General features: G+C 39.7%; 8 protein-coding genes across 16 annotated transcripts; 3 read left to right on the forward strand and 5 right to left on the reverse strand.

Annotated features, from left to right (window-relative positions):
- Nucleotides 1-13,305: 13,305 nt before the first annotated feature.
- Nucleotides 13,306-31,429, reverse strand: ca8 (carbonic anhydrase 8). 3 transcript variants are annotated; one of them, XM_011486633.3, is made up of 9 exons: nt 31,109-31,429; nt 26,739-26,924; nt 26,425-26,549; nt 22,273-22,368; nt 21,495-21,557; nt 21,363-21,411; nt 21,113-21,225; nt 16,499-16,686; nt 13,306-14,113 (listed from the first exon to the last, which is right to left on the reverse strand). In XM_011486633.3, exons 1-8 carry the CDS (start codon nt 31,179-31,181, stop codon nt 16,552-16,554), a joined length of 840 nt encoding a protein of 279 aa, XP_011484935.1. In that variant the 5' UTR covers nt 31,182-31,429; the 3' UTR covers nt 13,306-14,113; nt 16,499-16,551. The 3 variants fall into 3 exon arrangements, with proteins under 3 accessions (XP_011484935.1, XP_004079195.1, XP_020566628.1); XM_004079147.4 differs by having other exon boundaries at nt 26,739-26,930; nt 31,109-31,427; XM_020710969.2 differs by lacking the exon at nt 31,109-31,429 and adding an exon at nt 30,234-31,025 and having other exon boundaries at nt 26,739-26,930.
- A 4,156-nt stretch (nt 31,430-35,585) lies between these two features.
- rab2a (RAB2A, member RAS oncogene family) lies at nt 35,586-66,881 on the forward strand. Its single transcript, XM_004079148.4, has 8 exons — nt 35,586-35,804; nt 45,105-45,176; nt 46,248-46,315; nt 49,691-49,773; nt 51,434-51,526; nt 51,970-52,081; nt 59,413-59,481; nt 64,375-66,881. Exons 1-8 carry the CDS (start codon nt 35,759-35,761, stop codon nt 64,468-64,470), a joined length of 639 nt encoding a protein of 212 aa, XP_004079196.1. The 5' UTR covers nt 35,586-35,758; the 3' UTR covers nt 64,471-66,881.
- Nucleotides 66,882-72,051: 5,170 nt separating this feature from the next.
- chd7 (chromodomain helicase DNA binding protein 7) lies at nt 72,052-156,000 on the forward strand. 3 transcript variants are annotated; one of them, XM_023965274.1, is made up of 41 exons: nt 72,052-72,381; nt 97,759-99,317; nt 100,233-100,567; nt 107,059-107,522; nt 120,820-120,964; nt 122,094-122,225; nt 122,520-122,585; nt 123,505-123,560; nt 124,511-124,625; nt 125,585-125,668; nt 125,753-125,890; nt 127,171-127,292; nt 129,018-129,261; nt 129,917-130,093; nt 130,373-130,516; nt 130,604-130,702; nt 130,858-131,035; nt 131,111-131,327; nt 131,612-131,807; nt 132,024-132,191; nt 132,377-132,556; nt 132,643-132,753; nt 135,132-135,346; nt 138,025-138,224; nt 139,213-139,372; nt 141,363-141,452; nt 144,072-144,175; nt 146,397-146,526; nt 147,094-147,200; nt 147,323-147,740; nt 147,822-148,030; nt 148,858-149,835; nt 149,963-150,129; nt 150,505-150,756; nt 150,872-151,042; nt 151,784-152,020; nt 152,093-152,305; nt 152,387-152,527; nt 152,611-152,715; nt 152,785-152,965; nt 153,042-156,000. In XM_023965274.1, exons 2-41 carry the CDS (start codon nt 97,862-97,864, stop codon nt 154,058-154,060), a joined length of 9,924 nt encoding a protein of 3,307 aa, XP_023821042.1. In that variant the 5' UTR covers nt 72,052-72,381; nt 97,759-97,861; the 3' UTR covers nt 154,061-156,000. The 3 variants fall into 3 exon arrangements, with proteins under 3 accessions (XP_023821042.1, XP_023821044.1, XP_023821043.1); XM_023965276.1 differs by lacking the exon at nt 72,052-72,381 and adding an exon at nt 72,411-72,946; XM_023965275.1 differs by lacking the exon at nt 72,052-72,381 and adding an exon at nt 72,965-73,962.
- A 15,957-nt stretch (nt 156,001-171,957) lies between these two features.
- Nucleotides 171,958-188,724, reverse strand: ptbp2 (polypyrimidine tract binding protein 2). The gene is made up of 17 exons (NM_001287177.1): nt 188,676-188,724; nt 187,184-187,205; nt 186,966-187,017; nt 186,223-186,386; nt 186,063-186,134; nt 185,882-185,953; nt 185,644-185,802; nt 185,338-185,448; nt 184,797-184,965; nt 183,333-183,410; nt 181,514-181,626; nt 179,438-179,471; nt 176,082-176,174; nt 175,811-175,927; nt 173,392-173,491; nt 173,230-173,307; nt 171,958-173,151 (listed from the first exon to the last, which is right to left on the reverse strand). The coding sequence occupies exons 1-17, from the start codon at nt 188,681-188,683 to the stop codon at nt 173,022-173,024; spliced, it is 1,572 nt and encodes a 523-aa protein (NP_001274106.1). The 5' UTR covers nt 188,684-188,724; the 3' UTR covers nt 171,958-173,021.
- Nucleotides 188,725-189,612: 888 nt separating this feature from the next.
- On the reverse strand, nt 189,613-201,724 carry dpyd (dihydropyrimidine dehydrogenase). The gene is made up of 25 exons (XM_004079150.4): nt 201,521-201,724; nt 198,812-198,922; nt 198,654-198,736; nt 198,295-198,382; nt 197,634-197,795; nt 197,219-197,415; nt 197,048-197,129; nt 196,889-196,976; nt 196,697-196,804; nt 195,845-196,014; nt 195,559-195,769; nt 194,343-194,527; nt 193,907-194,122; nt 193,642-193,806; nt 193,189-193,257; nt 193,011-193,094; nt 192,809-192,929; nt 192,587-192,706; nt 191,488-191,630; nt 191,062-191,116; nt 190,858-190,979; nt 190,539-190,688; nt 190,394-190,456; nt 190,163-190,240; nt 189,613-190,080 (listed from the first exon to the last, which is right to left on the reverse strand). The coding sequence occupies exons 1-25, from the start codon at nt 201,548-201,550 to the stop codon at nt 189,916-189,918; spliced, it is 3,066 nt and encodes a 1,021-aa protein (XP_004079198.1). The 5' UTR covers nt 201,551-201,724; the 3' UTR covers nt 189,613-189,915.
- Nucleotides 201,725-204,171: 2,447 nt separating this feature from the next.
- odr4 (odr-4 GPCR localization factor homolog) lies at nt 204,172-210,304 on the reverse strand. 3 transcript variants are annotated; one of them, XM_020710971.2, is made up of 14 exons: nt 210,239-210,304; nt 209,719-209,822; nt 209,517-209,624; nt 209,151-209,243; nt 208,557-208,663; nt 208,445-208,481; nt 208,046-208,189; nt 207,864-207,959; nt 206,894-206,941; nt 206,702-206,821; nt 206,511-206,625; nt 204,993-205,196; nt 204,733-204,786; nt 204,172-204,281 (listed from the first exon to the last, which is right to left on the reverse strand). In XM_020710971.2, the coding sequence occupies exons 2-14, from the start codon at nt 209,815-209,817 to the stop codon at nt 204,211-204,213; spliced, it is 1,296 nt and encodes a 431-aa protein (XP_020566630.1). In that variant the 5' UTR covers nt 209,818-209,822; nt 210,239-210,304; the 3' UTR covers nt 204,172-204,210. The 3 variants fall into 3 exon arrangements, with proteins under 3 accessions (XP_020566630.1, XP_011484936.1, XP_004079199.1); XM_011486634.3 differs by having other exon boundaries at nt 210,187-210,262; XM_004079151.4 differs by having other exon boundaries at nt 210,132-210,259.
- Nucleotides 210,305-211,584: 1,280 nt separating this feature from the next.
- On the forward strand, nt 211,585-235,524 carry LOC101165590 (nucleoprotein TPR). Of its 2 annotated transcripts, none has more exons than XM_011486636.3 (55): nt 211,585-211,861; nt 212,340-212,444; nt 212,746-212,810; nt 213,402-213,492; nt 213,563-213,666; nt 213,741-213,905; nt 213,980-214,072; nt 214,474-214,554; nt 214,673-214,760; nt 214,868-215,005; nt 215,106-215,200; nt 215,335-215,532; nt 215,620-215,727; nt 215,922-216,145; nt 217,014-217,177; nt 217,251-217,369; nt 217,441-217,589; nt 218,150-218,312; nt 218,658-218,792; nt 219,371-219,511; nt 219,615-219,819; nt 219,913-220,109; nt 220,190-220,330; nt 220,473-220,589; nt 220,811-221,014; nt 221,112-221,305; nt 221,415-221,562; nt 221,757-221,894; nt 222,568-222,699; nt 223,462-223,592; nt 223,726-223,936; nt 224,023-224,172; nt 224,624-224,716; nt 224,988-225,092; nt 225,484-225,663; nt 225,759-225,797; nt 226,036-226,194; nt 226,277-226,388; nt 226,502-226,686; nt 227,774-227,844; nt 228,055-228,254; nt 228,336-228,530; nt 228,697-228,815; nt 228,975-229,043; nt 230,161-230,373; nt 230,459-230,633; nt 231,239-231,432; nt 231,559-231,630; nt 231,756-231,844; nt 232,535-232,647; nt 232,737-232,835; nt 232,947-233,088; nt 234,072-234,160; nt 234,961-235,056; nt 235,262-235,524. In XM_011486636.3, the coding sequence occupies exons 1-55, from the start codon at nt 211,711-211,713 to the stop codon at nt 235,300-235,302; spliced, it is 7,395 nt and encodes a 2,464-aa protein (XP_011484938.2). In that variant the 5' UTR covers nt 211,585-211,710; the 3' UTR covers nt 235,303-235,524. The 2 variants fall into 2 exon arrangements, with proteins under 2 accessions (XP_011484938.2, XP_011484939.2); XM_011486637.3 differs by having other exon boundaries at nt 228,405-228,530.
- LOC101165842 (proteoglycan 4-like) lies at nt 235,151-243,325 on the reverse strand. 2 transcript variants are annotated; one of them, XM_023964957.1, is made up of 14 exons: nt 243,194-243,325; nt 242,409-242,525; nt 241,540-241,653; nt 241,389-241,442; nt 241,046-241,108; nt 240,367-240,492; nt 239,981-240,202; nt 239,778-239,876; nt 239,621-239,707; nt 239,404-239,543; nt 238,179-238,338; nt 237,994-238,086; nt 237,349-237,477; nt 235,151-236,269 (listed from the first exon to the last, which is right to left on the reverse strand). In XM_023964957.1, exons 1-14 carry the CDS (start codon nt 243,267-243,269, stop codon nt 236,082-236,084), a joined length of 1,668 nt encoding a protein of 555 aa, XP_023820725.1. In that variant the 5' UTR covers nt 243,270-243,325; the 3' UTR covers nt 235,151-236,081. The 2 variants fall into 2 exon arrangements, with proteins under 2 accessions (XP_023820725.1, XP_023820724.1); XM_023964956.1 differs by having other exon boundaries at nt 241,540-241,659; nt 243,194-243,324.
- Nucleotides 243,326-244,235: the final 910 nt, after the last annotated feature.

The following is a 244,235-nucleotide window of genomic DNA, read 5'->3' on the forward strand; positions in this document are numbered from 1 at the left end:
TTTCATCAGAGTGGGTTTTAAAGGTGGCTTGGTTGTTCCAGCACATGGATGGTTCTAAAATGTTCCAGCTTTAAGCTAAACTCCAGCATTTTATTTGCATCCACCTAAAAACGACTGAGTTTTTTTACCAACTTGAAAAGTTGCCTCTATTAGCAAGTCACACAAAGCTGACTTTACCTGCAAACACAGCAAAACTATGAATGCCAACTGAGAGGGGAGAATAAATTAAGTGTCTCATTTAAGGAGCAAAATCAATATGCTGTTACAATGATGCAGCATTCTGTGTGTGTCCATGTGTGTGTGTGTGTTTAGAGCTAGCACTGGGGGAGAAGTCTGTTCATTTTTTTCACTTTTAAGCTAATTCTTCATTCAGGAGTCAGCTATTAGCTAAGAGTCTCCTTGTTTGACTCTAACTTAGTGCATCCACAAACCAGAGCCTGTAGAGCAGCAGGTGGGGATGAGTTGTTGAGTGTGGTAACCACGGTAACAGTAATTAAACCACACCTGGACAATAAGAGGCCATGCTTTCCACTCCTGTTCAAAATGTGGTTCTGATTCAGGATTAGATCAAAAATTATTTTAAGTATTATCAGGAACAGACGTCTCTGCGAAGAGGACAGAAAAAAATTATGGCTGCTATTGGCAGAAAACAGGAGGTTGGTGCAGGAGAGGAAAAAACATCAGTTTTTTGTCATGTAAATTAAAATTTGACATGTAAAATGTTAAATTCAGAGTCCAGGCCATGAGATTAAAAAAGAAAAAGTCAAATTAATAATGTGTGGCCACAGTTTATTATGTGTAACCACAAATTGTAATTTTATAAGCATTTTGTGCAGAAAATATCATTTTGTGGCAACAAATTATTGCTTTTTGGGCAAATCTAGAATTTTGTAGCCACAAATCAGAAGTTTGTGCACAACAATCAGTGTTTTCTTGTCAAAAATTAGCATTTGATCAGCATTTTCCATGCACATCTCAGTATTTTTTGGTCACAAATTTGCATTTTGTGGAAACAATTAAGTATTTAGTGGCCACAAATTAGCATTTTTCAGCATTTTTGGTTGCATAAATTAGTATTTTGTGGCCACAAATTGGTAGGAGGAACTGATAATACCAAAATAAAAATTTGTGTGCACAAAATGCTAATTTGTGCACCCATCATCTTAGTTTGTGCGTGAAAAATGCTACTAAAATACTTATTTGTGGTACAAAATATCTGGCCACATTAAGCTAATTTAAGCACACAAAAAACTAATTCCTGGCCACAAATTATTAATTTGGGGGAACAATTTAAAGTTGTTTTTTTTTTTATTGAATGTCTTGTGCAGGAGTCGGTAGTAAAAACTGAACATTACATAACATCAAGAAAAAGTGTCCAGATGATTAAAAAACATGAAACAAGGAAAGAATTACTGTCAGCTTTAAAGGCAAAAAACACATGGAAGAGAAATAACAGTAACAAACCAGAAATTATCCAGAAAAAACAACAGTTTTGTATTCATGCTGCATGGGGTACTGACTCTGTTTTATCTGAACTGAAAACAGAAACTAGGAATATAATATGTTTAATGGGAAAAAAAAGAACTTTGAAATACAAAACAGGAACTACAATGGGAGCAGTGACCTCACTTCAAGAAATAACCAGAACAATTCCACACCACACTGTCATTCTCATCAACTTTCAAACCTGTGGCGAAGCTACATGAACCAATTACACCATCACTGAAAAAAGAAGCGAGGCCAACGTCCAGAGTCATTTCAGTCCTTTTTTTTCATGATGTAAACTTGAATCATTCCAGGCTGCCATTTCCCACTTTGTGGAGACCCAAATGGACGAAGGAGAAAAGGTTTCTGTTTAGATTTTAGCACAGTGACTCTAGCTTTTAACTATGCATCTACACAGGATGTATGAAGCTCTGTCCATACTCATTAAAAGTGTTTGCATTCATGACAAACACACTCATGTTACTGCATATAGTAATGGATTCCACCTCAACACAACCTGATTCAATCATGGAGCAAAGATTTAGATGTAGAGAAAGAGAAGCAAACACAGTCAAAGGGAAGTTCCTGTTTATGTTAACGTTTTCTTTCTCTATTTTTGTCCAGAACCCATATATACACCTATATTTAAATTATATTTAAGTTAATATATTAATATACACTCACCAGCCATTTTATTAGGTATACCCTGCCTTAATGCTTGGTGGCATGGATTTAGAAAGGTACTGGAAACGTTCCAGTTTGGTCCACATTAACACGATAGCATCACACGGTTTCTGCAGATTTGTCGGCTGCACATCCATGATTCCAATCTCCTGTTCCACTACGGTTGGACAAGTGTGCCTGATAAGGTGGCTGGTAAGTGTATATACAACATTCAGAGAAGTGGTGGCTTAGTTATAGTTCTCTGCTGATGAAAAAAGAGGTTTTATCTTATTAACATCATGCAATATTACCAGTATTGGAGGACATCACCCATCACGTTTCAAATAATCCACGTACAAAATGCTCAAACATGTTGTTTCTAATTAAATTTATTAATCTTGAGACCAAATCTGCTAAAAACTGAAAAAAAAGAATGGTTGAGAACAGTTTTAAAAAAAATCCATTTTCCCTTGTCCCACAAATGAGGACACAAAAAAAATCATGTAAGTAAGACGTGCGTCAGGATTACTTAGATGGGAATCCCGGAATCGAAATTACAATTTACACAAATGTCTGTGCAAAGTTCCTAAAATACACACTTCTTACTTCCTAAAAAGCGTAAGTTCAGTCAATTCAAAGCGGTATTGAGCAGAAGTTCAGCTTTTTTTTTTTTTTTTCAGAAGTCCAAGGTCTTTTTAAGCTTTTTTTCGTCCACTTTACAATTTGCTCGATTCATTTATCTTTTTTAGCACAACACCAATTTCTTTTTTGAAAGATTATCAAAAAGATTGTTAATTATACATAATTCCTCGATGAACCAAAAACCATCCAAAAAGCTCAATGTCAAGTGGTATTTTATGTCATCTTTTGAGTAAATTGAGATCAAACTATTTCTATAACAGAAGACCAGACATTTGAAGACAAAAAAAATGTATAAATCCTCAAACAAAGCAGGAAGAGGTCAAAACAATGTGAAAAACGTCTATAAAAAACAGGTGAAACTCTGTTTAACTATAGAACCCAGGATTTATATATCACAACTTCTGTTATGTTTGTTTCAACCCGAAAATGTTAAAGCTAAAAATATCATGTTCAATATTGAATGAAAAAGAAACTAATGGGGGGTTTATTTCCTTCCTGTGTCATTGTAAACAGCCAATGTCACTGGCAAACTCACCTGTGAGTTCAGGGACTGTTGGGGGTTCATGTGAGCTGCTTTTCCACTCTCCTCTTGTTCTTGATCGCTTCCAAAGGAGTGTGTGTGGTTTTTTTTTTTGTTTGTTTGTTGAGCAGAACAATGAGCTATGAATCATTCAAGCATAAAAGGCACCCAGCTAAAAGGGTGAATCAGTGTTCTGTTCGGCTGCTGCAGAAACGCTCCTCACAGCCCATCAGTGCACTGATTGTTTCAGCTGACAGTGATGGCTGGTATTTCACTAAATCAACCATTTGATTGTTGTTGTGTTTTATTGTCCATTAAGGATGACTGGACTTGATGTTCTTTTATGCTTTTAAAAAAAATGTTCTTTTTTGTTGCTTCACAGAAAGGAAATCTGGAGTAAATTTGTGATGAGAGGTTTGTTTTCAGAGAAATCTTTTATTGGAGCAAAATAATTCTGAGAAAAGTATCTTCCTTTTAACAATTTTAGCAGGATAATTGCTTAAATTTTCTCTGAAATCTTAGTTTCCCGACAGGTTTAAAAAACTTTCATCGCTGGAAGCGTTTGTAAGCAACTTGTGGCTTTTATCTCACAAGCTACTGGATTGAGGACACAGCTTAGTCTACAGATTGTTAATACGCATTTGTTCATCGCTGTATGATCAGAGCACTTTAGGAGTTTTGGAGAGAAAGCAAAAGACACAGAAGAGGAGAGCGGGACTGTGCTGCTGACAGCTCGTCAGTTTGCATTGATAGCAATGCAGAGAGGAGCTCTGCTCCGTTATGACAGGATGTGCTGTGAACACACACACAAACACACACGCACACAAAAAGAAAATAACAAAGGCAAAGCTAGGCTTGGTGTGTCTCACACTGAAAGGGGATTTAAAAAAAAACACTCAAACTAAAAAAGCTGTTTTTAAACTCAATTTTTCTCAAATCTCACAGGAATTTTAATTTTTCCCGTTATTTGTAACTCTACTCAGCTAAGTGTCGAAATTAATTTGACCATCTTGTTTAATTAATGCAATCAAGTCTTTGTATAATAAGGCTTTTCAGTGTCTTTGCTCTGAAAATCATTTTTATTTATAAATCTGAGCGATGGCAGCTTGCTGGCATACAACAGCGATAATCCGGTTTGACTCTGGTTGTGGACTTTCAGTGCAAGGCGTCATCAGAGCGTCAAAACAAATGCTGAAATCCTTCTACAGGGAAACCTTCACTCTGAGGATGAGACGTTTGGTGTGGGATTGAACAAAGCAGAAATGTTGCAAAGACCCTCCAAATAAATATGAGCAGCAACAGCATCTGAAAATGTTCAACGTTTGAACAATACTTTGGTAATAAAACTGTTGATTATTCCTTTTTAGTCCCTTCATTGCAACACTCTCTACCCCTCTCCTTACCCCTAGATTTACCCCTCCAAGCGGAGAGATGTGGAAAATGTTTGTAAGTGTCCACCAGCTGCAACACAAGAGGTTAAAAATGGACTAACGTTTTTCTGGGTTATCAAAGAAAAAAACTCCCAAAAAAAAGCATGAATTGGGCTCAAATCACACAAAAAGTATCTTAAAATTGGAAGATACTACCGCTCGATGATATCATCAATAGTACCCGTCATCTACGTAGCTCCCAGTACTTGGAAAATAAATTACATCGTTTTTTTAACTTCAAGAAGTCATACAAGAACAAAAACTCAATACTGACATCTGAATGTAAACTTTTGTGCTTCAGAGTACACCCACGTAAAGAAATGCAATTCTGTCAATTCAAGCACAACGCGCATCACCCTACAGGCGGAGGGGTATCGTAAGGGGTAGCCTAAGTTGCTTAAAAAAACACTTTTGGACACCGCTACAGCTTCAAAAGGCCCCTACAAATGGAGCAATAGGGAGGATCCAGAGGGGCAAGGGCAGAAATTTGGCAGAAATTCCTAGAAAACAATACAGTTTTGGTTTTTAAATTTAGGCTAGAAACAGCACCATCATAATTAAATGACCACTGGAAACACTTTTAAACTTAAACATTAAAAAAATCATTGGAGAAACAAAATAACGTGAAAAAGAAAGACCTGAAAACCAGACACTGAAAAACACTGAGGACAATTAACTCAAATCCAAACAGCTGTGGATGATTGGCAGCCCAAACCAGGTGTGGCAAACAGAACAAGATCTAAATAAATCCAGAAAGATGACTGACAAAACTAAATCCAAGAGCACAATCCTCACAAAGAGTCACCACATTACAACACGCCAGGCATTACAACCCCTGTGCATTAAATATCAGATCAATATAGCATTTAAATTGTTGTCTTTTAAAATATTTTTACAAACAAGCTTTTTACCAAACTCTTTGAATTTTTAAATGTAGTTTTTATTTGCTTCTGCTTTTAACAGTTTCATTTAGTATTTATTGACTTATTTGCCTTTTTTAATACATTTACCCAATTGTAAATTAAAGTGTCTTCTTTCAGCTGTAATTTTGTGTTTTATAAATAAAGTGATTTATTAAAACTTGACAAAAACTTGGGATCCTCTAAATGTAACAAAGCTCACAAAGCATATATTTCTGTTTTTAATGTTTCACTTCTTTGTCACTGAAGAATTCATGCAAACTGTTCCGTTTTTTGACGATCTTCTCCTAAACCCACTGGTTTTCCTCCTATTTCATGCTCTCCAGCACCATTTGAGTGAGGTACACTAAATGTGTTAAGCTCAAACACGCTGAGCATGATGACGCACAGTTTTGCAAAGCTGTGACCTTAATAATGCGTTGCCCTTTGACATATTTAATAAGAGATTTCTCAGGCACTAAAATGAGGTCACACCATGCAAAAGACTGTGTTACTAATGCTTTGAAACAAATCTGATGCTTTCATATTTATTACATTAGAAATAACCTTGTGTCTTTTTGGATGAAAAGATACTTATGCCTTTAAAAAGTTTCAAAACTGCTTTATAAACATACATGCATTAAAATGAAGTGGAAGAGAAAAGAAGAGACATTTCTCCGTCTCTTTTTTATTGTAATGTTGCTTTTCATCATGCAGCTGCCTGCAAATACCTATTTTTTATGACTAAGGCTTGCAAAGTAATACATTTTAACATTTATAGAGCAATTTGTGTGTGTTATATTGCAGGGTGATTTATTATGACATTGTATACATCCACTCACACACAGACACACACACACACACACACAACGCCTGAATGGTCTAATGCAATGACACAGAAAGATTGATTCAGGCTCCAAAACAGGCCACATCATATTAAATACTCCTCTGTTCTCCTCTTCGTCTCATATCTTCGTTGCCAGTTTAGCTTTCTTTTTTTTATATATATATTACAGGACACAAGTGAAGGAATTGTTTTAACAAAGGATTAATTTGTCCTGCAGGAATTTTTGATGGTCGCGTCCCACCAAGACTTTAATGAGCGTTTGTTTGTTTGTGTTGTTTGCTCATTAGCATGTTGTGTTAGAAAGGCTTGAGCAGACAGACAGACAGACACACAGACAGAGAATGGGGGACATACTAAGAGAAAAGGGAAAAAAAGGAAACACAGAGGATGAGAGAGGGTCCAAACAGGGAGAAATGCAGCTCAGCACATCAATCATTAGGATGATTATTATGGCAGTTGTCATGGCAACGCTCTCCCATCCCCCTCTCCCTCCTCTCCCCTCCTCTCCCTCTATTTCCTTCTTTTTCACTCTCGAATCAATTCAAATGCACTTAAATGCCACTGCAGGGACATAAAGACTCTGTGGATGAATATGAGAAAAACACAAAAATGAAAGGAGGCCATTAAAAAAAAAAAAAAGGAACGGGACGAGATGTTTCAATAAGCTTTTTCCATGCTGTTTATTTATTGGGGCGTACATGATTATTTCATTCCTAATGCATTATCACAAAATGTGGCTACAGAAAATGCATGAAAGATACAAAATGGTGCTATGTTGGATTGTATTTGAGCAACTTTCACCCTTTGGCAGATGCTAATTTGTTGATTTCTGACTAGCATTTGGAAACAGAAGGCATCCACGGACTCTGTGTTGTTGATTTCTCCCAGCTTCAAACTGGTTTTTCATTACAAACCTGGCATCACTTTAATTGATGTGGACTGCAGGACAGATTCATTTTAGCTAAGGCTGACAATCGCAGCTGAGCTTAATCCTCTTTTCCACAACAACTCCATGAAAAACATGTCACCCCTAATGTCATGTTGTTTTTCAAACAACATTTAAAAGGGCTTTTTTGTTTGAAGATAAGTTTAAAAGTTAAAGTTGAAAACTTTGAATGTCATTATTTTAAACATGGAAGACAAGCAAGACCACCATTTGAATGATTTTATTTCGAAAATATTTTCTGTTGATGTTTGTAAGTGTCCTCGAGCTGCAACACAAGACTCCAACCAAGGTTAAAAATGGATTAACGTTTTGTTTTGCTGGGTTATTAAAGACAAAAACTCAGAAAAAAAGAAACATAAATTGGGTATAAATGACACAAAAAAATTGTATTGCTCAAAAACGTAACCCAAAAATAAATCCCAATATGGAAAACCCAAGAGCTGGCTTAGGGAAATGGTTATAAGAGTCAAATCCTGTTGATGGTCACTTTAACATCTGAACAGATGAGATCAGTTCAGCTTCATTTTCACTCTTTTCCTTTTGGATTTTTTTGGGAAAATTCCCCCTTTTTGTTGTTGCAGTGCATTTAACAAGTTTGTTAGTGTTTTCTTCTAAGAATTTAAACATTTTTCTCATAATTGGGAATCAGTTGTTGCCATTTTGTCACAAAATCATATGTTGTGATTCTGTCTCAAAATTATTTTGAGAATGTTAAAAAACTCGTAAAAATAAAATCGAGGCAAACTGATGAAGGTGAAAAAGCAAATCCGGTTCATTTAAGCCAAAGGCAAAGGCTGTTTCTAGGTCTTTTGGCATTATCTGTTCTGTTTAATATTTTTCTCTTGCTTTATAAGTGTGCCGGTTGTGATGAAGTCTTTTAGTTTGTCCAATGAAGATGTGATCAGCCTCAGACTAAAGTCTTCTCAGCAGGGGTGAATGTGAGTCAACGTGTGAACTAAAAACCAACTCTTCATCCTATTTCTTTGGTGTTTTACTCTAAAATCAAAACATGAAGCTTCCATTTGTGTTTTTGCCAGAGGTGTCTGTTTTTGATCTCTTTCACAAATGTCTTGCTTCTTTAAAAAAAAAAAATGCATCGCTCAAGTCCGATTTGGAGGATGTTTACATCAAACCATCATTTCTCCTGTGACTCACACCTTTTAACTTTTGTTGGTCATCAACTGTATAATATGTTGTCATCAAAGAATCACTTCAAAAATATGTTTTTGTATTTCATAGACTGAGAGAAAGCAAAAGAAGTCGACACTTCAAACAAGTTAACTTTGATTTAATGTAAAAGCGCTCTCAGTGGTTTTTTAATGATGATGGTGCCATTTTTAGCCAAAATGAAAAAAACATGTGTCTAGGTTTCCGAAAATTTCTGCAAATCAGAAATTTGCTTCCTGTGTGGTGTGATTGTTGGCGTGGAGTAAGCCAACCCCACTTCCCATCACCCATCTGTTTACACTCTGTCCCGTTAGCTTTCAGCCTCTCACAACCCCAACCTCACATTAGCGGTGTAACAAAAATGGTGAGCAATACAGGAGCTATCCAGCCGTCCAGTCTTGAGCCGGATGCCAGCTCAGACGAGGAAAATGAAGGGGTACATGGATCTTTTTGTCTGAAAGTAGATGGTATAAAATGGAGGGAGCTTGTGGCCCGCCGATTGTAGCTTCTATGTCACACCTACAAGCATTTTCCAACCAAATTTTTTTGTCTGCTACTGATTCACCACAACTTGAATAAAGAAATACTCAGAAATGTAATTTTAAGCTTAATTTTCTTTTTATGTGTCCTCCATTATCAGAAAAATGCCACAAGAATATGAAAAAAAAAATAACCCCAAAACAGGATTTTCATTGGTGGCCCAAAACCCTCACACATTTAGAAAGGACCTATCTGGGATTTGAACCAGGGACATTCTTAAATGGGGCTTCTATTCTATTCACCATAAGGTCAAAAAAACTCACAAAATTGAAAGAAAAACTTTTTTAGACTTAGAGCACCCGACCACCAAAAACCACAACATCTCATTGAAGCCTCTTTTGACTAAATGAAAGCTTTTAGTAATTTTTTTTTCAATTGTATTCTCATTTTTCAGGCCAATAGAATGCAAGGTTGTCATAAAAAAAGTAAATAATTGATAATTGTACATGGAGTCAAACGTGAAGTGCTATATATGGTTTAATTTATTAGCAGTAAACAACATTAGCCTTCTTAGAATTAACATTCCTGAACATTTCTGCTCTAGTCATTGCAAGAACCTGCAGTTTTGTTTGGCGGAGAGGAATTTCTGACTGATGGCAGCGGGCTGTTACATCTGGAAGTGAGACTGAAAACTGTAAAGTATCTTCAAAAATCCCTCAGAAAGAGCTGACAAAGACGGAATATCTTTGCAGGGAAGGATTGTGTCTACTCAGTCCACACGGGTCATTCAGACTTTTAAATACTGTAAAAATAAAACATTGCTGAGTTGAAATATGAAATGTAATATTCTAATCTTTATTGTAATCTTTCAGAAGTGTGATCTCATGACTGCATGCAGTCAGAGTTGAGCATGGAGGAGGAGTGCATTACCAAACAGTCAAATGCCGGGATAGGGTGACATTTAACTGAATTGTGGATGAAGGGAGGACTCTCTCCTTCTCTTACTGTCTCTATCCATCTATCTGTCTGTCTGTCTGTATTTTCTGGGTCTTTGCTCTGACACAATTACACTTCAGCTCCTATCAGCTCATTGGATGCTCCATTGCACCACAGGAATGGATGGACGCACACACAACTCTCTTCTCGTCAGAGCAACCACAGGGTCAAACTGATCAGATGATGATTCTTGTGCTCCATAATTTCTGTACGCCTAAAGTTATTTTTTACTCAGTTGATTCAGGAAAAACTGGGATACGTCTCTGGACTTGAGGAACAGAAAAATATTTCTATCTGATGTTGGCTCACACTGTCCCTCTGACTCGCCTGAATCGTGATTTTTTTTGAAAGGCAAAGGCCATTAAGGAGTTGGACATTCGATCAGCAATCCCCCATGACAATTTTTTTTAAGTAAAAAGGTTCCAGCTGGTGTATTAATTATGATTATGAAGTTTTAACAACCTAAAAGTCTTATTTCATGTCCATCTGAAGCCTCTTTCAAAATCTCCTCTACATGGGCGTGGCCGTAGGTGCTCATCTGAGTAGCCCCGCCCCCGCCACAAGGGGGGGAGGGGCACAAACGACACTGACTGACAGTCTCTATTCTCAAAAGTTTATCTTTAGCCATAAAGAAATAGTGAAAAGTTACATAATGTTGGTTCCAGCACTTTTTGAACAATGTGCTGACTGACAAAACGAATGTGTGCACCAGACCCTGCTGTTTAAAATTACACATAAAAAAGAACTGAAAAATGCGTATAATAATAAAGGCTACATTGCAGCAGCAAGCAGCACTGGATGTGGCTCACATCTCAGTTGATGCTAAGATTGTTGAATTCTCTCTCACAGCAAATAAAATGAAATGCCAGAAGGAAAGAAACTATTCGGACGTAATTTTCCAAATACGTGCAGCTAGTGCTGAACTTTATTTTAGGCCTCACAGACCCAGAGGAAGAGTCAGGACTACGGGATAGGGTTAGGCTGTGAATGCAATTCGCGCCGCAGAGATGGCCAGTTTCGATATTTGGTGCAGCCCAAAGTCTGAAAAAAATCGCCCAACAGTACCCATCCCGGCTCATCAGAAAAATGCCACCGGAACATAATAAAAACACCATTTTAATCGGAATGTGTCTATGATAGAGGTTTTTTTCCCCAGCTTGCATACATAGCTATAAAATAAAAAACTAAGACACTCAATTGAGTTCAAAATGAATTTTCAGAGCCATGAACTAGTTCTAGTTTTAAAATGGTCTAAGTGAGATGACAGGGAAAGTTTCATTTTCTTTAATATTTACGCAGGTCTCTTCATTTTTTAATAATTTGTATGTATACAAAAACTGTATACATGAAGATTTGATTGATTGATCTAATCAAAAAATATTTCAAGAATCATGGGATTATTTCACAGGAACTGATTACACTTTAAGGGCTGGAAAACATTTTGTCAGATGACACAATCTCTTTAAAACCTCAGATATCTGAGGTCAGCTCGCCCTGCTCTCCTCCCTTCTCACCAACGACAGGTTTGTAGCTCTTTCTCACCCTTTTAGCCCAAAAAATGACACAGCTAATCATAAGACTGTTTGGACAGCATTTTTCTTTTTTCAGGCAATTTGCCAGAATCCTCTGAACAGTTGATGGTAATCCAGATTAACCTACCATTCACATCTGTGTGCATTGTGACAGCAGAATATCTTAATCCAGATTCATGTCAACGTCCCACTAAAGGCTTCTTGAAAATGCTATAAAGTCCTGATCTTTTATTTCACTGATCATAAAAACTCCTGAAGTTTAATTTAAATTCTTGGATGCCTGACAACAAGCATGAAAAACTGTCCTCCTTTTTTTTCTTGAAATCTAGAGCCCCCTGCTGGTCATTACTGGAACTTACTCTCCATCATTCCTACTACATTTTTTATGTTATAATAATTTACTGCCATAAAAATAAATCACACGATTCAATATTCTGTAGTCATTCAAGGAAAATACAATAAAAAGTCAAAATACTATTATAAATGTTATAATAGATATATAATTGGCTATGTTCACTAGTTGGTTTTTTAATGCTTTTCTGTTTATTTTTTAATCTTTAGGAGTGTATCAAATTTGGGACATTAAAACCTGAAAACATCATTAAAAATGTTTTTTTTCATGGCATTGTTTTACACTATTTGTAACAGCAGGAGGCAGCATTGGTACACATTGTCCTGTGACTGTAAACTGATCATTTTGTTTGTTTTGTTTCTCATGTCTTTAAGATGAGAAGAAACTCTGTGTGTAAGTACACAACGAATAGCTAAAAGTGAGTACAAATAGAAACACAAAATTCTAATTTTAATATTTTCTCTGAGGTTTTCTGCTTCCTATGATGTGAATTCCAGACCCTTGCACTTCTGTCTATGCCCGACTTCTCTACTCCAGCTGTCTGCAGGTCAAAACAGAGGTGAGAACATATGGTACAAACAGAGGAGTGCAATAAAACTCAGTTTCTAATAGACCAAAAGGTGTAAACATTAGCCAGTGTCATCCTGACACCAAACAACCACACCCAGATAAAGCTACTGAGGCTTCGTTTCAAATATTTAAACAAATGAGCATGTTTGAGTTGCTCGAGCCGAGCCTGTATTCAGATTGGCTAATCTCAAGTCATGTTTGAGCAAAGGATAAGGCCGCGTTGGTCTATATTTCCTCTCGTCTGCCGTCATGAGGCCACACCAATAATGTGTGTGCTCAGTCTGCTGATTTCGACCGAAGGCCTGGAAGCAAACACGTACCTCTTCCTCTGTAATGACTTCCAGATCTGTGAGGTTGGAAGGTTCCTCGGTTCTCATGACTACATTTATATGTTCAGTTCAGTTGCCTGTTCACCCGACTGCTGAAACGTTAATTCTTACTGTCATTTACCGCCAAATGTTCTTATTATACTTTATTTTACAAAGTATAAAAAATGCTAAGAGATATATAATGCATTTTTTTTATTTAACATGCTTAACATTGCTGTTATATGGTGTTCTGCATAATGTTTTGGACGTCTAATGAATACTTCTGGAACAATTTGACTTGAATTAGAAGAAATAAGAGGATCAACAAAGTAAGTAATTCTTGCATAATTTTTTACATAAACATAAATATGTATGTTGATGAAGAGATCCAGTCATTTTAGTTTGCTTTTATTGAGCCTACATGTGCTCCTCTCGGCATCTCCCACCACACAAAGAGAAAAACACCAGTCTCAGTAAGTCACTGCTGTAGTTTATTGTAGCTTTACAGTAACAGTCATCAGTTCTCACAGTTTGTATCAGCTCATTTTGACACCCGTGGTCCCGTTGAAGACGATGAACAGACATACTGGTGAAGAGCATCACTTTAAACTCTCTTACATTGAATCAAAACAGCAAAAAGTCGGATTTTATACTAGATTACTGAAGATTCAATTGACGAATTATGACAGTGACGTTTGTACCTGATGACCATAGGTAATAGATTAGGATTTAAGTGATTAGAATCGCTTTCTCTGAAAAAACTAGACAGTCATACACTTTCAGCAGAGAAAAACAAATTTAATGACCCACCTTGAGCACTTTATAACATTTAACTCAATTTTTAAGTCCTAAAAATGACTTATTGTAGACTTTTATTATAAGTTTGTTGCCAAAGCAGCTTGTAAAAAGGAGTAAGATCATTACATTACAGATATTTCTCTAGAAACTTAAGTGAGTTCATTCAAAGACATTTTTTAGGCTGGGTCAGATATTTATCATTCTCCACACACATAAAGTGACTCAAACTACAGAACATCTACTCCCAGGCAGCACATCCAACGAAACAAAGCAAGAAAGTGATAAAAGAAAGAAAAACAAACCTACAGAACAGGAACCCTGTGCCTCTGCCAGCACACACTCAACACAAAGCATGCAGCAAAGTTTGGAGCTCAAAAGCTTCTTTGTCCACTTCATTCTGCAGCAGATATACAATCCCATCAACTTTGCCTTTCCTTGGTTTTCTGTTCTCTTCTTCACACCTCTGCTTCTCTCTCCCCTATAAAAAAAGTAAAATATGGATTTGATTAAAGGAAAAGAAAAACTGGAGCCTGACGGGCCATTCAGTGCTCCAATTACCTAGATGCACATCTGGTTTGATGAATTTTGAGGTGCTTTGCTTTTTGGTTTCCCCCCTTTAACTCTTTTCCTTAAAGTAACTTTTGTTTTTCTGCAGGATCACTGATAAAAAATATATAACACTGACCTAACTTTATAAAATTAACTTATATTTTTGCATTTATTTAACATAAATAAACAGTTTAGCATAACCTAGCACGTGGAATAATTTACATTATAGTAAAGTAAAGCCACCCTGATGAAAATCATGTTTCAAACCTATTTACTTGTGGCCTTTTTCTTATGATGGAGGACATATATTAAGAAAATTATAGTTAAATTCCATTTCTGAGTCTCTTATTTAAGTTATTGGTAAATCACGAGTTGACGAAAAAATGTAGCAGTGACATACAAGTTACTGCTCCGCTCCATTCTGTTGCATCCACTTGCAGACAAATTGATCCATATACATCTTTTTTGTCAATGCCTGAGGTTTTTTTTTCTTCTTTGGCTAAAAGCAGAATCATCATAATTAAAAGACCACTGGGAGCACTTTGAAAGTAGATCAAAAGATGATCAGAGGGGAACTTTAGGTTTAAAACAGTACAACCTTTTTTTTTGAGATGGCAATCTAGTGAGCATCAATGCACGCTAGTTTTTTTTTGCAGAGGCTTCTGGGAAATTTGTAGGTAGCTGGATTTTGGAATTATAGATTGGACAACACTACAAAATATAGTGCACTAAGTAGTGAAGGAATTCAGACTCAAATTACAGGATCTGACTCCAAGTTATTATTGGCTATAGTGTGTTTATACATCATATTAGGCTTCATTTGTGCATTTTGCTCTCTGATGTATGTTGCAGAAGAAACAAAACCCACAAAAAGGACAATTTAAATTGAACTTTAAATGTAAACGTTATGTTAATTTCCTGTTTCCTCCACTCCAGTTTTTGTCCAACTCATTTGCACGCTCTGTCTCAGGTGGGTTTGCGTGTTTGTTTTCACCCAACAATAGCCCTCTGTTGTGTCCCCCCCTTGTTGCCCCTCAATGCCTCCTCCTTTTCCTGCTCTGTGGCATTCCCCTCCACTCTCCCCCCTTTCAACACATCTATTTTTCTTCAGTCCCTCAGTTCTTCTCACATCTTTCCATATCCCTCTGCAGAAATCTACACATTCTTTTCCCACGTAAAACTTTTTCTGCATTAATAAGATATTGTGCAGCTATTTTTGCTCCTTTCAAAAAATCGTCAAACATTAAGGCAAAAAACTCGGAACCTTTTCTTCACACAGTGATTGTTTATGTTAATGGAAGCAGGTTTTCTCAGGTAATAAATGGAAATTATGTATTTGAAACTTCTTATTTTAAGAACACTTGATTTATGATTGTTTAAAAATGTCTTCTTTTTTTTTTAATTAAAATTCATCCTTTCAAGATTTAAATAAAATCATGTTGTTTTTGGTGTTTTTAAGATTGCATTTCTGTGCATTTTTAAATTCAAATCGTTGTGAATCAAGAGTAGATGAAAAAATGTCATTTGCAAAAGCTTGTATCTGTGACGTAGAAGCTACTACAACAAACTGCCAAGCTTTCTGCTCCGCTCCATTCTGATGCATCCACTTGCAGCCAAACAGATCCATATACAGCACGTCATTGTTTTCTTCGTCAAAACTTTAATGCTGGATAGCTGTAATACTGCTCGCCATTTTTGTTGCACTGGTAATGTTAGGTTGGGGTTGTGAGGGGCTGGAAGCTAGCAGGGGAGAGTAAACAGATAGATGATGGGGGTGGGGGCGGGCTTGCTCTGCACCAAGGGTGCCGCGCACAACTCGGAGACAAATTTCTAATGTCGATCTGCAGAAACTATGTTCTAGATATACACACATGTGTTTTGATTTTGGCTAAAAAAAAGCACAATAATAAATAACATCGAAAGATAATAGGAGTGGTACTTTTAACACAACACACATTTTTGTTCAAAACTTTAAAAAATATGACCTCGGTTTGGAGCATCTTTCTGCTTCTGAACCTTTTTTCTGTCCTGTATATAGGCTGTTCCCAGATTAGTACGTGAACTGGGTTAGTTCTTCCAGGGCTTCATCCATTATTCCATGGTTTCAAAGGAACAGAATGCCTTGGAGACAGTGCACCTACTTCTATTAAAAGTTAGAAGAAAAGTGCTGAATTACTTAATAAATATGATAAATTGAGAAGATTCTTGCTATCAATATTCATGCCTGCATTACAGAGCAATGTAGGAGTCGTGATCAGATGTTATAAAAACCGAAAAACTGTTTCTTGGACATCCATTCTGCTGTCAGTGCTACCTTTGACTTCTTTTCTCTGTGGGGTCACAGTTGTTTTTAAGAGGGCAGAGGAGTCACTGGAAGGCAGCGCGAACCGTACGGTCACTGAGGGGTTGGGTGGGACGGAAGTTGTCTCCCAGCATCCCGTCATTCCCTTCAAGAAGCTCTGCCCCCTTGACATGAGAGCGCAACCTCCGAAACTCCTCGATCTGCAAGGAAAGAGAATTGAAAGGGCTTCTCACCGCTCCACGTTAGCGTGGCACTTTAGAAGGCAACACACATGAAATCGATTGGAAAGCTGAAAATGAATCTGTTCCCGATGGACCTCCCTTGGCTAATTGAGCACCAAAAGCACTAAAACCTTCCACCAATTATGAAAACTGCTTTTAGTCTAAACAGGAAGTTCAGAGATATTGATCCATATAAAGTGTCTTAAAACCGTTAAGGAAAAGGTTTTGTCAAGACAACAGTTCTGCATTGATGTTAAAGTTTTAATTTTTAGTTGTTAAAAATAAAGGTCTTGATTTATTTAAGCTATTATGTCTGTTCTCTTGCATTCTTGCACACAAACCTTTCAGAACAAGCTATGTTAAGTTTGACTGGATTTCAGTTCCAGGTTGTGGTCAAAGTCTGTAAAGAAAGTACTTTTCATGAGCTGCAAATTAGATTAACAATATTTCAAAATGCCAGTTTAACCCCTTTATGCTGTATGTCTCTAATTTGGAACAAACTTACCATTAAATTCAGGACTCAATGTAATTTAGTATCACCTTGACTGAAAAAAAGAAATACATTTTCTATACAACTGGAAATTAGGCCCCCCCGGGAAAGGGTTTTGAAAATGGACCTCGCAATAACAACCATCCATTTGAACTCAATTAAATCACTTTTTTGTTTCTACGTTTATTTGTGTTATTGTGTTTTGATTTGGGTAAAGTATGCAATCCATCCATCCACCCATCCATCCATCCACCCATCCATCCATCCATCCATCCATCCATCCATCCATCCATCCATCCACCCATCCATCCATCCATCTTCAGAACCCGCTGAATCCCTTTCGGGGTCACAGGGTTGCAGGAATCTATCCTTGCTACTGTTTGGTAAAGGCAGGGTATAGTCTGAACGGGTGGCCAGTCTGTTGCTGGGCCACACAAGCACACACATTCACACCTAAGGACAAATTAGTCTTCAATTAACCTATGAAGCATGTTTTTGACTGTAGGAAGAAGCCAGAGTGCCCGGAGAAAACCCACACATGCACAGGGAGAACATGCAAACTCCACACAGAAAGCTCCCAGTTAGGATTTGAACCAGGGCCTCAAAGAGGTGAGTGTGCTATCGACTACACCACAGTGCAAAAAGAAAGAAAAAAAAACTACACCACAGTGCAAAAAGAAAAAAACCTACACCACAGTGCTACCCTCAAAACAGATCTAAAATGACTGTAATGATGGACTGATCATCACATGTGCGTTGTCCACTGTGATGGTACCTACCTATAATCAAATAAACCTACCGTTCCTCAATCCAAATGTTGTTTTTTTTTTTATTTTTGATTTGAAATGGTTTATTTCAAGCAATCAAATTAGAATATGCAAAAGCAATACAATCATCAGTTATACATTCATACAATGACGAATCAGACTTAGGATAATTAGACATATTAATAAATATTGCTTATATAATCCCACCCCGTTATACCGTAACCATTTTATTACATGATTTATCATTATCCGGTTCCTAGTTTTTATCAGACAGAATTAAGAATCATAAAGTATCAATAAAGCACATGACAAAGATGAATTACTTAAATTATTATGTAAAAAATAACTGAAAATAACTTTCAGAAGTCAACATGGCAAATGCAGATCAGTTAAATAAATGCAGATTATGTTACTCATAAATTTTAATATCAATATGATCAATTTATTTCATTTTGAATTGATTTTATGATGGGTATAAGTCGATTCACATAAAAACTTGCTTTAAACAGATCAATATGGTTGGATTGTAGGAATATAAATCAATCGATCAATTAAGACCATTGGTCATTACACCCCTACTCATTAGTATTAAACTCCCCCTTAACTCAGTTTGAATTGAATGAAGAGCCTGATAGCTGTAGGAGGAGCAGCCTGAGTGGAAACAGTCCCAATGTGCAGATGGATCAAGCGCAGGAAAAGAGTGGATGGAACCATTAAGCCTGCTTCTATGCGTAAGGAGATGGGGGATTTTTACTTGAAATTACCGTAAGCTTCCACAAAAGACAAGTTGAACATACATGTTAATCAAAAACTCCTATGATTTGTTAAAAAAAAATTAGCAAACAAGTTTAGTCTCTGCATCAAGCAGAATTTGGAAGCAAACTTTTAGTCATCTGAAGGTAGAGTCATTTCTGATTAAATATGTTTATATATTATGAAACATCAGAACAAGAGACAGAAAACAATTCAAAACCGGACTTCCTCATCACGCAAACCTGCTGCCTCTGCAGATGAAATCACACACCCACACACACTCGTACAGTAGAGTAGTTGTCTTCATCCATGCAGCAAGAACCTTTTATTTTTTTTTACTCTCCTGCTACCAAAAAGCAGCTGAAGCTTTTATACCATGGCAGCTGTTGAGGGACATTTCCCTGCACGTATGGTCTGTGCACACTTGGCCCTGCAGCAGTCGACAACAGCAAGAAGTTTGAAAACATCTTTCTTTTTCAATATTTCTGAGGTCATTCAAATTTGAAACTGTGACTTAGCTAGAAACGTGCAGGCAAACCAACAGGTGGCATGCTAATATCTATAATCAATATATTTTTTTATACCACCTGTTATTCAATGTTGCATCTCAAGATCTTTAGCAAGAACAAATAAAAGCAAGAATAAAAGAATAAGTGAGCGCAAAACCTAAAAAAGACAAAATAGTGTGAATAAGAAAGAAAAAAAACAAGAAGGTGCAGTCAGCCATGGGAACTTCTTTTCTTGTGAAGGTCTGTGTTAGGTTCAAGAGATATAATGTTTCAGAGCTCAGCACACAGCAGGAAGTCTGTTTTTGTGGTATGACCTGCTGATTTGGCCCATTTATCTAAGGCTGCAAAGAGGAGACAAAATCTCCTTCAGAGAACAACCTGAGCAGATGAACTGCAGATTTGTACACAGCATGGGGATTTTTGTGTTATGCATTTGGGGGGGAACTGTCCCGGCATGTGTAATGCAATACTCAAGCACTGAAACGCTGTCCATGTGCTGTTTCAGAGGGAACTGGGCTCCAGCAAAATCAGCACAGTGAATGACTTTTGTTTCATTGAAGTTAAGATGTAGAAATAAAAAAAATTGGGATTAAAATAAGTTAAAATCCTTTTGCTTCATACTCTTGACATAGAAAAATTTACTTAAGACTAAAAATAAAACTCAAATTGCTGAAGGTAATAAGAATAATTTTTGTTCAGTTTTAAGGATGTTATTTTAACATTCTATAAATTAGTTAGATTGGCTTTCATTGTCATTGTTTTGGAGACTAAAAATTAGATTTATGTTCTGAGAATAAGTGCTAGATTTAGATATTATAAGGATCTATTAAAATGGGTTTTAAAATGGGTCAACTTGTACTAAGAATTTATTCTCTTTTTGTTCTCATTTTGTTCTAAAATAAATCATTTCCACTTACAACAATAGTTTTTTGACACTGCAAGAAATATGGACTACAATTAGGTTTATAAAAACTCCAAAATTACAAACCGTGTGCTTATAACTAGCTGAATATATTTATTTATGGGCTGTAGAACATTCAGTTTGAAGTCATTTTATTTAACAGTTTCCTTTTTGAATGCTTTTGTGGAACTCCTTGTTTCTAAATTTTAAAATCTTATCATACAGTTTTTTGTTAAGTAAAAATGACAGATTCATTTAGTACTTTAGTGATTTTCTTCTTAAGTCTCTTTTCTTATTTTTAGGCTGCATCCTTTTTGAAGTGTTAGTATTGATTTCTTACCATCAAGATGGAAACACTTGTGTTGTGGTATTTCACAGAGGAACAAGACAGACAGAAAAGCAACAAAGGATGACTACAATCCTGATTTCAGTCAGAATTAGCATATTTCGCATCATTTTAAAACCTCTCACAAAGTCAGTTCGACAGCAGTCCAGCGGTCATATTTAGACCCAAGGGCAGGTGTCTGACAGCTTCTGTATGATCTACATGATCACTGAAACATCTGAACTTCTTCTCCTGCCATTCGGCCATACTGTAGCCTGAGGTGGTCCAGCTAGGAGTAAGTCTTTGTACTAACATTTCAGAGGGTCAGCAGGTGACAGGGCAGAAAAGATGAAAGTCAGTAATAAATATCAGAGGGCCGCCACCGTCCTTCCTGACCGCGACCTCCTGCAGGACAGCAGGAAGTCAGGCAAGGGCTGAATCAGAGTTCAAATCTAAGGAAACATGTCAGACTGAATTTGGTGGACCCGGAGGTAAGCTCACTAAAGGAGGACATTTTGATCTTACGTCTTACGACAACATGCACCTCAGTTGCTCCACTACAGAATTTCAGAATGTATCTGTCTATATTTAACATCAAGTGAACGGTTTGAACTGATACGAAGGTGGCTTTACGCCGTCAGATTATGCTTTTTGTTTTACCTGCATCTGTGAGATGGTGAGTGGGTAACGGTAGAGGATCCAGGTGACGTTTTCACTGCAAGGGGGCGTGGTCAAAGACCCGTCGTAGACCCAGTAGTCCCTCAGCAGAGGATCTGAAAGCAGATTTACCAAAAATAAAAACGGAAAACAGGTGATCAGGATGGCATGATCTTTCAATTTTGGTTCTTTATTGCTGAGCTCCTGTTTTGTTCCACATTCCCCTTTTTCCCTTTTTCATCCATTGACTCACCAGGTAGAAGGGTGTTGGGATTGAAGCATGGAATGATCTTGCTTTTTCCCTGGTAAAAACAAAAAAGTGTTGAGAAAAAACAAACTGTGATTGAGTAATCATGTGTTACAAATATAGTTGACTTTTTCTCACCTTGTACTGTAGGTCCTGTAGAACTTCAGTGATGGCCTTCAGACCCAGGTGTTCTTTACCAACCTGTAAAAAAAAACAAGACTTTTAGGTTCGAGTGTCAATCCTCTACACAGTATTAGCTGTTGTTTCAGCACACCGTCATTTATATCGGTGGTGGGGGGAAAAACAGGAAGTAGAAACAGGAGAAGTCATTAAAAAACAGAACGTCTGAACTGTAGACTGAGGTTTCTGAAGGTCAGAAATGTCTGAACTGTAGACTGAGGTTTCTGAATGTCAGAAATGTCTAGAGTCAAAGAGTTGAGGCTTTATTGTAACTGCGTAATGGCTTTTTTGAGGGTTTTCAACAGAGAACTGAAAACAGTGCAATACTGATAGCTTTAAGAAGAAGAAAAGGTGGATTTCCCCAAAAAGAAAATCAAATACACAGAATAGACAAAACAGAGAAAACTGAGGTCGATCTGATGGACACGTTTATGAAAACATAAATGCTGAAGTGTTAACACAAACTAATAAAATATAGAATTATTTACCTCTGATACATATGATATCAAAGTGATACCATTGGAAGCTATCAAGTAAAAAAAACAAACAACATTTTTTGTATTTATTGTTTTTGTTTTGTTTAATATTAATCTTAAATCTTATACACAAACTTGGTTTTTACCTAACTAGCTGATGCTGTGTTGTGAAAAATGGAATAAAATTGGTATAAAATCAGGAACATTTTCTTCTGTTGCCCTGAACACAGTCTGTGTGTTGACTCTCACTGGTTGTTTACCTGGACGAACAGAGCGATGATGAGGACCCCGTTCTTCCTCCCCAGTGCATCTTCTAATGAGTTAAACAGGGTGCTGTTCCAGTGAATCAGGTGGAGCTGGACACAACAAGAACGCAGAAGACAACCTGAGCTGGGGGCAGACTAATGCAGCAATGTCACTAAAACAAAAATAAATGAAAATACAAAGTAACCATTTGTTTCATATTTAGAACATACATTTTTCAGAACCCTCTCTTATGACCATGATCCAAACCTTTATTAAAAACCCATTGGATATAACTTGGTCCAGGTTTTCTGTCCTGTAGTTCATCATATTTCCACTAGGGGCTCTAGAAGGGCTTTTTCTAGCTCATTTCAAAACGGTTTTTCAAAAGGAAATCTCACTTTTGGCAGGAAAACTTCTGCTCATTTTAAAAATTTATGACTTAAATAAGTCATCTATTGTTGGTAATTTTTTTAAATGACTACATGCTGTATTAAAAATGCAAAATTTATTCAAAATTTATTCTTTCTGATCTAATTGATCTGATCTAATTTGAGACAGTCGGTAAATAATAGTTTTATACCTGAACAGTCATGTCAATATTTTTACATCTTTAACAAATACTTACTAAATTACTCAACGTGTCATACTTGCTACTATCTCAACCCTTATCAAAAATAATGGGCTTCAGCAAAATTCTATTTGTATTTCATCAAAGGGTTTGAAAAAATATTAAATTAAACATAGTAATTCATCTTCTGTCAATTTTGCGATGTGGTGGGCTTTACAGGTAGAAATCTGTCCATCTACTCTACGATCTACTGTCTTTTGTGGTGGACAAACAAGTGTTATAAAGAAAAGTGAAGTCCACTATCAAACGACAAAATAAAAAAGCCTCTTTTTAAGGTGACATATTACAATGTAATATTTTTACATTCACTGGTTTCAATTAATGTTACTTGTTAGGATGAGCACCTTTACCAAGTATCAAACCAAAATGAATTACACAAAATTGAAATTTATTTCAGAATTTAATAAAAATTCAACAATGTACATCTTTTTTCAGTGATCAATCTTGATTTCCTGGTGGTTTGCTGATGAAAGCCTCACAAGAAAGCCTTGCAGAGGTTTGCCATGTGTTTGCTGAAGCATCCTACTTTAATAGAATTATTTAAAATAAACTTAGTTGGAGACTTTTATCTACTTATTTGTGCATTTTAATCCCTTTTGTTTTTTATTTAGGAGATACAAAGAGAAAGCTGAAAGGAGAGGCTTTCATTTTCAGTAAATATGTGTTTTGGAATTCTTAAGGATTCAAACAAAAAAACTGGAAAATGGACAAATGGGTATCCTAAAGAGACACTCCAAATGGATTTTTCTTTTCTGTTGTAAAAACCTCAACCTAAAAATGAATGAAATATGTTTTTCTGATGAGATCAAACTCTTTAAACAGCTAAAACTGGTCAGACTGAAGCTCTCAACGAAGCAGACCTCCTCTGAACACAAATACAAGATAATGGCCTGATGATGGAAATATGCTGACGTATGGGAGGTAGGTGGATGTGAACTGTCTGACACTCAGACCAGACCATCCGGTTTAACACTTTCCCTAACAGGCATTTCCTCGTGATACACATTTACTTTATCTTGATTTGGGTTTTATTCCCATTCATTTTTATTTGGTTAACTATTAACTATAGCTTCATTACAGAGCAGGAGTGTCAATAATGACAAAAGAACATCTAATGTCAACATCTTTCCATCTACAATTACTGCTTGCAGTGTTTTCTGGACTGTTTGAGCACCTGGAGACGAACAGGGCATTTGTCTGTAAATTATTTTTCTGTCATCATCAGTTTTCTGAAAAGTTTTTAAACGTTTGACCAAATGCTTCAGGATTATTAAGAACAGTGAACACAACCTCAGCCCCTTTAACCCCTGCATCAAAAGAGGAGGGGAGGAGTGTCCTTCTGTTGGAGCAGATGTGGCATTTAGGCATTGACCTTTAGGTCAAAGTAAATGCCAGATGTTGTGTTCCTAAAGTGGACACATTGCATTCAAATATTACTTTTTAAAGTTCATTGTTTTGTTTGAAAAAATCTTTATAGTTTTTTTTTGTTCTGTTCCTGAGCCTGTCCCAGTTCACCTACAAAAGTATAAAAACATTGTGTAAAAAAATGTGCCATTAGATAAGAATGGGACTCAACAGAACCAAGTTGTATCATGTAAAAAATTATTTATTTAAAAGTCATTTTTAAACATTACTTCCTCAAAGATAACCTAATACCAGAGTTCCTCTTTGTCTTCTTGAATCACTTGAAGACATAGAGACCCTTTCCAGACTCTGTCAGACTGTTTTAGGACTCACTCTGATGAACATCGTGTTTTTGTGTTTTTAACATGCTCTTGTGGCATTTTTCTGATGATGAAGGACATTCATTCATTCAATCATCTTCTAAACCCGTTTTTTTTCCTTTCGGGGTCAGGATGCTGCCGGAGCCTATCCCTGCCACTCGTTGGCAAAGGCAGGGGACATCCTGTACGGGTCGCCAGTCTGACACAGGGCCACAATCACAGGACATATGAAGAAAATTAAGCCAAGATTTACATTTATGAGTAATTTTTTTAGTTCAAATCACTGTAAATCAGGAGATGACAAAAAAAAAATGCTGTTTAAAAAAGATTTTATTTGTGATGTAGAAAATACACCACAAGCTCTTTGCTCCACTCCATTCTGATGACTTATAGATCCATGCATGTCTTCGCTTTCCTCGTTTGAGCTGACATCTGGCTCAAAACTGCACAGCTGGAGAGCTCAAATATTAGTGTTGCACCGGTAGTGTGAGGGGCTCTAACCTAACCCAATGGGAGAATGTAAACAGAGAGCTCTCAGTTATGGGTGGGCAGAGCGTGCTCTGCACCAACAGTCCTACACACAACTTAGAGGTGAATTTATAATAAACTCCCAAACAACACAGTTTTTTTTTTTAACATTTTGGCTAAAAGCAGCATCCTCATTGGGAACGCTTTTACAATGAATCAAAAGATGATTGGAGTGGGTCTCTAAGACATCTAATACAGCCCTTTTGCAAACATGAGGATTAAATGAGACACCACAGTAAAACCCTTTTGTTGATGTATAACTTTCTTTTTCACATTATTTCTTTTTCTCTGACCTTATTTCCCTTTTTGTAAGTTGTGCTTCAATAAGTATAACCTGATTTAAGACATGGTACCTTAAAATTCTTAAAATTCTGTTAATGATAAGCAGACTTTAGTCACCAAACCCCCCCCCCCAGTCCCGTAAATTCCTCTGGGGGATTTCCCACAATGCACCAAGCAACTCTAACGAACTTCTCTTCTTACGTTCTCATACATTTTCCATCTAGTGTGTTCAGAGGTTTTTAATTTTGGCTTTTCATTGTGTTTGTTTAGAATGAGAACCTGGTTTAGGAGAACCTTTTTTTAAATTCAAATTAAATTGAAAAATAATGACTTTTTTGTTCATGAAACATACTTCTTAGTTTAAACCTAATAATTCAAATGAAATCGTTAAAAACTTAAGAGTTTTTACTGTTCTGGATTACCCTTAGCAAAAAAATAGTTTATGTTATAAAGTATACTTTGAGCATAAGAATGCAAGTGTACTGTATGCCACGTACTTGTAGTATAGGAAGAATACTAACCGAATACTTCTTCAGACTAAATTGGAACATTTGAAGTTTACAATATATGTATAGTATATAAAAGTTAAACTTCAAGTATACTGCCTTACTTTTAGTATAGTATTCTTATTATACACTTAATAGACTACTTTTTGCTCAGTTGTTCATAGTATAGATTTACAAACCACACTCATCTTTGGGTGAGTTAGAGGTCTTTTAATCCTATTTAGGAGGATAGATGCATGGAACTTACAGGCTTCTTTTAGTTGAAGCCTGTAACATTAACACCTGAACACTAAAAAAAACCTTTAGTGTTTTTATCAAAAGTGTTATTTTGTCAGAGAGAAAAACATTGAGTTCAAGAACTCAACAAGCCCCAGTGTTATCTAAAGGAAGGATCAGTGCTAGTGCCAGGAGGGCAAACGTGGGAACGCTGTGTTTTCTTTGGAGGCACAACCTTGCTGGTGTGTGTGTGTGTGTGTGTGTGTTTGTGTGTGTGTTTACCTCCATGGGGAAAGCCTTAAAGTTGACTGTGTGCTCTGACCCCCTCTGGTTTTCCTTGCCCCAGTGGAACCGAACCTCGTGAAGTTCATACTCATGGTCACTGGGTAGCGGGCCCCCTGTAACCACTAGAGGAAGAAAAAGGAAACTCAGGGGGATTGTGGGTAGCACACACAGTAAGGTTAGTAAAGTGTTTGAGCAACACGGAATTTGAGAAAAAAGGGGGTCATTTGAAAGGGAATGTTTGTTGGTACTTCAGCCAACACAAACCAATGGCAGAATAAAAACTGTGTGGCATTGGGGTTAAGAGGAGTCACCTGACTTGGACTTGAGGAGGATGCGGACGGTGTGTCCGTCATTTACGACTTCGCAGTCTCGACACACCACATAGTTTGGAGATAAGCCCACGTCCAGCAGGGAGGGGTCGTATTGGGCCTCCCTGGAGTTTAAATTTATAGGAGACTGGTATTCACCATTGGCTGCTGGGAAATGGAGTCCCCATTCTACACCTGCACATGAACAAAAAATAAACAAAGCGCACACACATTCGTAAATAGCGCACCACATTTTTGCATACTTTGTTTGCCCTTATGACATTACTACAAAATATTTTTGGATGGTTAAATTTAAATGATTATAATACATCAAAATAAAAAAAAATGTTACTGAATCCTGCAGCTCAGACACATGAAAAAAGCAGCTTTAGAGTTGATTTTATGAAGCTTAGAGCTCCTTATAGAGTGCAAAACTAAGTTAGTGAGTGTCAAGCTACGGACAAGTGTGACGCGCGTTCAAGACCGCACTAAATGCGGGTTCTTGAACGCACACTTAGCCAATGGTGTTTACACTGAATAAGCAGGGAGTGGCTCCTTCTACTTCTTTTTTTACCTACTGTTTACTAGCGTTTTTCCACCACGTACAGTTGGAAGAGGCTTGGCGCAAAATGTTGAAGGGGTAAAATTTCGTCAATCTTCCTCCAGCCCTTTTCCATTCATTACAATACATGAAAGACTTGGTGTCATATAATTCCGCTCGGGCACAAACAACATTGATAAAATTCTTCTACATTAACAATTTTCAAACAGTTGGCACTTCAGTTATTTAAAAAAGACACCATCCAGACTGACCCCCCTGGAAATGCTCACTGGTATTGAATTTTGCTACAGTTTTGCGGGTGAATTTGAAAACGAAAATGCAATTCCCTCTTTGCATTTTCACTTTAATTATGTCACAGAATGAGCGATGTTAAAGAAGAAAATGAAAAAGCATTATAAAGGACTGACATTTCATTCTAATTTTGAGTCCTTTGATGCAGTTACATTTTGAAAATTAAAAAGCATTTCTGTGAATCATTTTAATTGTCAAATTAGACATTTCTAAATGAATTTTGCTACACATTTACCAGAGAAATTTTTGAAAATGAAATGTCAAAAACCATTTTCTTTATCATTTTAATTAAGTGAGAGAATAAGTAGTGTTGAAGTAGAAAATGAAAAAGCATTTTGGTGGATTGCTTTTTCATTTTAATTTTGAGTCAAAAAATGCAGCTTCATTTTGCAAATGAAAAAGCATTTCTGGTTTTGACATTTTTATTTTTATTATGCCACACAATCACTTCCATAAAAATGCAGCTTCATTTTGAAAATGAACAAGCATTTCTGCTTTTGACTTGTATTTTTAATTATGCCACAGAATCGCTTCCAGATTGGCTTCTCATGGAAAAACATCCAAAGAGAGATCAAGTATGTCCTACTTTAAATTATTGAATTAGCTTGTTATCGGATTTCTGCACATTTCCAAACCAACACTAAGACTCACAGGTTTAAATCGTCTCACATTTTTAATTTTAGGGAATATTTGGTGCTGCATGCAGATGACATGAAATAGTAAGAGTCAGGGATTTTGTTTGATAGGATTCCTTGGTTAAATTAAAACAGCACAAAAGCACTATTGTTTTTTATGTGTGTGATGTTTTTGTACTCTAATGGTTTGTGTATATATTACTAAACCAAACATCTTTTTTGACTTCGTTTAGTTCAACTTTTTGTTGTCTCCTTTGTCCAGAATGACCCATGTGAGACTTTCTGTAGCATTTTAATGGGTTTGTGTCTTTAAAAAGAGGTTTAAAGTGGATCCGGAGTTCAAGTAAGTGAAGGTGAATTGATTCTCACGACAATTACAAAAAGAGCAGCCCCAAGACCTGGATTTTGCTTTCAAGTCGGTCAGTTTCTTTTCTGGGATGAAGAGTAACTGTGACGAAACAAAGAAATTTGCAGATAAAAATACCATGAAGAGTTGAGACTGGGCATAGAAAGTGAAATGGCTCAACATAAAAAACATTAGGCTTCCTTTTCTGTTTTTCGACAGCCACAACTGTAAAGTGAGACAGGAAACATACACTTTTAATGCAGCCTGTTGTTCTGAAGAGGAAATAAACAATTTTTGACTCTGGCAATGCCAGACATCTCTTCAAGATGTCAAAACCAATAACTTGCAGTTAGCACTGTAGCTAAGAGAGCTCTATCTAGACGGCTACTCTTTATATAGCAGTATGGGATGGGGAGGGGGGGGGGGGTCATCACATTCCCTCTCCACTCAGCAACTGATGCCTTGACAACAGTTTTGTAAAGGCAGAGCCGGTTTCACTGAGGCTAAAGCAGTGAAAAACCAGCACAAAGCCATGTGTGCATGCAAATCTACAAAGCTTTTTTTGGGTTGTTTTTAAGATTAAAGTTTAAAAGGTTTTAAAAATGTAAAAATGTCTGGTGTGGCAGTAAGTGAACAGCTATGTTTACTTTAGCAGTTGGTCATTTAGCAGATGGTTTAACGCAAAAAGCAATTTAATCCAAAAATCGGCGCCATATTTCCCTTGCAAGATGCGCCTCGAAGTGGATGGAGGTGTTAACATGTTTCACAAATTAATGAAGAATATACAAATAATGTAATCATTTAACCCATAGCATATTCTATCATTATAGTTACATAGTTGGAGATCTTTTGCTGGTGCAGGACCCACCAATTCATTTTAGAACACAGAGAGCAGGTTTCAGACCAGAATAAGGAGTTCAGGTAGGCATGGGTGCATGTGAATACGGCATCGACGCTCCACAGGCAAGTATCCAGAATAAATTTGAGTCTGATGTCATCTGTACAGAGATCAAAACATCATTGAACCCTTTTTTTTAATTATCAAACATTGGAGCTGAAGTGGCATTTTGTAAAGGCTTAAATCTTCAGGCTGAGACCAAAGCAGTGAACAAGCAAAGAGATGACAAGTCTCTGAGCAACCAGTTGGGTTGTGTAAACCAAAATGTGAAGTCTGATCTGTCTGACATGGTAGTGGGCATGCCCCCAAAATGGTAGATGTTCTCCATAAAGTGAAGTGGATTATCAATGAAGAACATTCCTGCTACATTTATAGGGAAGATGGAAAATCCCAAATTGACTGAGAAACTGTGTCGCATGGAGAGGGTTGACAAAAAAGACGACTGACAGAAAGAAGGAAAGAAGTTTTTTTTCTGTCAAATGAGCAAAGAGACAGAGATGATACTATAATGTGAATGCATACAACCCTTAACTGTTAAAGAATTTCTCAAACAGTTAAGATCTTTGAAAAAATAACACAACTCCAAAAGGTTTTTGTTAAAAACAAATATGTGCAAACTCTCCAGCATAATCTTCCCTCACAAAAGAAATAAAAAAATATTAAAATACATTTCCCATATTTAATAACAGGCTTCATTTAACTTAAAAAATATGATGTAAATAAAATCAGTTTGATGCACACTGTTCATCTGATGCAGTATACTCACAGGAGGAATCACAGAATTGTGTGGTAGAACAATCCTCGACAGCGACAAAAGGAGGACAAAGTGAAACAACACAATAAATAAAAAACTGCATTGCAGGTTTAGACTTGAAGTGAAACTTTTTGAAATTATAAAGCTGACAGTATATCGTAATAACTGAAGAGGTCTGAGGTTCCTTCCAAAAGAAACAAAAGTCCCAAGAAAGCAGAATGACTTTAGCTGATCTGAGGGTTGTTCTCTGTTGGTTAGATAGTACATCCAGTTGAGGAAACAGTTTTATATATGAAGATCTACTTACATGATAGGTCAGTGTCCTAATATTTTTCACCTTTGCAAAACCCATTGGTATTGACTTACATTTGATAATAATAGGTCATTGTTTCAGCAGATTCCTGTGTAGCCCTAAAAACATTTGGATAAAAACTTGAATGAGATATTTCACTCTTTTTGTGAGTTCACACAACTTATCGTGCGTCCAACTGGATCAGATGTGGGAATTTAAAAAATGGGAAGCAGAGTCATTACAGTCCGAGTTGGTTCTGTGACACAAAAATACAGTGAAACTTGAACAGCCTTGAAAGGGAGACTTTTGCACAGCCAAACCTAAAAAATCTCAGAGGATTTCTCTGAGTCCTCCGGTCGAGCATGCACAAAAAAAGCACCATCCAAATGTCTGCTTGAAGTTTTCCTCAGAAAGTCCAACATTTTTCAACTACTCAAGGTTAAAAGTCACTGTTACATGTGAAAAACTGGGGTTCTGTTAGAATGCACATCTTCTTTTCACCCATTTGTACTGAACACCCCATGATGCCACGTCAGACAGGTAAAAGTTTAAAACTAACATGTTTCCTTCTTCCATGAGGGGACTGTCTGCTTACCTTCCTCATAGCCCCAGTCAAGCTCATCTTTCCCTGGGACATAATCGGACTCCTCGTTCACACTGTCAGCCATGGTGTTTGGCAGCCTGTCTCCCCCAGTACAGTCCCAGTCACGCTGGGTTGTCCACTCACAAACTGATGTGTGTGCAGTCTGCCCTGGAGGATCCCGGCAGGGAGATACCTTTTTGTCGTTTGTCTTTATTCCTTCAGTCTTGACTTCTTTCTTGACCTCCTTTCCTCATCTGTTCTGTTGTCTTTCTGAGAGAAGCAAGTGATGTGTGTGGGAACGCACAGCCGCCCGCTCTCCTTCTCTCTACCCTCTGATGCCCCTCCCCGTGCTCTATCTCTCTTTGGCTCTCTTTCTTCCTCTCTTTCTTGTCAGGCGTTGGTCATTCTGCCTTCGTTGCAAAAATGAAAGTGATTCTTCAACACCTCCTCCCATGCAAAGTTGCAAACTTTATTCATAAATAAAAACATACAGTTACATGTCAGAAATTTTCACATTTTGTGTTGTCGTGGGAGTTGTAATTCATTGTCGTTTGACCATTGTTGCCCTTTTTATGTGTTGGAATGCTGGCAGGAAGGTCATGTTGGTGTTTCTGTTGGAAGCTGTAGACCCACCTCTGGCTGAAGGAAATTGCATGGAAAAAGGGATGGAGGGATGATAGAGAGAGAAACCTGATTGTTTTCCCACTTTAAAGAACCACTCCAAGGTATATTCTTTTTTTTTAACATGTTCTTTTAACACATTTTTCATGATATAAAAAATTTAATTTAAGTAACATTTTCGTTTTTCTTTCTTTTTTTTAGAAAATGTTATACAAAGAAAATTAGGATCAAAGCTGCATTTCTGAGTATTTTTTTTATTCAAATTGTTGTGAATCCGGAGCAAACAAAAAATGCAGTTAGAAAAAGCTTGTAGACGTGATGTAGAAGCTACAATTGGCCGGCTCCAAGCTCCCTGCTCCGCTCCATTCTGATGCCTCCACTTGTAGACGATTAAATCCATTTACGTCTTCGTTCTCCTTGAGCATCTGGGTCAGAACTGGATAGCTCCGTACTTTTGTTGCACCACTAATGTTAGCTTGGGATTGTGAGGGGCTGTAAGCTTGTAAAGTCCCACGCCGATCATATTCTGACCTACTTTAAAAGCCTTCCCAGTGGTCTTTTAATTATTATTACGGTATGCTGTTTTGGCTAAAATAATTTTTTCAAACAGTGTCGTTTTCTAGAACATCATTTCTGCAGAGAGGCAGTACCTCAATAGAAATTCACCTCTGTGGCAGGACTGTTGGGGCAGAGCAAGCCCACCCCCACTCCCCATCATCAATTTGTTTACACGATCTCCTGCTAGCTTACAGCCCCTCACAACCCCAACTTGACATTACTAGTTCAACAATAATAGCAAGCAATATTGGAGCTATCCAGCCGTACAGTTTTGAGCCAGATGCCAGCCGGACGAGGAAAACAAAGACATGCATCTGCATATGTCTACAAGCTGATGCATCAGAATGGAGCAGAGCGGAGAGCTTGTGGCCTGCTGGTTGTAGCTTCTGCGTCACACTTACAAGCTTTTTCAAATTGCTTTTTTTCTGTCTGTTCCTGATTCAAAATGGTTCATATAAAAAAAATACTGAATTTTGTGTTCAACTTTCCTAATATATATCATCAATTGTCAGAAAAATGTCCCAATAGCTTATTAACAACACAAATAACACGATTTTCATCTGAGTGAGTCTTTAATAACCTTATATTGAAAAAATGAACCCCAGACTTCTCCTTTCTTGAACTTCCATAAGATTCTATCTTATCCACCATGATTTGAGATCACCATGAAGTCAAAGCAACATTATCATTTGATAATGGTGGTAAAATCAGATTTTATTTTAAAGCAAAAAAAGTCAAAAATCAGACATCACTACTTACCTCATTTAGTCATGGCTCTTTTTTTGTCAATCTTACATCCTCCAGGCTGCTGATGTTAATTGCCCTACATTCTTTATCTGGAAATGGTCCTTGGAGTCATCTAAATGAAGACATGCACCCTTTTTTTTAACCTCCCAAAACAAAATGTGTGATTTCTTCACATGTTTGAACCAAATCTGAACCACAGTAACTTTTTAAAAGAAGAGCAGGCACCTTTATGTCTGGTTTCTTCAAGTATTTCACACGGATCGTACATTGCTTTGGACAAAACATCTTGTTTAGTTGACCATTCTCTTGAGGTCTCAAGTTGTTTTTTTTTTACTCTCTGCTGTATTGTTCTTGCTAAACGAGGCCACAATTTGCAACTTGAAACCTTCAGTTCACTGAGGAAATAAACCAGGTCAACTTCAGACTCAATACACCTCCAGATGGTCTTTAGATAAAATAGACCTTAAGGGCATATTATATTGGCTTTACTAAGACTTTTATGTTAAGCGTTTTAAATTGTAACTACTAATCGAGTAAATTAACAATAACTCTGACAATAGATTGATTAAGAGGCTTCAAAATCCCTCAATTTTTTGGAGGGGATATTTAGCATAAAGTTGCAGACAAGACTTAAGATGAGATTAAAAATGATCCATTTATAGTTCATAAACATGTAAATATGCATTAATTAGTATGGTGTGTAATACTCAAAACATGTTTTCAGGAAAGAAAAGAAAAACCTTACTGAAGTTTTCAGTTTTCTTGTAAAATGTGCATCAATTCAAAGGAAAGACAGAAGTGAAACTGTTGGTTTTTTTTTATCAATGTTCACATCAGAATTTACAGTCAGCAGACAACTTATTTTATCAATCTTTTGTTAAAACATATTTTTCGTGTAAAGATTTAATCAACAAAATGTTGTTTTTCTTAAAAATTTTGAAAAACTAAGTTGTTACTGCAGCTTCACATCAAAGTTAGGCACTTTTAAATACTCATTTTTATACTTGGATTTAATTTTAGTTTTCCATCAGATAAACACAAACAGCTCGATAAAGTGAGGTGCAAACCTGGTTGCTACAGTCCCAACTTGTGAAAGTGACTCTAGCCCTGAGAGAGATCTGTTTCTTCATGCTTGCTGCCATCAAGTGGTGTGAGTGTAACCACAGCTGCAGTTTCAGTGCCAAAGACATCCCTCTGGTTCCCTGCAAGTTAAAAAAACAACAACACCAACGTTCAGTTCAGGTTCCTACAGAGTTTTGTGCTCCTTGTTCTGTTAATTTTTTTTTCTTGAATCATACAATTCTCATTAGTTCGCATGATATTACAATGTATTTTTGTTATCAGGAAGACTATGTCGGGATGACATCACATAATTAATAAATAAATTAAATGATAAAAGGTTATTTATATAATATTAATCATTTTTAATCTAACTTTTTATTCTGAAGCATGGGGGTGTAAACATCATGATTTGCAGCTGCTTTTCTTCAAAGCAGGACGACTGATCCGTATTAAGGAAGTGATAAATGGGGCAATGTATGGTGAGATTTTGGGCAAAAGCCTCCTTTGAGGCCCTCTGTGAGAGGATTTCGCATGAAGCATGTCTGGATCTTCCAGTATGACAGTGATCCCGAACACATCGTCCAAGCAATGAAGGAGTGGCAACAAAAAAAAAGCATATCAAGGTTCTGGAGTAGTCTATCCAGCCTCTGGATCTCAATCCAAAATAGAGAATCTGTGGAGGGAATTTAAACAGCAACAGCCCCAAAACATCACAGCTCTTGAGAAGATCTGTAAGGAAGAACGGACCAAAATAGCCGCTACAGTGCAAGCCTGTTGAATATTTCCAGGAAATACTTTGTCATTGAGGGTTTACAAATACTGAGGGGACATTTCTTTTCGACCAAATACTTGTTTTATAGATTTTATCTTCACCCTGTATAGACCCAAGCACGTTTTTTTTCTCCTTATAATTGCGTGGAGTCATGTTTTTTTCCTTTTTTTTTTTACATAGATGTTTTAGTCTGTTATTTGTAAGTATCTTTTTCTTCTTTTTATTGTATTTTTTTCTTTTTTAGTTTTTCTGAGCCACACAGGCACTACGTTTTCTGTTTGGTCCTTGTTTTCCCTTTTCTCTAAATACACAGCCTACAATTGTGGATTAAACTAACTGACCAAAGCTGGGTGTTGCTCATTCTTTTGTGCTTTCAGGACTTTCACATTACTAAAGTAAATACTATTATGAGTAGTCATTGTTATACCCTAAATTGATAATATAAGTTAATTGCAGTTTGTTGTACATTGTTCATTTTACATCATGTTTTACCTCTGCAGGTTTTAATGAAAGTATTAATGCTATTCAGGACTCGTGTACAAATCTGTTGTAAAATTACTTATGAAGAACAGTAGCATTAATCTTTAATGTGAAAAAAAGGTTGAAGGAAACTTTCACAAAACTTATCACGGGCATTTTAATAATATATTAACAAAACGAGATATAAAAAAATCACAAACACGAACACACACGACAAAACTCCTGAGCATGCCTTGAACGCATCATTGTGTAGCGTGGCGAGGGCGGAGCGTATGACGTCGAGCTGAAGCTCGAGCTGTTTATTGTTCCTTCCTGAGCACCGACAGAGAAAAACAAGCTGTCAGCTACTCATTTGATACGGTTCACGGCCCGTTTTACTAAGGTGTAACGGTTAAGAAAGCTGACTGTACAAAGCAGGTGCTATGGCGTACGCGTACCTCTTCAAATACATCATCATCGGAGACACAGGTAAGTAGCATCAAGTGCCAGCTAGACTCAGCGGTAGGCTATCTTTCAGTTAGCGGCTATTTCCGCAGTGTTGGATAGTCCAATGACGTGGTAAAAGCAGAGACGCAAGGGGTGGGATGACAGCTCCGATTTTCTCCCCCGTTTAATACATCCGAACCAAAACCAAAAAGAGAAATAAGAAAAATAAAAACGGTCGTTCCGTAACTAGCTCCCCCCCTCACCCCGGTGCCGTAGTAGCTGTTGACACCGGCAGACGTTGGGCCTTTTGTCTGCTTGCGTCGAGGGTGGGGGTGTTAGCCGCTAACTAGCATGCTAACTGGCTACACCTCTAGAAAAGATTACAAACAGCTGTCACGACAGCAAGTTAGCCTGTTTTTTCGTGTCAGTATACATAAAAATAAGTCGTAGCATTCAATTATTTTTGTTTCTGAAACATTATCTTTACTAGTTTTGGAATAATTTAAACTTAATATTAGACAGGGCCATGATAGCGTGAAGCTAAAGCTCGTAATAATTTTTCAAATGGCGTAGACAGAGCTTGTTGACTCTTAGTTTGACCACATCTATTTTCGCGGTTCACATGTCCCCACTATACTCGATTTCTGCTTTCTATTGGTAAACGTATTTATGGTTTGGTTACACAAATGTCTTCGAGTGTTATCCGCTTATTTTTTTGACAGATTGTATTGATGATGATGGGCCTGTTCAAATACACGAGCAGCAGGTGCATATGAAGAAGAACTGCTGTGACAAGAAAATCTAGAATCTTTAGTTTGACATAAGCAGATTCTCAGGAATGTGATGGGGACGTCTGATCTTTAATGGCTCAATCGGATAGAAATACCACGTTGGCTGAATGAAAATTAGACAGCAATTGAAGGTAAACACACCGAAAAATAAAACTTTAAAATCATAAACTAGCTCCAAACATTGTAGAAAAGATCCTTTCTTCTCTCTTCTGGACTACATGGTTCTTGCAGAAGAGGTTCATGTTTTTATTTGTTAATTTAAGAGGTTCATGTTTAGCTCGTTATCATTTATTCCTAGTTATCAAAGCTGTTTACAGCTCTGGCTAATATACCAGCTCAATTCGGAGGGTATTTTCAGAAAAACAGACCACACAGCTCACATCAGCGGGGCTAAGAGTCATCAAAATCTTGAAATGATAACCACAATATGTGAGTGTAAATTCTCCAGAACTCTCAGTTCTAGATTTCATAATGAAGATCCAGCGTAGAAAACTTGAACTGCAACTTTGTATATCCATTTTGGTTTAAACAGGTAATTTAAGGTTAATGGTTACCTTCTGGTGAAGGATTTTTACTTTACTGGGTCTTTAAAATTGTATAATTATTGCTTGGAGGAACATAAAACTGCAGTTCCAACTGCAGATTGTAATAATGAATCAAATCATGTGGTTTTAATAAAAATAACAGTAATTGCGTCATCAACAAAGGGGTTACTAGCTTGAAAAAAATTCCTTTTGCTCAGGTCATCAGCAGTAATTGGGTAAAACATTCTCTGTCTGAATTCACTCACTTCTCCCTCTTAAAAGACTATCCAGTGTCATTGATTTCACTTTTCACTTCAGTTTGGACCCATGATCACTACTTTTTGTAGTTTTTTTGTTGTTTTTTTAACTTAAAATATGATCTCACCCGTTTGTCAAAGTAAAAACCTTAAAAAATGTACATTCTACAAAGACTATTTATGAATCTATTGTGTTCTGATCATAAAAACTTAATGATTTATTTAAAAACAATGCATTCATTCAAATGACAAATTGTTCAAATGCAATGTATTGTTACCTGTTTTCGCCTATCCAGTGACCATCATGCACACTAGTTTTTTTGCAGAGGTTTCTTGGAAATTTCCAAGCCACTGGATTTTGGAATCATAGATTCATAGTGAGTAGTGTGTGAATTCTGACACTTTTTACTTTATTATAGATGGTAAAGTGACGAAAATATTGACGTTAATATACAGTGAAAAAAAATCATCACAATTGAAAATTTGAAATGTATCAGCATTGACAGAAGGAACATCGTCTTGGTAGTTTGGGGTAAAGTATTTTGATTTTACACATTCCTTTTTTAATGATAATTATAAATTGTTATTGGTATCACTTCTTTCTGTGCTGACAGGTAAAGAGACTATTTTTGACATAAATATTAAAGCCATGCTTTTCACTGGGCCACTTGTAATCACCTTTAATGTATCTTGTAAATCACAAACTAATTTCTCTGTGCGGATGCTAATTTGGTTATATGTAATGTGCTGTCCTGCATGCAGACATCCTGAGAAAGAAATCGTTTTCTTTGTACTCCTCGGCTGTATAAACTACACACTGAAGCATATCTTATGGAAATTTATCTGTTTTATGTTCATTTTTGACATCATAAATGAACTTTAAATCATTGGTGTTACAGGTAAATATCAAGGGATAGTGTTTAGGCTCTTGTTAATTTTTCATATCAGAAGTTTGATAAAAATTGTATTTCATTTTTATCCCCACTGAGTCCGTTTTCATTTAATTCCTTAAGAACAGAATTAACCTCATCTTTCATAAGAAAACTATAATTCTGGATAGATATGTTTATGAAATGGGTGTATATTTTAGCTTATATCATAGCTATAGTCCGGATATAAACAGGACTGCTTTGCTTTTTTCCCTTTTTCATTTTGATATCATTTTTATTTTTAAATGTATGTATATTATATAATTACAATTTTGTTTAGTCAACCATTCAGAATAGTTTAATTTAAATTTGTTCATATTGGAAACTACATTATTAAATCACTTGATCTAGATTTGATTCATTTATTATTTCAAAACCATTTTTAGATTGCAAAATGTTTTCTTTTTTCAAAGATGCAAAGGTGGCATTTTAGGAAATTGATGAGTGGATTCTAATTATTCATAGCAAATTTCTTAAAGAAATATCAAAATGAATACGTTTTACAAGTTGTCTTTTTCTTTTTTACCCAACCCTTATTAATAACATGATTCATTCATGTCAAAGAAAAATAAATAAATGACTAAAGGTTCATGAGTCGGTTGTGGTTTTCTTCAATAATGTCTGTTAGTTTATATTCAATACTTGCTCAAAGCTCAACCCTGGCCTTAACCTGTTACTCAGTTTAGAGAAATAGCTGTTGGCATGCAGCTGGCTTTAGTGAAATGAGCTTTTAAAGGATGACTAACAGTTTCTAAGATCACACCCTCTTTTTTTACTATTTTTTTCCCTCGCTCTCCAGATTCAAATGAATGATGCCTGAAAGAGAATAGATAAAAGCAGCCTCCATCCAACATGGAGGGGAGACATTGCCCCCTTATATAAGACAGCAGCTGGACATGGAAAAGCATAATATTACATGGAGCTATTGATTAAGTTCTGTTGGCTTTTTGGCCTGAGGTTTAGCCTACAGACTGATTTGATTGACAAAACTGAATATGAGTTGAAATGGAAAGTTTCTGCTCTTCTTCAAAGCCCTAAACAATAAAGTAGGCTTTGTTCTATTGAACACTGCCTGCAGAACTCTAAACCTCCAAGTTTTGACCCCACTTTTTAATGGGCACTGAGAAATGGAGGCATTTGTTCTAATGCTCAGCTGGAGTTCACTTGGAGCGTCGTGTTTAAAGCAACCCATTTATTTAACAAGTTACAATATTCAGAGTTTGGATTAGGTTTGAGGGGGAAAAAGCTTCACGTTTTCTGTGTGGTTCCATAGTTGTCTTTGACAATGTTTATTTTAAAAGAAATGTTCTCCAGCTAATGAAGGAAAGAATGGCCCTGATGATGGTTTTTAGGAATGTTAACCAACAACCGTGTGTCTCCCACATTCCTGTGATTTACTTTGATTTCTGGAAAAGATTCTCAACATTTCTTCTGAAAGAATCTGAACGTGTTTTCTTCTTTAGCTTGGCTGCTCTCCTCAGGGCTCGCCACAGCAACTATGGCTTCACTTTTGTTCTTCCTGGCAAAAACCTTCTGCATTTGCTCAGAGCTCTGACCAGCGCCTGTAAATCCACTTGATCTTGTCCCTTTTTTGGTTGCATTAATGACCTTTTAAGGCTTTGAGGGCAGTTTTAAACAGACTTACAGTGATGTGTTTGTGCTTTGTCAGGTTTCACAGCTCTTTGGTGTGATGGGATGTGCGAGGACACCCGTGCAGCCTGCTTTCATGTTCAATCCTCTGCAAAGAACGTGGTGCAATCATTTGACCTTGCAAAATTTCTGCAAACCAGTCATGAGCAGTGCAACATCAGGTTTAGGCTGTAGTACGACACATGTGGGAAACCTCACCTGCTATTGATAAATATGTATGATTTAACTTTAAAGTCAATTATTCCTTAGTCCCAAAGATGGATTTTGAGAATATATTAACCTTGCTCACTTTTCAAATCCACTTTGTTTTGAGTTAATTTAAAGACCCACCCCGATTAAATATGTCTTGTTGTGTAGAAAATACGCCGGGCGTATAAGATCCCTGATCCGCTCCATTCGTATACATCCGACGACTACATCCATGTACGCTGCCATGAGCTGGCATTCGGCTCAAAACCGGACGGCTGGATAGCTCCAAAATCACTCCCCATATTTTCTTGCACTGTTAATATTAGTTTGGGGTTGTGAGGGGATGTAAGCTAGCGGTAGAGAGTGTAAACAGATGGGGGATGCGGTGTTGAGGGTGTTTTTAATTACTGCCGCGCTGCAGAAACTTTGTCCTAGAAAACAATCGTTTTTTTTTTTATTTGGGTGAAAAATAGCATCATCATATTAAAAAAGACCACTGGGAATGTTGTCAAAATAGATCAAGAGATTTATCTGAGTAGGGGCTACTTTATGAAAATATAAAATGTTAACATTTCTTTGTTTTACTACACAACTAGTTTTATGACAAAATATCTTTATCTCTCCTTAAATGATGGCATTTTTTTCTCTATGCAGATTTTGTCTTTACAAGAAATTGTTGTTTTGTTTCTTAAACTACTGCTAAAGCCCAAAAACCACATGGGTAAGAGGGCTGTCCTTCCCTTCATTATCTTAATCAAGTTCTTGTTTACATGTCAACAGCTAAATGCAGCTTTTAAAAACTGTAGAATGACATTAACTAGATGATGTGTCACTCTCCCAGGTGCACTGTCTCTTAATATTTTTGTCACATTGTGGTTCTCCATACTCTTATAACAAAATCCTAATTTGCAACATTTGCTTAACCTTTATCATGTAGGGAGACTCTCCACTTAGATTGGAGGGACTAAAGGGTGCAAAATGACTTACCAGTGATTTACACAATTACTGAGTCTGACTGTTTACTGAGAGCAATTTAGTTATTCCACTGGCGATTCAGCCGTCCCCTTCTTTGGCTTTGCAAAAAGCCCAGCAGGACTGTCAACATCCGAATTTCCGCTGCATGATGAGGCATGATGATGTGTTATTACCTCAGCCAGAAGCTGATGGAAAGAGCTTTCAGAGAAATATTACCCAGCTCTCCACTCATTATTGTTACCATTGGAGCCACTTTCACCATTTCAAAGCACAGCTAGCTTTGATTATACAGCAGTTCTCTGCACACAGTTAGTAGACTACATATCTGCTTTCATTCAATGAGAAGCCAGAGGTTTCACATTGTGTCAATATTCCAAGAGGATATCATTTTAAACAAAGCTATTCTGTCAAATTTGATGCAGTTTGATTAAAAAATTTCAATGTTAAAGTAAGGTTTTCATTGACAAGTGAACTCGGGTTCTCAGTTTGGTTCTGCCGAAGTTCAAGTGAGCGCTCAAATTTGCCAAAATATCTGAGAAATGTACCAGGCGGAACGTGCCTTCATGTAGAAGCAGCATGAGAAGTGTGACTGTCAAGAACCTATATTTGAGAAAAAGAACTTCCTTTTGGACTTCACTCTTTCAATTTTGTGTAAAGGTGTACATTTAAAATTAAATATTGCCTATCTTTGTGAGAGCTCTGATTCCTTTCAAATTCTTCTCTACTAACAGAAACCTGGGAACTTGAGGGTCCTTTATAGAATCGTGTTTTCTAGGATTCACGCTGCTGGACAAAAATCTCAGATGCTCCTCTGCTGGAGTTATTATCCCGGTTTGGGGGTCACATCCCCAAATCTTCCAGTTACCACAAGACCTCCTGTTGCCGTCACCTTGTACTTTTTTCCTCCTCTCCGTTAACGCTTGGTATTTCCTGTTATACTCATGTTCCATCTTTCTGACGAGGTCTTCATCATCTATTATACCTTGACTTTCTTCTTCTTGTCCATCACTACTGTGTCTGGTCTGTATTTGGAACTTCCCCAGTATCTTATCTTGATCTTTCTCAACTACCTTTAGAAGTTTTTTCCATCTTGACCTTTGGCATTCCCCGCTTATATTCAGCACATACGTTTTAAACTGTTACATATATATATATATATATTTATATATATATAGCACATGGCAAGGAAAATATGTCGTTTAACATTATTTAGCCAGTAATGGAGGCAGAAATGGGTTTTTGTATTCAGGGCTGGACCTAGTTTTATTGGATCTGATAAATGACAATGGCTCCACCTTTCCACATCCACCCTCCTCTATATCCTTCTGTCAGTTCTCATGATCATCAGAGAGTTCCTCCTTAACAACATCACTGCCTGACAGCAGTGATCCATGGAAACCACGAAGGAGGAACGGGACGTCTCTCTGTGTTTCTCTGCATCAGTCTCTTCTGCTGTTTTCTTTATGGATCAAACAAACATTTGCTAAATGATTATCATTTCATTTCAAAGCTTAAGTTCTTATTTTGGATCCTTTTTAAGTCAATAAAAAACATATGATATTCTAATGCATATGTGTCAAAGTGATGATGATAGAAATCTTTTCTCTTTTTTGCTTTACTATGTTGTCTTGAATGGAGGAAATGCATACATAAAGTATGATTATTCAAGCAAGAGAGGCCAGGCTGAAAAAACCTCTGCTGGTGTTTATTTCCCCCCGCTAAACTTGCAATTTCTCCTTTTTGTGGATGTCGTGGTTCTGCCTGGAGCCATGACCTCGGTTTGTGTCCCTGTGTGAAGCAGCTGGGATTAGATTTTGCCATAATTCTCATCTGGGAACAGGTTGAGGGCTCTGTCCAGGTTAGAAAGGTAGTCACTGCTCCAAGTGGGGGAGTTAAGGTTAAGTTAAGTGGTAGAAATAATCAATGAAATCATGTGAGGCAGTGCAGATTTTGTGGCTGGCTGTTGTGGTGAAGATGGCAGAGAGAGGCTCCTAATTTTCCTTTCTGTGTGTATGCTATCCTCACCTGTGTCCACGACCTTTCACATTTGGAAGTCCAGCAACCAACTCTTTCATATCCATCAGTGGATGTATGGATTTAGCATTTCAATAATAAACTTACTGCAGTTTTGGACAAAGTTCCCCTATTACAAAGCAAATTGTTAAAGAGAAAACTCCACTTCCTTGGAGAACTGAAGACATTAAGAACCTTAAAAGAATGACAAGGGGGGCCGAACGACATTGGCGCAAAACAATACATCACCAGATTTTTAGAAACACGTCAGTACTCTACAATAACTCCATTAAAAAAGCAAGGCAGGAGTATTTCTCCAAATTCATAGCAGAGAATCAGTCAAGGCCAAAACATCCTCTTTGCCACATTAGACAAAATAATCAATTCAATCTTTGGCCCACCCTCCACCTTTAGCACTAAAACCTGTGAGGAGTTTGCAAAGATAGATGACATTAGATCATCTATCTTTAAGGGGAGGGATCAACGCCCCGCCATTGATCTTTCCACTGCACGTCCTATCAGTAAGAGAACGCTATATAGTTTTGTCTTGATTGATGCTGCGGCGCTCCAACAAGTGATGTCCCAAATGAAAAGCGAAACTTGTTCTCTTGATCCCATCCCTACGTCCTTTTTTAAGTCAGTTTTCACAGTTACTAAATTGCTTTCTTCAGACTGGAGTCTTCTCTGCATCCTCAAAGACTGCTATGGTGAGACCAATTCTGAAGAAGAGTGGTTTAGATCCCTCCAATCTAAACAAATACCGGCTGGAATCCAACCTGTCCTTTTTAAGAAACATTTTAGAAAAGCTTTTTTTTCCTAAACTGGGTGATTTTTATTAATAAAAATAAGATTTTAGAAAAGTTTCAGTCTGGTTTTAGACCTCACCATTTAACAGAGATGGCATAATACTTAAATGGTCTCAGGTCCAATGCTGACATGAAGAAAGCATCTGTTTTTAGTCTTACTGGACCTGAGTCCAGCCTTTGACACAGTTGACCACTCGATCCTTTTAACCCTTGTGCTATCTTAGATGACCCCACCCTTACTTTGACGTGTTCTCCCTACCATGACAAAGGTGGATAAAGGTGGAAAGATTTCATGTAATCCATGGACACCAGTGAAGATCACAAATCATTGAAGAAAAAGGTTCAGCGCACTGTCTAGTGGGTCTAGATGACCCAACTCCCAATGTTAAAGTGCCTAGGATAGCACAAGAGTTAAACAGACTTCATGACATGGTCGGAATTACGGGGACAGCTTTTAATTGGTTTAAATCCTACTTCACAGAGAGATTTTATTGTTAATTTAAATGAATGAGTATGTTGAAATGCACCTTTTTTTTAAAATATATTTCTAACTTTCATTTGCTAACGATAATTTATGAGTTTTGCCTTAGTCCCATGCACCAGTACAGGGTGTCAACCTGTCTGGGTTGCAACAGTTTCTTCTTGTAGTAACAAAAAAGAAAAAAGAACACACGATTATCTGTCTTAATATGATGCTTTTGCTTCTTGTCTGGAATAAAGGATCACATTGTCACCTGTAGTTGTCAATTAAAGGATCAGCTTGAGTTTATTTTTGTTCCTGTGAGTTTGCCAAAATCCAGCTGTAAGAGATAAAGCATGAAGAAGTGTTGATGAAGAAGAGCACATTCAACAATGGCCTTTTTGCAGGGAAAAAAACCCAACAGGGACTTTAACACATAATGAAGGAGCCAGATGGTCAGTAAACACACCAACTGTAATGGGTTAACTGAAGCTGGAAGAGGAGTGTGTGTGTGAGCTCCCTGCTGGGCTCCTTTGAACTCGATGATGACTCCCATGTTCCTGTATAAAATATGCATGGGCTGAATTCATGAGACAATAATTCCTGTTGTATGGAACTCCCCGCGCTAATTGTCATGATTAATATTAAACTGTATGTTGTGTGTCCCTGAGCCTGTTACAGGATTTATTTGTTTGCTTTCAGTTTGTAAAGTTTTCTATAACAGCTTTTGTTGTTTGGTTTTTTTCAGGTGTTGGAAAGTCGTGTCTATTACTACAGTTCACAGACAAGAGATTTCAGCCGGTTCACGACCTCACCATCGGTAAGATCCTCCACCTCCTTTACAACAACAACAGTTTTGTCCTTTCAATGGATTAAAGTGAGTTAAAATAACACCCAAAATCTTAAAGTCCCACTCCCATCATATTTTGATTTATTTTAAAAGTGTTCTTAGTGGTTTTTTTGTTTTTTGTTTTTTTATTATGACATTTTTTGCACAAAACAAGAATTTTCTAGGACATAGTTTCTGCAGAGCCTCTATTTTGTAGGCAGTACCTTGGGGCAGAGCAACCCCGCCCCCCTTCCCCTCCCTGTTGCCGAGAGCTGTCTGTTTAAGTGGAGCAGGGAGCTGGTGACGCCCAGCGTATTTCATATATAAACTCAGAAATGCAATTTTGAGCTTTTTTTTAATTTATGCATCCTCTATCAGAAAAAAACACATGAACATGTTTGAAAACACAATTTTTCTCATGACGAGTCTTTAATGCAGGTGGAACCAAAAGACTGGAACTGTCAGGCATATATTCAAAAAAAGACTCTAAATCCCATCTCAGATTAGCAGAGATGTCCTGATGACCTTACAGATAACATCTCACACCTCATAATCTATCAACATTTACGCAGAGCTAGTTGCAATTCATCATTTCTCTATTGTAATTTTTCCTTTCATGGTTTAAAGTTATCCTCCTTCAAATCAAATACGCATAAAAACAGGAAAACTCTGGAAATCATGTACAAATCTAACACGGAGAAACATTTCACACTTAGATTTAACTAAGATTTTTTATCAGTGCAGTTACTTTGATCTGGGGTTCTACATGAACTTGATTTTAGTAGATAATGTTCATTTTTGAGGACTTTTGTTATAAAATCTGGTCTTCTGAAATCATCAGAATTAGATTTTGGTTCTTTTTAAACATAAAAACATGCTGAGATGGTTTAGGATACATCAGAGAGACCAAGAGTTTTTACAACTTTTGAGAGAAACGTCTGACAAAAATTTGCTAATTCAGTGTGCTGCAGTGACGGAAAGCCAAAGAATAAATGTCAAATTTCCCTTGAAATCAGTATGAATCTTTGAATCATGTGTCTTTTTTTCATTGTTTCTGTCCAGGTGTGGAGTTTGGAGCGAGGATGATCACTATAGATGGCAAACAGATCAAATTGCAGATCTGGGATACGGTAAATAAACCTTAAATGCTGGAATAAAAGAACGGCAGACGCTGGACTTCACTGAAAAACGAGTTTAGCCCATTTCATACAAGGCTATAAAAGTTGGGAAAATTTGTAACTGAAGAACCCAAAAAAAACTAACAACCAAACTGAACATGTTTAGTCCTGGTAATAAGGTGGAACTTTAAAGAGACTGCTCTTATTCAAAATAATATAATCTGACTCTTAAGCACTGGACACCTCCCTGGGGAGGGGTTCCGGGCATGTCCTACTGGGCGGAGACCCCAATTTAATTCAATTTTATTTGTATAGCCCAAAATCACAACAACAGTCGTCTCGATGGGCTTCGAAGTAAAACATGAACTCAAAAGGATCACGAATACAAAGAGTTCAATAGAAAAATACTAAAATGAACTAACTATAGCTATACTGGCATCCCTGCCCTTAGACCCCCCTTCGCGGTAAGGAAAAACTCCCAAAAAGAACGGATTCCGGAAAAAACGAAGAAACCTCAGGGGTGCCCACATGAAGGAGGGATCCTCCCCCAGGACGGACAGGCGATTTACCAGAACTCTTAAGAGAAGAATAACTTATCTAAATCTACAACTGCATATATAAAGTCCAGCAGACGAGCTTCATCCAGCCGTGGTTGGGGGGACAGTCAGGGGCGCAAGTCGAGCCTGAGACAGGAACCACAGCCATGTGTAGGAGCAGAGACGAGGTACTCGGTCAGGTACAGAGCAGAGACGAGCCAGAGATGAGCCAGAGGCAGGATCCACAACCAGGTGTAGGAGCAGGAGCGAAGGCGAGGTAAACGGTCAGGAACAGGAGCACGGATGAGCCAACTGGAGTCTGGAAGCACTCCCACTCCCCAGGAGGGGAGAGGAAAAGAGGGACAATACATGAATCGCACTGCACCAAACAGAGGCATGGAGAACTAAATGATGAATAATGATCAAGAATGGAGAAGAGAGGAAGGGTAGAATTAGAAGAGAAAAGAGGACAGAACCCCGGAGCACCATAGTTACCCCAGCTTCAACTTCTAGCAGCCTTTTAAAACAAATAGTTACTATTAAGTTTAATTTAAACAAATTAACATTAAGTTAAATAATCTCTGAATACTAACTAGTCTGACAATAAGCCTGTCCAAAGAGGACTGTTTTCAGTCTAACTTTGAATGTAGAAACTGAGTCGGCCTCTCTTACATGAGCTGGGAGCTTATTCCATAAGACAGGGGCTTGGTGGCTAAACGCTCTACCTCCAACTGTACTTTTACTAATTCTAGGAACCACAAGCAGTCCTGCATTTTGCGAGCGAAGTGTTCTGTTTGGGTGGTAAGGGACTATGAGGTCCTTAATATAGGATGGGGGCAGTTCATGTAAGGCCTTATAGGTTAACAGGAGGATCTTGAACTTGAACAGGGAAGACCCAGGACACGCTGGAGAGACGGCGTCTCCCAGCTGGCCTGGGAACACCTCGGGTCCCCAAAGAAGAGCTGGAAGAAGTGGCCGGGGAAAGGGAGGTCTGGGCAGCTTTGCTTAAACTGCTGCCCTGCAACCCGGTTCCGGATGAGCAGAAGATGGATGGATGGATGGATGGATGGATGGATGGATGGACTCTTGAGCAATAAAGATAGTTTTTGTCAGTAGATGCCATTGTTTGTAACAAACCCACTTTTTAAGTCAAAGATTAATTTAATCTTCTGTCTTTGGTATTTCTCCCTTCTTTATGGAGAGATTTTCGGTTTTTAAGCCTACTGCCTGACGTTTCCATGAGCTCAGCAGGAACGTTTTGCTCTAGAAGTGTTTGAGAAGTGCTTCCACACCCCAAGTTGTCTGCAGTAATACAGCTGTCCACCAGATGGAGCTGAAGCTCTACGGAAAATGGTGAACCCACTGCAAGCTGATACCACAAGCATATATTGTGTTCTTTTTCTAAGCTTAAAGCTTGAACAATGCAAGAATTACATTTAGATTGTTGGGCAAATGATAAGAAGCTTGATGGCACCCAAAAGCAGAAGATTCACCATTTTCACCCAAAAATAAGTGATTCTTTAAGGTTTAATCTCTGAAAGTTTGGGAGAAACACTGAGAAGAAAAGTTCTGCACCATCTCAGTGCTCAGGTTTCAAACGTCAGGTGTTTCGCTTCCTCGTGCGGCTGATTGAGTTCACCTGCACGTCCAGGTGCGGAGTAATTACTGTCAAAAATGAAAGCCAGCCACACTCCGTGGCTTTTGTCTCACTCAGGCGTTTGTACAGTCGCATACAATCACCAAACTGCTACCAACAGAGAAGCCATTCTGATCATTGTTTGGTCTGCGCTGCCCTGTGAATAACTGTGTGTTTGTGCACACAGGCCTGCAGGCCAGATGGCAGACAGACGCAGTGTTCCCTCTCTTTCACCCTTATTTATCATTTATTCATTAATAGCGTTGCTGGCTGGTTGTCTGAGTGATTTGCCGACTGTTCAGTAACCAGCTCGCTCGCCGTTCGTTTTTCCTGGTTGAATGTTCGGATGGCTCTGACCCGCGTGTGTCGCTGGGGTTGCAGCAGACTAGTTCCCTGACTCAGTAGCTAACTAGAGCGCTGCTGGTTAGACAAACGGGACGGCCGGCCCTCTGACTTGCTGAATGATTCATTGACTTGCTGAGTTTCTGTCCGACTGTCTGGTTTTTCAGATGAGGTCAGAGCAGCGCGGGGCTCGCAGCTGCCGGGATAAAGTGGCGTTTTGTTTTCTGCTCTGGCCTCAACGAACACAGGCAACATTGTTAATGTACACTGGATGGAGATGGAGGATGAATAGACACTGCTTTGAGGGGTGGGGGGTAAGAATGCAAGATGGTGAAAGAAGTGATGGAAAGAAGGGAGGCCCAGGGATGCATGGAGGAAAAAATAGGTGAGGGGTGGAGGGAAGACGCGGTAAAGGCGAGACAATGAAGGAAAATAATGGCAGGGGAGCGAAGGGACAAGGTGACTGAATGAGCCGAATTGAAGTGTGATATAAGTCTGACTCCAATACTGCAACACCACACCTAATGTGACCTTCTTTGTTGAGTGTAAATAGAAAAACTGGAAGGTTATGCATGCAAACAAGGAGAAAGGGTTTTTTTTTTTATTTGATGGGTAGACAGAGAATGGAGGAGAAAAATCTATCGTATCCGGTTACATGCTCTGCTCTGTGCTGTCCTCTACCAAGCTGGCTGAAAACTTGGAGCTGGACTGCTGTAGAGAATCAGGACTGATGCAGATCATAGATAAGGACTTGATTTGCTGAGACAGAGCTGTGCGTTCTGGATGATTACAAAACCAGAGAATCTGCGCCTCTCTTCACATATCTGCAGATTTACATTTGTGTTTTATCAATGAAGTGATCTGTCTCCACAGGCCGGCCAGGAATCGTTCCGCTCCATCACCCGGTCTTACTACAGAGGAGCAGCAGGAGCCCTGCTAGTCTATGACATCACAAGGTAAGCCGGTCAGACGCTGAGGCGTTTGGGAACGCTGCAGAAGCACGACCAGCTCGGTTTTTTTCTGACTACAGCTTCTGCACACGTGACAATACACAGCCACGTTTTCTTCAGACCTTATCCCCTCCTTCAGTTTTAATCGTAATCGTCTGGCTAAATAAATGTTTACAAAAGCATCAACGACAAACCTTAAGACCTGTAGACAGAAAAATCCAGTCCAGTTGTGAACACCATATGCTAAAAGCACGTTCAAGAACCCGCGTTCAGCGCTTTCTTGGGCGCACATCACATACCTGGTGTGTCCGTAAGCATTAGGCGAACCGTCTGTCATTATTCTCCTCTGTTTCCTTCTGTTTAACATTTGATTATCTCCTGTCTGTTTGGAAACACTCCCTTCTTCTTATGCAACTGCTTTTACAGTGTTTTGCATAAATAGGTTTCTCAACCCAGTCCGGTGTTTTAACATCATCGCATAAGGTTATAGAAGCACTTAAAACTCTTTAGGTATAAAACAAAAAGGTGGTTCAATGTTGAAAATAAAGCTTTTATTGTCACTATTTTCCTATATTAGGAACATCAACTGGTAGATGAAGCCTATGTGTTGCTTCAGTTGTGTTACAGTTCATTTCTCTCTGCTTTGCTGTAATTATAATCATGCCTGAACTTGCTCCTACTCTTCATCTCGCTCATGTTGGGTCTATGAGCATCATTTGAAAATATGCTTTACTGAGGCACTAGTCCACAGCTTTGCTTTGAGCGTGTTTCAGGGTTACACGAGTGATATTTCAAATCGGTTTTGAGTATTTGACATTATGGAGAATGAACTATTTCCTGTTGAACTACAGAACTTTTATGTACATTAAGTGACCCAGCTGCAGAATTTGAGCAGATATATTGAAATATTTTCTCCAGAAAGTCTCATTTCAAAGGAAATTAAACTGTTTTCTTATTATATTTTCCCAAGAAAAATGTAAGATTGTATTTATTACATGATTGTTTTAACATTTGCTTTTACTATTGGAGACACCCTCAAATCGGCCCTGTCCTTCAAAGCTAACCCTATTTATTCCTTCCTCTGAATTCCCACTCTTGGCTAAATGTTTTCATATCTTCTTCGTATGTCATAGATGATATTCGCCTTACTTTGAAAGTTTCAGAGCAAGCTCTGACGGGTTAAAAGCCCGACCATAACCTGCGATTTTGATCAACTTCCTATTATGCAAGCAGTTTGTGCACTTTGCTGCAAATCAATGCTTGTCTTTTCTTCTCCCGTGTCATGACGTCTCTGAGACCCCCCCCCCAAAAAAAAAGCAAATAAACATTCAAAGCCTCACTAAAACAGAACATTTCATATATTTGAAACTGTCAAAAAAAGGCAGCAGCTCTTCGCAAACCTTTTTTTTTTTAAGTTTTCACTTCATATCGACACAGGAAGTTGAGGTAATTTTTTTCTGCTGTACGTGTTGCGAACTACTAGAGGAAGTCAAACACACATACACACCAGTATTCAAGGAAACGTAGAATCTGTAACCTCTCGCACTAGTCTGTGGGTGGGGGTTTGTGACAGCAGTTGCTTTATCTGTTATGGTTTCACTTTTCTGGTGCAGTCAGACTGAAACCAAAAATCTGTGTGTGTGTTTTTTTTTTTTCATCGTTTCAGAAGGGACACCTTCAACCACTTGACAACCTGGTTAGAGGATGCTCGCCAACATTCCAACTCCAATATGGTCATCATGCTCATCGGCAACAAAAGGTGAAGTTGTTTTGTTTGTTTCCAGGGATGGGAACACACTGCCCCACATAAGTATGGAGCATCGACTCTATGAGGGAGCCATCACTGGTGGATAAAGACACAATCCACTGCTCAGAGCGGTCTGCTCACATGGCTGGGGCTAAAACGTTATCACAACTTTCTTTGTGAGCAGCCGTGCATGCACACAAACACACAAATGAACCCCCCGCCATCAGCAGACCATGCCGTGCGTTAGAAAATGGGTGACGTTATCTGCCTAAAGCAATAAAATAAATAAAAAAGACTGAGTTCTGTGCCTGACATCCATAATCTTGATGTAAAATTAATGTTGATGATGTACTTTTCTTCAAAAATGTTTTTGTTTTACCCTTAAGAACAGTGCAAGCCCACCGTTTAGTGTGCACATTACTTTATGCATCAATGTCTTTGTTTGTGTTTTTTAGTGACCTGGAATCGAGAAGAGAAGTGAAGAAGGAGGAAGGTGAAGCTTTCGCCAGAGAACATGGACTTATATTCATGGAGACCTCAGCCAAGACGGCCTCTAATGTAGAGGAGGTAATCCCACGCTCCGATATTCCACAGCCTTCCTTCACGGCTTGATTTAGTTTACCCTCCCCTCAAATCCTTAATCTTAAGCCAGATACGAATTTTGCACCTATTAACTGCTCTTTTGGAGTTAAAGGGTTCTTTCTCTGTTGATAAGTGTAGCTAAAGCTTGAAGAAAGCTGAAAATGAAGACAAATATGTATAGTAGGAAAAGAAAAAGAAACCATTCTTCCTACTCGTCCCTTTTGAACACCACCACGTAGCTTTAAGCTAGGGTCATGTTTGAATGCTCTTCAATAGTGTCTGAATGGAAAAACGTGATGTGGAATCAAGTTCTGTGCAAAACTTTTATGTTAAATCACATTAGGTTTTCGGTTCTTTATTTTTGGAAATTGAGAATCGTTTATGGATCATAATCAATGCATCCAATATTAGATTCCCCAACCCACCCCAAAACCTTTTCCTGCTTCTTAATTTTCTTCTCTTCCCAACAACTCACAGCATTTAAAATCACTAATTTCCTCTTTATTATAGCAGTTGCATTCAATATTTATGGGTTAACTGGTGAATACCAATGCAAACCGTCTTAATGAATTAAAAAATTAGATCCAGCTCATATTTTTGCTGGCTCAACCCACTGCACTTAATTTTCAGTCCTGCTGAGTTTGAAGTTTGCTTTGAGTGAATGGGCCGATGCGTCAGCCTTCCTGTTGAGCTGTAGCCCTTAACCTCGCTCACAACTGGCTCCGCCCCTTAGACAGACACGCCCCCGGTGTTTTCTGCGATAAACGCTTGCTGTGGGTCCGCTGGGACGCTTTTCTCACTTATCCAATCACATAAGTAATCCCATCCTGCACAGCACAGCATGCAAGCCAGGGTTGGAGCGTTGTGTGTGTGTGTCTGTGTGTGTGTTTGTGTGAGTCTGTGTTTACCTTTTCTACCCCCCACCCCTTCTTGGTCTACCTTCTTTTCTGGCCTATATCATGCAGAAGCTCACACCCACATGAATGTCAGGCAGAGCTCTCTCTGGGGTTATAGTGTCTGTGTGCGTGCATGTGTCTGTATGTGTGTGGGTGTGTGTGTGTGTGTGTGTGTGTGTGGTATGATTAATTTGTCTCATTAGTGTCCTCTGAATCCTCCTGATACCACTCCTCCCCTCCCTTCATCTCTCTTTGCTCCAGCCCTCCACATCCCTCGACGTCCATCATTTGCTTTTTACCTCCCCTTCACCTCCCCCATTCTCCTCTCCATCGTTTCACCCCTCCCCCGCTCCTCCACTTTGACTTCTGTCCCCCACTCATTTGTGCCTTCCTGCCCTCTCCGTTCATTTTTTTTCTCCCCCAGTTCTTTTCTTGCTCCTCTTCCCCCATCATCTCCCCTTCCTCTCCAACACTAGATCAACCAGTTAAGGTTCATACATATTCATAACCTCCACCCTGCCTCCCCTCAGCGACACCTAGTAGCCAATCAGAGCGCAGGGTTTGTCGTCAGGGTCTGTGGGTGGACACTGGGGCTGATGGGATGGCCCTTGGAGACGGATGGAGAGATTCTGTAAGCATGTTTTCATCGTCTCATCTCTCCATCCTCTCGTCTTCCATTTTTCATCAAGATGCTGTCTTCGGCTGCCTCCCTTCTTAATTCCGTACTTCTTTTTTTCATTTATCTTTTCCCCTCAGTTTTTTGGTTTTGTTTTTGTTGCTATTTTTATTTCTAAATTTGATGTTCTTACTATCTGTCTTCATTATTTTGCTGTCACTTTGTGTCGCTTTTCCACTGGGTTCATGTTGTTCTTATGAACCACTCAACATACCTACTAACTAGGACTGCACGATATGAGCAAAACTTGCGATATGCAATATTAGTGATCAATATTGCGATAACGATATAATTTGCTATATATAAACAAATAGCAAAACAACCAAAAACATCATTACCATTTCATTGCAACAGGTTAAAAATTATAATCCAAATGACCCTCATTGATGTAGGAGGAAAACATCTGACATGAAAGGGCTCATCTGATTGGTCAACAACATGAAAGGGTCCGTCCAATTGGTCAAATGCATAAATAAATTTATTTGATTCGTTAAATGCTTCAAGCTGCCATAGGATTGTTTTAGCACATTTAAGGTAACCATTTATTGCGATTTTTGCTGACTTTTGCGATATGGATATTGCACTGCTTGATATTGCGATAACGATAAATTTGCGGTATATTGTTCAGGCCTACTGCTAACACCTTCTCGTCTAAACTCTTTTATTGACTCACTTTTGGGACCGACATGTTTCTAAAGGGCCACAATGCTTCATCATCACAATAGGTTGCGTTGACGATAATTACTTTCCGAGAAAAAGTGTTTGAAAGGGAATAAAGACTGGCAAAGAATTAAAATAAGTTTTGTTTCCACTGTGCCCATGTGTCTGTTACACGCTTTCCTGATATGTGACTGTTGAAGTGTTCAACAATCGTGTTGTTCAACCCTTTAACACCGGACCTTAAGCTCTAGTCTTTACATTATTTCAATTGCCATAACTCAAAAGTTTACACAATGAACGTAAATCCAACGCATTTTGAAGCGTGAAAAAAGCAGCCTAGCGCTGATTTGCAACACTTTACAGTAGGGAAGTGTTTATGCAATCAGTGGAAATCAGCTGATTCTGTCTCAGAGGAAAGTGGCTCTAAGCTGTGAGGCAAGACTTTACGTTAGAAGTTGTATATATGGGTGTTAAACTCTTCTGCCACTTTTCTCTGCGTTAGCACCAGCTGATTTATGCTAAATGCGTAAACGATTGAAGAGTTACTGTCAAAGTGTGTGTGATATTTAGGTGTTGCAGGTAACATATCTGGTGTTACAGGGTTTAAGAATGTTCAGCTCTGCGATTTAGATTCTTTAAGTTTTGAGCCTCTTTGGGGAGTTTCCTTCTTTGGTGATAGCAAGTCGTTTCTAACATAACAGATTGATGCTAATGGGATTTGAAAATGTATCACTTTAATTAATGCTCCTAAAAGGTTATTTAAATGTAACTTAACCTCCATAACTCATTTTATTTTTTTTCTGCACGTTCAGACAACCGCATAGAAGATTTTTTAAGGAAATTCAATTGGACGAAGCTTGGGGGTTAAAAAGAAAGTGCTAAGAGTTTTTGCTGTGCTCCTTAATTTTCTGTCCTAAATCTAAAATCTTTTCCGTGACGTAAATGGAAAATGGTGTATACTTGTACTGCCTTCTTAGAAGACCTAAAGCGCTTTACAGTCTCATTGACCCACAAACACACACATTCACACACTCTGCTGCCGGACACTGGTGCTGGCAATGTGGGGTTCAGTGTCTTGTCCAAGGATAGGGTGGGAACTGAACCCAAAATCTTCCGATCAGAAGACCGCTCTACCTCTGCACCACGGCCGGCCCGTTGTTCCAATATGTAGAATACATTTTTCTTCAAATGAATATGTAACAATGGGATACTTTCTAAAAATGTTTACTGGCACAAACCCTGGACGATTGTTGTTGGCGGTACCTACACTTAAAGTACAACAAAGTTCTTTGTGCAAAGGAGCAAGATATGTAACGCTTATGCTCTAAAAACGTATGTAGCAACTGAATCACATCTGATGTGGTTAGATGAAAGCAGAAATAAACCCCCAAAATAATCTGGAGTTGGAGCCTTGTTGAAATGTGATGCAGGGCTCCAGACTGCGACCATTTGCTCGCATTTTGCGACCAAAATTTGAGACTGTGCGACTGAATTTTACATCCAGTCGCACATGCGCGACCAGTAAATTTGCCTCCCCCACCCTCCGTATTTTTTTATTCATTAAACGTGGAAGCGGCCCGTCAATGATCAATGAAATGAGCAATGAAATCATCAATGAGACGCGAGCCCACACGCACGCAGACAGACACACACACACTCGTGAGACTGGAGCACACGCGAGCGCACACTCGCATGTCATTGAGTGATGCCTGAGGCGGCCAATGCGTGTGAGAAGAATAGGGAAAGTCACTGCAAGTGGCTAAAATATGTGGAGGGGCGGGGCCTAGAGATAATCGAGTGCGCGTTAACGTCTGTGGGAAGGAAACGGAGACAAATCATCACAACCTGATATGTGCGTCTGAGCTATGAACAGCTAGCGAACTATTGATTCGTTCTTCCGACCTGCGGCTAGTATACCAGTGCCAGAGTGTACAGCAGGGGTCTCAAACTCGCGAAGCAAACCACGGCTCTCATGCACGGCTGTAACGACAGCACACCGCTCCCGCGGGAGATGGTCAGCTGAGGAGCATAAATGTCCCACACCTACATGCGTGACAGCTAACGGGGCTCGAACATAAACACGTGTGAGCGACAACACGATTTAGTCTTAGACGCACTTAAAACACGTGTGGAAAATGCAACGATAGACGTGTTTGAGATGAACCAGCGCCCGGGAGGGGGGGGGGGGGGGGGCATGAAGGCGAAGCTGCAACAGGAAGTTGGAGTTGTCCTTAACATTCAATTTAATAATTATGCCTCTCCCCCTAAGTATGATCTGAGATATTACATCTTTTATAATTATTTCAATGTTTTGTGATGTATGTAGCCTTTTTTTAAATCAGTTGGTATTTTAAATTATTTTAATTGATCAGTGAACTACAAAAACCCATCAGGACGCATGTCCCATAATGCATTGTTTTGTAGTCTGTAGGGCAGCTTTCAGTCAGTTCAGTACTAAATTTCCAGCTGTGTTTGGTCAGGTTGGGGTCTTGCTTCCGCCCCTTTCTGGTGATATTTTGGTTTTGAATGACAGGTGATGTTAGAGCAAAAACAAAAATATGTCTCACACCAGGTGATCTGTGCAGCGTTACGTCCATCTGGGTGATCTCAAATTATTGTGCATCTTGGCTGCACGTATTTGGTGTCGCCAACATGAATTTCCATCCCCTAATGTTTACATACATTTAAGTATTGTTCTTAACTGTGAAATGACCGAAAGGTTATTACGGTAATCACTTGTTACTAAAAACTTTTTTTATTCTAAATTTATGGTATTTTGTTTACTATTTTTTCTGTCATGACAGCGATGCTGCTGTCAGTTTACCTTCTTGTTGCATCTTCAAAAGTGCAGAATAAAATCTGACACTGAATTTGAAAAAGCAGATTGTAATTTTTGCATCTATAATTAAAGTATTTATTTACTTTATTTATTTTATTTAGTGTATTTATAATACAGTGGAAATTAGAAGATCTGGTTTGCATGTTGATTTACGGTATGCGCCCCTAAATTTTCAGGTTGTGCCCCTAAAATTTTCATTTAGGGGCCACAGTGCTCCTAGTGAAAAAAGTTAGTCTGGAGCCCTGTGATGGAGTCAGGGGTGCAGGTGTGTTGAAAGAAGGAAAGAGGACAGCAGCGAACATGATGGAGCACATCAGAGAGCACCCTTGGGCTCAGTCTATTTCTGACAAGGAGTCAGATTTGGAGTTCAGGATATATTTTCAGTCTCTGGACACTTTTTGTCTGGAGAAAGCCTCTTTTTTGTCCTTTTCCTTTTGTATTCTTTTACTAGTGGCTCTAAAATTAGCCTGTCCTCTTGCGTTGTTCCTGAATAGACTGAGAGCGTGCAGCTGAAGCAAGATGTCTACTATGTTCAAGCTGTTGATTTATGCTCACATCTTTTAAACACAAACCATAAGAAACTATCCATCGGGAAAAGCTGCATCAATATCGTAGTCATAGTAGAGTCCCTCGAGAAGCTTAAGTCCACTTTATTTCATCATCTTTGATCCTTTTGGTGATGGCAGTGTGTGTTTGGAGCGTGGACAGATAGTGTCATACTTATCGTGCTCACATCCTGTTTTTGATCCTCCCAGAACTACTTTCCTTAATAAGATTTGCAGACATATGACCTTTAGTTGCAAGGACCTAAAAAATATTGTGTTTCCTCTTAGACCTCCATGCAAGAATGTGTTTACACTACACTAGCAGATATAGAGTTTCTCTTCCTCCTAAACTTCAGAAAGGTGTGAGCGTTCAGCATCAGACTACTATCCCTGGATGTAGCTGCTAACATGCCTTACTTGTATTTTTCTCAACTGGCCCTTGGTCAGTCATTGTTGGCACCCTGTGCACTGCGGCACCATTGACAAGACAACTACAAACACATGGGTCCAATTTAACAAGCTGTGGAAAGTAAAATTACAGAAGAACTTTTTACCAAATTGTAATCTTAAACTACGTACAGATTGGGCCTGATTAGCTTGTGGTGTTCACACTGGGCAGGCAGGGAGGGGCTTTTTCAACTTTTTCTACTGTTAACTTGTGCATTTTTGCCACCTTCATTTGGAAGAGGCTTGGTGCAAAATGTCAAAGCTGTGGACAGAAACCGGAAAAAAAGTTGGGTTTATTGCTAGCATCATTGCAATGGCAGATATGGGTTACAATCATGTCAGGGGAGTGGCCTTAGTTTATCCTAATTTGAATTTCAAGCGCGGACATTGTCTGGTTCGTCACCGTGTCTGAATTGACCGAAAATCCAGCTTTGCACTGAGTTTGAGTTTCACCACGTTACTGCCAAATTCGGATCCCCGGTTAGTCAGAGGTGACCTAGTTTAGTCGGCAACAGGCGATCAATGGCCACGGCTTTTGTACATAGATCCAGAAAACCTGCGTACGTATAAGTGAACCTGAGAATTTTGAAAGTGGAAGCCCAAAACCCGCGTGAACGCACATTAAAACAGACTTTTCATTGGAAATGGCTGCTTGAATGCACGTTGCCAAAGGCGGTGTGTACATAGATTTACACATTCATCAAAATTTATAGTACAATATAGATTTTTTGGAGCCATTTTTTTTAAAGTAGGTCGCATTCTGAAAAAGTATCAGATCCCCTGGGTTATGGTGTTCAGACTACCCATACCAACCTACACTCATCCACACACACATACACACACATGTTTTGGGACACCTATTATTAGTTCTTGTTGTCTTCAGGGTGTGTTTTTCCTCTCACAACGTTTAACTGCTTCACTGTTTAGCAGCCAACTCAAATGACTGGATTTCTTACTGGCAGTTGACACACCTAAAGGAAATGTTAAACAATGTGAATCGTTCTTTCTGTCCTGACTGCGGTGACTAAAATCATCGCAGGTCCACACATTTTTGGCAGGTTTTCAGGACGTGTTAGTGAATCTTTGCAAGTTTAGACAGAGTGTTCACATGAAGCACAACTGAAATGAACTGAAATCTTGTTTCCAAACAGACCGCATACATTTTTTACCGATGATGTGAGTCTAATTTGTGAAGCCGTTTTTTTCTGAGTGAAGTGAATCAAATGTCTTCTGCACCTTCCTGTCTGTTTCAGGCTTTCATCAACACAGCAAAGGAGATCTATGAGAAGATCCAGGAGGGAGTGTTTGATATCAACAATGAGGTGAGACACACTCGACTCTCCTATATGCCCTTGCTAAACTTTTCCTCCTCCTTCGCCTTCCCTTTCTTCCCCTACAGTGTGACAGTGTGCTTGGTTTGCCGCACTCCCTCTTGTCGGAAAAAGAGTGGATGAGAATTTAGAAGAAAAAAAACCTCTCCTCCTCCTTTGAGTCCAGCCAAGCAAAACTTGCGATCCTCCCAATCATCCGCTCTATTTTCCAGTCACTCCGCTCACTCCTGAACTCTTTCTCTCTTTCTGCTTTCTGTCTCACTCTCTCTTGGTGTCTTGCCAGCCCATAAATTCCTCACATCCCACAAGGTCTCAGTCATTCAGCAAAAAAAAACAAAACAAAACAAACACTCACTCAGCCTGTGAGCTGTCTATCCAGCATGTCGCTGAGTTTGTGACTCTGTCAGCCAAATTTCTATCTTAGGAAAGCAGCTATCCAGCAGGAAGGTCAAGGGGTCCGGGCCATGGCATAAGCGGAAAAACCAACATGCTTTCAGAGAGTGGAAAAATTGGAAGAGCAGTGTCATTTTATGTTAATTGTCGATTTAAGGGTTGATTTATTGCCTCAGTGTTCCTCACCGGAAACTTGACAGTAAGTTCACAAACTAAAGTTACAGGAGAACAGCAAGAGGATTTTCTTTAAAAAAAACTGTCAAATTAGAAAAATGTAATGTCAGTATGAATGCATGAACTAAAATATATTTATGATATATAGGGGTGCGATTATATAAGCTTGCTTCTTCCCACTCATTCCCACCTCAGTTAATTATCTTTGACTACAATGCTTGAAATAAATCAATAAATGACTGTAAATGACTAAAATGACTGTAAAGAAAAGCAGTAATTTACCGTCTTCAAGCCCCTTTTGGTGTTTGTAAATGTATATAGGAACTAGACTGAGTGGGTGTGACATGTTTACTTCCAGCTCCAACTAAAAGATGTCCATCAGTCGCCATATTTGCTGCCATGCTGGAGCTAGACGTCGTCAGGAAGTAACGATTGGTCCATGTCTGTCTGAGTCATCATTTCTATAGCAACCACTCTGGCCAATCAGTAGTGAGCTTGTTGGAATTAGCATTGGCCCAACGCCACAGACAACCACTTTGTCCGCTTCGAGAAGTGGACACATTCAGACGTGCTAAGTTTGGATTATTTAAAAAAAAAAAAAAAGCCTATCGAAGATGCAGATGACCTGATTGTAGACGCACAAACCTTAAGTTATTATTTTTTGCACAGAGACGCATAACCAACTCCCAATTCCATTCATTACTGTTTAAAATATTGATTTTATGATGGTGTTCATGCACCACGTTACCTTTAAAGATCAACGTAAATCCTTAAAGGATATTTGCTGTTTAGTGTTTTTCTTTTCTTTAAATCTCTCCTGCTGTTTTTTTTAACACGGGAATATCATGCAATAAAAAAAAAACCGCCAGCTTTATGGACTATTTGGGTTAAGGTGTTAAAAATGTAATTAGATTATGAAAAAGTACATTTTTCTTAAAGCCAGGATTCTTTTGTACAAAGGAAGACAAAAATAGTCCCCTTCTGCATATAGCAGCCATTGTCACTGACTCATTTCTGGTCCAAACCGAAGATGCAAAAGCAGATTTGATAGAAAACTCACAGGAATGCAGCCCTCAATGTCCAATCCATGAGATCTGACCCCACCTGAACTCCAGAACATAATGGTCTGGAGTAAAAAAGACATTCATCAATTTTTAATCTTGGCTAGCTTGAATGGGCTTTTAGGCTCAGGTGTTGGTGAAGGGAGCGACAAATATTTGGGAGAATCCGTTTTTATATCATGCACTCCGTATGTCTTTAGTACTTGATCACAGATTTATGAAGTACAGAATGAGAGCTTTATATTGTCGGAACTCAGCATTGAAAAAAAAATTGAATGAAAATCTGCCGGCTGTTTAATTGATACCCCATTTTTTCAATTTTATGTATTTACTTCATTTGTTTGATGTCTTAAATTTTAGTTTTATATATCTACTTCATCTGAAAGATTGTTTCACCAAGTATGATGAACAAAAACTGTACGAATAACTTTGATGATTACTCCCAAAAAGTAGCCTCGCTTGATCGCAAAACTCTTGCGTCAGACGTTTAATGTCTGTAAAGTTTAAAAGCTAAAATGTGTTTTTTCCTATCAGTGTGATCAACTGATATTAAAGACGTCATTGTCTGTGAATCTGGGACACAAACAGGAGCAAACGTGCGTGAAAACATCTGTGTTTGCAGCTAAAGCAGTGGATCAACAGAGGCATGTGTGAATGTGTCCACATCTGTTTTGGGCCTTCCAGCCGGCGAGTGCAGGCGCGGGGCAGACGGAACTGGCGAGAGGCAGCCGAGGCGTGTTTTCGCTATTAGCAACAGAAAGACGAAGGGAAAGGCGAGCGCGGGGAGCCGGCCAAGCCACATCAGCTGACTGGCTCAGGGAAAGAAAGGGAAGCCCCAGCAGAAATGTTGGCAGCTACTATGAGAAAGCAGACATCCTCTCACACATGGCCTTAGCTCAATAAATGTGATTTAAAGGCATACAGTGTTTCCCAGAGGCACTAATGCTACTGAGTGTAGGAGGGGGAGTTACCCTGAGAGGGAGAGATAAATATATACAGAAAGATAACGGGGGGGAAAAGGCGAGCGCTCTGCAGCCACAGAGGGAGGGAGAAGGAGATGATGAAACGCAGGGAGCTCTACAGCAAAGAGATGAAAGCACCTCCCTACCACCCACGTGCCCGCCTCTCTCTCATTTCTCCTCTTTTATATGTGGTTCCTCTTTTTTCCTGGCGTCCTTGAGTGTTGCTGGTGTTTCCTTTGGCTTTGTGCAGCGCAGCAGCACCTGTTGCTTCCTCTATGATGTGATCTAATGGAAAGCCTCGCCGGCCTCACCATAATGCTAATCTCAACATGAATGCCGTTCTTTTATCATTTGTTCTTAGATTGTGGTTGTGGGTTGACCATTTTTATCTCTCTATTTAATCATATTGAAGCATTTAAGTCCTTGTAAAAATGTTTGTGCTTTATTGTTTATAGTAACTTATAGAAATGTGGTTGATTTAGGAAACTAATGGGCAAAAAAACTTCCAAAAATGACAGTAAACTTTACTCTGTACTCATGAACAACCTACATTTATCATAAACTATAAGAGAACTGGAAAAAGTGACCCCTCCCCTCCACGGCGTTCCAAACAGGAAGTAGCCAAAATCCTATCGGTTTCTGTTGAGAAATAAACAGTTAATACTCAGTCATTCTATTTGTCAGAATAACCATTTTGCTCTGTTAGCTATTTTAACATATTAGCGCTAATCCTAATTTTTTTTAATGATTTTTTTTTCTGCAGTTAAAATTGTTCAAGTTATAAACTGGCCAATCAGAGGCCTCAATAAAAGGATGTGGTCTCATGTTGAACATTCAAAGTATTTGACAGATTCTCCCGAGCCTGCTTTTACGTATGAGGGCTGAGGACTTTGGTGAGACTGGTTGCCATAAAAATCTTGAATCATACTGACTTGGACCAATCACTGCTTACGGATTTCGTCCTGCACCAACATTGGAGGCGTCCATATTGTGAAAAAATGGCGACTGACTGGAATTTATTTCATTATAGCCAGAAGTAAACAGTGTTCTATGTGTGATGTCACTCTCACTGGGTTGAAATGTAGACCGCATGCGTTTGATGTCACAGCACCTGCATGAACACCCTCTCCGCCATTATGGGAGTAGAATTATGGGAGTCAAACAGAGGGACCTTTTGTCGTGTCAACTCGACTCTCCATCTTTGGTCAGTTCCCTCCATGTTTTCGACAAGACAAAAAAAAGGGATGCAAAGCCTGGGATGCTGCTTCTGCACATTAGCATGTTTGTGTTTGTGTGTTTTCTGTTATTCAATCACAGTTTAAACAAAAAGTACCTGTCCACAAAAGTAATGGATTGGCACCAGTACCGGATAAAACCCAAACAATACCCATCCCCTAAATATGTACCACTTTAAGACGAAATAAATGTGTAGCCATACACCTGTTGGCTGAATCAAAACAGCGTGTGCTTGACTCCCCAAAATGGCGGACAGTTGCGTACGCATGACATCACTGCAGTCAATGATATTTACTGTTTTACCTATTTTTAATGTATCATTCCCGTGTCCATGAGTTCAATCTGAGATGGTTACGTGCTTTTTAAAGCAAAGAAAAGGTTTCCTGTTTAACACATACGCATATCAGCGCAAAGCTGCTTTTCTGCGCTCGGATCACGTTAGTTGCGTCAACGGTTGAGTTGTGGTCGTCAAACGAAGAGCTCAGGCTCCGGTGTTGGAGGGTTCAGGTTAACTAACCTCTGTTTCACCTCTCAGGGATTTTATAGGAAGTAAAAGCGGAACCTCTACCAACCACCTAATGTTATTGAGCAGTTCCGCAAAAAAGAAAGAAGGCGTCAAATCTGCATCTCTGGACTAAACTTCCACACTACTGCAGCTGTTTGTAGCTACTTGGATCACTCTGCTGAGTGTTGGATTAGTCCGCCTTGTTTCCAAAGCTACACAGATCTTTTAGTTGTTATAATGTGATTTATTTCCTCTTTTTTTTCTCTCAGATTTGCACTGAAGATGTGGTTCTGTTTGGCTTTAACAGAGCTCAACTGAAACAATTTACCCTTAAATTTTATTATAGATGGAACGACTTCCAAATGGAATTATAGTCGGGTCATAAAGGCAGAGTTGATTTGATATAACAGCTCGGGGGAAATGACACAAATTGTGTGAAATTGTAAAACGGGGTGTGTCCACGGCAGCCCGAGTAACCGTTCAGGATATGTTTTATGTTTGGGATGGCTTTCCTCACTTATGAGTGTTGTTGTTTTTTTGTGTGTTCATGCAGGCTAATGGTATTAAGATCGGACCCCAGCATCCCACCACCAACTCCACACTGTCCAGTAGCCAGGGAGGCCACCAGGCTGGAGGAGGCTGCTGCTGAAGCCCTGAGACATGCGTCCCCCTCACCCTGCCTCCCTTTAATTGTAACCCCTCCTCCTCCTCCTCTTCCCTGCCCTCTCCCCCCTCCCTCCTTTTTGCATTTCTACAGAACTGTCTCAGCCCACTAACAGTTTGTTCACCTGTCTCTCTACCACTTTATTCTTTCATCGTCCATCCTTGTGTCCCGATTCTCGAGGATCCCACTGGGGTTTGGCAGAAAACCGCCCCCCCAACACCAAACCTTCCTTCTGCAGTCCTAAAAAAAACGTACTCACTAAAATCAGAAATCACCCTTTTTTTCTTTCATCATATTTTTACATTTTTATTTTAAGAAACAATCTTGGTTTACTTCAGAGATTTTTGAGGTGTTTCAGCGCCTCCAAAAACGACGAGGCCCTCTTTGGTGTTTGAGCTGACTTTGTCTAGACAGAGAAAGGACTGGCAGAAGAAGGTAACCGCTCTTAATGGCTGACTGTATGGAAGGAAACCCGGCACAGTGTTGTGTCTATATGCACATCTGTACGTGTTATTTTCTATTTTTTTTGTTTTGTTTTGATGGCGGGACGTGTTCCCACATGCGGAGTCAGTCTCCATGCTGTGCCTGTGTGTGTATAGAGACTCCAGGGTGTCAGTTTGTCAGGTCTGGGAGGCGTTCAAGTCACTTTGTATTATTTATCCATAAAGAAAAGTGCAAATCACTTCATTTTTGTTCCTCCTTCCCCAGCATTTTCTATTTATTAACATCATGTTACTTTGTTCGGCTCCAGTGTCTCGGAACATTTGTAGTTACTTAACACTAAAACTGGTTGTGACTTAAAAAAATGTGTTTTAAAACCACCTGGGTAGAGAATAAAAGACCAAACTGTTGAGTGTGAAAAGAGATCCTTTTGAAAGAGTGAGGACGGCTGAGAGGGATGTTTGCCACCAAGAAGGAGAAAATTCAAAGGAACCTGGTTTTTTCCTTTTTTTTTTTAATTAAATATAAACTATCAGGCACGTTTCTGTGTATATATGGCTCTTTAGGTTTCTGTGGCTGTTTGGGTGTTAAAGATGAAGCGCGGCATGTTATTGTGGTCCTGTTTTCGTCTTTACCGGCTACTGCTCTGAGCCTTTAAACAGCTTTTTAGCATTTTTAACCAAGTCTCATTGAAACCCGCGGCTGCCCTGCAACGTTGGGGTCGGTGGTGCCCTTTTTTTTAAATGACAAGTATGAATGATAACAGGCTGTTAACAGGACAGAGCAGAGGCATTGAAAGTCCCTGGTGGGGGAAAATGTCAGAGCTTCTCCCTTTTAAACAAGATTTCCACCAGGAATTAGCTGGCAGACATGTATGTAACATTTGGAGCTTGATGGACAACCTTCCGCGGTGTTTGTTTGTTTGTTTTCTTTTGCTTTGAGATCTCAGATGTAATAGAGGCCGATTTATTTTATTTTTTATTATGAGCATATTGGCTGCTTTGGTTACTCGTCAGGCGCCGCCCCCGTCCCCATCCTTATCTCCTGCTCTTGCACTGTGCGGTAACGACGGCTCTTTACTCATTTTTCATGCCAAATGATTGTGTTTACCTGTGTTTTGATAGAGTAACGTGGTGAAACAGCTAAACTCGTATAGCCTGACCTGAAAATCAGCTGTCTGCCTTAACTCTAATCGTCTGAGATCTGGGCCGCTGTAAAGAAGAAGGAAAAAACAAAAACACAATGATCCTTTATCTCCAGAAAGGCGTTTTATCGCTAACTAGTATTCCACATGCGTAGACGCACACTTAAGGAGATGATGTCCTAGAAAGCGGCCTAGTGTGAACGTTCTTATAAATTGGGGCATTTGAAAGTAGCCTAAACCCATGTTTTGTTTTGTTTTCCACCCCACCCCCCCTCCGTGCACGCGTACCCACCCATCCTGCACACAGCATGCAGGCCTGGGTGATGCATTCAGAGACCCCCGTGTATTTAGCCGAGCTGTGTGTTCTCTCCAGCCTAACTGTATAAATCGTTTCTGGTTTCACAGCAGTGCGAGTGAATCTGTTTTTCCCTTGGCAGTGTGCTCCTCTTAATTGAGTTTATTTTCTAAATTTATAGATATATATTCAGCTGGTTATTAATCTTATTCTGATGATGGTTATTCTTTGTAAAGCAACATGTAGTGTATGTGCGTGCGTGCGTGTGTGTGGACCCCCGAGGGGTCGGTAACGGGGGGGGAGGATCAAGCCAAACCTGAAGCATCCTATGTACCTATCTATCTATGGATTGATCTATCTTATATTCGTGGTCCTCCTCTTGTCGCTCCTCCCTCCTCCCGCCTCTCCTCCCGCCCCCTCAACATTATTTGCTGTGTTTGTTCTTTGGAAAAAATAAAACTTTAAAAAAAAAAAAAAGGAAAAAAGAAAATGCTATCACAATAAACTATAATAAAACATTCTAAACTCTAAACATCTCATTTTGATGGTTATGTAGAGATGGCTAAAATACAGTGTTTAAAAAAAGTTCTAAAGTTGCACTTTCTGTCTTTTTATTTTTATTTTTTATTGAAGAAAATGATTTGAAACGGTCCGTGTGCTGCTTAAAGTCCCACTCCGATCGTCTATAGTCATTTAAAAAATGTTCCAAGTGGTCTTTTCATTAGGATTTCAGCCAAATCTTTTTTTTAAAAGCTGTCGTTTTCTTGGACCTAGTTTCTGCAGAGCGGCAGGAGTTCATTCGAAAATTTGCCTCCAAGATGCGGGCGGGGCTGTTGGCGTGGAGTAAGCTGGCCCCCATTTCCCATCATCCCTTTTACTCTCTCTGTCCCACTACCTTACAGCCCCTCACACCCCCTACCTAACTTTGGCAGTGCAACAAAATTTGGCGAGCAATATTGGAGCCATCCGTCTGTTTTGATCCAGAGTCCAGCTCAGCCAAGGAAAACAAGTGGATGATCAGAATGGAGCGGTGAAAAGTCCTCCATCATCATAAGCGTGTTTAAATAAACATTTTCATCGGAGTGGGTCTTTAATCGTATGCGATGAAGCTATTAAATGTAGAAGAGAAGGGCGGCGCGCTCCCGGATGTGTACGGTTTGACCTTCAGCCGTCATGGAGATTGTATTCCCTGAAGAGGCCCGGTTGAACCAGGAGTCTGCTTAATGAATGAAACATTTTATCACTTGCAATCAGGGGAAGCTGATCGGCGCTCGTCCACCAAAGCCTTGCATATCTTTCAGCTAAGTTATCCAATAATAAAAGAAACTGGAGGCTTTTTCACCCAGAAAGCAGAGTGAAGAATATGCAGGTGAATCACACACACCCTAGAAGTTAGGCCCACGCACAACCAAGCAGCTCCATCTGGGACCTGATCTCCTCATCAACCAGACTTGACCCAGTGAGTACTTGAAGGAGTCAGATGCTTCTGCAATGAAGAGAAATGAAGGCCAATGCAGTTTTTTAAATTATTTTTTTTATCAGCAAAGTACTTCCCCCGTGACCAAAACTACCATTGAAACATTTTAACTTACAGTTTCATTTAGTGCTTTCATTTTAATCTTTAACTACAATGATTTTATAGCTTTTTGTTTCCCTTTTTTTTTTTTTTGGTTCCTTTTTTTACATCGGTGGAATATCTAATCTATAAACTGATGCTAAATAAATTCCCTTCAGATCTTTTAATTGCAATGTGGTTTATTCGGGTTCCATATTATATAGAAGAGCTTTTTCAGCTGCCATGGTAAAGGCATCCCTCTTCCTTTCTCTGATGTTCTGACAGTGATGTCCTCAGTTCCACCTGTGCCCTCAACACTGGACTCTACAATTCTGACCTTCCTGATGGCTAACAAATAGGTTTGAAAGGGTTGCTGGGCATTAAAGTTCCAATAAAAAGCAGTTGAAGCACAAATTTAATTACAGATAGCTTCTTCGGGATCTAAATTTGACAAAGAATTGCAAAAAAAAAATGGATATTTTTATCAGACCAGAGGCAAAAAGCCTGGGATTTACTAAAACTTATCATCACAGCTAAAGGTTATGGCCACATGCTGCTGCTTAGAACATGCTGGCAAGATGCTCAGCTTTTTAGTTTTTCACAGCACTAATCCTTTAAAAAAATCATCTTTTCAAGGATTTTAGGTTATGGCTAACTTTCTTCTCTATGTGAGTTTATTAAGTCAAAAGTTTGTCTCCAGGATTTAAAAACAAATTTTACAAGAAAGCTTTGTGATGAGCTCAGCTAAACTTCAGCAGAAAGTGGGACGTCAGCATTATTTTTATTTGCCATCGTTCAAGATTCATTAAAAGTTAATATGTTTACACTTCATAAGTTCAATTTTAGGGTATAACAGATTGTATTTAAAGCTGAATTTTCCGTTTTCATAAAGCAGCAACGAACATTTAATACAAACTAAAGTTAATGAAAAATCACTGATTTTTCTTTTTTTTATTAAAAAAAATTAAAGTTTCATTAATTTACCAAAATTCACAGACATATTTTGCATTTCTGGTGGTTTTCAAGGCTTTTTTTGTCTTTGTTTTTCTTTTTTGGTGTTTTTTAATTCATTTATTTTTTTAGATGTTTGTTTTTTAAATGCCTCCAGGCTTCAAGCACATTAACACAATGAGTATATTTAGAAATCTTTACTTTAAAAAAAGAAAAATACATCAAACCAGTCCTTTGGTATTTGTTGCAGTTTGTTATACTGTAATTATAAGAAACTGTCACTTTGCATTTCAGAAAAAATCAAACCAAAGGAGCATCCTACCCTTTCACAAACAAAAAGAAAAACACAATGTGTTTATCTCATGTTAAATTCATATTTGTAAAGTATTACAATTGATTTAACTTAATTTTTTCTGTTTATCACTATAAAGTTACTATAGAAAGGCTGCACTGAAATCAAATGGAAACTGATCAAATTAATTATGGATTTTATAAAAATAATCCAACTTCAAATACACTCTGGGAGGTTCTGCAACAATAAAAACACCCACCTTCATCCCACAAATACATTCAACTGCAAAGTTGTAGCTGCTTCAGTTTTGCACATCATCATCCTCAGGTTTATTCACGCCAACAAAATATAAAATGCCTCTTGGATAAAACTTTGTTGTGTTTACACGGAAACTGTGCTCCTCTGCTCAAAGCCTTCTGGGGAGCAGCTGGCACAATGGGTGCACTTTTTTTTTTTTTTAGTTTTGATTTAGACTACAGTTAAAAACAAACATTGCAGCATGGCGTCTAACTTTCAAAATATGCGTTCGTGTTAGGAAGTTGTTGTGAAATGTGTGGTGCTTTGCAGAAAGGAGGAAGTCAGCAAGCAGACAAAAAGATCTGAGAGTTAGGACAGAGAGCACAGCTCCATGAGGGAGACAAAATGTGTGTGTGTGTGCGCGTGCGCACATGCATTTCTCTCCCGAGGCCAGATTGTTTTGATAAGCAAATTACAGATTGTGTCAGGGACATCCGCGTTATTGCAGGTTACTCACGTTCCTGCAGCGTGCATCATTACTTCATTGGTTCAGGGCAGAGAAAAGAAACAGAAAATTCAAAACCATATATTCTGGGGCTGCTTTACCATGTCGCTATGGACACTGTAAAGTTCTCACACATCTACTATTCTGCTTAGTTTGAAATAAAACTTAGAGTGAAAACAAATCCACTTTATTCTCACCCTGTGTTTAAACATGTCAACAATACTCTTTGACTTCAACGATAAGAAGCATATGAACTGCATAAGAATCCAGGATTCAAAAACTTATGTTGGTGCAGAACATGGGATAGAAAATACAAAGTTTGTGTCCAATCTATCGTGGTTAATCAACGTTTGCAAGAACTGAACCTGCACCTGAGTCTAAGCAAATGCAAACACATCTGTAATTTTTACTGTTCTAAGAGAAGACCATCACAACCCCAAAATGTCGTTTTTTTAACATGTGGCTGACAAACACACGTGAAAGTTTGATTGAAGGTTATGTACTTTGATATGACTGGTTATCACCGTAACTAATCATCTGGTCTGAAGCATATAGCTGCATTTCTTGAAGCGAAGCCAGCAGGATTGATTGTAGAGGTTTGGCACTGCACATGTACAAGTATTTTATTCAATCAGATTACACAGTTGATAGGAAATATTCTATTTTATCAATGCTTTCCTTCTGTGAAAATGTACAGAACACAAGTCCTAAAACTCTACATTCAATGCTCAATTTCTTCAAATATGTGCCTTTATGTTTGCTACTTAGAAATATGCACACTCTAGATGTGTTTGTGGGAAATGGGAATATTTATACAAACGTGATGTGTTCTTTTAAACCCTCGACCTCTGAATTGATTTGCATTGACAGGGGTCAAGGGATTCAAAATTATATTTCTTCAAGATCAACCGTTTATAGTAGCTTTTAACAAAAATGTTAAATATAAACCAAAATGGCCTGTCCTTACTATACCGTCGCTCAAAAGCGCTTTAGAGTCACAGTCCCATTCCCCCATGCACACACACATTCGCACACTGTTGGTGCACCCTGGCGCCAACCTAAAACCACCAATGTGGGGTTAAGTGCCTTGCCCAAGGACATTTCGCCACGTGGGCAGGCAAAGCAGGAATCAGACCTGTGATCAACCGAACAGATGTTGACCGCTCTACCTCTGGTGTTAGCATTTGTCCCAAATTGAGATTGTGAGTTTAAAGATGTAACACTGTTTTTGTGTGTTTACCTTTATTTGCCAATTAGGTCTAAATTAGGTCTGTAGCAGAAGAGGGAAAAAAAAGCTATAATAATAGTGCCGCCACCGTGTTTAACAGAAAGATTTGAATCTAAAAGTCCATATAAACAAAAAAAACCTTTTATTTTTAGTTCAGAATGTTTGATGCTAGCTATCGGTTTGTTTTTTACACAATCAGTTCTGGTTAATTTATAAATATTGTTCAAATAGACAGAAAAAGCATAAAAGGTCTCATTAGCATCTGTAACAGAATTTATTATAGAAAACTGCTGCACTTCCTCCTAAAGTCAACATTTCCATTCATAAACAATGCAAATTTGAATAAATACTGGGAATTAAACCCTCTATTTGAACCATCTTCCTGCACATTTATGTAGCAAATGTGAAGAAAAAAAAACTATTTCCAGTTAAATTTGAATGTACTTTTCCTGTAAACAGAACATTTTTTCTGTTCCAATGGCTGTAAAAACACGAATCCAGAAATAAAAGTTTTACTAATAAAAAAATCATGAACCTAATTAATTCTGTTAAAATTGAGTAAGTATGTCCAATGATTGAGATATAAGCTTTCCGGTGTAAAAATTGCCATTACAAGTTTGCAGGACCTCCAAAAGGATAAATAAGAATACTTTTTTTAAATAAGGCAAAAACTAAAAATAGTCCGTACAAGTTTGTTGCCCCCCCCCCCCTCCCATATTTTTTTAATTTAAATACAAACAATTGAATTTTAATAAACATTTCAAAACAGGAGTCCACAGTCAAATCAAACTAACGCCTTTGTTTTTAATTTTCATATCCAAATGAGAGTCCAGAGAAAGCGTCACGCGGGCACGGCCGAGGTCAGTGACCGCGCACGCCGCTGTTTATCTGTACGAGAGGTCCTCGGGAGCGCGCCCCCCCTGGCCGAGGAAGGTGAGCGAGTGTCTGGAGGGGAGGACTCGGGAGCGCGACCAGCCGAGGGATCGATCGGATTAAACTCGATTTGAGTGAAATTAACACAAAGGAGAGAAGAGCAACACACACTAGTCGGCGAGGTCGCGGATGCAAGACACGCCGGAGAAATATTGAATGAAAATAACAGCAAACACGAACTTTTTCCCCCTGTTTATTTATATTTCAAACTGAAAAGGATCGCGGTGGATGGGGTTTTTTTCCGAGCAAGCGGAGATTCTACCCTGGTGACGAGGAGTTGATTTGATAAAATCCCGAACCGATCGAGCTTGTTGGGTAAGCAACCTAAAGCCAATTTTTTTCCTATTTTTTGGGGGGGTACAAATAACAATCTGGTTGGAATGGTTCTACAGTCTTCGTCGGTTATAAATAAAAACCTCCTATATTTTATCAATGAATAGTCAGTAAGTTTGTCATACTTTTTTGCTCGACAATCGGACTCTAAACCGCCGTGCGGGCTATGTGCTTTTTCCAGTCCGGAGGGCATTGGCTGAAGGGAGAACTCCATTCATCTCGGGATAAATCGTGCTAAAGATTTATCGTTTGATACTAAAGTCATTGAAGCTGCCATGCCGACATGCTAACAATAGCAAGTTTAGCTTTGCCAGCCGCTGCATCGCTCAGAGACGCACAACAGTCCTGGTAGATAGTTGAAAAGTGGAAAGGGAGAAAAAAATCCACGAAACGCCACGGTGAGCTCTCCGCCTGTGTAGCGTCCCTCCGTAACTACTTAGGCGGTTTTGTGGATTTGAAAACGGACTTAATTCAGTTTAAAAGTGTTAGCCCAGTTAGCTAATTGTGTTGAAGCTTCCAGGAGACACGAGGTGGCTCGAGCGTAGAGGTGAGTCACCGAGCGGAGCTCCGAGGGAGATTCCCAGCGGACAACACTTGGCTCATTTGCCCCTCATTTTTGATGGATTTATACCAAATGTTCGCAACTAAAGTTGAAAAAACAACGAAATGAGCGCGCGCAGTTGTGTTTTTTGTGAATTTTAATGGAGTCTGAGTGAAGTGTTTGTAGTAGTCGCTAGTTTTATTGGACGGAAGGGACAGGAGTGGAGGAGGGGGGAGGCTAGACGGTCATCCCATAAAACAGTGTTTTTCACGCTTTCTCAGTCAAGGTTTGCGTGAATTCACGTTTCTATTAAAGACAAATATAGATTTTTGCGACTTTGTCCTCCGTTTGGTTCGGGGTAAAGTGCTTTTCGGAAATAAAAACCGAGATGAGAGAACCGTTCCCCGGTCCGGAACGACGTGCGAAATACCGCTGATAGGCTAATTAGCCGTGCTAGCCGCTGGAGGTCGGCCCAGCGCGAGGACACAGAAGTTCAGCTAGCCTGCTAGCCAGCTCCCATCCTTATTGTGTCCGGCCAAACCACTTCAGAAACCCATCCTCTCTCATCCAGAGCTGCCTACTAACCTGCTGTCGGTGGATCGCTCGGTCGCTTGTTGTTTTGGCAATGGGATCAACTTTATGACTTTTTTTTGAGGAGTTAAAATATATATCTTTGTTAAAGTCGCCGTAAATGTTCTTTGTGCATCTTTTTTGGTGTTTGAAACCGATCGTTTTCGGTATTCTCAAGTGAAGTAGTCGGCTACACTTGTTACTCTGTGTGGACGGGAGGAAATAAGTAACAACACCTGCCGGGCGTCGCCGCGATTGGGACATTTTCTTTTTATTTGGTAGCAGAAACTTGCACGGTCTCATCGACATGGACTGTTGAGTGAGCGTCTCTCTGCCATCTTTCTCCATAATGCGTCCTGGAAGCAGTTAACTTGCATAATGATCAGCCGGCTGCGCGCACGCATCTCCCAAGTCTCACTCAAGAGGGGCAAAACTTCCCGAAACATTGACTGGTTAGTATTCGTTTTCGCATCGCCGCCGTATTGAGGGTGACACGTAAGGTGTTTGTTGTTTCCCTGGCTCCTGTTTGCCAAAGAGCCAGGAGTTGCTACCCCCACCGCCGTGTGTCTGAGCCAAGATGGCAGCTAGTCATGTTTAGCGGGCCACAGAGGGAGAGATAAGAGGCCCCGACCACACACACACACACACACACACACACACACAGCACACAACAGATGTTCTGCACTGGTCTCTCGTTCCGTCTTTTCTTGTGGTTAAAAATGAGGCAACCTTCCCTCTTTCAGCCATCGCCTTGCTCTGGAAGCTGTTTTGGAATCAGCAGTAACTTTTTACATTTTATTTTTTAGTTTTAAGGTTATACATAATAATCTAACACAAGCATTCTGCAGAAACAGCTACTGGTAGACTTTTTGGTTGCTAGAATTGCACCGTTCAATCAACTTGTTGATGCTTATTTGGTTGATCAAATCCAGTGTACCGTATTTTTCGAACTATAAGTTGCAGCAGCCAAAAAATGCACAATAAAGAAGGGAAAAAACAGATTTCATTTTGAAAGGAATAATGGAATAGTATGACAGTAATATTCATGCTTTATACTGGGCATGTGGCGCCCAGGGTGTAAGCAGTGAGGGGCTTCTTCTTCTTCTTCTATTTCTCCTGTTTACCAGTGCGTGTCTACCACCTACAGTTGTAAGAAGCTAATTGCGAAATATCGAAGCAGTGCAAACCTCGCAAACATTGGTCCAGGCTTTCTCTATTCCGATATATGAAAGACTTGGTAACTTATAATTTCAGCTGACACAAACTGCAGTTATTAATTTCTCCTCCATGATCAATTTTCAAAAGTTTTGGGACTTGAGTCCCAAACTTTTGAGACGCCATCCATGTGTGACTACCAAATCCAAGTCCCTGGTTGGTGAAAGTCTAACTTAAGTTTCAACGTGCATTCAATGGTCGCTTGTTTTGTACGTAGAGACTGAAAACGGCGTGAACGTAAGAGTTTTGTACACAGAAACCCAAAATGCGCATAGGCTTTTCATTGGAAGTGGTTGCTTGTAATTGCTGTTGCTGAGGGCGGTGTGCTTAAAGGCCCGTACACACCGGGACGAATTTCGCGCACGATATTCGCCGACGTTTAACGCCTCGTGACTAAACAAAGGGCACCAATGAGAGTGTGCACACCGACGGGAGAAACGGCACGCGTCAAAGCGTCACTTTTTAAAAAACACCTCGGGTTCGTTTTTTTTGGTTTGACGCGCCGCGTCGAAATCTATTCGACCAATGAGAATGGCGCTTTTGCACACGTGTCTGGAGCTTCTGAAGTTACAGTAAAACACAACTTGGGGGCGCTCAAACACAAAACTGCCTTTCTGAGCACATATACCAGCGAAGAAGATAGACGCCAAGTAGCGTCTACACTGCCGCGAAGAAACAATGACGGACATTCTAAAATATCCCCGAACCAAGCACCAGTTGGAGCTACTGATGCTTGAAATATTCATGTTTTCTTTGTATTATTCTGACAAGCCCGTGAATACTTGCTCTCTTCTTCTGAGTGAAAAGCAGCTTTAAGTACTGGAGTATTTCTGTTTTACATTAAGCGCCATCTAATGTCAGGGAATGAAATTGCATGTTCGCACGGCTCATCGTCAGACTGGGTGTGAACACAAAAAACGTGGCGAAAAACGCTGTCGAATAACGCCTGGCGAATATTCGTCCCGGTGTGTACGGGCCTTTAGACTGAACGGCGCTTCTTCTGTGTTGCTGTCAGTGGCGAATACTGACAAACCTACAAGCGCCCTCTAGCGGTTGTTGCCATTTATTTTTTTTCGAAAATCACAAGTTTCACCTTGAGTATGGGTCAAACCTTTGGCCAAAGTACAAAAAATATCTTACTTATACCACGATGGATCCTTTGATTATGGAGAAGTTGGAATGATGAACTCTGACACAGGAACCTAAGAAAGCAGGTGGAAAACTGTCAAGTTTGACTAAAGACTTCTTAAATTTACTCACAACGTGAATGTAATAAATACTGGGTTGTATTGTTTTCTCCAAATTTAAGCATAATGATAATTTTTTTTGTTTACCTCTGAATATGTGTGCCATTCAAAGAAAACCATAACCATGTTGTGACTAAAAGAAAGTGGGAAAAAAATGATAAAATATTGAGATGAACAGTAAACGCTTAGGATTTCATGCTTTTAGTATTTAATACATACAATAAATATGCCCAAATATCTTTTATAAGAAAATAACTTGGTCGTTATGAAGGAACCCACTCTGATGGACTTTTAGAGTGACGCATGTTACTTTCAGACATGTAGAAAGATGTTTTCATGTATCAACTGGGTTTGTGTGGTGAAAAAGTAAATGCCTGTAGGATTGCAGTTACTGACTTTAGTTCACCATTTTGGATAGTAACATTCTGCTCAGCTTCAGCATCCTAGGTTATTTTACCTATTTTCTCTGTTTTGGTTAAAATGGCTTGATATTAAATAATCTTTACTTTTATCTTTCATAAATAGTTTTTCTTAAGATTTAGCTGTGCTTGCTATAGCACACTTCATCTTAACTTCATATTAACCCTTTATGCACACGTTACACGTTTGGATGAGTTAAAATTGCAGGGGGGAAAAACTTAACCGATGTATCAAATATATTTTCCTTGTCTGCCAAAATCCCTGAAAACTTTGAAGTGACCAGATATTCTGGTCTGGTCGATTTTGACATTGGTCACTTTGAGAAGTATCAGTCCACTTTTCTGGTTATTTTGTTGTTAATTATTGCATTGCATTTTTTTTTCGTTTATCATGTTTGTATGTCAGAGGATTTTAGGAGCAGTTGAGTTTAGATCTTTTTGATTCCAAGTAACTGATTTGTCCCCCATTTGTGTTTTTTTCCCGCCGTTAAGAATATGGTGTGAATTTGAAAACTGAAAGTCATTATAATTTAAATATGCTTTAATATATGACTTAAAATCATAACAAAAATATAATTTCTGGATGTTTTTTTCAGTTTTCTTAATTATATTTCCATTTTCCCCAGTCAAATGAATGCATCATGAATGTGTATATATTTCTTCAAAAACATGTTAGCTTGACCAAAACACAAACTTGTTTTCTGGTGTTGAGTCGTGTCAGAAAAAATTGCTATGACTGTAGATTAGGCCTGCACAATATACCGCAAATTTATCGTTATCGCGACATTAAGCTGTACAATATGCATACCGCAAAAGACGGCGAAAATCGCAATAAATGGTTACCTTAAATGTGCTAAAACAATCTCGTGGCAGCTTGAAATATTGAACAAATGAAATAAATCCCTTTTATGCATTTAACCAATCGGAAGGACCCGTTTACGTTGTTGATCAATCAGATGAGCCCTTTTATGTTTGATGTTTGCCTCCTATGTCGACAAGGGTCATTTGGAGTATAATTTTTAAACTGTTGCAGTGAAATGGAAATTATGTTTTTGGTTGTTTTGCTATTTGTTTATATACCACGAATCATATCGTTATCGCAATATTAATCACCAATATCGCATATCGCGAGTTTTCCTCATATCGTGCAGCCCTACTGTAGACTAATAAATATCTGCTGTTAGGTCAAATGCTAAAAGGGTTTCTTGTAGATGATGGCACAAAACTAATAAAGCAATAGTCTAAATGTCTTTGCCTCACATTTCTGCAGAACTTATGTTGGGTAGAGAGCAGTGCTGGGATGTGTCCTAAACTTTATCACTTTAAATTAAATTTTCACCCCCAACAACAACTTTCATGTTTCTTGAATCACCCAACAAAAGCTTCGTCCATAGAAATATTGTTATGAGCGTAAAAGTAGGTAAAGACCCCCGCATATAAATGTTAAATGAAGACTATTCTCTTCTTTGAGGCATTCATAGGAGCCTTAGATGACCTTTGCAATTAGATCAGGAACTATAGGAGCACAACAAAAAACAGTAACGTCTGATCGAACTCGCAGTTCTTACTGTTTTTTAGTTTGGAGTCGACTGTATACTTTCCACTTTATCGGCTTTTTACTCCTCAGACTTTAGGAAAACATCCCCCCCACTCTCACAGTTAGGAAAAATGTGTTTTGGGGGTAGATGGAACATATTTTGAGGGTTGAAGGCTCTCCCCATTGTCTGGGCCAGATTGCAGCACATGGCGTGGGGCAGTAGACTGTGTTGGTGCTCAGAAGTTGTTTGGTGTTGGGGCGAGAGTAATGATGTTTGTTAGGGTGGCCATTTTGTCTCCTATCATCATGTGTCGTGAATGGCAGCCGTGTTAGCAGAGATGAGGAGTGGTGCTGTTGTTTGCCTCCATCTCTTTAATGTTTGCCATCTATTGCTCCAACCCACCCACCCACTCTCTGTCCAAGCGTGAGCCTCCCTCCTCTTCTTTTTTGCTCTTCATTGTCACCCTTTTCATCTTTTTTTTCTCTCTCTCCATCTTTGCCTGCCCGTCGTTCCCTCCTGTTCCCTCCTTCTTCTCCTCCCTCCCCCTCCTCCAGTCCTATCATTTCTAGCCAAAAGGTTAGCGGGGGTCTTTAGCACTGTGGTGACATTCAAAACTGAGTGTCATCGATGTCTGTCTCACTCTCTCATCCCTCCCTCCCTTTCACCTGTCTTGCTCTCTGCCCCCCACCCCCCTCCTCCTGCAGCGAAGGCCTTCTGGACCAAGTACTGTGCCTAGAAGAGAGGCTGGCGTAAATACAGCTCTCAAGTATTTCTGTGTGGGTTGTATGTGTTTGTCTCTGTGGAGGAGATGTTCTGTCAAGAACCCCCGACGACCAATATGTGCCATTTAATCTGTCTTTGACCTCAGCCAATGAAGACGTGTGTCGTAGTCAGTTTCTCCTCTTCACCGCTCTTCTGTCCACTCAAGGACACTTGGAGTTTTTTTTCTATTATTTTCAGATGGAGCCCAGTGCTAAAAAAGGGACCTCAAAATGAAAACAGATTCAGTTTTAATTGGTTCTTCTGTCAATGTGTTGACACAGTTGTGTCATCGATTCACAACATGGACATGTCTTCTTAGCATCCTAGTCTAATCATCAAATTGTTCCTGTGACTGATGGAAAGTTAAAAGCAGTCTGCTCATGGAGTCAACATCTAGCCACTGAAGCAAAAGAGAAATATGGAGTTAAAGGAAAACAAGTTGAACAGTCGTGTCCCAGCGTGTTCCTACCTCCACAGTTTCTCAGTAAGTTGTTCTAAGATTTTTTTATTTCTCAGATACTGTAAACATGCTGAACAAGGACAATTGTAGCTATTGACTGTATATGAGAACTGGACTGAGTGTGACATCACTCATAAAAAATGGCTTACCTCTGAAACGAAGTCAATTCAGTCACCATTTTTTCATAATGCGGACGTGTTCGAGGCATTTATGTCAGAAAGCAGTGATTGGTTCAAGTTGGTCTGAGTCATCATTTCTATGGAAACTGGTTTCACCAATCAAGTGTGAGCTTGTTGGAAGTTCACACCCCTGTCACTGAAAGCAGGCTCGTGAGAATCTGTCAAACGTTTCTATTGATCAAGGTGTGGGTCAGCGTTCACCACATAGTTTTATTGAGGCATCTGATTGGTCAGTTAATAACTGGAAAAAACTTGCAATAAATAAAAAAATATCATGAAAAAAAATAGGATAGGATAGGAATAGCTGGTTATTACTGAATACAAGTCTTTTGACTTTTTGGGACCAGCGAGTACTTCCTACCTGGAACACGAAGAGGGAGGGAGGGTTCACTCAGTCCAGTTCTCAGTCAGTGGTCTAAATCTACCATAGAAGCACATTATCCCAGAAACCACAGTCAGAGAAAAAAAGAATGTTCCAGAACAAAAACTACCATCGTCTGTAGAGGACAACATTTAGAGTATGGAGTGAAACTAATCACTCCTAGGGGGAAAATGGCACCAGGTGAGCCTGCTCCTCTGGTCTAAAATGTCTCAGCAGTAGCAGTGATCAATAAACCTGGAGTCTGGGTTTGTCATCTCACCTGCTGTCTGAATCTGGGTTTGGTACGATCTTTCCTTCTACAGGAATTTATTTGCAATTATTTTAATAGGTTGGAAATTCCATTGAAAAAAAATGTTTTCAAACTGATGAAAATGATTCATTTTATGTAAAAATCAATCAAAAATCCAACCTTTGATGTTCACGTTGGTTTCTGAACCTGAAAAGATTCCCAGTTAAAAGGCGCCCCGTAGATTTCAAATGTCTTCAGTATTCAAACGCATGACAAAAGTGTTGGGGGGGGGTTTTCCCTAAACCCGGCGACTGTACCGAAGTGTTGAGTCATTTGCATCGCTGAGCAACAATTTCCCCTCACCTGCAACTTTTTGATCTCTCCTCGTTTAGGTTTGTATCTGCTAAGTGGCTTTCATATCATAATTGAAGAACAAAAACTGGAATATCCCTGTAAAAAAATAAAAAGTTTTAATAAGGTGGAACACATTTGTCTGCTTTGGCTGGTGAGCCCTGAAGGTGGAATGTCAATGATTTAGAGCAGTAAGTGAAGTTGAGATGATTTTCCTGCAGCCAGTTCCACTTTTGGGATAAAAGTTGGTGAAAGTTATTTAATTTGGGACTGTAATTATCAAGCTGGCTAAATGAAGTTTGCTTACATTCAGAAAGTTCTAAAACCTTGATTTACTCAGCAGAACATTAAAGCCGTTTTTAAAATGTATGGTGTAATCAGTCAAAAAGAGATTTTTTTATATATATACTTGTTGTGATATGATCTAGAAATTTATAGCAGGCTGCCTAGTTTAATATAATTTTTTTAGAACATATAAGGAAAATGTGAAACTGAATCTTGTTTTTTTTTTTTTAACATTCTACTTAAATTTGACCCGACATAATTTAAAGGAAAAAAAAAGTTGTTCTATACAATAAGTGTTTCTTCATGTGAGCAGACATAAATGAACCAGATTGTTGAAATGAGTCTTAGATCTCTTATGTTGTGGTATTTATTTCCTGAAGTTAGTAACTGTAGAGTTTGCTGTACCTTTGTCATTTATGTTGTAAAAGCCTTTTGTGGTCTATCGTGGTACGTGTTTCTTTAGAGAAACACTGATCAAACTTCAATCATTGGAAGATGATTTTGATAAAATTGTTAAGAGGTGTTGTGGTCTGAAGAGTTAGAGCTGGTTTACTGCTGAACAAACTAATCCTTACCCAAGCAAACTTTTATTTGGTCACAAATTCATGGATTTACATTGTTTTGCAAGCTTACCTTTTTTTTTTTTTAAAGTGAGTTGCTTGATTGACTCATAGGTCTCCCATAAGTCAATAAACACCTTCCTTTACATTTACCAAAGGAATACCTGGAGAATCCTAAATACTCTCCAAATCTTTACAATGTTCATCTCAACCTAGTTATGGAAAGGTTCAGTTATTTTTATGTAAACCACTTTGGCCCAGATTTTGAATCCCAATATGCAGATGTGTTGGTTGAAAGAAACCAGGGAAGCTAAGACATGTTTACTTAAAATACTTTTTTAAGAAACAGAAGATATTTTCTTGTTTTCTTTCTTTAGCAGGACAGAGCAGTGGTAAGATTTCCTGTAGTTCTTGGTCGTTTTTGCTTTAATGTGTTTGACGAATTGCAGAATGCACAGACAGGGGCTTCAAAAGTAGCTCTGACCTGACAAAATTCATTGCCTCTAAGTTTAGCATCTGTCCCCTTCTTTTTGATGACCGGCAAAAGTTTCATTCAGCACCAAATTAGTCATGGATATTAGCTCTCCTTTTGATAAATATCTTTTTCTCAATGCTTCTCCTTTACTGTCCGCGTACACCCTGGATTTTTGCTTAATTTTGTTTTTAGAAAAGTCATTTAGGTTCAGCAGTAATCATTTTCTGCTACGTGGTGACCGATCATTAAAATGTTCTCCTGAGAGATGAACAGGGTCCATTTAGGGACTTTAGCCTCAAAATCCTATTTGTCCTTGAATGCTACAAAGTAATTGAAGATTTGGTTTGATGTGCTTTCGTAAAAAAGTAAATTAAATCAGAAAGATGATTATCTTTTTTGCAACAAAAGAGATTTTAATCAGGAATCGGAGGATTTTAGGCCAATTTCTTGCTACTTTTTAAGTGAGTGACCCCTACCTAAAAGAGACTTGCTGAGTTAAGACATTTTGATGCTAAATTATTAGACGCTTTAATAAAAAGCAGAGATGGCCCTCGTATTCAAACATTCATGAACTTAACGCAGAAAATTTGAAGCTGCATAGATGTCAGGACTTCAGTCTTTGAGCTTTAATCAGCACCATGGAAATCGGTTCCAGCAAAATACTCATTTAAGGCTGGCTAGATTCATTGGGGTACACACCATGTGTAAATGCATGGGTTTATTTAAGCCCAGATGCTTTGGCGTTCACGAGGATTGGAATGCTCAGGGGGAGAACCTGATCAAATGCTGCACTGGATGCTGTGCAGAAGTGAAGTGGCACAGCTGCTGAGCACGAGTCTTGCGTGAACAGCATCTCTTGGCTGTCCTGTGGGCAGGGAGGCTCTGAACACGCCAACCTGAAAGTGATAAGGCAACAGTATGTGAAGACTTGTGAAGACTGCATATGGGGAGTCGTTGGTCTGAGTAAATAACAAACCATCAGTGGAACTTACAAAGACGAGAATGTGCGGCAGTTTTTATGGAAAAAATGTGTTAACATAAGTTTAAGATGACAAAATGCATCAGCGATCATAATAATGCTGCATTCACACCAAACCAATTCATGTCAAATTCCCACCCGCGCCCTCTCTTCTGACTCGTGTCAGATTCGCTGCTCGACGCTTGTTCAAAAATGTGTTCATAAAGCTTGACACTCCTAACGTGTGTGGGAGGAGCTACTGTTAAATGTTTTTAGCCTCATCGCGACATAGAGCCGTGTCTGTTTCTCATTTACAATACATAGAAGACACGGCTGATGTATAGAGATCAGGTTTATTTATTCTCTACAAAGCACCGGTAAACACGTCGCCACGTTTGGGTTCATGAGATCATTCAGACTCTCCCAGTACGGTGAGCTTCACCATCTGCTGCACGAGCTGCATCTGAATGACGGCCGGTTTCAGCTCTACCTCCGTCTTTCTGTGACCCAGTTTGTAGACTTGCTATCCCTCAATAGTCCGAAGAGGGGAAAAAATAAAGCTAAGAATAAAGTAGAGTAACCTTTTGCTAGTGACTCAATGCAAATAAAGAAAAATGTCATAAATGATCCTGCTGATCATGTCATCAACACGCCACATGCCGAAGCAGAGTCTCTGATAGGTTGTCGCGATGCAAATATTTCGCCAAAGTTCAGATATTTGAACTCTGGACGTGCCACAGGACCTCTTTATCGCGTCTTTACATCGTCTTAACATCGTCTTAACATCGAAACTGGATGCCCTTATATGCAAATCGCGTTCAGTGTGAACACTGTTTTAGAATAAAGGACATAAAGGAAATGTTAGACCTTTCTGCTTGGACCTCAATTTTACATTCCGAGTTTGGGGTTTTAATAAAGCTATTTAAAGCATTGTTTTTGAACTACAGATAATTGTCTTGATGTGCTGCTGCCTAATTGAGCTGAACTGCTGGCTTTTGATTGGTTGATTGGATATTTGTTTCCACAAGCAGTGAAACTTGACTGCAATGAAGCACAAACTAAAACCAGGACTGTTTTGAACTCAATTTTATGAAGATATCATATTGCTGTAATAACAGATTTAGCTCTTCAGGGGATTGATAATTTTACACCTTAGCTTAAAGTAGAGATGATTATATTTTCAGGTCATGGTAGCACAAGTTTTTTGGTTTCATTAAAAATGTACTTTCAAAAGTATCTTTTAACAATATGTGTTTTAAAACGCTTCTTTTGGGTGCTATCATTGGTGTATCACTTAAATTCACCTGCTTAACAGCCAAAGCCTGAAGTTGGTGTCAGAGCCCACATAACAGGTTTTTAGGCTCAGTGATCACATGAACGCGCACACATGCCCGGTTTACTCTAGCAGGTTCCTTGTCCACCTCCTGTGGCCTACTTCTCTCATTTTCTCCCTCCCTCTGTTCCTCCATCCCTCCCTCCGTCTGTGTCCTCTGGGATCAGGCCGAGAGCCGGCCAGTGGTTTTTCCTACCACATGGTAAAGGCAGGGAACAGATTGGATAAACACAGCCCTTTCCTGCTGACCCACCCCCGCTGACCACCCCCTCCCCCATACACGCACCACGCACACACGTACACACTCACTCTATCCATTAACAAAGCAGCCGTGCGTAAAATAACCAGAATTTTTCTAGCCTCACTGCTTCTTTCTTCTCTGTCTCTTGATCCTCCACCTCCTCCTCTTCTCTCTTCCTTCCTTCCGGGCTTAAAATCCCAGCCTCAAACACATGGCCCTGCATCCCCTCACTTGAGCGTAATTACACACACAGCTAGCCAGCTCCTGCATGCTGTCCTCCATTTGCGAACAAAGGTATAAATTATAGTTGCTTAGATCCTAGCGGTAATTTGAGGTGGGTGGGTGCACACGTGTCCTCCAGAGGAAGAAGGAGATCACTTATATTTCAGGTGTGTAGTTTGGCTCTGTTGCTCGTCGGCTTCGCTGTCATAGTATGTTTCTTTGGCTCAGATTTGCTGTACATCTCAGAGGAGCCATGGCGTTGTTGACATGGCAGAGCCGGTAGTAAAGCCTGCAGGCTACAGACAGTTTAGCTGCCAAAGTGTTGACAGCACTGGAAGAACTGCATTGAACCGCAATTGGCTAATCTCCCTGCCTTCTTCTTTTCTTCACCTCTGACATGCAAAAGTAAAAAGAAGAAAAAAAAAACTTTTTGGTAAAGTTTGGCATGACCAATAAAAACAAAACTAAAAAAGGACTTCACTTTTAAAGCTTTTTAAAAATGCCACTCGAAAAGACAAAGTTGAGGAACGAGGTGCATGAAAGGCACCAATCCAGCCAGTTTAATCCCAACTAAAGTTTACTGCTAGTTTAACAATTTTTGTGACAATGCAAACCATTGTAAGCAGTTGAAAAGCTTTTATTTACATCAGAAAGCAGTCGTTTTGGGTCATCTCTGTCTAGGTTTGTGATTGGCCCTAATTTTCCACTTTCTTTAAATGGTTCACTTTTAAAGAAAGCATTCTCTCTGCCACTTTGTCACACCCCTTAAATAAAATTCCCCATCCTCACTAGACATGTAACGTGTAATATTAACGAGCAAAGAGGCGGCTGAAGATGGCTTGGAGCTGGAAAATCTCTTAGTCTGCGCTTTTGGGATGTTTTTTTTTTCACACAGAGCAAATGAGTTAACTTCACAAATATGCATGAAACTGTTGGGACAGCCGGGGGAAATAAAACATTCATTTGATGGCAAAAGTTTTTATTGGCAAACGACGAGGACAGCTCACACCACACAGCAGCGACTCAACAGCAGATGTTATTGAGAAGATGAGCAAGGCAGCTGGAGGAAGATCCCCAATGTTTGGCTAAAGACATGGATCCTTAAAAAGCAGTGTTAAAATAAGTATTAAATATTTAGCTTATTAATTCAAATTATGTCACAAATCTGTCATCCTGCAATATTATCAATAAAACAAATAGCTTTGTTTGTATTTTACTCACATGTAGAATATAAAGGTAATTGTACTCGTTTTCAAGTCCAATGCCTCATCATCAAATTTGTAATTATACTTTTTTAGTGTTTTGGAATATAAACTTGAATAAAGGTATAAAGAACCAAAAAAAGTTATGATCAGAAGGTAGATCTAAATTTTGTTCCACTTGAGCGTTATCTGATGTCCTGGGTCAGATTGCAAAACTCTAGTAGAGCTGTAAAAGGAATCACAAAATGTAGACATAAAATTGTTGAACCAGACAATATAATTGCGCTCTTGATTATAGCATAATATAAATAAAGGTCCAACATAAGCACTTCATTGGCTTCACTCTAATGTTGCTGGCTGTCAGTGAGGCCATTTAGTTGCACTGACTTGGCAGTGATTGTTTTTTTTTTTGCGGCTTCGGCTTGGCTGAATGGGTAGTCTTGATAATTGTGGTTTGACAAATCTGCAGTCCAGTGTCTGTGTGAATTTCAGAGTCTGGCTGGTGATCGCCGGTTCATTTCTTAACTCTGCGTAAACCAGCGTGTTCTAAAGGCTTGATGATAATTAATGGTTTCAGGGGTGGATGAAAGTTGTAAAATCGGTTTTGTTCCCATGCTTATGGGCTTCCTGCAGCAGCAACAGAACCAGACTGGAAGTTCTCTCTGTGTTCTTGAATTTGGGAATCTCACCACGTTATGGTGAAAGTCATGATGCAGATTCCTGAGCTTTATTTTTGGACATTTTTCTTCAGTAATCAATGGAAGAAAGAAAGAGAACTCCTTTCATTATAATGTTCAGTATTTCTTTGTCGTCATTTAACACTTGTAACGTAGGATTTCGGCTAAAAATTAGTAATGGATCCAAAGTGAAAACACTATCTAACCTGTTGTGTCTATATGTGTGTGTGTTTTTTTTTTTTTAAATTCATCACTAATATCGGAGTGAGAGAAAAATCTTTGTCTGGGTAATGCAATTTAGAGTCACGCGCTTCCTTGCAAAAATCTGAATTTTTGACTTGACATTTATGGTTTTAGAGTTCGAGGTTATGACCTCTAAACATGAATGTGGTTTTATGAAGCCATGTATAAAAACACTGATAGCTTTTGACACGTCCATGTTCTGCAATCAGTTTAATTAGGTGGAAATGCCTCAAATGTTCACACCTTAGCCTATTGGGTTTATCACTTGAAACAGTGAATGGTGCTGGAACAATCAAGAGAAAAAGTCTGTTCGCTTCTTATGTTTGTGTTTGCAAAACAATCTACGGCTAATCCCGATAAACCTGTTGCCTTCTTTATTTTACCATTTTTACAGATGAGACATTTTCCAATTTTTTTTTATTTAGTCATCTGCATTTTCTTTATTTTTTAATTTACTTTTACTTCATGTACACATAATTCACTTCTCTTTGATCCACTGGAAACGCTGTCGTAACCCTTGTGCCATACTAGGCACTTTAACATTGGGTGTTGGGTCATCTAGACCCACTAGACGGTGCGCTGAACCTTTTTTCTTAAATGGTTTGTGAACCTCACTGGTGTCCATGGATTACATGAAATCTTTCCACCTTTATCCACCTTTGTCATGGTAGGGAGAACATGTCAATGTAAGGGTGGGGTCATCTAAGATAGCACAAGGGTTAATGTACACTGTGGCTTACCTTACTTGCACGTGAGCTGAGACTCATTCTCCAGCAGATCAGAGCTAACTTATGTCCACACCAGAATCTGGGTGAGCTTTCACACCTGACCAAAGGAATAGACTATTTTAGGGAATCATTTCTGCTTTAGACTAAAACAGCTTTCAGTTGTAGTCACATTGTTGCCACAATGTACTGTTTAGAAACTTAAGATAGTAATTTTGGCACTTATTTTTGTACTTATCAGTTTTTTTGTTGTCAAACCTTCCTTCATCATTGCTCAGAACACTATATGTTGTATAAATGCAGAGAAATGCTTTAAAGGTGCTGCTTATGTTTGTGTTCATCTGTATCTACAGAAAAACATACATGTGAATACATTTACCCGGTGAGTTTATCATGCTAGAACTGGAGTCAAATGACTTCTGCGTCTAAATTATAAAGTTGACCCAAGTTTACTTAAATGTTATATGCATGAGCCGCAGTTCTCACACTTTCATAGCTGCAGAGGAAGTGTTCAACTACAGACTAACATGTGATTGGTGCATAGCATTTGCAAAACAAACGCTTTCAGCATGCATCAAATGTTTAGTCTGTTTTCCTGTTGTGTTTTTCTTTTACATTTTTTTTTTTTTTTTTTTAAGACGACAATGGGTCACAAATATACAAAATCTTGGTGTGCAGAATGAGCTCCCCACCCCTTATGTTGTTAAATCAGAAACAACTCGTCCGGTGGTCGGGTTCTTTGGTGTCCTAGCATGTCCTGTCCTTGATAAGATACGTTTTCTAGATAAAGGTTTAGAGTCGCATCTTCTGTCACAATGTATGACCTTTTCTTATAATTCAAGTTAAATTGAAGAAGCAGGGTCTTAGTCAGAGCTTATTTTGGGGCTGCTGTTTCTGTGTTTAGACCTTCAGATCAGTATTTGAGTCTGCAGAAGAAGGCTTCTTGAGGTTTTGTAATAGTGGCTGTGGTTTAAATGATGGTATCAGTTTTATGAATGGACTGAAGCAGGGTGTTGTGTTTAAAATTGACAATGAAAGCCCATCTGTCAATAATGTTCTAAAGTAATGAGTATTGAATGCGTTTCTATTGCTGACGAATGCTGTCACTGAAGTTTGTGTCCGCTGTGACCTTCTAGAAACTGATTTTGTCTCCTACAAACAGTTATTATCTTAGCCTCCTGTCTTTGGAGGATGGCTTCCCACTTGCACGATGGCTACAGTAATAATTGATTATTAATGTATAGTTTCAACGCTAACCATCAGAACTTAATTCAGATGAAGGTTCAAATCAAATAAAAAATCAAAGCAAATGTTTAAATATTGTTGTCCTAATTTTTGTTTTTAACTGGAAAATGAAAGATTTTACAATTATGATATAGTTAGGTTCTTAAGAAAACTTTTGTACTGACTGAAATCAAAGTTTCTCTTTGGTGAGCCTTTTTTTAATGTTGAAAAAAAGATTAGTTTAAAATGAAGGTTGTAATTCAGTGGCTGCCATTGGAAATGACCTTCTGAGAATTCATTTTGTAATTGGTCATGAAAATAGATATTTAAATATAAAAATACCTGACAATTGAAAGATCTCCTTTTTCTGTTTAGTCATTTTGCTGCTTTCTGGTGCGTTGGGTAGTTTAAAATATACATATAAAAGCTTTTATTGCCTTTTTTTTGTTTCCCATGGCCCTTTTTTATCTCTTCATAATTCTGTAGTTATTGTTTTCTTTCATTGATTTATTTAAATATACTGTGTGAAGAAAAAAGTCTAATGGTTTTAACTGAATTCAGTAAATGTTTTTAAAACCCTGGACTTAAAACTACAAACTTGCACCAAATTGGTGATTAATATACTTTTTTAAAATTTGATTATTTTTTCAAAGTTACGATTTTTAAGATCATTTGTGTCACAGTTAACTGAATATGGGTTTTTCATCCAGAGCCCACGGCACAAGTCAAACAGAACAGCAGTTTTTTTCCCAAGGTGGTTTGTGTTACTTGTGACATCTTGTGATATCGAGGAGATCCACAACAGCTCATGTTTTGTGTTCCAACATTGTCATACAAAATTGAAGATTACTGACAGATGGAGACCATGCTCAGGCCAACTGCAGTTTTGCATCCAAAAAAAGGGAAACCCATGCAAGGGACTGTATTGATGTGAATCTGCTGCTGCAGGTACCAGTGATAAAGGAACACACAAGCAGCTCTGTCCAGCTTGAAGGTTTATCTGATTATAAAAAAAACAGTACATAGCAGTTTATTGTTTATCTAGAAAGTTATAAATGCCAAATTATTTTAGGTTTTCCCTTTTAACAGAGCAGGGTGGTGTTAACTTAATGCATGGCAGTAGAATAAATGGAAGCACCGGGGGGCTGCGGTTTGCAAATGTCAAGACTCGTTTTCTTTTTAATGCCAGGGTGTAAATCCAAATTTCTACAAACTACTTCAGTCCATATCAGGTCAGGATTTGAAGTTTACAAATGAGAAAGCAGACTTGGCGTGAATTCACACTTCCAGATTTGTTACCCACATCTCCTCAACCCTGGTCAGCAGCACAAGACCGATAACATATCTGTATGACACTGCCATCGCAATAAACGGTGTAAGGTGGTGCTTCAAAAAGGCAGTTTATGCTAGATGTTTTTCTCTAGTGGCTGTTTTAAAACTTTAATAGTCTTAATTTGTAAGCAAAAATTAATGGGATGTCCTTAAAAAATGTAAGATGATAGGTAAAGATGGATATCTCCAGTGCACTGATATGTCACAATCTCCTAACTAGCTTTGGAAGTGTTCATTTTATTTTTACAACCTAAAGCTGTGTTTGCAACGAACATGATTTGTATGGTGAATTTTCTCCTGAACACATGTCCAAAAATGTTCATAAACTGGATGCTCCCATCACATGTGGGAGGGGCTACTGTCCAAAGGTTTAAGCCTCATCACTACATGTAAGCATCAACTGCATCTCGTTTACAATGCATAGAAGACATGGATGATATCACGGCTCGTTGTCACGCCGGCCAAAACCCTCTGCTGCCAGACCGTCGCACCCCAACATTCAACATTTTGACTGTACATTGACTTAACATTGAAACTGGTTGCTCAAATCACATTCGATGGAAACGCAGCATAAAACTTAGCCCAAGACTTAGCTCTTTTACTGTTTTTCTTTAAATCCTTGCTCCAGGGGGGTATTCCAGAAGGCATGTTCAAACTACACTGACTTTAACCCCTAAACTCTGGCCGAAATCCGCCTGAACTTGCCTACTATGGGTATGTCGGTTCCGAAAGACCGGATATTAGTTAGCGTAATTGCGCTCCACTTGGTAACCCTGGGTTAATGCACATGCACGGCAAGTACATAAAGGCATTCTCAATGGATCGCCGAGTCACGAGTCACCAATTGAAACACGTGGAGAATGGAGAGCGCTATACTTCAGTGAGACGGGGTTGGAGATTTTTATGACGGCGTATGAAGATTATACGTCCGTCAAAAAAATAATTAGGCTGCATCATCAAAAGAAAGAGTTCCTGCTTGGAGAAAAAGAACGGACAAAGTAACACACGAGTTTCTGATCTTATTTCCGATTACATTGTGATGTGCGTGAATATATATATATATATATATATATATATATATATATATATATATATATATATATATATATATATATATATATATATATATATATATATATATATATATATATATACACACACACAACTTCTAAAACTTAAATGAATTGATTCAATTGGTAACAAGTAATTGAGTTAAATTTATTCAACCTAATTTCGTATGTCTATCCAAGTCAAAAATTGTTTATACAACTCAAATTTACATATTCATCTAACTATCATATTACTTCAATTGCATTAAATGTTTTTCCATATTAATCTATTGTACTTCTTGAACTTAATTCTTGTTTTTTCCTTATTTGGATCGCTTTCCTCACAAAAAGTGCACTATTTAACAAATGGTCCGCCTCGTGTTGCACCACCGCTGCAGTCCAGACTCAGCGATCTAAAGCGATCTCTATATATATATACCGGTATGCTGATCGTCCCGATGGGTTGAATAAAGCATCAGTTCAGAGAGAAAGTTCACCGCTTGTTTTTTCCAAATGATGAAGCAAAAGGTTGTTTTAAAGAAGCCGGCGCAGTGATACAAACATTTAAGCTAGGTGACCGGACCTTCTTTTTTTCTCCGTGCGGTTATCCTGTAGTATATTACTTTTTAATGCAGACCCAGCAGCCAATCAGAATCAAGTATTCACCCGGACCATGGTATAATGGGTTTTAAAACTCTTGACCAGAACAGTAACTGTAAAAAACAAAACATAAATGCCTACAATAGACTCTTTTGTAACATACGTAGTGCACATGTTTGCACACATAAACATTTTGTACTGACAAAAACAAATGAGCTCAAGTTGAAGAGCCAATGCCAGAGGAAGTGGTAAAGAGATTAAAACTCAAAAGAGTTACAAGCCCAACTTTTCAGTGGTGGAGGGAGGTATCACTACAGACTTGATGGATAACTGTAAGGAGAATGACATGAGCGAGGAGGGGAAGTGCAGCTGTCCAAGCTGTAGATTAATGTTACTTTGTGGGCCGCTATCAGAAGAAAGAGACTCAGTAGATTATCTTTGCCTGCCTCCTTTTAACTAGAGCTCTGGTGTGAAGAACTCTAGGCAGCTGTGCACACACAGCAACCTCTTAAAAGCAAACCAGGTTTCATTTATTTTATATTGAGTAATTTATGTCTAATGTGGGGTGTTTTTGACACATCTGACAGGAAATCTCTTGCCTTCATTGTAGCTTGCAGCAGAGGATGTGAAATTGCATTCTTAATACTCTCACCTGCCACACATGAGCACGTGATGAAACTTTTTCCTCTCCCGCAGTGATCGAAAAGCATGTGAAGAGTTTCATAGTTGTTGTGCATACTGTAATCTAGCAGTTGAACACACCGTTTCATACGCTGTTGTTTAGTCTTTTAATGCGGCTATTTGGAATGATAGTACCTTTCTGTGGTGCATTCTTTTAATTTAATGCATTGCATTTTGTTGTCAGTAACTTTTAAAATTCTGGCTAACCTCTAAATTACCATTTTAAAATGATCTTTACAAGAAATGTTGGTGTAGGAAATAGGAACTTTCATCTAAGTATATTCTTAAAATCTTAGGTTTTCTGAATCTCGAGTCTGATTGTCCTTTCTCACGGTCTCCTTGGTTGTTTCTCGAGCTGTTGCTATTGATTATTTAATCTGGTTATCATCCTTTTGATTTGTCGGTTCTTCACAATTTCCTGTTTTGTGGTTTAGCTTTTTTATTTATTCTATTAAACAAGCAACTGATTACTGGATTTACAAAACTTGGGTTGGTATTGATTTCACTTGGATTGCAGTTTTGTTTTTATCTCTTATTAGAATACATTAAATGAGGGCCATGAAATAATTAACAGGTCCATGCACAAAAAAGTTCATGCACATTGATTCTAATTTAAGTTTTGAGATTTGAGTTTTTGTCTTATTTTGTGAGAATTAAAAAAAGAGGATCAAGTATGACATAGCATCACAAATGTGAAATCAACACAAAGGTATTATTTATCTTTAGGTATCACAACAGTAATATGGTAATGTTTTTAAAGTGTTGTGAATAGAACTTCTTTCTTTATGCAGCTCCCCTCAGGGTTTTTCTTTGATTTAATTTCCCTCTGCTTGACATTATCAAAACAGTTTTTTTTATCAAATATTTCATTTATTGTTAATGCCCAAATGAAAAACTGTTCTTCTACTAATACAGTAAAACAAACACATTTCAACTGAACCAAAAAAAGCTCTTATTTGGCAGATTTTACAGTGTCCCCTTGCTACTTTGTTCACAAGCACTGCCTTAAATTCAAGCCAGCCACACTGTGCCAGGGCCTGACGGGAAGCAGTGTGGTGGTAAAATTCATTCAGATCCAGGAGTCTCATTACTGTTGATGATCATTACTAATGTAAAAGGTCTTTGGGTTGGTGGCTTGACTGAAACATTTACTTTTGGTGTGTGTTGTGGAAATGAACACAATTGTCATTCCGGACAGTTTGGTGTTTTTAAATATCAGACGGCATACTTTTTTAAATATTTGATTAATCAATAGAATCATTGAAATATTGAAATAAATCAAATGCTTGACTACAAAAAAACGTCTGCTACATGTTTAACCAGTTTATCACAACAGAAACCAGAGGGAAGTTTCAGAAACTTGACACTCATCCTAAGCAGTTAAAAAGCCTCCTAGCGTTAAGCAGTTCCAATCGGTGTTGCTTGTGTAGATTTTAAAATATCATTTATGTGGAATACCAAAAAATATATATTTTATTCTGTGAAATCCTAAGGTATTTTCCATTTGACTTTTTAAAAATGGAATTTATCAGCAAATGCATGATAACGCATTAGTTGTCTGGTTAATAATGCTGCATTTCATACACACACACACATATATATATATATATATATATATATATATATATATATATATATATATATATATATATATGTATGTGTATATGTGTGTGTGTACATACATACATACATATACACACACACACACACACAAAAAGCTGTTATGGACTTCATGAAAGCTGCCAGAATTACAAAATTGCTAAGCACTGTTTCTATTATTGGCATCACATATGCTTTCAAGATTGGGCTGAAAGGTTTGAGTATTTTTGGACTGAAAGGTATCATACTTATATGTTAATATAAGAGTTATTTTTAAATATTAACTTTTTAAATGTTTATTTCAATGAACATCATTTTCTATTCTTATGCTTTTTAAACTCTTTTTAAAGACTCGACGTCCATTTCCCACAAAATACACGAAAACATATAAAAGACTTGAGGATAAAAATAGGACACTCAAACAAGTATAAGAACAATTACATGAAAAGTATTTAAAAAAAAAAACAATGTCATAAAAGTCTAAAAATCAATGACATAAGATTCAAGATCAACTTTATTAATCCCCGAAGGAAATTTGGTTGTAGTAGCAGCACCACGGAAATAAGATAAGAGATTAAAAAAAAAACAATACACAAAATATACAGGAAAAAAAGAAAAAAATAAACGGGCAGAGAATATACAGTCGAGAACTCTAGAACTCTGAAACTCTAAAAGTATAAGAACAGTAAAATAATCAGATATCATGAACCTAATAAAAAGACTAGTATAATTAGGCCATTGTGATATGAAGTCATAATGTTAAGTTCTCATGGAATAAGCTTTCAGTATATAACGATTTTTCAAAGGGAGATGAAACTTTGTAGAACTGCAATTCTTTCTTTTCTCTTAGATAAAAGGTTTTTGTCTGCTTGCTGGTTCCCAGACTTCTGAATGTAGGTTCCCTGACAGATGGGCCTGACGAGTCCACCTATTCACTTAAAAAGCAACTGCATTTTGACACGGACATTCTGCTTGAATTGGGATCAGCCATGGGGGACATTGCAATTCATGTCATTTGCTGTCTGGACTAAAGACGAGTGTCATCTCGAGATGGAGAGGCAAACATTTCCTTCTCTGACTGCAGCTCGGAGATGCCACTGGTCTTCCTTTCAGCTTTTATGATGTCTGCCAGAGGTGTCAGACACTTGTTCTTGCAGGCCACTGTTCTGCTGGTATTCAGATATACCCAATAGATAATTATTGCTGATGTGTTATGCCAGTCAGAAGCTGCAAGAGGGATTTAGGTGGAAATCAAGCAGAGTATTGGCCTTCTAAACCTTGAGCCTGGTACATGAGCCTATTCTGAGAGTGCTCTGGAAATGTGGTAGGGGTTCATTGCAGCATCTGCTGCTGCTCTTCAAGAAGAGTAAAAAAGACTCTGATCTGCCTAAAAAATGTAATGGTTTATGTGTATTATTATGAGTGTTTTTACCAACTCAGTGGTGCATTTTATTTTTGATTTCATTTTGGTTTCATTAAAATCAGCTGTTTTTTTAGTTCAGGCGTTTATTGCATTTGCTTCTCCCAAACGGTTTTTCTAGCTACTGTAGACTCTTATTTCATTTCTTTTTTGTTTTAAAAATGTTAAAATGGAACAATTTCTTCACTTACTGGAAAGAAATTCCAAACTAATGAAATGATTATTTTAGCTAGGGCTGTTTGTGTTCTTTTGTATCATTGCAATTGACTTGGTTTCATTTAAAGGGTGGACCTCAAAGATGAGGACAATATTGGTTTGAAATTGGAAATTCATGGGGCTTTTCAGCATGTCGCTTGACACATCCGGTTGCCTGGTAAATTCCCGTCCTTGTAGAAATACTGACAGATCTGTGGTATGAATGCAGATCAGAAATGGGTTGACTTCAGTCTTTGGTTGGCAGGGCTTTTGGTTATTTATAAGAATCTGACACTGGCGTGTTGACAGAATGAATGGTGGATATAATAGCATATTAGCTGTATCATTTTTGTCCACAAGATGCTGTCGTTTTTGAAGTCTGTTGCTGGCAAACGCCAAACTATTCCTTTTAAAGGACTTCATTCAATTACTCACCTATTGCCCTTCACAGAGCCAGACGTTTACAGTACACTTTAACCAAGCTGTTGCCTTGTTGTCAGTGTCTCTTTTTCATTGTGTGGAGCATATTTAAGTTTAGTGCCCTATACATTATATTATATCTATGCCAAATATTCATTTGAAACTTTTTTCCTACTAAATTAAGTACTATTTGTAGTAGGAAATTGTGAATTTGTGGCCCTCAGTGCCTTTTGTGCTGTCTAATGAGCAAATATGCGGTTAGGTAAACCCATGGGGGGGTATACAGTTGAAGTGTGCTGGGGGAAACAAACGAGACGCCCGGGGGTAGGTGGGGGAGCACTCTGGCATGTACATTTTGGCTTGGGTGTAGTTTTTTTTCTGCGGCCCATAGAAGTAACACGCAAACGCCCCCCACCTCCTCCATGTCCCACTACGCGCATTCATTCATGCACACTTAAATCCACCTACCTCCATCCTCCTGTTCATGCAGAGTGCCGTGCTGCGTTGGCTGTACAGCCACTGGAATGACAGATTATTTGGATTTTTCTAACTTTTGTTGTTACTTTTTGAAAATCAAGTACTCCTTCGATGTGCATTTCTGTTTCCTATAAATTCCCTTGGAAAACAAAGATTCAGAGGGTAACACGCTTGAAAAGCAGCAGGTGGTTTGCTCCCTTGTCTCAAACATCTGCCTGGAATGACTAAGTAGTTAGTTACAGAGTCTGCAAGCCATTCAGCTGGCTGACTACTGACTGACTGGTGAAGACTCTTTGCCCTGTTGACTGGCTGATTTCTTGCAAATGGCAGCTGCTGCTGTTTGGAGTTGCATCTGCTTGGTCCTTTGTTCTAACACACACTCTGTGACTCTGAGTGTGTGCTGGAAAATAAAGAAGTTCTTTTGTTTGGTTATAAAATGGAGCTGGGGGCAGGGTTTGGGAGGGATAGAGGAAGGGGGGGTTTACTAATGTGAGATGTGTGTCTCTGAGTGTGAATGTAGACTTTTTTTGTTTGTTTTTTTGTTTTATTCCTTGAATGGCACATGTTGTTCTGTGATGGTTACAAGCAGGAGACTTATTCCAACTACCTAAAAAGTTACGAGAAATTATTCTTAATATTTACTCTGCTAAATCATCTTTTGTGTAAAATATTTCAGTTTTTAAATCCATTTTGCAGCACTGTGGGGTATAGATGATCATACTTTAAATAACTGTCATTACTAAATGAGTTATATATCGATGATATTGCAACTGTTCGACATTTGAATGTTCACCTGCGCAGTGACTGTTTAGTTTATACTTTTCATACCCCACTTTTTTATTTATTTTTTATAAATATATATATTTTAGTTGACCTCAGTCTTAGTTACGGATTTAAGAATTTTGTTACCAGTAATCAGATTCCTACTCATTTCTCTTCTTTTTACAATGTTTTTCTATTAAGAAGCTAATCCTTACTTTTTTCCCTTCTATTTTTTGTGCGTTTAAGTTTTAGGACTTGTGGTTTTGAATGTTCTCCCATAATATTTTACTTTCTACCTTTTTGTTTTCGGTCCGTTTTTAATTTTAGACATTGCTCCAAACAGCATACTGAACAACAACTATGATTGTTTTTGTGAATCATTGTTCTGAAATGGTTTCTGTGGTGTTTTAACCAATACCACTGTGAACTTTAAAATTATTTGCATGTCTAGGGTTGTACAGAAATTTCTTGAAGATATGTGAATCAGAAGGGAATTCCACAATTCTAACTTTCTGTTTGTTTTAAAGATCATTTTTAAAGCTTTATGATTTTATTATTTTTACGTATGCTCAGCGTCTTTAATAAATCAAAAGGTTCACAGTCTTTTGCTGTTAAATAAAGCCTTTTCTGCTTTTGAGGTTTTTCTTGATGGTCCCCATACGAAACTAACCATTTAAGCATAACTCATGTTCCTATTAAACTTCATTTCATTTGTGCAGAAGTCACGTGTTTTGTCTATGATCCCACTTTCTAATAGTCTCTTCCCTTTTCTGTCCCCTTCTCCAGCAACCACGATGACCATGGAGTAGAAAGCTTCAAATTACAGCTATCTGATTAGCTCTTCACTGCACAACACACCTCTCTCCATCTGTGGGCCCACCACCCAGCCATGGCGGACCCAGGGATGTTGAGCTTATTTGGGGACGATGCAGGGCTGTTCTCAGATGGATTAGACAGTTTAGGAGAATGCTTTCCTCAGCAACAAGCTCCTGGCCAAGCCAATCCTCTGGCCCAGCAGACTAATCCTTCTCTGAACCACGACCACCAGGGAAACAGGGGTTATCACCAGGGAATGATTCATGGCGCAGGGGCTGGCCCAGGGCAGCCCAAGTTGGGGCAAATGTACGAACACAGTCCCTACACCAGCTATGATCAGTCTGCTGCACCAGGAGGACGGATGATGACCCAGAATGGCCCAAGTCAAGGTCCGGCAAATGTCAACACGGGCATGAATGGTATGGCCTCCCACTACCATAATAACCCTGCTAACTCCAGCAACCCTCATCATGGGTATCAAGGTGATGCTGGAGGGGGAACTGGGGGTGGAGTTTGGGGCCAGCAACAGCAGAGCAGAACAGTATATCAGCAAGCATCGGCAGCACCAGGGGGCGGTCCAAACCAGATGGGAGGCTACCAGATGTCTCAAGGCAGTTATGGTGGAATGCAAGGTCCACCTACATCCAGTGCAGCTCGCATGAATCAACACTACCCCCAACAAAGCATGGCCCCTCCTCCTGCTCAGGATCCTTCTCACTACTTAGGACATGTTGCAATGGGAGGGGCCCAAATGAGACACCCCCAACCTCAGTCACAGTCCCCGGGCTATCCCAGTATGGGCCACACACCCCGATACCCACACTCCCCCTCCAGACAGTCTGCACACCCCCACCAGCAAGGGATGGCACCGTTTGCTGGTACTCAGTACTCTGGATACCAGACTCAATACGGTGCCATGGGTCCAGGAATAGGCCCGGGTGCGAATGCTAACGTTAGTCCCAACACCAGCCAGTCTATGGGACCAGGACAGCTTGGTCAGAGGTTCAACCAGGGAACGGGCTCAGCAACGGGGCAACAAGGACAGCGTTACCCCCAAGGAGCACCACACCAATCCCAAACTCATCAAACCCATCCTGTCCCATTGCAGCAACAAGGAGGGCAGCAGGGCCAGCCTATGCATCCCCTAAACCACCCCCACAATCTTAACCCACCCCAAAACCAACCGCAGCCCCACCTTGTTCCCCCAGCTCAGGGATCTTACCCCTCCCCATCATCTTTATCTCCTATGCGGGTTTTAGGAACCCCAACCCCCCCTCCTCAACAGGGCAGACCTCCAAGTGCAGGTCTACCAGGGCCTCCAGAGGTTACGGCATATACCACCCTGCAGTCTCCACCCACTGCTATGGCCCATGCACAAAGACCTCCCCAGACCCCCCTCTCTGCCCCACACCCACAGCACCAGCAGCCTCACAGTATGCCCCCCAATGCAGGGCAAATGTACCCTGGAATTGGACCGCAGTGTGGTCCTCAAATGGGACCAAATAGGCCTCAGCTTCAGCAGCAGCAGGGTAAGGAGCTGACATTTGTCTTTTTCCAGAGCTGCCTTAGCTTTCATTTCAGTCATTATTTAGGTTGTCTCTGAATTTATTTACTATTTAGTGCACTATGTAGTTTGGGTGTCTAAATCATCAATTCCAAAACCCAGTGCTCTGGAATTTTCCCAGAAGTCTGTGAAAAACTATTGTGTATCAATGCTCACTAGATTGGCGAATATGGACCATAAGGCATTGCATTTAAACAATTTGCCATTCAAAAATGTATTTAAATGTATTTTTTTATAAATGATCCATGTTTTTATCATCAGAACACAGTGGATTCATAAGTAATATTCGTAAAATGTTCATATTTATTAGGTTTTTACATTAGAAAATGGGTGACATCAGTTTTGCCGATTAAAATTCCAGGGCACTTGATAGTCCCGCACTATTTAGTCTTTTAGGGTTTAGGGAGGAGCGAGGAATTTCGGACATGGCCATAGACATCTACATCAATAAGCAAAAATTGGGAGAAAACTTTCCTTGACAAAAATTTTATAAAGCATCTTAAAGCCAAATATCTACTGCAACTTCTTTAGAGTAGAGTAGGTGGTGGAGAACATGACACCATATTGCTTCTGGTGTGAATTTGTTTTATCGCTTTTTTGTAAAGATGGAGAAAAAATAAGGAAGAGAGTAAGAGTATATTTAGTAACACGGTACACATATTTTGATTAACTACTTTATTTTCATTGCACTGATTTTAATGTGAAGGGCAGAGATTATTTAGCCCCAAAAAAAATGTAAGAAAATTCTTGTTTTTAAATATTGGGGCATATTTCTCCATCATTCCCTAATTTCCTTACAGGATTGTATTAAGATAGCTTAAAAATTATATAAAATTGGTTGGTAAACATTAAATCTCCTTGCATCTTTTTTTCTCTGTAGGGCCTCACGAAGCGCCGGTCACTCAAGGAGGGGACCAGTGTCTGCTCCAAGCCCAGCAGCAAGCCTCTCGGAGTGGGCAGCCTTTGCAATCTGCCCCCTTGGGTTTCCAGGGTCCACCTATGGGTCAACATGGAGGCTCTGCCCCAAACCAGGGCTTGGCCCCGTCTGCCCAGAACGCTCAAGCTCAGCACACGCATCTCCCTCCACACCCACACCACCTGCAGAGCACTCCTCCGCCCTCTAACCAGGCCCCTCACCCGTGGGCACCTCCGCCTTCCACTTCCCACCCGCTCTCCTCACCCCCTCTTACCCCACAGAAAGTGCCTCACATACAGGTGAGTCTCCATCAAACAAAGGCTTTGATGTGGTTGCAGTGCCGTGAGTGTAAGAGAGATCTGGACTGTGTGCATTTGTTCTATGTGTGGGTGTATTTCATGTTAATGTTTGTTTTTCATGTGGGTGGGGGAATGTGTGTTTGGAGTCTAAGGGAAGTGTGTGCACATGACATTTAAGAGCACAGCGGTGTATTGGGTGTTGCACATTGGGGGTTTATCTGTATGTGTGTGTGTGTCTGTCATGCTTGTTGTTTTTTGCCTTTTGTGTGTGCCGCTGCTGCTAGCCCTGTGTGGTTGTATTTCCGTGTGAGTGGGGAAATGGATTTTTGCAGCTGTTTGCTTCCTGTGCGCAGAATATCCTGAGACGTGTGTGCAACACACACATGCACAGAGGCGCCACCAGCATAATCTCCCCTTGCTCTTGCTCCTGTTCTCCCCCTCCTCTTCAGAGGAAACCTCCCTTCCTGTCTGTCCCTCCTCCCCGTCTCCTCTCTTTCCGCTTGTCTGTCTCTCCAACTGTTTGTCTTATCCATTTCAGGGATGTCATCACTAAGTTAATGTTGTGTACTCGGATATGCAGAGAGATAGACAGCTCGAAAAAGACGGAGACGGTAAAAGAGAGGAAAAAACTGGGAAGTGCATGAGAGTTTGGGGGATGGGTGAACACTAAGGGCAAAGAAGTTCTCCAAGTCCCACTCCGATCTTTTTTTTAAATCGATTGTAAAAGTGCTCCCAGTGGTCTTTCAATTATGATTACACCGTTTTTAGCCAAAATAAAAAAAAACTGTCATTTTTTTGGGACAGTTTTTGCAGAGCAGAGGTAGTTCTTTATAGATTTGCCACTAGAATTGTAGACAGGACTGTTGGTAATCCCACCCCTGCTTCCCGACATCCTCCTACTAGCTTACTGCCCCTCACAACCCCAGCCTAACGAGATAAAACAAAGACGACATGGATTTATTTTTCTGTAAGTGGATGCATCAAAATGGAGCGGAGCAGGAAGCTTGTGGTCTGCTGATTGTAGCTAATATGTCTACAAGCTTTTCTCAACAGCAGTTTTTTCTCTGCTCCTGATTCACAATTATTTTTGAATAAGGAATACACAATATAATAATACAAAATTTTAAGCTTAATTGTTTTATATATGTCATCTATTATGAAAAAAAGTCTACGAGAACATGTTAAAAAAACACAGAAAACCCCATTTTCATCGGAGTGGATCTTTAAACCATCAAAAATCTAAGGGAGTTCTGAATGACAACCGTTCATGTGTGTGTGAGCACGTGCACGAATGCTGTTGACTGTCACGTGCCTTTGCCTTCCATTAGTTTTCGTTGCTCAAAGCCTCCTTTCTCCACTGACCCATTCATACACAATAGTTGTCCTGTGACCACGCACACACCAATGTGGAGCGACCCCTTTTTTTTATGTTCGTACTGTTCGTACTGTTCCCCTTTCCTCTTCTGTTACCCCCCCTTCCCAACCTCCAAGACTGCGTGGTTGTGTTATGTGGTTGACATTTCAGCCGTCACACTTAATTTACCCAGCACTCCTGACCTAGATGCCAGGTTGACTGGTGAGCCCTGCTTCTCGCCTGGGTGCGCTGCATGTGCCGCACTGACTTTAGCTGCAGGCCCGGCAGCCCCTGTCATTATACACACACATACTCGCAAACAGGCTCTGATGGCGTGGTCCGGAGTGGGAGAGTGAATCTGCCTTGGGAAATAGGATAGCCCAGGTAGGTGTAGGAGCAGCGTGTGCCTGTCTGTGGTGCAGGAAAGGAGATCTTTTCGGATGCGCTTGTTAGAAAGAGCCACACACTGAGCTGGTCAGTCAGTCAAGATGACTGTGTGTCTGGTACTCTAAGCTCCATCTGTTCACTAAGCATGGTTATTATACATGCACGCACACACGTGCATGTGTGCCTTCGTCAGCAGCTCAAGGTCACAGCTCTGGCAGAGTGTTATCCTGTGACCTTTATTCTACATCTCTCACACACACACACACACACACACACACTCACTCACACTGTGTTGCGTGCAGCATTCTGGTTGACATATAACATTCTCGTCTTGCCCCTCCCCCTCGGTCAATCGTGCAGACGGCGAGCTGCTATACCATTTAGCTCTCTAATATTCTGTGGCTTTAAGGAAATGAGTCTCTGTGCTCAATTGTCTCTTGTGCCGTGTTTGAAAACTGGAAAATATGCATCACAGGTTTAGTGGTTGATGTTTTCTGCAATTCAGTCAAAACTGAGGTTAGTCCTGCCGCTGCAACTCGAAATATTCAGTACTCGCACCAAAAGCTGTTTCCATTTATTTCTTTTTTCCCCTCCGATCTATTTTATGTTCAAGTATTTCTCTGTAAAGATGAATATTTTTTACAAAGTGGAAACTTGGTAAAGTTTAGTACCTTGACTTAGGAAAGTTGCAGCTTAAATGTCCAGTTGTCTCAGTGACTCAAAACATTTTAAAAAGAGGCACAATGTACATAAGTTTTAGATATATGCTAATATTTTCTACACACAGCAGCTAGGACTAATGGTGTTTTCATAAAAATAGAGGATGGTTTTACACCTATTTGTTCTGTTGTAATGACTAGGACTAAGTATGACTATCAACATATTGAAAAGATTTGAAGTTCATAACTTAAAAAAATTGGTAAATGGATATATTTTTGGTATTAAAAAGCTGTTTTCGCATAACTGATATTAACTGAACAAAAATGAAACTTTTTGATATTAAAATTGTGTATTTTATATTTAAAAACAAACAAAAAAGCAATGGCTATGTCTTGAAATTATTATTAGAATTTAGTATTTATTGCATTTACTGATATTCTCAAATACATCATACTACCCTACTGTATTTGATTAAACCAGCTATAATTGTCATTTGTCTTTTACTTTAGCTTTGAAGTGTTTTTAGAAAGAACTGTTATGAGAATATCTTCAGATTTGAGCTGTCCAGCACTGTAAAAAAAAATCACAGCAAATGAGATTCTTTTTGCACAGTAAAAGTCATAAACAGTAAAAAGCTAAATTTCTAAACGTTTTAAAAAAAAGTTTTTTTTTTTTTAAATTCCATTTATTTTAATCTAAATTTAGCTGCTTTCTTTATAGTGCACACTATTTTTGTTTAAATCCGACGGGAAATTTTGAATTGTTTCGCTTGAAGTTCTATCTTCAAGGAAAACAAGGCTTTTAATGCTGTATTGACCAACACAAGTTTGAATGTTCTAAGTTGTCCCTGGCTGGCCAAGCAGGACCACATTTTGTAGCTTATTTACAAACTCTGTTATTTAGTTTGCATGAAAACAAGTTAATTATTCCTTGTCACTGATAAATGCAAATACAGAGCTAAATATATAAACACCTGGACAAAATCATTGTGTTGAAATATTTGTTTAATTTTCAGACCAAACTAATGTTCAAAACGGTGACTAGTAGCAAAACGAGCAACCTCTGTTGGAGTTAACGTGGCAATTTGGTCTGGTTACAGGACGAGTATGTTTTTTTCTTATGATGTTGTCACAGGTGCTGTTAGCCTGTAGTTAGCTTCAAGTGCAGTCACAGCAGAGATTAAATGCAGAGAAAGAAACTAGTCTTCACAGTCTGGTCACGTTTTGAGACAATCTTTGACCCCATGAGTATAAAGCAGAGAACTGAAATGAAGATCAGAAATCTGTTGGTAGATGACAGAATCTTTGTTTATTTTTCCTTTTAGGCTACTCTCTTTAGGATTTGCCACCCAGCTCTGTGTTTAGCCAGATTTGGGTCCGGCACATAAAACACGTTAAAGTAACTTACAGCACCTGGTAGTTTCAGGTGGCCTACCATCTGAGAAGTAGCAAGGCCCTAACTGTGCTTAGCTTCCAAGATCAGAGGTTTTCAGGATGATTGATCGCATCTATGCACTGGACTGTATTCTATACTATCCGTTCACGTTTGATCATTTAAACATATATTAATACTTGTCTCTCAGTTGTTTGTTGGAATTGATAAAACTATTCTATCCCTTAGGTTTATATCAGAGAGATGTAGGTTTGGTCGTGTTTGACGGACCATCATGCTGTAGATGAGTGCTGATGTTTGGCTGGGGGTTTAGATTGATCCATGGATGAATGGATGAACAGGCGAAAAGACGGTGATTAATGAGAAAATGATCTCAAGATTTCCTTCTCCCTTTTCCTTTGAGAGTTTTGATGCTTTAGCATCAGAAAGTCTTTCTTTATTTTACCTGGACCATTTATGAAAATATTCTTTTGGAAGTGTCCTTACCCTGATTCAAAAAAGGGCAATGAAATCTTACGGCTGAACAAAATTTGAACCTATTCAAGTGAACGTACAAGGTAGATTCACGGGCACCAAACCTGACGCAGCACTCCAGCGTTTGTGTGTGTGCGCGGTTGTGTACACACTGTGTGTCTCCATTGTCATTCGTGTGATTGATTATCCAAGAAGCTTGGCAGGAGGACAGATTTATCTCCTGCACCACATATCCCTCACCATCTCTCTTTCCGCGAGTGTCTGTCTCCATCGCCTTCCCTCCCATCCCCCATTTGTGCGTCTAAATGGCTCGGTTTACGTGTGTGTCAGCAGGTGTCTTGTGTGCCTGTGTGCAGAGGTTTGTGTGATGTGTGACCTTGCAGCACTTCGATGTTTGTGTGTCTTCATTAGCATTCTTCTGATGGAAGTGAACTTTAAGTGATGGCACCCCAACTCCTTCCTGCTCCACGTGAACAAACTATGATAAGTGCGTGTGTACAGGAGGCGACTGCTGCTGTAAACTTGCTAATGCTCACACACGCACACCTCATTGACACGCACACGCATTACACACGCACACCAACTCACTCTCAAAGGCATAGTGTCTCTTGCTGGCGTAAGAGACGCACACACTCCTCCTCGCAGTGCCTTTTTGAAGTATGGAGATAATTTATTCGTGTCATGATGCCTGATTTCCCATCTGCTACTGGGACCCTGAGCAGCTGGAGAGAAAGAAAGCAGGAGAGAAGGAGGGAGGGATGGAAGAGAGGGAAAGGGAGGAGAGGCAGCTGGAGAGGCTCCCAACAGCTGGTAACCAGCTTCTTGTCACAGGAAGCTTACTTGGGAGCAAAGATGAGGTGGAGGGAGAAGAGGGGAGAAGGATTTAGTCTGGAGAGTTAAAAAAAAAAGTAGATAAAATGAAGTGTCAGCCAGTTTGTTTACTAAGGTTAGTCTGCTGAAGAAGAGGAGGGGAATCAAACTCCAGGTTTGGGATGCAGAGGAGTTGGCCGTTACACTCGTGAATAAATCTATCTGCTTTCCTCTCTCAGTTCACTAATACATTTAAGTTTCTGTTTTGCAGAAAGGCACCTACCTTGACTGATGTGTCAGCTTGTTTTGCAGAACTGTGAAAAGCACCACTCATGTTAAATGGGATGCTTTTTCTTATAATCTTAATTGTTGAGGTGAATTTCTCAGTTGGTCAGCATGATTTTTGCTTTACTAGCTATTTAATTTCAGGCATATTGCCTAAATCTCTCGTTTCCTTTTTTTTAATCAGCTTTGACGCATCTATAATTACCATTTGTCCAGTGAAGTTCATCATTTATTGCTCTAGATGGACCAAGTGTTGCCCAGAAATGCAGACATGTGTTGGAACATGTTGAGCTAATTTGATGGTCTACCCCTTATTCTGTAACCCTTGTTACAGATGACATTAACCCTTGTGCTAACCTAGGCACTTTAACATTGGGAGTTGGGTCATCTAGACCCACTAGACTAAACCTTTTTTCTTCAATGATTTGTGATCTTCACTGGTGTCCATGGATTACATGAAATCTTTCCACCTTTATCCACCTTTGTCATGGTAGGGAGAACACGTCAATGTAAGGGTGGGGTCATCTAAGATAGCACAAGGGTTAAAGACCTACTCCAATTAATATCATATTTTTTGTGATTAACACGTTCTTCTTATTCACAAAAATTAAGCTAACTATTGAGTTTCGGGATATTTCTTTATTCAAATCCTTGTCAATCAAGAGCAGTTGAAAAAAAATGCTGTTGGAAAAAGCATGTACCGGTAGTAGTTATGTAGGTGATACGTGTGGCGTCTTTGTTTTCCTCGTCTGAGCTGGAATCTGGCTCAAAACCGTACGGCTGGATAGCTCCAATATTTCTCACCATTTTTGCTTCACCAGTAATGTTGGGTTAGGGTTGTGAGGGGCTGTAAGCTGTGAGAGAGTGTAAGCAAAGGGATTGTGGTAAACGAGGGACAGGCTTACGACATGCTAATAGTTCCACCCACAACTCTGAGGCAAATTATTAATGAACTACTCACGTCCTGCAGAAACTGTCTCAGAATTTGTTTTATTTACTACCACTACATTTTCACTGATGTCTTTTTTATCAAAACGTTTTTGTGATGTTCCACCATTTAATTTCTGTAAAAATATATTGTTTTTTTGTTGTTGTTATAAGTAATATCTTTTTTTTGTTTTATTCCTAGCATTCCCCCTCGGACCTATCAGGTGATGCCTCAATGATGGTTCCTGACAGGCCACCGGTTGGCACAGTAGCCTCGGGCCAGCCTATCTGCACAGAAAAGCCTAGTGATCAGGAGACCAAGCCAAAAAAGAAAAAGAAGAAGAAAGCAAAAGTAGCTGGAGAACAAGAGGGAAACATGAAGACGGTAAAAGAAGGAGAAGAAAATGTAAAGTCAGAATTTCCTGGAGCAGGAGGTGATGCCGGTGAACAGGCAACAGGCGCAGGAACTGTAGGAGGTTCACCACCAGTAGAGGAGAAGAAAAAGCGGAAAAAGAAACCAAAGGAGAAGGCTGAGGGGAAGGAACCCAAACAGCCCAAGACCCCGAAAACACCCAAAACACCTAAGACTCCCAAAGAACCCAAGGAGCCCAAGGAGAAAAAACCCAAGAGCACCACACCCAAGGCAAAGACTCCGAAGAAAACCAGGTAAGAACCACTTTTCTGTGTGCAAAGGATGGAGAGCAGTGTGCTGAAAAACTTTGAACATGCTGTGCTGAGTTACATCATTTGATTATGTGAGCCTACCTAGAGAATGGAGAAATGCAAACAAATGGGAAACGGCGTATACATGTGTAGCGCTTTCCTGCCTTCTTAAAAGGCCCAAAGCGCTTTGCAGTCACAGTCCCATTCACCCATACACATTCACACACTGAATGCTGCCTAACAGTGAGCAATGTGGGGTTCAGTGTCTTGCCCAAGGACACTTCGACACATGAAACATGAGTTTACCATGGATGTAAATTTTAATGGATGAAAGCTAAGGAATTAAATAAGCATGGATAGGACACCCTTTGGTCCACAAATGTTTGCCCCAAATTTGTACCCTCCTTGTCTGTTTTAGCCAGTTATTCCCACGTGTTGAAAAGATTTTCTACAAATGGATGTTTAAATATGTTTATCCAAAAATCTTGACTTAACTCCTCTAAGATTTAAAAGAAACACTTAAAAACTGTACTAGAAGTTTAAGAAAAGTTATTTGTTTAGAGTAAACACATTTGTTAATACTTATTAACCTTTTTCAGATTAAAATAGTTCAGTAAAAATGAGAAATGGTGTACCCATTGGATCTCATTAAATTTTAATGCTTAATTTAAAAATTGAATTAAAAATATGAAGCAGGGATCTTATCTGCTGCAAACTAAGCTGGTTGATTGAAGGAGGCACTTTCAAAAGTATAATGATCATACATAAATGATGGATTAGTCAACAAATCAAATAATGGTTAGTTTCAGCTCTAGTTATAGTAAATAAATCCTTGATTGTGTGTCACCAAGCGTAGGTTCATTCAAACTTGAACATTAAGCAGATCTGTCAGTCATTTGACCAACCAGACAGAACCAAAGGGGTCACAACCTCTGAGCCGGGAACTGCCACACACCAGTTATGACTGCTGATAATTATTGTGATCGCTGAAGCAGAGAACACCAAAAGAAAAAAAAGAAAGAAAACTGACTCAGTTCTTCACATTTCCTGGTCTGCTCTCACTCTGCAGGCTGAAGCGATGAGTCTAGAATTCTAAATCTGTGTTCTGTTTTATAGAATTCTTTGCACATGTGACTTTTTTTCATGACTGTCCAAATAATACTTTATTTGTTCATTCTCTTTTGTTTTATTTTAACCTGAGATAAAACCTTTAAAATAAAATAAAAAGGATATATACTGGAGTAGAGCGTTACAACCTGGATTGTTAATGGAGTTGAGATTTGTTGAACCTTCTTAGAAAAGGACTGAAGACTGAAACTTTAAATCTTCTAGATTGCAGAAGAAAACTCAACTTTAATGAAATTGTTCACAGCCTGTCATTTTTCAAGATAAAGAGCACTTTTTTTATTTTAAAAACGTCAGTAAAGTAGTGGAAACACGCTATATATTTTACAGTTGACTAACTTTTTCCCAGCCTGCCAGATTATTTTTTATGTGAATTATTCTATTCTTTAAAAGTTCAGTAAATATTATTCCTCTGCAGATATCATGTATCTATCTATCCAGGATCTATTAAAATCCCCACTCGAATCAGCTTTTGATCTATTGTAAAAGCGGTCTCAGTGGTCTTTTAAGTAGGATTGTCCTGTTTTTAAGTAAAAATGTAAAAAACCCAGGCTAACACCAGAGTTGTTTTCTAGGACTAAGTTTCTGCAGAGCGGCAGTAGTTCACTAGAAATTCGCCTCCGAGTTGTCTTCCCATCATCCATTGTTTACGTGCTCTCCAGCTAGCTCGCAGCATCAGAATCAGAATAGAGCGGAGCAGGGAGCTTGTGGCTTGGCTTAGTAACATGTATGTTGGACTTTCAAGCTTTTCCAACTGTATTTTTTTTTGTCTTCTCCTGATTCACATATATTTGAATTTTGAGCTTAGTTTTCTTAATATATTTCCCCCATCATGAGAAGAATCCCTGAAGAACATGTTAAACATCCAAAACACCATTGTCAGCCGATTGGATTTTTAATATCTCAATTGAACTAGTTCTTATCAGTTGTAAACAATCAGCTTCAGGTCACTGTGTTTACTCTGCTTTCTAGTCTTATCCGTGCTCCTTACACTTTTCCTCTCTGGTGTTGTCGCCTTTTCACCTTTCACCTATAGTTTTCAAACCTGCACTGTGTTGCCTCTTCTGACAATGCGTTTTCACTTTGTTCTCACAGTCCGTCAAACCAGAGGTGTTTTGAAGAACTGCAAAAGGGCTTTTGTGTATAAAAGGGATGTGTGTGGCGTTGTTGTGTAGGTGGAAACTTGATCAGGCGGAGGAATGTGTCAGCACGGCCCCTATCTCGCTCCAGTCCACTGTCCTTGAATCTCTCATCTTTCCTTTCGGCCCCTTTTATCCAGAGGAAGGAGGAGGGGCCGTGGCAGTGGGCGGGGGGGGGTCAGTGCTGGGGGAGGCCGGGCGTGCGTGTGCCAGCCACTTTAAAAGAATCTGGGGTTTGTGGAAAAATGGGGCTTGTGTTTAGTGTGTGCTTGCTCTTCTTGGGGGGGAGGGGTCATTCATTGGTAGTCTTTGTGGCAGAAAATGGCGTCTAATGATAATGAGGGCCACGCTGCTGACCACTCCAAAGCCACAACTGTGAGGGCAGGGGAAACGTGGGGGTGGGGAGTTCATTCTCAGATCAGTGTGTGTGTTGGTAAACTAAACTGGCTCTTATCTGTTGTCGGGCTTTCCTCCATCTTGAGTGGCAGCCTGGAGCTTCCAGGTTAATTTAGCATAATAATGGCTGCTGGCCATTCACTGCTATTCTAAAATGGTGGCCGTGCATTATCCTTGAACTGTTTACTAAAATCCTTTTTTATTTCTTCCTCTCCCTTTAAGCCCACCTCTTCCTGAAGTTATAAAGAGTGCATCCTTTTATCTGTTCCTGCAAACCCCTTCCTCCCTAGTCCTGTCTTCTGAATGCAAAACTCTGGAATACGTTTGATTAGTGGAGGAGTTTTGTATTAGAAAGAGAAGAAATTCTCACATTAGTCTTTTAGTTTTTCATCTTAGAAAAAGTAAAATTATCCTGCATAAAGTTTAGTTTTAAAAAACCACTGAGCAGTAGAAGGGGGGGGGCAGAGAAGTTATCTGGAAATCATCTCCTCACTATGCCACTTTCACAGATAAAACATTTAGAACGTTTGTGTATTTCTTCAGATTTCCCCTTTTCGACTGTTTGTTTTCCATTCATAATTTAGTCTGTTAGTGCATTTTACTCCATTTGTTTCTATTTTAATTGTTGGATACCAGGTCTGCATTTGTACTGTGGTGCCCCACATCAGTGTTCACTTGCAACTAGACTGGGTCACTCGTTTTTAGGCTGGCCAAAGTTTAACAGGATTTTTCACACCAACCCAAACAAAGACTATTTAGGAAACAAACTCATTCTTGCAAACAGCCATGTTGTCGATTCACCCTTACATGTTTTTTAGGGTGTAACCTGTATTCCGTTGCATGTTTAAGGTGACTCGATCCTTATTTCAATCAATAGAGGGAGAAATTACCACCCAAACCTTGTAGTCTTTTCTTGTAGCCCATACCATACAGCAACATGTTTTTTTCTTTGATCTTTGTATTTGCTCTTCTTTTATGAACAAATACACCACGACAGAGCTGACTAAAAGCTTTGCTTTATCAGTGTAACCAGGATGTTATGCTGCGCTGTTAAAACATTTTAGCAAAGGCTGCTTTGTGGGGGGTTTTTCTCTCTCAATTACTCACATGTTTGTGGTACTGTCAGAAGGTGCACCTTGTTATATTTTGTAGGTTTATTCAGAATCTCTAAGGGCAGCAACACTTTTCACACCAGCAAGTTTATTCTAAAGTGCTAAACACTTTAGCACAATTTGAAAATGCAAATTTCTCTAGACCATGTTACATTTTTTTACTTGATAGACCCAGCTATTTTCATCAAAATGCTCCAGTGAGTGTAAATTTGGGGATATTTCTGTACACAAATACAGTAGGGATTTTGAATCACCCTGGAAAGACCTTGTTTTTGTTTTAATCAGTTGCTGTTCAGAATTAAGTAAGGAAGTGCGTTTGTTTTGGCCAAGGTTAGAGGGTAGACAATGATTCCTCAAAAAGCTCCTCAATAGCAAACACAGTCTGTGTGCTCACACTTGATGAAAAGACAGGACTTGAACACTTCCTATGCCTTCTTTACCGCTGGTTTCAGCTCCTCTAAACGTTGTGTGTGGGCAGTCCACAGAGTATTAGGTGATTTTACTTGTCCAGTCTGCTCACTCCTCTCCTCTGACCTTGCCATCTCTCCCCATCCTACTTTTCCTTCGCCGTCTTATCACGCTCTCCCTCTTTCTTTCTTTACCTCCCTCAGAGGAAGTCCATCTATAAATAACGCTGCTCTCAGTTGCCACACCCTTTCCCGTGAGGGAGTGTGTGTAAGTGCACGTGTGTGGGGTGATTTGTTTGCCAGTACACACAAGAGAGACATGCATGTGGCCAGGCACCATGCTTTGTGCACGCTTGCAAACATGTGCATATACAGCACTTTCTGATCACACAGATCTGCCCGTGTGATGCCTTCTGGGCCCTTGTGTTTTTCATTTATTGAGCGTGGGAGGGGTTGTGAGGGTTGCTTATGAGGTTCAGTGTAATGACTCATCAGAGCAGCAGGTGTTCCTGACACCCCACCCCTCTTGGTTTTGTCGTTATCTTGTCTCTGTCACTCTCCATATTTCACTCCTGTTCTTCCCCTTTGTGCAGGATTGGCACCTCGTCTTTGAGGCTTGGTTTGAAGTAACTGGAGCCAGGGCAGTTTACTATGTTTACCACTAGGTGGCTTGTTTAACAAGCAAACTGGACCCATTTCCTTAGACATTGGTAGAGAAATGAAGAGATACCGTCGTTTTTGCCATTATATTTACTTTATTTTCCTCACTTTAAGGTGCACATAAAAGCCTTAATGTTTCTTAAAAAAACTACAGTGCACTTTCTTTTCTGGAGGACCTTATTTATGGATTAATTCTGGTTCTGCTTCCTAATATCAAAGCACTATTCTGTCAAAATGTCAGTCTCATTTTTATTGCGAGGTATAATGCTAGGTATTATGTAGTGGCGTCAGACTGTTTTTTAGGTACAAGGTTGGGAAGTAGCATAGTCATAGTAACGTTAGTTTTTGGGTTATCCCTTTTTTTTACGTCTTTTAATCAAGGCCGGGAGTTGCATGTATTGTGACTTTGCTAAGGCGGCTAACACTTCTAACTTGGCTAACGTGTAGCATGTTACAGACAAGTACCAGAGTTGGTGTGAACGCATTTAAAATCTGTCTGAATGATGGACGAACTTATTTCTAAATCTTTTGTCTCGCTTAATGTGCCTTATAGGTTGGTGTGCCTTATATAGAATAATTTTGAAATTAGACCGTCCATTAACAGTGCGCCTTATAATCTGGTGCACCCTTATAGTGTGGAAGATACGGGTACCCTGATGGCATCTGATTTTGAGTTAAGTTTTGTCATCTTATTTTATTGCACACAAATGGGGAGTGCATGGTTCTTTGAGTGACAATTGAGCTCTCAACTTTAGATTAGTCTTTGAGAGATTCTTCAAAGTCAGGGTTCTGAGATGTCACAGTCACGGTGGATATAACCTTCTTCTTCCACTTTCGGCTTCTCCCATCAGGGGTCGCCACAGCGAACAAGTCGCATGGTAAATTTGGCAATGTTTTACGCCGGATGCCCTTCCTGACGCAACCTTCTCTAACCGGGCTTGGAACCGGCAGAGGTAGAGAAGGGAACAGGGAGCAGCTTGGAGTCGAACCCGGGTTTCACGGACGGAAGGCGCCGCAAACCAGCACGAGCTAAACTGGCTCCCCCCTCCATCAATCCACAGTCACGGTGGATATAACCACGGAGCTGAAAACTGACTCTAAATCAGCCCAAGTGAAGTGAATGGATTCTGCTGTGCACTGGTAATCCACCTGTATGCTGACGATAGATAGAACTTTTATGAAGGCTGGCGTCCTGGCTCTTGAGTTTTCCATTAGTTTATTTCTTTTTAACACATTTGGTCATTTTTTATCTTGGAACAGTGGAGCAGATTTTGGTTTTGGCTAAAGTACACTGAGAAGTAACTTTATTTTCACTCAGGTTTTGTTTCAGCCAGATTTCTTTGTCTTGCCTCCTAATTTTAAAAGTATATTATGTTTTTTTCTGATGCACCTATGAATGATTTAGATTCAATGGAGTCCCCGATGAAATAGTTCAAATGCGTGCTCCATAATCCCTCCCCAAGTAATATTTAATTGAGCTTTTTCAGCAGGAGTTGTAATGCTGATGCATGGGGATTTTCTTCAAGTCCAGGCCATGTTTTCATTTAGTTTTAGATCTAATCAGAATATTATTACATCCATGTTTGTTTTACAGGAAGAGTATACCAATGATTTATTTAAAAATGGTCGAAAGTTGATGGTATACCATAGTGTGATACAAGTTTGTTTATCCCATAAAGCAGCTACATTCTTTGATGAAGCGAGATGGACTGAGCAGGAAGAGCTGCAAAGAGGTGATGATGCAGTTGAGAAGTGAGGCCATGAAGATGCTAGAGGAAGAGGGGGAAGAAAGAAGCCAAGTGGGAGAAATGTGTGTGTGTGTGTTCGTGCGTGTGTGTGTGGGGCCAGATGGCTTCAGCGTGTGGCGACCAGCCAGAGGAACAGGTGCAGGTCACATGACCAGCCGTTACCACGGAGATGGTGATTGCTCTTGGCGTGAGGATGAAAGGAGAGGGCCCCAGGGACATGGGGGGTGAGAGATGGAGGAGAGGGTAGTGAGCAGGAGGGAGGGAGGCACACAGTGCAGAAGAGAGAAATGCAGGCTTACAGTTTTGCAGAGGGCAATGCAAACGCACATTTTGACAAAAAACTATATTCAGTAAGAAGTTTAATAAAGGTTATAGTTACTTTAAATAGATTTGTAGTCCCATGCCGATCATATTTTGATCCATTTAAAAATAGTTCCCAGTGCTCTTTTAACTATGTTCATGCTGGTTTTAGCCAAAAATGAAAAAACCTTTAGGAACTATTTTCTGCCGAGCAGCAGTAGTTCATTAGAAATATGCCATAGAATATGTTGTGGGCGGGACCGTTGGCACTGAGCAAGCCCACTCCCACTTCACATCATCCCCCTGTTTACATGCTCCCCTGCTAGCTAACTGCTCCACACATCCCCAGCCTTAAATACTGGTGCAATATTGAGCTATATAGCCACACAATATTGAGCCAGATGCCAGTTCGGATGAAGACCTGCATGAAAAGAAGACCTGCATGGATCTAGTCATCTATAAGTGGATGCATCAGGATGGGACAGAGCAGAGAGCTTTTGGCTTGCCGTTGTAACGTCTACGTCACACCTACAAGCTTTTTCCAATGGCAGTTTTTCATCTGCCATTGGAAAAATTGCCATTGTTCTCCACTGTGAGAAAAATGCCACAAGATAATGTTAAAAACACCAAAAACAAGATTTCCATCAGAGTGGCTCTTTAAGAATGGCCCTTTAAAAAAACATCTGAAAACTCTGATGTTGACTTTGAAGATCTGGTTTGGTTATTCAGCGATAAGTCTCTTATGAAATGTTTTCTCTGTATTTAAAAAAGGAAACTTAAAACAAACATCAATTCAATTGAGGCTAAAAATGTATACTTTTTTTGTTATATCCTCATTTTCTCCATTTCTGTTCATTACACAAGTGACTTTAAGAAAGAGTTGATGGAACAAAAACTTTTACTGCTGTAGGTGTAAAGTCATAGTGTCATAGTTTGAGCTGGTTTCTTCATTTTTATTAGATTTATCGTAGCAAATTTATTTAATGGCTTTTCTGTGAGTTTTACTAAAAATAGACAATATTCTATAGACCTAAATACATGGAAATATGAATGATTGGAATTAATCAATAACAATAAATATCTCCATCTACGAAATCCCTTCACACCTTTATTTAGTTTTTTTTTCTCTCTTACTAGAACGGGACTTGACATTGACAAACCCCTTGAAAAAATCAGGCAGCGTCTCAATTGTGGTTAAGATGGCCTAAAAGAAGCTCCAACCAAGAAATGATTGGAACCTGGCACTTCTTTGACTATCCTGGATTAAACGGCATCTGCTGACTGTGCCCCATTTACCCATGTGATATTGTTAATCGTTTGCTCCCTTTGGTGAGCGTGCACACTTTGGAAAGTTGTTTGGCACTCACACTGAAGTGTAATGCACAACAGTAAACATGTGAGTGAATTCAGGTGTTCGCTATGAAGCGGATCAGGATTCTCTGGATTAACATTGGTGCAAATCAAATTTGCAAGTGTGAAAGCAATTTAACACTGACTTCCCTTTTAGATGTTGTTTTGGTCTAAAAAATTGGTGCTGAACTTCACAGTGCAGAAAACTTTAATTCAAGTTGTTTTTTCAAAAAAGTCTGTCAGAACTGAGGTGGGTTCTGGAGTGTATCAGTTGATCATCTTAATCTATTATGTACACAAGGAAAAATGGTTTAGGTAATTGTTTTGCTTTATAATTTGCCTAAATGCAATCATTCATAACATTATATAAATTGAGTTGGAAACAAGGAGAAACTGTAAAGTCTACCCTGTCTGTATAGAGCTTAAAGTTGAAAAAGAGTGTAAAAAAACAAGGTTACTTGAAAAGCAACTCAGTTGCATGTAAACACATCTAAGAGGCTGGACTGTAGCTAAGGAGGTAGAGCAGTTGATCCACCAATGGAAGTGGTTGGTAGTTAGATTGCAGCCTTGGACAATGCATGTGTCATTATCTCCTTTAGCAAAACACTTGTTTCCAGAAATGTCTGTGTTGGTGGGGGAAAAATAATTACTAAATGGACCAAAATAAAGACTCACTGTGTGTAATGCCCACATAATGCTGCTGAATATGAAGCACTTTCCAGTGTTGTTGACCTGAAAGTGCTTTATAAATGCAAGCGGTTTACATTAACTTCTAACAATGTCCACCTATTTAGGTCTGAATGTTTGCATTAGCCCGCTCACCAATTTTTAAGTCGGAGAGATTCCCCTATGAAATAAAATAGTGTATTTTATTGCTCTATATTCAGATGTAAAACTGAATTCCAAAGACTTCACAAATGGGACAAATTCGCCCCCACGCATGCCTGCCTGCCTGCGTGACACTCAACATAAAGGTTTAGATTGGAGGGTTTAGCCACCACCTAAATGGTTCACCATGGGAATATGTCAAATGTGGAGAAGACATTTTAGGCATGGGGCTTAATCTTTTGGAGAAACTCTTATACACTATTTGAAAGTTAAATATTTTGTATTAATAAGGACAACAATAAATATGCCCATTTTGGATACTTACATACTCCAAGTATTTTGATTTGCTGCGTAGTTATTCTAAACCAGGGGTCCCCAAATCCAGGCTTCGAGGGCCGGTGTCCTACATGTTTTCCAACTAACCTGCCATTGAAGCTCCTTATTGGCTTATCACACCTGATCAATGTAATCATCAGCAAATAAGGCAGCGGTTCTGGAAAACCAGCAGGACACCGGCCCTCGAGGCTTGGACTTGGGGACCCCTGTTCTAAACCTTTTAAGTGTAATTTAACGAGTCTTTGGTGGGTTTTAGTCTGGCATGCAACTTTATTGCTCTCACATGAGTCATAAATAAGCATAGAAAGCTGTTAGGATCACAGTGGTGCAATAATCAGGCCAAACAGATTATTTATATGGTAAATATGCTAAAATAATTTAGTGAAATGTTGAAAGCTCAATTTGAAAACTTTCAGCCTGTGGTCTTTTTTTTGTAAATTGGGCTTTTGCAAGCAGTTTTAATTTTTATTTTATCACTTGTTTTTTTCTGTTTTTAAGATTTTCTTGAAAAGAATGCAACTTTATTTTTATTCAATTTAATTTATTATAATCAAAAAACTTCTTGGACTTGTTGGACCCTCTGGATGTTTTGCCGTGAGTTATGCTGCATTCACACTGAACGTGATTTGCTGCTAGATGCTTGTGTAAATTGGGCTTATGAACCTGAAGCCCCCAAGACGTGGGGGAGGAGCTACTGCATCACTACTACATGGTACGACAGAGTTTTAGGGCCACCAAAAAAAAAAGTCAAATTACAAGATTTCAAGTCGTAAATTTATGAAAAAACTCGTAAATTATCGGAGAAAAAACTTGTAAATTTACGAGATTAAAGTGGAAGTGAGCATACAGTACAGCAGCAAGTGAACGCCACGCAGTGTGCAGCAGAGCAGACTTAGTTGAACAGGTGAGCTGAATGTTTATTGATAACGTTCCAAATGTCTGGAAGCTCATTTGTTTGATTTACGATTTATTAATGTTTTATGTATTGATGGGTGGTTTGCAGGATCTCTGCAGCCCCTTGGATAAAGAAATCAGTATCCCTGCCGGTAGCTGTCCACTTGAATCCTTTCTTCCTCCACCAAAGACAAGGTCTCTACGTTTATGTGACGCTTCCGTCTGAGGAGGAGCACTTTTTGGCATTTTCAACGTTCTAATGCTAATAACACGGACTATTTTCATTCCTCTTTATTGTTTTATGTTGAAACGGGGCGTTTCATCTGGAGGAGGGGGCGTATGGAACACTGTTTACTTCCGCATTGATGTTCGGATGACAGGGTCATGACGTAATGTGACAGATGAACTTCAGGGTGTGTGAATGAAAAGGAAAATAAAGACTGCAAACGTGTCTCTGCGCTCCTTATCATTTGAAACTCCGCTTTACTTACACCGAACCCCGGAAAGCCGCTAAACTGAAAATAATCTGATTTTGAGTCGCAAACAGGTTTAGAATCGCTTTGTTTTTAATACATATCCGAAAATAAAGCTTCATAAAAGGCTCCACATATTTCATCTTCAAACTAGGCTCCGATAAAAGAAAAACTTTGGTGTTTTTTCCTCGTTAATCTAGGACTTTTTTCTCTTAAATAATTTAACAGTTTTGAAAGTTAAAAGTCGTAATTAAAATATATATATATTTTTTGTAAACTGGCCCTAAAACTTCGTCGTAACATGGAAACATCGACTGTATATTTCATTTGCAATACATGGAAGACACAAATAATGTTGGAAGAACAGTTTTGTTTATTTTGGAAAGCGCTACAATAAACACATCTTTATGTCTGGGTACATGAGATCATTCAGATATTCTCCCAGTAAGGGGAGGTTCACCATCCAGAGCAGGAGCTGCGTCTGAATGATGGATGCCTTCAGCGGTACTTCCATCTCTCAATGACCCAGTTTGACGAATGTCCAGTATAAGTCAGAGGAGAGAAAAAATTAAAATAATACAATAATAAGAGGAACTTATTGTCTTGACATTCATAAAAAAGGAAAAGATCACAAAGATTAGTAAGAGAATGATCAGATTTTTGGTTTGAACTCCACCAGCTGATTACATCATCAGCACGTCACGGGCCAGAGGTAGGCTCCTGATTGGATTCTTGGCCAAAGTTGAGATTTTCGATGTCGCGTGGGCGGGGCTTCAGAACTTAAGCCACACCACATTGTCGCACTGCTCGACAAGCGATTGCCACTGCGGCTGACACTCAAATCAGGCCGCATGACTTCTGATTGCATCTGTATATAGACTTAACGTTAAAACTGGATACAACTACTCCACAAATCACGTGCGACTAGGGCTGGGCGATATTGGATTTTTCATATCACGATATTGTTTTTTTCATATTGTGCGATAACGATATTAAAAACGATATCAAATAACTATATTTTTCAAAGTAATCTTTATTGCACACAGTTTTAAAAGACCACAAATAAATTCAAATGTTTGAACTCTCAAGTTTAACAGAAAAATAGACAAAAAATTGACACACAATTATGTTATGTCATTTTCGACTGTGTTTATTGGTAGCATGTCTTTGGCCAGACAGTAGGCTACAGCATTTGTGATGTCGCAATGTCTCTTCGATTTTTTGTCGTATGGCGTTACATTGGAAAATGCCGAATGTAAAGACTGCTGCTGCAGCGCAGGTCTTACCGTTGTTTTTGAAGTCTGGCATTGAGCATGCTCGAGGGGGTGGTGCTGCTTTAAGTGAGAAAAGGTTGGTGGTATTTCCACATTTATTAGGAACGTATCTTTGGCACAATTTGCAGTAGACGTACTTTGAATTTTATCCGACTTTAGATAACCGAAAAACGTCCACACGGCGGAACTTTTCGGGCCGGTCCGTTCTACAATGCCTCTTGAACCTTTATCTGCGCCCGCTTGGCTCGAGTTTGTTAACTTCTCTTCAGACGGAACATTCATTTTCTGCAAGTGTTAGGATTTGCAACGCATGCAGATACTAGCTTGCATCCTAGCTTGTAAATAACGTTCACTCTAACTAGACGTGGCGCAGTTTATTCAGTGATTGGGCTAGCCCTGTGATACTTAATTCTGATTGGACAAGAGGGCGGGTCTTCCGGGGGTTTCTCCCGTGTTCATTTAAAACGAAAGTTTATCGCAATAGACTAATTTCGCTATCGAAAAAAGGTAATATCGCAATAACGATAATTATCGTTTTATCGCCCAGCCCTACGTGCGACGTGAACGATGCTTTACGTGGAGAGGGGTCGCTGAAACCAAACATACCTGGGCTTTGTATGAACCCCTGGGTCCATCCGAATGGGTTGTTCGTGTTCCAGTGGGGTATGGAAGATCACCACCAGGCCTTCATCATGCACATTTGTGCTCTGTGCAAATGACATTAGAAGTACAGACAAGAGGAGGGATGCTGAGTGTCCTCTCACCTCTGTGGTGTGAATGCACACACACTCGCAGATGGAGCCAGCTCCTCTTTTTTTTTTTTTTTTTTCTTTTTCCATGCCAGAGATTAGAGAGAGCCTGAGGGCCTCCGAGCGCCTCCCCCCCTCCTCCCTGTGGGGCCTCTCTCTCTGTCTGTCTGTCTGCCTGTCTCCCTCCCTCTCTACCCATATCTGTCTCACTGGACAACCCCCTCCCCCTCTCTGGGCTTCTATCTCTCCATCTTGCTCCCTGTGCCTCCATGCAGTCTTTCATCATATTAACCCCCTGTGTGCCAGAGCCTGAGGCACACTAATGATTTCTAAATGGGTAAATCAAACATGGCAATTGCCGTGGGACAGTTGGCACACACACTCACACAAACACATGAGGCTAGGTGGGGTGTTGCAGAAGTAACTTAATAAACATTAGCACTGTGATGTGTTATTTTGACTTTTTTTTTTAAATCATTGGATCTAACTTTTCTCTCTTCTTTCTCCAGCAGTAAAAAGGTGGAGTCAGAGGGTGGGGCTAGTGCTGCTAAGAAGGATTCAAAGAGAAAGAGAGAGTTATCCGTCAGTGAAGAAGTGGAGGTGAAGTCCCCACCTCCCTCCCCTGCTGACGAAGAGGAGGACGATGGTGTACAGGTACAAGATGAGCAGAGTCTACATGTTTGCTTTTCAGCTCCCTCCTGAATAGATGAAGTTACAGGTAAACACTGTGATGGTTTTCCAAAGTGCAGAGGAAAGGACCATAAAATCATTGCAGATTCCTTTGCGTCACAGTTTGCAGGAACAGAGGGCACTGAGCCAGTTAATGTTTGTGTTGTAAGCCGGCCTTGTTGATAGAGCAAGCAGATAGGACCTGAGCCAAGTTCACCTTCTTTACAGTCAGCAACTTTTCAGCTGCTGCTCCTGTTATCCTTTTCCCCAAATAACATGCTGTGTACACTTAAACATTCAGAACTCTTTGATTTCACTTTCTACAAACCCAGAAAACCTTCGCATCAAACTTTTAAGTCTCACTCCGATCATCTTGTGATCTATTTTAAGTGTTTCCCAGTGGTCTTTTGATTATGATTATACCACTTTTAGCCAAAATCATAAAACCTGTGTCCTTTTTTTAGCACATAGCTTCTGCAAAGCGGCAGGAGTTAATTAGAAATATACCTCTGAGTTGCGGGCGTGACCGTTGGCACAAAGCAACCCCCCCCTTCCCATCACCCATAACTGAGAGCTCTGTGTTTATCCTGGTCCTGCTAACTTACAGGCCTTCATACCCCCAACCTAACATACCGGTGCAGCAAAAATGGCGAGCTATCCAGCCGTACAGTTTTGAGCCTGATGCAACATCAGTCGAGGAAAACAAAGACGTACATGGATCTATTTGTCTAGAAGAGGATGGAGCAGAGCAGGGAGCTTGTGGCGACTGCAGCACCTATGTCACAGCTACAGGCTTTTTGAAACTGCATTTGTTTTTAATCTGCTCCTGATTCACATTGATTTGAATAAAGAAATACTCAGAAATGCATATATGTCCTCAATCACCCCAAAACAAATGCTACAAGAACATGAAAAAAAAACACAAAACATTTTTTCTTGGAATTGTTCTTTAAATCGTAAATGCCAGTTTGGTAAAAACGATTGTTTGATTTAATAGCTGGATTTTGTTTGATGTTGATCAACTAAAAATTATTTAAATACATTTGTTATTCAAGAAAATTGGGAGTTTGGTTTTGAAAAGAAAATCCGTCATTTGTCACTTTTCTCTTTTCAGAAGCGTCGTTCAAGCCGCCAGGTGAAGAGGAAGAGGTACACCGAAGACTTGGAGTTTAGGATCTCTGAGGATGACGACAGTGGAGATGACTCGACAACACCGAAATCTCCCTCATCCTCGTCACAGCAGCAGGTGAAGCTTGGGTTCCTGATAATTGGTTTACCTTGGATTATTGGAGTGTTGTTGGAGTTGAATCATTGTCAAGTTGGCTGTTGTTTTTGTGTATACAGAAAGAATCTCACATGTGGTAAAGTTCTATCTTTTTACATAAACATGGATTTGACGTTAGTGTTTATAAAGATTTTTTTTAGCAATGTTGACGGTATAATCTTGAAAAAACCTTTTGCTTACAAAATTCCCCACAGCTTTAGGGAATTACATCCTCCTTCAGCTGGGCTCAGACTTAGTACTTTTGCTCTCTTTCAGGATGCGGGTGAGGTTGAGGGTCCCGTTGTGGAGAAGATAATGGGCATGCGCAGCTCTAAAAAGCAGGTAAGGCGCCATGAAGCAGGGCACCAAGAGATGCACGCATGGGCACTCTGGCTGGAATCACGGTTTACGTCATCTGATTAGCCGCTCCACAGCTGGCCTAAGCAGATTATGCACACTGGGACGCGTGCACACACATGGCTAAAATGGCTCGGATTGACTTGCTAAGCAGATACAAGAGTTCTTGTATTTCCTGATGTGTGAGAGCTTGGTGCTCTTTGTGCATCAGGCTGACTTTGTGTGTGTCGGCCAAGACTTGTTATATTCGCCTTAACGAAAGAAAGCGCCGTCATTAGCCAACACATACATGGCACAAGTCTCCAGCCATTTCTCCTTTGCTTGCCAGCTGTCAGTGAGTTTACCCCCCAATTCCATGCACCCACACAAATACACACCCCTTTTCTCACAGCTCCATTCAGAGCTGACCCCAGGCTTGGCGCCTCGCCAAACCACAACGCTCTCTGCGCCAGACGCCAAGCTAGTGTTTCCTCAGGCAGTGTGTGTACGCGTGTGTGATTGATGATTCATGGCGTTACAGTAGTAGTGGTAGTTGGCGGATGCAGGTTGTGTGCTGCACTGCTTCCACTGTTTGTTTTTTTTTTGTCATTTCACGTGAAAAATCCCAGTGCAAACGGATTAAATTTGCACGGACGTGACGTTGCAGCTGTTAATGATTTTCCAGTATAACCGGCCAAATGTTTGTACACGAAAACATCAAATACTTTCCCGTTTGTTTTGGACTTTTATAAAGCTGTCAAACTAGAAAATCCAGCAGCTGCAGGAGCCCTTGGACACCACTGTGTGAACTGACTCGTAGGCTCCTTCTATGGCATCTCTTATAACAATGACATGGCCCGACTTTTCTTTTGAGGAAACAGCTGCTGCATTTGCTGTGATTATGAACATTATTTCCCCTTTTCAGCTGGAGTCAGGCGAGGAAGTGGAGATGGAGGAGTTCTACGTCAAGTTCAAGGGCTTGTGAGTACTATCTAGGCCCTTTTTTTTTAAACCTCTCCAGCTCTTTTGTCTGTCACAGCAGGGCTTCCTCTTTTTTTAGACCCATTTTCAGCACACATGCCCACCAGGGTGTCTATTGGTCTTTGAATGTGTAAACCTAAGTATATTGACCCTCAAGGCCTTTTTTTATTCAATAGGTGTCTCTTATTTGTGCTACAAATTCTTTCTCAGGACACATGTTGTGATACTTAAGTTGCATTCCATCACATCTTTAAATACTCTTGTGATTCACTGGTCATACATTCTTACATGTTCATTTACGTTCACTGTATATTTCAAAAGCGCAACATATGAAATAATTTTTTTTGCTACATGTCCAAAAAAAGGTCATAACATTTAAAGAATTCGATGTTTTTTGTCTTATTATTTTACTCTTTCAAAAATGTGACATCTGATTGATAGTTTTTCTACTTTTTTAAATTGCCCAAAACTTCAACAAAAGGACAAACGTATTGTTTGGCAGCAGCTGCGACTTTTAGTGCTGAAAATAGAAACAACCTTTTGTGAATAAAACTGCTTTAGCCAATATTTAAACCATTTATTACAATCTGCATTAGTTGTTTGACCAATAAAATGTAATGAGCAGTTCTTTTGATTTACAAATATCACTTTAAAATTCCCTGAAATCTGGAAATGTACAATTAAAAGATTCCATTTTAAAAATTTGTGTTGACCTGAGTTGAACTTTTCCAGTCACTAAACTATAGTGAGAAGTCAATACCTGTTTTTGCACTTGACAGATAAGTAAATATATAGCTTAGTATTACTTTGGTATCTATGCATTGGTCCATTTCTCTCAGTTTTTAGGTTTTTATACCTACAGTTTAGACTGGCTTCTTTCCTAATGATTATTGTTTGCCACAAGTGTTAACAGCACTGATGTTGTAATGTTTTTATTATTTTTTTTTTAGTTCATACCTTCACTGTCGCTGGGCAGAACTGGAGGAACTGGAGAGGGATAAGAGAATACACCAGAAGATAAAAAGGTTTAAAGCCAAACAACAACTAAACAACTTCATTACTGAGGTAAGTGCTTTAAAGTCCCACCCCAATATCTTATGAACTATTATAAAAGTTTTCCCATTAGTCTTTTAATTATGATTATTCCATTTTTAGCCAAAATCAAAAAACATGGAATCCTTTTCTTGGACATAGTTTCTGCAGAGCGGCAGGAGTTCGTGAGAAATTTACCTCAGAGTTGTGGGTGTGACTGTTGGCACAGAGAAAACCCCTCCCATTTCCCATCGTCCATATATTTACATGCTCTCCAGCTAGTTAACAGCCTTTTACAACCCAGTCCAACACATCTGGTGCAAAAAATAAAAATAAATGGCGAGCAATATTGGAGCTATCACACCGTACAGTTTTGAGCCAGATGCCAGCTTGGAGGAGGAAAACGTGCATGATCTATTTGTCCACAAGTAAATGCATCAGAATGGAGCAAAGCATGGAGGTTCTCGCATCCCATAGTTACTCGAACATCAGACTTACAAGCTTTTTCTAACGGCATTTTTTCATCTGCTCCTGATTCAGCCTCGATTTGAACGAAGAAATACTCAGAAATGTGATTTTGAGCTTTATTTTCTTTATAAATGTTCTCCCTAATGAGAAAAAGGCCACAAGAACATGTTAAAACATCAAAAACCTCATTTTTATCTGAGTGGTCTTTAAATAGAAAGTCAACATCACCTGCTCCTAACCTTCGACTGCAGGGGAGCCACCTCCAACAGGGATCACACCACTTTGTGGTCCTAGCAGTGTACTGAACAATCGCCTGCTGAGGTTCATAAATCGGCTCTATTCTTCAATGTAAAGTATTTTTCATAAATCTTTTAGGGATTTGGAGCCTATTTATACAGACTGCACTCTAAAAAGCTTTTATTCTCAAAACATCAAGTGACTTGGCCTAAACCCAATTGCTTTTTGTGTTTGTGTATCCTCAAACCACTCTTCTGAAATGTAAATGACTGTTACCTTCTCTCCAGATGGATGATGAGCCTTTCAACCCCGACTATGTCGAGGTGGACCGGGTCCTCGACATTTCAGAGAGCACAGATGAAAATGGAGAGGTGCTTTGATCTCTTTTATTGCTCTGAGCGTCTTCGGCTCTTCTCCGTCTTCACAAACTTTACAGGACCTGTACTTCTGTGCAGATGGTGACCTTGTATCTGGTGAAGTGGTGCAGTTTGCCTTATGAAGACTGTACCTGGGAGCTGAAGGCCGATATTGAACTCTCCAAGATAGAAGAGTATGAACGCGTTGCGTCACGCACACCCAACACTAACAGAGTGGTGAGTTCTGCACGTGTTCTAAGATATTGTTTCTTCTCCCATGCTACTGGTCCTGTGTTTGTGAGAGGTGTCCTGCTCCCTCCTCCCTCAGATATATACAGCTCCTTTAACTGCTCTCCACAGGGCCACGTTCTTGTGGTCTTGCACACTCGCACACAGTCTCACACGCCCTGTTCTTGTGGCCAGGCCAAACCACTAACAGTATGTTTAATGTTGAACAGAAGCAGCTAACTGCTGTGATCTTTCCCTCCATCACTCCCTTCCTCTCCCTCTGTCCATCTATTTAATGACTGCCTACTGTTTCTCCTTAAGGCCCATGTTAGAAATGCTCCATCATGAAGTGACAGCACTTGGAAACAGACGTATTTTAAGCTCTGCTTAGTGAGCAGCTGAGGGGGATGGTCATGTGGGCACCTTTTTGCAGTAACCTTTCGTTTCCCTTCAGAGGGGAAAGCCCTGATAACATGTTGTTTGAATACCCCTCAAATTAAGCAAATCTCCATGTTTAATTTCCTCAGATTGACTGCATCTTAAAATGCAAAGGGCTTTTTCCTCTGACATGCTGCTGACATAAACCACTGCGTCAAAAGAATTTCACCCTGTTTTTACATGACGACCTTGTACATCAGCACATCAGGGTGCAGTACAAGCTGTGCCATGTGGCAGAAATGATCCAGGATACATTTTTGCTACGACATGAGTTTAGTCTGTAATTTTCTCCTTTTTTTTTCTTCCCTGCCAAAACTAATGCACGGCTGTCCTGCTAGTTAATCTCCTGATATACATGTCATTAACTAGTTACCAATCGTATGCTAAGCAGAGTTTAAACCAAGAATTTTTCAAAGTACACTATTATTTCTATTGGCCATTTTTAGATTACATATTTGAAACGATTTTTGCAGAATTGGTTTATAACAACCTTAAATATTTGTGATTTTTGCCTTGGGTTAAAGTTTTCCTTCAAAGTTTAGGCATAGCTGTTTGAAACAACCTTGGTTGTGAATTGCCGCTTTATAAATCAATTAAATTAAGGTTTGTAATAAAAAGTTTTCACCTTGTTATGTAATGTAAGGCGTCGTCGAATACGGTTGAATTTTATTTTTAGTTGCTGTCCAGACTAAAACATCTCAGATTGATCTTCCTTACGCTGCATCTTTGAACTGCCACGAAGCCATATGCAAGTATCACCAAGACTATCATCTGTGCGCGGATGAATCATTTGGTGTTTACTAAGCCTTCCTTTGGTTTATTGATGACATACTATTTCTCCTCATGTTAAGGATCGGCCTCCTGCAGCAGACTGGAAAAAGCTGGAGAGCTCAAGAGAATACGGGAATGGCAACGCACTCAGGGAATACCAGCTGGAAGGCCTTAACTGGCTAACTTTCAACTGGTACAACTCGTAAGTCACCCTTTAGTGTATCCAGTTTTTAATGCTGGTACTGTGGACATTTTTTCGTAAAACAATTAAATCATACATGGCATGATCTTTCAGTAACAATGTGGCACGCTGCTGTCGAGGTTTTTACACCAGCAAAGTCTGAATGTAAGCAGTGCAGCTTAAGTCTTGATCCTTATTCAGTGGATAACACTAAAGACCTGGCCTGTGTACACACCATTGACTGTAAAAAGAACTGGACCGAGCGAGTGTGAGGTGCTTCCGGCTCCAACCACATGAAGTCCATTCAGTCGCTATTTGGATGGTGTTATGCTGAAACCATAAATGGTCAGTAAGCAGTGATTGGTCTGAATTGGTCTGAGTCAACACTTCTATGGCAACCACTCTCACCAACCAGGAGTGAGCTTGTGCTTCAGAAATGCAAGAGACAGAAGTCAGATGACACCTCAGGATATGGTACAACTGCTAGCATAGCTATGATTATGAGCAACAGGCAAGTGGAGGTTTTGAAAATAACAGGAAGTTTGAAAGTTATGTGATGCAAACATTGGTAGATTACCAAAATAAATCAGATTATTTCAATTCAATAGTTAATCTACATATATCTGACTTACTGCTGATTATCTAATTTTTGTGGGCATCTAAAGCCACCCAGAACGTCAGGCAAAAACACAAGCAACTGCCTATTTGAGGGGGATACCTATGTGGACTGTTGTTTCTGTTATTTCTAGGGATATAAGGGATACAGATGCATATCAAAAATGTGTCTAGCTATGAGAATAACGGCAGTATCTGTCGAAAACCACAGATACAAACAAGATTATGTCGGTAAAAAGGTATAAAATCAATCAGGGAGTAAATAAACGGTTTCTGGCAAACTTTCTCTACCTGCTGTGCTCCCTACCGTCTGGCTTCTCATGTACATGTGATGCAACCAGAACGATGTCCAATCACAAGCTTACTTCTACCAAGTCGGGTCAGTTACAATTGGCTGAAGGTGAACCACAGTGAGGGATGTGCATAGTGTCATCTAAGCATATGATTACCATTTTTTCCACTGTAAACAATACCTGAATAAATTAGTATCACACACTTTTTTTCTTTTTGCTGTAAGGAACAAATAGTGAAAAAGACCCAAAATGCCAGGTTTTAATTTTAAAAGCTGTTATGTCAGCGATGATCTAGATTGTATTAATTTATTGTATACAAAGCTGCTACAAAGTTAGCTGAATCTGTGGACCATGTAGTGAGATGTCTATCGAATCATGTGAAAGGGAAAGATGCACTCCCCTTGTTTTTGCCCTCTCTGTACTAAATTTACATAAAGAATCTTCGCTTTAGTTTTTGACACATTTAAAAAAATATTTTTAGTACTCAAGTTTCACACATTTATCGGAAAATCTCTGAGGATGACAGATGGGCCACGTTTTAGACACAAAAGTTTTTAGCTGTCAATATTTTCTTTGCATTAGATCATTGGAGTTGAGGTGGACCGCCTCACCCTTCTGGAAAATTAACATTAGTAACCCAAGAGAGTAAATCTCTTCACGCATGGAGGCCCGTTGGCTTGTGTCAATAAAAGTCATGGAATTTAACACCAGGGTCACTGTGTGTACACTCAGTGTGAAAGCATAAGAGCGTCTAACAGTTTAGGGGACATGAAATACTAAGAATATAAAAGCCCTCTGTTTCATCCTCTCATCTGTCCACATTGCTTGTCCTCCACAGACGTAACTGTATCCTGGCAGATGAAATGGGTCTGGGGAAGACCATCCAGTCCATCACATTCCTCTATGAAATGTACTTGATGGGCATCGAGGGGCCGTTCTTAGTCATCGCTCCTCTCTCCACCATTCCCAACTGGGAGAGGGAGTTCAGGACCTGGACTGAGCTCAATGTGGTGGTCTACCATGGCAGCCAGGCCAGTCGAAAAATAATCCAGGCCTACGAGATGTACTTCAGAGACGGACAGGTAAAACCTCTCTGTAACTCCTAATGCACATTCAAGAAAGGGAGTGATGGTAATCTTAGTATTACCTAAAAAGACAATTAATAGAAAAAAATTAAAATAATTGAATGTTTTTTGTTTCAGAATTTAAAGTAACTAAGCAGATGTATTGGAGTTTATGAGACCAACTAACATTTAGACAGCCAGTTCCCAAAAAATCCTCAGTTTAAATAATAAACGCACTTAAAATAAACGGAAAACATTTGCTTGTGAGAGTAAAAATAAACCGAGTTTTCCTCCTTCATTTCACTGTGTTCACATGAGGATTGATAGGAGCCTTGTGTACAGTGGGTGTAAGAAACAAGCTGCTCTTTTTGAGATGGTCAGCAGATCTGAACGCCTCCTCAGTCAGGGGAAATCTCTGGCCCGCCGAGCTTCTCCAGTCCTCCTTTGCTTCATAAGCTCTTTACAGTTCTCTCTCTGTAAGCCTTTATACTGAGGGCAATAATAATACATTATTATTTCAAACTTTTTCTCAAGGAGTCAATAAAGAAAAGACATTTATTGACATAATTGACATCCAAACTTAATTAGACACTTTGCAAAATCTGGCATCTAAAAATGTTTGATAGGAAATTTTCCTGTATCTGCTAATTTCTTTTTGTTTGTTCTCATGCAGGGTAAAATAATAAAGGGGGTGTATCGGTTCCACGCTGTGATAACAACCTTCGAGATGATCCTGGCAGACTGTCCAGAGCTTCGTAACATCCCTTGGCGCTGTGTTGTAATTGACGAGGCCCACCGGCTGAAAAACAGAAACTGTAAACTATTAGAGGGACTCAAAATGATGGACATGGTAAGTTTGAGTCTTCCTATTGTGGCGCATATGTTGGAGATGGAATAAAGGAGTTGAACATTGGTGCTTTCGTAGTCTCTCACCTCACAGGAAGAGGGGTTCAAACAAATATTCATCTCTGTTTGTTTGAACTTTTAGTTTTGGTCAGTGTTCCACATCTTGGCCCGGTTCTTTTATCCCGTCTCTGAATTCCTTTAGGAGTACGTGTCTTGTGGATACATCCTGCTTTCAATTTTAGAAACTCTAAAAATGTGTTTCCTGCCCCCTCCTCTCCTCCAGGAGCACAAAGTTCTGTTGACAGGAACTCCTCTCCAGAACACAGTGGAGGAACTCTTCAGCTTACTCAACTTCCTGGAACCTGAGCGGTTCCCGTCTGAACAAACCTTTATGACTGAATTTGGAGACTTGAAGACTGAAGAACAGGTGACCTGCAACACAGACACACACAGTTACACCTGCACATCTTCACACACGTGTCCATTCCAATAACTTTGCCGTCATTTGTTTTAGGTCCAAAAACTGCAAGGAATTCTCAAGCCCATGATGCTGAGAAGACTGAAAGAAGATGTGGAGAAGAACTTGGCCCCCAAGGAGGAGACAATCATTGAGGTGTCATTACTGAACACTATCTTCTGGATTTGTTTTGTTCTTATTGTTGTTTTGATTTCTATAGCAGCATAGTTCTTGTATTTCATAGCTTAAGCGGCAGTCTGGTGGTTTTCCAGGTGTAGAAACTGAACTTGATCCCTCTGTTTTAATGTCAGGTGGAGTTGACCAACATCCAGAAGAAATACTATCGGGCCATTCTGGAGAAGAACTTCTCCTTCCTCTCCAAAGGAGGTGCAGGAGGAGGTGGAGGAAGTGGAGCAGCCAGTGTGCCCAACCTTCTCAACACAATGATGGAATTAAGGAAGTGCTGCAACCACCCCTACCTCATCAATGGTAAACACCACCTCCTTCCAAAGTTGCAGTACAACAGGACAGTTTCTGATTTTTGCATTGGCTGTGTCCGTGCAGGAGCAGAGGAGAAGATCATTGAGGAGTTTAGGGAGTCCCATGGCGGCAGGACAGACGTGCCGGAAATGGCCCTTCAAGCTATGATCCAAGCCGCCGGCAAGTTGGTGCTCATTGACAAACTGTTGCCTAAGCTGAAAGCTGGTGGACACAGAGTGCTGGTGTTCAGTCAGATGGTTCGATGTCTGGACATCCTGGAGGACTATCTTATCCAAAGACGGTGAGAATAAAGACAAAATTGTGTTTCTGTGATTGAAAGGGTTTGTGTCTGACCCTTTTGGATATATTTATCCTCCGAATACTTAACATTGGTGAACAAAACCAATTTTAGCAGAAACATTTTCAAAGAATGACATAAAGCAACAACAAATGTATATACATTTGCTTTCTATAATGTCAGTAGTATAAAGTTTGACTTCAAAACAATAAACGTTTATATTTTTTATCTCACTTCTTCAAACCTTTCCACACCAGCCTGACTTTTGAATGTAACAATTCCTTCAGATACCCATATGAGCGCATCGATGGCAGAGTTCGGGGTAACATGCGGCAGGCAGCCATTGACAGGTTCTCCAGACCAGACTCGGACCGCTTTGTCTTCCTGCTGTGCACAAGAGCTGGAGGACTGGGCATCAACCTGACCGCAGCAGATACCTGCATCATCTTCGACTCTGACTGGAACCCTCAGAACGACCTTCAGGTATGAACTAAGTTCTGTCAACTTCTATGCAGCACCTCAAACCAAATTTTTAGAGTTATTGGTGTCTTTTTTTCGGATGGCAAACATCAAGTTCAGACCCTTTTTTGCACACAATGGCAGTCAACCAAAGTTAGCTCTGAGTTATTGTTGCATGTGATGTTCAGATGTGGCCACGCCAAGACAAGACTGTCAATCTCTGAATGTCTCCTCCATCAGGCCCAAGCCAGGTGTCATCGAATTGGCCAGTCCAAGTCTGTGAAGATCTACCGCCTGATCACCAGGAACAGCTATGAGAGGGAGATGTTTGACAAGGCCAGTCTGAAGCTTGGACTTGACAAGGCAGTTCTGCAGAGCATGAGCGGACGAGAGAACGCCAACAGTGGGGCAAGTCATGTCACTCACATTTCAACAACCACGTTTGACAGTTCAAAACTTCCTAGTGGTGATTTTTCTTAACTTATAAAAGACTCGCAATCACACCTTTAAGGACACGAACAGCAATAGTTGTTAGACTGAGATTTAATGAGTCGGGACAAAGAAGTTAAAAGAATGTTCTGGTCCCTGTTAAGGTCCAACAGCTGTCCAAGAAGGAGATAGAAGACCTGCTGAAAAAGGGAGCTTATGGAGCTCTAATGGATGAAGAAGATGAAGGCTCGAAATTCTGCGAGGAAGACATCGACCAAATCCTCCAAAGACGCACTCACACTATAACCATCGAGTCTGAAGGCAAAGGCTCTACCTTTGCCAAGGTGAAAGCAGAAAAACCTCCTGAACCGTTCCTTATTTATTCAGTGTTTTTCCAGTGTTTTAAATGCATCATTTTCTCTGTCGGCAGGCAAGTTTTGTTGCAGCAGGGAACCGAACAGACATTTCGTTGGAGGATCCAGACTTCTGGCAGAAGTGGGCCAAAAAGGCGGAGCTTGACATGGATGCCATCAATGGCCGGGTACTGAACACACTTTAAAACACGCTTTGAGAAATATTGAGTTTAATTTCTCAACAAGTTTTCCATCGAAACAACATCAAATTAAAGCTGTCAGTTGTTAGATTTATTTTATATTTACTACATTTTTTTTCATCGACTTTGGCTAGGACCAAACATTTATTTCCCCCTGTCCCACTGTCAGATGTGTCCACAGTTTTCGATAAGAGAAGCTGCAGGATGACTGTTCTTTTTTACAAGTCCATCCCTTTCAAAACTCCAGCCTCCATTATGGTTGCTTGATTTTTCATGCAGGGCCGTGTGAGGCCTTAGATATCACACATCTCCAAGAGCAGCTGCCATTCATGGTCTTAAAGCACTAAAACTTACTGACAAATAGGTCTGTTCGAAGTTTCACATTTTTTGTAAAGTCTAAACAGATTCTCCTGACCTCGTTCTACTGTCCATGTTTTGTTTTTTTACATTTTTCTTATTTCACGAGTCTGGTATTCTAATAAATCTGGGGGCTAGAAGAGAGGATGGCCTAACAAAGTCAGACTAGATGTCTATCCCTTGGTCCTTGAACTCATCCGTGGGTTTGCCAATCACATTGGCAGGATAGAAACTGAGCCCCTGTTAGCAATGTTTTCATTCAAAGAGTTTTTTAGCTTTGACATTTCCGGTCTAAAACAAACATAACAAAAGCTGTGACTATTTTAGCATTTCGTTCACGCTGGACTGTCGCTACCAAATATTAGCGCATGTACCTACAGTTAGAAGAGGCTTTAGGCAACAAAGATTACAAGCAAATTGGAGCCATCCAGGTGTACAGTTTTGAGCCAGATGCCAGCTCGGACAATGGAAACGGTGATGAACATGGATCTAGATGGTCTATAAGTGGATGCATCAGAGCGGGGAGCTTGTGGCTTACGATTGTAGGTCCTACGTGACACCTGCGAGTTTTTAAAGCATTATTTTTCATCTGCTCCTGATTTACAACAGGTGTATATATATATATATATATATATATATATATATATATATATATATATATATATATATATATATATATATATATATATATATATATATATATATATATTTGTGTGTGTGCGTTTGTGTGTCTTTTATCATGAGAAAAATGCCACAAGAACAATTTGTACCTGAGTTGGTCTTTCAAGACAAATGAATAGAGAAAATTGTAAAGTAGAAAAAAGCTAGAAAAAGCCCCTGGACTAATAAGGTTTTTTTAATGTTTTGGGGTTTACATTGTGTGTTGAAGCCCTCTGATATGTGGGTTAAAGCCAAAAGAGAACAAACAGGCTTGGTACTTAGATACTTGACGGCATTTGCAATGTTGATGCACAAACGCACAGTAGAGACTGTGTCCCCTTATGGAGGAGAGAAAAAAAAAGTCCTTGCAATGGTAATTGGTGAGTGCTATCACCACAAGCGGATGTTAGGAGGAAGAATGTGTGAGAGCGAGAGCAAGAAAGGACTGGAGGGAGGCATATGAGAGAGGAAGAGAGAGATTAATATTGACAGTTGGGAATCTGCTCTCTTCCTTAATTACCCATGTTTCCCTGCTCTCTTGTGTGTGTTTGAGCGAGAGAGAGTAAGCTGCTTAGCTCCACTTAACAGAGTGCAGATGCCTGGAGGGTACAGAGATATCACTTAGGCTGGTGCTGACACAGACGCACAACCTCCATCACGTCCTGAAGCACACGTACAGTTTCTGCTTACATGCATCTTTGCATTTTTTTGCTTGCTTTTCTACATATATATATTTGTAACTTTTCCACTCCTTTAGCTCCTTCTCCTGATATCGCTTTCCTGCAATCTCACAGCTCCTCTCATGGAGGGCCCTCCACTGGAACACTTAATCTTGCTCTATGAGCCTGAATGTGGACCGGTCCCCTGGGATTTCATATTGTCATGTTAAAATGGAAATTACTGCGGCTCTGTGATAATTGCGCAGCTAACTACGGCCCCGCTTGCGCATGCTAACGGGATTGGAGGAGAGTTGGGGTGGGGGGAATCAAATTAACTGAACAAAAATGTAATTCATTAGACAACTTAATTAATGCCGGTTTGTTTGTGCTACACAGCAAATTTCTCTGTCAGGAATGAAATGAGGGCAAAATATCCAATTAATCTGATTTAATCCACAAGATGCCATGTATTTGCGGAGTCACAGTCAGAATGTACAAGTTTATAAATGGGCCACTTCAGGGGAGCTCAACAGAAGGTGTTTGCATGTTTATGGTGAATTTTAGGCTGTCTGTAATTAAAAAACAGATTGTATGTTGGAAAAGGGCAGAAAAATGAGGAAGGAAATGTACTGAAAGAAAGGAGCGTCCATGCTTTGAAGATGTAGCTCATGCTTAATCATTTGTGTCCAGAACACGCTGGTCATTGACACGCCGAGAGTGAGGAAGCAGACGCGGCACTACAGCAGCGTCAAAGAAGACGAGATGCTGGAGTTCTCTGAGCTGGAGAGCGACGATGAAGAACCTTCATCCAGACCTACATCCAAACAACGACGACCTCAAGACAAAACCCAGGGTTACCCCCGATCCGAGTGCTTCAGGGTGGAGAAGAACCTGCTGGTCTATGGGTCAGTCACTGTTTCACCTTCTAAAAGTTTACAGTGTGAACTAAACTGTTGGGACTTTATGATGTTTACAAATATTGTTTTTAATCCAGATAAAGCCATAGATTACATTTAAGATTAAACTTGTGTAAAAGCCCCCTTTTTTAGTGTAGGTTTTTGGATTTTGTTCCAGTTTTATTTTAGTATTATTTTTACTTTTCTATTGCGATCTTAAGGCAGCAGTGGTTCTCCAGTCTCCCTGAAGATCTTTTATGGTTTTTATCTGAACATGACTTCATTTTTCCACTCATTTTTATTCTGGTCCTTATGTATCTGGCAGATTTAAGAGATGCTTCTCCAACATTTTGTTTTTTTTTCTAGATAAAGCTCCTTAAGCCATTTGAGTCATTCAAGCTCAGAAATGCACCTAAATCAAAGGATGAATCAGTGTTTTAACACAAACATCACCAAAAATAAAATCAAATATTGTTGCTTTTCCAATTCCTTTTTGTCAGTTGTAGCGATTGCATATTTTTTGTAGCTGAACTCAGTTTTACCTGTTTAGCTTGCAGGTAGGTAAATCAGATTTCTAGTTATTGCACTTGACCAATTTCCATCTTCACTGTAAGTAAAGTTAAAAAAGAAAGCAACCTTACACAGGTAAAAGGATTCATTTATTTTTTTAAATGTGTTTATCTTTTTGGAAGAAGATGAGAGACGGGAGCTGAGCGAATGCGCTAAGAACCTTTGTTTTTAATTTACTGTCCAGTTAAAAAGAGACTTTGTCCTTCAAGCTTCTACAGTTTTTCTAAAACAATCTAGAATGTATTTCTTTATTTTAGTCAAAATTAGACAAACATGTTCAGATTTGCAGGAAATTAACCAAGTTACCTGTTAGCTGAGTTATTTGTGCACCTCTACTTTATGCACTTTTTTATCGCAGGGGTTACATTCTAAAAACAATCTGTGATCGATAAAATCTGCAAAGTGGAATGACGATGTTTTAAGGCAATAAAACCCCTCACCACTCACTTAATACTCAGACATTCATATTTTCACAGCTTTCTATCTTGCTTAAACTGTCAAAGTTCAAACCTTCATAGAACAATAAGTCCAGTTTTATAGAAAAAAAACAAAGATCTGTTTCTGGTCAAAGATTTATGTAAATGTGGCGACATGGCGGAGATTGATTGACAAGGTAAACAGCCAATCCGAGCGCAGAACACAGTGCCTTAAAAAAATGCACTTAAAAAAATCAGCGAAACGGCAGAAGATGAGCCGCGATTTAGCGAGGGAACACCGTTTGTTCACTTTTACGGCGAGTAAAAGAAGGTGCTCTCTTCTGCTGTAAGACTACAGCAAACCAAATTAACAGAATCCTCCTGGTACATTTAGATTTCTTCTACTTAAATGTTATTCATCCTTTCATCTCGCTCATTTGAGGAAGATACAAGTGATATAAAAGTGTATCCGTAGGAATTGAGGAAGAACCCTGTTAATGCAGATGCAGCTGAATTCCTATAAAGCAGAAATGATAAAGTGTGGATGTTAAGGCGGACAATGGAAATCTATTATGAGATGCCCCTAAAGGATGCTCTTCTGTCGACATTCAAACTTAATGCTGTCAATTTTCCTTTCAGTTTAAAATTCTGCTCTCAGGTTTTCTCTTTAATAGTCAGTTATTTGTAGGTATGCCAAATATTTGGAATGCATTTGTGTCTGTGCACAGCAGCACTCTGTAGTATGAAATGGGTGAGCGCTGCTTACTGTGCACCAACTGACATGCTTGGAGATTACTGGACGGCCACTTCCATCTTCACGGCCGGCTCGCGTGACGTCTGCGTAAGAAAGAATGGTGGTGTTAGTGAGATATCAGCATTGTTGTTGTAACAGTCTAGCCTTGTGCCCCGGGGCTGTAGGACACAAAAATACACTGTCTGACTGAGCCTGTCATCTCTGCTCAGCACTCCGCTGTCTCTTCTCATCGTCAATCTCTCCCGCTTGCACTCGCCCACCACTTTAGCCTTTCTATAAAGGATTCAAGTGAAACCCACATGCTTCAGTGAATATTGGAAAGCAGCAGTTAAACATTTTTTTCCAATACGAGGATCCGAGGGATTTCGGCTTCTACGCCAGCCGAAGGGGTGTGGGAGACGCAGAGGGAGATGAGCTGTGATCCATGAAAACGCATACACTGGGCTGTGTTTGGGTGGCAGTAGTTAAGATGCCAGTACCAGTTAAGGCGGCATACTGGTAAAATGCAGCGCATAATGACATCCCAGCACTCATCAGCGTGTGTTTGATACAAGTCAGGGCTTTGAGACAAAATGATCTGGACTTGTGTAAATATTCATGAAGGATGAAGGTCGTGTCAGCCATGAAATGGTGGAGCTCAGCTCACAATTATAAACTGTCAGACTGATTTGGGAACCTTATTATTGTTTAGTTGATATTTACTCTGAGCCTTAAATCTTAACAGTCAGCAGTATTGTTAAAAAACTCTAAAAATAAAAAAGGTCTTCTTAGTTTTTTGTTTTAAACGCTTTAAAAGACAAATTATTTTTTAGCATCATGCAGCTTTAAGAGACGAGTGTTTTTTTTAAAAATCTGTTTGTTTCTTGATCCACTGTTGGGAAATTGCATTTAAAAAATCTCTTACCTGTTCTTTGCCACGTTGGACTAACGTGAACGTGTGTCTGCAGCTGGGGTAGATGGAGTGAAATCCTGGCCCACGGTCGCTTCAAACGCCCCCTAAAGGAGGCAGATGTGGAAACCATCTGCAGGGCTCTGCTGGCATATTGCCTGCTGCATTACAGAGGAGATGAGAACATCAAAAGCTTCATCTGGGACCTGATCACCCCGAGTGAAGATGGCACCACCAGGACACTTACCAATCACTCCGGTAACGCACACAGACGCCCTCAGCCCAACACCAAAACATACACATTGTTGGTACTTCCTGTTTTTTTTGACTGAAGCAGCAACTTCAGCACTCTGATGAAAAGAAACTTCACACTTATTCATTTTCATTAAAGACCCACTCTGATGAACAATGTCTTTTCTGACATGAAATATGTCTATATTCAAATTGTTGTGAATCAGGAGCAGACAAAAAACAGTTGGAAAAAGATCTCATTTGTTACTCTGTTACTCAGTGGCTAAGAGGAAGGGGGGGGGCGCGGTTGAACTATTGCCGCTCTGCAGAAACTATGTCCTAAAAAATGACAAGATTTTTTGATTAGGGTTCAAAACTGCATATAATTAAAAGAGAACTGGGGATGCTTTTATAATCAAAAGATGATGGGAGTGGGTGCTAAAGTGTATCAGCGTCAGAGGAAACGTGGATGACTGACAGCTGAAGACCCCATCTTCATTAGAGGAAATCCTTTTATCAGCTCCATTCCTGACCATCAGCTTTTACGAAATATTTATCTGCTAAAGGAAATGTTGAGGTACTGACAAAAAAAACGAATTATTTAATAAAAAAACGTATTCAACTATTTGAAAAAGTTTGACAAAACTACTTTTTAAAGCTTTTTACACAAGTACTTTATTCTGTTTGCTTTACCTCTGAAGTTTTTTATTGAAATTAAAAGGCTGAAACACAGGATGTAAATAGTAAAATGACAAAATAACATTGTGATATATTTTATTATAAGATTTACAAGAAACTTCTTGGTTTAATGAAATGTATGGGATGAAAGTATTTTAAATATGAATACAAAAAAAACAGGTTCTTTGTCCAGCATAAAAAAATTCGGGGGGAAATGTAAATGATTTTGTAGTATATTTGATCTCTGGGTATTTTTCTATTTTTAACATATTTTCTTTTGAAGAACCCACCCTTCAGCTGAAAAATCTTTTCTCTTTCTGTCTTCTTCCGTGTTCAGGTCTCTCGACCCCCGTCCCTAGGGGCAGGAAGGGCAAGAAGGGGAAGCCCTCAGCTCCACCTCCTCAAACTCCGCGTGCTGATTGGTTGGCCACCTGCAACCCCGACCACTTACTTCAGGAGGACAGTTATAAGCGACATCTGAAGCATCACTGTAACAAGTATGTCAACTGAAACCTGACATTTGTGAGCAAGAACAAGAGAAAACCGATAATGACCCAGAAAATATTAAAGGTTTATGTGAATTGGCAAATTATAGTGATTGTTTCTAAGGCCACACACACACACACCAATCAGTCATTATCTGTGGTCAGCTTCCTGCCTTGTTGTTGCGGAGATGTGTTTTCTTGGCCCCCAGATTCACTTCCGAGATTTTTTTGTATTTTATTTTCTTAAGGGTTGTTCATGTGTGTGTGTGTGTGTGTGTGTGTGCGCGCGCGCGCCTGCCTGCCTGGATGTGTTCCAGGCCAGGTGCTATGCAGGCAGACCTGTTGGAAGTGGGTGAAAGACGCACTCAAACAGACACACACACACACACATACACACACTTGGGGGTGATTATGTGGTGCCATCTGCTAGGCTGGAGCACAGCGTTGTGTGGCTAATCAGGCCTGGCACATTGATGGATGAGCACATACAGCCTGCCAACAAACACACATCGCAACTTGTTATGCCATTGATGCACAAACACACACACACTCAGAAGGAGTTGCAAATGACTGTCTTCATCCCTCCCCCTTCTCTTCATCGCCTCTCCAAACTTTGTGCTCCCTCCCTTTTAGCACTTTGCCATCATTTCTGTCCATCCACTGTCCATTCATTTCCTCCCCTCAGCCTCCGCCTCTCCCCTTCTGTCTTCTGCCACAAATGCCATTACTGGCATTAAATGCTGGTGACAAATCTGGTGGCAAATGTTTACAGTGAAGCAGACCTCCCAGTGTCAGGAGATCAAATCTGACTCGCCTTCTCCTCAGAGTGATCCATGGAAACGTGGATTAATATAAGCGGGGGAGATGTTTGACACAATTTCTAATGCAGAAAATCCACAGTTTGTTCATTTAATGATGATCTGCTTTTATAATTAATGATAGAAAACATTTAAGTGCAAAGAAGACCACAATGGAGTTTTTGTCAAAAAGCAATTCATTACAAATCTTACATTTGGTTTCAACTATGCAGAACAACAGAACTCAATCAATAGGGGTGCAATGATTGATTTTAACGATTCATGTCATAATTTATGGTTGACGATATGATTTATAGTTTATTTTTGTTCCTTTTTAAACGATCTGATTCCTTCCTGATTCACTGACCTGAACTTGATTCTGGACATCTTTAGCCAAAACTTCAAACAGTGAGACTCACAGATAAATATCTGGGTTCTGAACAGAGCAGCTGAAGTTTTCCAGATTCCTCGTACTTCTTGCAAGATAATCGAGCGTAAATTAAATCTTCTTTCTCTTTCGGCTTTTCCCATCAGGGGTCGCCACAGCGAATCATCCTTTTCCACCTCACTCTATCATGGACATCTTCTACCCTAACATTAGCCAACTTCATGTCCTCTGTTAAGACATCCATGTACGAGCGTAAATTAAATATGTGTTCAAAAAACAAGTAAACGGTAAATCCATTCACATTTCAGTTTCATAAAGTTCAGCCCAGTGTTGTTTTCCTACATCAAAATAATCCAAAACATTCTACCACACTGAATGGTCACATGTTTTTGCAAAGACTGGACTGATGTCTTGATCATGTTTTGCTGCCATCATGTGTGATGGTCTTTTTTGAGTTATACTAAAATAAGCCGGCGTTCCTCGGTCCAAATGGTATTTTCCAAGATCAATTTATTTCATTTTGAAATTATATTATAATATAGGTCAATTCGATTAACAGCATGCCTCAGGCAGATTGATCTGGTTGGATCGTAGGAATAAAAATCGATTGATTCTTTATGTCAATTAATTTCCACACCCCTAAACGTAAATATTTTAAGGTCACAGATTTTATTGAAAACTGGAATAAATGGTATATTTAATAGTTTAAATGAAAGCTTGTTAGTTTTTGTCTTGTCTTTTGTTTTCTTAGCCCCAACAGTCTTATGTTTAAGTAAAGAAAAGCTTCACTGACATTTGTCTTTTTTTGTTGTTTTAGGGTTTTGTTGAGAGTACGAATGCTTTATTACCTGCGACAGGAAGTCATCGGGGATCAGGCTGAGCGCATCCTGGACGGAGCAGACTCCAGGTTTGTACAGCTCTTTCCATTTACTAGTCTTTTAAAAGCCTATTTTCCTATTTGTATCTCAGTTTCCTTTTCAATCCATAGGATCTAGATTTTAAACATCTTAGTCCTGACAGGTTATTTTATGGGAGTCACAGAAAGTCATTTTTGTGACTGTCCATCCTTTATTATTCAGCTTCCCACAACCTCTCACTAACTGGCAAGGGAAAAAAACAATCCTAGGCTGAGCCATTTTCCTTATATACAAAATATATTTGAACAGGGATTAAAGACATTTTTTTGTCTTTGATGCCTCAAATTGATATTTTCAAGGATGTGTGATGAATTATTACTAGGGTGTATTTGAGTCTGTTCTACTGGCCTCTTTGGCATGGCTCTTTCTATTCTGACTGACATCTATCCGGAGAAAACTAGCTATATCACATCTGACCTATTTAGATTCTCTAATCCCCTATTTCCTGGTATGATGCGGCGTCAGCGTTGAGGAGCCGCCGCCGCAAAGGTTACGCGAGCTGCTCACTTTAAATGCTCTTTGTCTCGTCGTTGGGTTCTTCTCACCATCTGTCCGTCCGTTTTTCTTTCTCTGCACTTTACTCTCATCTCCCATCCCCCTCTCACCCTCCACCCAGATGTGGATGAATTTATAATCTGGAGCACGTGCACTCAAAGTTGCTCTCTTCCACTTCCTCCTCTTTGTCCCTCCCCCCGTTCAACCGGGTACGGTGGCGGTCGCGCATGTGTGTTTGTGAGCGCGTGCCAGACCAGAGCATACGGGGTGCCATCGTGCCAACATATGCCAGAGGGATTTAGCATGCCAGTCTTGGCGCGCTCACGTTTGTCTGTGTGCATTGCCAAGGCCAGGCATGCTGCTGTTTGCAGAGATAAGGGATGTTTCCCTGGTTTCTTCTCTCTTCCCTTCGCCCCCCCCATCTTTCTGCCTCCATTGTGCATCACACCCTTTCTCTGAGTAACTCACTGGAAATGCCATTCTCTGCACATAATGGATGGCAATTTGTTTTTTAGAATTTTCTTGTTGCTACAACTGAAATTTAGCTGCAAGGGGGAGTTTTGGGGCATAAAAACGATATTTTGACTTTTGCGGCACCCGCATAGAAAACTGGATAGACTTGGCAAAAAATATTCTGCCTTTAAAATAGGTTAATAAACGGCAACGTTAGCTTTGTATTTTTTTTTCGAGGCTGGGTATCTCTGCAAAGCTACTTCCATGAATCTGATTCGCAAGTTTACAAATCAATTTGCAGTTCAACAAAATTGGAATAAATGTCCATATTTTTGCCAAACAAAAACAATTTTGTTTGTTTTGCATAACAGAATGATTTACACTGAAAACAATGAAAATTGTTTGAAAATCAAATTAAATTTTTCCTTTTTTTCACTTAAAAAGAAGGGTTTTTTTGTCCAAAATATAAAGAAATGGTGTGAAAAAATATAGATTAATGGATTTAATTAGTTATATTTGCTTTTGGTTTTATAAAGTTCGTCAGGAACGGAGCGAAAGGGTGGCAAGCTAAGCTTTGCCCCTCCTACTTGCCCCCAATTTTTAAGTCTAATTTAAGTGTGAATATTGACAAAGATCAATAAATCTTCAATACGAGCTTCTTTAAGCATAACAAAAAAATAAAAAAGCATTTAGTTAAACTCCTCATAGAAAATGTTCTAGCTCTGCCACCGGTTTTCCCTTGAAGGTTTTAAGCTTCATTTTCTTTATATGTCCTTCATCATGTTATAAACACCAAAAACGCAATGTTCATCAGATTGGGTCTTTCACTAGCTCTGCAATCTCCCCTTCTTCACACTATGCAGCTCTGTCCAGCCATCCATCCATTTTCTTAACCCTGAATCCCTTTCGGGGTCAGGGGGTTGCCGGAGCTTGGTCCGGCTACTGTTGGGCAAAGGCGGGGTACACCCTGTACAGGTCACAGGGCAGACAATCACTCCCACACCTACTCACATCTAGGGGCACTTTAGAGATGCCAAATAACCTGTGAAGCCTGTTTGTGGACGGTGGGAGGAAGCCGGAGTGCCTGGAGAAAACCCCCATATGAACGGGGGGGAACACAGAAGGGTCCAGAGAAGGCCCTGGGATTCAACCAGGGCCTTCTCGCTGTGAGGCACGAGCGTTAACCACAGCGTCACCGTGCAGCTCTGTCTTCATCCAATTTGTCTGGAAAAAGCATCATAAAAACATGATACGGGGCCTCGTCTGGCTGAATCTCATAATACTGTATCTCCAATAATCCCTCATCAGTGATCCAAGCTTATCCTCTGATTCCCTGTGGAAACTTAATTTAAACTTCTCCCTACTTACTCTGCGCTTCCCCGGACCAGCAGCTTCAACATCTCCGCTTCAACTCATCTAGATTAAGATCTCACCCTCTGCTTGCCTTAAGCTTTAAGTGAGCTGCTCCAATCGGCGGTAGGAATCTCAGAATCATGAGCAAAGATCTTTAAACAGCAAGCATTCAAACCAGAATATTTAGATCAGTCCACTTTACACTTGGTCATATAATTTACTTTACTGTTGTTCATGTTTTAACCTTAAAATTGTAACTTGATCTTTTTACTGGAGAAAGTGCTGAGCTGGTTGTTTCTGTTCCACAGCATGCTGGACGTCTGGATTCCTCAGCCGTTCCACGCCGAGGTCCCAGCAGACTGGTGGGACAGCGAAGCTGACAAGTCCCTGCTCGTCGGCGTCTTTAAACACGGTAATAGAAGAATTCGCATCATAACACATGTGTTCAGGCCAGCTGCTTGCATCACATCACTGTGATGCCGCGTGAGTGCAGGCACCGCCCACTTTTGCTTCTCCCGGTTGGTTGGCTTCGTCACGGCTGCGCTCAGTTGGCAGGCTTAGCATATCGATGGCTGTTTTCACTGCCGGCCGTGAGAGCGCACAGGTGATACAGGTGTTAATGTTATCAACAAGGTTCATCTGAGCTTTTGAATGGCAGTCTTTAGCGCTGCGTCACCTCAGTGCTGCCTGTTTGGAAATGTTACAGTTTGTCTTGGACTCAGACCCTCATTCATATTAATTTGGAATAATTGTCATAATTTTTCCATCATTGCCACCTTCTATGATTCAATTAGTACACACACACACACACTCGCACATAAGCACACACAGTGCAACACAATAGCGCTCACCCCTTAATCATAATCCTTATTCACCAGTGAGGCCCTTCAGGGGGACCAACACACACTCACACTGAGCTGTGAGCAGACACACACAGGCACACAAAACAATGGTGAACATACAGAAGAGTGATGGCCTATAAAGGCCCGATGATTAACGTTTGGCTGCGGGCGCAGAGCTCTGTGAAAGACAGAGCGACGGTTAGGAACAATGCCTTACATCTTTCCTAATTGAAATGTGGTGGAGAGGAGAGGCGGTGATGTTTTCCTGCGGCCCTCCTCAATCTTTCTCCTCTGCCCTCCACCCCTGCATATGCATTCACATTATCTTTTTTCCCCTTATGCTTTTAATTTATATTTTTTAATTCCTGCTCCGATCATTTTAAAAGCGTTCCCAGGGGTCATTGAATTATGATTGTCGTTTTAGCCAAAATTTGTAGTTCGTTGGAAATTAGGGGGATAGCCGCCCCGCCCTACCACGGCCGGTCACCTCTGATGGGAAGATTGCAGGTTTGATTCCCGCCTTGCTCGCCCATGTCTATGAAGACTCTCATTCATCCAGGTTGATTCCTTCATAGTGGTAGGTTTAGGGGCTGTCATCTGGACTTAGTTTTTAAAGTTGGAAGACGTTTCACCTCTTATCCAAGAGACTTTGTCAATTATTAAAATCCAGAATTGACAAAGTGTCCTTGGAAGGGACACTGAACCCCACATTGCCTCTGGTAGTTAAAGGTTGGCGCCATCGGAGCCGCCATTAGTGTGTGAATGTGTGCGTGAATGGTACTGTGACTTAAAGCGCAATAAATGTATACGCCATTTACCATTTGCCTCTGATTTGTGAGCGGTACTGTTGCCTTGAAGTAAGCCCGCCTCCTTCCTATCCTCCATCTGATTATGTGCTCTCCTGCTAGCTTACAGCCCTTCGCATCCCCAACCTAACATTACCGGTGAGCAATATTGCGGCTGTCCAGTTTTGAGCCGGATGCCAGCTTGTATGATGAAAATGAATATGTACATGAATCTGTTCGTCTGCAAGTGGATTCATCAGAATGGAGCAGAGGACGGGAAGCTTGTGGCTTCCAATTGTAGCTTCTATGTCACACCGACAGGCTTTTTCTAAAGTGCTTTGTTTCTGATTCACAAGTATTTGACTAAAAAATGAGCTTAATTGTCTTAATATATGACCATCTTCAGAAAATGCAACAAGGACATGTTAAAATCCCCCAAAACAGGATTTTCATCAAAGTGGGTGTTTAAAGTCTGGTCTCTGGCCCCCCCTCCTTCCCGACGTCTCTGTAGGATCTGCACGTTCTAATCTGTTCTGCTTGAACGCTCCTAACGGACAGACACGCACAGTTTCTTCCCCACAGCAGCTCACTTTCACAAACTCCACGCACACACGTTTGCCTGCTTTCGCCGTCTTTCTCTTCAGCACAAATAAGCACCTGCAGGCTGGCTTGGATCAGCACACATGCAGAACACAAGCACACACGGGCTCAGAGGCTGTCTTGTCAGCAGCTGGCTCCTGGGGTCTGCCCTTCTGCTGCTGTTTTTGTGTTCCTTCATCTAATATGGATGCTGTGTGCGTCTGACTTTGTGTTGGACTCTAAAGAGCTCGGCCTCCCATTTGAGTTTAAAAAGCACAACTTACTGTCCTCTCTCTTTTTAAGAGTTTGCTTTTAGCCAATGTTTACTAAAAAGTAACCAGTAAGTGTCTCTGAGGCGGACTGGATGGCTTTTTTGCTCTTTGTGCACGAGTTTAGCAATCAACAGTCCTTGTGTCTTTGTTTTCAGGTTATGAGAAGTACAACTCGATGCGCGCCGACCCCACCCTGTGTTTCTTGGAGCGAGTAGGCATGCCAGACGCCAAAGCGATCGCCGCTGAGCAAAGGGGATCTGACATGATGGCAGATGGTGTTGAGGGGTAAGAGAGACCGCCTCCTCACTCTCCAGTCCTCGTATTAGAAGGTTTCCATATCACACATGAGGTTTTATAACTCGCCTGCACAAGTAGCCGTGTAACCGTTCATTTTACTGATTCCATTCATGTCAAAGTTTTATTCGATTCATTGTAATTAGTTCACTTTGAGCAATCTGATTTACTGACGTGAAATCGATCCACAACATCTTTAGCCAAAACTTTTACCAGTGAGACTCGGATAATTCCAGACCGAACAATATTGGAGCATTATACCACACTGTATGGTCACATTTTTGCAAAATTCCAAGTGTCCACCCATCGGTGACGGCTTGATCATTTCTTGCTACAATCATGTGTGTGTTGTCCTCTGTGATGGTCGGTCCAACATCGATTATAATCGATTCATTTCATTTTGAAATAAATTTAGTTTTATTTAACATGATATAAATCGACTGATCGATTAAGTCGATCAGTCATTACACCTTATACTTGATGTTGATGTTCGTCAACGATGATTCGATTCTTAAAGTGGGCATAAGAACATATCTGCTCGTTCTTTGAATTCTCCAGTGAGGATGAGGATCCAGAGTACAAGCCGCTCCGAATGCCTTTCAAAGATGACATGGATGACTTTACCAACTCTCCACTGGATGACATGGTGGAGGGGGAGGCTGAAGGTGGGTGTGGAAGCAAACTCTTATCAAATGATGACACTTGTTCCACAGAGAAATCCAAATGAAGATGTTGGAGTTGGCTTTTCAATGTGCAGAGTCATCACTATCGTTTTCCATCACTACAGTTAAATCAGGAGAAAATGGTCAACCTTCTGTGGGCGGGGCTTCTGGCTCCAATGAGCGACTCTACTGGCCAGCGGCCTCCGCTCTGACAGCCCGCCTGCGCCGTCTGATCACGGCTTACCAGCGCTCCAACCGGAGAGAGCAGCTCCGCCAGGAGGCGCTCAGCCGGCCCGATGGTCGCCGTCGACGACGCAGGGAGTTCCTGCCTTCCATTGCCCTGGTTCCTGAAGCCGGTGGAGCCGCAACATCTTACATCCAAGATGGCGCGGGGGTGTTCATAACAGAAGGAGGGCCGTATTTGGCTAAGGGAGGTGCATACTTTGCCAAAGGTGCTCAGTTCCTGGCAGAAGCTTCCCCAGTGATGACCACCAGCTCCCTGATGACTGATGGAGCCATGTACTACAAAGAGAGACGACAAAGGTGGAGTAACATTCAACAAATGATCGTTTGGTGGGTTTAGTAAATGGACTAAAACAAACAAACCGTTTTTTTATTTTGCAGATGGACGCGGCGCGAGGAGGCAGATTTCTACCGCGTTATTTCCACCTTTGGGGTCGTCTTTGACACCCAGAGGCAGAAGTTCGACTGGACGCAGTTTAGGGCTTTCGCTCGACTCGACAAGAAAACGGACGAGAGCTTGGAGAAATATTACTACTCCTTCATCGCCATGTGCAAGCGCGTGTGCAGGATGCAGATCAAAAATGAAGCAGGTAAAATGGCTGCATCTCCTCCATAAGGCGAGGGGTCGTTGGGTGGCGATTCATGTTGAAATCGTGTCACAGATTGAACCTCGACCATACTTTCTAATATGGCTGCTTTTCACTGGATGCATGAAAATAACTATATATTTAATCACAATCAATTAGACATTTTATTTAGATCAGAAACAACAATACATAACTGATAAATCACAAGATTTCGAAAAAGGAGGAAATATTTGTCACAGACAATGTCACATAAAGGTTTTCTGTCAACTTCCTGGTCTTTTTCAGCTGTAAACAATCTAAACGGACACGTGTTTTTCCAATAGACGCACTCTGGTACGGGTTCTCCACCATGATAGCAGATACTCAGGACGTCATATAATTGCTGTACAGATTTTCATAATAATCTTAATTTCATTTTTATTGTATTTTTTTTATTCAAATTTTTGACTACATTTAAAACAAAATTGTCATTTTAGAACTTATCTCAATAAACTGAACTCCAGTCTCTTTTTTTAATCTAATACAAACAACGTATGGCTTTACTTTGACTATGAGAACCTTTACTTTGAAGATTTATTCACTTCCTGTGACAGTAGCGCATTTGGTTTGTTTAGTATATGTACCTAAAATCCAGCTCCATTCTCCAGTTTTAGTGATATTACATTCCTTGAAGAGCATCTTTATATAATACTATTTATAAAGATCACAAATCAGCAATCTCAGATGTCAATAATATTCTCGTTTTTTTCTGGAACAGATGGCGAGAGCCCTACTCCAGGAAGTCGCTTTGATGATCTGAGAAATAACTTTGCTGTTTCCTCAATTTTCAGAACTTCCAGACCCCACCCTGATCATCGACCCCATCACAGAGGAGCGGGCCTCCCGCACCCTGTACCGCATCGAGCTGCTGCGCCGCATCAGAGAGCAGGTTCTGCCTCACCCGCTGCTCGCAGAGCGCCTCAAGCTCTGCCAGCCCTCCCAAGACCTCCCAGAGTGGTGGGAGTGTGGCCGCCACGACCGGGACCTTCTAGTGGGAGCCTCTAAGCACGGTGTGAGCCGCACTGATTATCACATCTTAAATGACCCTTCGCTGGCTTTCCTGGAGGCCCACCAGCGCTATACCAGTCAGCGAGGGGCTGGTGCTAGCGTCGGAGCTCAGGGAGAACTTGCCAAAGCTGGCACGGAAGCAGCTTCTGCTCCTCTTCTGACCCCCGCAGAACTGGCGAGCGCTGCAGCTGCTGCTGAAGCTGCCGCTAAAGAGGGGGAGATGGAGGGGAAAGACGTGAACATGGATGAAGAGAGGGCAGAGATGGAAATGAATATCAAAACTGAAGGAGAAGACGTCGACAGCATTTCATGCATCAAGACAGAAACCTGCTGTGATCTGGAGGGAAATCGGGGAGAAGTCCATGAAATGAAAGACGAGACACTCGGTTCACCAATGAAGGAGGTCAAGACCGAAGAGACCCAGCTGAAGGTGGAAAACCAGGAGGCGGAAGCGCATAGAGAGGAACGCAGTGAAGAAGAGGAAGCCTTCAAATCAGAAAAAGATTTAACGGTCGAAACCCTGATGCCTGAAGACGGAAAACAGAAGGACACCAGCTCTGAGGTCCTAGAAGATGCAGCCACCGCTGGTAAAGTAGAGCTGGTCCACAAAACGACTGACGAGGAAGAAGAAGACAGGGATAACCCGGAGAACCCCAAAACACCAAAGTCAGCTGACACAGAAAGAAGCCCAGAGGAGGAGGAGGAGGAAGAGGAGAGGCTGGATGATGACGACAAATCCGAGAAGTCCTCGCAAGCTGAAGGTATCTCAACAGAATAAGTGACTTTGTTCTGCTTGATTTCCACACAGAAGGGGGTTTTCTTCTGGAGAGAAAGGCATGAGCTCGTATGCTCTGTAGGCTTTAATGCATCTTCTTTCTCTCCGTACAGTGAGCGCCGTGTCAGAGCAGAAGAACTTTGATGAGGAGAGCATCGCGTCTCTGAGCATGTCTGCTCGGGATGAGACCAGAGATGGGTTTTGCCCCGACGACCTGGCAGAAACCTCTGCACTGCAGGCTCTGCAGGACCGTGCCTATGCTTTCTCCTTTTGGCCTAAAGTGAGTGAAAACTTCCATAGCTACACAAGAGTCCAAAATTCGCATTTACACTTGTTTATATAGATTTTTCCTGTAAGCGCACATTGCCAAAGGCTTTGTGAACATAGCTTGAGTGGACACTAAGTTTGGGCCTGTCGGTGAATTTCAATAAATGTAGCTGAGAAATATTATCAGCTGTTTAAACTTTACATCCACAGATTGAATTATCAGTTTTACTTTAGTAGTTGTTTTTAAGCACCTTTGAGGAATTATAATAGATTTAAGAATGTTTTTGTAGAATTTATACTTTTAGGAACTACATGGAGTTGAGGTAAACTTATATTGAGAAGTGCTGGCCCAATAATCCGCCACCTCTCTCCACTGCTGACCTCTCAGGATCGAGTGATGATCAACAGGATGGACAACATCTGCGAGGCGGTCCTGAAGGGGAAGTGGCCTGTCAACAGACGCCACGTCTTTGACTTCCCCAGCAACCTCATTCCAGGTCACGGCTCCACGGCAACCACAGCAGCTGTATCCATGGTGACGGAGAGTCCGTTGCAGAGGCGGAGCCTGGTGGAGCTGACGATGGCTGGCATCCATACGCCGTACAGCGGCAGTGAAGACAGGGCGTCACCGCAGATTCATGTGAGCGATTGTGCCATCCTCATAGTTTTTACCTGAACGCTCGCCAATCGGCCTGCGTTGAACCCTTTGGCTGTCTTTACCCCTCCCAGAAGTAACTTTTGACCTGACGTTGCAGGAGGACGCTCTAAGCCTGACGGTGCCTCGTCAGAGGAGGAGGAGGAGGAGAAAGATTGAGATTGAAGCGGAGAGGGCAGCCAAAAGGAGAAACCTGATGGAGATGGTGGCTCAGCTCAGGGAGAGCCACGCTGCCGCCGAGTCCCAGAACCAAGCGATAGACCTCACCAAGGTGCTCACTTAAAACTCCCACTCCAGTCATCTTTTAACCTTTTGGAAAAGCATTCCCAGTGGTATTTTTATCATAATCATTCAGTTTTTAGCCAAAATGTAAAAAACAAACAAAAAACAGTCTGACAGTTTCTGCAGAGAGGCAGTATTTAACAAATTCGCCCTTTGAGTTGTGGGCGGGACTGTTTAGGGGCCCTCCCACCGGCTTACAGCCTCTCACACACCCAACCTGGCATTATCGGTGCAACAAAAAGGGTCACCAACATTGGAGCTTTCCAGCCAAACAGTTGTGAGCCCGATGCCAGCTCAGATGAGCTGCTGTTGAAGCTTCCACGTCAAACCTTCAAGCTTTTTCATCTGCTGACTTATATTATAATTATGAATGAGAGAGAGCAGTCCTTTGGGTGTGTTTTACCTGTCCTGAGGCTGCATCAACACCACCTGCATGATGGGAAAGAAAAGCTCAGGAACCTCAACTTCCACACTGTAGGAGAACTTCTGAGGTCTTTTGATGTCTGTGATTACCATAGCAGGTGCAAACAGGAATCTGTCGGTTTAAACAAATTTGTTTTATGCACGGCGTAAAAAGTGTGCAGTTCCACAGAGAACAGCAGTGAAGACGCCTCTAAGGCGTCTTCACTGCTGTTCTCTGTGGAACCGTACACTTTTTATGCGCCGCAGAAGCGTCTGCATGAAAGAGGCTTTGCATGTTTGATTTACTGAAAGGTTCCCTTCACTTCAGGGGGTGCACCATCACCACAAGGCCTCTCCGTCGTTTTCTGGCTTCCCCAATACTCTGACGAACCCCTCCCTGAAGGCTCAGATGGAGCTGCTGCAGCAGCAAGTGCCGTCCTCTGGACACCGAGCCAATGGTTCGCTGGAGGCCGACCTGCCCATGATAAGGAGGAGGCGAGGCCGCAGGAAAAATGTGGAGGGCCTGGAGCTGCTGTTCATGGGGAACAAGAGGACCGGAGGGGGGGTGTGTAGCTGAGTTATCCTGACAGCAGGTGTCATCTCCAGCTCTCGCGCTAACATTGTCCTATGTGTGCAGGAGGATGTGGATGAAAAGAAGGTTGCGGCTTTGGATTCGGTTCAGGAAGTCGCCCACCCCCACAGGGGCCACAGTGTCCCCGAGCAGAGCCCCAGCGCCCGATCGCTGGCGTCAGGCAGCATGGAGGAAGAGGAGACGGCGATCTCCAACAAAGACCTCGGAGAGTGGCTGCGGCAGCACCCCTCCTACATGGACATGCCAGGATTCACACCAGTAAATGCTCCTCATTTCCATCAGCCGGTGTCGGCTACAGTTTGACTTGACGGTTCCTTTTGCTTCTTTGCTTTCCTACAGAAGAGTGAGGAGATGCTGCTGTCTCAGTTCTCTAAGCCGAAGCAGAAACGCCACCGCTGTCGAAACCCAAACAAAATCGACATCAACACCCTGACGGGGGATGAGAGGGTCCCGGTGGTGAACAGACGAAATGGACGCAAGGTGAAAACGAGTTTGAGAAGTGATTAAGGTTTATTTTTAAGTGAATTAGTCTCCTAAACCACCTTTTATCTTCCTTTTTGTAGATGGGCGGAGCTATGGCTCCACCAATGAAGGAGCTTCCAAGGTGGTTGCTGGAAAACCCTGAGTTTTCCATTGCGCCCGATTGGACAGAGATAGTCAAGCAATCGGTTTGTATCCATTAGGGCCGATGGACTCCGAGTGGTTTGAACTCCTTCTAACAGAAATCCTCTTTTCAGGGTTTCCTCCCTGAAGCCATGTTTGACCGACTTCTGACCGGCCCGGTCGTCAGGGAGGAGGGTGTGCGCCGACGGGGCAGACGACCCAAATCTGAGATTGCAAAAGCGGCCGCCGCTGCCCAGGCAGCCGCTGCGGCTCAGGCTGCGCAGGCGTCACTGGCGTCTGCTGCTTCATCAGCAGGTGACCTGAAGCGTCTCACACACCTGCAGGAACAGAATGTGTGTTTGCTCCGTGCTAAGTCTGCCTTTGTCTGCAGGAGGAATCAACCCTCTGCTCCTCAACAGCCTGTTTGGAGGGATGGACTTGTCGTCTCTCCAGAGCCTCCAGTCTCTCCAGTTGGCTGCTGGGCTGATGGCCTTCCCTCCTCCCACCGACCCCAAGCAGAGTGCTGCCAACGCCGCCGCTGCCTCCATGCTGCCCCTCATGCTGCCAGGTATGGGAGGCCTGCCCAACATGGCTGCCCTCCCGAACATGTTCAGCCTCGGTGGGCTCTTCGCCGGAAACCTGGCGACGGCCTCCGCTGCCCCCTCGGCAACAAACTCCACCGTCACCACGGCGGTGGCGAGCAACGGAACAATGGAGGCAGAGGGAGCTGACGGTGAGGAGACCGCAAAGAGGAAGAGAGGGGAGAAAGATGAAGATGATGGTGATGAGGTGTTAGAGGATGAGCAAGAGGCCAGGGGAAATGAGGAGGGGCTGAAGACGAAGAAGAGGAAGATGGAGGGCGAGAGTGGTTCAGAGGGGATGCAGAAATCAGCCGGCGACGGAGCGGTGAAGCTGCCGGCCGCAGACTCATCGACAGATGTTTCCATCAACGGCGATGCCGCCGCCCTGCTGGCTGCTGCCGGCATGTCTGCCAACTCACTGGCATTCAACCCTTTCCTCATCTCCACCATGGCTCCTGGTCTCCTCTACCCCTCCATGTTCCTGCCCCCGGGCCTCGGAGGACTCAGCCTGCCTGGCTTCCCCGCCGCCTCCACCCTGGCTGAGCTGCAGAGCGCCATGGCTGGAGCGCTGGGCGGCAGCGCCTCGACCCCGACCGCCTCAAGGGATGAAGAGGAGGAGGAGGAGGAGGACAAGAAGGGGGAAGCGAAAGCTGCAGCCGAGGAAGAGGAGGAGGAGGCAGAGGAGGAGGACGAGGACGCACAGGGAGGGGGACAGAGGGACTTGGCTGAGGGGGAGACGAGCGGTGAAGCCGAACGGCCCACTCTTGAAGAAAAAGGAGAGGAGGAGGAGGAGGAGAACGAGGAAGAGGCAGCAGAGTCTCCACAGTAGGGCAGGAGTGACTGAACATGAAACTGACCGGCCTTGAACATTTCCTCCCCTCTGAACCCCCCCACCACGTTTACACGCCTCCACAAATATCCAAACTATTATGAATTCTGTTATTTTGTTGTTTTTTTATGATTTTTCCTTCTGTCTTTATTGTTTGGCCAGGTGTATTTACTCTGCGTCAGAGAGGACAGGTGTGTTTGTGTTAAGTTAAATCTCTCTGATTGATAGTGTAGTCAGGGAAAACCTCCGCCGCTCGCAGCTCTGCTTCTTAAAGATTCGTTCTTTCTTTTCCTCTCAGATAGGATTTCACAAGTTTCCAATAGTGCTTCTATTATTATTATATTATTATTGCTGCTTTCAGCTCCTGAGTCTTTTTATTTTTCTGCCTCCTCTTTTTTTTGTTGTTGTTAGCAGCGTCTCATTAAGCCAAGAAAAACGCCACGTCTCGTGCTTTTTCTGACATCAGTTCTCAAAAGATAAAACGGCATTACAGCGAAACCGGCTGTCTGTCTGACAAAGCTGCTGCAAAAGGAATTGTGGGTAATGGAGTTGACTGAGCTGTTTTTTTTTTTGTTTTTTTTTGTAGTTCTCACATATCAGACCAGGTAGACTCTGATGAGGAAAATAAATGATGAGATGAAGCTCAGTTTCTGTCTCGCACATCCGGACACGTACTTGATTTCTTGTTCAGGTGTCTACCACTACACACTAAGCCCCTTTATTTTGTGTACTTGTATCTTCGAGGACCCCCACCCACCTGCAAACAACTCTTCCTTTTTGAGTACGCGTGCTCCCGATGAGTCCGCCGAACCGATACTGTTAAACCCAGTCCCACACTGAAAACCAGTCGCACCTCCTTCCTACTGCCACATCCGAATCCTCCCCCCGCGAGACGGCCGGTTTTTCAGTGTAAGGGGTGGATAGGCGGGCCGGGTCTGCCGCCAATCAGGCCTTCTGATTGGTCCGCTTCATGCTACTGAAACCAGCTGTCCTCCGTTGGAGGACTTTGTGAATGAAATGGGAGCGCTGGTCCACACAGGGATGTGAAATTTCAGGTTTTTAAGATGTTTTTTTTTTTTGGTCCCTCCCCCTCCGTCGCTGCCACAAAAATGTTCACATCCCGGTAGTTCCAGACCAAGTGCTGCTCCAAGGTGACCTACTCTGATGAGACTGTTGCTCTAGTCACACACACTGACACCAGTTCTGGCCAAAAACAGGACTGAGACCCCCCCCCCCCCCCGCCCCTGCACAGAGTTGAAAATCGACATTAAAGTATAGAGTTCGACTCTGGCCGTTAGTTTGGGATACTTGAAAAGCACGAGTGGTGCTTGATTTGCTGCCCCCGCCCTCCCCGCTTCCCAAAGGCCAGTTCAAGTGTCTGAGAAAAAAAAAACCAAGGGGTTCAAATATTTGAAAGAACGTTCAAACAGGCGCTGCGGCCCGCTCTCGTTCACGCTCGCTATCACAGCCAGCATATGCAGGAGACGCGACGACGGCGGCCGTCCTCCTCTCAAACGCTGACACAGCAATAACCGAGGCAGCTTTTGAATGTTCTCTCCCGACACACACGAGATGATTAGCCACAAGTGTCATATGAAATGAAAAACTAAACGTAACAAACTGTAGTAACCATGACTATGAAGTACTGCAATCAGTCTCGTCTCACTCTGTTCCTGTTAATGCACTGGTGTTAAAGAGTAAAAAGTAATCAGGTACCTTTATTACTTAGCTACTTTTCTTGAAAAAAAAAGGACTTTTTGTTACTTTTAGCCAGCAAGCTGAAGAGCATTACCTCAAATTTCTTATCTAGCCTTGAAGTTTACAGACATACCATGTAAATGTGTTTTTTTTCCTTTGTTTTTTGGAGACATCATGTATGATGAATTGTAGCTATGATGCTTTTAATAAAAGTGAATCATGATATTCGCCTAGGAAACCAACCAAGTGCTTCCGTCTCATCATTCACTCTTCAGTTGTGGAGAGGATTGCATGCAGTTTCTGGTTTTGTTGTAGCTGAAGCTACAGTAGCACCAGCATGTGTTTGTTCGCGCGCAGTTCTGTGATAACCAGACTTAGAGAGATTGAAAGATTTTATGTACAGAAATGTCCCAGAAAATGGCACCGTATTTTTTTGAGCATTCATTGCATTTTTTTTTCCAGATGACCGTGGGGTGTGACTTGCACTTAGTTGCGATTTGTATGCCATTTCTACTTATTTTCTTTTAACAGACTGTTCCTGAATGTGTGTCACATGACCAGTGTGAATGTAGCAGTACACCACCCTGAACAAAATGGTTCAAAAGCGTCAGAGGAGGAAAAATTCAATGGATTTAGTGATTTGAAGTGATATAAACAGTTTAGTTGAATCGTTGGCATGTTCTTTAAGTTCCGTTTACCTGAATAATTATTCATATAATATACTAGATTCCTCCTGTTTCATGAAGCTAAATAAGCATCAGTTTTCTGGTAGTGAACCATTCATATATTCAATCTATGATCATCTATTACATTATTATGATGTTCTTGTTCCTGTATTGTTTGAAATATATTTCTCCCAAAAGTGTGACTTATAGTTTAAAAAAAAATCTGATTACAGCAGGGGCGGAGCTACAGGGGGGACAAGGGAGGTAGGAGTCTCCCCCCTCCCCTTAGCAAAAGGCTCACCCTCTCCTTCCCCCAATTTTTGAGTCAATACTGATATCATTATTGACAAAGTTTAAGAAATCATCGATACAAGCTTTTTTCTTTGCTACAGCTTTTCGTTTGTAAAAGCTCCTCTGCAAAACAAACAAGCCACCGTTTTAACATCTGTGGGAGAGTGTCCGCCCTGTGCCTGGAAGGTCGTGAGTTCAAATCCAGGCCAAATCTCTAAAAACGGGACCCGATGCCTCCCTGCTGGACACTCAGCATGAATGGGTTGGGGAGTTGAACCAGCACATGCTTCCTGGCTGTGTCTGCAGCTCACTGCTCCCCCAGGGGGATAGGTCAAATGCAGAGAACAGATTTCATACATAAATTTAAAATCCTTTCATCTGTAACGGCCTGCCACTCTGGTGATCTCATTTGCCACCCTTCCAAAGTCTCCTGCCCCCCCACCCCCACAATTATAAAATGTTCAAGCGCCACCTCTAGTAATACTGTATTTCAAATCTGAAAACAGGTTTGTAATCTAGTTACATTTTATGTGATGTGATTACAAATCCGAATTGAGTTAAATTTTGAATATTCAGTTTTTTTTAGATTAAGTAATTTAATTACAAATTTGGTTTTCTGATTACACCTTATGTAATCTCATCAAAGTTTGTGTAATTTTACTAGTTTATGTGATCTAAATGCAAAAAAAGGTTTAACATTTTCTTTACATTTAGACTTTAGTGTTCCATTTTTACTTTGTTTACTTTAATCTTTTGTTTTAACAATCTGGTTTCCTGGTTGGGGTAGTGGTGAAACCCACACTTCCTGTATTAACCTCTGAAGACCCGGGCTAACATTGGGGCTAACTCTCTACACAGGTGAGTCACGGGGCCACAGGTAAGCAGAATGAATGTGATGTTCACGCTTGTGGGCGGCGCCAGATCTTAAGAGGTTAAACAGGACATTTAACCAGAGCCGTGTCAGTTATAAAATTAACCGCTAGTTGACTGAGTGCACCGCTGAGTCGCAAACAGCCCATTTTTCACTTTTAAAATGTTTTCCTGTGTGTACATTTCTTTAAACGTGAATGTATATTTAAGGTAGAATTTGCGTTCGTGTACGGGTCTCTTGGTCGACCGGTGACCTTTAAACTCTTTTCTCCTTTAAACTCTTTTCTCATCCCAACTAGCTGATTTTGGCCTCAAAATAAAGATTCAGACGGTGACAAAATGTTCTGGAAGAATTGTGGAGATATAGCTGGCTTCAAAAATGATTTCATTCAACCAGGAAATTCCTCTGGGGTTACTCATGGACTTTAAAAAAAAAAAAAAGTTCAAGATACAGTTTAAAAAAACAACAACACATTTTTAACAGATTCCCTCTCTGTTACATATAGTGGATAAGCCTTAATGTTGGAAACATCCCAGCTGATATTCCATTGACCGTGAATGCTTTTAAAAAAAATATTAGTGAATTTAAAATTGAACCGATTCTTCATCTGAAGTCCCATGAGGCTCCAGTGCTGCAGCGTTTACAGTAACCCAGCTTGATGTATGCGTGCACGCACTCACTGGTCCAGCCAGCCGTCACAAATGGCTTCTCTCCCACTGAAGCTGCTGACGTCTCCCAAACTGACAGCCAGGACCTGCTGCTGTGGGTGTGCGTCAGCGAGTGGACCGAGTGTGCACAACCTGGTTGTTCTTTTCCTCCTCATGAAAATACTCAGCATTACTCTGAACTTCGGCGTTACAGTCACAGTTCTGTAAGCCGTAAGTTGTTGTTTCCTGTGTCTGGGTTTGTACTAGAGAGCGAGAAACCCTGAAACTATGAGCATCCTGCTGGAGAATTTGACTAATTAAGAGTTTTTTCTGGGTTTTCATTAAAATATCCGGACTCAAACTTGTGTGAAATTTCTAAAAATATATATTTTTTCTATTTCTTTCTAATTCTGTCTATGTAAGATGGAAAAACTATGGATTTTTTTAACTTTTGAGGAGGTCCAGGAATCCTAACCCAAATCTGGCAAAGAGGTCAAAGAATGTTGAATTAAAAAGACTTGGCAGGACGTGGCTGCCATTGTCCCGTTACAGCAGGACGGTTCAAGTCTCACTGTCCAAAAATGTCCTCTATGGGTTAATGTGATTCTTAGGAGGCAGCGTTAGTGAGGGATGGCCTGAAAGTGACCCTGCAATGGACTGACCAGCTGCCCACCATGTGCCTTGCCTTTGACTCTGGCAGCTGGGTTTGGCTCCAGCGACTCCTGTGACCAAAGCACAGAACAGAGTAGGTATTAAAAACAGATGGACACCCAAAGGCCTCTTCTGCAAAGGGTTCCTGACAGTGTTTCCCTTGTTGCTATTGTCATCCCGGTAAACAACTTGCTTGAACTTAACAAGAAGTAGTTTATTTAAGTGTACTACAAGTATACACAGTCTACGCTAAAATTAAGGCAGTATACTTTAAATGTACTTTTTATATACTATCTAGTAAACTAAAAATGTTCCAATTTAGTCAGTAGGAGTATTCAGTTAGTATACTTCCTATACTACACATACATGGTCTATAGTATACTTGCTATACTTTTACTCAAGTACACATAATAATATAAGCTTCCAATGTACTACTTTTTGCTAAGGGAATATTTATAAGAATACACTACATGTTGGCATTTTTTACTTCAAGTCAGTCCCACTAAATTGGAATTGTAGACGTGTTGCATTTTATTCACCTCAAAGATGGCTGGCTTGTGTTGTCATCTCATGTTATTCTGAATTTAATCTTTAAAAAGAATAATTGAATTAAGAAGATTTAAAAAACGGCATCAACCTAAAGCTTGAGAAGGAACCCATCTATCCTCTGAGCCCACTAAATCCCTCTTTTTTTGGGGGGGGGGGGGGGGGGGATCACACAGTTGCTGGAGCCTATCCCAACTACTGTTGGGCAAAACCAGAGTGCACCCTGGATGGTTTGCCAATCAATCACACCTTCACTCCTATGGGCAGTGTAGAATAAACACCAGTCCACCTATGAAGCCTTGGTAGAAACCGGAGAGCCTGGAGAAAACCGCTGCATGCACGAGGAGAACACGTAAAGAACTCAGTCGGGATTCAAACCAGCCTTTTTGCTGTGAGGTGAGAACGCTAACCACTACACCACTATGCAGGCTGACTCATAACAGATGTGATTCTACCCAATGATGGTAGAACACAAAATGTAGTAGAGAATTTACAGCACAAAGATTTTATATGTAAACTTTCTGTTTCAGTGTTAAACTTCTGCTTTTCAGCTTCCTTTGTGATTTAATCTCAGCATGTCATGGGGTCATAAAATTGACAGTTTACTTCATTAAAAACTGGAGGTTGTATCATGATATGGAGTTGCTCTTCTGCCACAGAAAATAAATAAGTATTTTTATGGAAAAAAAAGCTGTGACTTTGAATTATCCCTTTTCAAGCTATTTTACATTCAAATTGTTAAAAGCAAGTCTGTGAGATTTGTTATTAAAAAGAATCAGAATGTGGTCAAAATACCAGCTAAAAACATGCAAAGAAAAAGAGATCCCCTCCCCCAGATGTCTTAGAAATACATTTTATTTACATTCATAAATGTTATAAATCTCAAAGCTTTTATGTTTGTGCTTCTCTTGTCTCCTTTTCTTAGGAAGCTGCCTGTTTGGAGTCAATAAGGCGTCCTTTGAACAGTAAGATTGTTGAGTGAGGGTGTGTTCATTCTTGCAGACAGCAGTGTGTGTCAGTGTGAGACAGACGTCTGGCCTAATCTCTTTGCTGGAGGAAGTGGGACGTGAAATTCACCAGGCCCACAAACGCACCCACACACACACACACACACACACACACACACACACACACACACACTTCACCTCCAACCCAGCATGCAGTCCTGTCTTCCAGCCTCATTTCTCTTTCCAGGAATTTCCACCCAGTTCCTCTTTTTTTTTCTCTATATTTCTCCTTTGATGATGTGATCTAAAATCTTACAAACATATGAATTCAAGGTTTACTCTGTTCTTAAAATACTCTATCGAATCATATGACTGTACATTAACAGCCTTCTCTGATGTCTTCCTGCTGACTTCACAAACATAACAGCATTAGAGAATTTCTAAATTCATCAAAAAATAAACAAACTCTGCAGCTAACTGTAATGCAGATGTGGTGGTATTAAATAAAATGCCTCTTTGCATTAATCCTATGTGTAACGTTACTTTAAAACAAACCCAATAAAGGAGCTTTCATGATCATTTGGGGTTTTTATAAACAGCTCAAAGTGAAATCTGGCTTCACATGCAGAACTTTTGGGGTTAATGTTCAGAAACGTGCTCTGGAGGCTACTGATGGTGCACAGGTCTGAAGCAAGAATTTACAATTCAGTTGCTGTTGCTTCAAAGCAACTTTATCCAATCAGAGAAAGTTCTCGGCACACCCAGAAAGGAATTTGGTTTTTGGTGGATTATTTTAACCCCCTTAATGTCCATTCACGCTAATGTGAATCAAACCACTTCGGCTCCAAAATGTCATTAATTTAGCATCTATGTACTTGAAAACGAAAACATAACTGAATTTTTTTATTCATAGCTGGAATAAACACTCACTTACCACTTTGTTAGGCTAACCTGTCCTACTTCTCGTTAACGCAAATTTTTAATCAGCCAATCACATGGCAGCAACTCAATGCATGTAGGCATGTAGTCATGGTCAAGACGATCTGCTGCAGCATCAGAATGGAGAAGAAAGGTGATTGAGGTGACTTTGAATGTGGCATGGTTGTTGGTGTTAGACGGGCTGGTCTGAGTATTTCAGAAACAGGAACTCAAATAACCACTGATTACAACCGAGGTCTGCAAAAGAACATCTCTGAACGTACAACACGTCCAACCTTGAGGCATTTGGGCTACAGCAGCAGAAGACCACTCCTGTCAGCTAAACTGAGGCTACAATTCACACAGGCTCACCAAAGTTGGACAAAGTGGGATTGGAAAAACGTGTTCTGGTCTGATGAGTCTCCATTTCTGCTGTGACATTCGGATTGTTGGGTCAGAATTTGGTGTCAACAACATGAAAGCATGGATCCATCCTGCCTTGTATCAACAGTTCAGGCTGGTGGTGGTGGTGTAGTGGTGTGGGAAATATAATCTTGATAGACAAATCTGCAGCAACTGTGTGATGCTGTCATGTCAACATGGACCAAACTCTCTGAGGATTGTTTCCACTTTGTTGAACCTACACTACCAAGAGTTAGTTCTGAAGGCAGAAGGGGGTCCAACCCAGAACTAGCAAGGTGAAACTCATAAAGTGTCTGGTGATGGGAAATTCAGACATCAAGGGGCAAATATTTTTAAAAGGTGTAGCTCAAAGGGGTCACAACATCAATTACATTTTAACAGAAAATATTTGGTAAATTATATGTGCTTAATTTGCACTTTCAGCTAAAGGCACGTTTGTTACAAATTCACTGCAAAAACAGGCCTCTTAGAAATACATCAACAATTCTTAACCCATTGGCAGATTTTATTTAAATAAACAAAACAAAAACTAAACAATCCCAATGGGGTAAGAAAAATGGTTATAACAAGAATTCTAATTCGGCGAAAATAATTTTAGTCACTGAAAAACTTTCTTGATAAAATATTTTTTATTGCATTTCACAAAATACACACAGTGAAAATATTCTTTCTTGAAACAAGGATATTTTTACTTTCTTAAGATTCAGTTTTTGCAGTGTGAGTACATTTTTTTAAACGGGCGTATCTTGCTACCATTTAAAAAATATTGTTGAATGGAAAAATAGTTTGCTGACTTTAAGTTTGTTGTTTTTCCACAATGTCAACTTAGAAAAACTGTAACAAATAAAATTTTTTGATTCATTAGATCTGTATCGTCGAAATAGATGTTTGTGTGCTTAGTTAAAGGTTAGACTCTTGGTTAGTCTGTGTGTGTGTGAGCGTGCACGTGTGTGCTGTTCTCTTGTCCAGATCTCGGCTGGATGTGTCACTTCCTGCTCTCTGTGGTTGTCATGGTGAGGCCAGGGTTCTAGTGATAAAGAGCCATCTGCCGTCGGCATGACCACCCACAGGCCAGCCATGCGCCCAGCCACGGCAACTGTGATTGATAGGCCCTAGAGAGTGAAAGAGGGAGGGGGGGGGGGGGGGAGGAGGATGAGAAAAGAGGGTGGGGAAAACAAGGTGGAGAGAAGGAAGTCAGAAGAGATGTGACCGAGTAGGAGAGGAGAAGGGAGGAAGGAGAGGAAGAGACGTGTCCAGATGTCCCTCCGTTTGCTCCCGGGTTTTCAATTTCTCTCGTCTCCAAGGGAGACAAATGATGGAAACGCCACTGCGAGAGCCAGTGTATCAATTGCTGCTTAACACACGCACAAAAACATTTTTGTGACTTTTAAGGGCATTTTAAATGCAGTGTGAACCCACTGTCATCACTATTAAAAGCCTAAACCAAACCCAAACTTTATTTTGACCTCAAGATCAAGTTTTCACCCTCCAGCAGTGGTGTGAAATGAAAAAGTTCCCATGGTGCAGTTTTTCCAAACGATCTTCAATTAAAACTGCACATGTGCAACAAGCCTCACAGTAGGTGCATGCACTCTGAAATGTGCTCTCTTAAAATCGACCATGGAAGGAGAAACTTTGTTTTTCCTGAATGCTCTTTCAGTGTGTTCGCATTAGGAGGACTAGCGGATTTACAAATTTATTTTCTTCTATGTTAAAGACAGGTAAATCACAAAAAACTGGTCAAGTACAACAATTATATTGTAAAGGCAACAAAGCCAAAACACACATTATCTACAAAATCAAAGCAACATGTTTTATTTGCACACTTGGTGTTAATGCAGCTACATGTAAAATACAGTTTTTCTCAGTCCTTTTAGTACAATTCTCAGATCAGAATTTAAGTTTGCATATACATGTATGCATTTCTCAAAACAATTTGTACAAACAGCAAAACACTATGGATTTCTTGCAAAAGCCTGTAACTTGCTCAAAATCTTTAGTTCATCTCTCAAAACTAAGTCTTTATGTCATTGAACATGTCAGTGCCATCAGAATGTCAAGTCCTTGTGTCATTGTCTACGAACAAGACAGTCAAATGACTTAGTCATGTTGTCAATAGAACTGTGTACTTTAGAGGGAGGTTCTAATGTAAACTATGGCTAAAGTTTGGTTGACAATTATTTTAAAATGTAAGTTTCACCTTTTTTTTTTGATTGCAGGAGACTGGACAAGATTCACATTTACACTTTTATTGTTCATATTGTAATTTGTTGACAGACCATGTCATACCAACATAGAAAAAACCCACTGCAAACAGTAACACAAAGGGAAAAAAAGATAGGACAATATTCTGTACAACAGTACAGGCAGTGCAGTAGGAATTGGTGTGGTCTTCCTACACCTCTTGTCGTTCCTGTATGTTAGGCCACAAATTCTCATCCACATCACAGCGAATATCCTCTCTTGCAATGCAGCGAAATATGTTTGTCACATTGTGACAACTTGGTCGACCATTTTGCAGTTAATGACTGACACGATGAACTAATGACTAGGTGTTTTGAGGAGTAAGACTATTGCACAGTGAACTATATAATACATTTTGATCAACATGACATAAACGATTGATAATGTAGCAAAGAGCAGAGGATTGTACATAATCATTTGCATGGATGTACCAAAGCAATTGCAACTTGTTCAAAGATGTGAGAAACTGCTTATATGATGTGCACAGGTGACATCATGATGTGAAGATTGAACAAATAGTTTTGGGAATTTCATTCTGATCTGAGAATTGTACTAAAGCGACTGAGAAAAACTGTAATAGTGGACATTTCCTGTTTTTGTTGTAGTTCAAGCATGGATCCTGAGGAATGCAGCTGCAAGTGAACGTCATAAGTCTCCACCAAAACAAAATGTTATTTTAGCAACAAAAAGTCTTATTTTGTCTTTTTCCCTCCACTGAAAAACTAGTGTGATGCAAAAGTTCTTTAACCTCGGTTTCTGCTTTATATCCCGAATTCCCTCCCTGATTACTTTTAGAAGCTAACCCTACCTAACACTTACCATCGCTAAGTATTGCATATTCTTACCTAATTCGGACAAGGAGCTTAAAGATTAGATACATAAATCTAAAAATGGTCAAATGTCCTCATAAAACAGTAGATCCCTTTATGTTAATGAGTTTACCAGTTCTGGTCTTGATAAGTATTAAAAACAAGTACACACACACACACACACACACACAGCCCCCCCCCCCCCCCCCCCCCCAATATTCTAAGTCTTCAATTGCTCTCTTTGTTTTTCTTTCTCTTTTTAGTTAATGTCATCAGTGCTCCACTGGTTAGTCTAGGTGTGTTCACACTGGATAATCACATCAGGGTTCACTGCGATGGATCAGCAAACCATCCAAGGTGTACCCTGACTTTGTCCAACAGTGCCTGGGATAGGCTCCAGCAACCCTGTGACCCTAAAATCAATTGAGCAGGTTTGGAAAAAGATTGGATGGATGGGATGGATAAATGGATGGATGGATGGATGGATGGATAGATGGGTTCACTGGCAAGAAATCCAGTATCCTTGTTTTTAAATTGATTGCAGTTTGCTTTATTTCCTAAGTATCACTAAAGTGTTTACGAATTTTACCTTTTGGGTGTTTTTATTTTATTTTATCAAACACACTCTACAAGAACAGAGACTATTAATTATAATTATTTTTATGATCTAGTATAGTATTGTACTGCTCAAATAATATTCAGGGCAGAAAACAATTTATTAATGACAAATATCCAAAGGTTATTTGTTTAAAAAGACGAGGAATACAATTTTAGGGAAAAAAATAAATTTCTCAAACATAAAGCACATACAAATAAAAAAAAGATTTTGTGTTTCAATTTGTGGAGTGAAGTTGTGGAACAGAACCAGTAAATGCTTGAAACAATGTCCAAACATAAAATAATTTAAGTATAAATACAGAAATATGATCATTGATAAATATGTACAAATACAAAACAATACAGAACATCATTCATTTGTAAATCTGCATACTTAGAAAATATGTTTTGTTTTTCATTAGTGTGTTTTTGGAAATGAGAATTACATGTGCAGCTGTAACAGAATATACACTTGGGTAGGGCACTGGACTTTGATGGTGGGTGTACGGGGTTTAGTTGGTAAAGTAAGGACTTAAGGTAAAGGGGGTGAGAGTTTGTAAGATTTTTCTACTTCTCACTCCCTTTTGGACTTGTGTTGTTTATACAATTTTGTCTGGTCTTGTTTTATATATTTTTTTGTTTTATATCATTTTTGTCTTGTTTTTGTCTTATTTTGTTATTCTACACTTGTCCAAAATAAAAAAGGTTACTTACTTACTTACTTATTACATCAATGAATTGTTGAAAAGAAAATATTAGTGTTAAAACTTTTTCAGACTGATAGAAACACATTTCACTCAGAGAGCTGTGAATAACTGCAATGATACAGGTTGTTCTATCCGTCACATTTTTCTCCTGGATGCATGTTATCAATTAGAATTTAATTTGGGAACAGAGTGTAGGGCCTTTAACAAAATTTTGTAAAAACCTTAAAATAGAAACCTTGATACAGTCAGTTTTAGCTGTCAGTCAATCTGTGGATTTACATTGAGGACAGGAATGTCGTTCGGCCAATTCTTCCCGTTAGTAGACTAAGAACTAACATTTACCATGTAAACGGCTGATGCCAAAATGGGACTTGTTTGAAGATGATAAAACTCCAAAACTCTGTCAGATGTGCAGGCACGGTATCTGAGAAGTGGATGCTGCAAGCATCTAGCAGCAAGAATCTGTGACCTTAATTACAAGCAGGACCTGTGAAGTAATGAGAAACGGGGAAGAGATGTGGTATCGAGGTCACATGTCATGCCAATCTAGTCAGTGGTTTCTGAGATATCTGCGTTTGGAGGAGACCATCACCGAATCTCCTCTGCATGCCTCCTATAAGTGTTCAGACCGGCAGAAACAGGTTTGATTCCAATTTGCATCAACTGTGTGACTGGCTGGCAAATTTGTATGTAGATCTATTCTTGTGTGAAGTAGACAAAGCGGTAGTGATGTTTTTAAAGTGGAGTCTTGTTTCAAAATGCTTCCTCCTCCTCCTGCTTTGTGCTGTAATTTGATCCAGTTTGTACGGTTTTGGTCCTGATCCGCGCTCCAGCCGAACCGGTCCGCAGCAGAAACAGCTGAGAGCTTTATAGGAAGCATTAAGCTGCTGTCATCTCACAGATTTGTCTAACATGCTCATGACAGTTCCATCACATCCTCATAATTCATTTCAGATTAGACGCTGTTTCAGTGTCTTTTTGTTGCAACTCAATGTATATGTGTAACTGGCTCAATGCGTGTATCTGGAACAGATCAATATGATTAATTTCTAATTTATTTCTGAGACCGATCTCATTTCATCCCATTCAGTTCATCTTCTCATCTAAATCAATAGAGATATGAATCAGCCCGTGTGGTCTGCAGGGGAAAAATCCATTTCTATGGCAGGAGATAGGAGATCCTCGCCGGGCCAGCGCCGTGCGTGTGTGTGTGAGCGCGACGGGCCAGTGAAATACGACCCGGGGTGTCTGGGGTCCATCCATTTCCAGCCGCGGCTGCTGATGGCACCGTGTCCGCCTATCATCTCACTTAATGACTCTGAAGTCATCACTTACCTCATCCTGACATCAGGTATCGATTGGCTGACTGGGAGATGGATGATGGATAGATGAGTGGCCAGACAGACGGATGGACAGACAGATGGACGGATGGATCGCCTGCTGAAGAGAGAGCTAATCTCATTAATACCATATGTTAGTCATATATGACTCGACGGTGTTTCATATCATGTGAGAAAAAATGTATTTCATAAAAGATTCATTTGTATTTCATGATGCATTTTATTGGAAAAATTGTGTTTGCTTGGTAGAACCAGACTTTCTTTCTGTTCGTTTTCTCTATTTTTGCTATGACTTTGTCAAGGATCTAGGGACGAGGTGTTGGAATATGTTTTTGTTTTTTTGTGTGTGTTACTAACAAGGTAGGGTGTCAGCATAGTCACAATAATGTTTATTTTGGTTTTATCGGCTTGCTTTTTTACACGTTGAAAATGACACGTATTGTGAATTTGCTAACATGGCTAACGCCTTTAACATTAGTAATGTAGCATGTTACAAACAAGTTCTAGGTTTTTCTTGGGGTGTGGCCTTCAATTTTTTTTGCAATACGGACGCCGCCATGTTGGAGCCAGACCATGTCAGTAAGCAGTGATTGGTCAGAGTTGGACTTGGGAAAATCGGTCAATCGTTTTAAAGCTTTCAAACGTTCGATGTGGGGCCACCACATGCTTTTCTTGAGGCATCTGATTGGCCACTTTATAGCTTGCAATAAAGACAAAATATAATGAAAAACAAAAAGAATATAGGGGCATGTTAAGAAAAGCAAGAATGGGTATTCTGACAAATATAATAGAAGTCTATGGGACAATGGCTTCCTGGAGCCAGCGGGTACTTCCTGTTTGGAACGTGATGGGAAGGGGGTCCCTCGTTCAAGTTCTCATATACAGTCAATTTTTCTTGCTAAACCCGCAAAAAGCACCTACAGCAAACGTACCCACAAGCCTTTTGGGCAGTGTGTTGCTTTTCTTGACTAGTCGTCATTTACTTCCTGGTTCTCTCTCACTCTTCGGTCTGTCATCTGCATTCACACTGAGGTGAAACTGACCAAAGTTCTTCTGCAAGTGAACTCAAAGACCCTCGTTTTCAAGCCGACCAGGGCACTCAACAATGTGAAAATGAACCCCAGTGTGAATTCAATGGATCTTTGCATGTCCACCCTATGCCTTAGTATTTAGCTTTTTTGTTTTGTTTTTTCTCCTGCTTTTCACCGTGGCGTCTTTTTGTTCACCTCCGCCGGCGATGTCACTGTTTGATTGATGTTACCACATTGTTTTCCAAATCACAATCCACTTTTAAAAAAAAGAGGAGCTTTCCATCATGTTTTTCTCTCAGCTTGACACCCAAGCGTGGAGCTGTGTTCCTGCCGCCCTTTTCCCACATCGCTGACTTGTTTTGGTCCGAAACGGCCTGCTTCATGTGGCAAAATGACATTGTCACAAAAACGCCAATGTCACGTCAAGTGTGCGTTTCTGAGTGTGTGTGCTCCTGCTTTCCTTTTCGTCCCCACGGACTAATGACCTATACCCCCTTCATCCGCCTTCCTGCCCTCTGCCCCTCCCCACTGAGGCCTGTGAGTGAAGAAAATGAAGGTTGGGCGGGGGAGGGGAAAAGCAGACCAACCACAGATCAGTGGATCATCTGCATCACTGAGCACACAGGGGGGAGGAGCCGTGAGGTCACCAGAAAGGCTTCCTGCTATTGGTCAGCCGAGCTCTGTGTAGCATCATGTAGCAACAGTCTGAGCTCTTTCTCTGCCTTCTCCTGACTCATCCCAGGAAAATGTTGAATTGGAAAAGATTGAAAACTTTGTTATTTTGAACTATTTTTAGAATCAGATGTTTTTTTTGTCCATGTTTTGGCTTGTCTAATTAACCACTATGCTGGAATTCTTTTCAGTGTTTGCAAGGCAACCAAAAAAGCAGAAACAAGTCATCCTGTTGTAATGAAAGTGGAAGCATGTCATAAAAAATCCCAATGTCTCAGTTATTATGTAAATGTTTGGTCGTTAAACTTAAGTTCAAAGGACTACCGTCATTAGCATTGAGCTACCATGGATACGCAGTTTGGGTTCATTTGCATTTAGGAAAATACAGAGGAAGTACCCATGGTGCCGGAAGTCACCTTTTTTTCTTTTTTCAAAGTTTACATGTTTTGTACACAGATGAAAGCAAATGTAGTGCAACGGGAAAACCTTTTTGCCTTTGAACACAGAAGAGCTCTAATCATGGTGTGGAGTTGCTAAACTGCCGCTGCTAAATTTGAATATAACAGTTAAAGTAGAAACTCTATTGTTCAACACAATCATCAACAATGTTCAATCTCAAACCATTTGGGGAGTAAAGATTGGGGGGGGGAAAAAAGGAATAAACTTATAAAAAACCTTGACTCTTAAAAAATAAATTAAAAAATGCCCTCAAAAAAGTGGATACTTAAACAACAGAACAATGCAATGTTTTTAATTCTGTAAAATGTTTAAAATAATGTTTAGTTTGTGAGTTTTAGCTTAAAGCTCACAAAAGATGAGTTCTTTTCATCAGTTGCAGGAATTTGAATGTTAAAGACATCAAAACAAATGGACAAAACTGACAAATATAAAAAAAAAGTTGACTTTCAATTGTTTATGTGGCCCCCAATGCGAATGTTTCACATCAGTGTGCTGAAGCACAAACATCAACAGGTTAGTGCCGAGGAGCTCCAGCAGGCCTGCAGGGGTGTTGCTCCGTCAGCTGAATGCCACCTGCAGAGCTTAACACAAGCTGCACCTGGCTCCCGGCTCCATCCACCATCTGCAGCAGGCAGCAGTTGTCTGATGACCTCACCCCGGACACATCCTCTCTGCTGTAACTCTATCCACTTTTTATTCACCTCATAATGTCTGCGCCTGATGGCTCACATAATGGGGACTCAATTATGAAACGTTTGGTAGATGACTCCTGATGAAGAGTGAAGAAAGACACAAAGTGACACACATTTGAGGTTTTTGTCTGCTGCTCAGAGCCCGTATTTTTGTAATATTCCCACAACTACAAAAACGAGTTCTGCGTGACTTATAGTTTGTTTTTCTTTAACTTCACCTTCTTCCACCTCAGGTATCAGCAATTTCCAGTCTGACCGGGAGAAGCAGGTCTTGTGTAACACTGACCTCTGGTGGACAACATGGGAACCGCATTTTATTTTTGTTTTTACTCTTTGCCGTACAACTATAAAAAAAAATCAGCTTTTTATTTAGTTTCATTCATTTTTATTTTATTTCATTAAACATTCGTGTTTTTCTAAAATAGAACGATCGTAATTCAAGAATGGTTTAAAAGTGATCACAATTCTGGGAGATTCATTGCATTATGGGAAATAATTTTGGATTGGTAAATATTTTTGGATTGGTTTCCAGCTCTGTTTTAATACTACCAACGTTTTTGTTGCATTATTTTCAGTACAAGTAAAGCAAAAATACCTTGTTTGAATGGTAATAAAGATGGAATGCAACTTGCAAAATCAAACAAAAATTAAGTAGAAAGTTTTAGGCAGAAACAATTTTCTTAGAAAAAGAATACAACGGTGGCAACAAGACGGAAAGAACCAAACAAAAACAGAGTAACAGAAAAACATCAGAAATGTGTTCTGTGATCCACTTGCTTTGTGGTACATTTCACTTTATTTTATTTGTAACCATTGTGCTATCCTATGTACTTTAAGATTAGGAGTTGGGTCATCTAGACCCACAAGACCAAAAGACCTTTTTTCTTCAATGATTTGTGATCTTCACTGGTGTCCATGGATTGCATGAAATACTCTTCACCTTTATCATGGCAGAGATTACATGTCAATGTAAGGGTGGGGTCATAGGACGGCACGAGGTTTAAGGAAAAAAGGGTCTGGATTCCTACGGGTGATGGATTTTTTCCACTCAAACACCTGGGATTAACCCTTGTGCTATCCTATGACCCCACCCTTACATTGACGTGTTCTCCCTACCATGACAAAGGTGGAAAGATTTCATGTAATCCATGGACACCAGTGAAGATCACAAATCATTGAAGAAAAAAGGTTCAGAGCACTGTCTAGTGGGTCTAGATGACCCAACTCCCAATGGTAAAGTGCCTAGGATAGCACAAGGGATAAAGGACAGCTTTTACAAAGTAAGAGGGAAAAAAAACGACCCAAATCATATAGCTTTATTTACTGATCTGAACAGAAATTCTTTACTGCGCGTTACTTGATAAAGTCATGAGCTGAAAGTGTAATAAAAGACCAAAGTGATACAATTTTTCAAAGGTTAGCAGCTGTCTGGAGTTTAAAACTCTCAACAATCTTCATCTGTTCCTCAGTTTAGATAACATTTCTGCTGGCAGATGTTTAGACTAAAATCAAAGGTGAGTATTTCTGCTCTGAGATTTATTTAAGAAGGATGAATTAAAATGATCAGCCTCTGCCATAAAGAGGAAAAGGGAAAAAATACTAACTAGCTTCATTTATTTGTTAAAAGACAAATGCTAAAAAAAAAACCTAATACTGATGGAGGCTGCTGGAACAATAAAGACAGTTCCGTTTTCAGATCAGTCAGACCAAAGTTTATTTGCTGCAAAAACAATAATCATAAACACTAGAACAGACATGACGTAATTCTTCTCAGGCCTCATTTCACATATTAAAGGAAAAGAAAAGAGCACAAATTCAAAGGGCAGTAATGTGTGTTAAAGGACTGAAAAAGAAAGGATTTCTTCTTTAACAGAAAATTCAAAATCCAGAAACATTTAGTAAAAGAAAAAAGGAACATTTCTTTAAGACAAAAAAAAAATTAAAAAATTTTAAGTTATTTTTTTTCAATGATGCTAGATTTTTTTAAAGTTGTGAGAAAAGGTAAAAATAAAATTTAAATATGTGTTTGTTTTAAAGGAAAATAATGAATGACCCCCCCAAAAAACAAAACAACTTTTTTGCTTCAATATTAAAAACAGTTAGTCTTTTTTTTTTTAAAAAGCAGTATCTAAACGTAACCGAGTGTTCACAAGAGAAGAAAAAAAACACACTAGAGGTGCCCAAACATTTTCACTATTTACACGGCCAGCTGTTGATTTGATCACAATAACTACTTCTGAATGTTTGTAGAATGGACTAGGCACCAAACTCAACCACTGACCTTTTTTCTTCAAACGATTAAAGGAAAAACAGGAGCTTAATACAGACATTTGCTCAGGAACTTGGAGTCGTTTTCAAATCCTTCTGACGGGTGAATTAAGAAGCCAGAAGACCTTCAAACGCAGCAGAAGAACCCGAACAGAGCAGCTTCTCTTTGAGCAATGCACATTTTCAAAACAGCGATTTTGCAGCAACACAACATCCGCTCCCAGTCTCTTCTGAATGAAGAGCATCACTTAGGAAAACATTCGGCTCTGGAGTCCTGAAGCTGAGCAGCACTTCTGCATTTGTGCTTCAAATAGAGATGAGAGACGTTTTAGCTGGTGTTTCGTTTGCAGAGCCGCCTGTGGACAGCGGCCGCCTCTAAGAGAAACAAAGATAAGAAACGTGGTGGAATCTGCCCCGTGGTCGTGCCTAACCTGAAGACTATTCACAGAAAAGTGTAAATGGTTTGATGGAGTTTCGGGTCTGGATTAGATGGTGGACTTGGAGAAGGAAACTTTAAGATGATGATTTCCTCCCATGTCGTAGTTGTGAAGGTCCATCAGAGCCTGGATGGCTTCCTCTACTGAAGACATCTGGATCAAAGCCATTTTACGGTCCCTGATGAGGAGATATAATGAAGAAATAGAATCAAAGTGGAGACCCTCGTCATAAAAAAAGCATCTTGTAGTTTCTTACTGGAAGAACTTGAAGGCTTTGACCGCTCCTCCACTGTTAGAAAACAGAAGACGCAGATCTTCCTCTCCCACTCCCTCCCTGAACAAAAGACAAACTCATTATGGTCAAGACAAAGGATCATGGGATGTTACTGTTTAAGGTGGGCGGTCTAGTTAGTGCTACCTGATGTTGGAGAGGTGAAGCGTTGCAGACGGAGGGAAAATATTCTGGAAGTTTTTGGACCCAGGCTTCTTGAAGCGATGGAGTGGAGAGCCGGCAAAGTCTGTCGGAGAAAACGGGTAGAAATCTCAGTCCCTCATTCAAAAGACAATTAGAGAAAAAAAACAGTTTATTGGGAGTTTTGAATTGGCAATATTGCTACTATTCTTTTAAAAACCATCCTGTATTAGTTTTATCAATTGTATCACAAAAATATTGTGTTATTTTTTTAACTCAGATCTCATTCTAACCCCAGTTTTAGTAGTTCAATCCATCAGTTTCTACCTGTCCCCTGATCCCACCTTTAAATGTTAAGACCCGCCCACACTGCACTTTCATTGGCTCATTTTAGGCCCATGGTAAACAAAGCTAACCATGAAATCAGAGTATTAGCCGAGGGCAGTCTAGGTTTTGATGCCTTTGTGTAGAGGAAAGTTGAGGTTGTAGTTTCAAATACAATTATTACAGAATTATGTAAGTGGATCTGGCCTACCAAAATAAAAGCACCGAACGGATTTAAAGTAGCTAAATTCCTTCACAAATTCATTGTATATTGTGTTACACTGTCGATTTGAAAACAATTGGTATTTGTATAGCTTCAGCTTTTTAAAAAGGTTTGTGTACTTTTTATGAGCTTTGCTGAACCAAATGAGTCTTCAGCGTTCAGGTATGATGATGATGATGATGCTGCAGTCTTTCAGGACTCGTTTCTATCATGAACACCTCAATAATTTAGGTTATTCTTTTTCTGTGAACCAAACATTAACTATATATGAGAACTTCCATCCTTCACACCTCCTCTTTTTATCTTTGTCGGCTGGACTGGACTGAGGAAGTACCTGCTGGCTCCACCATTCTTGCTGTGGTACATTTTCTTAACATGCTCTTGCTAATCCTAATATATTTTTCTTGAGTATTAAATGTATAAACTAGCCAACCAGATGGCTCAATAAAAGCATGTGGTCTCATGTCAAACGTTCGAAACATTTGACAGATTCTCCTGAGCCTGCCTTTTCAGTGGTCAGGGTGTGGACTTCCAACAAGCTCACTCCTGATTGGAGTGAGTGGTTGCCATAGAAACTTTAACTTTGACCGACTCAAACCAATCTCTGCTCCCTGAAGAGGTCTGACTCCAACACGGTGACATCTGTATCGCGAAAAATGCAGACTAAGGCTGCATTTACACTGCAGGTCTTGATGCTCATATCCGATTTTCTTGACGACCCGCTTACATCATCTTTTAAAAGTGACTCGTATCCGATTTTTGCATTTACACTAAACAATGCTGAAACTATCAAACGTAGACGTTCTGAGGACTACGTAGCAGCATTTCCGCGGACCTCCTTCGGACTTTTGTGACTGCGGTTGTCATGGAGGCAACTCAGCGACGGAAGGAGGCGTTGCCTTAGGCGCTCCAGAGGGGAGGAGCAAAAGGAGGGCTGCTCGGCTCTCTCTGAGTTTTGAATGAGGAAGTTTTTGCAGACGTGCTGTACCAACAGTTTGATCCAAGTGTTGAACCTTTCCTGCGCGATGACTTCACTTTTTCAGACCGTGGTCAGAAACGCACGGCAGATTTTCTCCAGGGCCGAAGGCGGATTCTCCTTCGGGGTTCACTTTCCCGTTCTGAACCCTCAGCCTCCAGAGTGGGTTATGAAAGACTCCAAAACTTTTGGGGGAGACACCTTATTTTTAATTCACGGTTCTCCGACACTCCCCCGCTCCGCGCTCACACCCCCTTACACACACACACACACACACACACAGCACGCAAGGTCCCCATCATACACGCCCCCACTCTGCAACACAAGCAAAGAAATAAACGGCTTCTAGCTTGTTCCATAGCAACGGTGTCCAGCTTGATTATTTGCCGTTTGCGTCCCGACCGGGACCGGAGCGGGATTAACAGCGGTTTCCGACTACAGTCTGAAGCCTTAGGCTGAAAGGTAACACGCCGACAGCAAAATCAGCGCACAAAAGCACCTTAATAAGTCATGTGATCTCAGTTGGTGGTGTCCTCAGTTGACGTCACTGACGTACGACTCGCATTTACTGGAGAATATCCGATTTGTCATGGCACACGCAAATGCATGTACCTGATTCATATCCGATTTATTTCCACATAGGAATGAGGCCTGTATCCGATCTGAGAAAATCGGAATCCATGCGCTTTTGCCCTGCTTACACGTTCACCGGTCATATCTGATCTGTGCCACATGAGAGCAAAAAAATCGGAATTGGGTCACTAGAACCATGCAGTGTAAATGCGGCCAATATGACTTCATTTCGCTGCACCTGCAGTTAAACCATTTCCTATGAGTGACATCCCAATCGCTCAGTCCAGTTCTCATTTACAGTCAATGGAACCAACATGTAAGCATCTCACCTTTAGTTAACAGCTGGTCATCCAGTCCTTCTCGAGGCAAAGCGACTGTTTGATGCTTTGACAGCGTCACTCTCATGACTTTACCAAAAACCTTTTGACCGTTCAGGTGACTCATGGCTACACAAAGACAAACACAAACAAATATGAGCCTTTCTCCACTGTTGTCTAGAACTAAAGAATGTTCAGAAATGACCTCTCCGGTCAGATAACAGGCGTCGCCTTTAGGATTTTAATAATTGCCCATTATCATAAGGAGACGTGCAAAACTGACCGAGCTGAGCCTGGTTCCCGTCAGAAAGTTGGATCAGAGCGCTGTCCTTCTTGTTGTAGAGGATCTTCACCCTCTGCACGTCCCCATAGACCCCTGAAGGGAAGGAGAAAGACAGAGAGAGAGGCAGACCGAGAGGAGGAGAGGGAGAGAACAAGAGCGAGCAGGGTGGAGGAAAGGATGAGGAGGATAGAACAGTCAGAGCAGGAAAGTTGGAGCCGACGAAGATAAAAAGAGGAGGTGTGAAGGATGGAAGGAATAAAAGTTAGTGCCAGAAAGACAAATGAAAAGAAAAGATGGACTCTTGGCATTTGACTTCCACTAGGGTCTGAATCAAAAGCCCAGCAGAGATCGGTCGGGCGTTAGCACTGACACAAAGATCGGCCTGACTGAGCGGCTGCAGGATTCACTTTGATTAGGGGAATGAAATGTAAAAGCCTGTTCAGGAAACAAACCAAAAAATAAGACATTCACTTAACCAGATCCACTAACCTGACAGAACATGCTAAATATAGAAACATGTAATGAAGAAAAAGGAAAATAAACTCAGTTCTTTTAGCCTCTTCAAAGATTAGTGGTTATCCTGCAGTTTCTACTACGGGTCCAGCTTAGATGACTGGTTGGTTGGTTGGTAATCCCCACGGCAAGGTTGTGAACATGAATCAAAGGCGTGCTACCACAAAATAAGATCAAATCTATCAAACCAGTCCAAAAAGACAAGAAGAGGTGCTGCAGTGAGTCAACTGGGCTTCTATGGTCCACTTATTTATTAATGTGGTGAGAACAAAAACACTTAAATCATTCGGTCACACTTCTGAGGCTGCGAACTTCAAAGACAGGAAGCCCTGGTTTAGAAAGTGACAGCAATGATGAGTCTTTGACCACTGCTCACCCACATGTTTCAAATCTGGTTCTGTGGGTGGAAGGAGGCATGTGCAGAACGGCTGTTTGGTGGGATCTCCTCTGTGGGAGGACGACCAAAATAGTTCACAGCTGAAGGAACAGTGAGGACACCACCAGAATTAGAGTTGGGATTTCTGTTTGAACCTGTATGATAAGAAGTTGAAGGTCTGAAATCAGCAAATAGGATGCATTTTTAACTGAAACTGGAAAATGTGACATTGTAGTTAAAATTGGATTTCCTGTTCTGCTAAATTTGGAAAAAAATAAACCAGACAAATAGAATGTACATTTTTTTCTGCTACAATGTCTTTAAGCATCATGTTTCACATCCAATTGGCCTGAGCATTAGGGTTAAGCTAATACATGTTCACTTAAAAGGCCATTTATGCCAATAAACCTTACTATATCAATTATGTAAACCACATAAAGACCCACTCCAATGAAATTGTGTTTGTTGTGTTTTTAAGCCGTTCTGGTTGCATTTCTTTGATGATGGAGGACAAATATTTGGAATATTAAGCCCAACACTACATTTCTTTATTCGAATCTTTGGAATTCAGGAGCAGATGAAAAATTTTTGTTTGACAAAGATCTTCATTGTGACGTAGAAAACACGTTGGGCCCTCCCACAAACTCGCTGCTCCACTCCATTCTGATACATCCACTTGTAACGACTAGATTCATGAACGTCTTCGTTTTGCTCGTCTGACCTGATATCTGGATCAAAACTGTACATCTGGATGGCTCCAATATTGCTCGTCATTTTTATTGCACCAGTAATGTGAGGTTGGGGGTGTGAGGGGCTGTAAGCTAGTGGGAGAGAGTGTAAACAGAGAAGGGAAGTGGTCCTGCCCACAACTGAGAGGCACATTTCTGATGAACTACTGCCGCTCTGCAGAAATGATGTCCTAGAAAACAACAGGATTTTTTGGGGATTTATAATTATAAGTAAAAGACCACTGGGAACGCTTTGAAAATAGATCAAAAGATAAACGGATTGGGTCTTTAAAGAGCACTGGTTGCCTGTTGACTCTGCCACAGAGTACGATAAAACCTAAAGTAATGGAATACACAAAACAGCAGAAACATTAAAACATTGAACAAACCCAAAAGTGCAGATGTATGTGAGTCAATTTGTAAAGGGGTCTACTGAACCCAAAGAAACCCATAACATAACATAAGTGTGAACCATAAAGAATAGTTATGTACTTAAAGCCTCTAATGAAAAACGATTCCGTTGCTCATATCCATCATTTATGCACATCTTTGTAATTGACCTCTGAAACCATAAAGTTCTAACTATAACACGTTTCCTTTTATCCTTGAGACGTTTTTAAAAAAGTGTTCTACCTGACATAAGAACTGATTTTGTTCTGTTTTGGCCTTTCATGACCTTTCTAAGCCCCTAATTAGCTAGAATTTATTTCAACATTGCTCATCGTTTTAGCACAAATCGCGGCAGTTTCCCTTCTTTAGCGTAGAAATTTATTTTGTTATCTTTCTTACAACTTAGCACTTGTATAGTGTTAGCATTTCTCAATGTTATATGCTAACTATAAGAGTTTTATTCATAATTTCCCTGATTAAACTTTTAGACTATTATTATCCAACAATGTCTTCTCAGTTTAAACACTAATTTTAAAACCCCGGGGTATTTTTATTGGCGTAGGGCACCAGATAATACAGTAGTATTATAACTCCAAAGTTTATGATATCAGTCCTTAAATGTCAACTAAAGACTCACTTTTGAATAAGTCATTTGTTGCATTTTCTTTTCTTTCAAATTTTATCTAACTTTTATGTATTTTACTGCTTTTTGAAATTTTATGCTGTAATTTTTTGTTTTGGTTCTTGTTTTGCTTTTTATTGTAAAAGACGTTTGGTGCCCTGATGGCGTTGTAAAATGGTATATTAGGATTTTTTCATTCAAAATGGCTTTTCGGCTAATTTACGTGGATCAACATTTCAATCGAGTCCATACTGAGGCTTCACTTCCAAAGCAAAGTTCAAAATTTGAGCCCAGAATGAAAGAGTGAAACTGAAAAGGGACTCAAACCTCACATTAACATTAAGATTATCAGTAAGAGTTTCTCAAATAATGCACAGTATGAGCTATAGAGATGGTAAAAGCAAAAAAAACTCTCTTTTAAAGTTAACTCTGTGTTTTTTTGTGACAGGTGCCTGTTTTAATGCTAATTGTGGGCCATAATCTGTGATTTTTGTTTCTGACTCTGGTGTCTTTGTTCTCATCAATTAACAGATAAGATGACCGAACAGACCTCTCCCAGACTCACTGCTCCTTTACAGAAGTACATCTTAACCCTACAGCGTCCAGAACGACGGAGAAAAACAGGCAGAAATAAGAACAGAGTGCTCACGACATCACTGAAGAAAAGTGAACAAAACTGGATTAACAGAGAGAGATAAACAGATAGAATAGTAGAGGTTGAACATACCGAAGAGGGTAAAGAGACTTTGAGGCGTGACCATCTTTAGAGAGAGAGACCGCAGAGTAGAGGACAGGAAGAGGAGGAGCAGAGGAGGAGGAAGAGGAGAGACGAAGGTAGAGATCAGACCGCCCAGCGTTGGACGAGGGGGGGAGGTGGTGGTGTCCATGATGGTGAGGGGGGAGAGCAAAGATGAAGAGGAGGGGGGGCAAATTGGCAAAGATCAGGTGGAAAAAAGGAAATTAGGTGAAAAATAAATATTTATATAAATTGTGGAAAAAATGGGGGTGAAGATACTTCCATTTGGGGAGGGATTGGGTTTTAAAGAGTATTTCAGATATTTATATGAGGGTCAAATGCAGAAAAAAAAAGTGTGATGGGAGGAGCAAAAGGAGGGAAGAAAGGAGGCAGGGAAGGGAGAAGGAGGAGAGGACAAAAACCAAAGCAGAGGTCAGTAAACAGAGCATCAGTGGAACATCAACGGAATCTGAATGAATGCGGCTTTGACCAAAGGCTAACACTCCCCCCATACACACACACCCACCACACACACACACACACAACTAAAAGCATTTCAGTGTGAGGAAAGGAGTGACTGGAAAAAGAAAGTCTAAATACTTTAACAAAAGAATAACCTCTGAAGGACAGGAAAATGTGACCAAAAAGATGCAGAGTCATGGTGTTCAAACATCCACTTCAGCTCATCTGTTGTGTAAAACAATCATCTGAATCTGAGACACAAACACAGACAAAGACGCATCCACGTCCAAGCGCGACTTGAACACTTTCATTAAAACAAAAAAGGTCGTTTTAGACCTTTACGTTCAAAAGATCTAGAAGATTATCATTTATAAGAAACAATGCAATGGGATTTTTTTTTTTTTTTTAGCAAAATATAGGTGTTATTTGAGCAACACACCTTGTTAGATGCTGGTGTGGATCTGGAATTATCAAATTTTTATTTATTAGAGACCTTTAACTAAATCCCAGCAGATGGTTGGGTGTTGACTGGATGAAAGGAATTTCAAACTTCACCGGAAAATGAGCGACCAGCTGAGTGTCAGACAGATTCATCCACAAGACAGAAAGGTTCAAACTTTCACAAAAACCAGAACACAACTAACTTCTTTTCTGGACACAGACTGATAGAAAATTCTCCTTTCTGTGATAAATTCCTCCATTTTTAATAACCAAAGCTATCAGAAAATCAATATCTTACATCAAAACCATTAAAATATATTTTAAAAGAGTCATTCTGTGAAGTTTGTAGCTTTTAGCACATTGTGTATTTAAAAAAAAACTGCTTAAACTAAATGAACCACAGCAGCACAAAAGTCTGTTGATTCTTCCACATTTCCACATTTGTTTCAAAAAGTTCTTAACGTGGTTTCTGGAAACTGTTGGCTTTACTGTAAGAAGACGTTGATTTGAAGATAAAGGCTTCTAGGGCTAAGAGGACCACTGTTGCACTGCGCTGCACTCCTTGCAGCAGGACCAGACCCCCAGAGAGAAGAGATTTACAATAATTGGAACACAGAGACACACAGCTGATCGTGTAGATAAGCCTATAGAGGCACAGATTCACTTCAAATAATAAAGACACTGACAGAATCAAACAAAGTCAGTGTACACAACATCTAAAAGTTATAAAAGACCCGAGAAATCTACAATGAAGACAGGAAAAAAACCCTATTGGTGCGTTTAGAAAGAACTCATTTAGTCTGATTTACCTCTGACTGACCAGAGGAGCTTCAGTGTTTTCATATTAAAAGGAGATTCTTCCACTTAAAAGGCATAATTTTTAATAAAAGCTTTAAAGTAACTTTTTGACACCCAAAGAGATCAAATTCATGCAAAATCCAAAGAATGTACACAGTGTGAGTGAACTGTAAATACTTTAATGAGCCGGACCTATCCTGTGACTTTAGTCATCTTAATTTATAGTCATTTATTAAACACAGATAAAAATTAACCATGAAAAAGATTCAAACATTATTATACACAGCTGAATTTTAGAAAATAGCGACTGAACATAAATTTGTGGAATCCTGGCTTGGATTGAAGTTTAATCTGCGTTTACTTTACCTCTTCGTTCAGGTTGGACGCCAGCAGGACCCCGGACACGCCAGACCCGGACAGAGCCACACGACCTGCAGCTGCCGCCGCCGCCGCTGCGGCGCTCAGAGGACTGATGGCTCCTATCAGGCAGGACCACAACATTCAAAGGGTCAGACCAGACAGGAAGGGAAGCATGTACCGTATTTTCCGGACTATAAGTCGCACCGGAGTATAAGTCGCACCCCTTGCCAAACTATGAAAAAAAGGGCGACTTATAGTCCGGAAAATACGGTACCTGAAAAGCTGCTAACAGAGAATAACTGACCAAACTTCTATAGACACTGAAACTGAAAGTCCAACCAGTCTGAGTAAGAAAGATCTACAAAAACTTTAGAGTGCATTAGAAATATGACAAATGTTTTCTGCAATGGAACACAAAATTTGTCCATATTTTCCATACAAATATATATAAAAAAACATCCAATCATTCTGTAATTCTCAAACAGAACTTGAGGGTCCAAACTAAGGACGCAACAATACAGTTCAAACCTCGATTTTTGGGCCACGGTTTCGTTTAGGTTCGATTAATGATTTGTTTATTACAAAATGGAAACAACAAAAAAGCAAAACTTCAGAGAAATGTTTTTTTTAAAATGAGCTAATAAGCAAGTAACAATGACATAAAACCTTTCATTTGGCTCATTCCAAGCCTGGTGTAATGTCATAGAACAATAAATACTAAATCCTTCTTAAATTAAGCACAACTGTTTGACACTTTCAATGCAACGACACTTGTAACGATTCACTTTCCCCATGATTTGGTTGAATGGTGTAACAGAAAGTCCAGTTTTCAATCAAGAGCTGTGGCTTCTCTATTTTCATTTCATTTATTTATTTGTTCCTTTCATAACAATTATTGAATATCCAATATATTTACATGTTTTTCCTACAATATTGAAAATTTTCATGATTGGAAAGAAGCAGAATTGAAGAATACAATTCCCATAATTGTCTGCTCCCTTTTTAAACATTGCATCATATTTACATTTCTCACACTCTGCTCAGATTTCCCCATGTACAGTTCAAATAAACACAGTAAATACATTCCATTCAAGTAATACATACATTCCAGTCAACAATCAAGTTTGTACAATCTAATTTGTTTGGCTTTATACATCTGTTTAAATTTAATTATGTTTTGACAACTTTTTAACTGATTCTCCTGGGAATTTCACATTTTAACGGCTGCTATAGACAAACACTTTTGCTTTATTGCTGTTCAAGCAAACTATTGTTTGAAATCAAATCTTCTATAATTTTCATCTCCTGCGGTAAAAATAAAAAGCTTTTGTAACTAATAAGGTGTCCAATTCGATTACATCTTTAAGTTTTAATAACCCTGACTTAATGAGAAGTTCGTTTGTGTGATCTCTAAATTTAGCTTTGTGAATAATTTGAATTTCAAACTGAAACAAACCCAGCACCACTCACAGTGATCCTTTATTCAGCCAGGAGACGGTTTGATTAAATGTTTGCTCTAATCATTAAATCAATCAGTAAAAAACATGGATCTGAAACAATAAAAGGGATCATTCATACAGAACATATCTGTTGTTTCAAAAAAAGAATTTAAACCAAAATTCAAAGACAAATCATGCAATTGTTTCAATATAATATTTATGTCACTATTTACACTGTTTTATCAACCAATCTGTTGGTATGTTGAAATAAATTTAGGGTTTCGTATTTTTCAGACAGACAGTCTTAAAGCTGATCACATTTGCATCTGTGAGATAAATTATAAAACATCAAAATAAAAGTGTTGAATTAAGAAAAGGACAGGTACCTCCACCCTGTGAGAGCGACAGAGACGATGAATAACTTCCTCCACTGGAGTAGGAGGCGAGCGCTCCAGATGGGGTTCCTGCAGGAAAAGTCACATCTGCATTAAACTGACTAAATACTGAAAAACTGAAATGGTTTCACCCGCTCAAGCACCACGTTCAAAGTATCAGTAATCCCCTGGTGGTAGAAACAACTAAATCGCATCTTCAACAGCATTCAACATCAAAAATGTCAAATTTGAATTAAATACCAAAATTGAAGAGTAACATACAAAGATGCACTTATTTAAAATTTAAACTACCAGTTTTTATTTATTTAGCATTTATTTATTTTCCAAGTTTTAAATTGTAATTAAAAGTTGAAGATTGAAGTCTGTACTGCGATTGAAAGACAACTAAAAAAAGCTGTTTGACACTTGAGTTTACACTGATGAGTTTTCTATACTGAGTTTCATTATCGACATTAAGTTCTATTAAGTAACAAAAAGGCAGCAAGTAACAAAAACTGAAAGAAATGGCAGTGAAGTGATAACACTGCAATACACACATTGAAAAGTAATTTCTAGAAGTAAAAATTATAAAATAAATCCATCATAAACCTATGTAAAATATATAAGTGGTATTGATAGCTACAACATTAAAACGGTCAGCCCATGGAAATACACAAGAAAAAGTTTTTTTTTTTTACTGACATTAGCTGATAAGGATTTTATTCAAGCCACAAATGTTTACACACGTTAAAAATGATTTTTTTGAACCCTTAAACTGGTTTTAAGAGTCTAAACGTGAAGCTGTCCTTGTGCTTTAAACCATTTTTACACATAACTTTTTGATTATTCCGATAAATTGATATTTTTTTGGGAAAAAATGTTAAAAGCATCTGATGAGAGTTGAACGTCTTTCACTCAAACACAAAGATTATACATAAAGATATTTGACATAAAATATTAAAAAAATGTTTTAACCATTTGAGCTTTTTAGCTGTTGTCATAGTCGTAGGTTTAGGGGCTGTCATCTAGACTTAGTTTTTAAAGTTAGCAGACGTTTCACCTCTTATCCAAAAGGCTTTGTCAATTCTGAATTAGCTGGTAAAAGAGCTGGTATAAATGTCGACATATTTTTAGCTGCTGCTTAATAAATTTAATTTAGAGTCAGATGGGAGATGTTAAAAAAACCTAACCACATCGTAAACAGGGATAAATGTTTTGACCTTTAATAAGTTCACTTCAAACCACCTGAAACATTCTTCATACTTCACATACGCAACATTTAAATATGGGGAAACGTCCAAAAAAATGCCGCCTCAGGCTGAAGGGAAAAGTAAAATGCTGCTTTTTCTGCTTGTGTTTTCATGTCAACACATGACTGATTTCCCTCTGAGAAGCTTCCATGTGTCTCTATCATCTTTACATCTAACAGCAGAAAAGTATGAAACTGTAGAGGGAGTAAAGAAAATGATCGTCTACCCAGCAGAGAATGATCCTTGTTGGCTGAATCTCCGTCTCCTGTCGGGAGGTCAGGTCTGGTGTAATCCCGACTCTTATCGTTGTTGTATTTGACGTTGAGGTTGACTAGTTTACTGAAGTCTATCCGAAGAGTACAGCAGGAATTGTAGATATTTTGTCCATCTAAAGACTGGAGTGAGGAAAAAGGGAGAAGAAGAAGTTCTTTTACTGTTAATCCCTTAAGATGTGTTATATTCAGAAGGAAATTATTACATTTAAATGCTGAAATGCAGATTTTCAAGAAAAAAAGCAGTTATGATATGTGAATATTTGCTGTGTCATGTTCATTTTTATGCTTTTGTAAATCATAATCAGAGAGCGGGAGCTGTACTTTTATCTCTCTTCCTCTTTAAGATGCTAAAAGCAAACATTTCAAAATAAAAGTGGTATAAAGAAAAAAAACTGAGGACAACTATTTATGTTGCTACCTTCTCGCCTCAAACTATGGAAGAATAATGCTTTTCTTTAGATTGTTTGCATTTACAGGTTTCTGCAGTCTCACCAGTTTAGCCTGCTGTGCATTGACGGGATCACTGAACTGCAGCAGAGCCTGAAACTGGTTGTTCTTGGTGAAAGTTATGATCTTCATCACGGTCCCGAACTTGCTGAAGATCTGAAAGAAAAAATGAAGAAGAAAAAAAAAAGGTCAAGCTGGATTTGAGCTCAACACAAAAACTGGACACATTCAGGACTTCCCAAAGACAGTTAAAAAAAAAAAAAAAAAAAGACAGAAAGAGGAAAAACAACTTGCAGCACGTTCTTCAGGTTCTTTATAAACACATAAAAAAGGCAGGCGGTCAGACTCTACCTGTTGTAAAACGTCCAGTGTGACGGGATAAAACATGTTGTCGATGATGATTCGCAGGACGGGACTGGGGGGCGGAGCCAGCTCCAAAACTCCTGGGTCAGAGGATGGAGAGCTGCCATCCTGAACGGCTGACACCGCCTGCAGAACTGCCTGGGCTCTCTGAGAAGGAACAGAACATCAAACACCACTTCTGCCTGAACCCGGGCCGGCCAGGTCTTAGTTAGGCCTGCATGTTTACCTGGTTCAGAGCTGAATCTGTTTTCAATTCCTTGTGGTTTGAATACTGGATGAAGACTGGCGTGTTTCTGACCTGGAAAGAGCAACAACAACATAAAAGAATGACAACAACACCAACAAAGGCTTCTAAAAGCCTCAAGACAAAATAGAAGGAATGTATGAGAAAAAGAAACACTTCAGACCTGAGGTGTGACAGCTGTGTAGTAGTTGACCATAGTAATAGCTGCTTCCTCTGTGCCCAATTCAAGAAAAGCCTAGAAAAGAGCCACAAGTGTGAGTTTTTGATAAAGAATTACCATCAGCCAATGAGGACCTTTGTTTTAAGCTAGACTAATGGCTGACCTGATTTTTCCCCTTCAGCATCAATATGTTGGTGACCTTTCCAAACGGCAGGCCCAGAGCGATGACTTCGGTCTCCGTCACTTCATTGGGAAGTTTTCTGATGTGAAGGACTCTGGAGGGAGGGGACTCGTCGAGGCGCTGCTTCTTACTGTCGCTTCCGTTTGCTGAAGAGAAAAACATAGAGCACAGGTCCATCTCAAGATTCTTCCTCTTCCTGGATTCTCCTGGATTCTTCCTGGATTTGACTGAAACCTCTGCTCCGCGAGATCATTTTAATGAACAAGTACGTCGGAGACACAGAAAGCATGAGACAGAAACTAAATTCTAACATCTTAAAAGCTTCTTCAGTGATAGAGGTTCTGCTGTGCCGCCTTGATGAATTTAGTTTAGCAGAGCATGAACTAATTCACCATCTGCTCCAAACTGGCGCTTCAGCGATTTCCCTGAATGAGCAGAAGACGCCGAACAGGAACTTCTGAGCTTTTATTTTTATCATCCAAAGGTCCATGTTCAGTACACCACCAGGCTAAAGCTGCTATAGAAGACAAACCTAAAAACATCCATTTTGTCAATCAGAAATGAAGAATAATTCATGCAAGTTATTTTGCATACATTTACAACATTTTGTTTATTCACCTCAGTTTATTAATTACTCATAAATATGTGAATACTACCCGTTTGCTCATGTGTAAAGGTCTACATTTCAAAGTTAGTGGTTGGTGACATTTTTTGACTGAACTCACCGGTCATGGCGCTGGGGCTGCTGCTGTACATGTTGAGCTCATCTGAGCCTCTCTGGAATTATGAGAACAGGGGAAAAGAAAATAACTTCAGTTTGAAACCAAGAACTTGAGTTAAGATCATTTCAGACCATTAAGATAAGTCATTCTTTGTAAACTAAGAAAAACATCCAAAAAGAAGGTCCATGTATTTAGTTAAAAGAAAAAGTAGCAGTTCTTACCTTCACACCAACTGCAACATCACTGGAGAGAGAATACAAAGGGATATTTATTTTTAGACAGCAGCTAGTAGAAATATCCTCAACACTATACCAATGTCCATTATTAGCTAATTAAAAACATTAGGTTAGATTACATAACTCTAACTGTTGAAATGAATTATTTGGGGGTCTCGAATGCAGATGTTAATGTTCATTTTCATTTAATGAACCTTTCTTACTGGTAATAATAAAGTTATGCTTCTATGCTTCAGCATTTTGGAAACTTTTTTTTTTTTAAAGAACAGGTTTATTCTCAGGAATGCTGCGAATTTCAATGTGGTTCTGTGTAGTTGAGAATTTTGCACTGTACAAGACATTCCACTGGCAAATATTTAGCTGAAGAACAGAACGTACAAAGCAAGGAATGGGAATGGGTTTCCATAGCCGGGCACATGCACCCGAATTTTATATAGAGAGCAGCGTAAAGTCTGAATGCAGTGATGTAATCATGCAGCCATTAGACTACAGGGCAGCAGAGAAACGTGATCTGGATGGATAAATCACAGTTCTCCCCATTTGACAGTTTAATTGACAAGTTTGGTTTCTGCATTATATCAATGGCAAAGTTTGGTGGAGGGAGGTTAATGATGTGGGATCGATTAGGGTAGATTTTGGACAATGCCACTTTGTGGGGTATACGATTTAATTTAAGGATGGTGTGGAGGAACTCCATGGTCCAACATCTGTGTCTGACCACTCACATGCTTTATTTTGGAAGGTCAAGCATTCCCGTAAACATAGATGGAGCAGTTGTCCAATAAGGAAAACCATACCAGAATATTTATTTACAGCTGTTGTTAGAGCTGCAATGGGTGTACCACCTTCACATTATTAATGGAATGCTAACTAATTTTGTGCGTGTGACTTGAGCAATGGCAGATGAGTTATTATGGTATTTTGGCTAAGCGCGCGCGCAGCACAGGTAATTTACACACAAAAAAACCGTTATTTGTATTTCTTCCCCCCGCTGGGGCTTCTGGCACCAACAGCAGCAGACAAGTGCACCATGCCAACGACAGTAACGCACGGGGATAAGTGAAAACATCATAACATTACCACAGATAGTATACCACATGGCGACATATTTAATTTTCTGTTTATAAAATGTAGCTAGCTAACGTTGTTAGCCACATTTTTGATTTACGAGACGGCGAACACTCCCTAAATTAAACGCGGCGCTAGTTTCATTGTTTACCAGATAATCCGACATTAGCCAAATTAAACATCTAGACTGAACATAGCTAAGAACCCTGGCGCATTTACATTTCAAGAAAAGAAGAGCATAACCAATTAAGTACGTGGGTTATGATATATTACAGGATATTAATTTTAGGATTCAACGAACAAGAATTGATCTCTCTAAAATGCAAGCGGCCGTGCTATACTAATCAAGGACTATCGCAGTTGTAGAAGCTGCACAGGAGACAGTAACAGTTGTTATAAACTGATTTACCCGTCCATTGCAGCTCTTTGTCCTCTTCTGTCTGCTGATATTTTCGCACACTTGGAAGCAGACAGAGCATGCAAAATGGAACCTATCCTTCTTCCTTTACGGTTTATCAATCTAAACTAACAACAACGTCGTTGGTACTTTGTCGCCACCTTCTGGTTGGAGGTCAGCTGGCACTTCATTAAAAAAATCTTGTGCAGTTTAGAAAAATAAAAGAGACATATATCTTTATAAAAAAAGTGTTATATTGGTTTCTATGTTAAAATGCATTTTGCTTTCTTTTAATTTATTTTTATTTGAATACTATAATGCATTTGTTGCAAATACATTTTTGTCTGTTTTTTTTGTTTTTATTTTTTATTTATTTTATGCATGTTGTGTGTCTTGGTTTCGTGTTGAGACTTAAAGGAGGCAAAGCTGTGGTAAATTCAAACATCTGAAAAAGGAACAAGTAGCATTACTAGTGAAGTGATTCTTATTTCATTAACTCAAAATATGCCATAATTTATAATTTTTGGGATTATGTTTCTGCTATTAAACTTATACCAACAAAAGTGCAGTTTAAACCTTTCAGTTACCTTCTGTAGTTCTATTCTTAAACATTTATTTAAATAATTTCTCTTTGGAGTTAATTGAAAACAGGCCTAAAGGAATTATTTATTTGAGATTTAAATAGAAAGAAAACGTATTTTGGTCTTGTTAAGAGTGTGGGAAATATCAATAAAAGTAGTATAAAATATGAATTCCAATTTCGGGACATTGTTTGCAGGTGCAGTATCTCAGACTAAAGATGTTTATTAATTATTTCATAAATAGTTTTTTATAGAATCCTAAAACTCATTAAAAAGCAGTTGCTTTTCTTTTTTAAATCTTTTAAATGAGTGTAAAATGTTCAAATGAGAAAAAAAAAGATACAACAAAAGTTTGTACAAGGGTATTTTTTAAGGATTTTATTAAATCAAAATATATAATTACATGGAAATATTTTAAGAGTATTTGTACACATATTTAAACTTGGTTATCTTGCAAGAAATACAAGGAATGTAAATATATCCTGGATCGATTTTAGGTCAGTGAATCAATATCGACTAGGAATCAGGTCGGCAACTACAAATTACAAAATCAATCGTTGTTAAAATGAATCATTATACCCCTATTTTTTTACCATTAAAAGTAACTGCTTAATGAAATATTGATCTTCCAAACTATGTAGGTGAAAAACATAGATTTTTTCTCAATCTGTTCAGCAGACAGGATTTATCGGTATACCCCTCTGTGGTATGTGAGGTGTCTTCCTGGTAACCATCTGGATGCAGTCTATGATTGGACACACAGTGAGGCACAAAGTGCAACCTGTGCAGCTGTCAGTCACAAAAGGAAGGTGGGTCTCTGGGTCGAACTGTATAGCCTGAATGACAGAAGAAAGCCATGTTTCAGGATAGAATATGATGGTGAATAAAAAAGGTAACAAAGAAGAAAGATGGACAGACCTGGTATCCAGAGTCATTGCAGGTCATATAACATTTACCACAGTTGATGCACATATCTTCATCTATCAAAGCCTGGACCTGAGAAAACACGGCAGGTTCACAGATTTGTCACTTTTTGTGTAAAATTCAAGAAACTTAAAAACTCTTGCAAAAAAATGAAAGCAATATTGTATCACAATGTATCACAGTACTCTTGTGATACATTGGCTATAACAGAAAGTTAACATTTACCTGCTCCATGTTGTCAAGTTCCTGGTATGCTCCAATGTGGCGTAATGCTCTGGCTATCACATCCTAGAAACACACACAAAAGCCCCACTTATTTCTCAGAAAAACGAGCAAATAGTTCCTGTAGAGGCGTGAGAGTGCTGCACACCTTGACTGCAGGAACAGGCTTTGGGGGGGTGTTGATTCTGCTGATGTTGGGCTGCTTTACATCTGTTTCACCAGCATCTCTGAGCTTTTTCTTGTACTTTGCAATAGCTTCGGTCTTTTGCTGGAGGTATGGGCCAAAGCTGGGGAGTCCCTACACACAAACAGTCGCAAATGAGAAACTAAAACTTTTTCAAACTTTGAGAAATAGGAATGGAAAAAAAAAGCACAAAATGAGTAGTCAACTTTTTAGAGTGTCAATAATTAGTCTAATCAAACATCATCAAACTTATCACTGTGTTGACAAAATTACAAGGTGGTACCTTGCCAACTAGCTCTTGTACTTTGGGAACAGATTTTCCTTTCTGATGCTTCTGAGTTGGAGGAGACTGACCATCCCAGTCCTTCAGTTCCAGGCTCTTCAGGTACAACAAGGCCTTCAGCCCTGAAAATAGACCAATATTTTCAGCAACAGCAGCCTGAACAAAAAGCTGCAGAAATACAGTACTAGCAATGAATGAACATACCCAAACAGTAATCTTCAATCACTGTGAAGTCCTGGTTCTGGATTGCACTGCAAACCTTTGAAATCAGATAAATAGGATTGAATTAAGAACATCAGAGGACTAACTACTACACTGTAAGAATTTCCCTTTCATTGGTAGGTAAGCATGTGTGTTTAAAAATACTTTCAATCATCAAAATAAAAGTTTATTTTAGCATCCAAACTACACAGAGCACTATAAAGAAAAATCAAAAGGTTGACTGAATGGAGAATGTTGGTTTGTTTCTTTTGACCAAATTTATTCACAACATATTCCACTAAAGCCAAACCATCAACAATTCTTAGTGGCAGCACCTAGTCATACCGTTTACATGTCTGTACATGTGCTGACAGTTATTCGCACGTGATAACAAGTTAGCAAAGTAATAAACAGAAGCTCTATGGTCACCTGCAGCACAGACGCCCCTGCATGAAGAAACTGCAGCCCAGTTTCTGCAGAGTCAATCCCTCCGGTGGCCAGAATAGGGAAACCTGGGATTGCTTTAGCAATGGCTGACACTGCTTTGAGAGCGATCGGTCTAATGGCATTACCTGCACACAAGTTTAAATATGTAGTTTACTGTGCAACCAACTCAGAAACAGTTTTTTTTTTTTTAAATTTAATCAAGGTGTGTACACATAAACTCCAAAATGGGACATACGGGTATATTAAAAATAAAATGATGGTCATAAGTTTGTGGACACCACTGGATTCTGTATATCAATTCTATTGTTTGTATTAGTAGTAAATGCTTAGCTAGTTAATGATTATACATTTTTTAAAGAAATGGTTCTATATCAACTAAATGGACACAGATTAAATATTTGCAAAGGTACTGCTGAAATAAATTAAAACATCAGCAGCACTAAAACGTTTTCAAAACAAATTAATAAAAAATCCTATCTATAGTTAGTTAATTTTTCGGAGCCTTTAGATTTGACTTTATGTAAAAATATAAAATAATTGTGTGTCAGCAATATGAAAATAAAGTAAAAGATTGTGGGCAGGACTATTGATACTAGACTAGAGCCATTGGCTTTAAATAACTTTTATTTATTTATTAATTCTGTCTATTTAATAATTTATATACTTTTTTTTAAAACGCTTCTGAATTGTTGGTTGGTTAAGTGCATTATGAACAACAACCAGAGTCTTAGCCTTGAATTGTTTTACATTCGGGAGTGTGTGTGTGGCGCTCTGATGGACAGATGATCTGCCTTTGCTCTAAGGTAGATGGGAAAGCTCCAGCGACCCCTGTGACCTTGCACAGGACAAAGTGGGTTTCGATGGGTGGAATCGAGTTGTTTAACTGCTCCTTTTTGTCTTAAAATCTTGCATCATAGCATGAATGCATCTTTTATTTATAAGTTGTTATATTTATTATATAAAACACACCAGCATGTTTACAAGAAAGATAACTCTTAGCAATGTATCACGCTTCACATACACTTTAATTAAATAATATTCAACAATGTGTTTTAATTCTTCCTTTGGGTTGAATTCTTACCCGACACCCCTCCATATGTGGTGCGCTTGGCTGCACCAACACCCGGCCAGGGAGAGCTGTCAGCCTTCAGTCCCATCAAGCCTGAGACCGTGTTGGTGGCCGTGACTCCATCTGCGCCGCCTAAAACACAAACAACTCCTGTTATGTCTGCGAGATGTTCCAGGTTGAACACAAACATTTTCCACCAGCATTTTAAATTTAGTGGAAGTAAAATGTCGTCACCTTCATGGGCAGCTTTGGCGATGTCAACAATATTGGTCACATTTGGTGTCAGTTTGGCAAAAAACGGAATGGAAACCGCAGCTCGCACCCACCGGCATATGTTTCGCACCAACACAGGGTCCTGAGGCAGCAAAAATCCACTCAAAGAAGGATTTGTGTAATATTTGTACAAAAGTCTGAGCGGTTTGAGGAGAACGTTTACCTGACCACAGGCCAACCCCATGCCCCTCTCCCCCATCCCATGGGGACACGACAGGTTCAGCTCCAGAGCATCTGCTCCTGAGGCCTAAAAACATCTCTGATGTTAAAGTTGTACTTGCCAAAGAATAATTACTTTCTTTTACGTGTTATAGCTAAGGTTCTGGTATGATGAGTCCTACCTCTGCCATCTTTGCCAGGACTGTCCAGTCATCCTTGTTGTAAGCACACATAATACTGGAGATCACCACCTGATATAAAAAGAGGAAAATGTTTTAGTTTTAAACATAATGCTGGGTTTCTAACATGCACAAAACAAAGTAATGATTATTATAAGTGTTCAGTGGTTTGTGCCTATGAGCAAACATCCAAGAGCACAAAACTTTATTTAAACAGGCTAAATAATGTAATTAAGTTTGCGAAGGTTTAAAAATGTTTGGTTAAAGAATGTGTGAACTACTGCTGGGATTATGATTTAGATGGAATTAGATTAAACTAAAAATAAAAAGATATGAAAAAAATGTTTTAGAACAATTTAACACAAAAACAAAAGGAATGTTTTTACAAAGAAATGTATTCATTACTGGTAAATAACTAACTTTAATGATAATTATTTTATGGTATAGTCTACGTACATTTTTAGGGAAGTCTTTCTTGAGTTCTGCGACAGACTGACACCAGTATGCTGCAGTTTTCTCACTGATGAGCTCAATGTTGAGGAAGGAGCCCAGACCTGGTCCATACAGAGGACCTGAGGTGGTTCCACGTACGATTCGAGGAGACACGTTTGTCACCAGGTCCTTCAGAAACACGTTTAAAGGGACTGTTTAAGTGCTTAAAATAATGGAATTTGTTTTGTTAGTATAAGATGTTTGGTTGTATTTGGATGGTTTACTCTACCTTATCCAGTCCAAATGTCTTGGTCAGAGCGAAGCCCCAACCTTGTTCGAAAGCTCTTCTAATCATAGCCGTGCTGGTGGTTGGAGGAGCAGAAGCAAGGCCGAACGGATTTGGGAATTTTATCCCACACATCTCAACACTGATGTCCACCTGGTCTATTGCACTGTAGAACAACGGCAGCTTTGGGGCTGTTTCTACTGTCTGTCCATAAAGAGACTGGGGAAAACAGCAGAAATGAGGCATTTGATTCTATTAAGTCAATACATTTGTGTTTTTATAACATAACTATCTTGCAGCACAATTCAATAACATAGGTTAAGCAAATGTAATAGGCAAACTAAGTTTTTAAGGATTAAAACAATAATATTAAATGAGAAATATTTGCCCATTGCTGAGTTGAAATTATGCACTTGATAGAAGCCAACAAGGTTTTTACCTGTATGTATCTGTGGATGTGCCACGAGGCTTGTTTGCCATCGTTCACAGACTCCACAGTGGTGTTTGCCAAACCTGCAACGTCTCCGCCTGCAAACACCCATGGCTCACTGGTCTGCATGGTCTCAGTGTTCACTTCTGGAGTCCCCCAGTGAGACAGCTTCACAGGAGCCATGGCTTCAGTCACTGCGCAGATGCAGGGCAACAACAATCCGTTTTGGAATGGAACACTTGAACTGAAAAGCATGTTCTCTGGTGTTCCCAGTCCCATCAACTTTTGATCTATTGTAAAAGTGTTCCAACTGGTCTGTTAGTTATGTTATGTTGTTTATAGCCAAAATTAAAAAACCTCTGTCGTTTTCTAGGACATAGTTCAATCAGAGACATAGAGGACATAGGACACAAAGCGGCAGGAGTTTATTTGAATTTGCCTCTCAGTTCTGGGTTGGACTTTTAGTCCCATCCCCATCCCCATTGCTGAGAGTACTCTGTTTACAGTCTCTCCCATTAGCTTACTCCCACCCCCAACCTAACATTACTGGTGCAACAAAAATGGCGATCAATATTGGAGCTATCCAGCTGTACAGTTCTGAGCCAGATGGCAGCTCAGATGGGAAAAACAGAGACGTACATGGATCTAGTTGTCTACAAGTAGATGAGTTTAAATAGAGTGGAGCAGGAAACCTGTGGCCCATCCAGTGTATCTTCTTCGTCACGCTTACGCTCTGTGTCCAATAGTATTTTTTTCCCCGTCTGATCCTGATTTACAGTTTGAATAAAAAAATACAAAGAAATGCAATTTCGAAACCTAATTTTCTAAATATGGTAAATATAGCTCTTAGCTACTTTCACAGAGGGCCCAAAGCAGTTTAGTCACAGTTCCATTCACCCATACACACACATTCACACACTGCTGTCTAAAACTGGTGCCAACTTATAACCACCAGGAGCAATGTGGGGTTAAGTGTCTTGTCAAGGGACACTTTGACACCTGGGCAGGCAGGGCAGGAACTGAACCCGCAATCTTCCGATTAGAGGTCGACGACTCGACCTTTTACGGCCTCCATCATCAGGATATTGCCACATGAACATGTTATAAACACCAAAAACCTCTTATTCATCTGAGTGGGTCTTTAAATACACCACTTTTTTTTCAGTTAGAAATGGTGGAGCTTCTTAGTTTGAGTTCAAAAGGACTGGAAAAGTTGTTTCCGTACCTTTTGGATCGTTCAGAATTGACCCAAAAGCGCTAATGATGTAATCAGCCTTCAGCTTAACAACTTGCTCTTCATCCTCCACCCAGTCCCCTTCCTCCGTCTGCTCAGTGCGGCAGAACTGTAACCCGGCAACCCTTCCATTCTTCATGATGACTTCACGAGGAGACAGGAAAGGCAGGAACTCGCACTTCTCCTCCTTCGCCAGCTCCATCTGATTAAAACAGGGCAGCATGTGCATTTGTCTATCTTCCCAATACATTCAGACATGTGTAAAGTCCCTCTGTACCTCCTCAGGAACTGCTCTGATGTTGGTGAATCCTTTCCTGAAGCAGACATACACCCTTCTGGCTCCACAGCGAAGAGCTGAGGTGGCACAATCAAACGCAGTGTCACCGGCCCCTAAAACAATCACCGCTCCTCTCAACTCCGGCAGAGCAGAGCGGCACTGGCACATGCCTGGTGGGACAGAAGCACACAGTGATGCAGAACTGCCTCTGGATAAACTTACAAATGTGCCTCTCAGGACAAATCAAACCCAGAAACCTAAATGTCTTCCTTTAAAATTCATAATCTGGATCCATTTGACTGAATTTTGAATTTCAGAAATGCAGCTGATCTGGCATTGTAGTAGCCTTTGAAGACATTCCTCTCAAAAAGTAAAAGAAAAATTTCAAATCATCATAGTGTTTTAATGGGCCCAATGAGATAACACACTTAGTTTTAGTTCCATCATGTCTCCAGCACGTTTTCTCCTCCTTATAATCTTTGTTTAAGCCTGGTTTTTCTGAAGTTCTCTTCTTTACAAGAAAACATCTCCTCCTTTCGCGGGCATTACTGAGACTGCTTAGAAGATCAGCATAGATGCAGTTCTTCAGATGGGATTAATAAAAGGGACGCGGTAACAAGGAGGTATCCTCCTAAAGTTGTTAATTTGCTTTTCACGCCTCAAGATTGAATATGAAAAAATTGATGGATTAAACTCTACATGTATCTGATTTAAAATGCTCTTTTTTTCATAAAATGAGTGTGTTTACTTTTTCATGTTTACTTATTATGTTGAAAAAAAATATGTCTCAAAGAATGAATTTTGTTATGAACTGGACTATAAAGTCCAAACTGAGCTGGAAGCTCCTCTCACCTTTCTTGCTTGCAGAAGCCACCAAAGGAAGGAAGTCTTTGGAAGTGAAGAAGCCTTGATCCCCAGTTAAACCCTGAAAGATTTTTGCTCTGTTGGCCTGGGGGAGACCTAGATTCGCAGAAACACTCATTCACATTTACACACCACATATGATGAATGAAAGATGACTGCAGCCTATCAAAGGACTCTCACCAATTCCAATGAAAACAGCTTTAAATCCCTCCTTCTTCAGCGATGTCAGAGTCATTCCATTCACTCCTAAACCTTTCTCGCAAACTACCTGCAGATTAACAGGGCTGTTAATAGAAAACCTGTGAAAATTTTAAGCATACAAGATGTCAAAATTAATACCTTGACTCCCAGATCCTTCATTAACTCTATTTCAAACTGGACTACCTCATAAGGAAGACGAAACTGAGGGATTTCTGAAGTGCTGTGCAGGAAGAGGACATCATTTCTGAGTATTAGATTTATGTCTTTTCTTTTCTCATGCTTTTTTTGAGATTCTGCAATTGATGGTACCTGAGCCCTCCGATGTACTGCTGTTTCTCAAAAATAGTGATGTTGTCATAGCCAAGGCGAGCTAGGAAAGAAGCACAGCTGATCGATGCTGGGCCACAGCCAATCATAGCAACAGGTGAGTGATACGATTCTGGCATTTCATTGGGTGGTGGGAGTTCAGGACTCCTGATCTGAGGGATTCCCATTTGACTGAATACCTGTAAAAAACGACAGCTGTTATTTAATCTACATAATTAATGCATTGTTCTGTAGATATGAGGTATAATTTTTATTTTAGGTGTAGGAGATTTTTGTTTAACAATCCAAAACAAGCAGCAGTAAAGAATTACAGCTTTTGATTGAGGTGGGAACAAGAATAATCCCCAACTTTAGCTTAAAGGAGACATGAAGGTGATGTTAATATTTAATGTTGTACCTCAGTGGCAAACTGCTGCAGTCCTCCGATGTTTATGGGTCCTTCCTCTGAAGCATAGAGGTTGCAGCCCCCGACACACAGCTCGGATGTGGGACAAACCATCCCACAGGTCAAACCCAGAGGATTGTCAGACAGAATGACTCGTGCTGCCCCATAGTAATTCTGTTGCATGAAGAAAAACACGTTTATTGAAAGAGAAATCCTACGGAGTACTTTTTAAAGACAAAGACAAGGGTTCCCAGTGGTCTTTTAATAATGATTATGCCATTTTTAGGCATAAAATTTTTAGGCAAATAAAAAAACGTATTTTCTGGGACATAGTTTTTGCAGAATGGCAGTAGTAAAAATTCACCTCTACATAAAGACTGTTGGCGCAGGGTTATCCTGCCCCTACTTCCCAACATCCATCTGTTTACATGCTCCACCGCTAGCTTACAGCCCCTCACAGTGGACTGATTGCATTAACCTATGTTGTGTTTAGACTCAGTCATATCTCTTACAGTTTTTCAATCAGCTGTGAAAACTGAATTCACGTGGAACCTACCTTTTGCCCCTTTTGAGCCCATGCACACTTCTAATCCATGCCCCCCCTCTGCTAACCTATGTGGGGTCCCTAAACACATGTTCATACTAGCGTCACAGTGTGTTTTCTGTACTGGACCTTGTTGGCGATGCTTGTTATAAAAGCTTTGATGTCCAGGTTGGTCGGACAGCTCTTCTGACAGGGAGCATCGGCACATTTCAGACACCTGAACACAGATTTCATTACATTTGTTTAAATATTAACCTGACAGTGGTTGGTACAAGTTTGTTTGGCTAAAATGTGTTTAACCTCTTTTTTTGGCAGCACTAGTCAAACAAACAAAAATGAACATACAGTGTAAGACATTCTAGGGGGCTGAAAAACTTTCAGGAAATACAAAAACAATGTTGTGCTGTTTATAAGTATGTGTTGTGTCCAAGTGAAATTACAAATGACAAATTCTGGTAAGAAAAATCAAAAGATTGATAAAATTGTACCTGTACGCTTCTCGTAGAGCTCCCCTCTCACTCAGTGTTGTGTGCTTAATGTCATCAAAGTTGTTCTCCAACTTTACACAGAACTGAAAAAGCAGAAAAAGATAAAGAAGTGAGGCTCAACTTCAACACACTCCTTTGAACTATTGTGTGTGTCTCACATCACAATTCTTTTCAGGGTTTCTCTTCCAGTGTTTCTTTTCCTTCTTCTTGCTGGCTGTAGATGTGATCTGTGCGTGTGTCTTTACTCTGGGATTGAGAGCCAGAATACTCTGAAAAGAAAAACAGCATGATCCAATAAAAGCAAAATACTCTAAATGGAAATAGTAATTATTCTTTAAATAACTTACAGGGAAAGACTTATACAAGTGGCCAGAATGTACCATCAAGTGCAACTCAATGGTTATTTTAACCTGTCATTCAGATTAAAGGTGATTGATTTTGTATTTATTCCCCAGGATTTCAACGCTACTTTTGTTTAACGCAAGAAAATATTCTTAACAATATCTTTTCCAAAATTTGACAGAGCAAAAAATATAACAAAACTAAAAATGTAACTTCAGCCCTTCTTGGCTTCTGCATGTGGTTTTGAAACAGACTCCAATTTTTCTTTGCAGAAATGTAACAAGAAAGAAAAAAATGAACTCCACAATAGTAAATTCCCTTTCATCACTCATAAACAATGCTTCACTTTAGTAGAGTCCAACCCCTGTTGGTCATACAGGGAAATTAATATTTTAATAATAGTACTTTTTTGTATTTATTTGCCCTACATCAGCTAAGATGATTACTTTTAGTAAAACATTGCCAAAAACTAACTATGCTGGTAAAACCAAAGTAGAAGCAAGTTACTTACAGGTTATACAGAAAAACCTTTTTCCAGCTGTTTTCTTCAATATGATCTAAACATCCTAAACCCCCAACCAAATTTTTGAGATGTTATTGTCAAATGCTGTAATAGGAATAGGAGAAATTTGCTGTTCAGACTTTTGAACATTCCTGGAAATCTGGCATTTTGAATGATTGGTTTCAAAGTGATACGATAACAGCAAGATGATAATCTTAGGCTTACTGACATTTTACACATGACAGCTAAAACATTAAAATTAAATGTCACGAAGGCGAGTCCTTAATACAAAATTATTTATCCAATTAGATCAAGAGTATTTAAAACAAAACAGCATGTTAGAGCAGAGTCGTGGTAACTCTGGCCTGTATAAAATGTAAACCTTACATAAAATGTGTCTAATTTCTGGTCAATTTACTAATTTATTTGAGATGAGACAGTCTTATAATAGACTTAAGGGACGAAAGACTTAAGGGACGAAATGACAAAGGTTGCTGTGTCTCATATCCAGTTTGGATAGACTTTGATAAGCATGATGCTTCAGCTCTGTCCCTTTTGGTCAATGTTGGTTACTGTTTAAAAGTAGTTTAAAAATGTAACGCTTGAAGAACTTCCAAGCTTCAAACTTCACTCACAAATGTGATTCTGACAAAAATCCTGATAGATTATACAGATTTAGATTTTTTTCTAATGCTGTTCTCAATACAGAAAATAAGTCATTTGTAATTTTTTTTGTAAATAATTGTTTTCTGCCCCTAGTCTGGATAATGTACACTTTGCCACATGAGTTTTTCAACCCCCATTCTGTTGCTAAACATTTACTACATGCTCAGAATCTCTTGCAAAGGGAGACTCCCCCTTTCCACGAGAACACCGTGTCCCCCCCTTTCAGCCACGTGCCACTGATCCTCATCGAGTGCATAATGCACATGTCTGGTTGAGTAATGCTTTAAACATTTTGAATTCAACTAATTTCACCCATGAGCAAAGTTAAGGCTTTTAAACTGTGATAACTGGCCACTTAAAGAGAAAAAATTGTAAAAAAAAAGCAAAGGTCCAATGTCTGGATTTTCTTTTACCCAAGTGTATGACTTTACTTTAGAATCTGGTGATGCTTATAATGAAAAATGTCACAGCTGAAGCCTGGCAAAGGTGGAAAGTCTATTCTGAGTTCTGCTGCATTTAATATTTTTTTATTCCAAATTCTCACTTCCAGGACTCTGCAGGGACATTGCTTATGTCCTTTGGGCCTCAGTTTGGGTTTTTCACTTGCACGGCTTAAAAGATTTCACAAATTCAATTTTGTCATTTTCCAGAAGTTTTTACATCTCTGTAGAATGCATATTCATGTAAACTTTTTCAGATGTTTTTATTTTTATATTCCTTTTTGCATTAATGCAACGGTTGCAATTTTCCTGCAAAATTGTGCAAGATGGACTTCCTTCCTGCTGCCCTGTTAAAGTTTTTGCAGCCATTAAATCTGCTTCAATGAAAAGGAAATGTTTCCATCTAGCTTGTAGATCACAGCTTCATTTTTCTTTATTTGGAGCATTCACTTAATTATTAATTAATCAAATAAAAAATTAAAAAATCAAGAATTAATCAAAATTTTAAAAAGGTGACAACTCTGAACCTCTACTCCGGAAAGTGTGCCTCCATTCTCAAGGTTATATTTTAAAACTATTAAATGCATGGCGTTTTTACTCTGTAATGGCTTTAAACTTCCTAAAAACACTTGGTTTTCCAGAACATAATTGTGAAATGACTTAAAAAAGGCAAATTTCACAATCTGTTTTTCTGAAAAAAGCCATACAACTAAATTGACCTCATAGTATTTTAGTGGATGTGATTGGAAAAGTAAATTAAGACAAAAGTCTAAATCTCTGTGTCTTTAAATGATTCTGGTTTTGATTTTCCATCCAAATCAACCAGTAAATATAAACAGAACATTTTAAGCTTTTAAGTTGTTTGATCAGAATACTAGAGTGAGACTCCGGTAGCTTCTTTAGCAAGCACAATTTACCTCAATGTCTGGAAGATCTTTACTCAGCATGTTTCTGCCTCGATCAGCAACAAAAAGGTTTTTTTTTATATAGTGAAGGAGATCCCAGCAGGTTTTTCTGGATTAGATGCGTCCGAAGCACTGTCCGGGACAGCTCTGATCCCAGGAGCTCCAAAAAGTGACTGTCTCAGTTGCTTGCCCTCTTCCCTCTCTTGCAGGAAAGGTCAGACAACGTCACCAACTTTGCTTCCTTCCAAATGCCCGCTGGCTGATAGGTGGACAGTGGGCATGTTTCCAAGTAGGCTGGACTTGACCTTTGATATGGGAAAGAGTTAACATTGTAATCTTTTGAGTTCAAAATCCACCTCTGATAGGGGGTTGAGGCCTCTTGGCATTTTTTTCACCGTGTACAGGATTGTTAATCATTTTCTGCCTCAAGTGAACTTGTTTTCTGGTTGTATAGGCTTAAACATTCTGATAATAACTTAGTGTATTACTTTATGATTTAAGCAATGCATGACCCATTTGTAAAGGCAGACATTTCAGAACTGAACCTACAATGAAGAGGACGGGAGCACGATTCTGCCAAATGTGTCCCTTCTGCCACTGCTGCGCTGAATAAGATGAGACTTGAGGCAACTCCCACGTGTTTATGCTGCTTTGTTATGTTGTGTAATTTATACTTTATGTGGGGCACACAAAAAAACAATGTCACAAATGGAACAACATACACTATCTGATGCTAAAAATGTAGACAAATATGAAACACCTTTCTCAGTCAAAGCCAATGTGATCTGTTAAAGTCAAAGCCATGTGTTCAGGTGCTTTCAGGTGTCAGTTTTTGGGTTGCTTGTACGTCAATCAATAATGCAGGACCCCCCCCCCCCCTCCTCAATTTGCAATTAAAGACAATGTTAGTGGAATTAATATCTGCATATAACTGAGGACACATAAGAGAATACACACAGGTAAAGAGGTAGAACTCAAGCACATTGGTTTCCCTTCTATTTTTATCAAGTGTGCTTCATAATTATTATAATAGACATATGTCTCGTCACCTCAAATCCATTGTTATAGTCACAGCCTAAAACCTGGACGTACTTTACTTTTAAGGTTTAGCCCATTTGTGGAACTGAATTGGTCCCTGTGCTTGATTTATGATTGACACTTTTGAGTCCCTTAAAAATTAGATAAGACTGAGCTGCTGTTTCAGTTGTTGGAAGAAGCATTTGGATGCATGTTTTGTGTACACAATGTCATTAGCAACTACAAATGTGTTTTAAAAAAAAGGTTATTTTTAATTGCCATGTTTACTTTTGTTTTACTATATTGGCATTAAGTGACTGTAATACCACAAATACGTCATCAAATGTTTCCAACAAATCTACCAAGTAGATAAAGTGCAAAACATCCAAAACCCTTCATTTTTAAGAATATTTTTGTGCATTTTGCGTGTTCAAAGTACGTTTTTCAGCTTCAAAAGCACAAAGATGTGCAGCTTGACATATCAAATCATTGTGAGGACTTGGCTTATCATTAGGCACACTCTTATGCTAGAGTATGGGTCTGGGGGAGTTGCTTAGCAACAAGGCAGCAGGTGGTGCCCAGCGCTGCATGGCCTCCTAATTGGGCACCGTGCTGTGCGTTATCCTGTTGCATTATGAGTTTAATAAAGATTTAATGGTTGATGAGTAGCAGAAAACATCTGCAGCTTAGGTTCTTTATACTTTAGTTTTGCTCACAGGCAGAAATGTGTAGCAATGCATCATCCCAGTTATATTACTTTACTCCTATAAGTAACTTTACTGAACCCCTACAAGATCTACAATAGTCCACTCTTTTATTTTAATACTTTTCTCTACAAATAAGTGATATTATTAATATTTTGAACATTTGTTAGTAGGACAACCCTAAATTTGCACATTAGTTGTTAACAATAAATCAAATGCTACGTCAAAATTGTTTATTAGGACATTTATAAATACCTGATACATTTTTACTTTTGCTATAAACAGACTTTTGATTAACTTTTTACTTATTTGGAGAAAATATATTTTGAAGTAAAACTACTTTTACATCAAAAGTGTATTCGTTATTTGCCACAAACAAAACAAACCAAGCATACAGCGATGCAGTTTGAACATAATACAACATTTGCTGTTCATTACCTAAAAATGTTCATTCGTGAAACCAAAATCAGGACATTTTATTTTAAATTAATTAGTTTTGTTACCGGTAAGTAGAAAACACCGAAACACTTCCATGTGTTAGCTGTCAGAACCTCTACTAAAGTCACCATCATTTGTTACAGAACGTTAGTTGGGATATAAAGGTCAAAAGCAGCCGGCATTTTGAAATAATTAATTTGTGAGACTAAAATACTACTTGTAAGATCAAAAGGAGCTCATTTAAACTCACAAACTGTAAAACATTCAAATAAAACATGAATATATTTCTGTGTAATTGCCTTTCAGCCTGTCCATTTGCTCCCAAAAACACAGTCAAATATGAACTTCGAGTTTTAAATCCTATTATTTTATTATTCTGAATGTTACATTGGAAAAAAGAAAATCATGTAATTGATTAAAAAATGACCCAGTGAGTCATGGGTAAAATATAAAAATTTAACTCTTTTCTCATTTTGCAATTGACTTGCAGAAAATCAGCAGAAATGTTTGAAACAAACAGCAGATTTTATTGGCAGTTACACGTTACATGTCACTGAAATAGATCATAGAGGCAGCTGTGGCGAGAAGGGCGGCAGCCGCAGCCATGAAAGCACCTAAACCAGAGAGAGAGAAAGAACAAAAGGACAAAAAGCATTAACACACATGTAGAAGTAAGAATCAGTGAGTGGCAACGAGTGCTGAACGAGGCCAATTCAAGAGAAATCCCAAAAGCTGGAAACTGCACTTATTTACACTATAATAATTCACAACTCTTATTTTTAGTCAAATACAGAATATACTATGCTGTGTGGATGACAAAATAGTATCACCTGATAATGTCCATTTATTCTTTCCATTGTAATCACAGGATTACTGTGTCAAACCCTCTTATACAATAGCAATTTAATTTTACAATATGATTGCAAAGAGGAGTATTTTTTATGAAAAAGATATCCTGGGGAGTCTGTATGTCTCAGCTAGCACAGAAACAACCGTTTCCTCCCAGAAGAGCTAGAAGAAGAGGTCTGACATAACAAATGCATGAATTTATAAACTCAGACTTACCGATGTAGTTGTTCCTCTTTGGCTCCAGCTCTTCATTAGTCTCCTCAGGGGGATCTTAAAACACATCATGAGGACAAAGCAGGGAAAATATCTAAAAGATTTCTACTATTCCGTTCAAGAGATTTTAAAACCACTAATTTAAGATTAAATGAAAAAACATTTTAAAAAAATTGTATTTATTATTGTGTTGGGATCCTGAGCCCCGACCCATCAAAGCATGGACTCTTCTGGCCTGGCACAAATCAGAGCAATTCTCTCACCTGTGGGAAAGCTACTCTGTGTGATCTCTGCTGTCATTTCCTGTGTGGTATCCAAGTCTTCCTCAGCTGTATCGATGTCCAACATCTCCTTCAGTCGATCAACTATTTCTGACAGTCCCTCGTCGCTGAACTGGTAGTCGCACACATGCAGCGACCCTGAAGCTCTTAGTGGGCAAAAGATGCGGCGAGGAAGACAGTTTTCCTCTAAAAGAAAGAAAGAAAAGAACAGAATTTGGATAATTATTAAAACTTTAATGGAAAAGACATTCTGGACGAGTAATGAATTGGACACGGTTATAAACTTTCCCCTTGATTTCTGATTTCAACTTCCAAAAGCTAGAAAAAAAGTTTGACTATTTTTTGCCTAAGAGAACACCTGAAACAAAAGTCGATTCAAATATTGAAAAGTCACATGTTTTCTGCTTAAATTCTTTTCTCAAAAAGCGATTTGTGGTGAAAGAATTCAGCAAAAGAATTATTCATAAAGTAGGATACATGAACATCAACATTTTATCCAGTCAAAACTATTAAAACTACAGGAACTTGTAAAATATCAACCTGTACTAATATCATTTAAAGCATACAACTACTTATTGCCAAATAACATCCAGAAATGATTTATAGTAGGAGAAAATCTAAAAGGAACAGGAAAATTTAAAATACCAATCGCACCAATCTCTGTAGATTTTGTGTGTAAAAATAAAAACAACGTAAAAATATTCTTAAGTTTGAAATGGGCACAATACACAAAAATATGATAAATACTAGAATATTCCCATCGAACGGTTCAGGCGTACATTAATTTCTAATGATGCACACTTCAAAGGCCATTAACCCGCTTATACCACGGTCATTTAAAAAAGAAAAAAATATTCAATAATTCTTTATTCTTGCAATTATTTTAGTTTATACTGCTTTTCTCACGAAAATTTAACTATTTGTTAGGTGGTGTGGCGCATTGTCATAGTAATATGACAAGCCATGTCTATGCTGATCGTCACCATAGGTTAAGTAAAGCATCAGTTCAGAGAGAAAGTCCTCTTACCACTTGTTTTTGTCCAGATGATGAATCTAAAGTTTGTTTTAAAGAAGACAGCGCAGTGATACAGAACATTTAAGCTATGTGACCGGAACTTATTTTTCAGATGTGCATTATCACCGTGGATTATCACTTTTTAACGCACACCCAGCAGCCAATCAGAATAGAACATTCACCCAGACCATCATATAAATAAAGATAATAATGCAGACATTAAGATTTTTTTTTACAGTGGACAATTTCAAACATGTTTTGCATTATTGTTATTATCTATAAGTTTGCATCATATAGATTGTGTAACATATTTAAAATAAACAGAAAGGAAAAGGATGTTATTGAGATTGGTCCAGGAAAAAAAAAAGCTACGGTTCTCCTTTCAGAGAACTGTCCCCCTTTACTGGGACTGGCTGGCCATGAACTTACCCACAACCCTGACCTGAACTTTATACAGTTAGATGTAGATGACTAGACAAGCAAACCTGTCTGTTGTTTGTCCCCACTGGTGTCCTTGATCTGCTCCTCTGACGCCAGCGGCTCATCCAGCAGCATCTGAACCCTTGTGGCCACCGTGGAAATTGCATCCCTCTTCAGCAGCTGAACCCAACAAAAGTTTAAATTAAATTCCTTGAGTACTTTCTAATTAGTATTTCAAACTAGATCATAGGATTACCTTCTCTGCGAGTTTGACTTTCGGTTTGTGAGTGTGGAGGAAAGCTCTGCAGTGCGCCGCTCCTCTGACGGACACGCTCCCTCCACATCGCTGCAACACATGTGCTGACCTCTGCTCCTCCTGTCAGACAGGTCACCAAGAACCTTAACCATTTCATTCATTCTACTCTGACTAAACTGTTGTTTCCCTTACCACTGTGGTGAGCAGCTGAGCTGTGTATGTCTGTCTCACATTCCTCCTCTACAAAGGAGAGTTGGACATCGCATTAGAGTTACACTCCTGTTTAGTCTAATGTCTGGCTGACCATCAAAGGTCTCACCGTCAGTGTTGCATCCAAAAAAAGAAAACACAAACAATGTATTCCTAATTTTTGGTTTCTTTTTGTTTCAGTTTTTTAACAACAGAAAATGGCAGCACCTATGTGCTAAAGGTTCTGTCTCCAGAAATTAAAGAATAAATTCTGACAGTTCCAGCTCATTTCTGACTTGTTGACTGTTGATTTAAAAAAAAGTTATATTAAAGAAAATACTTTTATTATTGTCACTTTTGAATTAAAGCAGGCTTTAAGAACAGACAAATTCTTCGTAGCATTGTGGAAAATAATCACTGACTGTTTATTTTTATAGAATAAATGCAGATGCTTGTCTGTTTTTCTTTTTTAAGGGAATAAGAGTGTCATAAAAATACCATCAAATATTATTTTGGTCTATAAATTTTAACTATTGAAGATTTCACCAGTTTAGGGGGAAATTAAAGCCTAAAGCCGAAACATCTATTTTTTTTAACTTTGTAGAAAAGAAAAGAAACCAACAAAGATGGGAAACTTGCAGGTTTGGCATTTTTTAGTACTTTTTGCCATTTTCTTCTAAAACTGTTGAAATACATAGAAAAAGTGGATCTTATGTTTTATTTATTTATTTATTTTGTTCAACCCAATGGGTCAAAGCAAGAACAGAAAATAAAGTACCATTTAGACAAACAGAATGGGTCTGTTAGCAGACAACAATAACCCCGAAAAATAACTTTTAAAGTTGTATTTTTTTTTAAGTGATATTTGTTAAAGTTTGAATGCCTGTTGTTTTTTATCAAAGTAGTAACATTTGGAACATGAACTGACTTTTTCTGATTTAAAGTTGAATGAATGAATTAAAATTGACACAACCTGGCCGGATGTCAGCTCTGAATCTTCTGGCAGCTTTTTACCATTGATTAGAAAAACTGCATTCTCTATCTGTTGTGTCCAAACATTCAGTCCTTCCTGAAACAAAAACAGAATAATAAAAAATACAACCTAAAAGAATCCCAGTAAACAGCATCTTTACATGAGTGTACAGACGTGCTAACCTGAAGACATTTGTGTGCGCTTCCCTTGGTGGTTCTGCTTTCTGGCAGCGGGATGAACAGGTCAACGTTCAGCCAACAAGACACCGTGGTCCAGGAGGAGCCCACTCCAGACTGGTACTTCCATTCTGCAGGCTTTGCTGTGCTCTGGAATACCCAGTTTATCTCAATAAATGCTTCACGTCTAATGTTTAGGTTTGCATCAAGATTTTCTCATGTCTGGATAAACTGATCAAAAAGTTTATTTTTAAGTTTCTATTCTTTGTTAGCAAGTTAAAAAAATTAAATGAGTACCTTTCTGCAATACTTTGCTAAATTTACTTATCTAAATTCTAAAAAAAAACGTAGAAAAAATGTAAAAATAAGAATATATTATAGATTTTAGGGAAAAACAGATCTGACCTTGGGGTCTTTGATGTCAAAAGTCCGGCAGACAGTTCTTATGAGAGAATTAAAGAACAATGTAATTTATGAAAAAGTCACTTAAAAAAACAGCATTTAAAAAAAAGGATACTTTCTGGTTTTGGGGTTAACGTGGAGTGTGACACAGTCTGTGACATCGTCTTCTGCAGGGCTCCACTGCTGCTCTGATGAGATCAGTTTCTCCACTCCAAACACCAACTACACACACACAAACACCTTTCCATCAATGCAGTGGTTTAAGCAGGTTGTTGCTATGTGCCATACTGGTTGAAACCATTTATAATATTAAGGTTCAGGTAAAATGCTTGACCCTGTGAATCCCTTGTGGGGCCACAAGACAACCCAACTACTGTTTGGTGAAGGCAGGGTACATCACAAACATGCTGCCAGTCTGTTGAGGGAACACACAGTCAGACTCACATGCATACCTAGGGGCAATTTACAGATACCAATTAACCTATGTAGCATGTTTTGAGCTGTGGGAGGAAACCGGAGTGCCTGGAGAAAACACATGCATGCGCAAACTTCACACATAAAGGTCCCATCCAGGATTTTAACCAGAGTTTTCTAAGGCTGTGAGACAGGAGCGCGAACCACTGTACAGCCGAACCTAAAAAGATTAATTGATCACAAAAGTTTTTTCCAAATCTGGCAGAAGATGGGCCACATATATGTTGTGTCATACCTGTCGAAGCGTGGTTACTGTGTCTTTGGCATCAGCATCAGTGATCATAAAAACTCCCAACACTGTAAGGCCTCCGGGTAACATCCTGGACACCTGGACACAGTACCAAAAAACAGACTTAACAATTAAAAGGTTCCTGTTGAGCAAATAGCTGAACACACTATAACCTACCGGTAATAGTGTATAACCTACCGGTTATAGTGTGCTGGGGATGTATCTTAATGTATTGTGTATTTTGTTTTTCAATGTCATATAAGCCCGTGTGGGCTGGGCACATTAGTGCATGACACTTAAATAAATCAAATCAAAATAAAAAATAACATTTCTATAAACTCACGATTGACTGTTTATTGGGATGGAGCCTACCTGTCGGGCATGCTCAGAGACCCACTCTTTGTCAACAGTCTTTCCTGCAGACTCTTCGTCTTTGGGTGTTGGAGCTGCTATGACAACATAATCTTTTTGAGCTGAACTCTGAAAAAAAGTATGAAAACAAGTTACAGTCATTCATGAGCTTACCCAAATCACTGGTTGCATAAAGTTAGCAGAAGTCAGTGTGAAAACACACCTGTCCAATGAGCAGACCCGTAACTGGACCAGCTTGTTGAGGGCACAGTTTAGAAAGGTATCCTTCTACATCCTCATCAACTATGTAAACACGACCCATGGTGCCTAAGGAAGAAACACTAGTCATGCACAAGTGTGTATCTTTCTCAGTGTTTTAGTAATTAGACAACAGACGAGAACCAAAACTGGAGAAGAAGACTAAAGAGTGGTTAAACGCTCATTTTTTAATGCAAAATTATGCCTGTATTGCAAATATACATTTTTTATTTGACTAAAAGTTGTCACTCTGTGCAACCTTATGTTTTTATTTAGCCAGTAGCTTAATCGGCAATCACTGAGCTGACCAAACTGCAGCGAAAAGTTAAAAAAAAAGAACTGTAGCGTTAGATTTACGTTTTTGCTTTCATAAAATACCTGAAACAAGCAAGACAGAGGCCAAATAGGCGCAAGAAAAGTGGTAAAGGCTCACAGTCTTGACGAGTAGCTCTGTATCGTCAGCAGACACACAAAACACAAATTACCACAATCCTTTGCCTTGATCCTCACTTCCGTCGTCTGTATTTGACGTAACAGTTGATTCAAACGTAAACCATCAAGTCGTGAAATGTCAAACAGGAAAATCTCAACAGTTTCCTTTCAAAATAATATAGTGCAAAACTTACTGTATGAGGTCGTCTGGAGTGGCAGAGAAGTATGTCAGAGTAGTTCAGGACATGTATGAGAGAAGTATGACGGTGGTGAGATGTGCTGTAGGTCAGACAGAGGAGTTCAAGGTGGAGGTGGGACTACACCAAGGATCAGCTCTGAGTCCTTTTTTGTTTGCTATGCTGATGGACAGGCTGACAGACGAGGTAAGACAGGAATCTCCCTGGACAATGATGTTTGCGGATGACATTGTAATTTGCAGTGAGAGTAGAGAGCAGGTGGAGGAACAGCTAGAGAGGTGGAGGTTTGCTCTGGAAAGAAGAGGCATGAAGGTCAGTCGTAGTAAGACAGAATCCATGTGTCTGAACGAGAGGGACCAAGGTAGAAGCGTTAGGTTACAGGGGGCTGAGGTGAAGAAGGTGCAGGAGTTTAAGTACTTGGGGTCAACAGTTCAGTGTGATGGAGAGTGTGGAAAAGAGGTGAAGAGGCGAGTGCAGGCAGGTTGGAGCGGGTGGAGGAAAGTGTCAGGAGTGTTGTGTGACAGAAGAGTGTCAGCAAGACTCAAAGGAAAGGTGTACAAGACAGTGGTGAGACCAGCTCTGCTCTATGGGTTAGAGACGGTAGCAGTGAGACAGAGACAAGAGGCTGAGATGGAGGTAGCGGAGATGAAGATGTTGAGGTTCTCCTTAGGAGTGACCAGGTTAGACAGGATAAGGAACGAGTACATCAGAGGGACGGCTCATGTTGCCTGTGTTAGCGACAAAGTCAGAGAAGCCAGACTGAGATGGTTTGGACATGTTCAGAGGAGGGACAGTGGATATATTGGTAGAAGGATGTTGGAGATGGAGCTGCCTGGCAGGAGGGCAAGAGGACGGCCAAAGAGGAGATATATGGATGTCTTAACAGAGGACATGAAGTTGGCTAATGTTAGGGTAGAAGATGTCCATGACAGAGTGAGGTGGAAAAGGATGATTCGCTGTGGCGACCCCTGATGGGAAAAGCCGAAAGAGAAAGAAGAAGAAGATAGTGCAAAACTACAATGTCTGTATTTTTAGGACAGTCACATTTAATAAGCAAATATTAAACATGGATTGTTAAAAAATTTATCTAAATTGTTGTAAGACGTCTATTTTATACAATAAAATACTGCTTTGAGGATTTCGTGGAGTTGCTTCATCACCGACTGTGCTTTTATTTTGAAAGTCAACAACATCTATACTCTGTGTTTGCGGTAGCTTCATACTTCGCTCTGTCGCTCACTGAGTTTGCGGGTGAAACACAGTTTAACGTTCCATTCGTGTACAAAGTTTTGGCTTTTTCATTGTCTTGTTTGCTGAGATATGTAGATATGGCGGTGGTTCTGCTGCAGGTCCTCGAACGGACGGAACTTAACAAGCTTCCGAAAGGCATCCAAAACAAGCTCGAGAAGTTTGTGACGGAGTTGCAGAATGCTAACGAAGCGCTCAAGACGCAGCATGAGCGCCTCAAAGCAGATAGCGGTGTGTCACTTCATACAAATTTACGCTGCTTAACTGATTGTTCTGATAATAGATTTTTAAAATTTGAACTAAAACCCAAGTAAAAATGTGTTTCGTTAAACTTTTAATTGATTGCTTTACGTCAGTCGCCTAGCATGAGCTAGCATTACAATGCTAGCTCATGCTAACTCTGGTGAGCCACTAACTAACGTATCTTAACTTAGACACGATTTTTTTTGTCTATAGCGATGCTGAACTTAAATCTGCATTATTAACTAAACGAAAAATAATATTTCGATTATGTGAGATTTTTTATAGTTATAAAAAACTGTGTTTTATGTAATTTTTGTGACTATTTCAACATGATCTTGTAATGTGGGAATCGTCATGTATTTTACCAACTCCCTAAACAATACACAACCAAAATAGATAACCAAATAAACTTTGTGCTATCGTCAACTCTAACAAAGCATTGCTCTTAACTGTTTTACACCTTCAGAGCAGCAATACTTTGACATTGAAAAGAGGCTGGCAGAGGGTCAGGAACAGATGCTTTCTGCTACCAAAGAACTACAGACCCTACAGGAAGAAAATAAGAAGCTAAGTGAGTTCTTGCATTTATTTTATTACATTACAAAACTGGTAAAATGCCTTAGAATGCCACTAAGCGCTGAAAATGTTCACGTATTTTTTCATATTTAAATATTTGACAATAAAATTCCACAGTTCTGTTGTGTTTAACCCAGATATGAATTATTTAAAAGGAGTTTTGAGTATTCATGTTTTTTCAGAAACACATTTAAGTATAATCTTTAATGACATTTCTTTAGTGTTTATGGGTAAACAGACTTTCATCAGTCCTTCTGCTTTCTTTAAACCCATTTTTTAATGCTTTTCCTCTGCAGATGAAGAGCTGTGTGCTCTCAAGGGAATAGAGGGAGACTCCAATGAAAGCAAACCAATGCAGCAGGTACATTTCTTAGGTGATCCCAAATGTCATTAACTTTATAGTGGCTAAAGTTTTTGCTTTGCCATTTTCTGGCACTATCATAAAACTTTTGGCAACTGGGGAGAATCAGGATTGTTAAACGTGGTAGCCGGACCATCTGGCTACTACTCTGTTTAGTTGGACCATTCCTAAAAGGTGTCCCTCTGCACTCTTAGAGAAAAAGATCATTTTTCCATTGCATACATTTCTTCTACAATGTCTATCCTGTCCTAAATTGTTTTTGGTTCAGGTTTGAGCCATCTCTTTGTTAGAGCCTTTTTACTTGCTGTCGGTGGGATTTAAAGGACAGTTTGTGTTTTAATAGTCAATTTAAAAACACAATTTTTAGAAAATGTCCCTAAAACTTGTTTTGCATAAAAGTAAGACTCAAACCTTGCTGCAGGTTGCTTTTTTGAAGTTTTTTATACATTGCTTACATAAAAACTTCCATGCACAAAAAAAAGTGTAGCTCATTCAAATGTGATTTTAAGATAATGTCTTATTTTTTGTGAAGTATTAAATAAATTGATGCCTACAATTCTCAAAGGCTAATGCAAAAGTTTGTGTCTGTAGCAAACCAAAACCAAGTATGAAATTGAGGCAGAGAAGCGGGAGTTGGCTCGGGTACTGGAGAAGAAAACGCAGGAGGTGGAGAATCTGACAGGTTGGTTATTGTGTTTGTGTGTTTGTATTCATATAAGCTTTTTGTCTTGACGAGTTTTGTGTCTTTAAAGAGGAAATGAAGCGTCTTAATGAAAACCTGGCAGAAACCAACAAAGTGAGGATGGAGCTGCAGTTGAAACTGGATGAAATACAGTCGTCTGCAGCCTCTGTGCAGGTATGTCATGAAACTCAGTAAAACAGCTCATCAGCTTTGAAGCACATCAAAAAGCCTCTCTTGGTGTGTTGTAGCATAGAGAAAAACGGATGGAGCAGGAGAAAGAACTTCTGGAGAAGAAGATTGAGTGGCTGACAGCAGAGTTGAAAACAAAAACAGAAGAACTACTGAACACTGAAAGAGACAAAGGCAATGAGATTCTGGAGCTGCAGGCCAACCTCAAGAGCAGATCTGAGCAGGTAACGCAAAAGAAACAGGAGCTTCTTCAAAAATCCACACCACTTGTCTTTGCCAACAACCCTCTTTTCAAAAGGTGTTCACGTTGGAAAGTCAGCTGACTTCTCTGAAAGAAACCAGTGAAAGTCAGAGTAGAAGAGCTGAAGACCTCAACAGCAAACTGAAACAGGTAAGGTACTCCACACAGAGCTGGGATCAGCCCCTTATGTCATGAAAATGTAGTAACACAAACAAGTATTTTTGTAAAATCTCCATTAAACCCACTCATTTAATTATATAGTGAAATACATTTTTACATTTAACATCTTTTCAAGTCACATTGTGCATTAGTACCATCATCATATTTTTATTAATTTAATTTTACCAAAAGGCTTAAATCCATAACTAAATATTAAAACTACTGTAGTCTGTCGCCAGTATAGTTGTACTTCTGATGGAATCTGTCCAAACCAGTAGAAATCAAAATAAATTTTTAGTTTTTTTCTCAAAATAAAATGAAAATATTCTTTGAATAGTCTTTATTTTTATGAAACAATCTATATGTGCTAGTAACTCTGCATTCCTGTTCAGGTGAAAGATGAGCAGAATGCCATGGAGGAGAAATACCGCAATGAGCTCAATGCCCATGTCAAGCTGTCCTCACTTTACAAGGTCAGAATCTTTTTCAACATTTTGTCCAAGCCTTTTTGTTAAGAGACATTGTGTGTTTTTTTTGTTTTTTTGGCTAGATAAATGGATTTGGGATGTAATGACTCTTACTCTCCTCTAGGGGGCAGCAACTGACATGGAGGTCAAGAACCAAGAGCTGAATAGAGCAGTGGAGGAGCTGAGCAAGCTGGTTAAAGACACAGGTGAAGGTAGGAGTCTGGGTTTTGATTATTTGTCAGTTCACAATTTGTTTCATCGCATCTGTTTGTTGAACATTGTGGGTCGCTGGAGTGTGACTGATTTCTTATCTTTGCAGCCAACAAGGCTCTTGAGAAGAAAGTCTCAGAGAGTGAAGAGCAAAAGATGCGGCTTGAGGCAGAACTCAAAGAGAAGATTAAGAAGATGGAGAAGGAGCTGGAAAATGCTGCAGTAAAGGCAGCAGCCAAGCGCTGCTGTGAGAAAACCCACCAATGCCGATACTCTTACTATGAACTTTAATATCAAATAAAAATGCAAGTGAATGTCGCCACCTCTGTTTTTGTTTTTAAATGAAGGTGTGCCCTCTCTGACTGAGGATCAGCTGAACTCTATGTGTCCGTCAGCCGCTGCCATCGCAGCCATCGTTAAACCTGACATGAAGTTCTTTGACGTGAGTTCAGCAGGATTCTCATCAAACATTTATTTAAAAATATGGGTAAACCATGTGGAAATTAAAATTTTTAGTGCTGAAATGGGGTAATAAGATGCCAAGATTTCCTTTCTTTAAACTGTTTTCACATGCAGCTATATAATGCGTATGCTGAGTGCCAAACACAGCTGCAGCTCGAGAAACAGGAGACAAAAAGGGTGAGCCGAGTCCTGGATGAAATTGTCCATGAAGTGGAGTCCAAGGCGCCGGTTCTCAAGCGGCAGAGAGAGGAGTATGAGAGCATGCAGAGGTCCATGGCCTCCCTGTGCAGCAAACTGGAACAAGCTCGGGCTGTGCGTTCGTCAGTGCATTATTCATTCATTTGAATCATTGCAACAAAAGCAAAACTTTTATGTTGCTGCTTTTTTTTTTTGCATCAGGAGATCTACAGCCTGCAGAAGGAGAAGGAGGAGGCCAAGCAGCGCTGTGATGAGCTGGAAAGAGACAAACTGAAGACGGAAAGACAGCTGGAAGATGCATCTTCACAGGTTTGCTGTTCAAGAAAACCTAACTTCATCTCAGCTTTTTTTTTTTTGCATTCTGACATTTTAAGAAATGTCTGCTGTTGTTAAAAAAAATAAAAAATTTAAATATGTTTTTTGTGGGACAATCGCAAAGTTTTTTTAAGTAAAAGATAATGTCTTGACTTCAGATTTGTAATTAAAGTTTGATCTCCCCTCAGTTGTGTGCTCTGCTGGTGGAGCTGGAGGAAGCCAGAGGAAACCAGGTGAGCAAGAGTGACGGCAGCTCAGCGGATATATCCAGCACCTCTGAGGACGCTGGCTCCAGCCCGCTGACCTACCGCAGTGTGGTGGAGCTCCAGAGGCAGAACCAAAGCCTGCTGGGAAGGCTGCGGGATCTGGAGGAGGAGAAGGACAAACAACAGGCCCGCTTTACAACAGCACGGTAAAAAACAAAAAAAAAAGTTTTCTCATTTCTTTTTGATAGTTTGCCTCAAAGCGACACTTTAACTTTTATTTATACCATGGTCTCGGTGAGTACTTGATTCTGATTGGTTGCTGGGCGTGGTTTAAAAAGTGATAATCCACAGCGATAATAAATACCTGTAAAATAAGTTCATGTCACATAGCTTAAATGTTCTGTATCACTGCGCTGTCTTCTTTAAAACAAACTTTAACTTCATCATCTGGACAAAAACATGCGGTAAGAGGAGAACTTTCTCTCTGAACTGATGCTTTATTTAACCCACCATGACGACCAGCATGTACATCGCTTTCCTTTCCCGCCTCAGTTGACGTCGGTGCCGGTTCATGTCATGTTAACGTGACAACGCGCTGTAACAAATAGTCCACTTTTTGTGAGGAAAAGCAATTTAAACCAAAAGAAATAACAAGAATAAAGTACTGAAAACCGATTGAATGTTTATTTCTATTGTGACCATGGTATAAGTGGGATAATGGCCTTCGAAGTGTGCATTATCAGAAATGAACGCATTTCATGGAAGTAACAGTCCACCGTGTGTGCGTTCATTTCTGATAATGCACACTTTATCTGCAATTATCCCTTGAATTGAATTGAGGGCTGAACACGCATTTTTCTTGTGCCGCATCCACGTCACATTGACGACTGTAAAGTTTCTGTTTAACTGTTAATATTTGGCTCAATCAGCAGCTTTTGTTGTAAATCACATCTGCTAATGTTCACCTCTGAGGCATTTTGTTTTAATTGGGTGTCCTCGCTGTTGAAAATGTTGGCAAATGTGAATAAAAACATTGTTTTGAACATAAATCTGAAGCAAGCATTTATCCTCCAGAATAGCAGAGTTGGAGTCAGGTGTGGATAAGCTTCAGAAGGAGGTGGAGCTGCTGAAGGAACAGAGGAACCAGCAGAAACAACTTGCAGACTCCAGCGCCAGGCAGAGAGACATGTTCAAAACGCTGCTGACTCAGAGCACAGGCTTCAGCCTTCCAACTCAAGGTGATCACAACATTTCAAGCTGTTCATGTTGACTTTTAAGTAGACCAAATCAGATCGTCACATTTGCTTTCAGGTCAAGACCCCTCCCCGCAGCCCGACCGTCCCTCAGCTCCAGCCACTCGCTCCACTCCTCAGAGAGCTGCAGCTGCAGAGGCTGCACAGACTGCTCAAACTAAAGCAGCTTTAAAGCAGGTGAGTGTCTACAAAGGTAATCCAGCTTCTCCTTCTGAAAGGGCCTGAATGGATGCATGTCTGCTTTACAGCTCAGCGACGCCTTCACTCTGTACAAGAAGGAGAAGGCGGAGAACGACCGGATGCTGAACGAAACAAACGATCGGCTGCAGAAACAGCTGACGGAGCTGCGCTCCAGTCACGCCAAGCTCACGTCGCAGCTGGAGTTCAGCAACAGGAGGTGGGCAGCTGCAGTAGATTTAATGCATGAATAAAGTAGATGAAAATCCCTCAGCTACGATATTACTGATCATTTTTTTTATTACATTAAAAAATCATCTAACTGCCAGCTGGGATTAGTTTGCCACTGTAAACTTTACCTTTCTTGGATCTGTAAATCCAATTAAGAAATATAATGGCATATTTATGCAACAGAAGTGGCTCGAATCAGTTAAAATGTAACCACATTTTTTCTGGATAAATGTTGAAGAATAATAAAGTTCTTTTGAATTGAGTAGAATGGCTCATGACAGAAATTGAAACAAAAACAAACAGAAATTGAGGCTAAAAAGACTAATAAGAGAAAACCCTTAAACTCAATTTTTATGATTTTAAAATAGTGTAGAAATATACTAAATTACAAATGTAAAGTTATAAATGACTCACTACACTAATACGAAAAAAAAATAATATAGAAATGTTTTATCAAATGAAAAACTGTTGATTTTAGTTTTAACTCCATTGCTGTGTTTTTGCATACCTGAGATTGGTTTTGTGTGTTGTGTACTCTTAATATTGAAGGTATGAAATGCTCCAAGAGACTCTAGCGGCGTACCGCAGAGAGATCGCTGCTCTGCAAGAGCGGAACCACAAAATGATCGCGACAACGCAACAGCAGGAGCACATCATCCACACCATGAGTCATGAGCTGAGGCAGGCTACAGAGAAACTGGCACTGGAAGAGGTGGGCCCCAAGAAACGGACCAGTTTACAAGATCATAAAGGGGAATGTTTTCCCGTGGATCTGAAAAAAGAGATTTGTGTCTTTTATTGTGTTGCATAGAAATGAACCTATTAAGGAAGCTATACTCGACACAAAAAGTTATTCTGATCATTTTAATTTTAATCGTAGCTGTGTGAGATAAGAATCGAATGGTTTTTTTTTAGCAAGTCTTATTAGTTAATAATTCTCTTTGTAACTATTAATTATTCTGAAAGATTTGGTTAATTACGAAACAAAAACATTTTGGAAGCTTCCCCAAAAAAATACCCCAAATTCTTTGATAAAATGCCACTTCTTTGTCTGCAGGTTCGTGTGGAGAACATAACCAAGGAGAGAGACATGATAAGACAGGCGGAGACCCGACTCTGTCGAGAGAAGGAAGCCACTTTGGCTGAGCAATGCAACCAGAAACTGCTGCTCACCAACATCAAATCCATTCAGGTACCAGGAAGTCCTTAAAGTTCCCCCGGAGGAACCATTAAACCTGTTTTTTCATCGAGTTCATGACACTTAGTCATGCTGTGCTGCCATTTTGATTTTAAATCCTAAATGGAGTTGAGCCGGTTTCACAAAATGCCTTTTCAAAAATCGAATTGTTTGGTAAACTGCTGTCTGCACACAAAAACTTGCAGTTTCGGCAAAATATAAAAAAACTGGGATAAGCAGTTTATTATTATTTTTCATTTCTGTTTATCCATTCAAGTGTTTCATGTCCGTCATTGTCTTAAAAGATTGGACAGGAGTGTGCTGCATTAGAGTTGTCAGTTCTTGTGATCCAAGATTCTACATAGAAAAGTCAAGAGCTGAAAATAGTTACAAAGCCTGTAAACCTGTAATATTTTCATTCATCATCCGAAACATGTTTTTTTAAAAGTTTTATTAATTTAAGTAAGTAGACATATCTTGCTGAAATGTTCTTAGGTTTTTAGTTTTTTGTGAATATTTTCTCTCATTTTGCTCAGTGTTTTAACTTTTCTAAATTGCGGTTATGTATTTCTGATCTTGACCTTTTTGTCCAGCTGAGTATGGAGCGGACAGAGACAGAAACTCGTCAGCGACTCAATAATAGAATAGAGCACCTGGAGAAAGAGCTGGTGTCAATGAAGGCCAGGATTGAACAGGAAGTGTCGCAAAGACATGCTCTGGGGCGCACCATGGATGTACGTTCAATGTTTCTGGCACATTTTATGTCTTCCGACTTTTGTGTTTTTTGACACTGCATTTATGGATTAAGTAAATAACACTTTTCTTCCATTCTCGCAGGCTCAGCTGTTGGAAGCAAAGAAGCAGCTGGAGACCCAGAACACGCTTCAGCAGAAGACCAGGGAGCTTCTGCGCAGCTCTGAACAGCAGGTGGCTGCATTAAAGGCCCAGCTGGCCTCTGCTTCTTTCGCTGAGGCGACTACGTCCTCCAGCAGTACTTCTGCCCCGGTTACTAGAGCTGCAGGCCTCCGAGTGCCACTGAGAGGTATAGAGGGCCTTTGATAGGAAAGATGCACAGTTGATCTGAAATATCATTCCATTGGTTTTCTTTTTGTTCTGCTACCTCTCTATGTTGCAGTTCGCTCTCCAGGACCTGCTGCATCTCAGCAGCCCAGCCAATCAGAGCAGGAGCAGTCAGAGCTGAAAGGTCTCCTCCGCAGTGCTGAGGAGCAAAGCACTGAATTAGCAGAGCAGCTGAAAACGGCAAACTCCACCGTGGAGCAGTACCGATCAGTGGTTCTTGCTCTGGAGGACAGTCTGAAAAAAGAAAAAGAGGTTTTTTTCTTTTTAAATCTCTACTTCAGACTCTGCAAATCTTCCTGTACACCCACCTACCTATACTTTCTGCTTTACAGTTACGCTCCCCTCTGGAGTCACGACTCAAGGAGACAGAGGAGCTGCAGAGGCAGCTGGAGACGAGGATTTTAGAGTTGGAGAAAATGAAAGAACAAGAGCAGGAGGAGAAAAGGAAGTCTGTGGAAGCTGTGGAAAAACAAGTGCGTTCCCCTTCAATGTTTACAAGTCAACTCCTGCTAGCATCATTTGGTTCTGTCTTCATTTGATCTATTTTGTTTAATCCTCTAAGAACCCAAACTTCAGGCTGCTCTGCATGTTTTTAGTCATTTTCACTCTGTCCAGGTTTGTGAGCTGCAGCGCAGTCTGAAGGCAAGCCAGACTGAACAGCAGGAGGCGCTAGAGAGGGCAGCTGCCGCTGTAACACAAGAACAGAAGGCCATACAGGACAGCCTACTGCAGGTTCATTCACTCTACTCACATGTTGAGGAGATGGGGATCCAGACTAGTTTCACAAGCTCCTCAAACAGGCATTTTTGAAAGGAAAGGAAGATGAAGTACATCTATCATGCAGGCACATAGCCTTCTAGATTTAAGCATTTTTGGCATGAAAAAAAATCCTCTGTTTCCTCAACCCTTGTCAGAATTTCAGGCTGACTGTGTCCTATCTATCATCTCTTTAGACCAAACTCGCTGCAGAGGCGCAGGGCAAGTATGAGCGGGAGCTGATGCTTCATGCTGCTGATGTGGAGGCTCTTCAGCAGCTGAAGAAAACATCCCAACAACATGCAGCACGGATTAGACAACTAGAGGAGGAACTGAAGAAGACTGATGCTCTCCTTCAGGAGAAAAGTGCAGCGTTAAACACAGTAGAGAAACAGCTGAAGGTATGACAGTGCGTGTCTGTTTTCGTGTGTCAAAACTACTAAATAGGGGAAATTCCTCTTTATAGTTGGTCACGACTGTTCTGTTTTTCACCATCAGGAGAACCTGGCCAATCAGATCCGTCGCTGTGATGAGCTGGGAAAACAGAATAATCTTCTTCACCAGCAGATGGATGAAATGGCTGCAAAGAGCCGCCTGCAGCAGCAGCAGCAGCAGCAGCAGCAGCAGCAGCAGCTGGACCTGTCCTTCAGTGAAGAGGAGAAGACTACGGAACAGATACTGGAGATTCTCAGGTAACAAACATCGACAAAAGATTTGTTTTAAACTAAACTGTGAGACATAGGAGGATCTCTGAAGGAATAATGTAAATCCGAGCGAATTTTAAGTGTTTTTGTGGTGCAGGTTTGTGAGGCGGGAGAAGGAAATCGCCTTGGCTCAGTGTGAGGCGTATGAAGGCGAAGCTCTACGCCACAAACAGCGAGTGGAACATCAAGACAGAGAACTGAAGGAGCTGCAGGAAGCTCTAAACTCAGAAAGGGAGAAAATGCAGGTATACCTGGGAGATGTCACATATGTCTTTATGTTCTCATGTTCCCCATTGATTCTAACCTTTCTCAAAGACTCACAGTTTTTCTTTGAATATTTGTGGTGACGCTATTTGCTGTGATTGTCTGTTGTAAAAGAAGCACTAAATTGTAGATTATTAGAACCATTTTGATCGTTTTGTCTTGTTTGTGCTCTAAGTTGACAACCAAGACCCTGGCCCAGCAGCAGGAACAACTGAAGAGGATGGAGAGCATCAACGCTCTCCAAGAAACCAACAAGATGCTGAAAATGGACAGAAATAAACTGGAGCAGGAGCTGCAGCAGGCTCAGGCTAAAGTAAGATCGAGACATTTGCCTGTACTATTTTTGTTTTACTTAGTTTTTGTAGCATTAGAATAGCACTTCAATTGTGTATTTGCACATTTACTGTGCAGCAGTATAGCAGTCTGCAACATTTATTGGTGTCACTTGTATTGTGAAGCCTAACTAGTTCATCAGTTGAAGAGAAACAGCTCGGCCACTTCTCATCTCTGCTTTACGTTTTTAATTTGTGATGTTTTAATAGTTTAATAGTATGGACTTAAAGGTCCAAAATGACTCTGCAAGTGACTCTGTTCATGTCCAAGCCGCCTGCATCCAGTTGATCAAAAGAAGCCACTGATGCTGTGTTTCTTGTCTACAAAGGACTATTGTGCTAATATCAAACTAGTAGGAAGTTAATGGGAGAAAATTAACATTAAAGATTCAAAATATGAAGCAGGTGTGCAACGTAACCCTAATGATTTCAGAACGTAGTTTTTAATTGAGCCTTCGTCTTGTATTTCTTTGGAAAATGTGTCCACTGCTTTCATAACGGATTAGTGAAGCAGAAAAAGTTATTTACTTGGGAAATTTGTTGAGGATTGTAGCACAGCTGTTTACCATATTTAGAAGAAAATCTTATTCAAATTTCCAACTACAAATAAGTAAAAATGACTTCATATATTCTGCTTTTGTCCTTTTCTTCAAGGTGACAAAGCTGCAGTCAGACATCAGCCCTCTGCAAAACTCTCTGTCTCTGCTGTCAGAGAAGAACAGCTCCCTGCAGGCAGATAAGAGGCTGCTGGAGGAAGATCTCAAACGGTGCAGGAACAGGATACAGGTTTGTAGAAGGTTAAGAGTTGAGACTGATCATTGCAAAATATATAGAGGAATAGTTGCCTTCTCAGTTATTCCTTTTTGCTTTTTAACAAATTTACATGTTAAACGACGCATGCTTTAGTGTATAGGTTAACGTTCATTTAAAGTTCCACTTTAATCCTCTTGATTTTAATTAGGATCATGCCGTTTAAAATTTCAAAGCATGTAGCTATCTAGGACATAGTTTCTACAGAGCACCGAAATTAATTTGAAATTCAGCTAGGAGTTGTGGATGGGACTGTTGGTGGGAAGTAAGCCTGCCCTCATTTTCCATCGTCCCTTTGTTTACACTCTTTCCCGCTAGCTTACAGCCTCTCACAACCACATGAAAATGGTGAGCAATATTGGCGCTATCCAGCCGTACAGTTTTGAGTCAGATGCCAACTCAGACGAGGAAAACTAAGATGTGCATGGGTCTAATGGTCTGCACGCGATTCACAACAACTTGAATAAAGAAATGCTCTGAAACTTCAGCTCAATTTTCTTTAGATGTGGTTTCCATCATGAGAAAAATGTTAAAAACACAATTTTCACTGCAGTCAGTCTTTTGACAATGGTTTCAGTTTGCTTTATCATCAATTCTGCAGTTTCCACCAAAATACTTTTTTGACTCAAGTCTTTTGACTCAAGATCTTTTTTTTTTTCTCAATACTCATTCCTACAAGTATGTTATCACCAATAAACATTTTTTGTTGTCTTAATCTTTTTAAATCTTTTTTTAAAGCAACTGATTAGTCAGCAAAAGACCGGTGACTCGGAGGAGAGACAAAAGCTGACATCAGAGAGGGAGGCTCAGCAGAAACGCATCTCACAGTTGGTCGAAGAGTCAGCTAAGCTGAAGACTGAGCTGGCCAGGTAGAAACGCAGCATACAGAAAAATCACATGCTGCTGTTATCAACTTTTGTTGTTTATTTTTCTTCCTCTCATATGATTTCTAAACATAAATGACCACAACAGACCGCCATCTTTGTTTTTCCAATTCTTCAGATCCAACGCAGGCAGTAATTCTGCTCACTCTCAAATACAAGCCCTCAAGGATTCTATGGTCCACCTGATGTCAGAGAGAGACACTCTGAAGAAAGACCTTGAAGCAAAAAACAATGACATTCAGGAGAAGAACAAGACCATCACCCAGGTGAAGAAGATCGGGCGACGCTACAAGACGCAGTTCGAGGAGCTGAAAGCCCAGCATGACAAGGTGCTCCTGCAGCCGTGAAACCCTTTGGACAACTGACACGATGACGGAAACCTCGGTGAGCAACTCTGTGTTTGTGTGTTTTCCAGCTGGTCAGCGAATCTGCTACCAAAGGAGGAGGTGAGCCGTCTCCAAGCCAGGAGGCCCAGCAGGAGCTGACCAAAACTCAGGAGGAGCTCAAGAAGACCCAAGAGGAGTTGAATTCACTGAGGGAGGAGCTGCAGAAAAAGCAGGAAGAGGTGATCCTAAAACCTGTTTGACACATTTAATGGCTCACGCAGAAAGAAAAAGGCAGATTTAGGTTTGAGAAGATGCCCACAAAATTAAATCAGAACAATCACTGCTACAAGTATTTTGTTGATCTTCAAAAGTAATCTTTAAAAAGTCGAAGTTTTTAAGTCCAGATACCTGTACCTCATATTTTCTTGTCATTTTTATTGCATTTACTGCATTTAATGATCATTTGGGGAAAATAACAGTTAATGTAGTCTGTGGGCCTGATTACAGATTTATTAATTCTTTACATGTTTATACACAACTGGATGTAAAGAATTAGGGAAGATAAACATTGTCACTTCTAGAAGGGCTGCTAAAAACATATTTGATCTGTTTAGAGATGATATATTAGATGCTATACGTTTAGAAAAAAATAAAATAAAAACAATGATTAACCATAATGTGTTGCACTAGGCCCAAAAATCCCAACAGGAGTTGGAGGAAGCCCAGAAGGACAACCAGCAGACAAAGAAAAAGCTTCAGGAGATCCAGAACCAGCTGACACAGGTACAGATCTGACCTGTTCCAAAAAACTGCAGAAGTGCTGAGATGGTAAAGCTAGAACATAAAAAGGAAGTTTTTGGAACAAAAGTCCTGTTCCTCACATTATGCAGCACAGAAACCTGTCCTTCCGTGTTGTTTTTTTGTTGCCCTGGCTAAAGTGTTTGTGTTTTTAATCACAGATTTGAACATTTCTGCTCAGCTTTGATATTTTATCTGCTCTAGATAGAAACTCTGTGATGACAGATGGTGAATACCAGTTTTCTTGTCTCTGCAGCTTCAGTCCCAGTTATCACAGACACAGAACCAGCTCCAACAGAGTCAGAACCAGCTGACCCAGAGTCAGAAGGAGCTTCAACAAGCCAAGAACCAGACCCAGCAGGTACCGGCCGCTCTATCATCACAATCATCTAAAGAGTCCAAAAAGAACCCCAAAACCTTTTAGGAATTTGTGGATCCATTTTTCTAAATTCACTGTAATCTGCCCAAAAAAATGTATTGAAACCAACTGTTAATCTGTTATGATCAATTCTAAAATAGAGGAATTGTCTTTATGGCAGCATTATCTACGATTTCTGTTTTATCGTAAAGTTGGTTGGTTGTTCATGAATTTGATCACATTGTAATTTCTTTAACATTTCCTCCGCCTGACTTTGCTTCATACTGTAGAAACCTTATTATGCCTACTTTTAGAGTGTGCTGTATTTCTGTGATGTAAGATACAAATGTCTCAACATTTTCAGTCACTTAAAGGTTTGTGCATTTATGTAAAGGTACAGCACCAGTTCAAGTCAGCGCAGGCTCAAGCTCTGACTCGTCAGACCATGATTCAGCAGATCCAGAGGGAGCTCCAGCAGGCAAAAGACCAAAACCTCACCAAAAACAAAGAGCTTCAGCAGGCCACCCAGGAAGTGAACAACCTTAGATCTGCTCTGACTCAAGCGGAGAACAAGGTAAAAAAAAAACAATTTTACTTTGTTTCCACTCCTCTTGATTTATTTTCTTGGCATATTCCTAGTAAACCCACAGGTCTTGTTCATTTTTACAGGTGACTGAGCTTCAGGGGCAGCTGGACAGTGTTCAGAAGGTTAGAATAAACGATTAGATACTGTCTGTTTTCAAAACTATACACTTTCTTTCTGGGAAGTAGTATTTTATGAGCTGTAACTGTTTAATTTGATTTAATACTTTAAGTAAAGAAGTTTTCTTCTGTTTTTACATTGTGCTTTTTCATGGATTTTTCGGTCTTAGTGCCGGTTTTTCATTCATTCATGTCTCATTCTTCCTTGTGTTTTCTGTAAATGTTTATTTTTGCTTCTGATCAGACTGTTGCTGAGCGTGAACAAGATGTAAAGCGTTTGCAAGATCAGCTGAATGAAGCAAAACAGCCCAATGAGGCCGGAACCGCCGTTCAGGCAAACCAGAGCCAAAGTGGTCTAGTTGCTGTTGATTCGAAGGATGAGGTGGAAAAACTCAAACAAGAGGTAACCAGTACTGATTGAGCTGCAGGGTGGAACATCACCATGATACTTTCAGTTGGTTAACTGTTTGTGCTTTTTCCTGCAGCTGGCTGAGAGCAAAAGCAGAGAAGAGCAGCTTAAACAGCAGATGGCTGAAAAAGAGGAGAAGACCAAAAAGGCCATAGTTGGAGCCAAAGCTAAAATCAGCCAAGTAAACAGTACGTTTGCAGAGGCGCACAGACAATGCCAATAAAGTACAAATATATATGCTTATATACTTTTTTTTTTTCAAATGTTTTTTAAATGAGCGAGCTTTGCTTTTTCTGTTTAGGTGCTAAAGAGAAGCTAAGTCAGGAGGTCGAAGAACTGAAACAAACTAAGGAAGAGCTTGAGGTGAGGATGAACGCCCTGAAGTCTCAATATGAAGGACGAATTCTTCGACTGGAAAGAGAGCTGAGAGAAACTCAAGCTCACTCGGACTCCAGAGAGGAACCTCAGGACCAGAGCGGAGCCAAGGTACACCGCCCAAACCTCTGACTCTGTTAGATAAATACATCTCCTCACATGTAAGACGAAGACATCATTACCAAAAATAAATGCTAAAGACAGAAACATTATGTACATGTTTATACATATATATGTATACCGTATATTTAAATTTTATCCACACATGTTGTAATAATTGTTTTGTAAGAAACTCTATTGTTTCATTTAGAGCAGTGGTCCCCAACCTCATTTAGGCCATCGACTGGTTTAATGTTTGTCCTTGAAGTTTATCTTCATCCTCTGTAAAATATTCAAGTTTATTTTGCTTAGGAACCATTTCAAATGTGATCTTTTCCTTAACTCATAACTGTCAAAGTGGAAGCTATAAAGTCGGACAACAACTTCAGCTTTTTACAACTTTTAGGTGCAACAGATTTAAAAAGGGAATAAATAAGGTCCCTGAAACAGGTAATTTCTAAATACAATATTAAAAATGAATCCATTGTTTGAGCAACTTTATTAGCAGCGTCCTCGTAACATTAGACAGTTGCTGAATATTATGGTGTGTGGGAACAACTGTAGCAAAAAATCCACATTTGGAGTAAAGACTCCTGGTTGCTGTCTGTTAAAGTCAGCCGTCTTTTATTTTGAAGTTGAAGTCTCTTCTTTTGTTTACTCAGTGGCTCTTGTTAACTTAGCAAGCTTAGGGGTTTCAATACTTTAGCAGTCGGTGCAGCCGCTTTAAGAAAGTAGCGGATGAATTTTCGGCACTAAGCTACTTGACATACATCAAAAATGAGTTGGATATGGTGGGGAGAATCCAGTAGTTTTCCAAAATAAAACTTCCTTCAGAATCAGATTATAAAAAAAAAAATGTAGGTGGTTTTTTTTTTGTTCCTCTTTGGTCTGGTACCAACTGTCCCACAGACCAGTAGCCCCCCCCCGGTGGTTGGGGACCACTGATATAGAGAATGGTGTGGATTTAAAAAAAAAAAGAAAATATTGACTTTTTCTTAATTTACAACTTTTAAGCTAGAACACATCATTTTTGAAATCTTTTTATGTGGTAACATAACTGTGGTCTTTGGGATGTTTGTGTGTCTTCCTGTATGAACAGGTGAGCGATCACAGCCGATCGTCAGAACAGCGACAGATCTCATTGAAGAGTCCTGCTCAAGACAGAGGAAGGTAATCATGAAGGCGTCTGAGCAAACACTAGCACTGTCATCGTTTTACAACTTTTAACAAAACCTGATCTCCCACGGTAACCTGCTTTGTAGAGCACTGTTTTTAATCTAAGAAAGATTTACTGCTTTTGAAAGAGCAGAAAAATAAACAGCCATTTTTTCTGTGACTACAACATGATTAAAGAGGTTTTTATTTTCTCATCCATATCAGTTCCAGCCTCGCTGAACCTCCCACTGCCAACATCCGTCCTACTACAAGTACTCCGTCTCCTAGCAACAAGCCAAGCACCTCTGCTGGCAGCAAGGCAACACCCCGTGCCAGCATCCGACCCATGGTTACCCCAGCAACAGTCCCAACGCCGACACCTACAGCCACCGTCATGCCGACCACTCAGGCTGAAAGTCAAGAGTGTAAGTCAAAGAAGAAAAGGAAAAAAAATGATCTAAAGTCTTAATGTTTCAAATGTTTAACTGCACAATGTTGTGCTGCAGCTCTGATGAGTGCAGGAGCTTCAGTCCACTCCACCAGCTCCTCTCTGATGAACACTCAAACCTCCATAGGTCAGCCAACCAGCACTCAGGCCACAGCTTTTGTTCAGCCCACCCAACAGCAGGCAACCAGTCAGGATGCAGGGTCCAGCACAGAGGTGGAGCGGCCATCCACATCCTCGTCTCTGGCAGGAACGGGTGAGGAGCATTCGGCCTCACGAGCACAAATGTGACTTTTGATCGTGAAACTTCAAAGCAGTTCACAAATGTTTATTACACCAAATCTTGTCTTTCAAAAAAAACCTAAACAAACCTTTTGATGGTTTTCCATGTTGAGTGATTTTCTGATTTGGTTTAATTAAAGCTACGTCTAAAAGAACTAGAGAGGAGGAAGAGGAGGAGGAGCAAAGCAGCAGGCCAGAGAGTTCCCACGTACCCCCAACTACTAAAAAACTACGACTCAAACAAACAATTGCACTGCAGGTAAACAAAAAGAATCCACAAATGATCAGAGTTCATGACATCGTTTCATACTTTTTTTTAAATATATTTTTTATTTTGACGTATTCTTGAAACTTTAAGAATAACTTCAAATTCTTAAGGATAATGGGGGTTTTTACATTTTGATTTCATGCATTTTAGATTAAAAGTGATGAAGAAGAGGAGCTAAGGAATGAGGAAGGAGAACGGGATTCACCAGATGACACTCAGGTCAGTCAGCAGCGAAAAGACCCTGGAAACCAGTTGAAGTGAACTTTTCACTCTTGATGGTCACAGAGTGAAGGGTTCGACTCCAACACGGCAGCCTCTGAAAGTCTGAGCTGTGGCGGCATCAAGAAAACGATGAGATCGAACCTTTTGCTGTGTTTTTTTTTCCTCTATCAGACTGAGCAAGAAATCAACTTTTTTGTCCAGCAGCAATTTTTCTCCAGTTAAGATCTAATTTCATATCTAACTGGATTGTAACTATGAGTATTTGCAGATGAAATGTTGGTATTGGGTTGATATTAATGCAAATGTGACATTTAAATTAGCTTTTTATAACTTCTGGAACTTTCCAATTGAGTGTTTGACTCTTAAATGAGGTGGAATGGGAGTTTTGGAGTGACTATCAAAAACAGTTATTTTTTAAGGCGATGTATTAAATTATGAGGATTTTATTGTTATTCTATTATTCTTAAAGTTCTTCATTATTACCAAAAAGTGCTAACACCATAGCTGTTAGGAGGTGAGCAGGGATTCCATTATATTTCTATGCTCTTTGGTTATGCATTGACTTGATTCCATGTATATGCATGGACATTGTATTGTGAACTGTGCTTGCTTGCTGCAAAGTGAACAGGGAAATCCGCGTGCATTACAGATAAGAAATGCTGAGGTCAGCAGCGGGGCTGTGTGTGATTCTTGGTCTCTGTTTTCTGTCTGTGCTGAGTTTATGGAACAGATACACCTGTGGACTGCAGACTAGACTTGCAGGCGTGGTTGTTCCTGACTGGCGTGGCAAAATCTTGCATGTGAAGACAGAGTCTATCGAATGAAGTATTTTACATGTTTGCGTGTTGCCCTGTTGGACAATAAAAAAAGAAGTGTCTGCTTTGGGGGCAGTGAGATCAGAGGAGCGGAGCTGTGAATCTCTCTCCCTTGTGAACCTTCATGCAGACTCTTGTGTGATTTATTTCTCTTCCCAACTGCACACAATAGATTTGTTTTGGTTTCCTGAGCCATCCGAACTGCGAAGGCCATACGAGGCTTCAACACTGTCAGGTTAAATTTACGTCTATGATGTTGCTTTTTAAAACTTGTTTAAAAGCTTTGCTTTGTTTTGTAGGAACTCCCCGATGAGGATTTTCCCGTTTTAGTTGCTGAGGTCGAGGAGGATAGCGTTTCCCAGTCTGTCCCCTATGACCAGAGCTCCCAAGGCTCCGCTATAATCCGGGATGTGATCGTCATTGACACGGACAGCGAGAGTCGGGAGAGCAAGGAGGGGGAGCAAACGCAGGAAGGAGAGGGGGAAGAGGAAGAGGCGGAGGAAGAAGAGCAGGTTTTTACCGTTTACTTGTGAAAAAGTTTTGTATGGCATGTTTCTTCTTTAAAGGTTAACGTCTTTGTCATGTTCCCACTTTAAGGAAGAGGAGTTTGATGTTGCCGCTGACAACGGGACAAGAGGAGAGGATGAGGGTGACGAGGAGAGCAGAGAAGCCGAGACAGAGGAGGAAGCATCGTCGGGAGGCACCAACCCTGAGGAGAGCGCCTGTGGAGTGTCTTCAGGCTCTCAGATCGCCTCTGAGCAGACGCAGAGCGGTGAGGGGCCTCGTGTGTCGAAGCCGCTGCAGAAACTGGATGGACATGAATTCACTCAAATTTGAATGCAAAAAATTTAAAATTAATTTAAAAAGGAACAATGAACAGAAAAGGAGGCTGTCTTTTCTTCGCCAATAATTTTCTTATTACAAATTATTAAAATGAGATGTTATTTACCTTTTTTTCAGACTGTAAGTTGAAAAATAAACTCAGAAAAATAATAATATTAAGCAAATCATCAAGAAAAATGATTTGTTATATAATTGGCTGAGGTGAGCTCACCTGTACGATGCAAGAAATGAACTTTTTCTCTTTCTATTGAGTCCGATTTTTAAGAAAATCTTAACTGCTCTCACAAAAACCATCCACTTACATTCACCTTCTTGCTTTGCACACCAGATTTTCCTGGTTTAACCTAAACTATCCTTTATGTATTACGAAAGTTGGTATTAATAAAGAGAAGCGTGTCTGCTGCACCATGTTATGAATCTGAATACTTAGCTGCACATCTTTGTGTTTGGCCCTCCTCGTCTTCTGGGATTAAATCTTCACAGGTTGAAAATCCTCCTCTTCTGTGTGTAAGGTTACTCACTTGTGTCTTTCAGGGGAGGGTACCAGTGGCGTCGCGTCAGAATCTGAAGCCCCCAGAGACCCCACACACCTCCCCCCAAGCTGCTCCTCGTCGCACCTCACACCCGTCACATCCCGCCTCCTCCACATACGAAGGCCCAGAGACACTCTCCTGCCTCAGCTCAACATCCAACCTCCGGCTCCTGAACTGGGACCCCCCCACTCACAGGTAAACAATCTAGTTTGCTTGTATTGGCTTTTGTCCCAGACCTATATCTCCTGGTGACAGAAAAACTCATCAAGAATGACCAAAAACTGGAACGGATTGTCATTTTGTGACGTTTTTGCTTATCAGAGACAGTACTCTCAGTCACGCAGAACGTCTGCGGGTCGTGGGCCTCAGCTGACCCCTGGAATAGGAGCAATGGTGAGAGATGTTTTTGTTTTTGACTAACGTTCAGGTTACTGTTCTAAGCAGATCTGCTCAGATGTTTTGTCTGGTGTGTGAAGCACCAAGGAAAGCATTAACCAACAGTCGGATTGTTTCTGCAGCCTTTCTTTGATGAAGATGACAGAATGGTTCCCAGCACCCCCACCCTGGTCGTTCCACACCGCACTGACGGCTTCGCTGAAGCCATACAGTAAGATCCACAAATAGGACTTTCCCCTCCTGAGGCGATCACCGACTTCTAGGAAAATACCTATTTTTTGTATCATAAAAGTTGAAATATTCATGAGTTTTATCTTAACCATAAGAGCGCCATAAACAACAATGTACCCAACCTTTCTTTTAATAGTAAATTGAAAAACCAAACAAGTTGTCACGATGGGCTCTTTTTTGTTTTCCTCTCAGTGTTAAAAGAGAGACCTCTTCAGGTTTGAAATGAATGAACTTTATTTGTATAGCACTTTACAACACTGTCGGGGTACAAAAAAAGGCTTTACATTAAAAACAAATTAGAGGATCACCACAAAATGATTTAGAAACTAATATCTGCAGCATCAATGGGACAGGAAGGAATTAAATACAAATGTTAGAAAAAAAACAATCAATACATTTGTAATACATTTGTTTGACATCATCATCTGAAACATGAAAGTATTCTTGTTATTGTTCAGTTACTCCATCGTCGTCAAAGGGGGAGGGCTTATATCATAATTGAAGCAATAGGTTATAAAATCTAGTAAGTGTTAACTTTGAGTACTAACTTTCTGTCGTCCATAGAGCTGCAGCATGTGAAGTGTCTGCAGGAGCTCAGTTTCCCCCCAGGAAGTGATTGTTTCTCCTGCGTTGTCTCAGGACTCTCACCTCCTCTCTTTCATCTCCTTAGCTCTCCTCAGGTGTCACATTTGCCCATCAGCTTCAGGTTTGGGGCTCCAGAAGATTTGCTGCCTCAAACATCAGCCTCACATTCTGACTTGGGTCAGCTGGCCTCTCATGGAGGTACACAAACATGCGCACACCGTCAAATGTTAAAGGTATTTAGACAGTTTCTCACTTCCTCTTTTGTGTTTTGGTAAATGCCTCTCAAGGTCTGGGATTGTATGAATCTCCTCTTTTCCTGGCTGCTCATGATGAAGATGGAGGAGGAAGGAGCGTACCCACCACACCCTTGCAGGTGGCCGCACCAAGTAAGAAAATGTGCACACACAAATGGAACACACACACACACAATAGACTAATAAAATCCTTGTTTTGTCCACTTTTCTGTAAAGAAAAGCCGATTGAATCTCTTTTGTCAGTGACTGTATTCACAGAGACGCTTCCTTCAGACACTGGGGACAACATGGCCTCTCAGTCGGTTCCCATGGTAACTGCTTCCACCGAGATGGTTGCTGCTCCAGATGATGGAGACGAAGTCTTCATGGAGCAGGAAGGAGATGGGTGAGGAAAACGGTTATTGGGAGTCCTCTGGTTATTTATTTATGGGTAATAAGTTCATGTTAAAAAAAAACAGATCAAAGGTTGAAACAAAATGGATGCCCTCCTATATTTTATATATATTCTGTGACAACAAAAAGCTGAAATGGAACGGCGTCAAAGTAGACGTTGGGGGAGTTCTTCACATAGGAGTTTTAGATGAAATTTTTTTTTTCAAGCCTTTTGGGTGAAACAAAAATGTAAGAGATTTTTTTCTACCATATCTTGCTCATCATGGATCCTTTAGGTTTGAAATTTCAGTGAAAGAGAAGAAAACATTTTTTTGATAAATGCTTAAAAAACATTGCTGTGCTTCTACTTGTTTTTATAGATTTTCAGAAACATTTTTTTTTAGGCAAAAGGACAAAAGCTTTAAATAAAATGTGGTGCAACGAGAAATGGTTACACAAAATCAGGGACAATTCTCTTTTCTCCGAAAGGTTTTCACTAAGAAAGCAAAAGAGTTACTTAAATCTCATTTGAATCGAGAACAAAATACAGTTTTATTGATTCAGTTAAGAAAATATTTAGCAGCATAAAGAAAAGCTACAGAAATATGAAGCCATCATTGCTGCTGAATTATGTTTTTCTTTTGCCTTGCTAAAATGTTACGTTTTTATTTCCCGTTTTACCTCTGTGCAATTTCTAATTAACTATGTACTTTACTGCAATCTCTTTTATAATAAATCAGTTTTTTTCTGCATAAATTAACCTATATTTCATATTTAAAACATGAAAGTTAATTTAGAGAATAATTGAAGGATCATATTAGTTCTTCATGTCTAAACACTGAGATACTTTTTCAGTTCCTTTATTCATCACCTTCCAGTTTTTCTAATTAAATAAAAATTCTGCTTTATTGTCTTCTAGAAAAGTGTTGAGTGTTTGTAAAGTGGGAATGCTTATTTGGAGCAGGATGAACAACCTCAAACTGTTTTATTTTGCAGTGCAAGCATGGAGTCTTCACTAGAGAGCATGGAGTCAACAAGACAGCCGACTGAAGGGTCGTCGCTACCATCAACCAGCCAAGACCCTGGTAACTTACCGTGTTTACTCATATTTTAACCAAAACAATTTCTTTGTGCTCAAGATTTAGTAGTTTAGTAGGCAAAGGGGCATTTTGCAGATTTAAAATCTTTGACACCTCAGTTGGTTCAAAAATCCATTATCTACTTCTTGTTTGTTCCATATTTTATCTGCACAGTAGTGTTTCAAGGCCTAAAACATTAAGAAATAAAAATAAATCAATATTTTTTAAAAGAAAAAAATCCCTTTGTATAAAACCGTAGCTTCTAACTTTTGTAATATTTGGAAAACCTTATGATTCGATGAGAAGAAAGAATTGTATTAAATGCGGTAAGAAGCTGCAGATGCTGTAAAGAAACAAAGAATTCTGGGAATTTCTACAGCCAAAAACAGAGAAAACGATGAAACAACAGGCGCTTTGATGACTGATCTCTGTAAAACCTGCTCATTCACAGGTGCAATGATAACAGGTTTGAATATTTTTTAGGAATAATTTAGGGACAAATGGAGCAAGTAAAAGTAAAGGTAGCAAACCAACATCAGTCCTTTTCTCTAAAGAAATAAAACACGTTTTTATAAAAAAAAAAAAATAATTTCTGTAGCGTTTTATTTCATGTTTGTAACATTAAAAAAGCTCCAAAAAATGAAAAGTCTCTTAAACAAAGAATAAAAATCACCTCATATTTTTGGGATTGTTGTTTCCTAGATTCAACTTAAATGTAAAAAGAGGTCAATTTCTATTCTAAGGTTTAGTTACTCTATTGTTGTTGAATAGATGATTATTCTTTTCTTCTCCTTCTGAACACATAGACATGAGCAGCGCAGCTCAGCGGCGCGCAGTTACGAGTCAGCCTTTGATAAGCCGCCTCACAAGCTCAGGCAGAAAGATGTTTCTGAGCCGACCAGGTGAGGAGCCGGACCTTTTCCAGAGGAACTCTTTCTTTTTCTGTCTGTCATTCCAAGTTTGTACCTGAAGAACAAACTTCAGTCACTCTGAGGCTCATGATGAAGCAGTTTATTCAAATGCAGAGAGCAGAAAAGACAGAACACAGGAAGATTAAATAGCTTCTCAACGCGGATTTGTTTTCTCCTGTTTCTCAACACTTTTTAGGAGGAAGAGGAGGACCGTCAGGCAGAGGAGGCGTGTCCTAATGAAGATCCCACCAGTTTCATCCACGATGACTCAAAGAAATCTACGTTTATCAATTAAATCTGAAATAAATCAATAATTTCACAATAACAGGAAAACTGTCACCATTGTTTTAAAATCTTGTGAGTTTCTGTTCTAAATGTTGTATTTGACAGAAGTCTTGTTTTGATCTGTTCAGGCATTTTACTCTGGTGTTTTAATAATAAAGCAACAATAACCAGCAACAATAGTTGTTTTTTCTTTTAACAATGTATAGATTTGTAATGGAAAAAGATGAAAATTTTCATTTAAATGTGAAAGGGGTTGATGCTTTTATGATATAAGCAAAATTCTGCTTTACATGAAGAAACCATAAAAAAAAGCTTGATCTTGGCTGCTTCATTAATGGATTAAACCTTAAATCAACTCTAAAGAGCATACATTTTTTAAGTTTTCATTTAATTGTTGAGGTTGTAGAAATACAAATAAAAAATTTAATTTAAATTTTCTGCAATAAAATCCCAAGAGGATTTAAGGATATTAACAGCCAGAACTGGATGCCCCCTCCATATTGCTTGTAAAAAACTTGGTGGGGTTTTTTTTGTAAAAAAGTGGTGACCCTAACAGTTATGCTTTTTCCAGTTTTTTTTCTCCAATTTTTATCCAAAATTACTAATCCACAGTTTTTCTTGCAGGATGCGAGGAGGAGGTTTCAGTTGTTCAGCCTTGCTTTAATAAAAGATTCCTGTGTTAGGCAGAAAAAGGAGGAGAAAAGCTGGTCCATCTCCTCTTGTATGCTATTTTAGGGACAGTGCAGCCAGAATCGAATGGAGTTGACTGGATGCGGAGAGTTGAGGCTCTGACCTGCCGCGGTGGCAGGGTTGGTCGCCATGGCAGCCGGTCTAAAGAGCAGAGGTGTCAGGGTCACGGCGGGGTCAGGTTTTGCAACAGCCGGCAGATCGCCTGTTATGTGGACTTTGAAGAAGAGAGCTGCAGAAAAAAAAGACGAGAAAACATGAAACCTGACAGATAAAAAGGAACGCTTGGAAAAACAAGCTAAGATAAAGATATTTTAGTGATCCCAATCGGGGAAATTTAACTGTTGCAGTATCAGGCTTTAGTTTGTACGACAAGCAGTAGGAATTTATAGAATCTACATTAAAACAAAACTAAAATATGTACGTCCATCAGAATATGCACAAAAAAATGAAAGAAACATTTCTAGTAGATTTTAATTCTGACATCTTAATGCAATGGGTGATGTGTTAGGAAAGAAAGGATGATGGATATTGATAATAGTGATAAAATAATGCAGTTATTTTGTTATTGTGCTTCCTTGCATAAGGAGCATAAACAGGTCCTGTTGGTCCTTTAACTTCCATTCCAATTGATCTATTATAAAAGTGTTCCTGGTGGTCTTTTAATTATGATTGTTATGATTATGATTGTGTTGTTTGCTGGGAAACAGTTTCTGCAGAGCGGCAGGAGTTCATTAGGAATTCACCTCTGAGTTGTGGGCAGGAACGATAATCAGGAAATGAAAACACAATATTCATTGAAGTGTGTCCATACCAATCTGATGGAATTAAGTTCTCAGGATTTTTAACGTGTTCTTGTGTCATTTTTCTCATGATGGAGGATTAAGAAAATTAAGCTTAAAGTAAATTTCTGAGTATTTTTTTATTCAAATCGTTGTGAATTAGGAGCAGATGTAAAAAACTCCATTTGGAAAAGCTTGTAGCTGTAGTGCCACAAAGGCAGGCTACATGCTCCCTGCTCTGCTCCATTCTGATGCATCCACTTGCAGATGACTGGATCCACGTACAAACCTTGCAACGGCACACAGTTATCCACCGTTTCAGAAAACAGTCCAATCTCTGTAAGTGTTGCTTCATGCTAACAGCAGACAGTGAAACGGTCCTTTATATGTCTCCAAATTGAAATCGGTGACTCCTCAGGAAATAAAATGCTCCCTAATAATTAGTTAACTCAGCTTTCAGAGTAGCATTTGTTCAGAAAGCTGTTGCGCCACTTAAACAGTGAAGATGAGTCCAGACGAGAGGCCTTACGTCCAGAGAAGATGAAGTGTTGGTATCTGTCGCTCCCCTGAGGCGTGTGCATGGACACTGCGGCGGTGACTGGGGTGGGAAAAGCCTTTAGTGACACTCGGATGTTGATTTCTGCACTCAGAAGAGCATCTGCTCGGAAAATAACAACAACACAGCATCAGAACACGACAGCATGGAAGCATTTCAGACTCTGCAGACTCCATCTTCAACTTCACAGAGATCTGTTTCTCAAAGGATTATGTGACTCACATTAAGCAAATTAATCTAAACACCACAATATCTGCCTAAATATACTTTTTAGACTCAAACTTGAAAGAAAATGACTAAACAAGGAAAATTATAAAAAATTATAAAATTATTCAAGTTTAAAAATTGCTGGGTAATTAAACATAGAGCCTCTGAACCTTTAAAGCACAAAGACAATCTCTGAACTGAAGTAGATTACTTCCATCATCAATCATTACTTCTTCTTATCTCTTAAATTCCAGTTAAACCATTTTGGTTTTTGTTTTTTCATTTTAAATGAACATTGGCTGCATAAAGTAAAGTTGGAGAAAAGAGTAAGACATTTCAAACGATTATCAGGAATTGTGATGATTGACACTTTCTTCTGCATCAACCCTTTTTGGTGTTCTGATTACTGACCAGTCTGGCCGGCAATGTTTTTCTTCAAAGAGCTCCTCGGTTCCAAGGAAGGAGTGCTGCATGGAGGGAAGGTGAACCTCAACATTATGTCTCCTAGGTGGTAAAAAAAAGAGCTAATATTATTCATAGCTAGTGGAAAACAAAATTTTAGGTTGCACAGAAAGGATTGATTCTGTAAAACTCACCTTTCTTAAAGAAGAAGACGGTCTCCGCTCTGCTACTGGTGGCCGGCACAGCCAGAGCCGCACTGATGCTTCCTGTAAGGCCTGGAAACTCAGATTTCAAAGGTTTAGGGAAGCCTGGCTTCATCACCATATTCCCATCAAACTGCCAATACTGGTCCTCCTGGAAGAAAATAGGAAAACGGATATACAAATGACTTAATCTTCATCCTGCACTGTCATTCCTCCCTGGATCAGGCATTAAATGAGCAACATTTAAAAATAAAAAACAAAAAAAGCCTTAAAAACTCCATAAGTCAATACTAAAAATATATTGAATTGTAAAATATTAACTTTAAACCCCACCCTAGATAAAGAATAGAAGCAATAATTTAAAGAAGAAAATCACTAAAAAGTAGTAAAATGGTCTGTTAATGCTGCAAGTCATTTATTTGACAAAAAGTATTATACTAAGATCTCAAAGTCTAGAAACTCTGCGTTCCACACAAACATTTAAAAAGGAAAATAGGCTAAATAAAGCTGAATGACTTCACATTGAATGTTGTACAGCCCAAAAGTACGTTTTTTTTTGCTACTTTTAAGCAAATAGTTGGTATTTTTTATGAACCTTGTTGTTGTTTATTTTGGTGACAGTAAAATAAACTGGCAGAATAGGTGAAATTTACTTAGTTTAGAGCAAAGTAAGTTGGTATAAGTTGGCCCATCTCAATAAATTCCCATAAAATCTAGTCTTTACTCTTGGAACATAAATTTTATTTTTTGTTAAATTTTTGCTTTGAGTCTTAAATCAATTTTTCTATAAGAAAATGGAGAGAAAAGACTTTGACCCATATTAATAATAATTTCCAAAATCCCAGAGCTTAATGACACAAAAATATGTAGATTGTGTTGATTTTGAGAAAAGCTTGGAAAGGTGTGGGAAAAGAGAAGTTAAAACAACTAAAAACCTGGATAAAATATCTTGAATGTCTAAAAAAAAAGCTTTAAATCTAGACAAACATCAAATAGTTTGTAGTGCATCTCTGCAGAAAAGTCATCAGTATTGTATCTGAGGGGAGTTGCTCCTGTAGTTCTAACAACAGCAAGAACAAATCTGACACATTTACATCATGAAAAGTAAAAAATAAATAAAATAAAATTAGAGCACCAGATTTTTTTGATCAACTAAAAATATTATGCAGACGTTTCAGAAAGGTTGACAGATATTAATCAGGTTGTGGATTAGCACCTTGATGATGTAAGTGTTTCTGTTGCAGTCGGTGCGAGTGAAGGCGGTGTCGATGGGAGACGGGATGCCCAGAGTCTCCGTGATTCTCTGAGGGCTTCCTACTGAGTGACTGACAGGTTCCACCGACCAGAACAGCTCACCTGAACACACGCAGACACTCTCAATGAATCCTAAATGTCAGACACAACTGAGAGAAGTCCTCAACAACAGCACTGACCTTTGAAGATCAGTATGGTCCCGTTGTTGAGAGCTGTGAGTCCATCGATGAAGGGATCGCTGCACAGGTCCGTGCCAGAAGGCATGTCTGTGAGGAGATTCACATCTTTTAGTTTTTCTGGATTTGTTTAGATGATTGTAAAGATTCTCTGTCTTGCCTCCTCCTGAAGCCTCCGGTCCCTCCTGAGCCAGAGAGAGCCCCAGGGTCTGCAGCATCTCCTGCAGAGAACCGGGTCTGGACCCAACGGAACCACTGACTTTGACCAAGACAAAACAAAAAAACTTCAATCTTCAATCATCAGGATAAACCCAGTTATTTCTAGACTAAAATTAATTCCAATTTAATTGTTCAAGCGTTTACCTTGACCGGACCCAGATGGACTGAATTTTCCTGGATACAGCAGCATCTGGACTTTCAGTCCATTACCAGCACCTCCGGGACCAGAGGGGCTTTTGGGTGGGCTGCTGCCCAAAGCTGAAGCACCAAGGCTGGGCTGGGAAGGACCTGGGGCAGGGACGTGTGGAGAGGTGCCCCGTGGGGAGGAAGGTGAGGGCAGCAGTCCAGCAGGGATGTTACCCCCACCTGAAGGAAAAGGGATGACTGAAAGTATTAAAGGCTAGAGAAAAGCAAAATGTTCTAAACAAATTAATTAATTAAGGGATTAAAAGGCAAATTTATGTTTACATTTCATCCCAAATTGTCCCCCATGCAGCAAAAAACAAATCTAAAAAGTGATGATTTCAAACCCGTTTGGAGGTGACCGGCTGGAGAGGAAGGAGAGGCGGGGCCAGATGAGCCGACTGTCCGGGGTTTGAACAGTCCGAATGAACTTTGACGCTGAGCACCACGACATTGAGGACAGCGACCCTGAACTGTATAGAAAATAAAAACGAAAAGAAAAAAAAGAATTTGACAATATTAAAACCAACATGGATCTTCTGGAATCTTGTTTATTATTATTATTCTTTCATTTTGTTTTTAATAGAGTAGTTTTTAGACCCGTAGTGTGAATTTCAGATTTCATTTGCTTTATTTTAGTTTCATGTTTAATTCTAAATCCCATTAAGTCATTCAGCTGTTTCCCCGCCCCTTCTGTTTCCTGGTTGTAGTTTGCAAGTATCATCTGCTTCTTCTTATTTATTTTCAGTCTGTTAAATTTCTAATTTCAATGTTTCAAGTGTTAATGTGTGGTTATTTTGTTTTTGGTTAGTTATATTCTATCAACCCTTCACTTCTCTCACTTTTGTTTCATCCTTTCTTTTTTTGCATCATATTTGTCACTTAAATCAGAAAATCAGTGCTGAGTTTTTGTGGCTGTGGTGTCAACTGTCCTTTAATTTAAGGCAAAAGATTCCAAACTTTCCTGACATTCTTTGAATTTGTGACATAAAAGTATTTTGGTAATGAACTGCAGTAATTATCTACCTGAGTGTGACTCCTCACTCTCACTGTTGGATGTTTCTTGGCTCATTTCACTCTTGCTGTTTCCTGATGAGATGAAAAAAAAACAATTAAAAACAGATATTGCTGGCAGAATTAAACCAAGGCTGACACATCAATATAGAGACATTTTACTCCAAAACCTTTATTTTACTAAAAGTTCATCTTTTTGTTTGTCTTAACGTTTGTTTAATCTGAATTGTTGAGCTGTTTTCTTAAAAAAAATCACTAATAGTTGATTGAAAATCATTGGTTTTTTAAACAGAAGAGCAAATAAAAGTCAAATCACAAAGAATTAGCTCCTATTAGTTATGTGAACGGCGCTCACTCGAGGTCTTGATCAGCGCAGGTTGGTGTCGTCTGTGATGAGAGTCTGTCACATCTGTGAGGAGAGAAGTTGTGATAGATGTGGGTCATCGGCGTGTCTGTCGAAAGCTTCCGACAGGGAAGTTTGAGAGCTGATGGATGAGAGCTCCTACCACAGTGCAGCTGGTAGTCATGACAACAGGTGTTGAAGAGCACGCACTGGCGATCACAGTCACACGGGCGCCCTCTCCTGAACGGCTCATCACAGTGGCCCCGACAGGATGGAGCTGAGGCTAACAGAGAGCCATCATAGTGTCACATGATCTCAGGGCAAACTGTCCACAGTCCATCTATACTATTTGATAAATAAAAAAACGAACAGAAGAATCTGCCAATTCTAATGTGGTGATTAAGAAATACGTGTTTGTAAAGAATAGAGGAAATTATGAATAATGATTTTAAGCAAAAACTGCTGCAAGGCTGATTAAACAGAATGCAACTTTAAAAGCAAAAACTGAAGCAAAGTTAAAAAGAAGAAAAAAATGCAATAATAAGATAATGTTTCTAAACAGAAAGAATAGAAATTGAGTAGAAATGTTGCTGCATCGAACAGTCTGTAAAACAATGTAAATATATATTTAGGGAATAAATCCACCAACAGCAAGGAAAAAATGTTAAAGCAATGCAGGAAAGTTTGAAAGGATTTAATGTTGGAAACGCAGATTTTCCTCATAAAAAAATCAAATAAAATGTTCTTTTAAGCATTAAGAATAAAAAAGACTATGAATAAAAAATCTGCAAACAACTTCGAAATTTAAAGTCATTTCAAAAAGCTGTTGGCTCAAGAGGAAACTATAAATACAGTTGGAACAAATAAATTAACAGATTTAAACTATTTGCTGAATGACAGACATCATTTTTATTTGAAGAGACACAATTTCATTGTTTTAAATTGATCCAAAGTCATCATCTCCACTGTTTTCTCCCCTCCAGTGAAAACATCTGCTGTGCAAAAGGACAGCAGGAGAAAGTGAGGTCTCACCTGCAGTGCAGGAAGCTTCAAAGTCAGGACAGCATTCGTTATGCTGCATGCAGCCAAAGTCGCAGGTACACGGCTGACCTCTGGTGAAAGCCTCGCCGCAGCGACCCACACAGCTGCCTTTAGAAGAAGACAAGACCCCTCAACATTAGGTAGAGAATAAGGAAAAATCTTCAAAAAGATCCTCACAATTAAGAACTGATGGTTTACTGGAGGTTTCCTGCAGTCAAAGAGCTTTGTAACCACAGTTGTTCAAGTTACCACCAAAAATTAAGACAACAGATTAGTTTTTTGTTGTTCAAAGTTTTCCCCTTTCCATTTAAAATTACAATCTTAGAGATGTAACGTGTTACATAATTCCTGTGTGAAGTCAATTTAATTGTAATACAGACAGAAGTAGAACACAATTTTAAAAAACAAGTACACACACAAAAAAACAATAAGCGATAGAAAAAGGGATTTTACAATTGATTTAACATAGTATTACTAATCATGTTTCATCTTTGGGAGTAATGCTAAAGCACAGCTTTAGTTAGTTTTAGACTATCTATGCTAGAAAAAGTAACAAAGATGCAAAGAGAAATGAAATCTTTGTGCCTGAGATAAACTAAAACAAAAAAGTACTACCAAATAAAAGCAAAACACCTCACAGTTCTGCTGCTTTTGAAATTTAATTTAAGGTAGTAAGTTGACAAAAGTTAGAATTTGTGACAGCAGTAATGTCCTGTGAAATATAATTATTGGAATGATTTTCTTCCATTATTGACTATAATAGGTATCATATGTACCTGTTGCGGCTGCATCAGAGATTACGGCGAGGATCAGCAGGAGAAAACCCAGTTTCATCATCATCTTCATCATCATCGTTCTTGACCAAACCTGTTCTGAAAAACAACGTTGAAAGAAGAGACAGAAAAATGAGAATGAAGGGGGAAAGTCAAAGGAGGATTTGTTACCTTGAGGGTTTCAGTCTGTCCTGGGCTGTCACCTGTTGGTCTTTTATGTACGAGGCAAATGCACAGACGCAGGATATTTTTAATTAACGCCACACAAACACAGTCATGCCACACCCACAAGCTTATTAAAGTCCAACAAAACTGATTCTAGCTTCCTACACAATCAGGGAACCACACACAGCTATTTCCTCCCACTCTGAAAATGGAAGGTAGCTCATCCCCAAAAACTTTAATTACTGGGATGGTTTTTATTTAACAACAATGGACAGTCTCTTAAGAAATAAATGTAATAAATGTGAGATGATGCCTCTAAATTGGCTGACCTCAAGTTCTTGGAAGCGTTTTGTTTTCTTAAACCTTTGAGGTCTCATATTGGACTCCAACCTGCTGGCTGAACGCCACATTTTCCCCCAATGTCAACATAAAGAAGGCGAATTAAGAGTCTGAACTGATGTCATGTGGTTTTGACCATTTTTGTGGCTAAGTTCTAAATATATTGCTGGGTTTCTGGGTTATAAAAATGGTCTCCAAGAGGGAGATTTTCTCTATAAACTGGGCTAAAAAAAAGAAAATAAATTAGAAAAGGTCAACCTGAGGAGACATAAGCCTTTAAAGTAGAAAATATTTTATCTTTGATATAAACTATGATCAAGATTCAGAACAAATGGATGAAACAACAATAACGAAATGACTGGTTTGTCTGAACACACTACTTGAGGTAGATGTCAGTGCTTAAAGGTTGACAGTCTTTCTTCTTTCAACCCATATATTAAGAAAGGTGTTCCCCATGGATCTATCCTGGAATCTCTCATTTTAATTATTAGCAATGCTCTTATGCTAATAGTCTGTCATCTTCTCTGGGATCAGGATACTT

Source organism: Oryzias latipes, chromosome 17 (genome assembly GCF_002234675.1).
Source record: "Oryzias latipes chromosome 17, ASM223467v1".
Lineage (NCBI taxonomy): Eukaryota > Metazoa > Chordata > Actinopteri > Beloniformes > Adrianichthyidae > Oryzias > Oryzias latipes.

What these genes read in the sequence shown, in the direction of transcription:
- ca8 (XM_020710969.2), bottom strand. Translation starts at nt 30,573, where the DNA reads ATGGGTTTTGCAAAGGTGAAAAATATTAGGACACTGACCTATCATGTA. An exon ending in TCCCAACACCCTTCTACCTG is followed by an intron (nt 21,226 to 21,362) that starts GTGAGTCAATGG and finishes ATCTGCTTTCAG; the next exon opens with ATCCTCTGCTGAGGGACTAC. An exon ending in TCACCATCTCACAGATGCAG is followed by an intron (nt 16,687 to 21,112) that starts GTAAAACAAAAA and finishes CTTTCCTTGCAG; the next exon opens with ATCGAGGAGTTTCGGAGGTT.
- rab2a (XM_004079148.4), top strand. Translation starts at nt 35,759, where the DNA reads ATGGCGTACGCGTACCTCTTCAAATACATCATCATCGGAGACACAG. An exon ending in AATTGCAGATCTGGGATACG is followed by an intron (nt 46,316 to 49,690) that starts GTAAATAAACCT and finishes CTGTCTCCACAG; the next exon opens with GCCGGCCAGGAATCGTTCCG. An exon ending in ATGCTCATCGGCAACAAAAG is followed by an intron (nt 51,527 to 51,969) that starts GTGAAGTTGTTT and finishes TGTGTTTTTTAG; the next exon opens with TGACCTGGAATCGAGAAGAG.
- chd7 (XM_023965274.1), top strand. Translation starts at nt 97,862, where the DNA reads ATGGCGGACCCAGGGATGTTGAGCTTATTTGGGGACGATGCAGGGCTG. An exon ending in TAAACAACTTCATTACTGAG is followed by an intron (nt 124,626 to 125,584) that starts GTAAGTGCTTTA and finishes CCTTCTCTCCAG; the next exon opens with ATGGATGATGAGCCTTTCAA. An exon ending in GACTCAAAATGATGGACATG is followed by an intron (nt 130,094 to 130,372) that starts GTAAGTTTGAGT and finishes CCTCTCCTCCAG; the next exon opens with GAGCACAAAGTTCTGTTGAC.
- ptbp2 (NM_001287177.1), bottom strand. An exon ending in ACACAGCTGTCACACCTCAG is followed by an intron (nt 185,954 to 186,062) that starts GTCTGAAGTGTT and finishes TGCTCTTTCCAG; the next exon opens with GTCAGAAACACGCCAGTCTT. An exon ending in CAAGGATCATTCTCTGCTGG is followed by an intron (nt 183,411 to 184,796) that starts GTAGACGATCAT and finishes CTTTTCCTGCAG; the next exon opens with GAACCCCATCTGGAGCGCTC.
- dpyd (XM_004079150.4), bottom strand. Translation starts at nt 201,550, where the DNA reads ATGCTGAGTAAAGATCTTCCAGACATTGAG. An exon ending in CAGTACATCGGAGGGCTCAG is followed by an intron (nt 197,130 to 197,218) that starts GTACCATCAATT and finishes CTTCCTGCACAG; the next exon opens with CACTTCAGAAATCCCTCAGT. An exon ending in CGCCAAAGCTGCCCATGAAG is followed by an intron (nt 192,707 to 192,808) that starts GTGACGACATTT and finishes TTTGTGTTTTAG; the next exon opens with GCGGCGCAGATGGAGTCACG.
- odr4 (XM_020710971.2), bottom strand. Translation starts at nt 209,817, where the DNA reads ATGGGTCGTGTTTACATAGTTGATGAGGATGTAGAAGGATACCTTTCT. An exon ending in ACAGAGTAGCTTTCCCACAG is followed by an intron (nt 204,787 to 204,992) that starts GTGAGAGAATTG and finishes ATGTGTTTTAAG; the next exon opens with ATCCCCCTGAGGAGACTAAT. An exon ending in AAAGAGGAACAACTACATCG is followed by an intron (nt 204,282 to 204,732) that starts GTAAGTCTGAGT and finishes TCTCTGGTTTAG; the next exon opens with GTGCTTTCATGGCTGCGGCT.
- LOC101165590 (XM_011486636.3), top strand. Translation starts at nt 211,711, where the DNA reads ATGGCGGTGGTTCTGCTGCAGGTCCTCGAACGGACGGAACTTAACAAG. An exon ending in CTGACATGAAGTTCTTTGAC is followed by an intron (nt 215,201 to 215,334) that starts GTGAGTTCAGCA and finishes TTTCACATGCAG; the next exon opens with CTATATAATGCGTATGCTGA. An exon ending in AGGCGGAGGAAGAAGAGCAG is followed by an intron (nt 230,374 to 230,458) that starts GTTTTTACCGTT and finishes TCCCACTTTAAG; the next exon opens with GAAGAGGAGTTTGATGTTGC.
- LOC101165842 (XM_023964956.1), bottom strand. Translation starts at nt 243,269, where the DNA reads ATGATGATGAAGATGATGATGAAACTGGGTTTTCTCCTGCTGATCCTC. An exon ending in CTCTGATGCAGCCGCAACAG is followed by an intron (nt 242,526 to 243,193) that starts GTACATATGATA and finishes CTTCTTCTAAAG; the next exon opens with GCAGCTGTGTGGGTCGCTGC. An exon ending in TCCATCTGGGTCCGGTCAAG is followed by an intron (nt 239,877 to 239,980) that starts GTAAACGCTTGA and finishes TCTTGGTCAAAG; the next exon opens with TCAGTGGTTCCGTTGGGTCC.